We start from the raw sequence: 288358 nt of genomic DNA, 5'->3' as shown, positions 1-288358 counted from the left end.
TACATGCTGAAGTTCACATATGTTCATTGCAATGTTCAAGTCAGCACCGCAATTAATTTTATGCCACTGGGGTTTCACCAAGCAAAAATAATATCCAAGCATTTAATTTCACTCAATTCAATCTGTTTAATATGCACTTTGCTTGATCATAAAAAAAATAAAACTTCAAATAAGAGTGTAAAATTAACTGTTACAGAAAACCTTCATTTCCAACAAATGAAGAATAAACATCAATTAAAACTATGAACTCTTCAAAGCAAGCACTTTTTTTTCCCTAGGCATTGTATATATGGTATATATAGGTATAATGCCTTGTCCATACCATCCAAATAAGGTCTTTAACCATATCAACACATAAAAAACACTTTATGATGTGATAAAAACACAGTACAAAGCAGTTAATTAATCTGTGACACATCTCATATCCATTCATGAAATGCACTGAAAATGACAGTAGCCAAAAGTATTTAACTGAGACCAATTTCTTCAACAATTTTCTAAGCGAGAGAATCACCAAGGAGACTTGCTACAGCTTCCAGAAACATTCTACATAACAATGCAAGAACAGGAGTACTGGGTCAGAGCAGTGTTTCCTGTATCCCATCTCCAACAATCCTCAAAAGTAACTGCAAGGAACAACACAAGTGACAGCATATATAATACACACCCAAAGTCTCTGTCCAATCATTTTCAGTGCAGGGATTTCCTCAAATAAATATGCATTTAGTAACATTCAGTGGATTACTCTGTCATTAATTTGTTCCATCTCCTCTGAATTTCATAAAAGCTTTTCACACCTTAACACATTTAAGAGACATCACTTCCTTTCCTCTTACAGGAACTCAGCATCCCAGATCAACCAAGCACACTGATAAAATACTCACATTAGCAGCAGTAACAGCAGTGCTAACACATTCACTACATAAGTAGTAGTACATAAAGTACCTCAGGACAAAACCCCTGCCCTGAGCCCCAAAATCCTAGAGAGCAACTATCAAATGAGAAACAGGAAAAGATTTAGAAGCAGTAAGACAGCAGCAGCTAGCATCACAAGAAGTGATACCTAGTTAGAAGTAGCTTGCTGCTTTTGAAGGCATTTCAGGTAAGGAACAACTTGGGAAGAGAGATGAATCCAAAAGGTGATGTTACAAAGGAATCCTAGTCCAAGCATAAGGTATCAAACAAATGCATGTTTGCAAAACAGTAAATGGGCAACAGGGCTGGTGTTACAACTTGAAGGAAAACCTTGACAAAGAGAAACAGTATGATAGAGCTGGGTGAAGAAGGACTTGAAACTTAGGGCAAGATATTAATATTTCATGCACCAGAGAAGAGATGTCAGGGGGGACATAAAAAGACATGGACAGTGTGACAGTCTGTCACTCTGAAAATGATCTCTGTAAGATGATTCTGGATAGATAGGACTAGAGAAAAAATATTTCTCAATGGTAGTGAGGATGAGCATTTAACTGAAGAGTAAACAGGAAAGCATACAGCAGGGATGTTAGGCAGAAAAAGCCTGCAAGACTTTCATGCAGTCTGAATGCAAAGAACTTCAGAACAGAACAAAAGTTACACTACATCAGTAAAAAAAAATAAAAAATATTTTAAAATATAATATAAAATATATAAAAACTATAGCAGAGAAAGAACATCCCTTTCCATGATATTCCATGTCAGCATCCAGAAGTCAGCTGTGTAAAAACTTCCTGAAGTTGAGTTGCATCATCACCATCACAGTCAATAGCTCCTCAGAGATGTAACAGAGTAACACCTGATGCATTTTTGAGCCCGTTTGTATTTTGACCTCTAAAACACCCTTTGGCAAGGAAGTCCACTGAGCAATTCAATTGCATGCTACAGGGTAGGACTGAAGGGAGGCAGGAAAGCCATGAAAACAAAAAAAACAAAAAACAAAAAACAAAAAAACAAAAAACAAAAAAACCCACAAAAAAAGGGGAAAAAAAAACAAAAACAAAAACAAAAAAAAGAAAGAACCCCCCAAAAATATTACAACTTCTGTTAAACATTTTAAAACTGCTTCCTGAGAATTACACAGAATGTTTCCTTGTTCTCATAATATTAAAGTTAATGAATACTTGTTCTCCAGCTACCTTCTTGAGGCCTTGTTCAGTCATCCCTTTTCCAAGAGGAAGTATTTTACCTTAACTTTTCCTCTGACAAAACTCTTTCCATGTATCTCATCAGCCTTTATGTCCTTATCTCTACTTTCCTACTCACACCAATCTATTTGCCTTTTTAACTACTATGCTGTGAGGGAGAGGTCTTTATCAGTGAGACTGCCAAATTACAGACCTCTACTCACAGGCAATATAGCAGTGTTAACTTGAAAAGTAGGTGGAGGGCTTGTAATCTCCAGGAGATCTGTTTTGACTAAGGGAATCAAAGCTAGGCTATAAGGAGATGACTGAGAATCAAGACTACATTTTCACTGAGATGGATATACCAAAGTCTATGAATCATCTGCAAAGAGATGATACTTAAATTGTCATTCCACATAAGATTATGCAAAGATGAAGAGCAGAATAAGGGGGGAAAAGGAGGGCGGCTGAGAGACAACATGTTGCAGAACTCCCACACAAAGATGGGTAATGAATGAGAAAGATCCTCCAAAGAATGCACTGAAGAAGTGATCAAAGTATCCAAAAGCAGCAGAAAGATGTAATTTACCAAGAAGTCACAGGGCAAAAAAGAGCAAGGACGTGGTCAACTGTTTTCACAGCTGGCTGGCAGGTTGAGCGAATGAAAGTTTAAGATTCAAAGTGCAACTCCCAATGATTAAAAAGATCTTTAGAAGTCTGCATCTTGCTTGGAGAGACAGTCTCAGAAGTGATCTAGTGCAATCACCCCACTCAGCCACATGTGCCTCTGCTGAGTCTTGTAGCATGCCCTTAGCCCTGCTGCCCATCAGCTGTGCACCCTGCACGGGGCCTGTGTCTGCTTCAGTAGCAGAGGGCCATGGCAGGATGCTAAGAAGCTGCTTTACTCTTGGTATTGAGGGCTTTTCTTTAGCAACAGAATTTGCCTTATACAGCCCTCGGAGAAGATCATATTGACCTGAGCTAGTGTGAATTCCAACTGGAACTGCATGCTACACAGCTTTACCAGGCTCTGCCAGGAGCTGGGACACAAGTGGAAGGGCAGCCCCACTGCTATGGACCTGCAGCACCTTTGGTTACCCATTCCCAGACCACTTAACCACATTTGCCATCTTCTGAAAACCTTTTGCTTGCCAGAGAGGGAAATTACTAAAAAATTTAACAAGTACAGTTTCCCATCCTGAATCCTCTTCAAAGAGTTGGTCCATGAAGTGGGACAGGCTAGAACAAAATTACTATTAAAATTTTTTTAGATCTTCTTATCCCTCTCTATTTTGCATTCATATCTCTCAGGAAAGATGTCTTTTCAGATGGGCTATGTGTGATTGCACAACAGCCAAAATGAGTAAGAAACTCTATAACTAACTTGTTTTCCAACAATTACATGTGCACATGCAAATACAGATACTTCAATACACCAACCACTTCTGAAAATACAAATGGAAATAACAGTAATCTTCCAAGCTCTTTCTTTTTCATTGCACACAGCAGAGAAAGCTTACTGATATACTTTATTTATTAACATTTTCTGTCCCTTAGAAAAAAAGGTAGATTAATTATAATTTGCTTCCATTTGGACAATTTTGTGTATAGTATTCATTTCAGTGATGTGTGGAAAAAGAGCCAAAATCAACACATACATTTTCTTAAGTGAAGACTTGAATAAAACAAAGCCAGGCACTTGGTTCCTCTTTCATTCCATATGATACACAGCTGCGTCAATCCCATCAGGAAACAGGCAACAGGAAATTCTTAACATTCTGAAGAGAAATCTAAAGATGTGTCTCATCACCCTTCCTCTTGAAAGTGCTTTTCGATTGTCTAAAAGATGTTTATACTAGTTCTAAAATTATTAATTACTTTGCTTAGCTTTTAAGCAGCTATAGGCCTCATTAGGTAGCTAACAAGGAGACTTTTGTTTTTTATAAGTTGCCTACATTTTTTCATTTCCTTCATCTCAAAATATAAATTGTTAAGGAAACCTTGACACCTATGCACAAAATCAAAGCCAAGTACCCTAGCTATTGGAAAATGTTCCTTCATAATGTGCTGCTCCTGTTATTTGTGTTTCTAACTATAGCTCTTGCATATATAATTCCATTATACTTTTATAAATCACCATTTTGAAAAATGCTTTTGAACCATTAATATATTTTCCTGGTTAAAATTCTTTGAGATGTTCTTAACAAGAGTCTTAGATAATGAATTTGGGCAAACTCTGGAACAGTCTTTACAGTATTATCATTCTCATTAATTTTCAGAACTACCCACTGTGTTGAGATGATTGTCATGGGCCTAAGACTTCAATTTGGCTAAATATTTTTGCATATATTTCAACATATAAGTAACTAACAGATGTTTAAAATGTTAAGTGCACAATCTAGAAATAGTCAAATATTTACTATAGTATCGTAATTTGGTTTTGCACTAATTTTTATTTTTCCGCTTCTATCTTTAAACACTCTTTTAAAGTCCTGTTTGGCTGTAGGCAAAATGCTTTAAAACAACATCACATGAAAACAAAACATACTTGATTTAGTAAATACAGCTGTGTTTTTAAAGAAAGAAAAGAAATAAACACTCAAAGGTACCACAAATTAAAAACAGAGAAAACATTTAAGAAAAGAAAACATTTAATGTGGAAATGTTACTTTTACCTAAGATCCAGGCTTAATGTAAAACCATTTAAATTGTTTTCAAATTAAAAGCTGTAAAATTCATGTTTTATTTTTGTTTTAGAAACCTTACACTTTCTACTGTCTTACACCATTCCTACAAGGCTCTATTAGATGAAAACATTACTTTCAAAATGTTCATACACAGCAAATACAGTATCTTACTTTAGTCCAAATTATTCTTTGCCTTTTTGCCTTTTTTGTTTGTTTTTTGATATTTTTTTGTTATCTTTGAAGACTGCTTCTATTTCCATTGTTTCATCCTTAACCATTCACATATCAGAGCAATAAGTATTTCATTACTGGTTTATCTGTCCAGAGGCTTGAGAAGCAGTAACAATTAACCCTCCCTTCACAGTGATTGATACAGGCTTTGCTTTCAATTTGTTCCACTACACAGATCATGAAATTCTGAATGCGATCATCCTTATTGACCTACACTTTCAAACACACGGCTACAATGAGATGAAAGTAATTATTAAAAGGAACACAGGACTACTCAATGCTTGAAACAAAGTCTTGAAAAATCTTTTAGATGACCTTCTCAGAAAATTTGCATCTTTTCATGTGAAATAATATTATGGATTTTCTTCATGATCTGGAAATATTCGATGTAAATGTGATCAAGGTACAATATCATTGTATCACATAAGCCCAGTTCTAGTGTCACATCGGTTCATATCTGACCCAATAAAGAGTAACTTCAACCACAGTGATCAGAGTAGGATCACGCCCTATATATTTTAAAAGTTCCTCCGTCAGCTTTATTGCACACCAGCTCTGCTTGAAATGTTGTGTTGAAAATGACAAGACAGGAATTACTATTCTATTGTAGTCTGTTTCAAAAAAGAAACTGTGTTTCTTTTTAGGATTCTGAACTTCTTGAAGCACCCAATGTAAATAAGTAGAGAGGAAATGCAGACTGCTAAGGAAAAATGGGAAACTCAAGTCAGATTTCCGTCATCAGCTGAGATGAACCAAGACCTACACACATCACTGCTGGAGACTTACTGCAGTGGAAAACAAATATTTTTCATAAACCCTTGAAAAATAACCCCACAAAATATTAATTTTTTTTAACTGATACATTTTTAAAAATTAAATAGGATCGGTAGGTGAGCAGTAATGATAGAACTACTTAAAAAATGGGATGCAGTCAAAGAAAATCAGGATAGAAAACTGTGCAGAAGGATGTTCTTACAGGCCCGAGGCTCTAATCACAAAACAAAGTGATGGAGATGAACCAATACTGCATGGATTAGCAATGAATTATTTTGAACTATAATCATGTGCCAGCACAAAGGGGAGGTAAAAACTAGCCATTACTCACAAGCTGATCTGCAGATAAGAAGAAAAAAAAAGTGAAAAAGCGAAAAATTTATATGCTAAACTGAGTCAGGAGAATAATGAAAATCTAAAATGTTGTTACACTTCAAGTAACATTACATTTAATGTCTTTCATGTACTGTATAATGTTGAGTATTTACACAATAGAGTCTGTAAGACACTAGGGCTAAAGCAGGGTTAAACTGGATAACTCTTCTGTAAATTCGTACTGCATAATAATATGTGCTGGAAAATATCCTAATAGATGAGTTAGTTTTAAAATAGCACACATGGGCACTAATTTCTCCCACTGTAAAACTGCAGGAAATACATATATACATATATAGATATATACACATGCACAGGTAGAGACTGGTACAGGTATATGAAAATGTGTAAATACACAAATACTTATGTATACACAGGCATATATAATGAGGGATTTAATTTCCATTAGTCCATTTGAGAGCTAAGCATCATCATCTTAAGATTCAATGTTAGTTTTCCCTTCAGGTGAAGAAAACATTAGAAATAATTTTGTGAGAAAAGAAAAATCAAAACTGCTATCCACAAAGATTCCTGAGATTCTTATGAACAGACTGTTTAAATGAAGAGCACTTTAATCAGTAGAGGAATCCTCACGTTTCTAATGTCTTGCTGTGCATTCTGCAGGTTATAGTAGCAGCTGGTAGAGGTCATATATCTTTTGTGAGCATCCCAAAAAGGCTCACTGCCAGACTGTTAAATTATGAATAAGCAATGAACAAAAGAATGCAGATACGGTGGTGACAAGATAATCCAAGCAAATTTATCTATGACAAATTTCACAGGATTAACAAATTACATTTACACAGAACAATAAAAATGAGGAGGAAAAAAAAAGAAAGAAAAAAAAAGAAAAACGAAAAAAAAAAGATGAGCCTACTTTTTGCCCACAGCATTAGAGGGAAAGCAAATCTCCATTCCAGTACATGTATTTACATTTAACTTCAGCTAAAGTAAGACATAGCTTACTGGAGATGAGCAAATAGCATTATTTCCTTTCAAGCAAATACATATTCTGTCTCTATCTAATATACAATATATGCCTGCACTTTGCAGTAGACATGTATATAAGTCAGTGGAAAATCCTTTAAAGTTTTCCTCATAATTAGTAAAAAGCAGAATAAATATTGAAGGACTCTAATTTTGCATTTCCATTTCCATCCAGGCAAGGTATTTTTCCATTCTCTGTCAGTTAAAACACATTTTTTCCCTTAATCCCTTTGGGTTTTTTTCCTGTTTGAATTGAACAAATATTGCAATATATGATAATAGCCACAAGAAACAAATAAGTCATGAATAGAACTTAAATATCCCTCTTTTTTTTTTTTTTTTTTTAGTAGTACTATAATCAACAACCTTTATAAAAAATCACTCCTAAAGGAATTCTAAATCTATAATCTAAATACTGGCAGCTCCTAAAGATAGACATTCAGTATGTCAAATAATCAGGGGGGAAAGTAAAGGAGATTTGCAATGTTTACTACATCCTGCAGTCTCCTGCTTTTTGGAAGTGATACAAAAAATTTGAAATACTACCCTTAAAATGCATGGAATATCAGTTTCAAAATTGCAGTTCTGTAGAGAAGCATTTTTCTTCCTATTAAAAAAGGAATAAAGGGAAATACAGCATCTCTTACTTTGGAAATTTGAATATAAGTAGAGTGATTGATAAAAGAAACAGTACATATATGTTTGACAAATCTGGAATCAGCTGTATCTTTTCTATCATGCTTCTCATCTGAAGTCTATTTTCTGTCACCTCTATTTATTTCCTGTTGTTTGTTAATCTGAAACAGTTGTTTAGTAAAAATAGATCTTGAACAAATACAGGCCTCCTGAAACCATATGTATCATTTATGTATCAAATATATGTTCTTGTTACACAGCACTGCCTATAAACAGGAAACCTCACTATTAAAGTGAACATCCAATTAATTAAGATACTTTAGTAAACTACTTGGATTCTGCAAACAACTACTTGAGTACCATTTATCTAGCTCATTCAGCCGATGCAAAAAATTACTGTACTTTTGATTTTTCACAAGAAATGCAAGTTTTGTTGTAAAACTGAACAACAGCTCAGAAAGAATAAATAGATAAATTAGCCCAAAGTATTTGTTCCTCTTTTTATGTTTGTCTTCTATTTGTTACTTAGCAAGAGAAAACAGGTTTGTTTTTTAAAATGCAGTTCTTTCTGAGAACCTCCTGTCCATACTGTTAGCAATTTATGCAAAGGTGAAGCAAACATGCCAATCCTACATCTAACTATAGTCAGACAAATAAAATCAGCTACTTTTTTTTCAGCTGTGAAGGTTGAAGGATATGTACCACTGGCAGCTATTCTCTTTTTTTTAATACTTTTTTCCTTTTTTAATCCTGCTGCCAGCACTGTACAGATTCAGTCACTCAGTTCTTTCTATTGACCTCAACCTTGACCTGCAAAAACTGCCCACTTACATTTTTTTCCCACAAAGTAACAAATTCTGCCTCCCATCATCTCTGAAAAAAAAAAAGCGTTTTAACAAACATTCTTCTAAAATTTGGTATACTGTACTTTTGCTAAATGAATTACAGCTTTGGCACTTAACTCATGCAAGGCTAGGTTGTGAGTAAACTGATTGTAAATGTGAATTTGCACGTGACTTTCAAACATGACATTTAAGCAAGAGGGAAAGAACCCCCCCCCCCATTCTAATATGTAAATATAGAGTTCTGATATATAAATATACAGTTCTGTGCCTAAATTTCAGCAGAACTATAACCCTTTAGTATTTCATCCAAAATGACTGTTCAAAGACTATTCATAACACAATAAAATTCAGTTTAAAACAATGTAATATCTAATGAAGCCTGTTCTAGATTTCTGTTGGAGACAAAATTCCCAGGCAAGTATTTTACAGGGAGCTTATAGGATTTAGGTGCCCATATTTCACTAAAATGCAGTATGTGTTGAATGCCTAAATCCAATAGGCTCTTCAGAAAATCCAAGCCCCTGGGACATTATTGTAGATTACGTACATACATATTATTCAGACTATATCCCCTAAGTTCACTATATACATATGTAAACCTAACATGCCTGCAGGTAATGGAACAGTACTTTTCCACTTAAATTATTTAACATAAGTGTTGAACTTGTATTATATATCAAGCTAACAGCTAATTTTAAATTGCAATCAAGCCATTCTCTGAAAGCACTTTATTTCAGTGGAGGTTTTGCCTGTAAAAGAAATGTAAATCCCTCTAATGAAGGCAGTATAATCTTTGAATACACAGTCAAAATGGGGGCTGGAATTTTATTCCTAATGCTAACATTGACATCTTTTGCCACTTCTGCTAGTTCTCAAAAATCTTTTGTGTGTAACTATCTCATCAGTAAAACATGTAGAACAGCGTTTTCAGACTTTTTGAAGCACGCTAAGCCAAACAAAGAAACATATCTACAGAAATATTCAGTATTAATATTAAAGTCATCTTCAGACATTGGATGACATCAGTGAGAAGTTCCCCAGAACAGACAAATGGCGCAACGTGACAGAAAAGTGGAAGTCCAAAATGCAAGATACAAGAAAGGATGGGAAAACAGCCTGCAAGAAAATCTTCAGAACTCTGCTTTCAGTAATCTGTTTCAAATTCTTTCTCACATATCACTTGTTCTTTAATGTGCCTGGCTCTCTCCTGCACGCAGAGTGCCGGGTAAGGGCTGGCATAACTCTCAGTATCGAGCTGCAGCAGGCTGAGATCAGGATCTCCTTGAGAATCACTCCATTTTTACTTGACAATCTCAAGACTTTGGCATTTTACAATAACACACAGAGGCAAAGTTCACTAGTCCTCTCACTAAGTATATTTGTCATTGTGGTCTCTCTGAGAAAAAAAATCACATCTATTAAATTATATGTTAAAAATACTTTTATCCTTGCTTGTGATTCTCTGTAGTACACTTTAATTGTGTACATAATTTCATTTGGGACTTTTCTAAAGATTAAGGTACAACTTGAACTCAATATTCTCTCAAAACAGGGTCCAGTTCTGCCAAGTTAGAGACACAAATACTATCTTACCCTTACTGTACCTTCTTTGTCCTGTGTAATATACTTCTGTGGCATACAAAATTAACGAATATTTGTACTACTCAAAGTCCTGTTCAAATGAATGGCACAAGGGTCCTATTCATTTGACTGGGACTTTGTGTATTGCAGAACCACTGCTCCAGCTAGTCACAGAACAATGCTCTAGTCATATAAGACATGGCAGCAATTATTATATTCTTATTATGGCACATCTTCTTATGCGGCAAAATACAATATTATTACAAATTATCCTTATTATGCAAAGTCCTATTAAACAAAAAGTCGCACACCTCATTCACACTAATGGGATTTTGTATGTTAAAGATAACATACAGTAGCCTTATAAATTTTACATAGAAAGAAATTGCCTCTTCTGAAAAAATGTAATTATTTTGGATGAATTTTCAAAACATTTCCTCTCATGGCCATAAATCTTTGGCAGCCTCTTAAAAAAAAAAAAAAAAAAAAAAAAAAAAAAAAAGCCAAACATTAAGCATAAGCAAACAAACCAAAGAAACAAACAACCAGGGTGAAAAATGCAGTCTTTGCTATGTACCTTAAAAATATTCTATGTTAAGAATATATAAACAAATTTCCAGAGTGACATCCTGCAGAACAAGTCTGTTTGATTCATTTTAAAATATCCTATGACTATGCTGATGTGACTGTGCTGAAAACACAAGATGAGATGCTTTTACACCTGCAAGAGCTAGTGCTGGTAATAATATAAAATTGATCTGATGGAGTAACTGAATGTGAGGTTTATTCACATGAGATGAGAATTCAGGAAATGGTTTCATAACAGTAAACAGCTACTTAATTGCTAACAAATGAACTTCTGCCACGTTGGTTAAATGGCTTCATTCTACTGACCTCGATGAGAGAATAATCATTCCAAAAATGTTAATAAAATGGTAACAATTGGTTTTCATGATCAGTATCAGTTATTCAAAATTCTTATCTTAGAATACATTTTCCAGTAAAGAAGGTATTGTTATAAAGTCCATTTTATGAAACAAACAAAAAAAAAATTTAAACGCTCTTTACTTTTTAGAAAGTATGTTGATTAAACTAACACCTAGAATGTCAATTTTCAACAACTGTTTTACATCACTCTTGCAGTAAAATTCCCATCTGGGATGGCAACTTGTGTGCCAAGTTTCAAACAAATGTGATTTGGAATTGCCAGTATATTAGACTCAGAAATTCAAGTAAGATGCTAATAAAAAGAGATGGGTACTGCCAATAGATCCTTATATTCTCTTAAAAATACCTATGGCTCCAGGTGTTGTATTAATCTGTTAACAAAATTCTCTAATTATTTGTAACTTACAACATTAGAATAGAATGCCATCAAATTGTTAGAAAACAAGTTAACTGGATATGGTTTGTAAGAAAAAAACAGCTGTGCGGTAAAGAATGTAAAAATGGTGCTGCAGACAAAATCTTGTTATTCAGAATCCCATTAGTTACTGAAAATACCCAATATAAGTTTTGTTGATCAATACTCTCATGTAAGCTCTAAATAATGTATTATTCCAGTGGAGAAAAATGCAGCAAATCAAATATGGTGGGAGAATGTTTCAAATTATGAAGAGTAGTATGACTGCTAATCCATAAATCAGAAATCAGAAAGATCATTGTAATGTGGGAGGGCTCTGTTTAATAAAGGTCATTATAACTGCAGGCTCTAGAGCTATAAGATCTAATATCCTCTCTGGTAGCTCTATGATATGCCCATGCATTACTGTTCTTGTTGACAGTCTGTTGCCTTGGAAATATTTCATTATTTCAGTTTTTCCATTTGTAGACCCTTGGCCTTGTGATATGAAGGCCACCCTATTTCATATTTTCGATTATCATTTAAGCAATCTTCTGGAGCTATTTATATAAAAGCAAGTGTTAGACAATGCATATCATCATTTATCACTGCTATGTTTAAGCTCATGCTCTAGAAAAAGTGCCAAAATAAAGGTTTTTTCTCTTTCACTCTAAACCAATAGCACTCTAATATTATGATATGCTATACAAATCAATGCTGGCATATCATAAGCATGACACATCTGTCTATTTCATTTTCTTGGGTGTATATCCACACAATTGAAAAAACTAAAATGTTGCCGTAACTGTAAAATTTGCTAACACTCACAGTTAAAAAGAAAATTAAGCAAATGTAAGTGTGTAACTTGTCATATATCCTTTTAAGAACCTAAACAGGTGAAAAAAGTTTCAAAACTATTCGAGTGCCTGGTTACAGCAGAGACTACTACTTTTTACATCTGTTTTGCAAGCACATTTTTTGCTTGAAAAAATGTAACATCATCTACCTAAATACTTGCGGTAGTGCAGACTAAGAAAACAATGCACACAAAGTCAATTCAGAGGATTCTTGATCTTGAGAACTAGTTTACTGAAGTATTAGCTAAGAGACTGCCAAACCCTTTCAGTAAGTGATATGCTCCTGTATTTCAAATATCTTGGTTCACACAGATGAAAGGACATGTACAAAGACAGCTGAAATATTTACATGCAAGACTTCATGAGCACATTACGCAATTTTTAATAAAATGTACATCAGTATCTGTTTATTGAAGCATTGATCCATTTTCTCCAAAACTTTTAAGGAATAAACAGACTAGTATTATTTTTGCTACAAAAAAATGTCATCAACTTCTATATGCAGTACTTATGCCTAAACTATGCAGAGCACTGTGCAGAGTGATAACAAAGTGAACCCTAAGGGCAAAAAACAACTTCTTGGACACTAGGCCAAGTTTGTGGCTATTAGTGATCTAGAATTTAGACTACCTTTTTCCCCCGAAATGATTACACCTCCCACTCCCTACAGGGAAAAACTACTCCGATCCAACCTTTAAAATGACAGCATCAGAGCTGAACAAGAAGATGCTATTAAAGGGCATTAAATTAAATACAGTATATCCTCCTACAACTTCAATCAGAATTTCAGACCAAGTGTTATTTAGTTCAGCTCTCAAGTGGAGCAGAATAACAAATCGCGCACTTTGATTTACCTTCTCCGAATGCCAAATGGAGACAGGTGATAAAGAAAGCACTCATGCACAGGCTATGAAGTTTCCCCTAGAAATTAATTCTATCTTCAAGATTCCTATCTCAGAGAAATTCCCAAAATGGCACACAAATATGCTTCTGCTGGAGAGATTACTGAAGCTATCCGGGCAAATACACTTAGCACTAATATAGTAACATTCTCAGAAAGAAGACAGCAGAATTGTCTGTTGTGGAGGGGGGGGCAGGATTTATTCGTATGAATTGTTTTTCCAACAAAGAACTCTGCAGGAGAAAAGCATGCTTTAAGTGTTATTAACACATTAAAAACACTTTTGCAGCCACTGGAACCAATATTTTTTTTAAAATGTTTACAGTTGAAAATGAAGATCTGTAGTTAAGTCATTGACATCTAAGCAGGCACTGTTTTCCCATTAGGTGTACCTCCTAATTTTGCCACATACCAATATAGCCTTGTCAAAGTGCAACAGTTAACATTAATGCATCTAAGACAAGCACACTGACACTGCAGTGGTGAATATGAGATGTATGGGATTTTTTTATACCTCCCAGTCTGCTTTCTTAGGAAAAAAGGCACAGCTACTTAGACAAAATCTGTGGGGTTTGGGAGTTGTGCTAGAAACGCCGACCATTCTAAAATACGCAAGTATGAAATTAAGGCTAAAGTACTTTTGTTTAAATATTTTTCAGACTTATTTGTGCTGTGAAATATAAACCAACGATCCAGCTACTTTTAAAGGCTATCTAAATGTTAATTTCCACTTTTCCAACTAGCCAGGAACCTTCCTCAGCCCTCACACTCAAGTTCACTTGTAACGCTAAAGGGGGCGGGAGGGAAGGAGCCCATCCCAAACCCTCTGGCCGCTCTTCTTCTGGGTATATATCTCGTCGCAGTGTAGCAATGGAGCTTTGAATACTTTTGTAAGAATCACAAAGTAACATCACATGAACTTGTACTTTTGTCTCCTACCAGTCACTTCTAGAAAGATTCACTTTACTAGAACAAATCCGCTACGGGCAATTCGTGTCACCAGCAGAGCACATTAATCACAAGCACTCTCTCCCAACAAAAGTACGTGGGGCAGGCGGCGGGCCGGGAAGCGAGCGGGGGGGCAGCGCGATCCCCCCCGCCTCCCTCCCGGACCCGCGCACCGCCTCCCGCCTCCCCGCCCGCCCGCGCACCGGCTCCGCTCTGCCCACGCCGGGGGGCGCGGGCACCCTCGGCCGGCGCGGCGGGGCTGGGGCCGGCCCGGGCAGCCCCGCGGGCGCCGCTGGCGGCCCCCCCCGCTCCGGCCTAGCCGCGCTTGAACCGCACCGGCGGGGCCGGCCCCTCCGCCCGGAACGCCGGGCCTGGCGCGGCGCCCCAGGGCCGCCGAGCGGCGGGGCCGCCGGGGGGCCCCCGGCCCCGCGCACACACACACACACAGACAGACACACAGACAGACACACACAGACACACAGACACACACCGGCTCCGCAACGCGCCCCGCCAGGCACCGGCTCCGGCAGCCGCGGCGGTGCGGCCAGCGGAGCGGGGCCGCTGCTGCGCGGCTTGCTCTGAGTGTGTGTTTGTGTGTGTGTGTGTGTGTGTGTGCGTGCGTGCGGCTGGCGGTGCGCACTAGGAGGAACTCACGGTGCCCGGCTGTGCGAGCAGCGGGTGCCGGCGGCAGGTCCCCCCACCCCGGCATGGCAGCCAGCCCCGGCCCCGGCGCCGCCGGCTCGGCCCGGCCCGGCTGCTGCGGCGGCTGCTGCTGCTGCTGCTGCTGCTGCAGGTTCAATAAAGAGAAAGTGTTACCGTTCTCGCCTGGAAGGATCCTGCTGAAAGCTTGGCTTGGTGGGCGCCATCTTCCTGGGATTTTTTTTTTTTTTCTCCTCTCTCCCTTACTTTTCCCCCTCCTGATGTTGGTGTGTGTTGTGTGTCTAGCAGCAGCAGCGGCGGCAGCAATGGCCCCGGTTAGCCAGACAGGCTAAGGAAAAGTACTGAGGCCAAAGCATCGCGGGCTCCCACTCCTCCGCGCAGTCCTGGTGCAGGTTGCTCGCTCGCTTGCTTGCTAGCGCTGCTGCTGCCGCTGCCGCCGTCCATAAGCCGAGGAGCGGAGGGAGCCGGGGCCCCGCCGGCCCCAGAGACATGCCCAGCGCAGGCAGCGGCGGCGGCCGGCGGCGGCGGGAAGAGCGAGCCGCGGCGCAGCCCCGGCGGGCAGCCCGGCCGCTGGCATCGCCCGGCAGGTGCGGCACACGCACACTCACACACACACACACTCACTCACACGCACGCACACGCACTCTCGCACACTCGCACACACACCCCCACGGCCGGGCTACGCGGGGTGCCAGGCCATCGGGCTAGCGGGGCGGGGGCGGGGGAGGGAAGGAGGGGTGTCAGGGATCTCCGGGCTTGACCGCTGTGAAAGTATTTCTGGGCATTTTCCAGCTGCTTTCCCAGCTCCGCTCCCGCTCTGCGTGCAGGGGACACAGCCTCTGCTGCCGGCGCAACAACGCCACTCAGTTGCAGTTTCGCACACTTTCTTCCTCTGGAGTCTGGGCTCCAGCAGGCAAGAGGAGCAGAGGGAGGCAGGGACTCTCTCCAACTCCGCGGGCGCAGAAGCGCGGCGGGAACACACCGGGCACAGGCAGCGTGTCACCCGTGGGCTTCCACGGCGGAGGACAGGCTCGGGTGGCAGCCGCGGGCCGGGGGAGGCGAGGGCCCCGCGACCCACAGGGCCGCGGCGGCTGTGCCCGGAGCCAGCCCGGACGGGCCGGGCGGGGGAAACCCGCGCATCCCCCGCCACCTCCGAGAACGCGTCCCGAGAGTGGGCTTCGGGTACGAGCGGGATAAAAAGGCGTAATGCTGGAAATGTTCTTAAGAGTGATGACCTTTGCTTTGTTGGCAAAGGGTGTAGCACTTCACGCGGTTTTATTGGAGATTATGAAACTAATCATGAAGTAAAGGAGCGGGCAAAAGAAACCGCTACCTTAATCGTTCCTTCCAGGACACCGGGAGAACCTGAGCGCTGCTAGCCCTTATAGAAGAAATCACTCGTTCGCTAAAAGCTTTTCATCTCCAAGGTAACTTTGTGGCTGTCCTGCTGCTCCCTTGGAAGTACATCTGCCTGGGCCTGATCCTGCTCCCCGGGGAAATCTAACGGGCTTCCTTGGGAAAGGGGCATGCCCCGAAGGCCGGCCGCATTTATTCACGAGAAACGTTTCCGCGACTACTCCAGGAGGTTTTTTTGGGGGGAGGGAAGGGGAGGAGGCTGGGGGCCAAGAGCGTGTGCGAACCGCAGGGCAGAGCCGAGGGGAAAAAGTTAGCAAAACACCTGGAAGTTTGGCTGCGGGGCGCCGTCCGCGCACCGGGGCCCGGAGGATTTCCTCCCTCAGGAGGCAACCGGGCCGGCGTCCCTCGGCGGGGGCGGCGTGGGCCAGGGGGCGCAGCCCGGTCCGGGGGACACGGCCCGGTTCGGGAGACACGGCCCGGTTCGGGAGACACGGCCCGGTCCGGGGGACACGGCCCGGTTCGGGAGACACGGCCCGGTTCGGGGGACACGGCCCGGTTCGGGGGACACGGCCCGGTTCGTGGGCGCCGCCGAGTTCGTGCGCGAGAACCGCGGGGCAGGGCGGGCAGGGCCGGACCGGGCAGGGCGGGCAGGGCCGGACCGGGCAGGGCGGGCAGGGCCGCGCTCCGGGCGGCGCCGGGGCCGCACCGTGGGGGCCAAGGGCGGCGGGGGGGAGAGGGGGGCTGCCTGCAAAGCGGCAGATGCCGCTCCCGGCCGGCAGTCCTGTCTCCTCGCCTCCGATATGGGGGAAAAAGAAAAAAAAAAAAAAAAAGTTAACAGGTGTCTCCTCGGCTGTGGCAACAGAGTAAGGAGGTGTCGTGTCTGCCGTATTTTAAGCGTCTCGAGAAAGCACGGAGAAAAATCCTTCGACGTAAACCACGCTGCTCCATCCATAATGTATAGTAAAAATTTGGAAGATGTGAATAAATGTTTCCCCCCGTAGGTTAATGTGAGAGGCATCCAGACCGGTCTGGACTCCTAGCAGTAAAAGTACTTGAATATCTATTAAGCACTATTTGGATTAGAAGTGTTAGTAGTTTGTCAGAGAAGTATTGCTTTTATAACTTCTTCCTGATTACAGGCTGATAGAACCAAGCTATTAAACGCGAAGTACTAAAAAAATTGTATGCTGCCTTGTCTACATAATTCTGTTTAACTTAAAGTCTCCAGAGGTCTCTTTCATTTGTCTAAAAGCCAATCTGACATTTCTGACCCTTGACTTCCCCACTTCACAGACTAAACTATTGTGATTGCTGCCTGTACTTCCTCGTTAAAGTGTCCGTCAGTTTCCATTGTAATTTAAAATATCTTAAAAGTGACAAAAATCATACAGAAACTATAAAAAGAAAGAAACTTTAATCCATTCTTTATAACTCTCACATTCAAGATTTTTGGGGGCGGGGGTTGTTGTTTTGTTTGTTTGGGGTTTTTTGGTGGTTTTTTTTTTAAGTATATGATGGATTGATGTATTTGCTTGAGCAAAACAAGACTCCTACTCAGTTTCAAATGTTTCTTAGCTAAGAACGTCCTTAGGTATCATCAGAGCTTATTTCAAGATTATCAGCTACCTTAAACTCTCATTTGATAAAGCTTTCAAAAGTTACCATCAAACGTTTTCCATCACAGGCATCCAAACTATGGGAAGCAACACAAAAGTTGCTGAACGACAGAGCAGGCAATGGTCAGTTATCTAAATCTGGCTCCTAAACCAATGAAGTTTGAAATATTATGCTGAAACTTCCTAATTTTTTTTCTCTTTTACATCATAGGGATGTTTAGTTTGGACATTTAAGATTATACAACATTTTCCTCAGTATTTAATTTAATGCAATAGTGGAAAGCAAGATACTCAGGACAGTGCCCTTTTTATTGCATTTAGAGAAATGTAAACGTTTTGTTCGGATTTCAGTAGATCTGTTGTCTACTTTTTTTCAGGATTCGGCTTCGGTTGTAAGCTTATGATAAAGCAAACTAACAGATTCAGGTTTAGAAACATAAAGAAATGTCAGGTAATTAATTAGGCTTCATGTTAGTATCAGCATATATCGATGAATTGTTAGGGCAAATGGGGAACGTCTTTAAACTTCATTATGACTTACTGCCAACTTTCTACGCTTTGCTTCCTAAAGGCACTCTCTGTGAATTTCCTGCATTTGCATTAGAATGCATTTAAGATGAAATAACAGTGCTGACTATACTTAGGGTTTCGGCTACATTAACCTGTAGTAACAGGTGACATGCTAAAAGTGTTAAAACTACAATGTGGAATTGCAAGTGTGCAACCCCAAGTGAAAATTATTCTCTTTCTTGGTTGAAAGAAAATTATCAGTCAGCATACCATGATCAATTATCCCCCTGGCTGCCACACACTGGGATTTGCACAAGGCATTGACATTGAGAAATTCCTCTTTAGAAAGGATGAGCGGACGGGATCCCAAACTTTGCAGCAGCCAGGCTAAGATGACGGGGTCTCACTTTTTTTTTCTTTTTTTTTTTTTTTTTTCTATTGTTGCTTTACAGCTCATCCAAGACAAAACTAGGAGATTGTGTTTACTTCTCAGTGCATTTTAAAAGATGCTGTATTTAAAAAAAAAGAAAAAAACACCCTCCCCTCCAACCAAGCTCTCCCCCCTCAACAAGCACAGAGATCAAAAAAATAAAAAAATAAAAAAAAAGGAAAACAAAGAAACGCAAAAGCACAAAGAAAAAGCAAGTGAGGGAGCCTCAGGAAGAGCCGCACACCCCTCTCCCCTCGGTGCTCACCGTTGTTGGTAGGAGGTGATGCCCTGGACGTTTTGCGGGTTGCCGTTGGCCGCGGCGCCGGCTCGCCCCATGCCCGGCGCCGCCGGCACCCCCCCGGCCGCCCCGCCGGCCGCCGCCGCCGTCACCTGCACGCTGAAATCCGGGAAGATCCTGATCATCCCCGCGGCTCAGCACCCGGCGAGTGTCGGCGAAGAGGTGCAGCAGCAGCGACTCTCCCTCCGGCGGCTGCAGCAGCAGAGCCAGGCACACTGCAATCCCATTAGTGAGTGGCGGCCACTGTGAGTGAGGACGGGCGCTTTGATGTGAGCGGCTGGGCTGAGATTGAGGAGTTTGGGGGGGCTAGGGGTAAAGGGAGGGGGGGGGGAATTTACCGAATTGCAAACATGCAACGTGTGAAGATTTGGGAAGCGAAGTGGAATATCAGTGCTACCGAAAAAAAAAAAAAAAAAAAGCTATGTCTAATACTACTGGAGCTGTAGATATAGGAGAAAAATCCAAGCTGAGGAGGGACGGGGAGGAGAGAGGGGGGCGCAATTACTTTAGCGGTGCAGTGAAAATGATGAGCAGCAAATGTTGCCTTTTTTCCCTCCTCCTTCTCGTCCCTCCACCCCCCACCCTCCACCCAAAATGCAAGTCTTAGAGGATTTCTCTCTCTCAATGAAGTAATAATAAAGGCGGCTGACCAGAGTCTGGGCTAGCGCCAACTGTGCGGGGGGGTCGGGGGGTGGGAAGGCGCGGGGGGGGGGGGGGGAAGGGGAGGAATATCCCTGCTCCCAGAGTCCTGAGGAGAAGAGGAAGAGTGAAGGATTGTTGCAGCACAAGTTCTCGCTCTTGGTAACTTGCTTTTGCTCTCCTAGAGGCACCCCGCACCGCCCCCCCCTCCGCCCGCCCCCGTCTCTTTTCTTTCTCTCTGTGAAGGGACGGTTTTCACAAGCGAGGAAATGCGCCGCTTTTGTGCAAAGGCAGAGTTTGTTCCTTATTCTAGGGAGCTGACTCTCCTCCCCTCCTAGTGTGCAGCAATGTTATTGCGAGTCAAACTTGTAAGGTGTGTGCTGTCTGTGCACGCACTGATCCCTACCGCTGCCTCAACATATCAATTATGGGAGGGAGCGCCGCGCAGAGCCCCTCGCAGCTCCCTCCGGCTGCGGCTCCGGCAGGGCGCCGAGGGGCCCGGCCTCGCCGCTCCGCGCCGCCTTTGTGCTCCCGGGGCTGCGCGCAGCCCCCGCCTCGCTCGGCCGGCTTTGCCCTCAGCCGCCTCCGCCGAGCGCGCATCCCTGGACGGCTCCTCCAGCCCGCCGGGGCCGCATCCCTGCCCCGGTCGGGGCCAGCCGCCACCAGGTCCGCGGGACCGGGAAGGAAGCGCGGAAAGTTGGGCGTGAACGCGGCTCGGCGGCGGACCCTCCTCGGTTCTGTCCAGGTGGCTGCCTCGCCTTTCTTCGGCCTTGGGGTGGGCAGCCGCGGTGGAGGGGACGCGGAGAGCCGAGCCCTGCCCGCCATGGAGCGCGGCGAGCGCTGCCCCCGCCTCCCGCAGCTGCAGGGGGAGACCAGGGCGAGGATCCCGTCCCGGAGGGAGCGCGGCGGCTGTGCCCAGTCAGAGGCAGGCAGGAAAGCTCCCCCTGGCAGAAGGGTCCCACCAGATCGCCTCACTTGGGAGGGCGCCTCTGAAACCACGGACCTGGAGCCCCAAGCTGCTGATTGCTGGAGCTAAAAAGCGTGGTGCCTGTGGAGAGCTGGACTCTGCGCCAGCCCAGTGAGTGGACAGCTAGAACAGAAAGTAACACGCTGCGTTAGTGCACCTTACACAAGCAGCAGCCGTGCTGCTAACTCGTTTCTGAGGAAACCGAGGCTCATACCAAGAGGAGCTGCATGGGACAGAACCCAGGTAGTAGCACTCCAGAATATGTGTAGTGTCGAAAAGGCTATGGCAGCATCTCAGAAGTGGGCAGAGGTCCCAGGCTGTCCCCTCTCTCCAAAGGCGTTGTAACCTTTGCTTCCATGAATCAAAGCGGTCACCTGGGCCAGTCTCCCCTTTTCCCATGCAATTGTATGCCTTTTGGAGTCAAAGCTTGGCTCCTAATCTAAAAATATCCTCTTATCTTGATTTTTCTTCCCCTTGCTGTTTCAAAGCAAATTAAGACACACCAACTTTATGTTAAAACAGAGACTGCATTCAAATCCTTTGTATTAAATAGCATCTGTGTTTGCATTCTGTTTTAATACAAAATGCTTTGGATTGCGGCTAATACCAGGAGATATGAAACTGGTTAGTCCCCACATGTTGCACATAAAAAGAATTCATAATGAGCATCTGTGGGATGTGGAATGGATCCCATGAGTTAGCTGAAGACCTCATAACGTAAGAGCTGAGAAGCCTAAGTGAATTATGACTCTCTTTCCTCGCAAGTAGGATTAATTTTCTATCCCACTTATATTCATTATCTATCCTGTTTATACTATAGGGACATCAATTGTTTGAGTGTTAAATATGAAGACTTTACAGAAACGTGTAGGTTAGATAGCTCGCAGAGAAGAGGGGGGTTGTTATTACTGGGAAAACTGTTATTCAAACTCCATGTTTAAAGACCAATGTTAGATAAAGCTGCTCACTTTTTTAAAGGACTGCAAATTCTGTGCCTTTCTCCTACAACATATTTAAAATGTAAGGTTTACAAAGTACTCTCCATCTGCCTGTGGCCCTCCCAGTGTGTCAATAGGAATTTCGCATGCAGATGAAGGCCCCTATATGGCCTTTAGAGAGCAGGTCAATAAATGGCTGGAGGAATAATTAAAGACTTCTGAGCTGCTCCTTTCCTTTTTCTTACATTCTACTACAAGACTGGCATGAATATAGGCTGGGCTACCACTCTAATTGGCTATGGAATAACACTGAAAGGAATTTAAATGTGGGCAGTAGCCATTTTCCAAATGATCACTCCATTACAGTAGTTTTGTCTGTCAATGTATGGCCAGGCAGTAGAGTGGATGTAATCATGTCGAAGTCCCCATCCATTGATTGTCACTCTTTGCTCTACAGTGGCAACTCAAAGGAGATTTTCACATTTCAAAGAGACAGCCAGGACGGACAGCCTGCCTTTAGCCAAGCTTGCTTTAGCTTAGTCTTGGAAGTCACTGCTTTTCATCCATGTAGGCAGAACCAGAATCTCTTGATATTTAATAAGATCTTTTATGAGTATTGATTAATATCTTAAGTGTTAATGTAGCTAAAAGTTCAGTCTTGATAACTTTACTCGCACAAGTAGACCTACTAAGTCACTGGAAGTACTGACAAATAGTTTTGTATGTTAGAAGACACGCAGTATTCAAAGGTAGGTTTGTGAATGTCTGGAATACAGAAGCGTTTTCTTTGCCATAGCGCTTAAAAGATGCCAAATAAAAAACATTATCTCATATTTGAAGAAAGGTCCATTTTGATTCTTTGTATCATTTCCCCCCAGAATTAATCACAGTGGTAAAATCCAGCAGGAATTTCTGAGACTTATTTTATACACCAACGAAAATATCCATCATCAGGCTTATACTCTGTGCCATATTAAATAGTGTGGACCCAATTCACCACATATTTCACCAGTGCTACAATATACTATGATGGATTTAACTTAATTTGCTGCAGTGTGGTAGCATAAATGAGATGAGAATAAACCCCAATATTTTTAATTTACTTTATTTCTCATTTTGGTCAAATTATTGACAGCTTCTGGTGTCTGGGTGACATAGTTTTTGTCTCAGTACCATATACTATTGCAAGATATGCTGCAAGTTGCTTTAGTATTGATTAAGCAAAGAAATATTTTAATAGAGTATTGCTGTTTCTAACTGTGTGCAGTAGACCTTCCTCTCAGGCAAAAATAAAAATTAAAAACACATGACAATGTGTAATACAATAACATTTAATGTTTATGCTTTTCATAAACCTCTCTATCACAATTATATGTTATATCTATTCGTATTGTCAGTGTACTACTGTTCCTTTCACAGGTGAAAAAATATCTCTTCTCTGGAAATTCATTTCCATTTACTTAAAGTTAAATGGTTTGACTTTGAATTTTCATTATCTGCTGTTGGAAGGAGCCTGTGACAGGTCTGAGAGAGAATGCTACAAAGCTTCATTGTATCATCTAATTTTTGCTTCACTTTAGTCAGATATCATTTAGGTAGAGAGTAAAATAGTATACATAGAACAGGATAAGATAGAACAAAACAGAACAGAAATAAAATGAAAATAGGATGTATAATGAATTACAGTAGAAAAATGCCTTTATCTTGAAGTGATTTTTTTTTAGTTATACTGATTCCTCACTAGTGAGAAAATTGAACTAATTTTATATAAAAGGAATATGTCATAACAGGATATGGCATTTATCTTCCTGAGATAGGGGTGACCTCATCATTCACAAGTGGTGTAGCTATGAATGAGTAATCAGCCTCCCCACCCATTAAGTGTAGATAAAGTCCACATCTCCTGTCTAAGTATTAAATATTCGACTTATTATTTTACAACTCACCATCTCCACAAGTGTTCACTGCCTGATGCTTCAGTTGCTGCTGCCAGGATGTATCGTCAGTGGGAAGCAGAAGAAGCCCCTCAAAAGGTGCCCTGTATAATAGAGAATGAAAGATGAGAAGGAAAATGAAAGTAACAGATGAGGAGAAAACAAGAGAAAATGGACCTGCAGGAAAAAAAAAAAGGGCAGAACAGGGATAAGGAAATTCTTTAACTGACCTATACTTTTGTTGTCTGTAATATTCCAAGAGCTTTATAACACACAAGCAGTGAAAATATTTTTCATATTAATATCTCACATATATCAGCTACCTCCTATCTCAAGTTATATTGCTCAAGTTATTCCCAGAGGAATTTTTATATGTATAATGTGAGAGAAATATATAGTTAGGAAAAAATTCCTTTTTACTATTTATCAGCAGTGCACATTAGGGAAGAGCCACAGTTAAAAAAATACAGTTTATTTCTAGAACTATATAAGATAACATAATTTTCTCTTTCAAATGATGTCACGTGCTGCATTTTGTTTTCATTCCTTTGTAAAAGCAACAACAGCAGTTTAAAGAAAATATTCTGAATTTAATTTTAAATCCAAAAAAACTGGCTGTTCATCTGTTTAGAAGAAAAAGCTCTAAATAGAACATGAAGTCAGGAAAAAGACCACTACAACTTAATGAAAGTACTTTAATATTTTCCATCTTCACCATTTCTTGACATCCACTCATGCTTGGAAGAATGGATAAGGGAAATGTCTTTTCTGAAAGGTTTTGCTAGGACTGAAGGGCAAGGTAGCCCCTTCCACCCCATATTCAAAAAAAAAAAAAAAGCAGGCAGAGAGTAAGGTAGAAGGAAAGTGCCTGGGGAACATAGCATCACTATTGAAATCATAAAAGATGTATAGGAACATCAGTGGAAAAACTATTAGAGGAGTGCCCTCCAGGGCGGTCCCGGTGGCGCAGCGATTAGTACACGCGCTGCCGTCGGGAAATGCCGGGAAGGTCTGGGCTCCTCTCAGCATCTCACTCATTGCTACTGGCAGCTGGGAGCCCTGTGAGCACGGGGAGGCCACGAGGAAGACTGACAAAGTGCTCACATGCCCAAAAGGATGGGCCTAGGCCGTGCTTTGACACTGAAGCTGCCTCAGGAAGGAGTATCGTGTCTCCCTATCATCACCAGAGGTTTTCTGCTGTGTTGATAACCCACAAATTTTCTAGCGTCTCAAGCAGATTGAGAGGCAGCCAGTTGATTTTTTCAGACTCTACCTGCTTCTGTAGATCTGTGATTTTCCTCCAGGCAGTTTTAGCACCTCTGTTCTCATTTCCCATGTCTTCAAGAGCAGTCTTGTGCCTCCAAAGTAATCTGCTACTTCATGGACATCAAATTAGGACTATGGAGACCACAACTAAATTTTGTTGCTTCCACTTCCCCAAAAACCCCATTCATGCCACATAGCCAGATTTGAAAGAAGCCTTATTTGAAAAAGTGGGAAAACAAATCAAGTTAGGTGATCTGTATCTCCAGGGCTTCTAAGAAATGCCCTCATATTATCCTGTGTCCTCACCACACTCAGATTTTTGGCTCATGCATAAGATAAATGAAACTTTAAAAAACACAAGGCTACACACTTTTTTCTTTCATTTATATATTTACTATACTGTATTTATTATATATTTGTAGCCTCTGTCAGCACTCCTAAACAAAATAATGCAGAAGCACCTATTGATGAGTGCTGGAAAGGCAGGATTAAAACACAGCTCAAGGGTTTTGACTGCTCTTAGACGAGGATTCTTACTCTTTCCCTTAGTAAGTGAGGAACTTACCTTATTCAGAAGGAATGGAAACCAAACATGCTCTCTTTCTCCTAATTATTTTCTGATGAACAATTCCAAGTTAATGATATATACAGCAAAAAAAGCATTGAGCTTCCTCTCAGAGCTCTTTCACACAAGCCTAGTACAGTCCAACATAGCCTTTCTTCTTTGGTGGCAATTGCTAGTGCTCTGCTGAGTCGTGCAGCAAGGAACATTGAACAAAAATATTCCCATGCCTGTGTCTTATCTCCTACTGTCCAAATTGCATCCAGTGCAGTTTAAAGCTGTGCTAGGTCCTTAAAGACATGCTTCTCCATGGCTGGTGTGGTGGGTTTTTTTCTGTTTCATTACAGCACTATTTTCCCACTCATTGAAGGCAGTGCATTGTGTTCCTGTGTAGCAGTCCCAGGTGGGCAGCCACGTACATCTGTGGCTCTGCTAACAGTTTCTGAGACTTCAAGCATACATAAGAATCAGAAAAAAATACTTTGATCTTAGGTCTTAGTGTTTTTCCAAAAATAATTAAAACTTAAAAGGATGTATATATGTGTCAAAAACTTGAACACAGGCTAGCCTGTCTGCAAATGCGTCTTTGTTCAGGCATAAGAATCTCTAACAGGGTCCTGTTCTTATTTATAACTATTATTCTACAGTTTCAGTTCACCCTGTGAAGATGATTGTCCAAATTTTTTTTCATTCCTTTTTTCCTTAATTCAAGCATCAAGCATACTCACAGGTGGTCCTCAGAATTTAAACACCTATCAAATCTTACTCTTTCAATTTCAAATTTCTCTTGGGTAAAAACCAACCAAACCTTCCTGATATTTTTATATGGTCTATCACAAACCTTAAAGGGGCAGCTTTATTCCCTTCAAAGATAGACCTCCATCCACATTATTTGCATTTCTGTTGTTGCTATCCATGCTGTAACTATTGAAAATAACTACCAGTGTTACATGCAGCAACCTGAGAAGGGTCCTTACTTTTGAATTCTTACTTTTTGAATTCTTTGCTTGGGGACTTTAATTTTGGCAAAACTGGAAAACACTTGGTCAGAAGACATCTTCTTAGTCCACTGCTAGACCTTTATTTTATTTTTTCTTTTTCAAAGATAGCCCACCGACTGGCCATAAATTGTACCAAATTTGGAATGTGTTGAGTTAGTTTCTTTTTTTCTTCTTTTGCTGTAAATATTCTCCCCACCTCAAAGTGTATTTTCATTATAAGAAAGTGGCCTGGCCTGTAGTTTGTATCTAAATAAAGGTGAATAGTCCATTTGTTTGAAATTACTCAGGAAGGCTACCTAACATTCTTAACTGTTCTCTCCCAGTGCATCACTTTTATATTAATGAGTAGACAACATAGAAAATATTTTTGTGACTTTTGAGACTCAAACAAAATTAGGTATAAACAAATCAGGTATATTGGATGGAGAACTTCTGGACTCTAAAAAAAACAGATAATGTGATTTTCTCATTGTCAATTTATGTTTTAGGTATTACAGAACTGAGCCACTATTCTCCTCATTACACATTTGAGGCAACATATATTTGGCTATAGAATATCTATAATTTGGGTATATATAGATGTCTATTGGAAGACAATTATAATTTCCCTTAGTTCAAAATTCATTGAAGAGGCTTTACGGTATCTTTTTTACTTTTGCCCCAGTGTGGAGCAAAGTGCATTTTACAAGTACCTCAATGGGACAGGCTGATGAAAATTATTACTTGTAGAGGGTATGGCCTATTTCTTCTCCATACATATGACAGAAGGAAAAGTAACAGGAATTCCTCCAGCAAACTATCATTTTTTTGAAATGTATTCTTTATTTTAGCTGACAGATTTTCAAGACTATATAATTTAGTATAGGTTTGGCCTTTTTAGTATGGAACAAGAAGAAATATCAGAGTGTCCATACGAGTAGGTATTGTAACAACAGCAACATCTGCTCAATGTCAGAGTTTGTTTATAGTTGCAACATGTAATAATCACTATTTATTGCTTCCTTTAGCTGAACTAAATCAATATTTTTTTCCCAAAGTAATTAAACCATATGGAGATAAAAGCTATCATACAGGTAGAAGTAAAATTTGAATATTTTGGTCAGATAGCAGTAATTCTTCTGCGATTCAAATGCAATCATTAATTCATTAAAAAGTTACAATTTGTGTTGAATAATGTTACTATCAGTCCATGCTATTTGCTGTGCCATCAATTCAATAACAACTTGTCTACAAGCCAACCAAGCACAGTGACTAGTTTTCTTAGGCTGAACTTCTGATTCTATTCAGTTTTAGTCAACTGCTTTCAGCCTAAAAATAAATCCAGAGGGTGAAAATCTGCATAATAAAGAAGATATTATATGCAAAAAAGTCTTGAATTAATAAAATGACTAAAGCTGATCTATCAAACACCTGAAGAAGAAGAAAAAAAAAAGGTTAAGATTTTTCTTGAACTCATTGTACACCTTACAGTTTTTATGGTATGCATTAATAATACTTCAAAGTTGGCATATCTGAAGATAAGAAGAAGAATTATTCCATTTAAACAGCAACAGTATTCTTAGCTTTCAGAATATTCTTATGAATCCTTGCTACTTCCACTAACACTGCTCTTTTACATTTGCTTTTTAGGTGAAGAGGAGTCTGTGACTGGGAATAATGCAAAATAATTTGACTTTTGAGAGACTCTAAACTCTTCAAACCATTGTTATAACAGATGATGCTTGACATTGCCAATCATTCTGTCTTCCTTTTACTCGTTAAGTCCTGATATCAGTAGGAGACTGTGTACATGCATTCATATGGTGCTGTTTGGTTTGGGGATCACACTTGTCTGGAGTTAATTTATTTAATGTATAGAGTTTAAAATATCTTCTGTTTTCACTGTTAGTTAGAAAGATCTTTAAAACCTCAAAGAATATCCCTTAATATGTCTTTCAAGGAAAACAAGCATCTGGGGAAAAAAAAGAAATAGTCTATACATGCTATGTACATGCTAACTTGAATATACCTTTATAAGTACCAAACAATATTTCTTCAAGTAGGAAACTTATTTTGATATTATTCATTTTATCATACACACATTATTCCATAATTTAAAAAATAATATCATTTTGCAAGCAGATGCCTAGTGATTTGTTATTAGGTCCAGTTATGATGCTGCAAGGTGATAAATTAATACTAACCTTTCAAAAGAATTCCAAGGTTGAATCCTCACTATCATACTTAGGCACTAGAATTTGACTCTCCTGTTTACTTGGAATGCTAAGCCACTGGTTTTCATGCACAAGTATTCAGAAGTCAACCCAAAATGGAGACCATTGTCTGAGATACAGTCCTTGTTTGGAGAGTAAAACCGAGCATTTCCTGAGGCTTCATGCTGTGAGAAGAGGAACAGGGGAGCCAAAGATGAGTCAATGCCTTTTCCCACCACCAAGTTAATATGCATTTGAATCTCTGTTGCTTTGTTCAGAATGCCTGTAAATGTTCTCTTGTGGAGAAATTGCTCAATCTAAAGATGATTGTAGTTACACAGTCATTCAAGTGAATTAATGCAGGGAAACAAAGAGGACTCACTTCATCACTAATGGACACAAGACATATGCAAAGGCTGACTGACCGCTGGCTGCTCTGCTGTCCTAGCCTGGACAGCAGCAACAGTGTCTGCTTTGGGTAGCAGCAGTGCATGCCTCCCTAACAGCTCATTATTTCTGCAGAGTGACAGTATGATGTTGATTAAAATATATATATTAATATATATGGTATATTGTACCTATAAATTTATCTTGCCTGATTTATTTGGTCTGAGCTCATCTATAAATTGTCTGGCTTCTGAAGGAAAATGGCAAAATTTGTCTTGCATGTAGAGGGATAGATTTCAAGTTAAATCAGGGTTTAGAACAAAAAAAATCCGACCAAATAACAAGCTCCCAAGAGCTCAAACAAAGCAAATTTTAATACATAAATATCATAAGGTGTGTGTATGTTTTGAGCAGAGAACAAACCTGAGATCTGGATGGATGGGAAAAAATGTCAGCCAATACTTTCCCTCTGAAAAAACAAGAATAAGAAGAGCATTCTAGTACAGCATAGTGGTTAGATCATCAATAAGCCTGATTCAGTCATGAATCCGAGTAATTCAGATGTAGTCTGTTTCAAGCAAGGAAGCAAAGGAAAACGTACTCCTCATTTGTCAATTATTTCCACTCTCAGTTTGATTTCAAGGAAGAAATTAAAGAAATTCTGCATTTTCCTAAAAAATAAATGAAATAAAAAACCCAACCAACCAACCAGCCATCCAGAAAAACCACAAAAACCACCAAACAAAAGTGCAAAATGAAACAAAAGCAACACCAAAAAACAACACACAAAAATAACCATTACCAAAAAAATTCTCAAAATACATACTTATATGGCATTTAGCCTTTCATAGTACTTTCATTAAGGTTAAGGAGGAATGCTAATCCATTTGGTTTTAAAATGTAATTCTGGGTTTTTTATCTTTTCCCTACAACCCTCAAAATATCTTTGTGGGACAGAACCAGAAAAAAATCTGGAAGATGCTTCTTTCTGTCTTGTGAGGTAATATTCAGTACTGCTTATCAGTGAGTCAAACTACAGTGACAAGAAACAAGTTTTCACTGAAGTATATTGATGTTTGCTTTTTTCTTTATAAGGTGTTTGAACATTCAGTCTTGAAGGTACGGTAGTGGGATGAGTGGCCTGATGCTGTTAAAAATGACTGTTAAAGTGAATTGAGAGTATTTTTTAATAGTGTTTCATTGGAGTTAAGGGCCAATATGAGAAGTGAGTCTCATTGGAGTTGTGGAGATTCATTTCTTTTTGTGAAGTCACTGAAGTCAAAGGTAACAGGCTACAGAAAGTTAACCCCACACAGTGCAATTACATTCAATGTAGCCTCATCTTGTGGTGCAAAAACCACTTTATTAAGTAAGTACAAGATTCGTGTATCACTTTCACACAATGTGTTAAAAAACCCACCAGGGTAGTGTTGCAGAGGATGGTACGGCAACTAGTGCAGCTGGGCTTTTAGGATAATTGCACAATGCTGCTTAACTGCACAGATCACACACTGCTACAGCATGCTTTCAAGAGAGAAATGTTAGCAAGATACCCCACATCCTACACCCTTTGAACCAGGGCCTCACGCTCTTGCTTTTGGTAGATAGTCATGAGAATCAGACTAAAGGACTCTGATGTCTCATCCAGAGGGTGGCAGTTGTAAAAAGACACATTCACTGCCTCTCTTTCTGACAACTAAAGAAATGAGAGCAGAACTACCTTCAGATAGTAGAAGATTTAGAGGGCTTGCAACATTTGATTAATGCAGAATAAATTTAGCTACTTATCAGGAAAAGCAAACTTCAACATTTTTTTTCAACTTAAACTTAATCGCTATTAACTTCCAAAACATTCAGAGAAATTTATGTAAAACCAGCAGAAGCACAACTGGATCCTGTTATGTTTTGTGTGAGTCCGAAGTGAGAGACATCCTTTGCTTAACCATTCCGTGGATTCTGTCATTCCACAAACACCACTGTATAATGACATCACAGTAGAAAACCGTGTCAATGGAAAAATATTATACAAAAGTATGAATTAGATATGTGAAGGTAAGTATGTAGTTCAAAGTGATTACATATTGTATAATTGATGTGCAGTTTTATGTTTCGGGGTTTTTTTCCTCCACAATTCTAAAATATTCTCTATGCTTTAGATCTATTTCCCATCAATTAAATATTATAATATAAACTCTTTTAGTGTAAGTACAGCAATTCCAAGTTTCACTTAAGTCTTTATATTCGTTAATGTCTTTGCAGCTCAGAATAATTCTGTAATTGTGGAACCCCTGGAGTGACAGTATTGCTTATGTCCCATCAACACTGGGACAAAGGACATAAGCCAGCTTCAATGTGTATAGGGTAACAAAAAAAAGTATGTGCAATATAGGACTTAAAAAGTGTAAATCAGATCATAGATTAAGTGTCAAATCATCCTCCCAATTTAGGTGGGCAGTGATGAGAATGAAGCAGCAACATGCCTAATATTCTGTCTCCTTCAATTCTAATAGGTGATTTTGTTCATTGTGCCTTAGCTGCTGGAAGCAAATCAGGTATCTCTGCACTGAAGACATTTCTGTAACTTGAAAGTCACAGCAGCATGTAGCATGCTTTTCAGGTCCATTTGGAAGTGCTGGCTCCTGACCAACTGCACTGGTACAGTGCTCTGCTACACTGCTCTCTTTTAATGCCAGCTCTCCACAAAGGTGGTCAAGAATTTTTATCTACTCTTGTTTGGCCTTGTGATGCAGATCCATAGAAAAAGGTAGCTGCAAGGAAATACCATTCTTTTTGCCTTTTTATCTTCAACATTCCCTTAGATTGATTTAATTATAAAATTGATTATTTAAAACTTGTATCAAAGTCTTAAAAATAATAATAATAAAAAAACCCCAACCTTTGTTGTATATCTGGAGACATTCTTAAAAAAACTCTCTTCAGGGAGTGACATGGAGTTACTGAAATATGCGGTAATCAAAAATTATTTTGAGAAAGCGTCACAGTCAGTCATGGGCAGGTCACTGAAAAATGGCTTAGTGGTTGTGGCTGAGGCGAGTTCTGTGAGTTAGCAGCTATGCTTGCTTCTTCCTTGGAGAACATAAAGGGAGGACAAGTCACAGTCCCAATAGTTTCTGAAGGATTATTGCTACTGGAAAAAAGAATGAAAAATGTGTTTTGACAGTTTAGAACCTTCTGAAAAAATAATTGGAGTTAGAAAGTTAGATGCCAGGATTAGCCAAATCAATGTGACTTGAAATGGCAGAGATGATAAACCCTAAAAAGAAAAATCTTTTATGGTAACTTTATCACAGTGTTCATTGTAGAAGGGCATATATATAATTAGGTATGCATGGTAGAGCCCCTGTAAAGTAATAACTTTTAATGAATAGCCCTGTTAAAATAATACATTTCTGGGCACCAAACCAAATATGTACAGGAATACAGTGCAAACCTTCTGAATGATAAAGCAGGAAACTAAAAAGAAAATAAAAAAAACTAACAAAAAGAACATTTAGTAGGAAATTGGACTGATATGCCTGCTTATGTTAATAGCTGTACATGTTTTCATGAAATCAAAATAAATTTGATAAAAGGGACTTTTGAAATTACTATATGCTGTACAAATATTATTTATTAAAAGACAAGATTTTTCTCTAAGAAGGTTGATTCTAATTTCATCTCTTTTGTTGATTTCAAAAGAATTATACCAGGAAGGCATCTGTTCCTTTAGAGTATGTCTTTCATGCTATTTGTATGTTTTGTTTTATTAGGACAGCACTGCACTCTGATAGTAAACCACTCTCTGATCAGCAAACCTTATTCTACTTAAAAAGTTTTACCTCATGGAGTGCTTAGATCCAGGTTCTTAAATAGCTTTATGTAGCCAAGTCTTTTAGAAAATAAAAAGTGATACTACCTAAGTTTTAGATCTTCAGAGATACTTGATTTTCTGAACTTCAGTGAGTGCCAAGGTCATCAAGTCCCGTAGGCAGCCAGCATATTGATGCTTCAGACTTGTGCTGTCATTCTCACGTGACAGTCAGCCTTTTCCCCTGAATTTGGGAGCCAGTCTGAGAATGACGGGGAGCAGAGCACATAAATGTTTGTTCAGTTTTGTATAACAAATTGACTCATCAGGGAGGATTTGAACTTTGAAGGACCATGTCAAACATTCAGATTTACTTCCCTGAGCAACAGGTTACCAACATACAAGATCCTCAGGAATGTGATTAGCTTATTAAGACTTTCATTAAGATTATATCTTCCAGATCTCCTCTTCTGAGATCAGGTCAATTTGTTGCTGAAATTCATTCTCATTTTAAAAGGGAAGGAGACAATGCCTCTAGGAGAGGGGGAAGTGACCCATCTAGCAAGCAACCTTCTTCTAAATGACAAAAAAAGTCTTAGAAAAGAAAATGTCTCAAAAAGCCACAGGAAAACCACTACATTTGGAGAATGGATAGCAAGGTGTAAGAAAAAAGGTGTCAAACACTATAGACTATGAAAACGTCATGGTGAATTAATTTTCTAAACTATATTTAGTAGGTTAAGTATTTCTTGACTTGATAAGACTGTATTACTCGGTTCAGTGTCATTTTTGTACTTCATAAATTTATTTCACTTTTCACACATTTTTATTTAAAAAAAAAATGTATTACTGAGAGATTGTTGAAAACACTCCTGGAAAGTTCCATGAGATTGTGCAAGAAGAGTTAAAGCTAGTGTTAAGAGATAGTGGTGTTCCATATCAAGTAAATGAGTTTATTTCACATCTCTTTATACTTCAATCCAAACCCAGGACTACCTCTGTGATGGCTGTGAGACAACCTTCTGCCAGAGTGGCTTGTTCTGGAGTTGTTCGAATTAGGAGGCAGTGCTTTGGATCTATATTTCTATGGATGAAATACAGCAGGTTAAGTGATTCTGAGCTGCTAACCTCAGCCTCTATCCTTCTCTCTGTTTTAGAGCTCTTGTGATTCATCGCCATTCTCCTGAAGTCACAGAGAAAGGACAGACGGTTTTAATTACGATCACAAAAAAAAAATTCTATCAGGCATATGGAGATAACAGCCCAGAATTTTTACGAGACCTTGGAGAAGTTAGCTTGCCAGAATTTGAAACCCTGAAAGTTGACTGACTTTAGTTTTGGAGAAAATTTCCTGAGCCTCTGCTTTTTATTTTTTTTTCCCCAGGAGAATCTGATAATAAAATGACTAATATATGACCTTTGCTTAGAAATGGATGAGAGAGAAGATGCACAAATAACAATACCTGAAAAATAGTGCATATTTATAAGAAGTAATTGCAATTTCTTTTCAACTATATTTTAAAGCCCATCTTCATGAGACTTGCTTGAAGTTGTATTGGTTTAGGTTGAAGTCACTGAAATTTTATTGTACCAGAAAGGATTGGGTCCTTGATAAAAATTTTATAATGGCTATAAAGGATTTCCACAGTAACATATTATTTAATTGCTGGAAGATGTTTTAAAGGCTTAATATTAGGCATGAGTTGGTGAGAGGGCAAATGTTTCCTCACGTCCTGTTGAGTGATTAAGATATTTTAAAAAGTATATTTGATGAAAATCTTATTACTTTTTTCCTAATGGAAATGTTAATAATCAAAACATCACTATTCCCAAAAGAGGAAACATAGGATTATTCATGTTCTGCTGCTGAATGTCTTAGTTTTTGATGTCAACTGGAACCAGCACCTGATGGTGAGATTTCATAAATACAGTTAATCTGAAAAACATTAAAATAACTCCGATTCTAGCTACATTTGTCTTTATAAGAATAGACTTTATGAAGAACAACAGATAGGCAAAAATGTCAGCACTTTAATCTCTTGAATTTAGACTTTCCTAATATTGACTTTATTTTCTATTTGATCTATAGGTGCCACTTTAAAAATATTTGAATAATATTTTAATTATTTATGATTCTAAAAACATAGTGGAGGCAGAAGCAGCCCGTACTAAAGAGATACCAGAAGCAGAGAGTTCAGTACGTAAAACCTCTGTCATTCATTAATTTTCATCTAGAGTAAATGTGAGGTATAGCTCACAGAAGGCACAACACTGAATAAGTGTGAAACAGTTTAAAGAAGTCATTACTCTCCCAGCATCCTCTCCCTACCTGTTACCTTTTATGAATGAGTGTTGGTGCTTGGTAGGAGTTCACTGGGGCTCCATTTGGCTTCAGGGAGAGCTGGGTTAGGTTCTGACATAACTGATTTCCCACCAGCATCTTGTATGAATTGTGCTTTTATAAAGACCACAGTAGGGTTTTTTTCTGTGCAGAGAGAAGTAACCTAGCAGCAGTGAGTTATGAGCAGTTATTGACTATTTGGAGTAATAACCAGTTTATTAAGGAAGCGATTTACAAAGGTACTGCAATTACAGCTAACTTCTAAATAAATATACACAGACTGATTTCTTAGTTCTTCCAAATTCTTTTCTCCTCCAACCTGTATTTCTTTTACAGACCTACAGAATAAAACCTGAGCAAACATAACAGCATGTGGCTTTTGCCTAAGTCCATTCTTCCTCAACCTAAAGAACTTCAAGAAGAAAAAAGGAAATAAATTACGAAAGACTGAAAATAGCTACAGTAATACTGCTTCTTGGATAAAAATCTAGGAAACCCAGATTTAAGAGTTCTGCCAAATTCAGAAGTTATTCAGAGCCAAAGTCTTTCATTTAGAATAACTTGTATCTTAGAATACCTGGCAACCATGGAGAGACAGCGAGGCATCACTGGCTCAGCAAGTGCTTTTTGGAAACAGGGAGTCCTGTTCACCTTCTCCCACACAGCTGAAGCAGCACTGTGAAGATGCTGAGGCAAATTCCAGGTGAAGCACATGATTGCATGGCCCTTTTAACACCCCTGGAGGGCTTGGGGAGTCAGTGAAATCAGCTGAGTTTACAACTTGATTTTGCCTCCCACATGGAAAGTTGATGTCCTGTTCATGAAGCTTGAGATGGACTGTATTCAGCTGATAAAACTCTCCCTGTAACTTTGTAGATTCAAAACTTGTCATCGCATTTTTCCCCATAAATGGAATAATATAAGTATTTTCCCACAATTTAATTCAATCCTTACTAAATGGTCAAAATTTCACCAGCAAACACCAGCAGTGTTGACCGAAATCAAACATAGGAAATAGTGCTCAGCTCTGACAAATTCAACTTATCCACCCAAGTCAAAAATGGTATTACTTTGAAACCCAAATTAGTTCACTGTTCCCACCTAAAGGCATAGAAGTGGGAGTTAAGGACCCCTCAGTGCCATTTTTTACATCCATCATGCGTACGATGCCTCTAAACAAGCAGGAGTATAGTGTCTTCTGAGGACAAGAGACCAGCAACCAAATTGCTATTGAGTCAGTTGAACTGTGAGTACAATGAAGCCTGGAGCTGCAGCCATTTGGCAAAGAGCCTTGTGATCTGTTGTGCTGTGCCATGGGTTTCCTGAGGAGATTTGGCTTCATCATGAATGCTGGTGGCCATTGCCATCACTGTGTGATTGAGGTGCGGATAGAGCAACAATATGGGAGTGGCATTGGGAAATTCAGATTTCTTTTCTCTCTTTTTTCAACTTATTTTTCCACTTCCATGTGTTTTTTTTCTGATTTTGAGGACAGAAATAATCACACACTTACCCTGTAATAATGTAGTAATCTGTCATATAAATACCCTGCCATTATATGGTAATTATGGTTTCATTAAATGATCAACAGCTACCATGTTAGCCAAGAATAATTACACATTTGTGTCCTGTATCTTAAAGTGTTCTCAGCTCCCTTTTTTTTTTTTTTTTTTCTGTTGAAAAGGGGAAAAAAATGTTCCCTCGTGAGTAAGATCACAATTTGGCCCAATGTATGCAGTTATTCAGTATGACTTGGAATGCCACAATCTCCTATTTTGATTTTATTCCACAACATACCAAGGCTTCATTTAAGGGAACTTCACCACAGCTATTAAGGCTGCACATTTTCAAAGTTTCCTGAATCAGGAGCCATTCCACATTACTGCGTTTTTTCCTTTACACTTCCAGTGCCAGTTTATTACTTCCCAGAAATTTAATAACACAGCAGTGTCTGCACTGCAGCTCTCTGTCTGAACAACCGAGTTTAACTTTTGACATTGACCCAAACAACCTGGTACCTCGAAGGTTTCAGTGATTGTCCTCAGCTGTAAGTATCTTCTAGTAATTAGTAAAGAGACAGTCTCCACTTGCATTTTTTTTCTCTAAGTTGAAATTTGAGATACAAAACATAAGAACCATGTATAATATTCATGGAAGCAGCCTTAAATGACACTAAGTAGACCAGTGTATGTAGACCTGCTAAATTTTACTATGTGGACATGGTAAACAAAATTACCATTTCAGTTGTAAATTTTCCCACTGTTGACCTTTTAGCCCAGATGCATGATTGTTCATTACTGGACAATTACATACAGCTTTTGACCATTCATTGAAACTGGTTGTCAGTAGCACAAATATGCTGGATAAAAACATGATGAGTGAATTTAGGGTACAGTTTGGGTGCCTTGTCATGGCCTTTTAGGCCCCTGAGTCATCCTGCGGTACCAAAGCCAGTGACACAGGGGTGGCAGATTCTGAAGAGACCAGTGGGTTCCAGGACTGCTAACTGCAATCCCAGTGGGATATCCTTGGGTAGCAAAAGTGGCAGCAGCCCATCTGTGTTTGGGCACTGAATTGCTCTAAATTTCTGGTAATGGTCAACTCATCTTCTTCCTGGACAGGCAAGTGGTGTGTTGAAGTCAAGAAACTTCATTTGAATATGGTACCATATCTCTGTTTCAATTTGCAGGGTCAGTATTTTGTTTTCAAAGACATATTTGTAGGCACTGGATGGAGAAGAGGGGAGGAAGGACAGAAAGTGGAGAGCAGGAGGGAAAGGAAGTGCAGTCTTGCAGCTTCTTCTCTGTTAAGTCTCTACCAGAATATGCACAGCTTTGATCCATTAATTTCTGTATTTCTCTTCTGCCACCAACTATTTTTGTTCTGCCAAGAGCATACTTTTGCAGGCATTTTACAGGTTCTGGATACACTCTTCCTCATCAACTTTCCCTTTTCCTGCTCTCACTGAAGAGCCTCTGTTGGAGTTGTTTTGACCTATTTGTCAGCATTTTTCCTTTCCTTTTCCTGTGTAATTGAAATTGTCAGTTCCAGAATTTCAGGGAACCTTCTATTTACAACATTCGTAGGCTCTGATTCATCGTGCTAACTTGAGCCACATAACTTGACACATTCATTAAAATTACACATAAACTGAAATAATTGAACATGTGCTTCACAGAACATTTTCCAAAGCATTTCACCTCAGTAAAACATAAAAAGGGCAAGGTTGTTGCAACACATACTCAGCACTATTTCCTTGTGTTTGGAGTGGCTCTAGAAGAACCTCTTTTCCTTTTAGATAAACACATGAAGTTTACATTGAGTTAAGTGCAAGCAAAATTTCAAACTCAATACACACCCAGTGGTTGAAGGCTGTCATGCTGAAATGTAGCCTTTCATCCAGAGGAAAACTCTTTCCACCATATCCTGATGTTAAACATAAATTTATGTATTTTTAGAGAGACAAAACGTCTTCCTTTTGGTGATACAAGTAATTTGTCCCAAATTAATAGGGTAGATTGGATTTTTTAAAGTTCAAGACAGAGTCTGGATGGGATTGAGAGCTGAAGTCTAATCATATCATTCCTTATTCAGTGACAGTGCCTGTCCTGTGAGTACATGCCCCACATCAGCACAGTAATCTGTTCTGGGAGCATAACACAGGCTGCTGTGTACCTTTTCTTATTGATTTGTATTTGTACCATGTCACCATTTCAAGTGAGATACAATATACTCAGTAAGAAACAGGTATCCTAACATGATCTTTCAGTCTGTATGAATCCAACAGTCTGTTGTTACTACAAGTGCCTGTGAGGTAGTGAGCTCTGTGAGGAAGTGAGCTTCTTGAAAATAAATGAGTAGAAACACAAAGAAAAAGGTGTACAACACACAAGAATGGCGAGTATGCAGATGTAATCCTTAACTTTTGTAAATCATCACAGGTGCCATAGGTTATGAGACACAAGGAAGTCCTGTGCATATTGCTGAGCAAATAAGGAGGATCAGAAAATCCAGAGAATTTCTAGACACCAGAGGGATGCTTGTCTTCTGCTCTTATATTCCACTCAATCATAAGCCTTATCTTTAGATACTTTCAGGGCATCTAAAAAGTATTTTCCAAGTAGAATATGTTCCAAGTCTCTGTTGTGACTGCACAAGTATAAAGAAAAGAAAAACTTCAGCACCATACACGAAAATGCAATCAAGAAATTCAAAGCAAGATTTGTACTCCCCCTCCCCACTTAGCACTCAAGAGAGAAAACCTGACTGTTGAGAGGGGAAAAGCAGCTCTATCATGTTTTATTTATATATTTATTTATTTTTAAAAACCTTTACTAAGAAAGGGAATAATTTATTACCAGGAAACATACAAAAGAAAGGTGACCACTGATACTATATGCAAGTAGAGCATACTCAGGTAACTTGACCTATATTTTAAAATATATATAGTTTTTCTGCCATTGACTGCCAGTACAAAGGCTCTGGTCTTGCAACTGGAGATTTCTCGTTGAAGCTCCAGGGCTGTGTGGAAACCTTCTGGCACCAGAATCTGCAAACTTGCCAGGAGTGGGAGACAAAGTTATTAACTGAGCAATAATATCTCTGTGGAAGGGTTACTTGAACTTTCTGGATCCAGTGATACATTGACTAATAAATTGACTGTTTAAAAATAGCTGAATATAGCAGCTGTACAGCTTGCATATAGCAGTTTGCATCTTTTATCTTTATGCATCAGCCTTTTTTTCCTTTTTTTTCATTTATGTCTTGCACATTTAAAAAGTGAGCAAGTACTCGGGATTTTATTGACGCAAGGGAAACATCATATAAAAGAAGTGAGGGTAAAAACATAAGAATGAGGTGAACAATGATCCAAGCTTTGAACTTGAAAACATTTTGTGTTGTAGCTGAATGCCTTGGCAACAAGCCTTGTGATATGTGTATGACCTACATGGGCAGTTGAAAATGCAAATGGTAAGGATGCAAGGACACTTTCAAACACATTTTTCTGTCATGTAATTTGTTGTGAAAGTCTATATTACAGGCAAAAACAAGATTTTAAGCAATACTAAAGTGAAAAATCATGTAAGGTAATAAAAATGTTCAATAAAGCTGAAAGTAAAGCTCTTTGTACTTAATATTGCCTTCTAGGGCTGTGCCAAACTGATTTTGTTTTCACCTGTATTTATTTTGTTCATTTTTGCTGTGCTTTTGAGACATCTTGTCATCTTTTGAAAGAGTCCTCCCTTCCAAAGTGGGAAATCCTGTTAGTGAAGAGTATCTCAAAAGAAAAAGGATTTGAAGTGCACATGAAAGGCACTTGAAGTGTGACTGCTTTACAGGCTTACAGATCATGTCAGGTGAAACCAGGCAATGTTTAACAAGGTAAGCAGCCAAACCCTTGTGGGTGGCCCTCCATGGCTCCTGCCAGCTCTGATGGAATATTCTTCTCAAGCCTCTGGATTTCAGATTATCTAATTTGTTGTGCTTTTTCTTTTGAGTTTCCTCGGGTGATTGTTTATTAGAAGCAGTGGCCACTGTCATTCTAATTTCCACCTCAAACAAATATCTTACTTTTAATTTTTTTTCCTCCAGCTAGACATATTTAGAGAATTCATGTTAGAATGTCAATGACATTTTAGGTACCCTCCTTTGTGCATATCACAATTACTTTCCTGGGAGACTCTCAGACTAATGGGAGTTACATTAACTCTGCAGTGTTCCTTACAAGACCATAGGAGAAACATCAGCCCCACTGGGTGTCAGTAATGGCATCTCACATGCAGGACTTTCTTGCTCAAAGTCTGAAAAAATGTCTACAAGATAGCGTAAAAACTGATTTTAGTTTACAGAGCATCAATATGCATTTTTCTCCTAAAGAGTGAGCAGTCTTGGGTGTTACCTCTGGTAGTGCTACTGCTAGTACTACCACCTTTATCATTTAAGAGTAAGGATTGCTGTTCTGAGACAGTTGGGTACCATCAGTTGGGGAGTCAAAAATAGATCCTGAGGAAACAGTATCAAAAGCATCAACAGAGCAGTACTTCTCCTGGTATACAATCCCAGCAGTCAATGTTTTTCTCTATGTTCTCTATGCCTTACCAAAGCTGGTTATCCTGGCACTCAGGATTTGTTTCCTGAAAGGTTCTGAAGATCCCCATTCTTCATAGAAGTCACTTTGGGTTTAATACAGCATAACTATGTAGTCAGCAGCTAGAACTAATAATTTTTATAATGAACTGTCATGAGACCATGAAGAGAATAAGTAAAATATCTGCTAAATCTGAAAACCCAGAGCTAAGATCCAGTTTGAAAACAGCTGTTCCTTGCCCTGCATGATGGTTCCTATGGAGCCTTTTCCCCCAAAAACTACTAACTGTGGGAGGAAATCCACACCCCCACCCCCAATCCCCAAATAATCAAAACCCAGCCAAAATCAACAAACTTAGGAAAGCTTAACTTTCTTTTCTGACATCTCTAACAACCTGGATGTAGCGAAGAAACCAAACCCAGATCTGATGCTTATGACCCTGCAAAGATTTGCTATAAAATACTTTGTATCCTATTGGACTTACTGTTGAGTTCTTCCTGGTGTAACATTTGATTAGGAGCTCCATCACAGTGGAGATATTGCTGAATTAGATCATGAATTTTTGACTTCTTTTTTTGTGTGTGTGAGCATGACATCTGAGAAAAGCCATTATTTTTCCTTTAACAAGTAACCAGAAGGTTTTTTAGTTGCAACTCAGTCTTTCTTCACCATGTATAGAACAGATTATTTCAAGGTCTCTGGGGATTTAGGCTCTTGAGTCTTGTTTTCCAAAGTGGTTTTAGCTTAAAAAATCCACTGAAGAAAAATCAGTGAGATTGAAACATCATTTCTGAGCGTGAGACCAACATCTCTATTATTTACAAATATTATAGTGGATTTAATGTTAAACCCTTGCTTTTACCTATAGGAGTCCAGATAAAACTGCCAGCTGATTTCTTTTTTCTTCCACTTCTTTGAATGGTAGTGTCGAGATTTTAGATACAGTAAGGTGGTGCTTAAGACGAAGAGCTCTCAGATAATCTTAGTTCCACAGAATCCTTGAGTAATCCTGAAGAAGCTGTTTGTTCCATCCTTCTTCACTGTAGAAATTTGTCCTTCTTGTAACAGGACCAGTGATGTTAATTTTTACCTTCTCACAGAATCTATTTGGAGCAGTCATGTAGTGTGGGGAGTCACACTGCAGAAAAGTCAGCAAATACATTTTACTTGAATTACATTCCTTACTGCAAGTGTAGCCTTCTCTATCTTGTGCACTCACAACGTCTTTGCCATGAGCAGAAGGGGATCAAGAATTCATCTCATGATGGATTTAGAACAGGTAGCTGGATCCCTAACTGTCCTGAATAGTAAATAGTAAACGGCCTAATGCAGTGCAACAAATTAAATTAAATCCTTTCATGTGTATTGTCTGCACCTAGCCTTTCTTTTCTCATTTAAAAGAAAACAGGTCTAATACCTCCAATGTAAAACAAAACCATATATCATAGTTAATTAAGTAATTGCTCTAAATTGCCATCACTAACGGATGCCTGCCTAGGTATGTTCACATTGTGAATCCACAGAAAGGTATGTAAGGAATTAAGAAGATTCAAATTGAGGAAAGATCACTAGATTAATTACTTTACCAAAAATATTGTTATCAGCCTCTCTTACAAGAATGGATACTTTAAAATTCCAGAGATGATAAATGAAGAACTTCATTAATTTTGGTCTTTACCCTTGAAGGAAATGTATTTTTATATATACATGCATTGTTTTTTCCCTTCCTCCCCTCCTTTCTGTTCTCCTCTTTTTGGCTGTAGACAAAAAGCAGTATCATTGTGATACAGGATTTATTTGAAGAGATTTCATCTGGAATGGAGTCAAGCAGAGCAGTGGCAGGGGAGCTTTTACAGATTATGACCTGTAATCTCATTAATACTCTGAAACACAAAGATCCAAATGTTGAGTAATTTTGGGAAAGACTACAGCCTGTGTGGCTACATGCCCTTCTGACAAGACATCCTGGAGGCCAAGATGGAACCAGCTTCTCAAAAGTCCAACATGAGATAAAATGCTGCTGATAACAACTGACACTTAAATATTTTTAACAGAAGCAACATAAATATTAAATCCCAAGACCATATCTTTATTCTCTGTCACCTTGAACAATGTTTCTCCTTGCAATAAAGGGATGCCCAAGAGTTAGTGAAATATAATTTCATTCAGTACTGCTAAAGACAGCAGGTCAGTGGCCATCAAAAGCAAAAGGTTTTAATCTCTTTTTTGGAGTTCAACAGACAGTAAACTGGTTCACTGAGGCTGGCTCAGGTTCTTAGCTCTTGAGTAAATTTCACACTATCATGAAAACCTAATTACAGACATAAAAGGTACATTTGGCACCTTGAGCTTGAAAACCCAGAACGATGTCTAAAAAACCCTGCTGTGGCTAGATCAGAAGTTATTCATTATTGTCAAATGAAATACCAGCAAGGTTGTTATGGTTTGTATAGGACCGTGACAAAGAAAGCTTTTCTGGGGTGGGTGCCTATTTTTAAATGGTGCAGAGGCTCACTTTGAAAGGCCTTCTGGCATGACTACTTGAGAACAAGTGGCAGAGCATCAGTAGCTGTAAGGTGGTCTATCCTCACATTAGTTCTTTGGTACTCTCCTTCATCTCAGAATCACAGAATCATTGAATGCCGTGTTGGAAGGCACTCACCAACATCATCAAGTTCATCCTAGCCTTGCACAGGACACTCCAAGAATCACACCATGTGCATGTGAGCATTGTCCAAACTCTTCTTTAACAGAGACAGTCTTAGTACTGTGACAGCTTCCTCGTGTAACCTGTTCCAGTGCTGAGTTACCCCCAGGGTAAAGAACCTTTTCCTAGTATCCAACCTAAACCTGCCCTGGCTCAGCTTCCTGCAGTTTCCTTGAGTCTGGTCACAAGAGTGAAGAGATCAGTGCCTGCCCCTCTGGTTCCCCTCATGGCCAAGGTGAGGTCTTTCTTAATCTCCCTTCAGTCTTTTCCAGGCTGAGCAGACCAAGTGACCTCAACCATTCCTCGTAAGGTTTACCCTCAAGACCCTTCACCATCCTTGTGACCCTCAAAGAAAAGGCAAGAAGCTGAGTCAGGGGAGGTTTAGGTTGAATATTAGGAAAAGTTTCTTCACCCAAAGGGTGGTTGGGCACTGGAAAAGGATCCCCAGGGAAGTGGTCAGAGCACCAGCCCTGCAGTTCAAGGAGTGCTTGGACAGTGCTCTCAGGCACAGGGTGTGACTCTTGTGGTGTCCTGTGCAGGGCCAGGAATGGGACTCTGTGATCCTTCTTTTAACCTGAGCATATTCTGTGATTCTCTCTGAGGAAAGGCTCTTAAAACCTCAAGTTTTTCTAATTGAAAGTTGTTTATAACTTTAAACATACAATAGTTCTCTACCGTGGAAGTTCAAAAGACAGACAGAAAGCCTTTTCAACTTGCTGAAAGCCAGTAGCCATGTACCTAAAGCCAGGGTTTGTTGGAAAGCTAAACCACCTTCTGGTGGCACCCCTCTGTATAGATTCAGAGAAAGTATTTCCTTAATTTCTATTTTTCTAGCAGGTTCAGTTCATTATCTACTTATTTCAAAACTGTAAAAGTGATTGAAATATTTTAAAAGCAGGAAAACTTTTTTTCTTCTTCTGGTCTATGAATAATAGCTAGGGGGAATGAATTGGATTATTTATAAAATCTTGGACATAGTAACTAGAAAGGATCACTTCTTTCTGTCTTTAGTAAAATTGTATATAAATTAAAACCATATTTATAAAAATATACTTTATTGTTGTCAATTAAACAATAAAAAAATTAAATTTGATGGATCTAAAAACATTATTTATCAAGATGTTTTACTGCTCATTTACTGGGATGAATAAACTTCTCCTTAAGGAAAACGAAGTACAAATGCAGAACAAGACAATATTCAGTGGTACAAATCCAAGCTTCCTGTGTGCTCATTTAAATCATTCCACCCTGAATTCAGTCTTTCCAGTCTCTGTGCTTGTGGTAGTAGAGTTTTCTGGCCTTCCTTTAGTTTCTCAGCGTCTTTGTGGTAATGGTTGTGCCTAAAAAGGGAATGAAATGTTCCAAGTGACTTCACACAGACATGCTTAGGGCCTGATCCAAGCCTATTGACGAGGCTGGAGCCCTTCCATTTGCTTCAGTGAGCTTTGAATTGGATATTTTATAAGGATGTTGCCTCCTGGCTTCCTGATCCAATAGACATGCACAAAGAGGCCATATTTGCAGTGCTCCTTCTTTTGTACTCTATCAAACAGCATCTTCGTATCTAGCTTGCTCTCACCATAACTTACTGTCTTACTGAAAGAACCATTTTAGGTCTTTTCCTTCAATTTAGGTCATTTAGGAATATCGTACTAACTGTGCTATCTTTCTTTTATTTTTTTATAATTAAATCTGACTTGATTACTTTCTATTCACGGATTAACTTTTCTAGATTTCCTCCGCTATTATTTCCCTGTTGCTAACAAGCAATGTCTGCTTTCCTCAATTCAACATAGTTTATAGAAAATCTTAGCTTTATTTATTGTGTTTCTGGGGTCCTGAATGAAGTGAAACAAGGCCTTGTGTAATACAGATTCCTGTGGTAATGTAGGTTTCTCTGCCATTGACTGTGATGCTTTTTATTAATACCCTGTGTGTACAGTCATCCAGGTTGTCATATCAAGTGATAGCTATCTTCCAAATCAAAGTAATCTGAGTTTTATAAAACCTAGTAGTAAATAGAGCTTAATGTTTTATCAGAATCCAAATGTAGTACAGCCAGCACGATAAACTTCAATTCATGTACCTCCAGACAATTTCTTATGGGCTTCCTTAGCTTATCAAATAAGGGCATCAGTTACTCTATCAGAAAAAAAAAAAAATCACATTCAACCGTTAAATTTTACTAGTTTTACACTCACAGTGAGTATTTTGTATGACTGTTTAGTCATCTGAATGTTCAGTGGCCCTGTTCCTCCTCTCCATGGCATACAAAGTAGTCACTCTTCAAGCTCAGAACACTTTTGAAAGTTGAAATCCCTTCCCTTCCCTTCCCTTCCCTTCCCTTCCCTTCCCTTCCCTTCCCTTCCCTTCCCTTCCCTTCCCTTCCCTTCCCTTCCCTTCCCTTCCCTTCCCTTCCCTTCCCTTCCCTTCCCTTCCCTTCCCTTCCCTTCCCTTCCCTTCCCTTCCCTTCCCTTCCCTTCCCTTCCCTTCCCTTCCCTTCCCTTCCCTTCCCTTCCCTTCCCTTCCCTTCCCTTCCCTTCCCTTCCCTTCCCTTCCCTTCCCTTCCCTTCCCTTCCCTTCCCTTCCCTTCCCCTCCCACAGTCCAGTATGTCTTACTTTATCAGGAATTAAAAGATAGAAATATGGAAATTGTACAATTTCACAGCTTAACTCTTTTGGTACTGGATGGACATCTGCTAGGATGTCAGTCATCTTAAACAAGCAGCTTGGAAGTTCCAATAGTTCAAGTAGTCTCTTTTTCTATTTTTCCCAGTATAAATTTCAGTGTGCCTGTCTGCCTTAATTTTTATTGTTTGTCCTTTTCCTCAACTTGCTTTGAACAAATGATATTAGATTTGTTTTTTATTGTACCCTACACAGTTTTAAGGCATCATTTTAATTTCTCTTATCATTTATGACAAGCACTTAGATGAACCTTTCTCCTTCTAAAGTAAACAGGAGTGCAAATGGTGTATCCAGAAGGCTCAGGATAGCACTGAACTCACATTTCCCAATGTACATGTAGCTCACCTCTCTGCTAGAGTGTGATCAAACCAGGAACTGCCCCACCATGCAACTTGGTTTCCATGTGAAGACAGATCAGGAAAGGAGCTGTAACATATCTGAAAATACTCTAGATGAGCACACAAGGTAAAACCCTTGTCTGTTAGACTGGTTTTATCCTTGGTATTACAGAGACAACTTTCTTTTGCTAAATTACTTCACTTGGTTGAAATGCTTTCTCTCTTCTCTGAGTTTTGAGTCTGAGCTTTTTCTCCCCTTTATGTTCTTTCCATTTTCAATTTCCACAGCAACATGTTGATTCTTGTTAAAATCTTATTCCATCATTTATCATGAATTCACAAGGCTGCCTCCTGAACCTCATGGTCTGGGTTTGTTTGGTTTTTTTTTTTTTCAGTAGCAGATGAACTAATATGTTTTAATAAAAGTGACATTTTGGCACCATAGTCTTCTTCTCAACTGGTGAACTTTCAGTCTTCATTTTGGTCTTATTCATTATATCCTAAACTCATTCCTCAGCTAAAATTTTCACAGGATTCCAAGAGAACTTACTCTGAATTAAGACAGTCATTTCAGGTTTCTTTGGTGGCTTTCCATTGCAAAAATTTACCTGAGTGATGAAGGTGGTGGGACATTTTTCCACCATGTTTGTTTTATACTAAAAAAAAAAAAAAAAATAAAAAGGAAATCTGCTTTCCAGCTTGATTTCTTTTTCCAGGTAAAATAGTTTAATCTCTTATTTTATACACAGAGCTCCTACTAATATCATTACAAAATACACATCCATTTAAGGAGTAGTAGATTCTTTTTTGCTGAAAAAAAGAAAAAAAAAGAAAATAAGATACCTGGTACATCAGTTGAAGGAACAACTGAATTAAACTCAAGAAACCTTGGTGAATATCTTTCAATCAAAAAAATCCCTGAAGTGGCAAAAATGATTGTGGATCTTCAGAACAAACAAACAAAACAAAAACAAAAGGCAAAACCACAGAAGACTGAAAGCAGTTTGTTTCTAATAGGCTTTTTGAGCATTAAAGCTCTTTTAAAAATATCAGTCACAACTGCACTGGCATCCTCAGGAATGACTGAACTTAAGCTCTGTAATCAAAGAGCAAAAACCTGTGTCTGAACTTTACCTGTGTTGGGAGGGGATATTGCACCTTCTTGTAAATGGGAGACAAGTCCTCCTAGGGTGGTCCATTTCTTTCATTCTTTGAAGGCAGAAAATGTAAAGGTATATAGGATGCATTAAAATAATAAGCCTTTAGGAAAGCAACATTAGTCAACAAATTATTGTAGAACATGGCTCCTCTAGATATGAGGAGAGTTCTCTTTACAAGTATTTTAAGACTGTGAGAAAAAATTACTGATTTTCTGACAGTCAGTTTGGCTGACTCCCCCACCATCAGCAGATGCTCTTGCTGAGGACACAAGTCCCAGGGTTTTGGTTTTTTTTCATGTTCACACCGTGTGGAATAGCAGGACTCTGATCTTGAGTTCTCATCCCTCTGGGCAGAGCTCCAAATCTAAGCTCACCTCATGTGTCTTATGTGTGGCTGCCAGGCAGGTAGAGACAACTGTCCTTTTGAAATTACAAAGCAGATTTAGCAGCTGGTGAATACCTTGTTACTGAGACTGATACAGCCTCCTAATTTTTGGCACTGCTCCTTGGAGGAAAAAAGTAATCATGAAATACAGTAGGGATAATTACCAAATTGAGAAGAGAAAGCTTTCAGATGAGCAACAGGCATATTTTGGAGGAGGGAGAGGAGAGTGTTTGCTATTTTTAATTACAGCTCATTAGACACAGAGAATCAGCTCTCAAATCAGTAGGGAGACTGGCATAACTTCAGTAAAAGTCAAACGAAATACCAAAATATCATATAAATTGGAAGGTTTTTTGCTCTGTTTTGAATTGTTTTCCTCTACAAATCTGCTTCTCTTGGCTGCACCATTTCATCACATAAACACAGCCTGAGTCAGATATCTCAAGGGAAACATCTGATGCTGAAGATCTGAAGATCCAGCGCCCATACCATGAATTTTCTAATGTATATCTACCTAAAGGATGGCAAAGTGATCCTTTCAAACCTGCCATAGTCTGGTGCTGTACATCAGAGCTGTGTGATAGAGCTCCTATACATTAAGGCATTGGGCCATAGGTTTAAAAATGTTTTACGTGAGTGCAGTGCAGGCTGTGTGCTTTCACATCACCTGCAATGTGAAGCAAACTCCGGAAAGTGGAAATCAGTGTGATCTACTGCTCAAAAACATGCTTTGAATCCAAATGAAAATGGTAGTATAAATATAAATCATCTTAAATATGAATGGTCTGCAGCAAATTAAGGCTATAAAAGTTGTAGGTGAACTTCTGCAAAAAAAATATCAGCAACTGGGAGAGATATGGCAGCTAATTTTTGACCAGGAGCGGGTAAGTGGGACCACAGGAATCTGTGGTACAAATCCCACATTCATGCCCATAAACAACTCCTCAAGTGATGTAACTATGATATCACATCCCTGACGTATATCTCATTGTAATATAAGCACTACTAACTGCAGATTTTGTGTCTTTTGATGTCATTAAGTGTCTATCGTAGGGCAACGATTATAGAAAATTATTTATGCTATTGCAACCTAACATTCCCCATGTTAGCATTCTTTTGAGTTCCTTCTTTTTTTTCTTTGTCATATGTTTCTCCTTTAATTTGAAATGTGGAAGTTGATGGATTTGGTGTAAAATTGGTTTAATTGAGGTTCCATTTAGATTCTACTCTATAGTATGATGAAATTCCAACTAGCCTAGCACTGTAATTAATTAGAAACCTGTTTAAGACATGGAATGGTATGTCTCAATTTCTAAATTGCCTATCAAGAGTATTGCATTAAATTTTGATGTTTTTGTGCGGAAGTAGTAGTGATGCCTATAATAAAATGCCTTTGGATCTGAGTTCAGAGGGTAATTCTGAGACTAAAAGGAAATGAGTCCAAGGGATATATAAAATGGAAATCCTAACATGTACATTAATTCTGACCAGTTGTGATCTTTGTGTCTCTCCTTCACACTTTTTCCTCATGTCTCTTTCTTTTGTCACTTTCTCATTCATGTGAAAGGCTTTGCTACATGTGGATGACACGAGATTTCTCTCTGAGATACGAGATAAACAGGTAAAGAAAGAACTCCCCTTACACAATTTGTTCAGAATTGCCCTGCAACCCTTTGTAGACAAGACATGTTGGCTCAGATTTCAGAAAGATGGGAAGTAGCAGGAAGGCTGACATAAAGCTATATGTCTACACTGGTTCAGCAATTTTTGGGGACGTAACTGCCATAATACCCATCTATATGAATTAATTGCAGGAAAGAATATGCTGTGCAGATGATATTAATCCATTGCCATAAAGAGTGCAATCAAAAGGGCATCAGTAAACATATTTGAAACCAGACTCAGTATCTAGCTACAGTTTGCTTTCCTCACAAAACTCTTAAGCGAGTAGCATTTTCTAGGCTATGGAAAAACAAGCATCCCACATGAGTTAGACTGACTTCTCATTCAGAGCATTTGAAACTGAATTTAAGTAATGTTAAAGGAAATACTTTCAATAATTGTTGCTCATGTTTACACTCCTTCTCTTGAAATTCCAACAGAAATATAAAGTGCCTAGCACCCAAAGAACAATATTTGCATGATATAATTATTTTTCCACATGAAAGAAAAAAATGCTCTGTAGAATTAATGGTATTACAGAGTGAGAAGACAATATGATGACACTGAATAAAGCTTATGGGGGAAATAATAGGATTGCATGTGTTGCAGCAAGATGATGCAAAGTTCAGGTATTCTTGTTTGGGCCTCCCCTCAGAGTACAAAGTAATAATTTTACTCCTTTTAAACCAGAGGTCCTCCAACTAAGATTTTCAGGAATCTTTGAAAGGAAACAGACACTTGTTGTAGGCACTTTTGGCAGAGGTAAGAAACCACTTAATGGAGGAGGCAATTACAGGGAAGTTATTCATCATGTACACAGAAAGCAATATTTTAAATTATTTTCATTTAATTTTTCTCTCTTACTGTATCTTTGATGTAGTAAGATAAGCATTGGTGTTGGGTGCACTAACTTAAGTTTTCTGATAGTTTTTCATTTGATAGTCATGCTTTGAGCATGTCTATAGACATATGCCATGGTGTAAGGGAGCCAGTGCACACTTAAAACATTAAAACCTTTTACTAACTTCTACAGCTTTCCCATTACCTACTCTTCTCAAAGCATGCTGTGAATCACATCCTCTGTTTTCATGGTAAAGTAGTACTTTTGAAAGGTAATTTAGAGCTGAAATCTTCTATTGAGCTACATAGCCAAATTAGTAATAATTGTCCAATTTTGCCCACTACTACTTGTCCAATTCACTGAGTGGATTGACTGTTCTCAGAGCAAAACTGTCATTCAGATTGGAGACCTCTGCAATGGTTACTCTGTTCTTCCTACACTTGAATAAAACACATGATACTTGTGTATTTATGAAATAAAGATTATTGCTGGAGTTCAAATATCTTCTTTCCTGTGGGATTAGTTCAGTTAGCCAAGTCTCTACCTACATGAGTCTCTCTAATATAGTAGCTGTTAACCTGCATTATCAGATATTTTATATCATCGCTTTAATTTTCTCTCTAGAAAAGGTCTTTGTTTTTTTACACTGACAGGAAGATACTACTGGTTCTTTTCGTTTGTTTGGTTGACTTTGATATGGCATCAGCCAGGGAGTGGAGCTGCATCTGTCATTTATAGATACACTACATCTACAGATTCTGTGTAGATTCCCACTAAGTGAATTTGAAGTATCATCAGCATGCAGTTCTCAGAAGTAGCTGTGTCATTGCTGTTCTGTTGTGGGTTATTCTGATTAATGATAAATTAATAGCATGATAAAAATATCTGGGAAATACTATCAAGAGAGATAGAAGCCATTTCTGTGCTCTATGACATGATTTAAAGGGAGAAATAAGATCCTTAAGTCAGTGGACTTCAGATGTATAAAATAAAACAAAGAGTTTATATGAATGTGCAAATGCCAAAAAAGAGAAAACTATTTCAAACAAATAATGTTAAATGCAGAAAAAATGCATCATGTATCATTCCACTAATATTTTCTCTGAGAAAATAACTGTGTGAGGGGCTAATCCTGTTCTCTACAGATACAAAACCCCCTTCAAGTCACTGAGTTTTGGTGGTGTTAGAACTGCCTGATTGGTATCCAAATTTATTCAGATTTACAGTTTGAAGTGACTCCTAATCTTTCCAGCAAAAATACAACACTTAATGGTTCCGAATTCAGTGAAGACATCCACATAGACAGATTCTTATTTACAGCCAGGGTGATTTACAGGGGCAGGGACTAAATCTGCCATTAAGATTGTTGACATAGCCTTCCTCAAAAGCAGGCCAAGAAACATGAACGTAAAACTCTCTTCTTATTGCTGAGTGTTGTTTATAGCTGTTCTGGCGGTTGCTCGCCTCATATAGATTCAGTACAACTGCTCATGAATTCATTCCCCAATGCCAATTCTTGTGCTTTATTTCCCTTTCTGTTAAAGAGGCCTAACTGCAGCAAAGTGAATATTCTTCTGGTGCTGGGAATATAGAATTTATATACAAAGTCCATGAGAATCTTTTATATACAGGCAGACCATCAGCCTAATAAGATTATTAGGCAACAAACTCTGCTTGTTTCATTAAACTGCAAGAGTATTCCATTTGCAGTGGTTTTTTTGGACACTGTGACAGTGTAACACTGTACATGAATTTGTGCTCTGGAGAAGAACTTCAGAGGAATTTTAAAATATTTTACAAAATCTTCTTGAATATTCCAGATAGATTCTATTCTCTTGGCACTGTCAGAACAAGAGATTAATTAAAATAAACAAGCAACATACCAAAATAGACAAACCAAAATGAAACTCCCCACCATATTATTAGAAAAAGAAACTGTAACTTGTTTCACCTGTCCACCAAAAATAATTTATCTCATCTGGATAAAAATATGCAACTTTGGTAAAGAAATACAAACAAAAATCATGAAACCTAATGCATTTGTAATTTTGAAGAAAATGTGGCAAGGTTTTCAGCTAATAGTCTGGCTATAAAGCTGAACAAATACTTTTTGAATAAAGTCTTTCCAAAACAAGGCAGAATTTTATACACCATCCTTCTAAACTAAAGAAGCTTTATGATATGTTAGGAAATAATTTTTCCCCGTAAAGACTTCAGAACCATTCTGATGACTGGTCTTCCTTCAAAAGAAAATACTGTCCTATCTACAGTATCTTTGTGATAAGAGCACTCCTCAAATATGGGAGAAAGCTTAAATTACTCTGCCCCAGGAGACTTGAATCTTCGTTTTCAACTGTTTGGCTAGTGATGCAACCACAAGACTGCAAGGATTTTGGAAAGGAAATCCTTGTTAGTCCTGTCTGTTGAATTATTAAATATTCACAAGGACAAACACTGTGAATGTAGCTCTGCACCAGTTAAGACACTTAGTGGACGGGATGTAGTACAAAAGACCTGGGTTTAAATCCTCAGTCTTTTTCATTAAGAGTTCGGTGAAAACAGATATTTCCCCCTGGATTCTAAAGCTGAACTTTCAGCCCCTAGGAGATTTTGAAATAAAAACACCTTGAACATTCAAGTTAAATCCAAGCATATTTTAACTACAGCATCAACATCACCCAGAATCAAGTGATGACTTAGAAATTTGAATGGCACTGGTCCCTGTGAGGACAATGCACATTCTTTCTGTTTTCTGAGTCCTTCCTGTAAATATAAGACCATATGTAAATGCTTATTGTCAATGACTTTGTTTATACGCAGTCAGGGTATTATCTATGGTATCGTATATCATTATTATATCTCAGAACACGCTGGCCATATAGTTGCACTCCTGGTATCATATTATGATTTTAATTTTTTTGGAGTATCCTATAATAAATACCAATAAATAATATAAATACCATATCATTGATTCTTTGCATGAAGTCTATATTTCTTGGGCGACATATCTACTTTTATCCCACTGCAAAAGTGGGATTCATTCCAACAACAGTAACCCTTCTAGGTTCAGAGCAACCAATTGAAACTTGTGACATGAATTGATTTTTAGAGAGTAACGTATAATTAGAATGATAATGTAAAGTGTAGCCTCTGTATTTAAAAAACTACTGTTGCACCTAAAAACCCAAGCCAACTTGAGTACTTCCTTTCTCCAAAGCAAATAATTAAAAGTTAAATCAGAGAAGCGTGGTAAGGTATGCAATTAATTATTGGAAGAGCATCTGGATCTTGAAAGATTTAGCAAGCACAAGGAAATAATTGCAGTAGAATCTTCATTAGATTTGATACATTTTGCATAACTTTTTTTGCTGTTAAATTATCATTGCTATTTGTCACTCAGCTATTTCTGAAGTAATTAAACTACATCATAACCTGGCTTGGTCCATGATATACATCCATAATGCCATTGGAGAGGTCAAACTCTGTGATAGTTTTATTTATTTCTGATTTATGCCAAGGCAGAAGCATGGTTTTTGTATGTGTTCTCCACATCTCTGCTGCGTTTGTAAAATATGCTGAGCACAATGAGCTAGGTCATGCCTGCTCTTTAAAATGTGCTTTGCAGAAGATTTAAGAGAAGAAAAAACAATGGACTAAGTATAGCATTTTGTACTTATTGCTGGAATCACGGTCCATATCAGAGCAGTCAGTTTGTATTACAGTAGTACTGAGCTATTATTGAATTGTGCTTAAAACTCCATTGCTATAATGAAGGATGATCTTTAACTGCAAAAGCATAGAAAGAGAGAGTGAAAGAGAACTGAGGAGGTAGAGCCACTAGCCATATTATCTGTGAAAGTCATATTTAATATAGGCCTTGTAATTAAAAGTTTTCTGAGAGCTCTGCAAAGCATTCAGATAATCAGATTTAATGATTTTGGGGCACCTAAATTAGGTGTTTCAAGTTTGGAAGCCTAAATTCAATCTACATGACCTAATTTGAAATCTGTCATTTAAATAGGGGCAATCAGAATTTCTGAAAAACAGCTCTCATATTCAAGACTCAAATATGGATTGAGATCCCCAGTTTTGAGGCCTACATTCAGTTATTTTGCACTAGATCATGATGTTCTTTCTTTTAGAGCTGGAGAGAACGTGGAGGGAGCCAACAGTGTCTACAGCAGCACTGCAGGGACATTTATTCAGCTCTTGTTTTTGTAAGAATGGATTTGTTTCTGTTTTCTTTCCCCGTTCCCTTGAAGTGAAACAAGAGGGTATTTTTTAAAGGTGTTTTATGACACTAGAGGTGTACTGTGAAATTCTAAAACTTTCTTAGATCTAAGAAAAGGGAAGAAAAGGCTTTTTTGTCAGTCTTGATAACAAATGCTATATCTTCAGAGCTTTTAACAGGAATTGTAAACAGTCAGACGAGAGTTGCTCTTAACAGAAAGAAGTAGGGCACAATTTTTAGACAAGGCAAGGATTAATAGAATCAAAGAAATGTGGCAATTACAAGACTGAGGATGTTTAACACCCATTTAATATCTTTTATTAAACAAGATAGAAAGATATTATGGCTTAGATATAAAATATTTTATACATCATAACTGTCATTAGTACTTGTTGATAGAGATTCTTGTTAATAGAAAATAAGTCAGAGGAAAGTTTCTAACTATCAGGAAAACAATGTTTTGGCTCAGACCTGAAACTGAATAAAGTAGTGAAAGCTTCGTCCCAGTAAAGATGATGTTTTGCTTTCTTCGGAAGAACATTATGTGATGTGGAGAAATTCAAGAGCAAGATGTAAAGATCTTCTCAATTCCTAGCTTTTCCTTGTAACCTGGATGGAAGTTGCCTGCTTGAGTTTTAGTTATGAAAAGGACCTTTGTAAAGCTTGCTCCATGGGCTCAGAAGGACAATCAGCTATCATTCCCACATTTAGGGATCCTTAAGGGTTCCTCCCAGACTTGAGCAGCAACTTGAACCTGTTTTCGTTATAAGGCAGGCAAAGTTTTCCATTGAATAAAATTTTGGCTTAAAGCTCATTCTAACTGCAAAATTCTGTGTTAGCCATGGGAATAAGCACGAAGTATTAGTCTGCCTAGATTTCAATAATTTAGCCTCTGAGGCACCCAATGTTTCGCCAAGTAGTTTGAGGGAATGTTTAAACAGAACTTTTCCATGTGTTAAACAAACATTGATGACTGACAGTAAAACATAAGTTAAAGTCATAAGAAAAATAATCACAGAATCCATTCCTATGATAGAGCGCTTTCCAAAGGTACATGAAATCCCATACAAAGCTAAACAATGTAGCCCATTACTGTCAGAATTTCTTCTATTTTCTTGGCCTTAGATACTACATGACTTGGCACATTTGAAAAAATATTTTTGCATAGCTGTGAAGTGCTTGGCCCTAATTTGAGCTTCCCACTATGGGGAAGTTTATCACGTGACACCTCGATGGTTAACTACTCTGTCAAAATGGAAGTATTTGAAAATGTAAGTAATAGCTGGGTTTTGTGGTAACTTTGGGAGTTTTATCTTGCCAGTAAATCTATTTGAAATCTATTTCTTTGTTACCTCTGCTTAGAACTTCTCTTTCCCCTCTCCTTGCTCTTTAAAAATGAGGTTAAACTTAGATTTTAGGTCACAGAGGAGAAGTACAAAAATCAGTAACTACTTCACACTGTGCCTTATAAGAACCGCTTCATTTATCCAATGTTGATGTTTTATCAAAGAACTGAGAAGCAACGAGTTTAACACGCACTAGTTAATAAAAAATGGCATATCATTTTGATTGACAAATAATTCATCTTATCAGTATATGATAACCTGAAGACTTCAGTGTTAAGTCAAAACTTTATTTATTTCAAGACCTTAACATTCTAGAATAGCTTTAGGATATGTTTTACTTGGTTCTAAGAGGAATAAAAGTAGTTTAAACTCAGCTAAGATACTTCTACAAATTGCTTTAGTGCCACAGTAGTGTCTTCAGAACTCCGAGTAAGGGTCTCTCTTCATGCAACATTTTGTATTTGTACCCTGGTGGAGTGGGCCCTGCCAGCCAAGCCACGAATACACATGGCTTTGCAACCTGCCAGTCCCCTGCAACGTTCCAGCACCCAGAATGAAGTTGTTTATGGGAACCAGAAATTAAATGGGGTTAGTTCATTTCAAGCAATAGTCAAAAAACAGAGAGCAGCTCAAAATGAAAAGCAGAAACAGCTTTCTCCTTTCTAGAATCTCGCAGACCCATGGGTAAGGCTCCTAGGTGCGAAGGCCATACTGGTACTAAAGATAGAAACTGGGGAGGTAGTAAAAGAAGCAAACAAGGACTCCAAACCCTACCCCAAATTCAGATCCAGGTTCTAAGAATTGCTTCAAAATGTAAAATTATAGGCACTTGAAATTGTCCTTTCAATTTCTGTATTCAGTTATTATGCTTTCACTGGCTCATATGAAAGAGAAAGAAAGAGAGGCATAACTGAGGCTGGAAAACTAGCAAAGAGATGAGGAAAGCACAGTCCTGTTCTCTTTGTTGCACCTCCCTGCTATAGAAAACTCACTGCTTCTTTTGCAAACTTGAGAGAGGTCAAAAAAGAAGAACAAATGTGACCCCTAGAAAATAATCTCTTTCATCCCCCTTGCTCTGCTAAGGATACACTTCTTGTCTTGCAAATGGAGCCGTTTGACAATCATTGCGCTCAGCGTCTGGTTAAGCTTCATCTTTGGTTCTAACAACTAGTGCACTTTTGACCTCCCTGTGCTGTCGTAGACATACAGTGGCAAAAAAGGTCATGGAAGAACTTTTCCACAAAGATTATAGTCTGGCAAACCTTTTCCTCTGGGCAGCATTAGAACCTGGATATTGGCCTTATTGGACTGATTTTAAGGAAATTCAAGGTTGCTACCGTGTAAGCAAAGACTGTCTCTCTTCTACTGCTGCTGTGGAGCCCCATACTAGTCCCCTTTCTGAGACACAATTTTCTCTACTCTTTCTTCTGTGTATTTATGGTCAGCTTTCTGTGCCTTTCAAAAGGGAGGGGAATAAGAGTTTATTGTTCTCTACAAAAGTATGGGCTTGTCTAGCTGTGGTGAGAGCAAAGAGGCCAGTAATGACTGGGACAGGAAAAGTAACTTTCTGGAATTACTAAATTATTCAGCTGTCCAGAGTTCATATACAAGCACTAGAAATACACCGAGTATTAAATATATAAAAACATTAAAGCTTCTGGTTTTACACTAATAAAAACTAAGCCTTTCAGAAAAGTCTTGTATAAATACTCTTAACTCTTAAGTTGTAAAACAAGTTAATAGTGCAATAACTATTTCATTTTTGTCTTAAAAAACATTAAATGCTTAGTCTTGCACAAGTGGCCAGGAATTGAAACCCAGGCACTAGTCTATCATCTAACCTAGGAGAATTATCAGAAAGATCCATTTAAAGATCTTTTCCTGTAATTGTTGATTTTTTTCATGTTTATATTCTAATACACATGATATACTACAAATAAACTTGGTCTCTGTCATTAGTCAGTACTAAAGGGCAATTTGTCATGTATTACACTGTGCGTTTAGCAGCTTGAATTGTGAAAAGGATCTAAATTCTGCAAAATCTAGAGTTGGCAGCAATGATCACAAATTGCAATGCAAATTAAAATATATAGCTAGTCAATGTATTATTTAATTGATAAATTTCTTTAGAACACAGGCATTCATATTTCCTTTTTCCAAAATATTAACAACCATAGAAAGTAAAGATTTAATTATGAAACAAATTGTTTTAAACCTTCTATTTCTAACTGAACCTTGAAACAGATTTTTGTGTCTACAATGAGATAATGAAAAATAGTAAGTAATATGCAACAGCATGTCAAGCTTACCATATTTAAAATGCTAGAATGCTACATAGCTAAACGTATTGACAGATAACAAAGTATAGATTGGATGAAACTGCCATAGCACGAGGAAATCACTATGCCCTTTTAAAGCAGACAGTATGCAAAGGTGCTCAAAGATTTGTACTAAGCAAAGGCACTGCAAAACTTCTTTCAATCATTTGTCAAACTTCCAACAGGTGCTGACCATCTGACTCTTTAGGAAGATTCATCCCACTTCATTAGCACTTTTTTGAGTTCATGTTAATTGTTACTGGTTTCCATCTATGTAATGGAAAATTATCTTGCATAAAGACTGGCTATTTATGGGGCCACTGTGGCATTGTTTTACACCATAACAATACTGCCTTTTTAAGCAACTTTATCTTAATCTCATCCAGTTTCCCGTATTGTATCTTGTCTCATCACTTATTTATTTATACACTGCTTTGCCCTAGTGTGTGTAAGACCTCATGATCCAGATTCCACTTTCCAACACTGCAGAGGAAGAAGTACTCGATGATCTTTTCCCCCTTTCATTCTAACCATGTTCTCTGTGTTGAGAACAGAATTTCGTGATATACAAAACAAACCAAGAGAGTCTGTAGCCTGCTTTATGGTATAGGCATTACTAGTAGATGAAACAGCAAGAGCTCCTTTTTGAGAATCACTATTTATGGATCCTTGTGTAGGAAGAGCTTGGCTTCACTAAGATTGTCACAATGAAATTACACTTAGGGACTTCAGACCTATCTTTAAAATGGATGGGCAGAAATGGAAGAACTTTATACTATGTAGGTTTGCTTCTTTTTAAAATTTGGCTGATGAGAAACATATGATGCATTTATTTGAGAAAAGGAGTACAGAGGAAATTTTGGGGGGTAGTTTGTTTCGACCTTTTAGTAACGAACAGATATTCTCCCAAAAACTACTGTATTGTTACATCTAGTGCAAGGCAAAAATAACAACAGAAGGACTGGGGAAAATTACTCAAATCAGTGTTCATTTGAATGTGTTGGTGTGTTGTCTCATTGGTAATGAAGCATAAGATAAGGACATTTTTATCCAAACTGATGTTTCAGCTAATAATATTGTAAAGATGATATATTTACAGGACAGTTTTTAGATCCAAGTATGTAATTTTAGACATTGCAATAGTTCTTTTAGTAGCCCACACCTACCTTGAAAAATGTTTTCCTTTGTTGTGCAGAAGCCACACCAAATCTCTCCGTGTGCTGGCTTATATACATCACTTATCAAATCCTACTTTCCAAGGAACTGATCTGTGATTCCATTCTTCCCTACTAAAGACTGTCAGCTGCCATTCACCAGGCTGTCTGGGAAGTTTCTCTCACATTTTTAAGCTTTTGTTTTCCAGCTCAACACACATATTCCGTGCTGAAAGTCAAGCTTTTCCCCTGAGGCCCATTTTTCCACAGCACCAGATCTCCATGCGTTTGTTGCAGATACTAAATAACTGCAGTTCTAATACCTCTAAAAATGTCATGTCAAACTTCTTTTTAGAAGAGCTGGATGAAATCTCAGCTCCTGCTCACAGAAGCCAAGGTTCAGCTGCAGATCTGTTTTGATGAAATCTCAGCCACTGTTCACAGGTACCAGTTGCAGAAGGTGAGACAGGGCAAACCAAAAACATTGTTCTGGCAGTGGCAAAAGTGACAGGAAGTATGTTCCTGATTTTTTTTGTCTTTGCATAAACTTCATGAGTATAAAATAAAAAATAATTATTAGAATGTAAATTTCTAAAATTTACATGAAATTTCTTCATATCATCATTTTAATTTTACGAAGCTTAAGACATATTTTGAGATAAATTTCATTAGTGTGTTTGCTGTCACAATAAGGATCAGTAAAGGTAAATATTGCTGATCACCATTGAAAAGAACATAAAAAAATAATTTTAGTGTATCTCATGTTCTAAAAGAACCGCCTGAGTCTTTGTGTGAGAATATATAAATTTGCTTACAGTTGAAACTGTACAGGTTTTTTCTAAGAAAATTTTTAATTTAAGAATTCCAGTTGCATGCAAAACATGATTTCTCTCTGGGCTTGTTTTAAAGACTCGTGAAGTCTTTAAAACATAAAAGTCCTAGTACAGAATTGTCTTGATTGAAAAAAAAAAAGTGCATATTATTGCATAAAACTTTCAAACTACCATGAAAGTCTAAGACAAATATAATTATTATCAGTTTATCACCTCAAATGTGTTGTTGTAAATGTCATTATATCAGATGAGTTTGAAAGCAGTTTTCCATTTTGCACTTTATTTGACAAGGTGATTCATTGTGTAGAGCAGTTTAAGATGTCAGTCCCCATGGAAAGAATGGAGCTGTACTGATGTGCTCGTAAGCATTCCTCCATTAAGGTATGTGATTAAAAAAGAGGTATTCTTCCGAAATATTGTTACCCAATTGGCCTGAAATATGAGTGTTTTCTTTATTGAAATACAATCTATCACAGTCAACTCCATCTAACTAAAAACGTATATGTTAAATGCAACATATGAGAAGCTGGTTATATTTATTCACAAAATCATATTTGTGATAAATTTTTATGCTGCAACATAATGGCTTGTCAAGTAATTAAAATAATTTGGTTCTGACACCACATTTTCATTTTCAACAGTGGAATGATGAGTAAGGAAAAGATACCCAGACATTTTCTATGTATTTTGTATGTGCATTGAGTCTGTTGTTGGCTCATTTTTGATTACCTTAGAGAAAGGCAGAAATCTTCCATCTTGCTTTAGCCAATTTTGCATTGAATTTGGAAAATTTCCCCTGTCCTTTAAGCAGACAACAGATTTCATCATGGAGAATTAATTTTGCTCTCCACTGTCATTCATTCGGACTAACCTCCTCTCTTAGCACAGCTGCCTATTCTATATTTACACTCCTTTACATTCTCACTAAGCTATTTAACTCAATAATTTAATGAGAAAATGAAATTCCATAGAATAATTCTATATCATATGAAGGAGTATAGTATCTCCTTCCATTATGTCTGAATTCACAACCATTCCATTTCCATGAGTGACTTATTCCACTTCCGTGAGTGTGGCTAGAAGAAGACAGATTTGTCTTAACCAAATCATTCATTATTTTGAATGCTATCAAGTCTATTATGTTACAAAATGCCATCAAATAGTTATAGATATATACTACAGGTGTAACTCAACTTTCCTTCTCTCCCTCCATTCTTCCTTTCCTTTCCTTTCCTTTCCTTTCCTTTCCTTTCCTTTCCTTTCCTTTCCTTTCCTTTCCTTTCCTTTCCTTTCCTTTCCTTTCCTTTCCTTTCCTTTCCTTTCCTTTCCTTTCCTTTCCTTTCCTTTCCTTTCCTTTCCTTTCCTTTCCTTTCCTTTCCTTTCCTTTCCTTTCCTTTCCTTTCCTTTCCTTTCCTTTCCTTTCCTTTCCTTTCCTTTCCTTTCCTTTCCCATGTATTTTACTTGTACACAGGCAACATTTACATTTCCAGATGCAGTATGTGGTATGACTGAGGACTGAGGTGCTGACACACCTGCTGCCTTTGTCTTCCTGTCTTACTGTGGCCATGAAGAGTGGTGAGTGGCACAGAAATATGTACTAACAAGTTACAATTTGACTTTTCTCACAGCTGACAATAATTACTGAGAACACATCCCTCCACCTCCAAAGAAATCACACAGATACCCCTCCCCCTCCGAGAAGAAACCTCCTCTACAACACCCTGTGTTTAATGCAATCAAATGTTAATTAACTGACAATGGTACACCTGATTGATATGCTTGGCATAACTGAACAGCAGATTCAGAAAAATGAGTATTCATGAATAGTATCACTTTACACTTTCCAATAACAAGTCTAGCAATAGAGATAAATCTCTTTCAAAACAGTGTATGCTCCTATTATTCTGCAAATACTTTAACCAAAGCTAGTTCTATCAACCATCCTTGAAGCTCCACCTCCTCCTCTACTTCTCTCTTTCTTTTATCAGCCAGCATGACATTTGCAGATCTGAATCCTCCCTCCAGCTTAGTTGGCACAGCTTCAGCATCATGTATCTCCAGTAATATTTGTACTCTAAAATTACTGAGTTATACAATTCTAACTTCAATTTTAACTTATTCCCCCACTTTCCAGAAATAAAATAATACTGCTTGCTATTGCAAAGGAAATTCCATTTTAAAGCACTGAAACACTTAGAATTCCTCCTGCCAGCCACTTTCTCTTCATTCCAAACCACTATGGCTCTGGTGCCATTTGCTCACATTTTAAAGCCTTACTTTTGAATTATCTATTACAAACGTAAGTTTCAAACTCTTTTTTTAGTTCCTGAATTGTGAAAGAAGAAAAGATACAAGTGGAGAAATGTTCAGCTTGGAAGACCAGGGGATAAGATATATACAATAAACAGCAGCAGGTATGAGAAACGTTTATGTCGTCATTTAAGGCAAACTCCTTACAGAGGAATCTTTCTTTAGCAGTCATATTAGTAGAGGAAAATTGAGCTCTATGTGCATGAAAAACTTTTTAAAGGCTTTGCCTCCACAAAATATGGCCAAAAGCAGCACTGATCAGCTCAGCTGGCACAGATAGCAACTCAACAGAACTATGACATCAGGGTTTTTTTATTCATGTGACCATTCCAACCATCAAAAAGATGTTTCCATAACTTTTTGGCACTTTGAAAAGCCCTACTTTGAGATAAGCAAAGCAAAAAATGTAGAGAATTGTCTAACATCAGTGTGTCAGGATAAATAATGATCAGTTAATAGAAATATAATAATGCTACTCAACCTGGAATATTCTTGATTAAACTACTGCCAGGGACTACTAGGATTTACAGAATGATTGCTTATTTTCTTTTCCTTTTATAATTTTTTTTTGTCTACCATTGTGAATTATTTAAAATTTGCTTGCTAAAATTTCTTTTTCAAGCCTGTTAGAGGCAGATGTTTCTCAGCCCAAATTTGGTCCACTTCCTTATGAAGAAACAACAAAATCCATGGCCTTCAAAAATGAATTCTACCTTCAGTTTTTTATTGAAGAGCTACAGAGCAGAAGTTCAGGTGTATATGCAGCATAGCCTATATGTGAAATTGTCATACCACCTTGCCTAAGGGCATGTTATTTTCAGTACTACTTATCTCCTCATGAAAAAAAGGAAACTATTTTGAATATATGGTTGATGTTCACTAGCAGTTCTTCCAAAGTCTGATTTTTTTTTCATTCTGTAAATGAAGTGCATCAAGAATAGTTGTCTTTTTCCACTGTTTCTTCAAATCTTGTCAAGTATGTTTTCCTTTCCCTGTCACTCTCATAACGTTTGGGAAATGCTACAACTAGATCCTTGCTGCATACAAAACATCCTTACACTAATTGCAAGAAAGAAAAACGTTTAAAATATTTCATCTATTTAAAAAATTATTTTCCCTTCCCCTTACAGAATGTCAGATGCATGGGGTCAACATAAGACAGAGGTAAAAATATTTACTTATTTAACTTTTCATATCATATTTAATTTTAATAGTATAATTCTGTGATTCCGGTAAATTTTAATAATTAGTTTGACAATAGGTATGATATCACAGTGATATTTGTAATCTAAAATTACTGATTTATACAATTCTAACTTCAGTTTTAACTTAGCTTATTTGTCCAGTCACCACAAATAAAGTAATACTACTTGCTAGTCCAAAGGAAATTCCATTTTTAAAGCACTGAAGCACTTAGAATTCCTCCAGTACACAGACTTAAGTGATGCCAAGTTCACTTATGGCGTAGTCCTTAATGACATTTCTAATATCAGAGATGAACATGTGTTTACTGAGCAAACAGTGGTCATATGAAAAATGTAAGATTTTCAGGTTGGTAGAAAAGGCATAAAAGACAAGCAACTCTGAAAAATCAGACACACAGCACCGAAGGCAATAGATCAGATGTCATTTGTTGGCCAAAAGCCCTCTCAAAGTGATGCTATTATTAGGAATAAGTTTGTTATAACTTGTCAGTGAAGGAGATTGACTTGGCTAAGAACTTGACATCCCTGTTAATCCTCTTGAGCCAAGTACAATCTGGCCTAAACATTAATAACCCCTTTTCTGTGCACAACAGCACCAAAAACTTTTCAACATTGTTCCTGATGTCTTTTGGCCAAATAAAAAAAGACCAAAAAAACAAAACAAAAACAGACCTCTTAGCAGATACATGTTATTCAAAATATGTTGTTTTCATCAACACAGGGGAATTGGAATATGTGTTGTGGAAGGCTATGTCCTCTGTGCATCCTGTTACCAAGGAGGAAGGTCGAGATGCCATCTAAATGACAACAACTCTTCATTTGAGTTTATTGCAGACAGAACAGGAACGATATGAGAATATTTTCATGTGTTTGCATGCTGATTGATGTGTACATATGTATAAAGTGAACAGCACGATCAACCATAAGAACATGGAGACACCACCTGACTTTCTTACCAGTACAGTGGTACAGATGCAGTATTCCACTAAAAAATCTTTTAGTTACCTTCGGAAAAATGCAAACCATTAAGAGAGAAAGACTGGGGACATGGCTTAGAAGGCTATCCATTTTTAAAACTAATGTGATTGAAAGAAAAGTTTTAAATTGTAGTCCCAGGCATGTATTTTAGCACTAGTGTTAGTGTGCACCCTCTTTGCTTAGAGCTGGAGAGCTCTGGCTCTCTGTGGGAGGAATGTGAAGTAGGCAGGAAAAGGAGATCCATGTGTCAGGGCCATTGCTGTCAAATGGCCTCCTCACACTTTGCAGATGTTGCTCAAGCACGAGCCAGTGAGTGTGTGGAATAAAAAGTAGCCTATGGAACTTTAGTAGGGAATAAATTCTGCAGAAAGCTTGCAGCATTCTTCTATGCCACAAAAGAATTTCACCAGCAGGAAAGAGTTCTATACAGGAGTCTCTGTGTGGGCTGATCTTAGAGGTACGCTTGGTACATTAACATTAGTTCTACACCATACCAATATTTTCCTTTAGGAAATTGCAAGAAGTTCCAGCACAATATGGCCACAGGCATGGCTTATGCTAAGAGAATAAACAGTCCTGTGGAATACATATATATATATATAAAACTGTTTCACTTAGAAATCAATTTTTATTGACAACAAAGTCAATTATGAGGATAAAAAATTTTTAAAGGGTAAATTTTTTTAGCCAAAAAAGGAGTAGTTGATAATGATAGGTCTTGTGTCACAGTCATAAAAATGATGACTTTATATCATGAGACCAAATATTATACATCTGGGATTACTAGTCAAATTAATCTCTCAGAGAGGAACCAAAGACATTCGAATTGTGACTATATAATATTCCAGATATTGTATGATTAATATGTGGTTTATTGATTTGACAAGTAATACTGTTTTCCCCCAGGAAAAAAGTGAATTTGTGGCAAATGGCCTAATAGAATGGTCCAAGTAATTGATGGAGCTCTGCACAGTCTGTTGGGTGAGATGACAGATCTGAAAAGCCTCTGAATTATTAGTTTGCCTGTTGTCACAGTGCAAGGTGTGACTATAGTCAAAGTAAGTTTAAAAAAATATAGCACAAACCAGAAAATACTAGGGAGAAAAGAAGAATAATTAAGTCAATTCCTCTGTAAAAACCATTTAAAAATCATGGTTGAGATAACTGATAAATAAACATAATTGTCACTGCAAAATTTTACTAAAATTAGAGTTATATTTTCAATTACTTTATATATTTATCTTAAAATACTTAAAATATAATAAAGTGGTCTTTAGATATATAGTTATACATTTTAGGTAATTATACGTTACCTTGTTAGACTTGTACATGATAAAAGATGTGCAAGTGCAGAAATCTCTGCAGATTCAAAAGGTTCACATAATAAATACTTCTTCTTACTTATAGTTAAAGATAAGCATTGTTACTGCTGCCCTACACACCTCATAGCTTGCCTAAGGCTACACTGTGAAAATTTAAATTGAGAGACAAATAATTTCCCTCTTGCATTAATAGGAAGCTGTTAATAATTTGGAAAACCTGAGACTGTTCTTAAATACCTGTTCCTTCAGCATTGCATGAATATATCTTCTGGTCAGTGTAGTTTCTCCCTGCTTATAGCTAAGCCTGTCAAACTGATGCACATTTTTTTAAGGAGGAATGCTGAAGCTTTTTGTTAAAGCATTTATATAGTTGGAAATATAATGATTAAAGCTGGCATCAGAGGGCATTACTTGTCTTTTAAATTTCCTGACATTCTTTGCCAATAGTGTTTTTAGGAGATGAATGGCATGTTTGCAGAATTAACTTCTAAGGCTGGCTGGTTGGCCTTTTTTGTCCACTCAATATAGTTTTAGCACAGGATAAAAGCACTTGAAATGTACAATCTAAGTCATCAAAACAGCCTACTGATAGAGTGTCTAGATAGAGCTTATTCAATAAGATTATGTAAATGAATGAAATTTTAAGAATTGGACAACAAACTGTTGCTGATAAATAATGAAAAAAAAAAGTTATAAAATACTATATAAGGTACTAATTATTTGTGTCTCCTTGTTTGGCCCAAAAGACCTACGGAATCTTTAATGCCAAAGTCCTTTACTTCTGATTTAGATAATACAAATCTTCACCAGTTAAGGAGTTGAATATCTCTAGGGAATATTTGCAAAGAGAACCATATTCTTTGGAATTTTGATAAAGCATTCTGTATTTGGAACGCAGGTAAAACAGATCACCAATTCTGCTTTTTTTTCCCCAATAAACTATGTTTATTATGCCAATTCTAATTACCATGCAATCTAATGGTTTTAAGGCTTATAATTTCCACATCACTGGACATCACAAACATGAAAGCATTTTATACTGTCATTATACATCAATGTTTGCAGTTGGTTATACATATATACAGAAATTATTCACACATCTTAACCTTGCTATTTCCTCTTTCAAACCAACATAATTTTACTGTGAAAGCAGCTTTTTAATAAATGGTATAAGAAATACAGCAAGGCACACATTTTTTAAAAACTTTTTTTCTCATTACCACCTCAAGAAGCATAAAAACCCAAAATGTTATACTTAATTCAGTAGAATGTCAACAGTTTCTAATATACAACACTATGTCGTTGTTTCTTGAAGTGTTGCATAGATTAAATTTTTAAATTAAATAAATAAAATGCCATTTATTGAAATTGCTTAATTTTTAGATGTATTGAATCAAGAGTACCAATGACTTCATTTTGCTGCAATCCAACAAAATAGTCACTTTAAAAGCAAAATATTTTCAATAAACTTATGCATTATACAGATAAATATTGAATTTGATACATAAAATAGAAGAGTACTGACAGGTACAATTCTGAAAAGATGAACCAGACTGATCGTGAATTCTGTAGAACTTTAAAGAACAGAACCAGTGGTAAGTAGTACAAGAGCATCCAATTTAGGAAGGGGAGATCATTAGAGGTAGCTTGGGAGAGGAATCCATATGAAAGCAAATGGCCTTGCTACAAAACAAAGTGATCACTGAAATAGGACTAGCATATGCAGCCTGACCACAAAGCCAACATGGACAAACCACATTTGGAAAAAAAATTATCTTGGGAGTCAGTTTAATGAAGGGCAGTGATACAATGGAATTGGAGGTCATCCCAGGGTTTACAGGATGAACCTGCACCTGAATTGCAGCCAAGTTTCTAAAAGGAAACAGAAAAGTAATAGTAGGTTACAGAAAATGAAGTTTTATTTGCAAAATATAGGTCTTCCAGAACAATAATAGATAGCCATTAAATGGTAGCATGCCAGAGCCTTTAATGCAGAAGCATACAGTAGGCAAAAAAAAAATACTTTTAACAGCCTGAGGTACAAGTTAGTGTAAAAAAAATGAATTGATGTAGTCACTAGTTTTCATAAAGACTTCGCTTCCAAAGAAACAAGGCTTCATCACATTGGACCTTTTCTCTGGATTTTGTCCTCATCTTTACCTATGAACTTACCTTCAGCACACAGAAGTGCACCAACCAATGAAAACATGAAAATTTTCAAAAGTCAAGCAACAAAAAGATCTATCCAACAACTACTTTAATATTGTGCAAACACTATATAGTGAGACTTCAATGGAGAAGAGGAAAAGATTGTCACAGAAGTGGTCTGTGAATAGAATTGCCAGTATCATCACTGAATTTTTAAATTGTAAATAACTATTTTGACACTTTTAGTACCAGAAATGAGTTCAATTTGCCTACTATAGAATTATCCAGCTCAGAGTCTAGGGTGGAACTATTCAGCAAAGAGCATGGGCTTATGATGAGAATTATGAAGAAATAACTGTCAGAATACAGCTCAAAGATTAGTGCAAAGTACATCTCATAGGCATTTCCTGGGAGGCACTCCAGACATGCATTATGTGCCTTCCAAGTTAAGCAGGAGTATCTGGATCTATCCAGTTACCATCTCCTCTGATCTTCTTTGCTGTAACTGACCACATGCCTCCTCATTTATACAAGAAATACTCTTGAAAACAGTGAAAAGCTCAACCGTCTGTTTAGATATTAATGAAGAACTGATCTGAATAAAGCAGAAGATTGTATCAAAAGGTTTCTACAATTCTGGCATGAGTAAGAAAAGTCTCATTGATGGATTATGTCAAGGTTTTAAAAAATGATGTAATTCATAGACTTAAGACAAGATTCTCTGTTTATTTAGCTTTTTTAAATGCAGGTACTGTAAGGAGCTTAAAAGACTGCTTTAAACTCTATAAAGGAACTTTATATTATTTACTTCCCTATAAAAATCTCTAGGAAAAAAAAGTAAGCAAATATTTAGATTATTATTTTAGTTCCAGTCTCTAAAAGTAAATTATTATATACTAACCATTATGTAAACATGGGGTTTTTTTCTCCTGTAGTAAATAAATAACTAACAGTCCTTTGCATTTATGTGCCATCTTTTATCTGTGGATCTCAAAATACTTTTACATAAATAAGCTATTCTTCATAAGTGCCATCGATCCTTATTCTCATTATTTTGTTGCAAAAAGAAAACTGAGACTAGGAAGGAAAAAGTCATACAAAATATCTATTGCTGAGCAGGAAATAAGAGTCAGGCACTTTGAGCACCAGTGCTGGGTTTTTCCTGGTGATAGTAAGTGGCAGAATATTCTATCTAATATTCCAGCACTTTCAGAAAAAAATCAATTTAGCTTTCTTAAGTGCTAGTGAATTATTTTTCCCTAAATTAAATTAAAACTTAAATTTAAAATACAGACATAGGGAAATAGCTTTTTGGATTTACTTGTAAGAACTAACACACAGAATTCTAAGGCATCCTCTCGAAAAGACTTTGGATAGAACACATAAATGTCCTGAATGTATCGATCTCTGTGCATATTGAATTTGCAACTACAAGTTCCCATCCCATTGGTGAGTCATGGGTCACAGTGACTGCAGAAGATCACATGATCTCATGTACAGATAGATCTTTCAAGGTGACCCCCAACTGAGAAATAAAATCACCACAGCTTTATGATCACCTCTGCTGAAGAACTCCGTGGTGGCTCATGTGAAAGACTTGTCACTGATGTCAGATATATTTTTGAGCCTGCCAATAGAATTGTTACAATTTTCCCACAATGGTCTTTGGTTGTTTATGCTTTGGTTTGGTTTGCTTTGGTGGGAGTTTTGTGTTCGTTTCCCCCTTTTTGTTTGTTTGTCTGAGGGGTTTTTTTTGTAGCACTGTTAAACAATGGGATCACAACATTTGACAAAAGTATTTATTCACTATTAGTTTTATTCTCCTGTACAGCCAAGGTAAATACTAAAGCAATACAAAATCAACCTACATTTGAAACCATGCCTTTTTCAGCTTTCAATTCTCACTATGCTTTTAAGGTACACATATAGATTTTTTTTCTAAGTATTGCAGCTACACATGGAATTACACATTTAAATGAGCTTACAGCACAGGTGCTTCAGGAAAAATAATGGTGTTTGCCATTTATCTTTCAAATTAAATAATGTGTTTTTAAATAGTAACTTTTTTCATAATACACTTATGGGAACAACATTTATCTGTCACATTTTAAAAGATGTATTAGTAATAAATGTAAATTACCTTTGGAAAATCAGTAATTAGCCTCATCAAAAAATAAACAATCTGCCACCAAAAAGATAATCTTTAGCATAGTTAAGTATAATAACTGTTATTTGAATAAGTTAACAAATTAGGATAGATTGCTTCTGTAATTCATTCCCCATAGCATGAGAGATGAAGTTAAAGCATCAAGCTTGTGAATGGGGGAAGGGAGCTCAGACTTTAGTGAAACCAAACCTAGCAGCTCAGATTTTCATTTTTGGTGTGTCAGAGATAAACTATATGTATTCCAGAACTTTACTATTGGGAATAATACAGTAGATAGTTTCCATGGAAGTAATGCTGTATGTACAAGTTAAGAGCCAGTGTATCTTCCTACATTTAAGAAGTGGGAATGTAGTGTGAAAGGCTTTGTTCTCTTAAAATAATTTGTCAGCCTCTAGGCAAAAGTGGAAGCTATAACATAACCCTATTAAGTTGTTGTATCCAGATTCTGCATTATATTTTATTGCATTGTGGGGCATTTATTATTAAATCTATCCTCTGTGTCCAATCTTAGACCTCACACAAACTGTGTATTTTCTTATGGAAAAAAAAAAAAATCTGGCTACCATGCAAGTAACTATAAAGTTGTGAAGAGTGAGGTAAGTTTAGGCAGTATTTTGAGATCCTCAGAGCAAGAGTACTAATAAATTGAAAAGACGTGTCATTATCTTCATCAGTGAAATAATGAGAACAAGGATAAAATCACACTCACTACAGCAAGTGTTCTTCCTCAAAATAATATTATAAAAATGAGTGAAAAAATAAGAAAACTAGTAGAACAATAACTTGGAAAGCTTATGTTTACATCAGTTTCAGTTAACAATCTCGGACTTTTGTCTCAATTTCCAAACAGAGACTTCTATATACACATAATTATTTTAATTTAACTGTAGAATACACAGAATCATCTAAGAGTTTTGTGATTCATAGTTGATTTCCATTGCTTCTCCAGTTGTTTGGATGTGTCCAAGTATTAACCTAATAGGCAATCAGCAGGTCATAAGAGTCTATTACAAAGCCATTCCAGATATATCTCTTTGCTATGATGGTTCCAAGATAATGCATTAGTCAAACAGAGATGTGTTGAGATAGCAGTAAGCTGTAGACTATTGCTGTCATAACCTAAAGGCTTTGCTAGATATATATATGTGAATGTGGGAATGCTGGGTAAACTGTCAATAAAAGGAAAGCGCAAAGCTTAGAAATGTAACAAAACCTAAAATTAGGAAGTTAGATCTTTAAGAGCAGCAAAGAAATCTATTTTGTGTAAAACAGATGAAATCCTCTGCTACAGCTACATAGTTTGCCATAGGAGAACACTAATGTTTTCCCTGGGCAGTGATGAATAACAGCCTTTTCTCCTGGCAACATCATGGAATCATAGCATAACTTGGAAGGAAACTTAAATATCAACTGGTCCAACCTCCTATTAAAAGGAAGGCTATTTTCAAAGGTAGAAAAGATTATTCAGGGCCACATCCACTTGAATTTTGAAAATATCCACAGGTGGAGATTCTAGAACTCCTGAAGGAAACCTGTCCCATGCTTAGCCTTGTGTTTTATTGGAAATTCCCTTGCTACAGCTTCTAGCAAGCATTGGCAATTTGGCAATTTGGAACTGGATTGGCATTTGGATTTGCTGTTCTGGCTGTGGTCTGCTGGAGGAGTGTTTCTAAAGACTAGTGGCATTTGACAGAGCTGTGCTGGGTTTTGGGTCACCAAATTAGTGAGACTCAAAACAGCACTGCTGCATACTAGGAATTGTTTCAAAATTTGTTTTGTAGATACTCCTCTGTTATTAAACGTGCAGTTATTGTTCGACATTTATGTGAGGTCAGAAATTCCAGATCAGAAATTTCCAGGTAAGAATTTCCAGAACTTTTGAATATTGGTAGAGATCAGGACCATCTTTTTTGCCTTAGGTTCCATCATCTCATTCATATTTCAAAATGCTTACCAGAAAATAGAACCAAAGGTTGCAGTACTGCTGGGTGACTATCAATTTCTTTCTCCATTTCCCTCACATTATATTCTCTCTCCATACCCTCACATCACTTTCATTATGTTGTAAAGAGAGCTGTTTTGGAAACCTCAGCTTTTGGCCTAATGCTATGTTGTAATAATTATGTTCTTAATAATGGCTTACTGAATTAAAATCATGGCAAACTGACATCAAGAAATGACTTATTATCTCTTTATTCTCCAGTCTGCTTAGCTATTCTTCATGATTCTCTAGAAATACTGTAGAACTCCAACTCAATGGTCAAACGAACTAGTTCTTGTAGAACTGGAAGTTCAGCTTTATCAAGTGCTTTTGAACCCCTCCTAAGACCAGCTGACTGCAGAGAAAGGCATCAATGAGCAGAGGTCGTTTCTGGTTCCCTCAGTTGAGGAGGGAAAGGAGGTTGATATATTATGTTTGAAGAATTCCCAGGTTCTGAAAGATAGCAGACTTGTTCCAGAAGGGAGCAGCTCCAGTCAGTGCAAAGCCAAAGGGCAAAAAGCAATTAGTATTCACTGCATTTGTTGACTAGTGACATGTAAACTGGGATTGTAGTGTAATCAAAACAAATTATACAGCACTATCATGAAACAGAAGCCCTGGCTGACAATTCATCTCCTTTCATTGTACAAAAAAAAAGTTTTAAAAAAAAGTTAAAAAAACCCAAAATTTAAAAAAAAGTGCAACTTGTAGAGTACATACCTGTTTTTAGAATTATCTATGTGTCTGGAGAGGGTTACATTCTATCTGTGCATATTTATATGTCTTTCCTTATGAAGTTTCAGGAGATTTTCTTCACAAGTAAGAGTTTTTCTGTTCTGATGCAAACCATCCTTTTTCTGTGAATGGCCAGGCTTTATCTGAAACTCTGTAGCTGAAGCCTCTTGAGAAGCAGCAACACATCCTCTTTTCTCTTCTGTTCCAGGTGACTTTCCTGCACTACTCTTTTTAGTGCTAACCTCTGGAGAATTCTTTTCCAAACTTTCATTTTGTCCATCTGAAAACAGCAAATCATCATCAGCATTTTTTGAATTACTTGATGCACATTTTTTGTTAGTATTTGGAATATTTATATCATTGTCATCCCCACATGAGAAAGATAAATCCCTACCTTCAGAAGAAGTTTTAACTTCTAATGACTCTGGAGTCACTTCACCTAGTGACTCTGCAGATGGTTCAGAAATAGGGTTAGAAATAGGTTGCTGCTGCTCAACTTGTGCTTCAGAAGAACCATTAGAAGTTGACTGCTGCTGCTGCCCAACCCGTTCTTCCTCAGGACAGGCTTCAAAGAAGCATTCAATATCTTCTCTCTCATCTGTGAAGTCCAGTGGCACAGGAGTGCTGCTCTTTTCCTCTATGTATTTGATTACCTCTCCACAGTCACTATCATGAGAAGAAAGTGAAAGATAAGAATAGAAGTCCCCTTTTCTTAGCTGGATGGGTCTGTGAGAGTGTTCTAACACTTTTTCCTTGATCTGTGCTAATGAAGCTGGAGAAGGTGACTCACATTCAGGTTGTGACTTACTTTTCAAAGCTGTTGATGCCATGTCTATTATCTCCCTCACAAAATTGTGTACTGAGCCATCTTCTATGCCTTTTTTATCAAAATCAGCAGATTCACAGTTACAGCACAAATCAAGACCATTGGCTGATGAGTTGCATTCTGCTTCACTGGATTTCAAGGCTGCACAGCAATCAGAAATTTTTTCAGTGATGTTTATTCTATGTTGTTGACCACTAGGTAAGGAAGGCTGTAAAGCTGTATCTTGTATGCCTACAGAATTAAGTTCTGAGGAAGATTCAAGGCAAGGCTTTTTTGCAGGAGAGGAAGCAACAGAGTGATGATCAGGCTGAAGATAACTTTGACATTCTTTTGGAGGGTTCCTGGATCCAGTTGAGGACAGAACAGTCTCCTTGCCATCCATATGTGAATCATCTGAACTGTCTGTAAATGCTTCACAGATACCGCATTCATTTTCAGCTTCTCTGACATCAAGTGATGCATGAGTTTTGGGGGTTGCTGCTACTCTAACAAGACCTTCCTTTTGACTGCCAAGAGTACTTTCGACATTGCCATTCTCCATATCATCCACAAGCTGATCCTTCACCATCTGAGAGATGTCTTTCATTGGGTGACTCTTTGTCCCTTTTTCATGATCACATGGTATATTCTTACTATTGCCATTATTTTCTGATATTTTCTGTACTGAACCATTCAACAGTGTTTCAATGCTTAAAGTATCAGTGGCCTTTGATGTCTCATTACTAACTTCTTTACTGCGCTGAATTTCATCACTGAGGTTACTTTTTCTTTTCTCCCTTGTCAAGGAAAATTTTGGTCTAATCCAGGTTTGGAGCTCATTTTTTATATAATCAAGTCCTGAAATTAAATTGCATTCTTCATAAATATCCTCATCAGTTGCTATACTGGAGTCGTCATCTTCATCTTTGATACCTAGCTCTTCCTCAGTTAAGGTAAGGGTGGAACTTGAAAGCAAATCACTGTCATCTTCATCATCAGTACAAGCAGAAGTGCAGGAGACATTAACAATCATGCTGACATTGACATCGCTCTCATCAGCTACAGATCTATTAAGATGTTTTCTAAATGATGCATTTGAATCTGGTATTTTATTTCTGTGTAGTACAATGTCTTCAGAGCAGAGAGAAAGATCCTCACTGCTGCTGAGTTCAGTGAGAGAAGCTGCTGAATCTTCATTGATTGAAGATGCAATATCTAAAGACAGCTGTCCAGTAAAAGACATTTTTTGAGAGCTACTTTGGAGTGTTATATCAGAGATGCTGCGTTTTATTTTTTGTTCTGAAGGACTCTGGATATTCTCCAAGCGATTCAAAAGATCTAATGTCCTTTTACTGAGCTCTCCAACAGAATCACTGCTTGCACTTATGTCTCCAGAGCCATGGTGACTAAAAAGATCTTCATTGCTTTTGTAGGAAGTCAGCCAGCTCTCCAAAGAGGCACTTCGCTGAAGACCATCTCCACTTTTAAAAATACCTGAGCTGAACAAATCACCTACTACAGACAGAGATTCTAAAGAAGAACTATGAGATAAAGTTGAAACCTGTCTTGTATTCTCTGTAACAGGTAATTTTCTTACAGTTTCTGCAGATTTACAGGAATTGGGATCTGATTCTCCACAGATACTTGCCAGAGCATTATCATGAATAAACCCATCTGGTTGTGACTCTCCAGACTTATGTTCAGATTTACCAGGTATTTTGTCAAAACAAAAGTCATGAAAAAAACTACCCTCTGTATGTGTTTTTTCAATCTGCGATTGTTTCATTATCACTGGTAATTTGAATTTGGAGCCTTGAAGATATGAGTAATCATAAAATGTAAACACATCAGGTTTTCCTTGCAATTCTTCTAGACAACCAGGCTTAGACATAGTAATGCTGTCCAAATCCTCATCATTTTCACTTCCACAACATGCAGAAGGAGCCAATTGGAAATCAGCTGAAAGACTAGTGTGATCTTCTTCATCTTGCTTTAGTTTTGGTTTTATTACATTATCCACTTGGCTTTCCACATTCCCAGTTTCAGGATTACTCTGACTGCTTTCAATATCATTTAGCAAAAAAATTTCTGAATTATTTGTAGTTTCTGTATCACATTCACTCACTATCCCACTCTCACTCTCAGAATGCCTGCTTATGTTCCCACTCTGATACATGCTATATGGTTTTGCCAATGTGGTACCTCCTATTAGATCTGGCAGGGATTTGGTAGATGAAAATGATGAGTCTTTACTGAGACTTTTGTTTAAAAGGTTAGACTGCATTACACTGGAGAGTCCGGATGTTTTTTTCAAAAAAGGCATATGTTTTTTTTCTGATAATTCAATATTATGAAGGCTATAGACCTGATAGATGTGAGGATTTGGAGGGGAAGTAATGTTGGGACAATATAGAGAAATTCCATGATTATTGATACTTTCATCTTCATTCACATCATTATCACCACATCCTTCTGAAGCAGATTTCTGGTTTAGATCATCCTTGTTGAGCTCCTGATCAGGATCACTTAAGTCTTCATGAATACTGATGAGCTTATTACTTATGTCAGTTTCATCCCATTCTAGTGCATCTTCACTTGGACCATTTAGATCCATCAAACTGGGATCAATAACATTTAGAGGCTCCTGTAAAAGAAAAAGTCAAAGATTAAAAATATTCACAGTCATATTTTAAATATGCTTCCACTAAAATCATGTAAGTTAATGGAAGTGCATTTTTAATCACTAATAGGCTTTTAATTTTGTTATGTCTTGTGTGGTATTAAAATGATCAATTAAAATAAAACCTGTTACATTTTGAAAGAGTTCCTAGACTTCTTACACTTTTTCTTATTTGCTGTCAAAATATAATACAGAAATTTGACTTTAATATAATTAATTGTGGTTAGTCACTTTATATATAAGATATAATAATATATATAAATATATAACTTGGAATCACAGAACTGTGTTAGTAAAAAATCTGCAATTATGTTGGATATATTAAAATCTTTCTTAGCCTGCTTGATTTTTAAATAGTTAAGATGTAAATGATTTATGAAAGGATTTTTGAAATATTTATAAAAAACTCCTGTGTAGTCAGCCTTAAAACAACAGATCACAAGTCTTGATGAATTTTTGTTAGAATTTGTATTTATTCTTTACTTGATAATAAAGGCAGTAGAAATGACTTCAGTAAATGAGACTAATGAACATTAATATGTTCAGTTGAAAGATCAAGTACTACATAAGTTTTAAATAATGTCTGCCCTGGTACTTTTCTCTGGAAAAGGACTGATAAATAAGTGAGAGAAACTTCATTTTCTTTTTTAAAGATTTGTAATTTTCCAGTAATATTTATTACGACTCAGAACATATGATAACAAGAATTGTTCCTTCTAGAAATGTGTGGAAGAGGAAGAACACCTTGACAACTTTTCTCACTCAGATGTGATTTGTCAAGTGGGCAACCGTACCAAACCACTTTAAGCCCTTGAAAACAAGACTGAAATGGTCCCTGATTTGGGGGCTGACCACAAATTAAGTTCACTTTATTTTTCTATTTCCTGAGAGGAGTCCATATTAGAGAAAGTTTTGCCCTTACAAGGAGTCATGTCATAGAACTGTTGACTAATGTAGAAATGTTTCATTTAAATCATCTGAACGCTGAACAGTGATCACTGTATCCAGAAACACAAACAATTCTTGCAAGAAACCTTTCAACTCTGATTTCTGCCTTTTTTTAATTTTCTTTGAGCAAGTGATGTTTTTCAAATACAGCATTGACATCATGCCAAACAGCAAGAGCAAGCTCCAGCAAATATGAAGCAGATAAAATGAAGCTGTAGTCCAACAAAGTGCAGTTCTGCATAACTTAGTTACTGACTTAGATTTTTCAAGACCCGGCCAAGGTTAATTGTGCAGGGAAAGGCACGTACTTCCGACTTCGATTCTCAGCTGGAAACTCTCTTTGAAGTAGGAACTAAAGCTTCACAGCCCTTTTGTGAGCTCAGTAGTTAGGATACAGATTTTGGGCTGGGACACTTTGTCAGACTGGGCATAAGAGATATGAACCAAGCTATTCTCCAGGAGAAGCCCTACCGACATGCTGTTCTTAAAAGAAGCTTGCTTGTCCCATGCCATTTTACATAAAACAAATATTAATTTGGTCATAGGTAGATGAGGAGCATTTTGTCCTGCAGGCATGTTTGACCAGCGAGAGAGACAGTGCCAAATCTCTGCTCCAGTGCCGATTTAATTATGGATATAGGTGGCATTGTTTCTGTGCAAGACACAAGGCTATTTTGTTTCAGTATGTCCAGGAAACAAAAGGCCAAAACAATCAAAGGAAATCAGGAGGAATTATTTCCTCCAAACTGGGCAGCTATCCACCATTCAATGGGGTGATGCAATTATTAACTTATTTGATAAATCAGGACTCTCTCCATCTAAGATAAATCTGTGTCCTCATGCTTCATTTGGGTTAGCTGTAATGTAGGTCCCTGAGTACTGCAGCTGTGTTAAGATATTGCATGGGCTGAACTAAATTGCAGAAGAACTTTTTCATTCTTGGCAGGTTAGGAGGCCTTTGGTAGTTCATGAATCTGTCATGACTAATGTTGAAGCTTTGGGTCTCTTTGTGGATCTACCTTCCCCAAAGTTTTATAGAGTACCTTTGTTAGAGTTATTTTTTGCCCCATAAGACATTGACTAAAGTTAAATTCCTGTGAAAACAGCCATTTGCTAGACATCTATGGCTATCTAAGCAGTTCTGTACATCGTGGAGTCCAAAAATATTTATTTGTATTTGCCAATAAAAGTTCCTGGTTTGTACTTAGTTGGACTCAGTTTCCCACTTGTAGCCGACCCTTAACTAACATTTAAGTAAAATGCAAGAGGATATAATTATTTTAAAATCTGTTAGATTAAAAAAGAAATCAAATTCGATGGCTCATTTTCTGTGTGTCATGTTTTACGACTCTGTCGCACTCAGCATTAGGAAGACATTGCTGTGGAGAGTGTTCCTAAACTGCTTGATTTTACTGTTTTAAGCTTCTGCCAGCTGCAAGAAGAAATTACTGAAGGCAGGAAATCAGCAGCAGGTTCCAAGGATTTTATGTTCCACAGAATCTGATTCTGTTTCTCTAAACAAAACATTTGGTCCTTATTTGTCAGGAAGATAACCTTCCCTCTGTAAATCAGCACTTGGCAGCCTTGTTTGTTCAGCAAGTCAGATGGACTAAAACAATAAAACATGTAGAGTTGTGACCTCAGCCCATTCATCTTCACTGAGTGCTCCCCACTTCAAAGCCTATTTTTTTATTCTTAAAATGCACATGCTCTTCCGAGGCCTGATATACTCAGAAGTTTTGAAGGCTTAGCTTGATGGCATGGGATATTTTATTTTATTTTATTTTATTTTATTTTATTTTATTTTATTTTATTTTATTTTATTTTATTTTATTTTATTTTATTTTATTTTATTTTATTTTATTTTATTTTATTTTATTTTATTTTATTTTCCTTCTGATTGTTGTTTATACTTGCAAAGATTCTTATGTAGATATGGTCATTTTACTAATACAGCTTTCTCTGTCCAAGGAACTGACTAAATCAATACTAGTGAATTAGTACTATAGTTACAAACATCATATCCCTTGAAGTACAAATGTAATGGTGATCAGCTACACTGGCAGCCCTTCCAAAGTATAGGAAAAGTTTTAACTTTGAAACAAACCACTCAGCTGAAGTCACACACACTTTGTATTTGGCGTTTTTAGTACAGGTATATATTTTCCCTATATTTTTTTACAAAATTTAGTAAACTGTTCCAACAATGCAGAGACTGAGATAGTTTTTGGAAGAGCCACACCATAGCCTCTCTAATAAATCTCTGGAGTGAAGAATGGAAGGTGGTGTCCCTCCAGCCTACATTTGCACTGAGAGCAGTAGCAAGGTAAAAACCCAGGAAATTTTAGGAACTATTTTCATGATATCAGATGTCTCTTTTTCAGGCTGCTCAGTGCAGAGGTAGGATGGTGGACAATTAGAGTTATTATTATAATAGTAATAGATTATTAGGTCTTGTCAACAGAATGTTTAAAATTTTCCAGCCTTATCCTTTACTTGGTGTTACAGAGAAGAGGGTACAAATGATAGATGTCTGATAGTGCCAGAGATAAATTCTGTTTGCTCACTTTACTGGGGAAATGGTGTTGTTTCTTCTTCTATGTTATTCATTTGAAAGTACTGTAGAGTATTGTACAATTCATCTTTTACACAAAGTAGATAAATCTTCTACTGTCATTTCCAATGGGAAAGCATTTCTTTTGTAAGAGCTGGTTTTTATTTTGTTTCAGTTAATTAAGAATATGTCTTTTCTAGAGAGTTTTTCTTACAGACTCCAAAGGAAGTTCTACCTAGCCTGGATCAAGTTATCTGAGTTGGTCGAGTGAAAGGAGTCTGTGTCTACGGCAGGGTGACTGGAACTAGATGATCCTTGAGGTCCCTTCTAACCCAAACCATTCTCTGACTGTTTGATTCTCTGATTCTATAATCCCTTCTTGAAATGCAAATACCCAGATAGGAAGGGGTCTATCACAGACAGACATGCTGATCTCCACATATAAGACAGACTATATTTAAAGAGAATCTTGGAGTGTGCAACAGAACTTCACATTTCAATGGAGTGAGCCCCATATGCTAACTCTTAAGCCCTGGCTTTGCTGAAGCCTGTGGCAAAACGTGGCAGAGGTACCATCCTGTCTGGCATTAACTTTTTGGATACTGGTTTGTGTAATTGATGGCGCTAAATTTCCTTGAATTCAGAAACTTGTTTTTTATATGTGCAGAAATGTGTAAGTAAAAATGTATATTTAATTTTAAGGTAGGTCCAAGTGGCCACTATAAAGTCACTAAATAGTACTACATTTAGAGAAGATCTCTAAGATCAGTAAGAAAAGTAAGAAAAGGCAAATAGTTTTGACCAAGAAAGTAAAAAAATCCAAATGTAATAAAAATCAAAATATGCACAGTATTATGCACATTCTTATTTTTTACATATTACCACTAGATAAACAATACTTAGGAAGTATTTACTGCTGCATGAAAAGTTTTAAGTAAGATTAAGTGAATAATCTATTAAATTATAGACTCAGAAGAATAAAAGGTTAAATTAATTCTAATGTATTTGAATGTGCTGCTTTAAGGATTTCAGCTACTCCTACTTTGAATCCAGAACTATTTTGCTCAGGAAAGCATTCCCATTTCAGTCGGATAACTCTTGTGAGCACAGTTAGGTGTGTGCTTAAATCCTTGTAGAGCTAGTGTTTAATGGCTAACCAGTTAATCTGCAGAAAATGTTAATGGGAAGAAATAAGGTTATTAAGCCAAATAAAGACATTTCCTCAGCCCCAATGCTCTTTAAGGAAAAGTGTCAAAATGCAATTTTTCTTTACTAAAACAAAAATAGTTTAGTTTTTTTTTTTCCAAGGCAAATTATATTAAACAATGATTCTCTGTTTTGGCTTCATTTGCATGTGCTACTCCAGTACAGATACTTTGTGTTGGTAAAACAGGCTTGTAATGTAACCCCTACGTACTATTATATTTTTTTAAAGGAATTAACATGAAAAAAAGAGCTTTTACAATAATAAATACAAACTCTGTTCTTCCTCTCTCCCTGCAACATATCCTTCAGTTGCTGTGGCCAAATTATCCAAACTCAACAGCACTTAGGGGCCAGGGGAAAAAGAAAAGGGACAGAAAACCATCCCCCACCTCCAGGAATGCGTACACTTTCAAGGAAGACAAACATGATTTTGTCTTTTGAAAAATGCAAGCATACCAAGTACTTCTGCTGAGGGAAATAGTCCTGTGTGCAGTGCCACTTCACCTCTGCCTCACTTAAACTCATTTTCTAAATGGTGTTCCCTATATGATAGCCACCAAAAAAACCTATCCCCATTACCCAACACCAATTTTTAATATGCATAAGCCTATGCATATGCATAATATTCCCTGAGCATAACATTGAAGAGGCCTACACATTACAGTATATGCTCAGAATATATGGAAGCAACATGCTTTATCACAGATCATGAAAGAAACATACATGAACATACATATTTCTTAAAATTGCAATTAAAAGCAGGTATACATTTATTTCCTTGGAAAATAAGATCGAAATCTGTGGTAATCTCCTACTGCATTTTACAATTATTATTGCCTCTCTCGATGACATTACACACTCATTCCTGCACATTCAGAGCTCCTCCTTCTCTTTTGGGGGCCTTTTATGCTTACAAGTAGTGCCAGGGTCCTACATGGGTGGTTGTATGCACAGACTCCTGTACCAGAGGAAGGACACTGACTTTGCCTCTGCCCTCTGCAGTCACAGATGTCACCTGCAAGGGTCTCACTATGAGCTGGGAACAACAAAGGCTCCACCATTGCTCAGATCTATATAATGATGTCTGAAGTTAATGTTCAGAAGTAACAGTCTAAAGGACCACTGTTGTCATATCTAGGTTTTAAAACAGGTAAGTTACTTTATCATGGCAGCAGCTTTGTGGGCACATCTTATAAGCAACAGGTAAAAACCTGCAGTGACATTTTAAGAGGATGCCCAGCTGAAAACTATAAACTACTATTAGTAGAAGTGTTTTAGAAGTCAGGGAAATTGTCCATTCTCTAATCATTCTTCTGCTATTTCTATGTCACTTGATGATGCTGGGTAAAATTCTGGGGTCATCTATGCCTGCATATGAGTCCTATGCGGGTCTTCTAACTCTCTTGGTAAGCTACCTGCAGTACCAGATGGAAAAAAAGAGTGAAAGGCTCCAGCCTCTCCATCACACTCCACTCACACATCACACTTGTACACTGGAGTGTACAAGCCAGGCTGAAACAGAAGGAAAGCCATGTCAGCAGAAGGCCTGCAGGAACTAACTTTGATCACAGATCAAGGCAAAAGCAGGGACTCAATAAGTTCAGTCCCTGCTCTGTGTCCAAAGTATCATTGCTAATGACCTACCCATTATCTGTTTTCCATCCTCTACAGAAGCATTTGCCTCTTTATTTTGCCACCATATTCTTTCTAACATCTCCGATTCTTATTTGCTAAAGAATCCCTTTAAATGTTACTAGAAAGAAGAACATCTATAACATTTTTATATTGAATAATATTGTCATCCAAATAGGTTTACAGTCCTAGACCTATATCCCAAGTTGTGTATTTGGGCTTTTTTTTGTGATGAGAAAACCTGACTACATGGCGTATTTTACCAACTGTTGTTTTTACTGCTTTGTAGCTTTCTTTTCATCTGTCAAGAGGTTACATGACAGGATTTTTTTGCCCTTGAATGTCATTTCATAGCTCACCTTTACTTCAGAGAAATATACGATTTTCTTTGTTCAAGAATCCATCACAAGCCCTTTATGAAACTCTTGGAAAAACATTCCTGACTTTATCTAAACCCAAAATGTTTCCATGCACACATAGTTCAGAACAGAGCAAATCCTGGCACTAGATCTCTGATACATACTCATGCAAGTTAGTGGGAGTTCATCCATGCAAAATCTCAGAATTTGACCCAAATGGCTTCTTTATAGTTAAGACTATAAAATATCCAGAAAAACCAGGGAATCTGTGGAACATCATGTCAATGCCAAATCAATTGCATTCTGCATTTAGATGCTCATAAACAAATTTGTACCAGCAAAGCAAAGTGGCACAATAAAATCACTGTTGCTTTCTCTTTGAACTAGCTAAGACGTCTGCATACTGTTAATACTTTCAATGTAGTATCATTTACATTGGAACTGGTACTCCTTTGACATTGTACTCTCAGTTAACCTAGAACAACTCAGAGGATGCTAAGAATGGACTCAGTGGAGACAATAGCCATCTCCAATCTACAGGAGGCACATCAGGACACCAAAATCATGGCTTTTAAAAGAGCTTTGTTTCAGCAGAAATGAGGGTCTGGGAAAAAATCTGAAGAGTGAGAATCACCATAGAAACATAGACAGATATAAGGTACAAAAGAGCAGGAGGACATAAGCCCTTGGGAGCTTGACCTTAGAAGAAACATAGAAAGTTTTCTCATGAAGAGCTGGAATAGAGGGACTTGAATTTCTGAATAAAAAATCTTCCAGTATACTGGAAAGGGAGAGTTTATCTATTATTTATGAATAACAGGACTGCATGAAAAGTACCTGTCCCTATCACCAGTTTCTTCTGAATCAGTTGAGAGACCACCAAATTCACGTTATCAATGAGAAGGGACTCTTTGTCCCCCTTCCTTAAATTTCCAATGCAATTTCTTTGCAATTTTAGTTCTGACATTCCCTGAAGTGATTGATTCACCATCTGTAAATCTGAGATATCAGCTTGAGGGGAGTCAATAAGCAAGCATTGTTAAGTCAAAGCCTAGAAGAATACTGCATATTATAAGTACTTGCACAGTCTGCCCACCTGTGGATTTCCAAGTGTTAAGTTAAACACCACAGTTGTCAGTAAATGGCAGGGAGTTCTGGCAATGAATCAAAATTACAATGGTAAGCACTTCGAGGCTACAACAGCACAATTGCTCCTTGCCATTACACAGCCTATATCTAAGAAAAGCTGCTCTTCAAATGTTGCAATGTAGAAACACTGGCCTAATCTCCAAATATAAGCAGTCCCTAGGTAGGCAGAGCTCTTTCACCAAGATGATCTCATCTTTAGAATTTCCACATTCTCTTCTTTTCTCCTTCTCTGGTAAGTGGTGATGTTTATACCTCTCTCTATACATAATAGATGTCAGTACAGCTCTGGAGCTGGCTGGGAAAAAACGACTGGAATTTCCAATCTAAGCTAGTACGTTGAGTAGGTCCTGTGCAGTGTCTCAAGTACCAGTATTTTGTGTAGTTTGGTTTGGTCACTTGCAAAATGATTTGATATAATCATACTTTGTAGAAATTCACTCAGAAGAAGCCAAAGTAGTGGACAGCTGTATCTTGCTATAGTTTATATGAGAAGTTTGTATGAGCCTGTCTTAGTTAGAGTAAAAAGTCACAATGGACAGTAACTCAGTGTTACAAAACCCCTATATGGCCATTATTCAACTTGCTTCTCTTACAGGTGAGTTTATTTTAAATGTTACGCAGCTTAAATCAAAACATAGGTTGAAGATTTCAGTCTATCCACAATAACTATTTTCAGTGCCGGTGAGGCACAAAAAGTCCAATGAATACTAAGAGTTTACAAAGTAATAACTGAGTGGCACATGGCTATTAGCATTAACGTTCAGTAGAAGTGTTGTTAATATATGGTATAGAGCTCTAAGTCTTTCATGCAGCTGCTCAGGTTTTTATTGAAACTGTATATTTGATGTACTTTTTGTGTAGTGTTTAGAAATTTTGGAACAGTTTATGGTTGTTTGTTTCACACTGAAACAATATCCCTCCCCTTTTAAAAATCAAAATAGATTTTTAGAATAAAGTGTCTTTCTGAATTGTTCAGTAAACCAGTAAACCTGCTGAATGAGCTGTGACTCCATAAAGTTTAGGAACTCATTTATTATGTTTGTAGATCAGACACTGCATTTATTCATAAAGTGAATCTCTAAAACTTAGCTTTCATTGGAGCTGAGGGGAGGCCCCGTCTTTCTCCCTTCACTTGAGAAGGTGAAGCTCAAGAAGATAATTAACCATGAAACAATGAGGAGGCTTGCTGGGTAAGCACCAGTGTGAAAACAGTTACTCCTCACAAAGGAGGGGAAATTAGCTGGCTGGATAAAAAAAGAAGTGTCAGATGGGAAGACTGAAAGGACTGCAAGTGTAAGTAGATAGCTCTCCCATCATTAATGCAATTTTTTAACATTTAAACATCACTGATTTCTAAATTTAAATGCACTTAACCGCTATGTGTTATGGGACATTAATATGCCATTTAAAAATAATTTTTGTTAAACTTTCCATTTTCACATTTCACCACTTCTAGTCATCCTTTCCATGCATGAAAAAAGTCACTGCCTCTTAGTATTGTATTCTTGTTTACAAAGCCAATGTAAACAGACTGTTCTAAAAAGATTCTGTTTGCTCACTGTATTTTACAAACTCATTATTTTACATTAATATAGGTCTTTTTTATGAACAGACTTTCTTTTGATTATACTGTTTCACAGAGTAAAGACATATCTTTCCTTCCAAAACTTCCTTCGACTCGAGCAGTGTTCCCTGAAGCAGCCACATTTTTGGCAGAAATTCAGTTGTATGCTATGCCAAAAGAAATAGAATAAACAAACACTGCTTAACGCAGCTGGCTAGGTAATTTACATATTACTGCACACACCAAACACGAAGACCTGGATATGGATTACAGCTACAACAATGACACAAACATCTTCTATGTAAGGAGAAATGAAACTCAGATCATCATTGCTCATAATATAAATTTTCTTATTTAATGTACTTTATAGTACCTCTGACTAATAAATGTATGTGCACATTTAAATATTAAGTAGATGTATTTCTTATAATTTCTGTCCGTTTTACAGAAAAACTATGCTAGATATGTCTTGGGAAACTGTTAAGTGGGTACATTTTTGCAAGTTTTCTTCTGGTGAAGGCACACTACGTAAATGGCCACACTCCACCTTTTGGAAATAGCAAAAGCCCCTCCAAACGCAATGAAAACTCTCTAGGCATATTGTAAAACTTCACTGTACATATAGCATAGGTAGGGCCTCCAAATCTGCGAGTTCATGTGCTTTCAAACAGCAACAGTCATTTTGGGTGAGATCAACAGTCCATTCAGCTGAGTCCATCTCCTGCAGGGGTTAGTAGTGAATGTTTACGGAAAAGTTAGAAAACTCTCAAACACATAGAAGGGTATAGAAGCTGCCCTCCCAAACTTGAGAAGTCAGCCTATGGAGACTTTCAGAGTTGGAATTTATTAAGCATTAATTGATGTCTCCTCCATTAATTTGTCTGATTACTTACTGAAGTCATTTCTATTTTTGCTGTCCTCCATATCTGGTAGGAATAAATTCCATCTTTATCATGCACTCCATGAAAATAGTATTCAATAGTATTCCCTTTTGATTGTTTTAAATCTTCTGCCTGATAATTTTATTGAGTACATTTTTCCTTTGTGTGTTAAGAAAAAAGAGTAAATAATTGTAACTTAGTTATTTTCATTTATTTTTTAAAATAGTTTTTAATCGTATTCCTGTCTGCTTAGAGCTGATGCAGCTCCTGGAATATCCTATAATCGTGAACAATAGTGAGCTACTGAGTATGCATACACTTCCTAAAGATCCTGCAAATATATTTCCATATGGCTTGAGCATTGTGGCCTTATCATCCAATATGGAAGGCCCTTGTAAGGTGGAAAAACTGCAGTGCAACCTGTCAGAAAATGAAGTTTCTTCCTCTTTTCCTAAAACCTATTTTGTTTAAGAACCCCTTAAAAAAAATCTGAAGATTAGCCTCAATTACACTCATATACTGTTCCTTGTAGAGCTCGACTCATTAGATATGCAGAGCAACAAGTCATTCAATTAAAAGTAATTTAATTAAAAAATCAAAAGTTTGTGACTTTCACATTTCCCCTAACTGTAATTTTTAAAGCAATCCTGGCCTGAGTCATGAACTTTTGATTAGTGGATATTTGGCATCTAAATAAAACACTGACTTCATCCTGTAATTTGAACACAATGCATTGCAATGAGAGTCAGTGTCTAGTGAGCACTATTAAATATCTGACCCCATATGTAAGTGCCTAAATAAGGAGTTCTTTTGAAGACTTCTGTCCTTGAAAATTAAAACCTAACCATGTTAGCTTTTATTTTTTAAATAAAAGAGATATTGAGATATTTTTCTGTTTAAACGGTATTTGACAGGTCTCTCAGCATCAGAATGCTTTGGAAACATATTTCCAATTTCTGAATATTACTTACTTTGCCACTAAAAGTGATTATTTCTGAGAATTTGTCTGGTTTGACTGGGGTTATGAGTTTGGACTTCCCATCATTTTACAAAGCCATGGCAAAACATGACATCTGCCAGAGGGACAGAAACGTGGAATAATATAGCAGATTGGTGAAATGCAGGGAGTATTTCACCCTTGGATTGTTACTTTTAGTTATGACAGAAAGATCTGCAGTCTCTGAGGATGGAGTAGACCCCTCCATTGAAAGACTTAATATATTTCTTTTTTTCTATCACTCTAAAAACCTATCATTGCAGGTGACTCAGGAGACTCTCTCAAAAATATAACACAACATTTATCTGAATTTTGACTAAACTTGACTGGGTCTGCATATTTTTTACTAATATTTGCTCAACAGCAAGGCTTTTACCAGCTTTGTTTTAGCAGATCATCCAGTCTCTGTGCACTGCCATGATGGCTGTCGTCACAACTACAGCTGGTCCTCAAGAAAATGAAGAGAAACACAGAATTTCTTGCAAGAATGTGGGATGTATTACCTATCTTCAATTAAGTCCATGAAAAATCTGGACCTAGGTTCAGCATCAGCGTAACTACATTTTAGATCCTACTGATAATTGTTTCATGTCACAAATCAGATATGCAATGCAATCCAGAAGCTCAAAAACATACACACCTCAAGTGTGAGGATGGTGCATCCTATTAAAAACTCTAAAATCAAATATTCATTCACTTAAAAGCTAAGTATTTTAAGGAAGCACTAAAGTGAGCAAATGCAAGCCATCAAGATGGCACTATCATAGACTGTATGGAAGAGGTCCAATATCAAAACAAAAGTTGTGATATATAGTAAAAAAATATAAATCCATAAAGGTTCAAACATAAGTCATTAAATAAGTTGTGACGGCTAGATCCTGTAATGTGTGTTCAGCACATTACAATATGTAGTGTGCCCTTCTGATCCAATTAAGTTAATCATCTCTCAGTACTTTGCTGTGCAAGACACTCCTGATGAACTGTTAAATTTTATGCAAGATTTTTAGCTAGGACTCACCTTGCAAAATGATGGCTTGTGATGAAATAAGAAACTTTTAGAAACCAAGTTTTGTTTCATGAAGCTCTCTAGGAAATAACTGAACAATGACAGACTCATTTGTTACCCCTGAAAGAAGGGGGTTTATGTGTGTTTTTTAAGCTTAAAACAAGTGTCATTCGATGGGTTGAAAAATATTGCATCAGTGAAGTAAATACAGAGAAGTGGAGACACAATGCCTAACACTATGAAAAACTGGTTTTTTTCCCAGAAAGCATCACAGAAACAGATAAATAGAGTAAAAGAATAAAGATATCAAATCAGAAGCAATATAATCTACTTTAACAATTTGTTTTTCCAAATGCATTATAAAGAAGGAAACCAGGAGGTTGTAGGGTAAAAATCCCAAACAGCCATTTAAGTAGGCTCTTAGCCTCCTAAGAAACAAGCTCATGGAAAGAAGTGCCTTTCTTTTTTTTTTCCTTTTTCTTTTTTTTTTTTTGAGTAAGCTGTCTCACCATTGCAGATTTTCCCAAGTCCTTACAACTCTAATTAAAATGTGGTAATTGGTTATGTTACCTCAATTACCATGATGCATGGACATTGATACAATGCGACACCAATTGAATCCCTTGGGTGTTATACCCCAAGGCCATCCCATTTATTGTGCCTTATTATTTTCAATTATGTGGCTGGATGTACAGCATACTTTCAAGCCAATACAGATTAGGGTTCTGCTGGACTTTCAGTGTAATGTACACATAAGATGACTCAGAAGAAGAAGAGAATTTTTCTTTTTTTTTTCATGAGGTATAGTAGTGAACTTGGTGATCAGACAAATGAATATTTCAGACATTTTCAGGATGCTGTGAGAATTAGGGCACCTTAACCTGAATTGCCTTAGCTCAAAATCTCCATTTTAAATGCATGAGTAATACTGTCCCTTCAATAATTAGCCCTCTCCGTTGAATAAGAAAAGAAATTGTCTGCTCCATAAAACAGGTATGTTTCTCATTCAATGAACAAGCATTCTGGAAAAAAAGCAGCTTCTCCATTCACCAAAAAGGCAGGAATATTGAATTGCAGCTAAAGTAAAATCCACTAGAAACCACAGTTTTTTCTCTCTCTCCCTGTCCTAAAAAAAGTGAATTTCCATGGTCACCTCATTGTAACTTTCTGTACAGAGATATACCTGATCTGGGCAAGACATACACAAATTGGAATCCTCTGTAGCAGCCAGAACAATCTGTTGAGGTTAAACAGATAATTTGCACTGGGCATACCACTGGCTGAGCAAAAATTTAAAAAAAAAAAATCAGAAAGCAACTTATTTACTTGCACTTTGACTTAATTTATGGGCACAACTATGACTGAGTCTGTCCCAAAACCATTTTTCAACTTTTCAGTCTTTCACATAGACTGTACCTTCTGAAAGAAACTGAGTTAAAGTGAGTTAAAGCTTCTCCAGCTGTTGAGCAGGAATTTTAGATGTCAATTTTGAGTTTACTTAAATGAAGATTGTTGCTATTGCTATTGCCATTGCCAGGCAGTCTCCTTTTTCCTTTAAGATGATTGCTAGCAGGATCTTGTTAGACAAGCTATAAGGCATCTGTGTAATCCTGAAGTTAAAATTAAGGTGACATATAACATTAAATCAGCAAAATATGGAATGATAAAACTGGATGAAAAGAATTTACTTAAAAAAACAAACACAAAAAAACAAACAAACCCCCAACCCCAACCAAACAAAAAATCCCAACACAAACAGATGGGGGACATAAAAACCCCTTTTGCTAAAACAAATTAGGACTGCTTCCAGTTTTCTGAGGTTTTTTCATTTTATGAATACCTCATTCTATACAGCTAGATTAACTGTCTGAATCTAATCACATTTTGTCTTTCTGGAGCAATTCTTTTTGATAATTTCATGTTATAGATAGAACTTTTTTGTTTATGAGAAGGACAGCTTTTACCTGACTCTAGGTGCATGAAGTACATGTTAATAAATTGTCATTTGTAAACTTATGCAAAATTTATGCACTATTGCAAAAGGTGAGCAAAGTTAACTGCTGAAGACCATAAATTAAGACAATTCAAAAGAAACATGAAAGTTTTCTGTGGTTAATTCCAGCACACCTTTGTAAAGTTGTAAGCGGCCCAGATAGGTGACTGAATGTAAAAAGGGGCAGAAAGAGACAAAGGAAGATCCCAGAACACAATTAGAAAACAGTAGAAGATGAAAGTGACTCTTGCACTGAGGCTATACAATCATCTGGGGTATCTTATTTACTGTCAGCAAGTCAGATGCCATGAATGAGTCAGATGCCATCAGGCTATAAAAACATCTCATTTGTTTTCATAAATTACAGTATTTTGTGGGCAACCACAAAGACAGACTTGTTACCAAGGGATACAGTTTGTGTGCCAAGCCTGGCACACCATCAAATACAGAGAGATACAGGAGCAGAAGAAATGGTTCTGGTACCTACCCAAGAAATGACTGCACAGGAACTGAGTGCAAAGGAAGCTTAGAACATGCCAACTCAGGCAAGGAAGTCAAAGAAACATGAATCCTGCAGTGGCTGGAGCATATTTAAATATTGAGAATACGGATAGTTTCATCAACAAGAGAAACTTGTAGATCCTGACATACTTAAAAGAAGCATTATAAAGCAGCCTAAAATGAGAGGTTCCAAAACAAAACAGCTCACAGTGAAAATTACATGAGCATCATGAGATCTCTAAATGGCTGATATTTCTCAGCAGAAAGAATGATACACCCCTCAGCCAGTGAAACTCCAGGCTACCTCAGGCAAAGTGGGAACAAAGCAGTGGGTACCCTGTGATGTTCCAAGCCTCCAGATATCAAGGGAGATTCTGTACTCATATCCTCACCATGCCTCAACTCCTGATAGATTGCAGTCCCAAACAGAAATACAAGACTTTGGTCCAGCTGCAAGAGCAGCACCAATCTTTAATTAGCTCATAAGAGCTTGTTTAGAGCAACTGCTTTCATACAGCAAGTGCCCATGTGCAAAAGAGGGTAATATGCGATCATTGCAGTAACTTGGACCTCTGTCAGCACTCGCTAACATATCTCACAAATGCAACTTCTTTCTGTTCCAAATCAAATAGGAGATACTTCTTTACTAAAAAAACCCCAAGCAAACTGCTGATTTGTGGTGCTTTACCTTTAAGATAACACAATTGGAATGCAGTTCACTCCCTCTTGGGCTGTTACAGACCCAACAATACTCAGCCCCAAACAAAAATAAAATCAGGATTCTGAGAACTGCTTTTTTAGTTTTGTTTTTGCCTATATATTGTGCACACTTATTTCTGAAGTGCCAAAGTTCAACTGTTTTTCCTACTGCTGGTCAGAACATTAAACATTCTGTGTAGCACTAACCAAATTTATTAGCGCTATTGCTGCAACACCTTAGTAATATGACTAGAAATATTCCTAAAATGGAACTATCATAATAACATAACTAGCATTTCTCAAGAGAATTAAAAATCTCTGCTACTGTATTTTGTTTCTTTATCAATCTTTTCTATTCCTCAGTCTCATATTTATCTTCTAACCCATTCACTTGCCCAGCTTATTTCATTGATGAATTCTTTAACTTCTGTTCACATTTCTTGCTCTCCCAGACGCATTACTATCAAAACTCTCTGCAGCTGCTGAGATTGCATTTGTCTTTTATTTCTTGACTTTCCTCTCAATTAAAGGTAATGTATTGTTTAAAACTCTTACCTATAATTTCCATAAAGCTTCTTTCTGGGTCCTCACTAGTTCTGTTTTTTCCTTTAACCCCGCTGAAATTTCTGTAACATTTTCTCACAATCTCAATTATCTTCACTTTTTATGTTGACTAATCCCATGCTTATAAAACCAATGCTGACAGTATATCTGCTTTTCAGGGATGAGTTCTTTCCATGCTGCCTCATACAGAGCCCCTTTTGACTTGTCCTAACAGTCTGTTCAAACATCTTCCTTCATCGAGTCCCTTTCTACATCAATACCTAACGCAAAAGAGCCAATAAATCAAACTGGCAGAGGAGCACTCCTATGTAATAAATTTTGAAAAAGGCAGGAAAGCAACATTATTATTATTATCTTCACCAGTTCTCTTATCCACAGCACCCTTCTCACTAACTCACCATTTCTTGGGGTGTTTAGACTAATACCATTTTCACTCAGTAACTGCTAGTGTTTTTAAACAATGCCTTACATGTCTTCATACTGTAGGACCCTAACTGAACCAGAGAATTATAGCTTCTGGTTTTATTTTTTTGTAAAGGAACTTTAAAAAAAATAAGTCAAAAGGAGTATTTCACTGTTAGTCAGATAATTGCTCAGAAGGATGTGTCAAGATTCTTTGCTTTGCTTTGCTTGATAGAAACCTAAAAAATTGTATCACTTCCCAAATCTCATCAAGACTCTTCAGTATATGAACTACATAGGATTATCATTGCTGTCAATGTAGCTGCAGTGTACAGACTTCAGCACTGTGATAGTTGTACAAAACATGCTGAGCCAATTCATCCGTTACAGTCAATGGTGTTACAGTAGGGATTATTTTATTTCCCCTGCTTTGTAATATAGTTTTATGCTGCAGAAAACCAATCTAATTCATGCCACTTAATGGATGGTTTAAGCAGAGTGCTATTTTGCCTCTTAGGAATCATTTCCCTGAGATAAAAGCAAATTACTACATTTTACTTATATTCAAATAACAGACGATTGTATATTAATCACATACCCATGGCATTCTATGGGAAATACACATCTATTGCTGGGATGCTAATTAAAATCAGTCTTAGTTAAGCAGGAAATTCTTTTTCTAAAATATATTTACAACCCATGAAATACGTCTCTGGGCCCAGTTAGGTACTGAGCAACTTGAGACGATTGGTTTTTTACTGGGTGGGATCAGATATGATGAGATTAAATATCCAGCAAATACAATATGTATATGTGAGTTTATATTATTAAACAATCTTGTCCATGTAATGCTATGTGAAAAACGGAAGATTCACTTGTAGACAGTAAAGACTAGGACTGGCATCTCAGTCAGAAGAAAATACTCAGAGATGGATATGCTTTTCATGTGCTGAAAAAGTGTTTCTTGAGAAGAATGAAATCCCATGAGATCTTTTTAAAGCAACCATCACTCACCGAGTCTTTTTCTGATCGCTTCTGTAGCCTGGTTTGCCAGTGGACAGCTTGCATGACAATGGCTTCCCACCTCCTCTCAAGGTTTACGATTATCAGCTGCATGGACTGGTGATCTGCATTTAGGTTGCAGGTCTCCTGATCATCCAGGAGGTGCTGGCACAGTCGCAGCACAGAGGCTACCCCACGGCGCCTCTGCTTGATCTCAGAGCACAGAGACTGAAGGACAGACAAACATCAGATGTCAGCATGGAATACTTTGCAAACTGAAACATTCTTTATTATCTGATATTTAGTGGTGCCCAATCTTTGTCTTGCAATATTTTTTTCGGGTCTTCCATAAATTACCCTACTTGTGTCAAAGTGTTTTATTTTCAGATAAATACAGTCTTAACCCTAACAGCACAGACTAACACTATGTTCAGTCTTCTTCAAACAAATGCCATACATAGCTAACTGTCTCAATAATGCTGAAAGCTTTATGGTGTAGACTCGTTTATTCTTCTTTTCTTTTTCATTCAACTGGGACACATCTGAAATGAGTTACCCTGACAGTAATCAGCTTCAGAAATCCTACAGAAAAATAAGTGGGAAAAATTGTAGTCATGCAATGAGAATACGTATATTTTTAGAAAAAACAATAGAAATTATGGGTCATATGCACCCTGTCACAGGAAAAACATTAGAGAAGGAGAAAATTCAGTATAAAATTGTTTACAGATGTTTTTGTTATCATAAAATATTTTCAGGGTAGTTCCATATTCAAGTAAATGTAGGAAAACAGCGACAATTGTATCATCCCTGAAAAGGAGTAATTTATTTCATATACTGATTCCAGTGCTACTGAGAATGCAGTAAACTGACGTAAACTGGACGATGGCAGACAACTGCTAAGCCCTAATATTGAAACCTGATGGGAGCCAGGATATGTTCTCCAGGTTCTCCACCAAAATCCTACAAAACTGTATTGAGAATCTTGTTGAGCAGCAGAATAAATAATGCATCCAACATGCTGGAACTAAAGACAAGGTCTACCACCCAGAAGTAGTTAATGGCATAATGGCATGGGGTGCTTCCAAGAATGGTTTTATCCATGATTATAGTCTACTGTCACGGAACATCAAACCGGGATTTTTTTAACTCATAAAAACTTTTAATAATAATATCTATGAAGCTGGGATACAGAAGGCAGAAATGCTTGTGATAACTGCTTCAGCCCAGGTTCTGAGATCCTTTACTTTTGTAACATTACATGGCTCAAGTATCCAATAATTATTATAGAGTTGTGCTACTTCTGAATTTAACAGGACTGTGCTCTACACATGGGAGCTTTTAAGATAATTTAAATTGTAATTTGCTGAAGTCTGTTTCTCTCTGTAGGACACCACAGATGAAAGTCCATAACCCCATGAGAAAATCTGAAGTATTATCTTTTTTGAAGACAGTGTGTTTGCTTCTAAACTTCCAGTTAAGGATAAGAAGCAAATAAAAAAACCCCACTACATCTCTCAAAGCTGTTCAGAAGCGTTAACTGATAAAAAAACCCAGGATCATCTTTCTTAATTTTATTAGCAAAACAAAAGCATTCTATAGAAAGTGAATTCCAGTTCCAGATTTTTGTGTCACTGTTTCTTTAAAAATTGAATTTTATAATAACTTAAAGGAGTATTTTGCTGCTGTTCTTTACCAATAATATTAAGCTGCAAGTGTGAACCAAAAGATTGGTATATGCATCTAAAAACATGTACAATTTCTTTTCATAGGGATAGTGAGAAAAGACAAGGATTTCTTTTAAAGCCTTCAAGAGAAATGATGATTAAACTCACAAACATAGCTGAATTACTAATCTACTTTCACTAGCACAATTGGGCCATCCTAACAGATTGCTTATTAATCAACAAGGGTAAACAAGGCCATGCAATCTCATTTGAAGCAGAAGTTTTAATGCCTAAAAGTATTTGTGTTCAAAATGTTATTCCCGATAAGCCTTCATTAGAAGACGTCTTAAAATGATTAAGTACATTTGATTGTAAAGTACACTGAGTAGTATAGTAGCAGGTGGACATTTCATACAGATGTTCCACTTATTGATATAATGCATTCTATAGCTATTTAAATTACCCTAACTCTATAATAGCTAGAATTCTATTACTTCTATAATGAGAGAACCCTGTACCTTTAATATTTCTGAATTTTAAATAAGGTGAATGACAAATTCCCAAACCACTATTTATGGCAAAATATGACCAGGAATTTTATTATTCAATTTATACCAGAGCTGCATTTTCACTTACATTTCCAGAACTTGCCCTTATTTATTTTCCTAGAGTTCATTACTAGTTTCCTTCACAGTTCTTGATGTAACCACCACGTCTGGCATATTTCCTTTCTGATGCTGTTCATTAGCTTAATGTCAGATCAGGAAAAAAAACAGCCAACCAAACTGGACCAAAAAGTCTATCTACAGTCAGGGTTCTTATTTTACATTTTATAACAGCTAGGCAATTCAGGTTTTATGGAAGTGATGGTGAGTTATATACCGATCAGAGCCAAATTTATGTAGGTATACGTTAACTTCATAGAAGTCAATATAGCTCAGAATCTGGCCCCATAACATTAATTTATCTTGATTTATTTGATTAAGTCATCTCTTATAAATATTGGTCTTTTCTGATACAATGCCTTTTAATATGATGAGGTAAGGAGAATTGCATTCATAAGCCATTATAGGGGACTTTAGGTGAGGCCTTTACATTGTGTTATCTGAAAGCAGAGCTACAGCATCCAAGTCATTTCTAATTTATATCAATTTTACACCACCATAATAACAGTAGCTTTACTGAAGCTATTTCTGATTTACATGGCTGTGACAGTACAATTAGGCCTATGGCACTTCTGTTTCAATTTTATTACATGATATTATGGTTAATATTAAACAGGAGAAGAATGAAGTGCTTGTATCTAACAGGGTATTGAAATAGTTGGCTACAGAAACAATACTTTAAAACACAGAGAACTTAATCATGTAAAGACATCTTTAAGCCCTATATAATAGCGCTAGAAGTAATGAATTTAAGCAATATTAGGATCTTGTATTCAGTGTCCTAAAGGGACACAATAATTGCCTATATCCCATGACATGATATATACACTGTGGTTTTGTATATCCGTCCAGGTCTGGCTATTGTTAAAATGGCATTCTTGTATAAAAACCTGTCAATACAGTAATTGCACATGCAAAGTATGCTTCCAGAATGGCAGTTACTTTAATTATTTGGAAGGTACATTCTACATTGTAAATGTAGAAGCTATAATTCATGTTTGATAAGAGTAAATGATTTTAAAAAGGAAATATGATGAGTATCTCTATTGAGCCTTGGGCCTTATGGTTTACAGCTGCTATAGTAAGCTACTGGGCATTTGAAGGTTCAGAAAATTAGAATGTGATCTAACTGTACACTGAAGTGCATCACTTAGACACATTTAGTCTTCTGTGTGTGCAAAAGATTTGCTGAAGTGTAGATTAAGAGATGAGACACTTTCAGTTTTGTGCCCTCATACTATCATGTGTCCATTGAGCTGTGGTAAATGTAAACACAATCCAAATCTTTGCAAGTGGGAGAAACATATTCACTTAAGCCATTTGCAGTGAGACTAAAATTTATTTGACTTTTTGCTGCAAGCTAAGAGCATACACAGTAACTGCAGATGCTGTATGTACTTGACTTTGTGTCTGAGTCATTTGCTTCACAACAGATACTGTGATAATATTGAGGTGTTAGTCATTAGAATGTTTTTATGGTTATGGCTTCCCACACTGAGGATTCCTGTCCATGCTGCAAGAATCTTGGAAAGTTCTACTTCCCCCTGCCTGCTCCTATTTTCAGTGCTTTGAAGTTATCACCTTCATGGCTAAAAAGGGCTAGCTGAAACTACTTTCACAGCTTGTTAATACCATGACTTAAATCATCTGGAAAAGTCCCTGCTGAGTCAAATGACATTAAACACTCCTTCCAAGCCAAGGGCTAATGGCACTATCTACGGGGATGGAAGTGGCCATGATCTGAACAGAGGGCGCTTGGCTTAGCTGCGTGACTCCTAAGTGAATGGCATATAACCAGAAACCTGGCTGCAGCTTTAGGCAGTGCCAGAGCATATGAGAGCCACAGAAAGGTGGAAAGTTGAGGAATGTTATAGTTCCTCAAGCCCAGTCAGTCTCCATCCCTGCCTTCCTGCAGCATACCAGCACCTGAGCTGTGCTGCACCGCCTGCTCTGCATGACTGTAAGACCTGTATGGGAAGTCAGCTTTCTCTCATAACATGTGACATGAAACATGTTACATCACCGAAACATGTTACATCAAGAATCTTGACCAGGTGTTTAATATTAACTATTTAAGGTTTTTGATGGATTCGGTGGGACTAATTGTGCTTAAAGGTAGTTTAAGTGTCACGGTAAAATTAGTTGAGTTGCCTAAATCCACATAATCCCCACTTTCACCACATAAATTATTGAGACATTTTCATAGCCTCATGTATTACATATTGTTTGGAGAATTCATTTTTATGGGATCTGAAGTTTCTTGTTTTCACTCTACAAGTGGATTAAGTGTTCATGAAGAGATGGCCAGAGTTTTAAAAACAGCTGGACAATAACAATCAGTAACTTAAACACATGGATTTTCTTTGTGCTTTCAGGTCCAGAAGAAATGCCAAGGTATACTGAGATAAGTGTTATTTCTGGGCTTCTGTGTATGCATGGACAATACAGGATGTTTTTAGGAACCCAAAAGAAGCTTAGCTGCAGAAAAATGACCAGCTCTAAGAGGAAGTGTCTGTCTAACCTTGGGTTGTTAAAGGCTTATTCTTCCTCCTTGTTGCAAGACACGGGTATGTGAGGGAGGGAATGATACAATTCTGATTGCACCAGTTGTTCTTTGATGGAAGGTGGATCTGCTGCTCTTTGCTACAACAATCACATGCAGAAACTAAGGCAGGATCTGAGAACAGAAGTCACCCTTCTGTGTACACCAATCAGACTACACCTCTTAGAATTTATTTGCCTTTTTATGCCTGATTTTTGGCTAGGGTAGCATTTCAGTTTTTAAAAGCGGGAATATAAAACTTTTAAGTATCACAACTAATAGAAATAATGTATCAATAAAAAGAAACAATAAAGAGGGAAACAGGAAAACTGGAAAACAGGAAAAAAAAAGAGGAAATACTTGAAAAGATTGGGTAAAATGTAGTTTTCAGTGTTGTCTGTAAAACAGCAATGCCTATTGGAACTTCTCAGGGTAATGCATTCTTACAGAGAAGATGGTGAAGAGAAAAAATTTTGGTTCTGAATGAAAAAGAAAATCAAAAATTCCTCAAAATACATTAGTAAGAGAGTAATTCCTTAAAATAAAACAGCTAAATGACAAAGATAGAAAATGAATGATTACTTGTCATTGTTTAGAAAAATACTGCCAAACATGTGTGCTTTTGCTGATTTCAAGGTTAAAAGAATTTGTCACCTAATATGGGAAATCTACTCAGTTGCATACTGTGTGACTTAATCTATATTGAAGCTAAATATTCTATAAGTATGCAGTGAAGTGCAAAAAACAGCAATTGAAAAATGACATGATTAAATGGCACAACATGCAATCATTTGCTTTCAATTATATCAATGTATCTTCTTCATTTCAAGGAGGCAGGCAGAAATATTGTTTTTTAAATGCCTCTATTAAATTGGGCACCAATAATAAAATAGATGAGAGTCCTAATAAGCTCATTTGCGTAACATATATCACACACCACAAAACTATTCTCTCCAAAAAGGTTTGTTCATAGATCTGTCTCCCGGTTGTCACCAGTCTTGGCTGTATTAAAAGATTTTAAAGGCACAAAGCTTGCAGACCATTCAGTGAAAAACCTTTGTACTTAACCCTTGAGAGAAATTTAATGCTAATTATGGAAAAAGTATTGATATAATATCTTTCCTGTCACATTTTATTATGATGACAGTCACAACAGAATCTGGGAATGACATTTTAGAAATATCATCTAATTGCAAGTCAGAAATACAGAATGACAGTTTAAAGTAGAATATCACTTCTTTCAAAATAGGGAACTGGTTCTCTTCATTTAAAAGCCCTATTTTTAATGGTATTACAACCACTAAATTGCTACACTGATCATATCTCTGTAACTCACTGCTTAGCAAAGTGTTACGATATTTCTCTTGCAAAAGAACTGTGTCTCTTTCTAGACATATTAAAAATGACAATGAACTATTAGGAAAAAAGACTTCATTTTTGCACTAGCTTTAAGAATGTACATAGGGGTTTGCATTCTACATATAAGAAAGTATTTAATGAATTGTTTTCATTATCTATAAGAAGTTACATGGGTATCTGTACTAATTTACAATAAATTATTGAATTATTTATTATTGTATACATTATTAACATAATTATTCATATGTTATTATTATTTTAATAATTACATTAATTACCTAGGTAAATATATTTATAATAAATAAAATATTTACTTTTAAATATCATTCTCATTTTTTTCTAGAAGTAAAATATATATGCATTAAATACAGTCACAATTCAGATTAGGTAGTCCTGGACCCATTCCACAAAAGCTACTATTTTATCTGTATGGCATTCTTTAACTTCTTTGTTCTATTCCTTATGCCTGTTTAAATACTTCAAAATATTTGTTTGTGAGAATACCATTCTATGGTCTGTTTTTGATCTCATACTCCCATGTAACTAGTAATATGCAATATACTCCTCTTCATAAATTAAAAACACTATTAAAATTCCAGACGTATAAAACAATATGAAGATTAAGTTACTATAAAAGAAACTATAATAGCTTACAGATTGCTTGTATCATTACGAAAGCGCTGGTATCTATTACAGTGTCTCCCTGGAATAAAGAATGCACTTTTGGCAATAATCTGTTAAAAAAAGTGCCCATTATTGTTAAGATGCTCCTATCTTAACTCTAAACTAGTGTGCAATTACAGGAAGATAACTTTTAAAAATAAAGTAAAACGGTGTTGGATGAAAATTAATCTTCCCTACTGAAATACAACATATCTTTTCCAAGCCTTGTTTTTCTTGTATTTCATATAGGGAATTAGATTCATAAACTGAGGTATTTTAGAGCTATATACTACACACTTTGAAGTTGGGGTTAACTTAGTTCCAGGGAATAAGCCAAGTCACTCAGATAGAGGAGCCAGAGGGGATGGCAGGAGGACCAATTTTTCTAGTCTAGCATAGTGTTCATAAATGCCTTTGGTTCATGTCCTCTTCTCATTTAATTTGAGAAATTATCTTTCCACTGAAAAAGATTCAACGGAGAAATATTGCAGAAAGTGCCATCGTTTTCCAGGGTTTCTTTTTTTGCCCCTGGAAAATGCTAAGATAAAAGTAGGCTAAGCATCAGACAGGTAGGATGAACATCAGTGTTGTGTTTTGCTTTTGTAATGAATCCTGGACCACACTGATCAAAAATATGTTTGCCTATACTGGACATTATAAATCCGATTTTTTTTTTAGATCATTACACTGAGTAGAGTTTCAAATGAAATGTGTAGAAATTCAAGAGAGTAAACAAGTTCAGGTACAGGCGGAAACTATTTTAAAAAATCATGTAAGGCATCATTTAGGTTCAACTTTTCAGTCTTTGAAATTCACTTAGAATTACATCTTAAAAGAAATCAAGATGTTTCTCCACATAGATCACACACTAGATGCCAAGAAACCCCCTTCAATTGCCTAAAAATCTTAGGTATGAATTTCAGGCACTTTTAGTGAAGAGTTAAAACTGATAAAACTTTGTATTCTATCTTGAAGCTATATTGGGGTTTAAAGGAAAAAGGTCCTTGCATGGGTGTACATCAATACCTGTAACTCTCAAGCTGAGGTTCAGATGTTAATATTGTACTTACTCCCTTTCTTAATCTAGTTCCCTCATAGGTGGTAGACATGTATTTTTGCTGTCCTTGTGCAGCGAGCCTGGTTTATTCCAAAATATAGTGAGAGCTTACCCTATTCTGAATTACAGAAAAACATGTCCTGCAGTGTATGTGTATCACCTTTTTTATGGGAAAGCAGTGAACATAAAATTGATTAGACTATTCTTCTGAAGACTTCAGAACAGGAAAGGGAAAACAAAAAAATGTGATAAGGAAGGAAAAAGATATATCCTTTGGTGTTTTTCTTATGTCAATGAGGTAAACTTTGCCTGGATACAAAAACATACAGGTTGAAAACATTACCCTGTGCCAGGGTAAACTGAGGAAAATAAAGTGTGATGTTTTCATGTCTATCTATCACAGGGACAACAAACAGGCTTTTCAAGAAATTGTGTTCACCTTATTTCCAAAAAGCAGTGCATCCTCAGAATGGATATACATTTTTTTTTGCCTTACCTTAAGCATAAATATACAGACGGACCACAGTTTTTGGTTTCAGTTCAAGACAAAACTGAGTCCCCAACAAGAGCATCTACTTACAGCAGAATCAACCAGAGCCAGGCAGCACTGTGATGAGGTAGGTTCACCCCTCTCAGATGTAGGGTAGCTCTACCTCGGTACCTAACTTGTTAAATAAGATTAGGACAAGTGATCACATTGACCAGGGAAGCAGTTGTCCCTCTCTACATGACAGTGGTGAGGCTGCATCCCAAGTCCTGTGTCCAGTTCTGGTCCCCGTACACCGAGAAAGACAGTGGGGTGCTGGAGCATGTCCAAAGAAGGGCAGCAGAGCTGGGGAAGGGTCTGGAGGGCAAATCATACGAGGAGCAGTTGAAGGAGCTAGAATTGTTCAGAGTGAAGGAAAGGAGGCTCAGAGCATCACTCTCTAAAACTACCTGAAAGGAACTTAGTGCCATGGTTTAGTTGACATGATGGTATTCAGCCAAAGCCTGGACTTAATGGTCTTGGAGGTCTTTTCCAAAATTTATGATTCTATGATTCTATAAATATATGAAGTTTTAAATGAGTACTAATTTGCCTCTTGTACAAGTTAGATGGACATGACATACAGTTTAGTCCCAGGACTACAAAAAGGCTTGAATTAAAAGGAAGGACAGAAGCAAGTGATTTGATCAAGATGAACTGAGAATGGCAGTCCAAAAGCTAAGGGTTATCAAAGACCAAAGGTCTGGCCACGATGACTGTTGTCTGTGATGGTCTTAGAGACTCAGAGGTACTCATACTATTGTGCCTTCAAATGCCATTCTTCCACTGCCTGGACAATAGGATTGGGATGAGAAGACTAGACAGGATGAAAACAAAGGGACCATGAAAGAGGCCTTCACTTCCTCCTTCACTAATGCTTAGGACATAATGAGGTGCCTCTTATTGTGACCAAAACATGAAAATAAGCATCAATGTGATAAAGGGACAGATTAATAAGAATGACATTACACCAACAGCCATTGACAAAATGCTCAGAATATCCATCAGATTAGGGACCAGGCCTTCAGTTTTATTCTGAGGCGAGGAAATGAAGCTCTTGTCTAAGAGAACAGTAAAGAAGTCATCCTTCAAAGGGCAGGAATCCACATATTATTTTATTCCCCACTGACTTTATGCAGCGAGTATAATCTAAGCCACTCTCTTGTCCTAGAAATATGGTACCAGTCTACCAATCCCATTCCTGACTGACATCTTACACTTGTGACACATAATTTATCTGATAAGGACTGCAATAAACACTAAGGAATGTATATTGAAAACCTGTTTTTTACACTCATATTCTTACTCATACTAAATTACACTTAACCCTGCAAACAATTCTACTAAAACCAATAGATTTCCTGGCAGTATGAAATTATTTTCAGTGTACGTAAAGGTACTAATACAGTCCATAATAATACTCTCTATTGGGACTATGATCTTTTAACTTACGTACAAACACAAAACTTGGGAAAACTGTCCAGTATGAAACCAAAGTTAGGTAACAGTCTGCTGGGTCAGTGATCCACCAATTAAAGAAAAACCTCATTAGTAGGATTAAATGCCTCCAGAGACACTATTCAATCAATAATCCACTAATATTGGATAGATTTGAACCTGAAAATACAATGCCATGACTCCAAAGGGGTAGTTACAGACAATCAAATAAACTGTCTAATCACATGCAGTAGTACAAAGTGAACCTTGATTGAGACAGTGCAGTGAATTTTTTATATTCCCAGTCCACGCTGTACTTGTTTTTCCACTTGTTATCAGTAACAAAGGGGAAGCTTTGAGGCCAACCAAGTTACCAACCCTCTGCAAATTAGTGCAAGTCAGTCTTTGCTTATTTTTAGGGGAAATATTTCTTTCTCCTTTTCTTTTGTCATCTTCTGCTTTCTTCTCATTTTTCCTTTCCAGGTTGATAGTAACAGAAGAGAATGATCCTGGTTTTGCAGTAAATAGGTCTTCAAGGAAATAGCAGAACAATAAGCAGTCTCATTTTCAAGGAGTCATTTAGATGTATCAAAAGAAAAAACAATCTATTATATCTTCAATTGTAATGAAAATAATAAGTGATAGAACTGAGAATGTTCTCTCAAAATAAGCCATTTTTTTTTTACCTCTACACGTTTGACTCTTCAGAGGCCATGACTGAGAGGGGGAAATACAGCTCAAAGTCTGTAGGTGTCACTGATATGAAAGCCTTGGGAAAGGACCTGTAGGCCCTTTGTCACTATGAAGTCGCAAACTTTGCTTTGCAACAGCCAGCTTGGAACAGCTTTCTCCGTAAGCCAGTGTCTTCTGTGTTGCTCAAATTGAGTGAGACCTCAAGTCTCTGAAGCTACCCTTGACAAGAGAATTAAAAATAGATCCTCCCAGTACAGCAAGAAAGACAAGGAGAAGGGCTCAATTGCTTCCTCACCAATTCCAATTAACAAGATGGTTCACATGAGCACCCTATTGCATATCCAGGAGGACTGAAAGAGAAATTTGAGCTTATCCTTTCTGGAAAAGAAATAAACCTGTAATTAGTGTAGAAGAACCTCACAGATATAAGTAAATCATTCTAAGTTGGAATTGCAATTGTCTCATGGCCAAGTCCTTCTGTCCTAATAATACTCCTGATGATTTTCTGAGTGGGGTTCCTCTGAACTAATGAAGAATGCGAGCCTGAGTTAGTCATTAAGAAGGTATTCTGAGGTACAGTACCTCTTACTCCATAGTCTAAATTTTAGATTTTTTGGTTTTGGATGCTTAAACCAGAGTGGATTGATTGCATCCCAAAAGTACTCTTGTCCCTTCCAATTACCAGAAAAGTAACTCAGAGGAGATCTCTGCCCTATAGCTAGCCTGTTTTAACATGTCTCTGCCTATGCTCTTTGTGGGGCAATCATCTTGGTGTACCAGAAATAAGGGGACAGTACATAAAATAGACCTAAGAAGTAAGCAAAATATGAATTTGTAGCCTACAAATAGCCACTAGGTTATTCTCCCTCCATCAAAGCATTCAGTATATTGCTGTTTGTGAGCTCTGTGAGCTCAGGTCTTTCTATTACTAGAGATACCTCCATCCCACACCCCAATCTTAGTCCAGAGCCCTTCTGTCTCTTTATTTCTCCCAGCAAAGGGAGCAATTGTGAGGAAAAAAGGGTTTAGACAACTAGATATTATTCAAGATGAATTGTGATGTTTTGATTAACCAAAAAGTAAGCAACAATGTAAAAAACAGAGAATTTATGGTTCAGGATTCACGGCTAAAATAAGATGATGGAATGACTGCTACTATCTCAGCAGAGTATTTATTCTGAAATGGGAATTCTATGTCATATCAGTGTTGCCTTAAATAGGGAGAGCTTATTGAAACACAAAGTGAACTTTTTTCAGAGTAATAAGTATACAAAATCAGAATCTGAGGCACATTAAATATCCAAGTGTTCTGTGGTTTTGTGTATATACAAAGTATTTGCATGTATACAGAGTATTGTGCATCAATATTTTAGTATATCAAATCAAATAAGAGGCATAACCATGTGTTATATTAGAGCCAAAAGACATGTATGTAAAGCTGCTTTACTATAAAGATGTGGCTTCCTATTTCAGTGGTCCACAGAAGTGCTCCTTTAAGATGGTGGGTCATGGAAATTCAGTCTCAGTTTGCTTCAAACCTTTGTAAGAGGCTTCAGGCTACATTCAACTTTGGAATCCTACCTGGCTTTGTATGATTTAGTACTGTACACCTTTCTGTTTGCTAAAATTTAATCCAAACAAAATTTGGGTAAATAATCCTTCATCTGTGGAAAGTTTTAGGTCTCTGAAGTCACACTCCTGAGAAATTTATTAAAGCTATTACAACCTTTTTTTTTTTTTTCATCATAGAGGTGTGAAAGGATTAAATCCAGTTTCAATTCTTTTGGACTTTCTGTGAGAGACTATTTTGCATACTTTTGTTACATGCATACTGAAAATCTGTAATTTTGATTAATCTATAATTTTTCTTTGATTGCAGCTCTGCCAGAAACATCATTCTAAAAACTGTAAAGGATCCAAAATGCAGTGGTGAAAGCAATTCCCGCCACCTGTAGGAACAGCCAGCATTTTCTTTAATTTCTGAGTCTCCAAACCTTTATTCAACATTAATATTAATTTACTTCATTTTGGCCATAATCTTACATGCTCCCAAACTCACTTGTGTTTTATTTAACTGAAGTACATTTAACTGATTTTTTTGGTATGACGTACAATGCTGACTCTTCTACAAACTTTTCAGTAAATATAAAAATCATCATATGACATACTGACTATTAAACACCAAAGCAACCTGTATTATTTAATCAGAAAGTTCAGTTGCCTTAGACATTGGAGAAATCAGAGATGCTGCTGAGAAATACTTTTTTTAAAAAAATTACACTACATCACCTGGTATGCTCAAGTCATAAATGTAGTGGAAGATGAAAACTTACAGTTCCAGTTACAAAAAATAGTTACAAGCACCACATAATTTACACTGTTCACAAGGCAAGCAGAAATGGCAACAAATAATACTAGCTATGGAATTCAATAAACCGTTGACTTTTAGAAATTTCAAATGAGATGAAATTTTCCACATTTTGTATGATTAAGTAGTCTGATTTCTTTAATGGATATCTTTACTAAAGTCAATGAAAACCACAAGCTTTCAGTACTGCTGAAAACTGGGTTTTGTTAAAGGCACAAATAAAGATTTAAGAGACAGGTATGACTCTATACAGAATGTTGCTTATTGCTTCAAATAAAACCAGATCAGAAAATGATGTGAAATGCAACATTATTTTTGAAAAACACAATTTAGCAGAAAATCTCTGCTAAAATCCTGTTCTGAAGAGGAAAATCTTGTTCCCCATCCAAGTTTGGAGGAGAAAGAGAATAGGTTCCTTTATAAATCTTGCTACTGAAAGCACTAGAGGCTTTCCCAATTGTACATGATTGAGAAAGGATTCTTGAGACAGACAGCTACTCACAAGTCTAAGCTTATTCTCGAGTAGCTGGTCTGTGAGCCAAAGCCAAAACAACTTTTTGAGGCTGATCATTTCTCTGCATAAAACACTTAAAATCTTAAGTTTTATTGCAAGTGACAGAAATATATGACTAATTATTTAGGCTCCCTTGCTGCTTTTGGAGGGCACTTTGCAGAAAAAAAAGCATGCTTTTTGAAGTCCCAGACACATAAAAGATATGTGGCAGACCACTTCTAGTGACAAGCTAACAGGCACATAAATTTCTGGCTAGACCTTACTCAAATGAAACTTAGTAAAACTTCCATGAAAGAATGCAAACACTTTTTATTATTGCTACTCATTCTTTGCAGCTCCAAATCTCTCCTGACCCACAAAATAGCTGTACATTGTTATTTTAGGAAATCAGTTGTGCCAATTATTAGTCTCATTACATCTGATATTTCAGGGGCTAGAACTATGTGTTTACATGAGAATCTTGTATTTCATTAAAAAGTAAGATTATGGTTCTTGCCCTCATCGTTTTCTGTGGAAAGCTGGAAAGCATGAACTCAAGGAACTTAAAAAGGAATAAAACACATGAATAAATAAAATAAACATATGGTTGTAGCTATGATGAGCTCAAGAATTTGAAGTATTTTTTTTTCTTAGTCTACATTTTGTGTTGCAATGGAAGAAATAACAGGAGTCAGACACTAGGCTTCCCCCTTTACAGTTCAGCAGCTTGTGTTCATTCTTTCTCCCTTCTTGAAAAGAAGCTGTGGTTAGGCTACACTTAACTTTCTATAAAAATCTTGAAAAGTGATTTAATCTCCACGTATTTCATTTCCCTCATTTCTAAAAAGGAGATGATAATAATACCTATCTTAAATATTTAGTGGGGCTTAGTTCATTAATGTTTGTGCAGCATGTAGAGCTGCTTGACTGGACAGTTCTATAGAAACTCTAATTATTATTATTACACAGGAATATTCCAAAAGAAAATAATGCAGTAGTGAATTCTTTAATAAGAAGAACTCTCAAATTTATATGGCATGATTTTCTACAAAAAAGACTTTTCTACAAAAAAAGTCAAAATAGTTTCCTATTAATTAATTCAACAACTACACCTCCTGCCACATCGCACTCATCTTGGGTCCCAACTGCATGTGAGCTACACATTTGATTCATCCTCCAACTGCAAAATGGAAGGAAAACACCTCAGAAATGGAACAACTAAGGCATAAGTGTAGTTTAAAGCATAACATTATGGAATGAAAATCAACGCCATTGTTGAGTTTATTTTATTGAAAATGTTTCCCTGTGTACAGTGGCTGTGTGCATTGGGATGGTACATCACAGTAAATTTCCATTAAGAAACAATGATTCACTTACCACAGTGAAAGCAGTAATAAGGTTAAACTCTTAAGTTAAGTGGAAAGTAAGTCAAACTAAACCCCAGCAGGTTTTCTACTAGTGGCATAGCTAATGTTTTTGAAAATGTTCTAAATGTTCTTTCTCAAATATATGTATTATACATTGCAGTATTGTTAATTATATCCATTTTCTCTTTTATACACTTCCCCAGGAGATCAGTGAAGAATGGAAAACTTACTTATAGTGGATTTCAGATTTAATGAGACAAAGATGGTTCAATATATATGTCAAAAATATGTGCTCTCACCATATATGATAGGTAATTATTTTTTATACTGTAATGGCTACCATTTTGAAAATAATTAATGTATTATTTGTGTAGTTACTAGACAATCAACCAAGTAAGGAAATACTATGGCTACATCATGGTGGGTGATACTATACTGTTTAACATCTCTAGAGCTTTGGGCATGATATCATGTTGCATATGTATAAAAAAGATTTAATTTTAGAGATTTATACACAAAATATGTAAGATTGGTATGGTATTTCTGTGTATATATATACATATATATAAATATTAAAATTATATATTTTTTAAAAAAATTAAAAGCTTGCCTGAAATTAGATTTTTAAATACATATTTCTGCACTTAAATAAATGCCATCATTATATACAGAAATAAAAATGTCCAGCATTGCCTATGGAAAATATGCATCTATTGCTGTGGAGTTCTGCAGGTCCATGAACTGTCCTTCTTAATCGCTTGCTTTGATGTTTGCTGATAGATCAAAGAGAATCATCATGATTTTTTTCCCCCATTAGCAGAAGATTGCAAATCATTAAAAATATAGTATTGATGTCATAAGAAAACTTAAAATTGCTTTCAAGTACAGGAACCTGAAAACCACTGACTTTATCTACATTGACTACATTTATCTACAGTCTTCTCACTAATCATCATGATTGGAAAATGAAGAGTTAAAGAATTACTAAATAGGAAGAAAATAATATTTCTGCTGTTGTTTTCTTGAATGTTTGTACAAAAAAAGTACATTTAGAAATGCTGGCAGCGTACTCTTTGAGGTGCACGTTTAAGATTGCCCAGCATCTTGAGAGTGCTGTTGCCCTAGACACCCTGGTGTACTAGTGGAAGAGAAAAAACCTCTTTACCTCTAGAGCTCAACAATGACTTGTGATTCCTTTTTTATTCTTTGGTCAAAGCTCACTTGCAGAGTAAAGTGACCTGTAATGATCACTCGGGTGAGGGTTTATTTAGAAACTATGAACAGAAGAAAATTGCACAGTTCTGCCAGGTGTGTTTGCTAAATTAGCCCTCTTTCCTGAATGTTACCACTACTCATGGGGAATGGAACAAAACACACAACCTCCACCAAGTCAGTTGCAAAGCTCAACACTGGCCTTCAGCTGAGTTTACCATCTGAATAAAGCACTGTGACTACAGTCTTCTTCCTCCTTTCTATAAATCTTCAGTCTTAGGTTTAGGATGTGGCCTAGATTAATGCAAATCTCATAGTGTATATGTCTTTTCCACATATCTAGTCACCACAACCTGGAATTTTTTCTCAGGTGTGCAGGATTTAGCTCACTGTAATTGTTACCTCAGATAGGCTGTTCTTGACTCATATGTGCAGAGATATAGGTTATTAAACTGATGATCACACAAGATCTTAATTACCTTATGCAAAGAGTGTAATTCAGAGTGAAGCTTTTTGTGACAAAATTCAGCTGCTTTTTTTTGCCCCTCCCCATTTCAGGGGGGTTGGAAATAGATCATCTTTAGGGTCTCCTCCAACCCAAACCATTCTATGACTGTGTTTTACAGAAGGCAAGAATACTATTGCTTTTACAGTGTGGTCTAATTAGCCCTCTAAAGCCCTCTTGTGCAAAAAAAAATTATAAAATAAATGTTATTTTAAGGATTCAATAAAATAAACATGAGTGAACACATAGTGGAAGATGAAAATATATGATTAAATGTATACATGCATTGCATATTGTTATCTATAAGATAAATATTTTATCCCACCATAAAGAAGAGTTTCTCTACAAAAGCTATGATCAGTTTTTTATTACCTTAAAATATTGCAGTTGTTTCTCAGCATTCATTGTTCCTTCATTTTCTTGTCTCAGACAGGAATTGAAGATGAAAAGCTCTGTATCTCTCAGCCACCCTTTCAGCTCTTTGATCCTGACCTCCAGCTGCCTTACCAGGCTGCCGCTTTCAGGCGAGAGCAGGTCACGTGGACCTAACCCACTGTGCCCTACCATTGTGTCTTGGATCTTCTCTCCTAGGGTTTTCTAATGCATCAGATAAAAAAAAACATAGATTATTATGTACCAAAACATATATAGGTTAATATGCAATAAGAAGAATCTGTTAAATTACTAGAGATGTGGGGTTTTTTAATAATTATGACTAATATCAATTTCATTCTTTGTTTCCTTGTTTCAACACATTTCAATTTTCATATCCTTGTTTCTCACTTATGCTGTTCTCTCTGGGTCACTGACTTTGCTAGAAGGATTATAAATCAGTGTTTACTAAGAGTAATTAAGGACAGAGGAGACAAAATGCTTCATAACTTTGTAAACCAGTTACTCTGCAGAATTTGTCGCTGGCTTTAGACACTTATGACCATAAGAGTTACTGGTTTCTAGGCAGCAACAGAAAATATGACAACCACTGATTTCACCAGACTCCTATCCAAGGTACCATTTAATTTTTTTGAGAAACACTGAGATATTTTTTGAGGTATGAACTGTTAGGTTCTAATTTTCTTACACGTAGCCCTGAGGCTGTATAGAGGAGCAGTTAGGTCACAAAACAGCTGTTTTGTTTTTAAAAGTGGGTGAACTCACTCAGACACCAAAAATCCTTACTGTTCCTGAACATAAGGACACTTTTTTAGGTGACCAAATTCAAATTTCAGTTCTCTGTGTTAAGCATCCACTTTAAGATAATGGACCAGAATAAACGTTTGCCTCTTATTGCTAATGAAACTAATTTACTCCAGCTTTTCAAAGTAGTATTTCTAATAACTGAATAACTGAATAACATTTTGATAGTGGACGCTGGGTGCTTAATGAGTATTCTGAAGAGGCCAGGGATAGAAAGTTACCTTCCTTTTCAGTATTTTGAAAGGCAATCCTTTAACATCACAAGAGAGATGTGCTGTTGCCTGCTGCTTCTATGCCAAGCAGTATTTTATCTGACCTGTAAGAGGCTGTCAGGCTGACACTTATTATAAGCACTAGATCTGTGTTACTGATTGTAGAATATTGAATATACACTGACACTCACATCCAATAACCTTTTAAAATGATAATTAGTGGTGGTTAATTGTTGTAACATGAAGATACAGTTTTAGGTGACCCAGTATGTCTGTCTGTTGAAAGTGCATGCTATAGAAAGTTGCTGGAATATAATTTATAACAATGAAATCGGCTTCCCAAAATAAGCTTTAAAACACAAATAAAATTAGAGCAACAGATATTAATCTGCTATGTGGCATTCTGCAAATCACGTATTTAGGAGATCATAACTGAAAAACACGCTTTCTTGGCAACACCCTTCTATTTTCATGGTGCAAATATTGATAATTTGAAGACCCTCAGTGGAATCTAGCACTAGCTATTGTTTTTATGCTGCAACAAAAGTAGCAGCAGGAGGTGAAATCAATGCCCTTGGAGGGTAGGGTCACAAAAAAGAATTTATTGCCACTTTTTTGTTCTGGAACAGTTTGCAATCATAAATTCTTCATAAACAGAATACTTCAGAGAATGGTCCGTCTTCATAAATATACGACAGAGGACATCAATTTCATTTAATTCACAATTTGTGTCAGCACAGCAGATGCCAATGCCTGCCTTGATAGGGTTGTTTAATATGCAATTGAGACAGAGTAATATTCAGCACAGGGGACAAAATTTCACAGATTAAACTGTACGCACCACTGACATTTCATTCTAATGTATTTCCATTCCACAGTGTTCACCTTAGATGAAAGTAATATTAAAAACCATATCCCTCTATTTTGCCATTGTTAGAAGTTAAAATCCTTGTCTTTAATTTTTTTCATGCCAATTAAAATGTAATCATGCCAATTAAAACAGTATGTCTAGTGCTGTTAGTTTCTGCAGAGGTTTTTATTAAATTAAACAAAACTCTATCAAACTCTGCTTATTATTCATGAAACTGCATTTAGCAGAAAAACTGTAATAGTTACATTTTATTTTTCTGTAAATGCTGAAATTAATGGGAAAACTTAATCTGAAGGTATATTTTGATTTTAACACACTGAGAAGCAAAGGGCTTCAATTTTTTTACAACAGTTTTCCTAGATTTAAAGAATTATGATCTTATTTGATAGTTTTATAGACTACCAGCTTTAATCAGTGCCACTGAATTAAGCTGATTAAATACACTGAAATTCATAAATGTAAGGCTTACATCTGAAATTATTTTAAAAACAAAAGTTGGTATGATCAGATGTAAATTATTGGGTTAGTAAGTCCTTTTTTAATCAGTAAATGTATTAATGATCAAACAAGTTCAAAATGCTTATGGCGATGCTGCAGATTAAAATTGAAAGTAATAAGCTCACTGGTCAAAAGGCAAATTTTAACATTTTCTGAAAATTTGCACATTTAGAGAATCAAGTGATTAGAAGCAGATTTGCTTAGCTAAAAAAGCCCCACCCTCTGAAATGGCTATTGCATTACCACATAACCTAAAGTGACACAACTCAGTATTTAAAATGCTGTTGGCAGGTTGCATGTATAGCTCACTCATAATATATTAAAAATATTTTTTAGACTAGGATAATAGCATGCAAAATTATGCAATGTAACTGTATCGCTAATATCACACATCTATAATTAATCATTTAAAGTAATTTATAAATTTATCTTACCCTTGATTTGAAGTGAAGGCAATTAAGGAGAGAAGTGGATGAAAAAATATATAGTCTGACCTCTTTCTCTCAGCTGTTTTACAACAATAGGACAACAGTGTCTCCTGCACAGTGCCATCACTAGTCTCTGGGTAACAGAATCCCTATATTGCTTTTTTTGCCAGATTCTTGTATCTCACTCTTTGGCTGAGACCCAGCCCATCATAGCGTGAAATGAATTACATGAAACTTTTTTGGCTTTTGTCAAAAGTGAGATGAATACAACAGCATGAAACATATCCTGGCTGTATTCTTAGCTTCAGGTATGCAGATTTGTATTGAATCTGTATATTTGTTTTTGAGCCATCAGTGTGACCTGAAATATGCAGTGACAACCCCACTTTTCATCTTAAAGGTATAGTAAATAGTTAAACAGTAGATGTCTCTAACATGTACCTTCAGAATAAATTCTATTAACATTCACTCAAGCATGACAGTCAGTGTATATCAGATATACTGCATTATAGTTGACTTGGTGCATACCCGTAATACATGGCATATTTTACTTACATTTTTTATGTATTAAAGAACTAAAATTATTAAAGTCAGACAGGAGACAAGCATGGAATAAAAAAAAAAATCAACAGAAGAGGAAAAGGCTATGGATTTTTTATAATAGAATGAGTAGCTTGTTTGAAATGTACGTGGTGGATTGAAAGAGAGAGATATTTGTGCTCCAAATTAGAAATCAGACAGACAGTGTACTTCAACACACAAAAACGTACACATAACCCACAAACAGTAATAAAAATGCAAATACCCCAAGCAGTTCCCATTTTTCATTAATTGAATCCACTTTTTCAAGGAGATCGTTTGGTAGTAAAACACCACTTTTCTTCAGAGCTTCAACCTTACTAAGCAGTTCCATCTTTTTTGGGTGTCTGATTGACATTTCTACATTGTATCTCTAAAAGGAAAAGAAATACATAGTATTAGCTGCTGTAGAGAGTTTTCGCCATAAAAAAATAAAAATTAATTGTATGTGCCCGGTTATGATCATGCTCCATCTGACATTTTCTAATTTTATTTTTTTAAGTACACAACTTTGGCATAACATATCATGAGAGATTTGGGTACCAAGCACATAGACTTCTGGGTGACACATCTATGCAGGCATTTAGCAATTGATTACACATGGTCATATTCACTCTCTCACAATATCCACTTGTACAATAATATCCACTAATGCTCTCCCATCTGAATGTCGATCTGCCTTTGTCTCATTCAGCTTAGTGGTATCTTATTTTTAAAACATGCTACTTCAGTGAGTAACACTGAGGTTCTTCATGGAAAACAAACAAAAATGAAACAAAAAAACCCAAGGAAATCATTTCATACTTATGTTTCCTCTAGAGTTTATTTATTCTCCCTCCCATCATGGTTTCTGTGTCACACATGGGCCTGAAAATGTGAGAATTTCACCTTCGAAAAAGAATAAGAAATAGCTCCCCTAAAACACAATACCAGTTACTCGATTTTTATTGCATCAACCAACAGCAACAGTGAACTGGACCACAAATGAGAACAGCCACCATTTTAATACAGTCCAATAGTTTCTTCCCATTGAAAATACCTTCTATTTGTGCACTGTTATTTGTTGTTAAAAAAAAAACAAACAACGGACAAAACAGGTATAAAACTGGAAGCTTCCTTCAAAAATTCTTTCACACAACTTTCTAAATATATAGGTCTCTATTATTTACATAGTTTATAAAAATGTGATAATATACATACAAACTGGAAAAGAAATATCTTTCTTAAAACTCTATTCTCTGAAAATCTGACTTAACTATTACACCTAATAGTTACTATAGTGGTTAATTATGTTTTCATAGTTGGTACAGTAAATTTAAAAAAAAATTTAACACACAGGCATCCACATATACATACCCTCCATATAGTTAAGCTAATTAAGTGTGGAAAGACTCATTGAAATTGAACTTCTGATATGGCCAAAAATGTGCCTTTTACTGAAAGAAGAGAGTTCAGCACATATACTTACAAAGGTGTTTACAAGACATACATAAATTATGCAAAGCTATTAGAAAATTGCTTCCTAAACATTAAGCTTTCTTTGCTTCAAATACAGTCAAGAAAACTGCTATTTCAGCTCATACTGAAAATGTTAATAACTGGGTTAAATACAAAAAATTAAACTGGAATTAGGAATGTTAAAACATGGATGTCTTTGCCAGATCCAAGAGCATGCTCTGTAGGAAAACAAAGAAAAAATACAATTGCAGACAGCTTAAAGAAAATAATAAAGGTGTGAAATCACTGTTTCAGCTAACAGGTTCTCAGCATTTCCATGCATATGTTTGCATATTGTTAGTTTCATATTTTAATCTCTCATTTACACAACACATGCACATCATTTGTATTATGTAAACTTCAGCAAATATTAGTCATTTGTGGATCATAGAGCAAATGTTTTAAATGAGGTGATTTAAACCATTTCTCATTATTAATGAACACTGATCAGGTGTCTGCGTATCCAAAATTGCATGAATATGCATGGTAAAACCCAAGGAATTGTTTATAAAGAATTGACACTCAGTGTGCTGTGGCTGAGGTTTGAGATGTGTACCACTGTAGGCAATACCTACCACGCTGGGCACTAGGGCTGGACCCACCAAGAGGCAACACCATTTTATTTGACTGATGTGTTCAACAAGTATGATTCCTGGTCCTGTTTTATTGCCTTCTCGGCTCGAATGGCTGCTGGAGGAGATTACAATCTTCTTTATGTAATCTGATGTCTATTTAAAGATGATATAGCCGAAAAGGATTTGCATAATTATTTCCATAAGTACATGTAATATCAAAGGGAATCCAGAGCCCAATTTGCTAGGCACTGAAATCCAGTAGGCGCGACTCCCTTTCTTTTGTCAAGTGAATTAATAGACTGAGGGAGTCCTCTAGCTGTGTGTCACTGGTGCAGGCACATCCAGTCACTGCTCATCACCTGCTCTAGGCTGGCACTTGCTGCTGCCTGGGCTGGGGATGCTCCCGGGCAGTGCAGGACTGATGGTGAAATAAAACACACTGCATGTTTCATAACTAAAATGCTCTTGTTAACTTAGAAACGGAAGACATTTCATTTAATTTTGGACTAGATAAAATAATTCAGTGCTGCATAATCCAAATAGTGTGACAGATGTTATAAAAGGTTATTACATTAAAAACTAAATAAGCTAGGTTTTATGTACGTGCTGTCTTTTTCACCATGTAACCTACTGTATAAACAAGCATGATGAAAGTGCTGAAGGATAGAAAATGCATTATACAGTAACAGTAAAAGATGAGAGATTTCAGTTGATTATCAGATGTATTGGTATATCACTGAGAGTCAGTATTGTTTCATTCCTGGATATTTAACATGCCGTGTGTATTTTAAGTTAAGGGAAGAGCTTAACATACAGAAGGTGCAGTTTGAGAACTGATAGTGTGAGATGCTGTTGCTAATGCCATTTTTTAATCCATTAAACACCTACACTCCGAGCAGTTGCATGGAAAAATTAGCTACCAGCTCTATCAGTGCTGCACAACCCTAGTCTGGTAGGACTACTTAATCCTATGGTGAGAAGATAATTTAATCTTCAGATTCATTCTTTCCTCAGCTTTAAGTGAGCAAAGACCGCTCTATTGTGACAGTATGTGGATGTTATGATATAGATTACTGTTTAATAGCCAAAAATGAGATTAAGGAAGTTAAGATCACAGACTTCTCACAATAACCACGATAATAAATATATGGTTAGTATTTAATTTCCCACACCTATCATATAAACTGTGAAAAAAAACCCAAACAACAAAACTGCAAAATATTTACAGCATGATTAGCTGTGAGCATGCGTGCCTGGTTTTGTGTTCCTGAGGACACTCAAAAGGAATCCAAAACATCATTACATAAGTTAAAGGATTTGGCCTTTTATTCCTTCTCTCAATACGATCAATATGTCTTGAAGGAAAAATAAAGGAATTAGAATAAATGCAGTAGCATTTATCCATGAAGAAGTTTGGCAAAAAATATTTAAGGCAAAAGAAGTTGAATTCCAAAACAAAGCAAGTTAAAACCTTACTTCCCTGATAAAAACATTCTAAGAAATCCAGGCAGACTGATTGAGACACATTTTTCGACACTTTATACTAAACTGTGTCTTTTTTTCTCTTTTCTTTTTTTCCCTAAAAAAAATTATATACAACATTTTTTGTGTGAAAAATCACACCCGAAAATTCTGTCCAAATGGAGACTGGAACAATGCCTTGTAACAGTGTTAATTGTCACCATGGAAACCAGAAGAATAAGCCATTTTGAAACTGGTATAGAAGGCACACATTGAGCAACTCAAGCATTTTTCAGCCTCCCTCAGTGTTAAGGAACAAGATGCCTAGTCACTGAGAGGTCAGAGAAAGAAATCATCATGAAAGGTTTGTAGATGTGCACTGTCTGGTAAACAATAAAAAAATCTGTACACAGTTAACAACTCTGTAAGACTGCGCACTGCATCTTTCAGAAAGAGAAACACCACAAAAAGATGCTCCGGAGATCAGCAGATTCCACCTCTTGAGCAAAACTTTAGGGCAATATTATGCGAACCTTGTCCCTAAAGCTCCCTGGGAATTCTGCTGTTGTAATAAAACTTCAGAAGAGAAAAAAAAGAAAAAAAAAAAAGAAAAAAAAAAAAAAAAAAAAAAAAAAGCCTGCATGATGGAATTCAAAATAATGCTCTAAAAGAACACAGAGAGATTAAGACATCCATTGTAAGACTTTTGTATGGTGCTTCTGTTGGTTATAGTGAAAAGAGACCAGACATACTGAACACACAGTGGAGCTATGGCTACGAAGTACAGAAGAATTAAGCCAATGAACTTTCTCCATTACTGGAATAAGGGTGTGCTATTTGTAGATGTTCTGCATTCCATCATTCACATGCTAACAAAGTATCTTCAGTCAGATGGCACTGTAGGATATACAACTGAGATCGGAACTGAGTAACCTGTAACCTTAGTTTTACCTGCAGTGAAATTCTGAATTTTAAAAATTTGCCTTTTGGGGTGTTTTGACTGTGGCAGACACCAATAAATACAGACATATACCCTCAGTGTCTGCATGTGCATGCACAGTCAGCAATGGCTAACATTTGCAAAATATACTGCATGCATAAAATCGAGTAAATAATATTCTGCAAGTAAATTCACCAAATATGTAACATAAATATAGACATATATATAGACATACACACACACACACACATATCGTACATGTATATATATATATGCATATGTAGCAATATTTGTCCATCATCTCTTCACACACATTCTCATTTTGCTTTCTGGATAATGTTTGCACTCTTCATGCTAGGCTTCATGGTGGCCCCTTAGGAAGCCCATGCCTAATGCCATTCAGTGGTGAACAAAGAGTCTTTTTATTCCAAAGTCCAGGGTCCAAAGCTCAGCTGTATACAAGCAAAGTGAAGGAATCTGCTAGAGGCCAGCCTACCCTTCACAATAGCTCTTAATGCTTCTACCTTTTTGGTACTGTCAGTGTGAAACATTTTAGAAACTGTCCAGAAGCTTGGTTATATTTCTTATGTTGCCAATAGTACTAGAACCTCTGGACAACATTCAAGATCTGGGCAGTGTGATCTGTCTAGATGAAAAGCAGTTTCTGTTTCTTGCAAACTTCATATTTCTGTATTAGCAATTTATGGCAAATAATTGCACAGAGAAATTATAAAGACTCCTACAATTGTCCTTGTAAATTAATAATAGGCTTTCTTGATTGGGATAAATTTGCTGCTGAGCCTTTGGAAAAATTAAAAAGTGCAATGTCATTTAAAATTGCCAGAACTCACAGAGCAAATTACATCTGAGGTTAAGAATCAGTTTTTCCTCTTCTAGTTTATTCCATTTGCATGATCTGGAAATCATATTACATTGGCTATGTATTGTTAATTGGACATAGATTGCATTATCTTTGATATAAATCAAACTACAAATATTAAAATGAATTGCAAATTCTGTAATAGAAGATCATAAAACAATCTTTTTTAAGTATCTCCCATTAATAATTTAATTCCAATTATATCACTCGGAAAACTCAAGAAGGAGAGTGCTAACTTATTTCCATTTGCCTTTTTCCCCTACAAATAAACACAACAGCACAAAACGTATTTGTATGAGAGTGCATGTGTATATGGGTGCATGCCTATAAAACAAACCAAATCTTAGCACTTTTGTCTTAAACCCCTATAGACACCTTAGGTTTTTTTGTTTCAGAAACTAGCAAATGCAGATTGCATGTCTGCTATGCATTTCCTTCTGTGGCAGCTTGAGAAATAAACACATTGAAAGAAATATTAAGCAACTTCATGAACTGAATTTTGCCTACATTAAAAAATTATGCAGTTGGTATTCATTGTTCTGCTTTTTTTTTTTTAAGAAAAGTGATCCCAACACTTTAAATTTAACTATATATGTAATATCTTTTTGAAGACTTTGTGTGCCCTTTAATGAATTTATATTAAATATTTAATACTGTTTAGGGCATATCCACTACTACCAAAAACAGTTATATTCCCAGCAGTCCCACTGTTTCAGGCAGAGGGCTTGATTGATCCTCCTAGCCTGAATTGAGTAGAATGAAAAGAAGCAGTTGGAAAATAGCTGCAATCATTTAATGCAGATGACCTCTGACAGGCTCACAGCTCTTCTATCTGAACAGAAATTTGCATGGGGTCTCTGTGCAGAGGAACAATGTAACCTAAATGGTAGACAATCTTTATTCTAATGAAGTGGGTGTCAAGGTCAATGTAAAACTGCAATGATAAATGGTGCACCACTAGGCAAGAGAAGTTGCATAGGCATTGTAGTGCTTTCACATTAATTGAAGGCTGAAATGCACCAAGTGAAAGCACAAGACTCTCTTTTCACGATAATGTGTTAATGCACAAATGTTTAAATGTTTTATTCAAGCCCCTAGCCTGTTGGCACAAATCTTATTGCAAACAAAAATACAATAGTTGGCCAATAACCAGAAAAATAGAACTTTTTATTAGCTTGCCTTATTTCTTGAATCCCTAACAACTTCCACAATCTACTCAGAGTACCAAAAGAATAACAAGTCTCCAGACACCTAATGTAATTCCCATGATCCTTTTTCTATTTAGGATATCTGTCTTTAATTAGTTCCAAACAAGCAAGCCTTTAGACAACTCTTCATTAGATACCATTCCCAATGAACTAACTGTGAGAAGAAAAGTCATGCTTCAATATTATTATTTCCTAGATTCCAAGTTTTCTTTTAGTATATAGTTAACATCTCCAGGTGCCTTTTGTTCTCCCAAAGAATTAGACCAGTAAAACTGCGTTTTGTAATGCAAAGAGTTGTGTGCCCAGAGTGGGGACTAAACTACAATCTGTTATTGTGGCTTTGTCAAAACTGCAATACAACTATAATTATAGTACTTCATCAGTCGATCAAGCAATTTGTGGAAGGCAGTACATTTTGTCTTATAAAAATGAGGAGGACAGTAAGCTGCTTTTTAAAATCCTGAGCTGCTTAAGCTTGTTAAGGGTATATTGTTTGCTAATACACTCATTAGCAGCCAGGCATTTTAACTTCATCAATTAAACAGGAAATGGTGTTGCACCATTAGTTTCACAAAATGCTAAAAAATAGATAGCAGTCTACAGTTAAGACTTTTAAAAATTGTATTTTAACCTGCAAACTGCATTATACATTTCAAAGCATTTTTTTATGCAGCGACATATTCGTGGGGACTGTGTGGGTCTGTCTGTCTGTGCACGAACGTAGGTGGTGAAAGCCCTGCAGATAGTTGTGAAGCTAATTATATATATCTACACACACATACACCCACTTAAAATTTCCCAAGTCCCCTAAGGATTGCTGCTCAAGCACAACGTCATTTCTTGACACCGATGAACATTTACTCATCTGAGTAATCCCAAGGATGACAGAAGTGTATCCCTGTGAACAACTAACAGCTCTCCTGGATAGCTAACAGGTTCACAGTATGGATGACAATTTTTGAGTATTTATCAGCCTTTGTAGTTTTAGGCTCTTCTGCGCAAATAGGTATTAACAATATGATTAGAGATATTAGACAAGGAGATATAGTTTGTTATTAAAGAGGATCTGCTGTGCTTTCAGTTCCTGGGCTGAGTGTGAGTGGCACGTACTATACAACGCCATTTCTATTTTACAACTCGCCTGAGCAAGGGAATTTTCCATATGGAAATCAGTCTTCAGGATATCGCAATTCAGAGAATAAACTCCAATGGGGGCGTGGGGGTGGGGGATGGGAGCATTCTAGTGTAAAGGAAAAAAACCCCAACCCCAAAAAACTCCACGTTAGTGATGAAACTGTTTAAAAAACTGTACAGCTTCATCTGTGTGTGATTTGTCAGGTCTGAAGCTTTGACGTGCCCAAGGGGCAGACCCCAGCGGGGCGCAGGCTGCAGAGCTAAATAGCTGTGAAAGAAGTCTTAATGTAGGATGGAATTCAAACTAACCTTGACATGACCTCAGGAAAAATATGCAAAAAGTAAAATGAATGCACTGCAAGATACATCCTAATTTTGTGGCCGAGCTGGTTAGTTTCACAAACATAACTGGGACTTTAAAAGCAAAATAAAATGCTAGGAAAAAGGGGAAACTTCGGAATTCAGAGTAAAAACTCAAGCAGGCACGGGGTGCTGCTGTGGAGGCATATGAATCATTTGGAAGCAATCCAAATAAAAACCAACACCGAACAATATTGTTGTCAGCCTGTCTATTCAGGAAAATTGTTTTTTTAGGTTGAATATAAATGACACAAAGCCAAGATTACATCATTGCATTACAAAGTCTGTTGTGGCTTTTAGCCGAACAAGCCCCATGGATCTACTGGCTGATGGCAGTAATTCAGTAAGAAGTTTTAAAGGCTTGGTTGTTTTAGGGGTTTTTTTCTTTTTTTTTAAGCTTCGTTACTCTAAATCTAGTGGATTTTTTTTCAAATATTGATTATTTAAATTTTTTAAAACCACATCCCTGAGTTTGTTCTGCAAGCTAACTACTTTATACAAACAATAAAAATTTGAGTGGGTATATTAAGCCTTGATTTGGCTTTATTATGCATTTGGCCTGTCTTGCACAGTGTTCAGTTAAGTAGGAAGACATCCACCTTAATATAGCAGCCAAGAACTGGCTTATTCACTAGATATATGGAAATTGTAATTGAGTGTCAACTTGCGTTGAAATTCAATCCCATTACATTCAGAATGCAATTTTGTAGCAATAGCAGTTATTTACTATGCTATTAACCAGTTTTTAAATATAATTAAATTCTGAGAACACATAGCCAAAATACAGTCATTTCAATTCACATGGCGAGGGGAATCCAGTACCAGGTGCATAAGAGCCCACTAGAGCCGAGATCTCCACCCAGCTTCAAATAAAGGCAAACCCTGGCAGATGATGTCAGAACGTGGTGCCACTGCACAGGTTATAGTGCAGTTGAGGTAAGGACACACAATTGATACACTTCATGTTTAACAACCTATCAATCTTGTAAACCATGTGTTTTACTGGGATCTTTGGCTGATTTATGAAGGAATTCCTGAGATTGGTCTTGCACTGCTTGCAACAATGCTGTTGGTTTTGTTTTCATACCTTGCACCTGAGGTGTGACTTCTGGTACAGAGAGATACAGATGCAACCAACAGACATGCTTAACATATTAGACATTGATTTAGCTAAATTTACATGTATGTAGTTGCATGTAGAATTGATATTAAATTTAAAAACTGGTGCTCTTTAGAAATTAATATCTACTTTACTGTTGGATTAATGCTCAGGTATATTTTTCTGAGGGAAAAAAAATCTCCACATAGTAAGGGAGATTCCAATAGACTGTAGCAATACAGTTAGTCCATTATTGAGCAGAAAATGCATTTGAAGGTCGAGAAGTTGTTTCGCCTGGAAACAAAAAGGTGTAGTTGCAAGTTGCAGCTCCTTCCATTGCTAAATATTCTTGAAATCTCATACTGATACACCTTTACATTTACATTTTTACAAAATAAAATACAACATTGTAAGATTATGGAGATTTTTTGAGATATTCAAAGAAAATCATTTATAACCTGTTATCCTCTCTTCTGCTAAGCTGTGCCTACTGTTGCAGTATGCATGAAACATAAAATTGGAACTCCTCTACACAAAGATTTAATTCCAAATGCACCTACTATTGTCAGGCTGTACGATACAGGCATCATTCTGTTTTGAAATGGATGTTCTTGTGCATTTATCTTTCAGAGACTGACTCTTGTGAAGTCCTTATTCTATTGTTACCCAGCTAGAATGCTAATGGTGATCAGTAATATCCTTCCATGAGAGAAGCTTGACTGAAAATCTACAAATAAATTATTCACTCTTCCAGCAACATTACTGGGATGTGTTTCAGGTAGAATATCTCTGGGTCCTCATCTTCTTACCGATTTGCTATACTTTTTTATGGGAGAAGAGGTTCCCTGCTGGAAAAACATCCAAATGGAAATAGAAGCTCCTCAGATCAAGAGGCAGAACCCAGTCTCCACCAAGGTACAAGTAATTCCACAAATATCAGTACACACACCACTTAAGGCAGAGCGGCTTTAGTAATGCAAATAACTAGACCTTGTCAACTGTGAGAAAAGAAAGTCATCCTCGTCCTGTGACAACAGCCCTACAGCCTTCGCGGGCTGGTGAGCGACCTCAAGTCAAGGTCAGAAAAACTGCATCTAGCTTGCTCAGTCTTCAGCCTCAGAACCTGTGGATCTCAGTTCCCACTACCTGTAGTACCTAGAGTAAAAGCATGATTTTTAAAGTAATTGAACTTTTCCCCACACAACAGAACTTACACCTGTTTGACTGCCCATCCACGTGCTGATTGTAAAGGTTAACAGCAGATTTCTCAATTAGCCCTACAATTATAATGAAAATGTTATTTTCATTTTAAATGTACATCCTGTACCATATTAAATAAAGTGAAAGCTATAGCTTTTACCATGTGCTGTTCGATTTTTTCCTTATAATCTCCCTTGTGTTATGTCAAAGTTGGCACATGCAGCAGGTCCACGAGGAGTGCTGAAAGATCTCCACTATCTAAAACACTGGCACACACTGCAATTCCTCTTACAGCAATACCATTACAATGGTATCAAAACTATTGCAAAACACATTAAAAACTAAGCCTTATAGTTAGCTGCTTATGACCATCTGCAGAGAGCCATACTCTGAACCTTTCAAGAGGCACAGCAAATAGTGATTCTCTTTCCCAGTACACATTAATGTTATTAAAACAAAAGGATAAAATTGGCAACCCCCCCAACATTATCAGTATTTACAATGGAATACTCTCATTTTAGAGAAATTTTAAAAGTTGTTAAGAACTCAGTATTTCATTTTTAATATTATTCCAGGAAAAAAACATAGTACTTTTATGCAAAAGAAAAAAATTCTCAGTTTGGAATATTATTTTTATGATCAAATATAAACTGCTCTCAAGAGCAAATATATAACAGAACTGCTGACGCAGTCTGAAGCATGGCTGTGTGAGTGCTGCAGAAAAAGCTATTTCAGAAAACATTTTTAGCAATAGGGGAAGTCCAACTTTGTTTAAACCTGAACTTTTTTTTTACAGTATCAAGAAATGTTAACAGCATGCTGAAAATGTTAAAGCTAAATGTACAGTGTCAAAATAGATTGAATCTCCCTGAAAACTGGAAATTCAAGCTTTTTAAACATAATCCAGATGTTTGGCTTTTAATCATATTTCAAGAAAGAGGAAACTTATGAAATACAAAATTCATACATGCATATTTCATTAGTGTCTTTCCTATCACTGAATTAAAAATTTCTAACATATGTTTTTCTCAAACAGATACTGTTTTAAATTAGAAGAGTTGGCAAGAAGTTGTACACCTCACAAATGTCACTGGAGTATTTTAAGTTAGAAGAAAATATTTCCTTTTTTGTGTTATTAACAGCTTTGATAACCAGTGATATAGCAATGATCATTTTGTGCCTTATCAATAGGAAGTTTAATAGTCCCTGAAACAAACTAAGCATATAAAGATTACTGAACAGCAAGAACTAAGGACTAGACTTCTTCAGAATACTTGATACTGATAACACTCTGACAGACCTGTGAGTATTTAACACAGATGCTTTCCATCTTCCTAACTGATGATCAAAACAGGACAATGCTGTGTTTCTTCAGCAAAAACAAGACAATCCTGAAGGTGAAAGAACTTTTTCCAAGATATATTTCAATTCCAGAACATTAGCCACACCACTACATTTACTGACTAATATTTAAAAGACTGTATCACAGTGACCAATGTTTCTAAAAGCTAATATAAATGATAAATTGTACAATTTTTTTAACCACCAGAGTCTTAGAAAATTAGGCTCTGAGTTCACTTGTAAAAATGGAGTTTCTGAATGTAATAATATTTTAATATTTTAAATAATTTAAGACAGACAAAACTGAAGCAATAAATGTAAGAGAAACTATCACACATATAATGGGAAAAGGGAAAAAGACAAAGAAAACTCCTCCTGGCTACCTGAATGAGGCACTGGGCTTGCTCTTTAAGACCCCTGTATCCTCCAAGGAGAGTGTGAAGTGTGCTTGTACACCACCACAAATATGCCCTGTTGTACTGTGATGTGATGGAATGAGATGACTATAAACTTCAAGTCTGTGTAGGAATGTTGGAAAGTAAACAATGCTGCAAACGAGTCTCTTTGTATCTCCAACAGCTCCTGTGCCTAGGAGAGACACTTTGCTTCTTTCAAATGGCCACCAGCAAGGGTATGCCTAATGCAGCCTTTTACAGGCTCAAGCGTTCTCCAGGGAATTGCAGACTTGCACCAGTCACGTGAGATAGAGAAACACTATTTTTGATTTCAAGTGGGAAACTGAGGTACAGATGGACTCCAACTATAGCTCCAGGGAGGGAAGATCTCTGATGTGGGAACACAAGTCTTCCAGTAGTCACTCCACTATTCTGTCCAAGAGAATACGTTTTCTGAGCTCAGAACTACTTAATACTCTGTTTCACACTAGAATGAGAAAAAAATAGTTGTAGCACTTACAGTATACTTTAGTCACTGCAGAAAATACCTCAGCTCTACACATTCTTACATTCTCAACAATGTTTAGGAACTAACACTAATAGTTACCTTTCAAAGAGTATGAGAATGCAGTGACACTGAACTCATTTTGTGACTGAACAACTATCAAGACAGAAACAAAAGAAACTTTCCCTCTACTTCTTTCTTTTTTCCATCATTTCAGGTGTCCTTTCTCAAAGATTTATGGTGCTGCTATATGTGAACTCTGCTGTTTGCTGGCATGATGAAAGCTGAAAGCTTCTTCTCATCTCTAAAGGCATTCTGCCAAAATATTCTCTGACAAAATTTGGGTTAGATTCACAGATCTGAAGTTCAAGAAATTGTCATAATCTAACCTCCCCACCTGCACAAAACGTGCCCTAATCTTATAATCTCTGCCTATATTAAGCTCTCAGATTTCTGGCTGGAAGAAAATCTTTTGTTAATTCATCTGTCCCTGACTTAAAGACACGAATAACAGTAAATTCACAGAATTCCTTGGTAAAATGATAAAAAACTAGCTTATTTCACTGTTAGAAAATGTATGCCCCATTCCTAGGTTGAATTAGTTTACTTTTAGCTTCCAGATGTTTTATCTTCTTATACATTTGCCAATGGCTTCAATGTCTGTGAAAGCACAAAGTTACTATAAGAATCAAACATGAAAACAGATGACTTGCATTGATCTTGAGTTCTCTCTTTTGGTGTTTCTGGCATTAAAATTTATAGAACAAAAACATAGAGAATATAAACTATTTTTGCAGAGGCTAGTAAACTCACATCAATTTTGGAGATTCTTAAGGTGCTTGATTTTTCCTAGGGTCATCAGCAAGCAAATTTTTGATAACTTGGTCCTGATCTAAATGAAAAACGATGAGTTTGGATTTAATTTGTGCTTATGGACAGCATTGCCTGTACTCTCATTTTGGCTTATACTTGCTGGATTCTCCTGGTTCACTGAAAGATTTTTTGCTGATGCTATCCATGGTGGAAAGGAGAATAGGGAGCAGGAGAAAAAACAACAGAGCAGCAGGTGAAGTTGATGACAAAAAAGACCACGTTCAGAGTACAAATGCCATACTTGCTGTCATGGAATACCACTGAACATCAGTAATCCTAATAATCAATGACAGTTTCACCCACAACATGAGTACTTTCTACTGTGCACTGTCAACTGTTCTAGATTCACTCTGGAAATTGTAATGTTGAATGTGAAGTGACCTTGGCAGACCAGGGAATCTGCCCCTTCGTGTTTGGAATTTTGTAATGAGTTTCTCTGAGATCAGCATACATCATAATGCCTACATATTAATAGAATCTGTCTTAAGACAATTTAAAAAATATTTTTATAAATATAGGGAAACAAAACTGTAGAAATTGATTTCAGCGGAAAACCACCAGAAGTTCACGATGACTTATGTTGTCTCACTGAAATACTAATCTCTGTGTTCTAAACAGACTGATAAGCTGGTGACTATTGCATCGATATTCAAATCCATGTAACACTTGCAATGTCAGCGGATATAGAGATTCATAAGTTATTGCTATTTTAATGTCTGAATTCTACTTAAGATGAAACAGGACATGTCTTGAAAATGGGAAAAGATATGCATATATCTGAGAGGGGAAAAAAACGCTTCAAAGGACTGCAGCAGCAGGAAATACCAGGACACAAAACCAGTACTGAAGTAATATAATACAAAGCAAATTTAGGATATTTTGAACATACTTCAGCTATAGTGAACACTAGGGAAGACATGAACTTTTGTCTTTCTGGCATTCTCTCAAGATATTCTGGTCCTGCTTTGTGGAAAGCCAGTTCTGGTAACCATGCCTGCCACAATAGCTGCCTGGTTGTTCAAATACAAATTGAAAAGATCTGTGGCCATTAAAAAAAGATATATGCTTACAGTAATGTGTATTGGTATCTTCAGCTTTAACTGCTGTCTGCTTAATAGATGTTTGTTACGGGAATATGTTTAGAGAATTTAGTAGTCCCAAACAAAGATTAAAAAAAGTAAGAAAACAAATCAGAAAGGATGATGAATAAAGAACAATATTTCATTGCCTATTCTGTTTTTCAAAAATTTTAAGGAATATGTTCTATTGAGAATATCAGCAAAATATGTGACTGATTTTTATGGTGACAGAACCTTTGTCAATGATATCTGCATTTCAGTGACATAAATAAAGTGGTCTCACTTCTAGGTTTAAGTGGCTGTATTTCCTATCTTAACAATCATTTTATAATTAGTAACAACTCTAAAAATAAAAAGTATACCTTGTTGAATACTCCACATTCTTAACACAACTAGCTTATCTTTTTTCAAATCTATGTCTGAGTCAACTATTTCAGATCATTTTGTTTGCTATTTTGCTAGAGGTATAATATGTTGCTCTAGAAGTGAAGTCAAAAGAAATGAAAGTAATGAATACATATTTTAGAACAGGCCATAGAGCTTTTGTACATGAAATTACAACACTAGCACTACATTAACCCTATTAAAGTTAATTTTTACAGCTCATTGGTGATTGGCATTTGGTACTGATGTTTGAAGAATTGCCATTGTATTGATCTTATTCTTTGCTTCTTTAATAAAGTGTGAAAGAAATGGAAGAAGTAGGATTTAACTGTCCCTTGGTAAAGCTCTTAAGCTCTTAAGAAAAAAGTTCAAATATTTAAACCATGCAAAAGTCTTCAGGGACGTTATATTTGTTTTTAATTTTCCAACATTTCATAGGCCTGAAAAAGTCCCCCTAGTATGAATACATTTACGCTTGATTGGTACCACAAACAAGACCACGTTCAGAGTACAAATGTCACCATTGCTTTCATGGAATAACACCACTGAACATGAGAAATCCTAATAAACGTTACTGCAGACCCTTCTCAGAACGTTAGTGCACATGCTGACAACACAGTGTAGTAGGCCACCTGCTGGCCAAATCAGCCAATTAGCAATTTAGTAATTAGAGGATCATACAAAGAGATAAAACATGAAAGATGTGCATAAACCCCATCAGCTAAAGACGGTTGGAACTAATGTAAATGTATATATAAAAGGGAGCGATCCTTCATCTTATTTTAGGTTTTCCAAAAGTGGTCATCCCTTGAGTCTGGATACCAATTGATGAGGTAATGTTCTCTTGTGTTAAACTCACAGTAGCTACATTCTTAGGCTTTTACACACCACTTTATAAAGTAAGGTTCCATGGCAGGTCATCTGTCATGCTTCACCAGTCAGCTCCTCAGGAATGATTAGAAGAGACTCTGGATATGAAAATCCAAAACTTCCCTGGAGTAGCTTCTCTGGGAAAACAGACTAAACAAAAATATGTTGGCTGGCATCACTCCTTAGAAAGATGTAGGAACTAAGACTACTGTGCCCACAGGTCTGAATCCAAATATAGCCATACAAAGCCAGGACAACAGTCAATGTACTGACCACACCATACATTCAGACTCATAAAAGAAGGGCATGTGAAATATAAGGACTGAAAGTTGCAGAAATGCCTGAACAGAAGAGTTATTTTCAGAATTCCAGAAAGATCCTCAACTGCTGGATGACCTGACAACTAGAGATCAAAACATGGAAAAGTGTCTGGTTTTGAGGTTTCCTCAATCAGAATCTGGTGGTGTTAAAAGCTGCAGCACTAGGATAGCACATTCCAGCCGTAGCAGATTAAGTCAGCAAGCCAAAAGAAACAGCTACAAAAAGAACTCACAGATGCAGCAGCCTCTGAAGAGGCCATGGAAGATGGACTATATGCTCCTGAAGGGAATAATTTAGAGAGCACCAGAGTGCAATGCAGAATGCATGTGACTGAAAAAGGTGTGTGTTTGGGCTATTTTTAGCCTTATAAAACCATAAATATCAATAGAAAAGCCTCACCTCACAAGACCTCTACATCAAATTCAGAAAAATATCATATATATGATCCAAATGGTCTATGCTAATTTTAATAAAACCAAAATCCTGATACATCAGATCTCCCATCACTCTGAGTCTCCCTGTTTGGACAGTGAAGAGTTTTTCAGGACACATGTAGCCACGAATAAACATAACAGTTTTTGAATGGTGTGCAAGCTATTATAGTACTATATTTCTAGTGACTGATTTGTGGGGAAGGAAACAGGGGAAATGGTAGAACATTAATTTTCTAGCATGAATTCACTTGGGTAAAATATAGGAAATATTTTTCCTCACTATTTAAAAATATGGGGGCAAATCAGAATATTTTAGCTACCATTACACCATATACCTCAGCACCAAAGCCGAGATTTCCTATCATGGCAGTAAAAAGCATTGTCTATGAAAATGGTTAGTTCACAGAGAGAATACCCTGTTCTTCAGTCAAGATACAGCTTATGGGATGCGTGGCTTTTAGAAGACATGTGAAAACTCCTCCCATATACTCCCTAGAACAGACAATACTTGCTGTTGCTTGTTGCATTGGACAGCAGTATTCAACATCTCTTTTAATCTGGCTTCAAAAAGGAAGAGTTGAATTTAATTTATATGAACCAAACAGAAATATTTCCATGAAATGCACATTTTATTGCTCAATATTTAATACTCTGAGTAACTTTGAAATGTGCCAGAAATAGCAAAGCTCACTTATTTAGCATTTGTGCTGTTAGACAAAATACATATATATAGATGTGTGTTTGTGTATATATATATATATATATATATATATATATATATATATATATGCACAACTGAACTAAATCAAAACATACTTCTTTAAATAGCTATATTCTCCTCTCTTTGTATCTTTGCTAAATTCCTGACTATGTTAATCTGGTTTTATGGAGGACTCACTATTGATCAATGATTTGTAGCGATAAATTCAGAACTTAAATTGAGAAGAATAACCATGTGGGAGGTGGGTCTGCCTGCAGCTAAAGGCAGCTGGTGGTGTCTTAAGGGTAGCTATTGCCCACCACGGGGAAATACTTCTCCTGGAAGACAAGTGCAGTGTGCATGAGAAGGGAACAAGTCGCGCTGTTGCTTCCAGGCAAGACAGAAATTTCTAGTTTCACTGATCTTACAAACCAGAGATCTCTGAGGGTCTCAGTTGGAAGGAACCCACTTTAATTCCAGCTTACCCCTAAACTCATTCACTACTTCTGCTATGGTTCCAGAAAAAAATTATAGAGGAAATGCTACAGGAGCTTTGTATCATCAGGAGATTCTCCTAATGCCCAGTTCCTTCAAATTGTACTATTAAACAACCAGTATCTTGCTGCATTGCCTGCCCCTTGTCTCCTCTCCCCTCCTCCTCTCTTTTATTTTCTCTTGGTCATTAACCATTTGTACTCATCACTTTGTATTGACTATAGCAAAAATCCATAAGCTTTTGCCAAGTATGCAAAAAGTTTGCACAGTGTATGTTTCTGTCTGTGAAAGTTTTCTGTCAACTGTTCTGCCTGAGGTAGAAACTGTTTTCCTGAGGTATTCCCAGCTCCTCATGGCCACTAGCAAAACACTTCAAAAATCAACATATGTCCCTCACAAACGACTCACATTCTTTCATGTTTTCTGCTTTTAGATTAATATTTCTGTCCAGGTTTCCATTTAAGGGTTGCTTCTATATTGCCTCCTCTTTGACATTTCTGTTTCCTATGCTTAGACTGGCATCAGCTACTACAGGAAGGGTGTCAGGTCCATGTTACACTGGAATACCCCTAGAAACTCAGAATGATGAGCACAAAAGCCTACAGATACCTGACAAAATACTCAACAGAATAATGGTTGTGCTGTTCTTTCAGATCACTGTGTTGCAAAACACTTGCCCTGAAAAAAAATTGTTAAATATCCCAGGGTTTTGGCATTTTGTGCAAGTATTTTGGAAACAGTTTACACCAGAATTTTCTGACCATCAGCAATTTTTTTATCCATTATTTTCTGTGGGGTCAGGGTCTACGCTTTGCCACATTGCATTTTTCCAGCAGTTTTACTAGACGAACAGAATTCCACTTTGCTTCTCTCTAGGGTGATTTGGGGGATTTTCAATTTTACATGTAAGTGCTCATCTTCTTCAGATATGTTCTATTCAGCTAGAATGCCACGGAGCAATCACAATGACTTTCCTGTTTCTTTCAGGTACTGCTTTGATTATTGTCTTTCAATTGAAACCAGAGGTTGGGTGAGTAGAATTCTTCTAAAACAACTATAGTAAAATTTAAGAGATGGCATCTCTTTTTTCAGGGGTTGTTTGTTGATTGACTGCACTTATTCACTGGTTTCATCATGATTTCATTGCCCATCTGCAGTGCTTGGTTGCATCTTTCCAGTCTAATTTTGCTCCTTATCAGTGTTGCACTGCAGCTGACTCTATAATCCAGCTGGTATCAAATTAGTCATTGATCTAATAGCATAGTTGCAAATATAGCAATTGAATGCCTGGCAGCCTTCTGCATTGCTAGAACACTGAGAATCTTTAGATTTGCTTAAGCCACATTACAGATATCTACTTCTTCATTAAAACCTTAAATTCTTAGTGGTTTCAGACACTACATTTTAATTTCAAAGGTAATTGTGATATTCAGTCTGGCTGCCTGCCTCTTTTTGTCAAGAACATTTTTATTTCTAATTTTTTTGTTGCCTGTTATGCTACGTATGTTGCACTGAAATGCTAACATTTTTAGCCCGTCTGCATCCGCCCGGCTTCATGGGTTCTTTCAACTTACATCTACGTGTGTGTTCTGCTCTTTCTGTTCTGGCACTTCTCTGGATTGTTCTCCCACTGTTCGGAGGCATATATTAGATTAGTTTTACCCTAATGTCTTCCCTCTGAATGGGAACTGTGTATTTCACTAGTGATCCTGGCAGAGATACGATTAAGAAATGTTTCGTGCCTACAGTTACACATGGTTGCTCTGGTTCCTGGCACCTTACCATATCCTCTTTTTTTGTTTCTGGTTTTGGTTAAGAAAACTTTTTATAGCTTTTAATTTACTTTTCATTATTTGTATCCTTCTGACCAGTTCTTCTTAGAGGCTAAATATTGTATACTCTTGCTGAAAAACCAAAATAATAGCAATGAATTTTTTCAGGCAACAAAATGGGATCACATGACTGTCCACTTCTCACCTCTGATGGTGTTTATTTGATCTTTCAACACATAATAATAAGCTAAGAAATCTTAGGAATTATTGCTCTTCCACCTAAATCATAGACACAGAATGTGTCTGGATGAAGGTCATCAAAAAATAAGCATGTAAGTCTCAATACCTGTTCAGCTTTAGAAAGTTATCACCTAAAAAATTCTATATCTGTAGTAGCCTTTTTTTCAGAAAGATCAATGGGTAAAGCAGAGATAATCAAACTCCAGTGCAATGTCAGTCAAAATCTGGATGTCTCACAAATGAGTTTCAAAGTGGAGTATTGCACAAACATTACATAGTGGTACAAAAAATACCCTCTTTTTGTGATATCAGAATGAGTGAGTGGTAAGCTGAGAGAGTCTGATCTTCATAGCCTCTTTATCCAACCAATGGAGAAAGGTAAGAGAGAAAAGGGCTCTGCTGAAAATATTTCAGAGTACTTAACAAGCTCCTGCTCTGAACTACCCCTTAGAGAAACCTCCTCATGAAAGGAGCTGGTCTACTTTGCTCCCATGGTAGTTAAACCAGTCTTCACAGACGACTCCATGTCCTGGTGTATTACTGGGGAAATGACAACCTCTCTGTAGTTCTCCCTGCAGCTTGTGATACACCTGGCACGTGTCCTCCACATCTGTAATAGCACCTGTTGTTCCAGAACAGGATGTGAAGGGTACCACAACTCTTTCCTCCCAAAAGCATCTCTTCAGAGAGCCAGTGATAACATTTACAGTTTCATGACCACTGGGATTCTATGTCAACCATGTTTTCTTCAAAACAGCAGCACCCACAAGAAGTTAAGAACCACAAGTATTTCATGCTGGCTGCAGGAGTTGGCTGCAGCCTGCCCTAAGACTCCACTGCACCTGATGCAGCCACAACTGCAAAAATTATGAATTAAATTACAGTGATTGCTTATTTTACCTTGTTAGAAGGAGAAAATGGCACAAAATGCTGTAGCTATTTTTAGTACAATATACTGAAAGTGTTTATGCGCAAAGTAAAAATATCCTCCAACCTTAAGTATGTAAAAAGGTTACAAATATATACACATAAATAATTTATCTTGATATTTTACATATTTTCAATCTATAAATACAGTCTATAATATATATTTATAAAAATAAAAATACAATACATATACAAATAAAAATTCAGGAGATTATAAACAGTACACTTCACTGCAACTTATTTTTTATCATTTAGACATAAATTCATTGAATATATTGCCACTGAAAGTTTATGGAGATTTAGTGAATTTGGGTTTCATATAGAAAACCTGCCAAAAAGCTATTCTGTGGTCATTTGTTTTTTGTTTATTTTTATGAAAGAAATATTACAGTATTGATTATTTTTGAGGTATACTGATGAGGAGTAATTTGGAAAGAAAATAGTAGGTCCTGTATTATGTTTATGAAGCAAATCATCATGGATAAACCATGTAGTTCCTATGAGTTAAAAAAAAATAATATTTCCTCCTGGACTATGAGGTGGGAAAATAGGAAAGTGCACTAAAAAATGGCAACTAACTTGAGAAACAGAATAATAATACTATTGCCACCTATAATTTTTGCTAGCAATTTTATCTTCATTGCTTTAAAACAGATGGCTACACCAAGCTGCTAAAAAAACCCCAGTACCATGTCCATACAAAAAAATCAAAAATCATATTGTCATTTTATTATTAACACTCCTCATTTTATTTTATTTTATTTCAGTATATTAACTGGAGAGACCAGTGGAAGGCAGCTTTAAGGTCTCACTCTTAGGACCTTATCTGGCTATTTTATAGCAGCAAGGGCACAAACACAGAGCATGTGGAGTTGACTAAGACGCTTGATGTGATGACTGTAAATTGTCCACGTTTTGCAGCTGTAGTAAGGAATGGTGATGACAGCTATGTGGTACACATATACTTTTTGTTTGAAGTTGAACGCCTCTTTCATTCTAGACACACTGCTTTAATCTCCAAAAAGCTGTGCTGGCTTTTGCTACAAGCTCAGTAAATACTGCATTGCTACAATGTGAAGTTCATCGTCAACATCATGCTGGGAAGAAGTGAGAGAAACCCACTGACTCCTGGGAAATGCGTCAAGCCACTTCTTGCAGAAATACAGGGAGTCTGCTCCATATAAATTACAACACTGTCTTTAAAAATCTATGTTTACATTTGAAATACATTGTGGAAGCAAGAAAGTATAAAAATATTTTTCACATTCTTTTTGTATTCAATTTCTAGATGTTTCAATTCTATAGATATGACAATCAGTATTTTCCTATTGTAATTATAGACAACATTAAAATTTAACATTTCTCTGCTTTAAGTAAGAATTTTTCCAACAACATTTTTATTTTCTGCTTTGTAAAATGCAAAATTTGCCAGAATTAACAAGGAATTTAATCCTATTACATGAACATATGAACCACTGAAGAATGAACTAGTTGTTATAGGATGGGTCACAAAGGAGTTTTTACTCTGTTTTCCAATGCAACTGAAGTGAAAACACTTGTGCAGAAAAATGTTACCAATTTCATCACCCCTTGTAATGAGACAGTGGGAAACTTTGCTGTGTCAGGTCCTGAACTCATCTAGTTCACGTTGGAATAGCAGTCAGACTTTCACTGATATTTGGTATATTATGGATTTTTGAGACCTCTCATACAAAACATGATTTTTCTACCTAGTGGAGAAAGTCATGGAGGTTCTTAATCTGTTGGGGGAAAAAAATTCCAGCCTAGCACATGAAAATTACTGAACTTTGTGAAGAACAGTAACTGAAAACAGTTTTGTGCAAAGTCATTTTACAATACATGATAGTTAAACACTACAGTGTAAAAAGCAAAGATTAACTTCCACTGAGGCATGTTTCAATCCATGTATGTAGAAATAAGTACAGATGTATTATTATCTAAGTAATAGACATGCAATTGTTAATGAGTATCTCTACGGACATTTAGCAGAACAGTATTTCTCTCCTTTTTTATTTTTAATATATACTTCGTCAGACAAAATAAAAGCTTTCATTTTAGGACATAATTTGCTGTAGGATTAATGTGATATTTCATAAAGGTGGTGATTTTTGCAAGGTAGCCTAAAAGTTGATTAGCAAACTATAATGACTATTCTGATTGCAATTAAAAAGCCCTTCCAAATGGGTCAACACACCTAAGTGCTATCTGCAGTCATTTAGATTTTAACATCATGGTTATTACTTATTATCAGGCTGCACAATGAGATATTGATTACTTTTAACCTTTAGAGCTCAGAATTCAGGAAAAGTCAAGGTACTAGCACAGCCTACCTTTCCTGTCTAGTAAACTTATGGCCTTTAGTGGAATTCTAATGATTCCTATTGGCAAGGCAAAACTGAAATTAGTTTATTCTTTCGGCTCATGCAGAAATGATGACATGCCTAAAAATACTGCATGCATAGCAGATTTGTAGTTACTCCCTACAAGAAGCTCAATCCTGAAGTGTGTTGAGAGCTTCCTCTAAACTGACAACCATCATTTTCTTCTGACCAAAACTGACTGTTTTAGCAACTCCATGCAGGCACGGATGGGTTACCAGACAGACAGAAAGCACCCTGGACTGTGCAGAATATGCAGCTTAGGAGCAAAAATCTTCACATTCTGTAGTTTATAACCAATCCCCTAAGCATATTGTCCAAATATATCACTCTGCAGGCTGTTAATCTTTTAATAAGTTTTCTTTATATGGAAAATCTACTTGAAATAAAGACTGAACTACAGTGCAGCTTCAGTAGGTATGCAGAATTTGCTTTAAATGGAACAAAGTAATCCAATTAAACTAATCTGGTTTACAAGTTAAAATGATACGAAGAACATTAATTGATCCTTATAGGCTGCTGCAATTTGAGCTGTCTCTGTTTGCGCAGCATTTGGAACCGCTTTGCACGTTTGTATCCTCTAATAGCAGAGAACTCAGGCCCTCACTTCAGGAGAATTATGGGCAAGAGAAACATATAACTGTTATGTGTTAGATTAATTTGCAGAACACTTGGCATTTTATTGCCAAGTAGTCAAATTGTTCCAAGTTGTTCCGGAAGGTTGTTATTAATAGTATGTTTTCTGAGGAAAGTTCTGTCTACTTTTGGAACTGCATTTCTGTTGCCAAGGAAACTCCTTGAAGCACAGCATTCTAGGAGCACACTGCTGCTTTTGTTTGCCAGTATCCTATTCATATCATCTAAGTAAGCACTTTACATACTTTAGCCTCCAGTTTCAAATGTTGAAATCTTTATGTATTTATATTACCACGTTAAATATAGTTTGTGCTTCTTTTTAAACTCAGGGACTCTTGCAAGATTATTTTAACAGTTGCATTAAAAAACAGGGTTTTGTGGTGGGTTTTTTTTTTTTCTTTTTTTTTTTCACAAGTTTGCAATAAATTAGTTTTAATTTGAATAATAGCTCCATAGGTTATAGCACTAGTCCTTAAGTGTTAATTATCTTTTCACTCTGAAATTAATGTAGTCATTTCCTACTGACTCCTCTACACCATTATTGAAGTGCTGAGGAAAACATGTCATTGAGTTCTGAGCCAGAACTGTTGTTGTGATTAATCCTGGTCACATGGCCAATCTCTGCCAAAAGGAGATCACTGAAAAAAGGTGACAAAGACAGTGATTTCCTGTCAGCAAAGAGTACGACAGGGCTGTCTAGAAGTGATGCAAATGAGGGAAACTTTCACCACGGTTTGTTTGATCCACTCCGGGCCACAGCACACTGAGCCAGTGAGAAAAGCACAATGGAGCAGCAGCACACCCAGAGGAGGAAATTAACTGCACCTTCCAAGCAGGGATACAGCTTCCAGCAGGGAAACTAAAACTCCTAGGAGATTTTTTTTCTTCCCTTCAACTTTTTTAGAAATATATCCTTAGTTTTTGATGTGCATTTTTGTGTTATTTAATACAGCGGACCACTTCCCCTTGATGAAAGAGTTCAGCAGTTAATATGTTCAAAAGCTGTACCAACTAAATGCTTTCAAAATCTTTCCACTACTACATATGGATCTTTTTCCATCTATCATAATCATTGCTGAAGAATTCCTAGTAAAAGACTTATGGCTTATGCAGTTTGTATTAAAACCACCATATATTGCTTTTAATCAGAAAAAAAGTATTTCTTTTATTCGATATTTTCAAATGCTTGGCTAATTTTGTACTGAACATACTAACAATTTTAACAATCATACTGTACTTATTTAAATGGGGTTTTAATCTAACACAATTAAGTTTTGCAATTAATCTTCAGAGGAAAATTGAAAGAATTATCATTAACTTTTCTGCTAGTGTACTCACTTCTAATCTCGACAGTTCCTGTAAATACTGATTTGCTTCATTTTTGAGCATTCAGGGTACAGAATTACTCAAGTTCCTACTAAAGGGCTAATTAGCAGAGTTTAAATTCTTTGGGTTTGATCCTCCAGTAACAGCATATGAATACAGTTGAAGTCAATGCAAGTTCTGTGTACTTAGAGCTTATGAGATCAGGCTCACATGCAGTAGATTAAAATGTAATAAACATGATACTTTTGACATCAAACTGAGCTGTTACAGAAGTACAAAGAAGTAAGAATCCAAAACATGGAAATTTTCCTTTTAGTTTTTTTTCTAATTAATAGATAAAGCATTAGACGACAAATAAACTGTCATCAATTCATTCTGATATTGCCATTTTTTCAAGCACTAGCTGATTTTCAAAATCATTAGCTAGTTAAGGGCTATAAAGCAGAAATCATTTAGGTCTATGTTCTCTGCGGTTTTTTTATATCTATGAACTGAAATCTAGGAAATCTAGAGAAAGTGTATACATATTCAGTGTTACAAAAAATATGGCTATGCTTTTCCTACTATAAGGAGAAAATGAAACCTAGTTAAAGAGAGATAATAGGGATCCTAGTATAAAACTGAGAAGTTTCTGGAATATTAGAAAAAAAAAAAACCTAAGCTGAGAGTTGACTTAAGTGCATATTGCCTCTGAAAATATAGTGCTGTGAAAATACTCTAACCATGAAAACATATTTCATTTTCCTACATATAATTTTAGCATTTATATATTGTGTTATGCTGCTTTAATGTATGCTTGCCCTTTCTGAATTACCTGTTTCATCATTGCTCCTTCCCATTCATAGATTCCTTAGGGGCAATGATTACTGTTGGTAATAGTGATACCACAGCAGGTTCCCTGGCAGGGGCGGCTTGCTGAGCTGGCTCTGAGCTGCAATTACTTGTCAGCTCAGCAACTAAGAGAGATCTGTGGTTTTAGGAGAATCCACGAAAATGCAGAGAGTGCAATTAGCAGGTTCACATTTGAAGCTGTAATTGATAAAGAGAAACTAGAGCAAGACCTGTGTTTTCATAACACCCGAGGTCACTGCGGAGCTCTGGTGGCAGCAGCTGCCTGGGTTTGTGTCCCTGCAGCCCGGCATGGCCGTGCTCTGGGAAGAGCAGGCAGTGCTCACACACACTCGACCATTCACGACTCTAAAAAAGCCTCCGAATAAAACGGGTATCACCACCGATTAGAAGGGAGGTTTACTAGGCTAGTTTTATAAAACTATTAATACTCTTTTTGAGGACATGATTCATTGTCACACAGATCTCTAAAATTAGGGATGGTAAAGACCTAGTGATTTATCTGATCTTTGCTAGAGCAAAATTGTTCCCTCAATTACATTAGCTAATGTTATCCTTTGTCTACTGTTAAATGTCTGAAATTGTCAGGCTTTCAACACTTTAGGATGTTGTTCATTGAGCTGTTGGGGGTGAGGGAGTGGTTTTGTTTTATGTTTTGTTTTTTGGAAAGAATGATAGTTCTAAATGTAATACACTTAAGATTTTTACATTACTTGCAAATATTCCTCCTGCTTTGTGGACACTCCTTAGTCATCTCTTATGCAAACTCCACATCTCTACTTAAAACTTTTGTTCGGTCCTTAAAAATTTGCTTGCTGCTCTTACTAGAAAGGTAAATGCAGTGAATATTCACTGCAGGAGCACAAAGAGTCTATTTCCACCCTTCTTTAAGTGGTTTTGTAGTGGCTAAGTACCAGACAGGCAGTTTTGAGCTAGGAGGACTCAAATCTGCTACCGTAGCCTGTGACCTCCTGGCAGAAATTGCAGGACAAATAAGCTGCGTGCTCTTTGGAATCCGTCCTGGTTTGCCCCTGCTGCAGATTCAGCTACTCTCTGCCATACAAACTTTCTGCTTTCAGAAGTGTCATGCCTATCAAGGTTCAGAATTAAGAAACTATTCCCATTTTCCCACCATATTATACTGCACATATTATGAAATTGTTGTCCTTTTTTACTCTCTTCATCATACGCTATTAACCCAGCCTTACCATCTATAATTATTCCTAGGGATTACATTTGGAAATCAGAAAGGCAAGTGTATTAAATAGGATCTAAAATACTTGAACTGGTTGCTTGACCTTTACTCTTTTTCATATTGATGGATGGATTGTTACCTTAAAAATTATGTTTATCGATTTATTTTTGTAGTATAGGACTAAAACTAGCAGTTAAATTAGTCATGGTACAAGCTGGCCTTATATGGACAGGCACTAGCTACCAAAACACCTTATTTTAGACTCACAACAAACTCTTTACTCATTTCTGGAATTGTTTCTTTCTGAGCCTGCCCATGGCCAGGTCTGCTAATGTGTGATTAAGTCTGATCAAGTATTTATGAAGTTAGAAAAAAGACAATAGCAAAAATAAAATTTATTGTCAAAGCAAGAAGTGGAGGCCAGTGAATGAAACTCACTCACAGCCTAAAATAGTTTGGAACTGAACTATATTTGCATTTATAAACATATTTTAACTCATATGAAAACCCCTTCTTGCTGGGTATTTTAAATAAAATAACTAAAATAAGAAAGAATAAATTCAAGACCATCAAGAAATGGTCTTGAATTTATTAGGATGCCAAAGCAAGAAAAAATTATTATATTTATTATATTTAAGAAATTATCAAATCATGCAATCATAGAAGAAAGAGAACAACTTCTATTTGACCTTGAATGTACCATTTATTTGATAAGAAATAAAAAAAAGCTAGAGGGTAGTTGTTTCTTGTCATTATAGTGTTGCTGATTCTGTGGTTAGTTATTAATTTTATTTTTTATGATTCACAATCTGCTCTTTGAAATATGCCATATGCTCAAAGCAATTCAAGGATGACAACTGTCAGAATTACTCCAATAAAAATTGCCTAAATGAGGAAGATTTACTGCAGCCTGATATTTCTGTCAAAAGCCCCTCCTTTCTTTCCCCCACCACCCCTCAGACCCGTAGCTCCTCTGACACACAGTGAAGCCTGAATCAATTTTAGGATCAAGTCACACATTTTCAGGAAGTTCTTACAATTACTATCTATCTAAAAGAAATTATAAATCTTCTGGGTTAAGGCTGCTATGGCAAATAAAAGAAACCATGTGTCTGTCTGTATGTATGTACATATACATACATATATGTACATATATATATGATAGAATTAGACCCTATAGCTTCACCCTGCAAGTTCAAAATCATGTTGCTCAAATCACAACCAAGTGTGAAGACTTAACATGACAATGTCTACTTTACGTATAACTAATAAAAATTAAATTGGAAGAGTCCTGCATTCTGGCAGCAGCAAACCAAAATCAAGGCAAATGTCTTTCTTTCCAGATGAGGTCTGAAAGGTGGATAAAAATCCAGCTGAAAGCTCCAATCAAAACACATTTTGTTAAAAGTTCCCATTTCATTTTTTCCTTCATTTTGTTTCAGTCTATTTATTAATGCAGTTTCATTTATTTCTATTCATCTTGAAGACAAATCTTTGTCCTTCTATAGAATTACACCAAATAGAATGTGATAAAGGGAACTTTCTTGCAATTATGATGTCGGTGCAGGCTGTCAGTGCACAGGGGATGGAAATGAGGTTGGGGACAGGGAAGGGAATTCTAATAGACACCATGATACATACAATGAACGCAGCGATATCCTGTGAGAGAAAGACTTGTCAAGCTAATCAGATCTTCTATAGCTAGGTAAAGGCAGCAACCGTAGTGCTAACCTTGTAAAGATGCTGCTGCTGCTCCTCTGACATCATCAGGTCATGGCTGTCCATCACAATGGATTCCATGTCAATCAGCCAATCCCAGAGCTCCTGGTATTCTGAATCAAAGTCCAAAAGGCTGTAGATAAGGAACAAAATGTATTATGCATAAATACTGTGTAGTTGTTAAAGTCTTGTATTAGAATAATATATTCTTGAAAACTCATGATGTTCCAAGTTATATTTCTAAAGAGACATTTAGTATTTATACAGGGTGGATGAAAATGAAAACTGAAATCCAATTTAAGCCAGTGCCATGACCTAAATTCAGCAGCTGATGCCAAATCCTGACAACTGTTGGCATACTGCATTTGCTTCAAAAATTTTGCGATACAAATCCCTTATAGGTGTTTAATGTTTTTTACAGTGCTGGCTTTATATTCAGCAAATTTTGCAACAATCACCTTGATATAATTCACATGAAAATATTATTTACATCAAAAAATTACTCAATCCATTCAGCCACCCCTCTGCTGTCTATCTGCCTATCTTTGTAAATATCCTACATTTATTTTCATGGATGAGTAGCTAGCATTTCAACTTAACGCCTTAAGATAGGCTTGAGTGAATATGGTAAGCCAGTGAGAACTAAGGCCAGATACAGTATTAGACAGGTGTTCCCTACAGACATGTAAGAAACAAAGGTAAGGACAGGAAGTCAAAACAATGAATCCTTGAATAGCCAGCAATCATTAAAATTCAAAGGAGGATCACTACGGTTTTCAACAAAATAAATCATTAGAATAAGGAGCTTAAAAGGATTAATGTGATTCTCTATTGAAAGCCTAGTGAATAAGTAAAGCATAGATTCTTCTAAAACATTGTGAAACAAGACAGAAAGTACATGCTGAAAAACTGCACATTTGTCAAATAGATACCTCTTGAAAAGGGATCCTCAAATTTGCAAAATTGGAACTAACAAAAGCCTTGCCAGTAGTATCAAAAAACTCCCATACTGATCAAAGAATAGTGCATAGTGCAAAGAATAGTTCCACTAAAGCTAATTTCTCCAATTATTAAGAACTTTTTTAGCAATCCCATTTAAAAAAATAGCAGTGTTTTAACAGAGAAATAATAAACTAAACACGCTTTTAATGTCATTATTATTATTGTAGTTTTGTTAGTAACTACAGTACCATGTGGATGGTAATTTTGAAAGCTAATAGATAAAGTTGTGACAAGTAGAACTGTCTTTCCTCAAGAAAGCAGGCGAGGGAGAAGAAAGCATTTGCCTTCCATGGTATTATTTTCAATGAATTGACAACAAAGAAAGTATTGTACAATGCAAAAGCACTGATTCCTGCTTCTGAAGTAACCCTCTAGTTTAATCCACTATACTTAGTATACTTTTACTCAATAATTTATGAGGTACACTTACTTAAGACTGCTTGCTGCCCTGAGAAGGTAAGTAGTGTTACCATAAAGAAAGAAGAGCAAGCACAAAACGTTAAGTTACCATTATTGAAATATAAGTTTCACTTGGAGTTCAGGGCTTTTTTCATGTTTCAGGAGGTATTTGACTCCGATATCATTTGGAAACTAAAAGAAAACTAAACTCCATTTTGAATTGTGTATTTGGCAGTGTGACTGGATCTTCATCCCTTCCTCAGAAAGCAGTATAACCATTCTGCATCTCTAGTAGCAACTGCTCCTTTGCTTCCCTTCCATCTTATCCAAATATTATTCAAAGACATAAAAGTGACAGGCAGTTATTAAAACATATGTTTTATGACACAAGACATTAGATTTCATAACCTGTAAATTGGTACAGATTCAGTTGGACTTGGACGATTTGTACCACTGAAAATCCTAAATTAAGATATGAAGATGTGAAGCAATGCATACAGAATGGCATGGGATGCCTTTGGACAACGCACTAGGAAGTGGACTTGGATTTTTCTGTAATAGGCAGAGGATGGGCTATATCCAAACATCTGTTTTGTGTCTAAAGATCCCATCTTACAGTCCAAATTGGTCCATTTATTTGTGTATTGAAATGAACCAATCCTTTAAAAAAACCACAAAAGCACTTTTCTTTGACCTTTATAAAACACAGATAAGCACTAGAAAACAGCTGAGTATTTTGAATTCAAACTAGTGTTCTAAACACTCAAAGCAAAGAGTGAGAGAAAACGGATTCACTGGAAAAAGCCCAGCAAGGGATACAAGATAAAAAAGATCTGGGTTTTTTCCATATATATATATATATATACACACACACACATATATATCTCTCCAGTTTACATACTGTACTGATTCTTTTTGTTTGTTTGTTTTTTTGTGGGTTTTGTTTGTTTCTTTGTTTTCTGAAGTAAAGTCAAGTGGGAGTGTTTTTAAGCAACTGTCTACGGCAGTTATTTGCCTGAGCCTGAAGATAGCAAAGTCAGCAGAGCATCATCAATAGTTTTTTAATATGACTGCAATATTTTTAATGGTTTTAGAATATACCTGATATGTATCTTTTAAAAGCAGCTTTTTTTTTTTTAATTAATGTCTTGCATTTAAATGGATGAACTTAGTGATCGCTATTAAATTACTGTTTGGAAAAGGATGCAAGTTACTAAGCCACTAAAACGATTTTCAGAAAAAGCAAGAAATTGTAGGACTAGAGAGAGGTTAAGATTAAAATGTATCTGTCAGTATTTCTATGGCATATTTAATATTTCTTTTTTATTCAGAATCTACTTTTCCTGAGCTTAGCAGATCTTTCTTTCATATCGCCACAGGCAGAACTAGGGAAAACATGACTTCTGAAATACTGATATGTGTTAAAGATTTAATAATAATAGAAAAGATCTAATTTTTGTAGACTATATGAATCCACTAAACACTAAAAAAGGAATAAATTAGTTCATCTGTTTATTGGAAAAGAAAAAGATCTTCCACTAAAAGTATGCAAATATTGCCAACAAAAATTCCATAATATTAGTTAAAGGGCAGGTGAAAACAGCTTCCTTGATGAAGTTTGTTGGTTAATAAGCTAAAACCATTAGCTATGTAATAACTAGAATTACATTAAGAAGTATATTTTGTATTGGTAAACCAGGAATCAGATATGCAGAGTTGCATGTCTAATCCCTTGAACCCTAAACATATTTCTTAAAATGTGGACACCAATTTATTATTTTGAATAAAAATTCATGAGCACCTTTCTCATGAGAACACCAGTTCATCTGTGGCATTAATAAATAAAAAGGAATGTAAAGCTATTTCCATCAGCCTTTTTCCCCATGTTTAACACACACTTCCAGTTTGCAGTATTACTTTGATGGCATAACTCACATGGCATTTAGAAGTACTGTAAACACACTGCTACACCCGCCAAAAAAATCAGCCAGACAAAATGTTCCTTCAAGTTTCTGGGTCTTAATTTTATGGAACTCTTTTCCCATGTTTTTATTAGGGAGATTAGGAGAATTCAGAGTTATCACCTTAACAATTTTAAAACTGCTTTATGCCCTGTACATACTTGAAGCCCCCTCTAATTTCTCTCAAAGTCTCATCCATGAAGGCCCAATATCCAGTGATGACAGGATCTTAGGATCTGCCTTTCTTGTGCTATGGTGCTGTCCATATCTCCCAATAAGACCTGTATGCACTCATCTACCATTTTGAGGGATATATATATATATACTTCCAGCCAGATTTACCGTGATATTTTGCACCTGCTCTCAAATACTCTTGGGTACCTCTTACCTCCTGGCTAGCTGGTGTTCTCCTGCAGTGGATACTCACTCTTTTCTCCTCCTTTGTCACTTTGGCCGTTTTCATGCTAATTCCCAAAAACCTTCCCTATTACTGTTTTAACAAGATTATTATTTTGCAGGAAACCTCTGGTTCTTTACACATCCACTAGAATCACATTATTCTGCAAATACTACTCTACCTTTCTCCTTTTAGTTATTTCCTGCATAAACTCATGTCCCAAATCTCCTACACACACACACACACACACATCTTACAAAAAAATTTCTTCATTTACAATAGCTCTTATTCTCCCAGACATTCTTTTTCCTAGGTGAAATTTCCACAACAGCTAATGGACAGACACCTTAATTTATGCAAATGGCCTCTTCTCTGTAGAGATCTCAGTCTCTAGCTAGGCCAAGCAACTGTGGAGTTTCTGTCAATGGTTTTTATGCAGTAAGGACATGTTGAATCAACTGTATTTTTAAATAGGTGAAAGGAATTTCCATTCTTTTCAACACAGTACCTCAGATGGGTTCAACTGAAAGTTCTCCAGCTGAATTTTTCCCTGCTAGCCTCTGCAGTGGCTGAATAAGTGGTATTGTACTGGTCTAATTCCAGCCCTTTGACCCCTGAAGTCTGTTGAGCCTCTAAGGCCTGAGATAGCCTCAAGGGCCCAGAAAGGTGGCCACAGCACTAAAAAAGTTTGAAATACTAGCAGATGACCACTTCCAGTTCAAAGCATATAATTACAAGTGAAAACAAGTGCATTTAAGAAACTATTCCCTTATCGCATATGGTATGTAGAGCTACAAACTGGATTTTTCTGTGAAGCATAAAGCTTTACATCCCTTCCCCTCAGGAAAATCAAACGTCCATTGATGTGTCTTACATCCTCCTCAATATTCCATTCTTAAGCCTTGCTCACATTCAGTGATGGCTGCAAAATTAGAAGCTGTAGCTTCTTTTTGAAAATTTTGAATATGTAGCCCTCAGTGCACATTTATATACATATACACACCAATTCTGAACAAATTATTTTTATGGTTGACACTAGCTGTGCTGGCGTGTTTGAGAATCTGACAGATTTCTGCATATGTAATCAAGATCTCAGTAATCCTACATAATTAGCCCACATCAACTTTTCTAAAACAGTCATCTTTCCGTATAATAAGAGGGGATGTTTACAAGGCTCATTTATCTTTACAGTTGGTAATTTAATAAAACTGTGTTTCCAAGACCTGAGCATCGAGTTAACAACTGGAAAGGGGAATTCTGGAGATAAAGAACTCATGAACACCTTTGTCAATGACTTTTCTTGCATAGGAAATGGCAGGCAATATTTCTATTCTATATGTCTGTTACAAGGAAACTTCTATCAGGACAAGGGCACCCTCAAACAATGAGCATTAGTTGGGTCCTTTGACCTGCTTTTGGCCCACACTAGTATGATCTCACAGGTAGGTTTTTTATGTTCATCTTGGAGTGCTAGTAGTTGGAAGATATGGTTTTCAGAAGACCTTAAAGAAAAAGTCTTCTTCCAGAACTAAAAGTTTCCTTGATTGTGAAAAAGAGAGGGGGGCAAGAACTCATTTTAGCAGAATCCAGTGATTAATTTGTTCAAAATATGATGACTGCTTTTGCATGCACACTTCTATATATGATATATGTGTGTATAGGTATGATAACATAAATTAAAAAAAAAAACAAGTGAAGGAAAAACTGTCTGAAAAAAAGGGAAAACCATTAAAATCAATGCTTTCTTGAAGTGCAAAAACCTGGATGTTTGAAGTATAATTGAATGGCTTCATATTCATATTTCTTAGTTAGTAGAAGAACAATGATTATAGAGGTCTTGCAGAGATACTATTACGCTATCAAGATCTTTTCCTTGGAAGACGTTAAGAAAACACTATATGAAGCTGCTGGAGGAGAAAAGCCTGAAGAAAAGGGACACGTTACATTTTTTTTAATCCAGATAACAGTTTACTATTAGATAATATTTGGTGTTCCTATGAACAAATCATCTTTTAGATAAATTATCCAGAACCCATTCTTTTTGCATCCATATATTAAAGAGAGAGAGAGAGAGACAGAGATAAACAGTTTTGTCCTGCCTCTTGGCCTAGGAAGAAAAATCTTGGTTAACTAGTAGTAAGAAAAAGTATATCACGCTAAAAAAACCCCCCAACAGATCAGTGAGAATAAAACAACAAAAAGAATAGTTCCCTACCCATTACTTCCCACTGTGTGAACTTTTGACATATCAGCAAACTCTTCCTTTCGCTTGCTACTACTGTTGTACTGCTCACTGTACAGTTTTAAGGACATCTGTTCAACAGCATCTCTTTGTGCTTCCAGATAGCATAGCTGAACCTCAGCCTAGAAAAAGAAAACAAAGAGGGGAAAAAAACAAAACAGAACATTAAAAAAATAATTCAGAAAGAATACATTTAAAATCTTTTTGGAATGCAACAACAGTTTTAACCAAATTTTCTTCCTGTATGTGATTGTGAAAAAGGCTGAACCATTAAGTCAGAGAAGAATTACAGCACAATCCCAAATGCTAGAAATAAACTATTGAGGTTTCTATCAGAGAACGTGTTATATATTCCATGAGAGGCATATCCAATCAAATGCTGCATAAAAATGTCTGGACATGAATGGAAAAGGTATTAGAAACCAAGCACTGTTATAGAACAGGTAGATTTTTTTTTTTCTTACAGGCTTCAAGATTGATATTGTTAACACACTGTCTGTGCTTCATAATCAATGAAAGCTATATTGCTACAGGTATTTTTCCTTTAAATAGTAATTGTAACCAAACTCAAGTAAATTGGCATTATTCACATTCTCCTTTCCTGTATCTGGCACAGACTGATTACTCAGCAACTTTAATTGCAAGGAAAAAGGCAATAAGTGAGATGTGCTGTTTTCCATCAGATTGTGCCTGTCCAGAAGAATGTGGAATAATATTTGGCATCATAACTTATTGAATAGACACTTTATTTATTGCAGCTGTGCTGATCAGTATGCTTCTGAGGCTCAGAGAACCAGATGACACAAGGATAAAATCTGCCGTTTGCTACACTTGCCCCTAGGAACAGTATAAAGAACAGAGTGTAGACTAAGTTCAAAAGCACTTTGGGGCCAATATGCCATTGTTTTCTTTTAATATACTTATTGAAAGAAAAACGCATTACAAATTCTGAAAATGCTTCAAAAATTGCTACTTCTGAGTAACTACATACTTTTATTTCCATTAGGAGTGGAATACCTGCTTAACTATTTGATACTATGGCAAGTAAAAGCAAGTGGCATGGAGGAAATTTTGTATAAAGAGTATCCTGAATTTTCTGCTGTGGGAGGCAGGGAAGTGAAGAGTTTATTTGTTTGCTGACAGCAGAGTTACCTATCTGTGGAGCAACAGAAGTCATAGAGAGAAAGTAGTGAAAGGGCTAGAGAGAAGGGTAGTCTAATGTAAAATGTAAGAAAAATGCAAGCAAGTAAAGGGAAACAAGTACTGAAGAATGTCAGCAGGGAAAGTCTGAAAGAAGGCTGGAATGTCTATATAAGCTGGTGGTAATAACAATTTCTATATTTTCTTAGGCCTTGCCTTGGTGTAGTTTTTGCTGAAAAACAATGTAAGAGATTTGGAAATTCCATTTCCTTTTAAAATTTCTCATTCAAACTTTTATAGCTTTCTCTCTCAGCTGCTTCTTACAGTGAAATTAGTTATGTTTTTCAATAAATCCCATTATGTTTTTGAGAAATTGAAAAGCAAACCAATAAGCAAACCAAAACCACAGAAAATACAGTAAATACTAGCAATTTTCCAAGGAGACAGAAGATAAAAATTCTGACTAGTCCATACAGGTCTTCCCTGTGTATTTAAATATAATTCAACATTTCATACCTATTTTAAAATAGTGGAAAATTAAACCACAAAAGTTACCAGTGAAGAAACATTATCTAAACTAGCTGGGACTGTCTAGGTAGAGTAAAATGTTAAGGTTTGAGAGAGCTATAAAGCTATCCTTCTTTCTCAGAAACTATAATTAAAATTGCCTTTTATATAAGTCAGAAACAGCTAAGGCAGCATATAAACTACATCACCTTCCTGTTCCCCTTCCACCTCCAAGTACATTTTCCTCTGAACTGATAAACAGTCCACTTCCACAGTATACAGAGGTCCCTGAACAAATTTCTTTTTTTGGAAGGATTCTTCACTAGAAAGGATAATCTTTCAGCAAAGTATTTTGTAGTGTCCACATAAGGCCATGATTGTGTTCTTTTAATTTATTCTTACCACAAAGCAGTAATCCATTGTATCATTTTAATTTCTGTTATAGTTGACATGACATATTCAGTCTAAAGCCCTGTTGTCAGTGACCAGTACATTTCCAAAGCAATTAGATCTATCAATTAAAATCTGTGAGTGTTTTAAGCCTAGAGGGGAAATCTTGTAGAAAACTTGAAGCAAAAAATTCCCTTATTTTCAGGACAGGTTTGTATATCACAATAAGTAATTCCTACTTTTTTTAGCTACGGGTTTTGGCTGCAGTATAGTTAGAGGTTTTGGGGTCTTCTTGGCTGTGGTTGAAATTGTGTATAAAACCCTCTTTCTCCCCTCCCACCACAAGACTCCAAAAAGAGGGAGCTCACTTGTAGCCTAAGCTCTGGAAAATCACACGTAATTAAAACTGTGTCCTGAATCATATGAACACAGGCTATTTCTCAAATAGCACAACTATCACAATAATTTAGATAGGTTTTTTTTCCCCTTGTAGTTTCTAATTCCCCATCCTACAATTTCCTCTATATTTTAAAATAAAATATGTTAAAAATAAAGGCAGCAGCTTTTCACAGGTTGGTCATGCCCTGTTCACTTGCAAAAATACTTGTAGGCAAACCAATAATGAAGACAGAAAATAGGAGAAGAAGAAGAAGGATTAAACAGAATAGTGGGGGAAACGAAAAGCAGGATGTAAAGGGCAGGTAAATATATGAAGAGGGATAAATAAGAATCCACTATTTCTTCCTTGCAGCTATAAGGCCCTCTTGTACTAGGGATTATGAATTCCATCAACATCATACTCTACGAAGCCTGAATACAACCCAGTTCTTTCACTTTAGAAATATGATCTCTCTATAAATCAACTATTTTTATTTTAAAACCAAATTTCAATCTTCAACTTTTGTGAACAATTACAGCAACTCAAACTCAGACAGTGTAGAGTTTCAGATGGATCTCTCCGATTTCTTTTCTCTATGTATTCATCTATCTCACTGTTGTACTTAAGCATTTTTTTGTCTCTGTTATACTGATATTAACTGCAAATCCAAAGAGGCTTTGAAGACCTTGAGTAGGTATTGATCAGTTTAAGTCTCAAAAAACTACATTCTACAGAATCTGAGCTAACAGGTACAAGACACAATATAGGAAAAAATACAAAGAACAGATATGCAATAAACCTACTGCAGTTTATTTTCAACTTAAAATCTTTAGTGGTAATGAAGGGCTAGTTATGCAGTATTCTGAGAGAATAAAGTAACAACTTCATAAATTCCTAATCAAATACAGAAAAGCTACTCGATTTACACTTAAACCTACATTGTGTGCATTTTCAGATTGCCCTACGTATAATTTTTACTACATAACACAAACTTCAAGAACAATCTCTATAACAAACACACCTGTATGGACACAGATATCTAGCAAACCCTCAAAAAGTCTACTGGGATATGCATAGATTCAAATATAGCTAATAGAAATTGGGTGGGAGGTAATCATTCATTTACTCCTAGTGGCCCATCTTAGAACTGAAATTCAGTTCCTTCTATTTTTTGAGAATGCAGTACATGTGAATATGTGAAAAATTGAGCACAGAGGAAAAAAATGCCAAGGAATTATACTCAGCAGTAGTTTTCCACTTCATGGTCCTCTTCTAAGTGATCATTTTTGCAATAAAAAGACAATGAAGATGCTGATGATGGTCCTGTTACACACTTGTAGAGATTCTCTACCTATTAGGATGGAATGAGTTTAAAATATTCTGTTGTAAATTAAACTGAAATATTTCCAATAATCAAATGACAAAGTTCCCTCATTTTCCTGAGCCTGCAGGAACCAGTCTCTGAACAAGACTATGAAAAAACTGTAGTCCGGGGCAAAACAGAAAAAAAAATCTAGACTAGTGCCAAATGCTCAGTTCTAGTGATTGATTAATAATGGTAAATAATTTCAAGGCTGTTATATAAAGCTCATTTTCTAAAAACCAAGAACTTACAAATAAATTGGGAAAGCCTGGGGTACAAATCTGTTCTTTAAGACTGGCTGCATGACAACGTAAAATGTCCTTTATTATACAGATCACTGTGTAACACGAAGGAGTAATCAGTGACAATACAAATCAATGAAAATACATTGTATTTCTTGTTAGACCTACATGTTGGAATGACCTCATTCTGAAGGGGAGAAAGACAAGGGATAATGACTTTTACTGTAGGAGGAAGGAGACTGAAAGGTTATATTGTATACAGTGTCAAACAAGAACGCAAAATTTACACCAATGTAAACTGGAGATATGAACTCAGAGCTAGTGTTTTTCTGCTGCAGATTTTTTTTGTTTGTTTGTTTTTTGGTTTTTTGGGGGTTTGTTTGTTTGTTTGTTTGTTCGGGTTTTGTTGTTGTTGTTGTTGTTGTTTTTGGGTTTTTTTGGGTTTTTTGGAAAGTACTAGAATAAATATCAATGATTTGATGTTGAAAGGAAAGTATTTTCAGAAAGTGTCTCCCAGGGAGCACAAGTAACCTGTTATGAATTGTGTAACTGTATGCACACAATTCTGTTGTTTAGAGATACAAATTACACATAATACATTCAGTTGATTTAAAGTAGCCTATCTTGCATTACCCTTTCTTTACAGTTCTGTAAAGAAACTTTACTTCTGCCACACTAGACTTAGTGAGAATGATATAAGAAATACAGACAGTTCCATTCCTCTGCCATTATTTGAACTTAAGCTGGATAAAATCAGCCTCTGAAATTAAAGCACAAAATCCAGTTTCTGCCAACAAGGAGGTGGTCAGATGGCCCCAGGCAGCATGTAGACTGAGAATACTCACCCATATGTATATTTTAAAGAAGTGAAAACTCAGATGCCACATTTTAAAAGCATGTACATTCCAGCTTGTCACTCTGTATATCTGCAATTGGTGAAATTTCTTGAGATTTAAAATTGAGAATAATTTCTTTCCGGAATTAAGTTGATAAGAGTAGCATTTATGTGCTTAAATGCTCAAGCATTTTTTGTTGTTTTCTGTCACAATATTCTGAATACTTGTCCACATTATAAAGTTGTGGACAAGTTTTATTATGGAACACAAAAAAGACCCTGGTTCTGTCACAGTACAGCTACAGAATAAAATTATATTGAAAAGTATATGGCTCAAAATATCTTCCATGAAGATGCAGGTTACAGATATTCTTTGGCAGGCAAGAGTTTGTCCAAAAACTCTATACAGACAGATTTGATCATCCATCACGCCATCCCTACATCCAGCCAACAGGTAAAAGCACCTCAGGTACAAGGAATACTTTCAAGAAGTCTCATCAGCATTTTAAAAGGCATTGTATAACAGATAATTAGGACCACTGAGGTTGGAAATGCCTTTAAGATCACTGGACCATCATTTGGCAGCATTAGGCTTCTTGGACTTCAAGTGACTGTTTCTATCCTAAGTGTAGGCATTTGTTTTTCCCCCCTTACTCTGTATAACTAAAACAGAGACCTTGCTGCTATTGAATATTTCCTTAGTCTGTTCCCTTCCTGCTTCTGGCTTCCTTGACTCTTCATCTTGCATATTCTCTTCAGGACTGAATTGAATTTTTTTTTAAAAAATCCTATATCATGAAATATGTTTACTTCTAGCTGAATATTTGAGAGTCCTGTTACAAAGGACACGCTCTGTTTTGAATGTGCAGGAAATTAATTCTGTTAATCAGGGCATGCTTGTTACCAGTTAAAATCTTTGCTAAGTGTTTCTATTGTTATAAATTTCAGAAATGTTTTATATCAAGAATAATGTTATTGCTTTGTTTTTCAGTCTGCTAAAACCATCATGACAATGTGAAACCTCCACACAGAATGAGCAAAATGCAGAATGAGTGCAAATGCAATCAGTAGTTTGGCCTCAGCAGCATTGACTGAGCAAATCCATGAAGATGCCATGATCATGCTGTTAATTTAAAATCTGTGCCTCTTGTGTCTTTATTCCTGTCTATTCACCTGCCTTTCATTCTATTCAGTGTAATACTAGACACAACACAAGAGCATGGCATGTCCATTTATAAAACCATATCTCAGTTATAAAACCAGAGAAGTTCCCTACATCATAAATATCAAAATGCATTGAAGAAAAGTATGAAAGAATTAACCTCTCCAGAGGTTAATTAAAACTGAATAGTTTCTGACAACAGCATCTCAAAATTGCCGGGTGAAAAAAGTTCTTGTAAGAATGGAAACGAAACAAAGTCTGGGATCCTTTTCTACTTTTCCTGTCTTGCAGGTCTGCATCTCCAGCCTGAAGAATGAGAGGAACAGAGAGTCTAATAATTGGGGGCCAGGTAGAGAACAGGCTTGCTCTGACAGTGGAAAGGGCTGGGATGACAGAACAGTGCTTGCTAAAACCATGTAGAAGACACAAATTAAGAAGGATGTAGATCCAGCCAAACCCATCAACATAATAGAGTGCATTTCTTTGTAGCTGCCACATGCCTTCCATCTCCTTCAGCAACACCTCTTCATATGTTGCAATAACTGTAAACCCAAACAGTCCAATTCTTACAAACCCAGAATTTGTCCTATTAAATTAGCAATTCACAAAATCAACACAACCTTGGTTTCTTCCCTGCCAGGAAGAGGAAAAAAATGTTATAGGAGCCTCAACACTAATATGCTGTTCATAAAGAAGGTTGAAAACCTTTCTGGGTCAGGCCCAAGACCCTCAAACAGTCAAGAGGAAAGACTAGACAAGCAGAGAAAGTGCTAAATTCATAAATTTAATCTTACTTAATTAAAACCTCCATTATTTGCACTGTTCTTATTGTTCCTACCATTTCCTATGTTTGCATTTCCAGAGCAATGAAGTTCCCTAAAAAGAGATGGTTAAAGAGTCTATCTATCATCCAATGCACAGATAGTCTAAAAGACACGCTTCTCTATAAGGCTTCTGTACCAAATCACACAGACCAGCAATGGACCTAGCTCAGCTCATAGGGCTGGGCATGAAAAATGGCCACACTCTTAAGGCTAAAGCTAGCCTGATTCAGAATTTAGGACAGCCCACTTGTGCAAGAGAAATTCCAGAGTGCTGGTGCACATTCCGTCTCCCCCGTTCCCACAGCAGATTGACAAGTACAGGTCTACTTAAAAATAGTGAGGAAAAGTAAGTCTGTCCAAACCAATACTTCCTATGGAAAACTATGCAAAACACCCCAGGAAGGTGTGGCAGAGCTAACATAAAAATGTTACAGCCTTTTTCTTGCCAATCTTACCATACTGTACCAGTAGTACATAAACAGCTCTTTTTTTCCCTAGTAGGTCCATCTTAAAGTTCTATGTGCTTGAGAAATGTTACGTATTTATTAACCTAATAATTAGAAGTGTGTGTGCTTAATAACTAATTCCAAAATTTCCTAGACATATCAATTCACAAAACCGAAGCTTAGACCAAAAATCTTCTTTTGATTCAATGTTTTGAGTCAAATATTTTGAGAGGTTCAATAGCATCAAACATTTTGAAGTCAAAACTCCTACACAGTGTTCCTCAAAGACAGTCATTGAATCCTTATTTAAGTTGTTCTGAAATTGAAGGAGATTATTTCCATGCCTTGATAGTCTATTTGATATTATGTTACCCCTAGAGATGTGAATGTTTTCTTACTACACACTTTTTTTCCTCCTACAGGGAGAAATTACTGGGTATTTTTATCAGCTTTTTAGACATTGAACTATTAATAAGATAAAATTGTGCAATATGAACACTACTCTGTCTCCACTGCACAATTAAGTAAGAATAGTCAGACTCTGAAGGAAGATATGTCAATTAATGTCAATTAATTTATTCAAAAATAGCAGGGAAATGTGGGCTAAGTATTTTTCCCTTTATATTACTTTCCCTATCCATATATATAGATGAGTTTTAGCAAAAATATTAGTATTTACTCTAGCAAAGGCAAAACATATAGCTTAATATGTTGATTTGTACAACTGTCTTGCCATGTATAAAAAGCAGACACAGGCTGCTGCTCCTCTGAGTTTATTTATGCTCCTCTGATGAGGAGCCTCTTCATGCACCTGACACTTAGTGAGGTAGAGGGAACTGTAAAAAGATAACTGTTTTAAACATAAAATATTTGTATTGCTAAGAGGTCAGCTTTGCCGCTGCTGACTTCATTGCAATTTGCATACTATTAAAGCATTACCCATAATGTTTGTAAAATTTAATTTTAAAGCTAGGCTGTTAAAGATGTTTACTGAATTGTAAGCACCTAGGACATTTGGGAAATTTGTTAACACTGTGATAGTTATAGTATTTCTGCCTTACTTTGCTTCTTATTTAATCCCCTCACAAAAACAATTTTCTTTCATTTTATGACAATGAATCTCGTTTTAGTGCAAGCTGAGAAACTTAAAGTACACTGCAACAGTACAGTAATCGAAATAACTTCTCCTCTTATTCTCAATATATTTAAGTTTGTTAAAAATGTCACTAACTTACTTATTTACTTTTGCTGGGGGCTCAGAGCCAATTATACTCCTATAGACTAGAGGTGATGGTTATGATTTTCTACTTCACTCTAATACAGTCTTTCTCATTAAATCTCACAGCTTGGTAATCACAGTCATCACATTTGTGTTTCAGTGCTGCATTCACACTCACATTCTCCTTCCCTGTATTTCCATCCTCTTTCCCTCACCCCCTCCCCCAGATCTTTATTTACTGCCTGGCAGAAACTGCAAAATTAAAGATGTATAATGTGCAGATACAATCTTTGCTTCCTTTTCTCTGCCAGACTAGCACTCTAAAATGCACTTCTTTTGGGAAGTACTGACATTAACTCAGTTACTATAGTACATGAAGTACTGTTTCCCTTTGAAGTACTATAAAAAAGTTGTCCTTAGATGATAATGGAAAGGATGAAGTAAAGCAGGAACAACAAGAATCACTTTACATACTAATAACAACAATTTAGTTATCAAAACAGTACAGAACAAGCGTGCTTTTATACTATTCTTTAAAAAATTTAGCTTCCTAGGGTTGTAATAGTCTTTTCCTATGGTTCAGGAATGCACAGTAGCACTCAGCCCAGTGCCTGTATCCTTATTTCAAAGAGAATCATTCAAACCGACATCCACCCTGTCAAGAATCTTGACTTTGAGCTGCTAATGCAGAATAAAAATCAATATAAATTTTGATCATTTGATGAATATTTACTTCTTTCTTTTGAGCCTGGGGATTTAGAATTGAAAACTGCTGAATCAAGTCATTTTATTTTTTTGTGTTTGTGCCAACACCAATTTACTACCCTCCTGAAAGTTCCTGAACAAGATGTCTCATGTGGCATACATGTTGGTTTTTCCTGTCAATCATAACTGTGTGCCAGTAGGGAACCATAAACATTTTCCTTTCATACTCTTAGTTCTCCAAAAAGGAGTATTTTGATTACTTCCCTGGAAAAAGGTAAACTTGTCTTATTTAGACATACTTTAAATTGCCTATTTTTCTAGGACAGCTGCTGTGCCTATATTGATACCATCTATTAAATATTTTCTTTTCAGTGTGGGTTGGTTCATACAAAGGAACAATTTACAATCACTGCAAATAAAGCTTAGTAGCACAAAACAGATAAAGATCTATATTGACATTATCACTCCCTCTATATATTTTCTAAAAAACTGCATGAAAATTCTGACCAGTATAATGCACACCAAATGTTTGTGAAAATGAAGATAGCAGGAGATAAATAGATCCCACAAGCAGGCAATTAAGATATGACTTTAGTTTGCATTTCATCTTTAAAAAAAATGGGCCTTCAATCTCAAAGAAAAAGAGCTTATAAAAAAAAGTATATGTAAAGCTCCTATGTTTCCATAGTGACTGGGGTGGGGGGTAAGAGAACAGGGAAAAAGAAAAACGATGCTTCTAAATTTGTAAAAGACCTAGATTAGTTTAACAAGAACTGTAAATGCAAGCAATTTTCATCTTGCAAAATTTTTTTATATATGACTCAGTGGCAGACAGGCTTTATCTTGAGCAATTTTGTTGGTCTCTTATAAATGAAATAAAAGTAGCAGCAGCTGTCTTTCAGGAGGCTGATACATGTTTGTATAGTCATGATATTATGTAGACAGATGTTTTAAATAAAATAAAATATTTAGATTGTTAGATACCTTGCTAGATACAAAGGCAATTATAGGATGTCTTTGTAAAATTAAATTTCTCATTCTTTTGAGAAGAAAAAAAGGGAATTGTCCTGGAAACTGTACCAACAGGAAATGATTCTATATCTAAAACAGCTGGAGACTGTAACTAATATAAATTTACTTGAAAATAAAAATTCTGTATGCCTCTAGAGACATGCAGCAACATGCAGTAAAACCAGATGTGATAAAATTATTTTTAAAAGTGTGTTTATATAGACATATAAAATATTAAGATAAGATCCACTCATGTAGAGAGATTGTTCAAGTCTAAAACAAAGTAACAGAACAATTAAAGCCCAAAATTGTAAGATAAGAGCCATCTTTTTCTAAGAATAAATGATGCCCTTTTTTGATGAATGTTGCCTTTTCAGAAACATGTCAGACATCTTAATTTGACAACAATTCTAATGTGATACCACTTTATAGTGTGATCTAAAGTGTGATAGCACTTTATAGCTTTACCAATCAAAATGCAGTGGAAACCTTTTCTCTCAGCACTTTAAGGCAAATTTTGATTCACATCTATGCTACATGTATCAAAGTTCCAAAAATAATTTTAAAAGTGAAGCAAATATCCAGTACTCAAATTCCTTAGGTGCTGTATTTAGGTAAGCTTTCCACCGTGTATAAGGGAATGTTTCAGAGCAAAGATTGTACAACAGGGTCTTATGTGAACACTTCAAAAAATATACCACACGTTCCAGCCCATGACTGTCTAATGTGACTCAGCCTATGTGCTCTTTCCATTTTTGTTGAAAAGGTCACAGTACAACAGACTGCATTCTGTGTACTTGTAGCTTTACTCCTTGTCAAGGCCTCTGTTACAAGCTTGTCATTACTCCAGATGTAAACCTGCACAGCTGATTTGGCTAAAGTATCCAAGTTCTTAACTTATAAAGAAAACATTCCAGGATGAGTCTGAATGTCAAAATGTGAGAATAAGAGTTTTACAGGTCTGTCTTTCAAATCACCATCACCAAAATCCATCCAAATTTGCACAGCCACCTTCTTCCTTGTTCCCTAATAAAAGGATCCTGTAGAACAGCTTGTTCAGTATTACTGCTTGCTTTTTAAGTAATGTTACTATGTAATTTAAACAATGAATTAAACTTTTTTTCTCTCATACTTAGAAAAACACTCCAGCTACCTGAAGCCAAATGAAGAATGCTCAAGATATCGGAAATGCTGTATTATAGTCCCTATACAGGAGAAGTAAATGGTGTTAAAGATTCCTTTTAGAAGGCTTCAGGTTGGATTGCTTTCATTTTTTTCCAATAGCCTTAATTGGCTAAGTGCCTTTGGGCCAGCTAATACCCAAAGAGACCTAATCTCAGTAATCTTGTAAATACAATGATTTCAACAGATTTTCATCAAAGACATGATCATTACATGAGATTCTGCCTGTTTAGTGCTGTAGTATTTCTCATTTAGAATGTAGTTAAAATCACCATGTTAATACAAGATCTATTATTACAGAGTTCTGTGTTAATAACAGTCCAAAAAAAGGAAATATTTTGCTATTTTTTAAATTTTAGACAGCTGTTTAAATGGATGTGAACAAACACGTTCGTTTCAAAATTAAAAGTAAACAGATTGAAAAACAGCAAAATCACCCTTCTCAAATTATAGATGTCCAAAGATGACATGTGCATTACAAATGTCCATGAGACTATACATTTACAGATTTTTTCATTCAAACATTAAGAACTATAACTGAGATGACAATAACATAGCACAGTATAATAACCATATCTGCTGCATCTTTTAACACCTGACCCATGAAAATGTGACTTTTCTGCAGCTAAAATAAGATGCATAGTAGCTTGAGGAATCTGAAGTTCAATTACTACAAAAAATACGTCAAGGGAAAGCTTTAATGAAAAGATGCACATTTCCAATAACCATAAACAAGGCTATAATTACCTTTTTACATTATACTGTTAAAGAAATTGAATATTACTACATGGGAATTCTGGGAACTCAGATTACAATAGACTGTAATCTCTTTTCAGAGGCAAAAACAAGCACAAGTTCTAAACCATTTTATGACCTTACAAAATACTGTGGGACACAGGCTCCTCAGAAATTAAAATCTCAACTGGAATCATTACATAGTGATTAATCTAGACTTAAGAGAGGTCAGAAACTGATAAATCAAGAGTTATTAACATATTTTAAAATAAATATTTTAAATGCAGTTTGTTAAAAAGGTTTTATTATAATCTCATAAATTTCTTAAACAGATTGACTAATACTGTGATTTTTTTTTTTTTTTTTTTTTTTTTTTTTTGCTTTTGTCATAGCGTTAATTAAAATGGAGGTATTAAGCCAGAGTGTTACAATGGAAGGTTATATTAGAGATTTTATTAATAAGCACAGGCAATCCATTATACAGAGAAGTCAGGACCCATGTAGTGGAATGGTCTAAAGCTTAAGGGTATTTTTAGCAGGGAAATACATAGGCACAGGTGAGAGATTATAGCCACACAAGTAACACTGTGCTCCAAGTCCTCTTTGCTGAGCATGGCTAAAAACTGACTCTGTAGTCATCTGTTTCCACAGATGCCACATAGAAATTATCCTTAGAGGTACTTCTGCATTACATGTGCATACAAAATTTGGATCCGACCACAAAAGCCTACACTTATTCTTCAACTGTGTGTCCAAACCAGAAAAAATTAACATGCTTTTTTGGGGATCTTGATGTCTTTGTAACTGAACCATCAATATTTCAGTGGAGTAGGCTCAGATTAGAAGTTCAAGTCTTGGAGCTATCAGAAATAATTATCGTAGAAAGTTGTATGGTAGCAGGACATTATGGTCTTATTTATGGAGCTTAGGTAGAATTTCCAATCAGCATGATTGCATCTATTTCTAGTGCTTTGTTAATCGCTTCCTGAAGCTGCTCATTAAAAGCTCCTATGTCAACACGTAATGCTGTGGTGGCTGAAACAGAGATTGGGAATACAATCACATCTCATGGTTTGGCTGAGAAGTACCCTGCAACATTGTGCACTTTATCACAAATGCTGTTTTCCCATTTGATGAAATGCCTTACCATGTCATGGAACAATGGTCATTTATTTCAAAGGAACAAGCTGAATCTTCACCATTAAATGCTGGATGTGAGAAAACATCATTTTATTTCTGTCTCCCTCAACAATGGAATTGCAGTGAGACCCAAGTACAGCAATTTAACATCTCTCTTACAACAGCCACAGAAGTGATGACAGCCCTAGACAATAATCACTTGCCAATACCACAGTACTTACCTACCGACTGTGAAAGCTCTCACAGCCGTAGTCAATAATTGAACCGACCAATTCCACTGTGCTGCATGTGATTGGTGATATTATCCCTTTAAGTGTGTTATTTAAGTTTGCAATGCAGTTAATTGAAACCCTACTAGATGCAAATCAAAAGTTTCAGTCTTAATTGAGATATTTTGAAAATTGAACCCATTGCTTCAGGCAGGTGCTACATGAGATTCCATTAATATAGGTAATTAACATTAGCCTCTGCTTTAATTAACATGCACACTTTAATTAGTAAAGCATTAACCAACATTAAAAAATCTGATCTTCATGCATCACAAAAACGGCAGAGTTATGACTATGTTATTTTTTCCAAGACTGTAAATCATACAACATATAAATTCTTTTTTCTTTAAATATATCAAGATGTTTTAAAAAGAAAAATAGACATATAAAATGGACATCTGTGTTTTAAGTGAACATTTTAAATGGTGGAAAATATTTCTTAACAATATCTAAAATTTGAAGGAAGCTTACATAATACTTCAAAAATTTTGCCTGAAATTTATAAATATGTATATTATATACATGTGTGTATCTAGTTACTTTATAAATTAAAATAAGTCAGTTTTAATCAGAGTCACTGGTTACTACTAATTCTATGGCAGAATCCAAGAGAGTATTTTCAAGAGCTGGCATTTTGAAAACAAATGTCCTTTCACCAGTACCAGCTTTGTTTCCAATTATGCTCATTTTATCATGCTATGACTGCAAATGTGTGTGAATATGAACTGAACTTGAATTTCTCAAAGCCTAAATAACTTCTTCAAAAACTAGCCTGTTGCTTCTGTGTCATAAAGCCCACTGCTCAGTGCCATCACCTCTAGGATATCAGGTAACTGGAGAGCTGGAGTGATACCACTGAGCTGGTTCAAGATCAGCCTTTCTGCACAACAGCTCCCATTTGCAGCTGTACAAGCTCTGTAATCAAGGGAGCTTCACAAGGAAGGGAACACGTGCAGTTATACTCATGCTATCAGACCAAATACAGAAATTTTTCTTTGATACAGACAAGCTCTTTTTGAGTCTGGATTAAAATTAAAAATTATTTAGAACCATAGTATGTTTCCAGACATATATAACATAAGGAATTTCATCCAAGTCCATAAAATTATGTGGTACAGAGCTCCAGCTCAAAAACCTTTCTTTAAATAAAATTTAACATCAGTATCTTTCAAAACACATTTCCAAACAAAGCAAAGATACCTTCAACTTCCTTATTCTTTCCTTCTGTTGTGTATTTATCCATTTGATCCTGACAGCTTTGCTTTAAGTAAGTAAAGTAAGTTCCATTTCTGCAAACTCATTATTATCACAAAGAGGATTTCTGATCCAGTCCACTCATTTTATTTCCTGTTTTCTTTTCCAATATGTACAGGTGGGACATGTATTAATTATTACTGTATAATTCTCAGAATGCTGGATGTGTTGATTCAAATAATAGTCAGTTTAAACCTAGATCTGTTTCTGCATTTTCTGCAATTTCTGCACATCCACTGCATTTGGCAGTGAAAGGAATGGCTAATGTTAAAGAACTATTTACTCTATTCATATTGCATCCAAATATCTGAAGATCCGAAAGACAGCATGTACATGTACAGAGAAAAGACTTGGTCCTTTCTGAAGCTCCTTACAAGTTCAACATCAACTTCACATCAGGGTTCTGTTTCTTTTTGTTAAACAGGAAAGAACTTTAATGAAACAAACATAAAGATTAAAAAAAAAAAATTAAAACTGGAAAGATTCACTTAATCAATTTTAAGTACTTTTTCTCCATGGGAGTAAATCCTACATTGTGTTTCATATTCGTAGCACACATCCACACACATCTCAAATGTGAGGCTTTCCAGATACTGAATGTAAAATGCTTTCAGCTAAAAAAAGCTAGGTCTGTTTGGTGCAATTTGCTAGATCTTGTGGGAGTCTGCAGGACATACTGTGGAATTTTGGCAATTCCCCCTAAAAGTAAATGAGTGTTACAACTTAAAGAATACTTTCTGAGTCCTTTTCATGGCATCCTGGTGAATTCACCATATTTTGTAACCTGCAAAACCACAGCTAAACTGCAACCAACACAAGTAGCCAAAAAATCTGTCCTGACTTATATCTGAGTAACTCATAGTGATCAGAAAATTATTATTTCTGGTCAAGCAATGTGATGACATGTTTAAAACAGTGATTGTCACAATACAGAGTTCTTCTAGGACTATGCACACTCAGATTTACATGTAATGCTGAATGAATCCACATATAATTTTTTATTTACTTGATTGAATTTGAATACATATTTTTTTCCCATGGTAAGTAACAGAGAAACAAGAATAACATATGTAAAACCTGTCCTTAAATCAAGGTAGACTTATCTTGAGGTACAGAACCCACAGTGTGTTAACCACACAATGATCAAGGAGCTACAGAAGCTCCTGTCCCTCTGCAGAATAAATCAGCTCTGCAAAAGGCCAGGTCCTCTACAGCCCCATCAGAAAATCATACTCAGGTCATCAGTACAACCTAATTACATAGCTCTTCCTGTTTCAAAGGAATACTCCCTATTGTTGGGCAGTGGGGACAACAGAAGGATACAATGAAAACCTTCAAATCTTGACGGCAGTAATCTGCAGGTGTTGTTGGGTCTGGGGGAAAGAGAGTCTCTGCTTTTACACCATGCTGCTACTTACATGAGCTACTTTGGGTGTTGGATTTTACAAACACTCTTCATTCAATTACCACAAAGTTAAAATAGGCATACTTCCCCTTCATATACCAAAATAAAAGTTTGGAATAACTGACCCAGAAATTCTGTCATATAAATATCAAATTGTTCATCTGTTCCATCATTTCTGAGTTTCCTTATGCAAACTTGTTCAGACCCTTTTTAAGAAATGAACTGCTTAAAACAGTCCTAACATAGTAAAACACGCACTGGTCACACAGTATTAAAAATAGGCTACCTCAAAATTTGCTAACACTATCATATTTAAAATACAGAAATTAAACTCTCAGAGTGGTCAGCATCATAGGTATGATGCTCTTCTTCCCCCCAGTGATCTCTTTAGTAAACAAGTGTGTCAAAGAAGATTTCAATAAGAAGTATAAATATAAAGGGAATGAAGTGCATTGTATTCATGATATCTTGAAATATTCCTCCTTATTTTCTGTCTCCACAGTGAGGTCTTTAAAGTGCTAAGCATCAAAATCTTCTAACACCCCCTAACAAAACAGGGCAAACGTAGAAAATGAAGGATGGGCTGCATTCTGTCAAAGTCAGCGGAATTTTTCTTATTATTGTTTCAGGCAAGCAGAACTTGCTCTTACAAATCATTTGACAAAAAATTAATATACATCTAAATTAATAATTTCAAAGACAAGGATTATGGACACTAATATTCTACACATTTTTAAGATAGGGAATTCATATCATGGCATAACTGATAGAGTTAGTTATGATATGAAGTAGCAAGCAAAGAAAAGTTTGAAAGCAAATTCAGAGAAGTCAGTGAATTCCACTTCTCTAAGAATAATGCAGGCCACATTTATCATGAGGTAAACAGGACAATATCATGTTCAGTTACTAACTTGGCTGGAACTTGAAATATTAGCCTTGTTTCTCCAATACAGCTGCAGGAAGGAAGGGCTGGGGATACCAAATCTCTTTTGTTCCCTGGTGGAAGTGGATTTTTTCCCTCCTGTACTAGCTGTCACTTTTGCTAACACAAATTAGTAATTTGTGGCTCTAGGTTAGCCATGACATAGACAGGTGCCAACAGCAGTGTCATGTCTACCACAGCCAATCTACCTTGGGTTGGGCTGTGAGCCATCCCTTAGGCTTTCTTGTCTTTTTCTGACACTAGCAGGTGTTCTGATAAAAGATACTAAACGTTTCCTCCATTATCTATGGTTCATACTTCTCCTTACGCATTAAAGTCAAGAGCAGTCTTTAGCCTATAGGGTTTGACATTCTGAAGCACAACTTTAAACACACGTGGAACACTTCTGTAATTACTAAAAATTAAAAGTGTGTGATATACAGCATCCAATGGCTTTTTGTTAAGAAGCACTACTTTTCTTAGGCTATGAAAAAATATAGCTAACAACTTTTGTAAATTGGAACGGTAACTATTATTTCTGTGTTTTGGAGGTTTATAGCTAATTTGGCAAATGTGACTTACACTTAACAAATGTGACGGTGAATAAGAGAATTCACCTTGCAAGTTAGCTTTCTAAACCAATTTTTAAATCCTACATTTTATTTTTCTGTGTTTAAAATGTCATAGTATAGACACTGGAACATCAAAACCAGTCACATTGATAGACTTTTCTTTTTTAAAGATCACAGAGAAGTGTGCTCTTCTAATTCTAATTCATATCCATCTGAGTTGGACATAATCCTTTTTAATTACAAAAACTTAACTCTGAACTTAAAAATCATGCCACAAAGTAGAAGCAGTCCACTTACATGTTGGTTTTTTTCTCCCCTTGTGTTTGCATGGTTATCCCAGGATCCTAGAAAGAGTATTTCTGTGCTGGTCTTGCTGCTAGCCAATGTTGGCATTCACTGTTTGTGCCTCTGGCAGAACTTTCATTACCCCTTTGATTTGCTGTCCTATTGAAACATTATCAGGAGCCTGGGAAGTTTGCTGCTGTACTAAAAGAGAACAGTTTCTGTTTCCATTTTCCTTCTTACCTGTCTAATGAGAACATCAACCTTAAAAACCCTCTTTAACAAACTTACCTATTTTTCCTCATTACATAAGGTAAAAAAATAGAGAATCACAATATTTCTTGTTAATAAATATAAACACCACATTTGTGTTTATTTTGTTTAATTGGTAATAATGTCCTGATGATCTTTAGGCACAGTATGCTAATTTAATTCAAGGGTAAGACCTGCAATAAGTCAAAATACCCCAGGATGCATTGGCATTTTGCGTCTGTCTAGACTAAAAAAAAAAAATAGAAAAGGACATCTAGAAACTTAGCAGAAACTGGAGAAAATTTTAAGATAGGCAAGTTTTGATCATGTATTTCTTCTTGCCAATTGACATACATAATAGAAAATGGTAGAGAATAGGTTAAATAGTCTAAAAGGATTTTAACCTTAAATTTGACAGAAGCTAAATGGCTGTGACATTGGGTTCTTTTACTTTATTCCAGCTAGTAATCCACCTTCAAAGTTCCTGTCAGGTAAATGACCTTGTATTTCATTAACTGATAATTAAATGGATTTATTCCACTAACGGTTTTAATTAAAATGCTAGAAATATTGATTACCCCTCTCATCCTTATTCCCCCAGATGAAAAAAAGGTTTTAGGAATGTTTATTTAGAGAAGACAGAGAATTAAATTAGATTGAATCTCTATGAGACCTGAAGACTGGTTCTTTCATTTCTGCTGCTCAAGCAGAAAAAGGTTTCAATTTTTTGATGTTTGATTAATTATTTTGAAATCCATTTATGCTTACCTTGGTGTTTAATTAAAAATGTCATTTTTAGCATAATTTAATTGGCTATCTGTGGAAGACTAACTTCAAACTTACATTTAAAAAATGTTGTGTTTTTTTTTAATTTGGGGTAAAAGAAACTTTTTACTTATTTACTTTTGCTGTAAAGGTATCATCTCATGAATGAAGAACTAAGAAGGGCTGAAGCTTAACTGGATTTACTGCATTTGAATATGAGGATACATATGCTTATAAGTAATGCAGCTTCATTTGGCTGTACACTTGAATCCATTACTAAACATTTAGAAACCCTAATCTAACAAAGATGGAGTGAGTCCCTCCAAATATTTTGGATTTATTGTTACTAATATTAACCAAACTCTCTGCAGTGTGTCCATAAATACTTTTAGTATGGGCTGGAATACTTTTGCAAATGATTTGTTTTCTATATGCATTAATGGAAAAAAGGATTCAGTTCAATTTATAATCAGCAAACAAATATTAGAAATTCTAATTTAAAATATTTTTTAAAAATTTATCTACCATGTGGGCGTATTTCACTGTTTTCTTATCCAGTAGTCTTACTGATGTAAGTTTTGGGTTCTACATGGACCACTTTCCAATGAAGAAGTAACTTTTTTTCTTAAGTGAGAAAGTGATTAAAATCAAACTGGTTTGTATCATTTCAAAACCACATAAGGATATGATAATAATGTGGTTCTATAACATGGTCTTATAAAGAGCATATTTTTTACCACTTGCTAGCTCTAAAATAGATGATCTAGAATATTCTCTATGAAAAGTGACAGCACTTTCCTAATAAAACCACAAAAGAAATCGCTAAGGCCCTAATTATGTAAAACATATGCTTACATTAAAGCATACATCTGTCCCAGTGAACAGCAATAGTATTATTTCCGCAGTTTCCACTTAAAGTCATGGACTTGCTTAAAGGTTTTGGCGACTCAAGGCCTTCACATCTGCTTATCTTTCTTTTTGTGTTATTTACTTGTGAATTGAATGCTCCTTAAATATGGGTCCAAAATCTAAGAAAAAATTCACTGTTATGGAAAGACTAATTGCAGTAGGTTATTTTATTTCAAGTCTGAAAACGAGGAAAGCTCTCCTCTACAGATATGACACCGGACTCTCAGTCTTTTCAAAAACACATTGATGATCTATTTAACATAGTCAATACAGTTTATATTTCTCCCCTCTTTCCTCAAGTGTTTAACGAAGAAAAATTTCACGACCTGATTCAAAGTCCAATGAATCAATTAAAATATACTTATTAAAATATTTTTCTCCAGAACTCCATTTCTTTACAGTTATTTCAATAGACCATGCAAGTCTGAAATATAGCTATGCAAAAGTGGCTTTTGTATGGTCACGAGTTATTTAAAAATGGGATGGCTAGAGATCTTTTCAGCTATCTACTGGCCAAAAGTCATCCTTGGCTTTTAGCCAGTAATGGTGAAAAGCAAATGACAAAACCCCTACACCAGCTTGTGCATTTGTTTGCTGCAGAAGACTTAAACTCAGGAGCTGAAGACAAATTGTGCAGCATGATAACGCCTGTCTGAAGTCACTGGATGTCCTACTCGCCTAATGTGCTCATTGTTACATTTTTGAAGCACTGCACATGGTTTTACTGGTGCAGTTTTCTATCAGTGCAAGTTCAGTAGATAGCACACCAGGTCAGACTGCACAAATGGAGTGATGAGAAACTTCCTACAGCCCCATTTCCAAACCCACAGCAGCTACTCCAGTGATCACTTGTTTCCACATGTACAGGTTTGCCAGATGAGGCTGTTACTGTGTTTTGCTCTAGCTGTGAAACAGAATGGTAAAGTTGGGCTTACAGACTTTCACAGAATGTGAAAGTGTTCAGTGAAGGCAGCAAGGCCTGTCAAATCTTTTGGTCAAGATTCCACTTCTTTAACATAACAAGTGCCAAGACACATTCCTGTCCTCTTTCAGGGAAGGATGAAAGAACGATATCTATTTCTGAATTACTCTTTTATTGTTTGCTTCATTTTCATTACTGTGAATACTAGGAAAGAGAGTATCGTTTTATTTTCATTTAACTATCTGCTATTGATTTGCTCAATTTTTAACAAGACCATTTTGTCTTATTTGGTTAAATTTTCTAATTTATTGTGCAAATTTATTAAGTTACAGAAGAATTTTTGACCATGTGGTGTCTACAAATAAAAATTCTGACAACAATGACATATTGATTGCTTTTCATAGCTACCTTCAATGATGATTTTTCCAAGAAAAATGCAAATAAAAAAAATGTCACTTAATACTAGTAACTCATGTGCATGGACAAAAAAGGATTGAAAACATGAATGTGTTGAAGATTTTCAGTAAAGATCAATCACTATTCAAAACTACAGAAATTACACAAGCAAATCCATGTAAAAGTGCTGCCTTTACTATTGTTACCATTGGGAGCAACTGAATTTGTTTGTTTTCAGAGATATGTGAAATAATTTTTAAAGATGCACATGGCATAGGTTTTATTGCTTTTTTCCCCAAAACTTTGAAAAAATAGCTAAGATGAATAACTTTATTTTTAACACTGATATATGACACATTTTAACCTGTCTACACACAAAAGTAGTGCTGTTAACAACTGCAACTTTCTTCAAGTATGCTATGAATCACTGTATTCCTTTTCCCTTTTTTCATGCACCATTGCCACTATCTTACCTTCAGCGGTTTTGCTAGATTTCAATGAAGATGGAACCAGAGGGCACACATTAGAATTTTATATCAGTTCAAGAAGGGGAGAGAAGAAAGACATATGAAGCTAGAATGACATTCATTGAAGGTTCCCTAGGGAAGATAACACATGTTTTTGTCTTTCACCTGCTAGGCATGCTAAATCAGTGCAATGATAAGCTAATTTATGAAATATATTTCATTGAAACCTGGACATCTTTACTGTTGCTAGTCTGGATATTAGCTTTTCAGAAATAAAAGGCAACTAATTTAAAAGATGTTAAAAGACTCGTTTACCATATATGTTCACTGGGACTCTGGATTGCAATGCATAAACATTTTGAAAGTAGTTAGGATTAAGTGAAAGCTAAAATGTACACTCACAGCTCCCTCCAAAAAGGAATAACTTGCTTTCAAAACCAAAAGACGATTCTACCCTATTTTTTTTTAATGAACTGGAATAGCACAGTAGCTGCAAGAAAGGTGACAGTATCTTACCCAAATAGTGTCTCAGCCACCTCCCATAGCAGATGTGTAACAATTCAACACTGAGTAGTTTGTTTTTTATCAAGGCAGTATAGGCTGTCTTTTGTTCCTCTCAGGGTCCAGTGCATAAAAGCTGGCTCTTCAGGAGAGACCTTTAGGCTGCCTGTGCTCAGGGATTGCATACTAGAAGCTTTTAAAACCTTTTTAATTTTAACTGTGGGAAATGTATTTTATGGCTGTTAATGTAACAGGATGCTAATATAAAACTGTACAGTTTACGTCACCATCGAAAGGAGCACTGGAAAATGTGACACCATTGTTTTTGGTGAGGGTTTTTTGTGAACAAGAGCACCGTAACACTACTCTTTTGCTGAACACACACTCACAAGGAATTTAGACATTCCATAATGCAGATGTAGAGACATACAATTCAAAATGTGTGTACTAGTAGGGTTAAATTTTATAAAGCATCCAACCTGTCATACAGATAATTGTGTTTAATTTTAACAGTTTCATGATCAGACACAGATGTGAGCTTAATATTAAAGAGGATTTAATGCTTACAACAGTTATCTATCATAATTTATTCTATTTATAATTTTGGTGCTGCATTAACAATTTGTTTTATTCTTACATAATCCAAGCCAAGATTTTAAATTAAAAAATGGAATTTTAAATACTGGACACATCTTCTGGCTGCAGTAACGGGACTTGAAAATTTCTTATTCTGAAAAAAAGAAGCTTGGAGAAATTGGAACACCCACGAGCTTAACTACCACTGGTAAATATAACTACGTTCACTATACCCAGAACTGAAGGCTGCACTAAAACCTTTGTCGTTAATCAGTTCTTCAACGGCCCCAGTGGAGTGAGGAACTTTGGACTCGTGAGCAGCTTTAGCAAGGTCAATGCAGCAACATACACACTTTTAGGTTTACTGCATGTTTAAGCACTTCACCGAATTCATACCACAGCCTTTTTCTGAGCATTTATGCAAGAGGTAAGGGAAAATATGTCAGTTAAAATTACCTGTTCATTTGGAGGATGAATAAAATCTCTTTTGCTCAGTCGACTTTCCCTGGCTATTTCCATGCCTTTATTGACATGCTCTTTACACTGCAACATTTTCTGTCTACTGATAATTCATTTTCAATCATTTCAGAGCTAGTTATACCCACACTAACTTTGATACACCAAGAAAGAGCATAATTATCATCAGTTCTTATTTATTATTCTTATATATTGACTTAATATCTTTAAAATGGTTGATCTAAATCAGCCCAAATTTTTACCACATGAATTCAATTTCCTTTGTGAGAACTTCCCAGAGACTGAATGTTTCTAAATGTTATCTTCAATTCCCACAGTCTGCTGTGAATTGACAGATCAACCCTTTTGGACCCCAGTGTAGAAAGCTCCACTGCAATCAGTAGGTATCTGCTCAAGCAAAATTAGTTGCAAGATGGAGATTTTAACACTGAGAAACTCACAACTATGTATGCATGTGTCCAAATTCCCATTATTTTCTGCGTGACATCAATACCCAGTTTGTACAAGTACTTCTTTAAGAAGCACCTACAGGTTTGTATATCCTTGGAATGTTTGGGCGCACCAAAGTACCTCAGTAACCATCCCTTTAAGTGATTGCAGTACCGCAGTATCTTTTGAAACCAGAAAAGTATATGTTCTTTGACTATCTGAATTCCTCTTTTATGCTTTCTATCAACCACAATATATACCTGTAAAATCTTCTTTTAAGGAAATTGCTGGATATTTTTGTTACATTATTTCATTACAATTAATTTTCTGAAAAAGTAGAATTAAATGCACAGGACTATGCCACATTGCATTGTGGTATAGTTTGGGGATGATGAGATGGCCACTAGAAATAAATATAGTTTTATAAATATATATAAATTTGAGAGAAAAAAAAGTGGTAGTTGGATACTGAGATCTCTTGTAGCCTTTTGTAGAAATGTGGCAAGACAACTGCAAAAAAGAACTCATTCCAGAACATAGGACTGCCTGGATTCAGACTGGCAGTTTGGCATTTGCACTGCTGCAAAGGGAGAAATAAACAATATTCTTGATTGTTCTGGCCCTTTTAATGAAAGGTATTTTTTCAGCATTAGCATGACGTGGCACCTGCCAAAAATAAGCTTTAGCCACTACTGCTTTTTAAAATGTGCACAGATTTATGCATAGGAATTAATAACAGGTTTTTCTGCTCTATTTTTTTTGGTACAGAGCGTCAGAATGGTAGTGACTTCTTTTGACCTTTAGAAAGGACAGTCTTTTGAGAAAGCAGATATTCTTCTTTTATAGGGGAACTCTGTAAACATAAGTAATGTGCTTGTGAACATTTTATGATCAAGATAGTATTAAAGGATTTAGCTTCAGTATTCACCACACAAAATAAATCTTTAACAGAGCTGACTGTTTTGTGATTCTTCAGCTGAATACAGTGATGCTTATGCTAACTCTATCTTCGGTGCTGGCAGCCCTATGAGAACTCCCAGAAAACCTTTCCTGTCATTAGACATTCTCAGCTGGTCTCCAAGTGAAGGAGTATCCAGCCCCTTGTCAAAGAAAATGTCATCATAAGATTACGAGAAAGAGAGGAGTGAAAGTAAAATTAAGTAAATCAGGGAAAATGGAATTCTGAGGAGGATGTGTAAAGTATATTAAAAAAGTAGTGAAGATCAGCATCTTGCTTAGTATACATTTGAATATTCCTACAGGAAAAGAGAATAAAAAATTGCACTACAGATCTCCTGAGGATCAGACCACTGTAGGGAGGATATTCTCTTTTTCTAAATGGACAGATCTGTGGAGCTAAAAACAGAAAATAATTCCTACTTACTATCCAGGAAAGGTATGGATACGCAATGAACATTATCTTAGAAGCAGACACTATGATTTATACATATCAAATACTTCAACTTGGAGAGGCAACAAGAATAAAATTTAAAATTATAAGCTATAAATTAGAATATGGAAGGCTAGGTCGAAGAGTCTTTCCCTATAGTAAGCCCCTGGACTATCTACAGGAAAATGGATAAATTTTGATGATGTGTAACTTTGAATAACTATGGGTTATTCATAGAGTAGCTGACAGGAAAAGCCACTGCTAATAATAGTTAAGAGGATTATAAACAATATGCACATACATAGCTGATATATAGCTATCCTTGTATATTGTTTGAATACTTATGATTCATATTTTTTAACTTCTTTTCCTCTTTTCCTTGCAGTGAAAGGAAACTTCAGATCAACAAATAGTAAAGAGATCTAGAGGAGCTCAGAAGGAAAACCTTTTTTCCAGGAGACAGTCTGATATCAGATAATAAGATAAAACATTCAGACATACATGTATATGGCTAAATTATTACCTGGATGTTACAATAAGTAGTCTGCTTGTCAGAACTGGTCCCTCTCAGCCCTAGCTCTTTCCAAAAATGCCTAGATACTCAGGCATTGAAGTGTTAAGTATGCAGTCTTAAACACTTAGGTTTGAACATTTTCACTTAAGTGACCTTTCCAAGGTCAAGAAAAATTTTATGCATAACTCTCTGTTGACTTACACCTACTCAATTCAGCACTTTATTATTAGGCTCCCCGCTGTTTAATCTAGACGTATTTTTTTAGTCCAAAGTTGTAACTAAAATCCTGAATTTGCCATGACTTTATACACATGTTGAATAGCATGTACCTAAAAGCTGTGTGCAATTAGAGATATATCAGACCCAGATGAAGAAACACACATGGGAGGGAATTTAGAAATAGAGTTCAAAGTGCAGGCAAGGTGGCCAACTTCTCCTTGGAAAGCACGGAGATAGCAGGGTAGAAAAATGGGATTTCTGACATTCAGTGTACTGAGCATAACATTAAAAATGGAATCACTAGGAAATGATGAAGAAAGGCCCAATTTCCTGTTGCCACCTATAAGCCTCAGATACAGGTCAGAGAGGTCTGGAATTCAGACTGTAAAATGCCTTCTGAACCTACAAAATTTATATAAGATATCCCTCTAGGTTGCTCTACAGGAAATGTAGACCACTGTTTTCTTTAAAAAAAGATAAAAATCTGGGATTGGAGCTCCTACAATTAATCTGTTTCTTGATAGCTTGTTAATTACAGCATTCTCTTGGGAAGCTGAAAATAGAGATTTGATTTCTTATAGTAACTGCTCTGCTAGATAGTTAGACTGCATGAGAGGCATTGTCTGCTCTTTCTGCTGGAGCTGGGTACTGAGAATCAGAAATGTGAGATTCATGATGTGAGAGAAGAAGAGACCTGCCGTCCTATCATCCAGTGAGAAGGCAAATCTTCTGAATAAAGAAAAAAAAGGAAAGGAGACCCTGTTCTCCCAGCCCTAGCCCCAGCCCGAACTTAGAGACTGTTAGTAAATTTTCAATAAAGAATTTCTGGATAAAAATATGTTTTAAACAGAAAGAAAAGCTTAAAATATCTCCTTTTCAAGAGTGAAAGGGTATTTTCTCAATTTCTCCTGCCTTTCTTTATATATTGCTATGCATATTTTAGATATATTATATATATATATACATATTATATATAATATATTATATATATTATATATATTCTATTATATATATATATTATACATGTACTCTTCAACCATATTTGCAGGTTTTTATGTACTAATTCTATTTCAAGCTGTGGTTGTTTTAACAGAAAACAATGAAATAATGAAGACTAAAAACATAATCTGAGTTTCCTGTTGAGCTGACCATTTTGCAATGTATGCTACTACCATCATGCATTTACCCTGAGAAGTGTAATAACAGTACTATTAGTAATTTCATGGCTTAATTTACAAAAACAACAGCATTTCTCTTAAAATATAGCAGCCTCTTCTAGGACAGTAAAGAAACAAAATATTTCTAAATGAATGTAAGAATAGATTCTTAGGTTAATAAATTTATTGGGGCTTATTCAACATTTCTTTAAAGAATTGACTTTTACATGTAGTTAGGGCACAGCTTTTCAAGTAGTATAACATAAAAGTAACATAATTTTTTCCATGGGCATTGTTCCAATTTTGTGCTGTTGGTACCATCCATTTAAAAGACAGTTATCTAATGTCAAGGATTTTCTTTTTGCATTTTATTTGAATTAGATCTACAATTAAAATCTATGAGAAAAATAGACAGCTATAGACAGGAAGTATCAGTGAAAAAAAATAACACCTTCTTTTGACTAAAAGAGAGAGGCAAGAAGTTACCCAAAAATTTTAAACAGAAACAGAATTTTTCTACCAATGACAGTTTTGGCAAAACTGTGCAAACACAATGTTTCTGACTGTAAGCCTATTATTGAATGCAAGTGTAGAATAAGGGTAAGGCTCCAAAAGGACAATACTAAAGTTACAAAATACAAACCCAATCTCTACAGAATAATCTTTCATGCTAATTTTGTTCTCTTATCATCAATATATAGCCAATTATAACAAGAACAAAACAGTAGTAAAGTTAGCTTGAAAACATGACTAAAACCCCAAGTAAAATCATAGTGATACCTAGTTATTTAGCTGAACAGCTTTTTATGCTGTGGAATAGCTTCCCTCAAACAAAAAGACTATGAATGGTCTCCTGTTCTTCTCTACAAATAATAGTACATTTACAGAAATCTTTTCTTACAGAAAAGAATCTTACAATTCTTTTCTTAATGATAGAGCTAAATTCTTCAATGGTCAAAGAGCTGGAAACACATTTTTCAGTATAAATATCTTGACTTCTGTGCCTTTTCGCAGAAACAGATGCAATTTCTAAGCTCAAGACAAAATTCCTTAGAATGACACAGTAAGGTCTCTCCGTTTCACCTTAAGATATGTACAACTGGTCTCCAACTTTAGTACATAAAAATATACAATTACTATGCTTTATTCTTTTGGGTTCACAATACAACAGTCACATATACAGAATCATGTTTGCCAGCAAGATAAATAAGCAGTGATAAAACCTGCAATATCACTTTTTCCCAGAATTCCTTAAATCCTTGGGAATTCCTGAAGTGTATTTTTAGCCCTAAAAACATGACACAGCAAACAGCTACTCAAACATGTTGAGATGAAATACAGACATAACATTTTCTTGAGCCTGTCTGGTAATGTTCAAGCATCTTCCACTATTCTCCATCTTCTGCTTTACTGCTCTCCTAAGTATCTGGGATATATCCTGGGATCAACCAGTATGCAACATTTCTGTGGATTCTCCACTTAGGACTCCTTGTCACTGTACAGACTTCTAATATGTTTGGGACTAATTATTTCTAAAATATTTTGAAATTTTTCTTTTAGCTTATTCTTTGATATTATATCTTGCTCTGGCAAATATCCTTTAAGTGACATGTGTCTCTATTCCTAATATTTACAGCACGAGTGAACGGTAGTGACTATTTTGGACAATTTCATACATAGCCTTTTTGAATACAGGTCAAGGCATGCTTTAATCCTTTTATGAATAGCAAAATGTGCAAGACACTAAACAGAAAAAAAGTATTTTATAGAAGTATTAAAATTGTACAAATCTCTCATTTTCAGAGAATGCAGAATTCTATGAATAATTAACCTTCTCTAAGGATTGATTAGAAGAGATGTTTATGTTTGTACTCACATAGCTGTTTATAGATGGTTACAAATGAAAATGGATATATTAAGTTTCTTTCCAGATGTACAACAGGCTAGAGAAAAATGATGACAAGTATCTGGGGCAAGCCTTTTAGGTCTTAGGAGAAGGAGGGACTACTCTTTCCCAAGGCCTCATAATCATTTAAAATGATGAGAGTTTTTTTTAATGATTTAATATAGTGAGTTGAGCTACATTCCATTAGATATAATTAGACGTAGACAGGAAAGGTAGATCTGAAAAGCTAATGAAATATTATTCAGATTGAATCTAAGATTGTTGATTAGGATAAAGCTAACCCTGATTAGTATAAACAAGATAGGTGTTAGAGATCGTGCTTTTTAAATTTTAATTTCATTTTTATGTTAGTCAGAGGAGACTCATAACTTGCCATTTACTTAAAGAAGGTACATCTGGAAATATTATTTTCTTTATACTTCCTAATATATTTTCCTTTCATCCTGTTATACTTTCAAAGTCTTCATCATTTGACCTCTCCTGTACCTGTGCAGTCATTTTTATACATATATATATATTCCATATGACTCCTAAGACACACCACAATCCCCTCCATATGGTAAGAGCTCATTTTGCAATGAGTTGGCACAAGATCAGTGCTCTGCATGAGTCCCACTTAAGCTGCATCATAATTTCTTCAAAGAGTTCATAGCTATATAAACCCCTACGTTGAGGGATTAACTAAGATCTAAGTGATGTATAGATTTTGTGCTGGCCTTTCCCATAGCAGTGAATTTCATCTTCTATCAAGTCCCACTCCCAGCTTTTTTAAACTTTCTTCGTACTACTTCTTAACGCTTTCATCAGCTTCCCAAATCCTAGGTGTCAAGCAGCAGCTGAATCCTCATACAAATCTCCCTTTAAACCCATCTCTTTCAAAAAACTGCCCTTACTTCCAGTGTCTAAATACATAATGCTTTTGGGACTTGAGAAATGCTCAGTCTAAAACAGCCCTCAATGGAAACAATGAAAAAGTGTTGCTAAACTTTGTACATGTCCCAAAGTAAACTTTGGTTTTGATGTTCAAACAGTGAATTAATGATACCAGATGCTTTTAGCTTACTAGTTTCACTATGGTCTTTTAAAACACACCTTGAAAGCTTGCTAATGGAATTTGAGAAATCCAAACAACTTTAATTTCTGAAAGGTCTTTTGGAAACTTGATGTGTGCAATCTGACTACTAAATGTTGTTTCTTCATTTAGAAGTATTTCTAGAATTAACAGTTTGAGGTTTATATTATATTGTCTGGATTTATTATATTCCAAAAAAGTGTTTATAAAATTATTAAAGCATGCATTATTCTCACATAAAAACAAATCTGGAAAATACCCTGCAGGTAATAGCCTACAGTAGTAACCTTTTAGAGGAACACCTCATCTGTCTCTAGACAGATCTAAAACCTGACAAAATAGAGCTCTTTTTGAAAAATTACCTAGAATTTTCTGACCAGATAAGTAGTAATAAATAGTCATAGTAATGAATTAAATTATAAAAACCCCTTAGACACTGATAAACACTGTATTATAAATAGAAAATACATACATACATACATATAATATTAGCTTAATTTGTGCCTTGGTAGAAATACACAAACAGAGGGCATTAGGTGCGTAGAATCCAAAGACAGACTCAGCTAATCAATAAGTGGGCATTGTTTGTGCTTATGATTATTCTTACTAATGAATTTTTTGTAAATGAACAGCCTAGACCACAGTTACTTTTTGTAGTCTATATTACTGTAGGAGCACAAAATGGCAAAATTTCCAGCCAAGGATAGAAGTTACCTTGGACTTATCAGACATAATTTCTATCAATGCTATTTCAGATTACATTCTAATTCATTCCTCTAATCCATCTACAAAAGACTATTAGTCACAACTAATTTATTAATACAGCTCTATTATAGGAAGTGCTTTCTGAAGTAACTCTGATTTTAATTAATCTCTATTGTGTGCTCAGTCCAGATTTTGGAGTGACAGATACATAAATAGAAAAAGACAATGAAATACACAAATACAAATCCTCTCTCTTTCATGCTCGTATTTTAATATGACAAAACAAAGAATTTTGTTTCTTACATACTAACACCTCTGTAATTCTTTTTCCTTCATGGTTTCATATCTTTGCAAGAAATATTTAATTTCTCCCTACCTTAAATTAGTCTTTCACAGCAGAGGTTTGTGGTAAGGGCTATGGAATTTAAGATACAGTTGTAATATAAGGACAAATTTCTGCTTTTTGCTAAAGCTGTATTTGTGGTGCAGCTGGAAATCAAGGACATCATGAGCCTGACACTAAGTCATTAATTCCTGAATAGACCAAGAACCCCTTGCCCAGTCTCTGAACAGAGGTAATGGGCTGATTGGAGACAACAGACCAACTTAAGAGGCAACTGCCTGACTGCTTTGCCACCTTCACAAAAAAGTGTTACACTAATTGTTTCATGAGCTCTCCAGGTGGGACTCTCAGTCCTGCAAATTCCTGCAGGCAGCTCCTGCTGTGCCTAGACCAACTGACAGACACTACTTGTACACTTCAAAGCGCTGATTTGCATCCTGGGTGGATAACCTGGCAGGACCAGAGACCGCCCAGCAGTTCCTGATGCAGAACTGACCAAACTGGACATAAATGATACACTTGTGAATAGTCAGTAGAAACTGTCTCTGCAGACGAAGAAATGCTTATGCAGAAAGACATTCCTTTGCGCATAATTAAGACAATACATAGATGTTTTATACTTAATTGCTAATAATTGGTGGCAATGGCTCCTTCACATGTAGAGGTCACATAAGTCCATGGGCAAGGTATTTATAAAAATTCAGCAGCACACTGGGGACTCTCATATGAACCAGCTGAAGCCACCATTCTAGAACCCTTGTCCATAGCTACTTTGAAAGGACTGCTCATATTGAGGGATTGATTCTTCATGGAAATGTGATTCTGTGTGTGTGTGTGTCTCCACGGGCCTGTGTGTCCAGGGTGTGTGTGCATCCACACATGTGTGGATGACCTGCACTCAGTAAAGCTTTATTATACTTAGAAGAAGACAAACAAATTAGTCCAAAACTGAACAATTTCTTCATTCACCCCTATTTTTGCTTTAAACTATTTGAGATCACTTAGACTCTGCAACATGTAAGAGATTTTTTAAAAATTTTTTTTAGAAACCGTAACTAACACACAGAAAAAGGTAAAACTTACTTGGTAAACAATTCAACGTGAAGAAGATTTTAAACATGGCTTTCTTTCCTGATGTATCACAAGCTGAATAATGATACAAAGTATATAAATGACAGCTTGCAAAACTAAGACTTCCTTTCAATACTGTCATTCCCATAGGATCTGTAGAAATAAGCTTGACTTTCTTCTTGGCAAGTTTCTCAGAGTTTGTGAGTTCATTAGAAAGATTCTTTTGATGAAACTTTAGGTGCAGAAGCCTACTGCAAAAGGCAGCAAAATCTGCTACTAGTGTTAAGTACAAATCTGTCAATAGCAGTTATTGCCAAACCCATTCAGACCTACTTCTTAAAATTAATTGAATGCAAAATTTTTTATGCTGTGTAAAACATATAGATAATTTCCCAGCACTTCCACTTTTTCAATGTGCTGTTAAACAATATATTTTGGAAAACATGCAGAGTCTCAAATATATTACATTCATCATTGAGATTAAATCCTAGAGGTGAAAAGATTAATTTTTTTCATATGTCAGACTATGGTCACCAGCAGTAACTGATTTATTTCTTTGCACAAAGCAATGTTAGAACTGGAAAAAATCAGTTAGGACACAAAAGTATATTGAGGACCAACCTGCAAAGCAAGAAGTCACGCAGTGTATTCATTTTCCTGACAGTTGTTTGTATTGTTTAACAATATATTTTGTTGTTTTGTAAAGAGGAATTTACAACAATGTTTTATAACCATTTTTTGGTATAAATTGTGACCTCTAACATTTCAGTTTTCATCTTGAAAAACCATGCTCTATTTTTTTCATTGACAGTATTTCATGGAGAGAAAAAAGGTAGGATGTTTTCCAAATTGCAATAGTTGTGAGACATTAAGATCCCTCCAGACTTTTCTTCTCTTTTATGATAACGAGAATATAAAAAACCAAAAACTTAATTAACTTAAGTTTTTAATTATAGGTATACTTTAATGAACAGACAACTCTGCATGCATGATGAATAATGCGTTATCTTTTCCCCTTTCAGACTTTATCTTGGTTTTGTTTTGGGGCTTTGTTCTGTTCATTTTGGGAGTTTTTTTCTGCATGGTCCTCAATCTGAGCAACAAAGTATACAAGGGGATAAATTAATATCTGCTTAACAACATAAATAGCTTTGTAAAGTAATGTTCTAGATGTATCTTGGTCTGGGTCAGGAGAAAACAAGCATATCTTTTCAGGCAGTGTTATCTGAGGGTTACTTTTATCAATTCCACAATATTATGCTAGGCAGCAGGAAAAAAACCCCAGATTTTTCAAAGTTCCCTTTCTATAGCTAGACAGCTTCCTATTAAAATAGCTGCATTCAAGATGAACACTTAAGAAAATAATCACAGATACATGAACTCAGACCGATTTGTAGTTTTCTCATTCTTAGAGTGCCTCCATTTAAATTAACATCCATTTGGCTACTTTTCAACATCCAACCTCCAAACCCCTTTTTATTATGGGTAATAACAGTACTACCTACCAGTATTCATTCTTTATTTGCAATATCAGCTTTCTGTTCTAAATACAGGTATGCTTGGTATAGGAGCTACTGAAAAGTCTCTTTATACTTATTTGAAATCATAGTGTTTTGTGGAAAATGTATATCTAACCCTGCTTATTTTTATGTGACACTTCCACCTTTAAAAATGATTGCATTTACTGGATTGTACTGTTTCTACTCTGACAGCATTATGATGTCAGCATACATAATCTGAGATGGAGCTTTTGAAGTTTAAATAAGCAAAATAATAAAACTGCACATTTAGAAATTATGCATTTAAATATCAAACCTGAAATATCTAAGAATATGCCCCTTCAGAAAATGTCATATTAAGTGAGATGCAAAAGCAAAATTAACTCATTATTGCTTTGGGAATCAACATCTCTGGAAGCTCCCTGTGCCCTTACTAGAATAGGTGAAAAGACTCAGAAGATTAATTAACTAATGCTTCAAAAGTAATGTGCACGAGTTAAAGTGCATTAACACTCATGGACATCCATTCAGGACTAAAGTGGCCTTAATTTTCTGAAGCTTAATCTTTCTCAAAGGTGTTAGAGCAAGCCACGGGGACTTCCTAACACCCATATGGGAATTTTATGCTCTTCAACTTTTGCACAATAACTTCATAAATTTAGTAAGCTTTCCTATGTGCTCACTGTGTAAACAAGCTTTTAGATGCAAAAATACTATCACTGCTGACCACTCCATGTAGGAGCTCTCCCAGCACTCTTTGCCAATTGAAGATAAATTGCATTGTGATCTACCAGGTTTAGGTAGCAACCGCTGGGCTAGAAATTGAAGCAGACTGGACTTGCAGAATCATAGAGTGCAACAGAGTCAGGACATACGTATATGATTTTGCTTTGTTTCTGATCTACTATGTGAACTTATCATGCTGCCATCTCTTTGCTCTGATTTCCTAACTATAAAACAGAACCACATTTTACTTCCTATTCACTTGTTTCCAGTACACATACTACTAATAACGGTTTCCCACACCATAAATTTTCTCATAGCTTATACATGTGCCCTGAATAGGGACTAGAAAAGATGAAATCCAGGCACAGGTGCAAGTCTGCAGTGCAGCTGTGATTTTCTACATATGTCTGATCAGCACAATTTAAAATTTTGGTTTACAAATGTAACATGTGATGGTAAGATTAGTTCACAATCCCTACAAATCAAAGTCACAAATTGGAAACAGATATCATGTGACACTAAGCTATTTCAGTTACTGTTAAAAATCAATACGTGTGGTTATTTGGCTTTTCTGACAATATTGCTCACATAGCACACATGAGCCTAACAGTGCAATTCATATGAGAGTTCTCAAAAGATGACTCATTTATTCACATAGTCAATGATTTTTAAAGGTGTTTTTTCTCCAGTCTTTTGGGGATAATATTATTAGTGCTCTTATAAGGAAGGAACTCTTCTCAAGCTGATCTTTCAGAAAATTCTCAAAATAAACTAGACGGCATGAAATATTACCTTATTTTATTTGCATTGCACACTTTAAAGCCAGAGAAACATGAAATGCACCATATGCCCTTGTACTACCACAGGATGGGCATTATTACTCATTCCAGACTGCTCATACAGCCCTTATCTCTACCACTCCTCTGGGAAAAGTTTCTGAGAACAGCTTAGCTTTTCCAGGAGAACTCTGATCACAGCATCAGCTTGCACCAGGGAAATAAGTTTTAGGTCTGCCTAGCCTGTTCACCCCATAACTGTAACTTCTCCAGGTACATCTTCAGTATCCTTCATAAATGCATCATTTGGTGGTGTCATGCATGTTCCCCATTATTTTACCACCTCTGAAAAACAAGAACACCCATTTATGACAGGTAATGCAGAGCAGCTCTGATTCCAGCAAGCTTAGAGCCCTCTTCCTTGCTAAGATATGCTGGTCATTAAACTAGAAAAGATAGCAATCTTATTTTTTGACCCATTATTTTGCTTTCTATTGCTTCAATTCCTTATATTTTTATCATTGTTTTTTCAATTTTTCATCAAATTCAGCCTGCTTCAGACATCTTCCTTCTCCAAAAATTCTTTACTCTCCTACACAGCTCCAACAGGCAAATGAGGAAGGACTATAAATATTCAAACAAACATGAATTTGACCCCTAATTTTTAGCTGCCATGATGCACACATGGAGTATCTACACCTTCTATTGTTGTTTTCCCTCATTTCTCCAAACTCCTACCACCCACAACTTTTGTTATCGTTAATCATGGTGTCTTTCTACAGACATCACAATTCTGGCAGCCTTTGAGAACATGCTTAACCCTACTTATGTTAATCTTTATCTTTAATAAGATTATAACATAGATAAATGCATGTGTTAATACTTCAGTGATGATTATTAAAAAGTATTATTTTCTTTTATCTGGCCAGTGCTCAACCTCTCCAACTACTCAACTGTTTGTCTTCTATTAAGGTCGCCTTCAAAGGAGAACCCTGTGGATGAAACATCCAAAGACATTACCTGTTACTGATATTTGGGTTAGTCAAAACATAGTAAAAACTAAAAACAACTGACTTAGCCTGAAGTTTTTAAACACACATATTACTATGGGATGTAAGGACCAGAAGAAGGTACATTACACACTGAGGAGAATTTAAAGCATCCACAAAAGGAGTAGGAAAGAAAGTGTACAGCTCCTTGAGTAAACAGTTCTTTACTAGCAAGTTAAATGCAGGAGTTCATTCTTTGTACAATCAAGGAATATTTCCACATAGTCACAAAAGGAAAAGAAACTTTGTCCTTATAAAGAGGTTGGCCAGAAAGTCTTGTTTACAAAAGAAAATAGGAGTTTTGAACAGCAAAGTATTAAAACACCCTAGACTGTAGAGGATAACATTTCTTTTTGTGTGTGTGTTTACTATTTAAGTTATTTATCTTGACTTTAATTTATTATTAGTTTTATACTCTGATTACAGTTTGAAAGAACAAGCCCATACAATGTGAAATAGAATAGCAAATTGATGGTGATCTTCAAATACATCAGAGCTTGCCACACAAGATAAAGTAATGATTCTCTATGTCTTCTGGGGAAAGAACCTGGACTACTGCGTATAAACTGCTGTAAGGTAAATTCAGTCAAGAGAGCAGGAAAAAACTTTCAAGTTTGCTAAGCACTGGAAGAAATTGTTTTGGATGTCACAGAACACCCACCACTGGCTAATTGTAAGAAAACAGACAAACAGCAGAAACCATTCTAGATGCTTTATAACTTTCTGTGCATTGGGCAGGGCAGAGGACTAAATAACCTTACAGAATTTCTATTAATACTTTCTTCTATGATTTTTTTTAAATGTCATGTGCCTATGAATTAGAACCACAAAGACTTGCACATCACATTTTAGAACCTATCTTCTCCCAACTACAAGGGTAATACATTAGACCACTCCACCAGGCAGCCCCAGGAAAATCCTCTCTACTACTGAAGTAGCTCTTTGCACAGAAATATGCACACCATTTTACAATTTTGCAAGAGGAGTCAGCAGCTCAATAGATCACATTGCTATATTGTGTTATGATGAATGATGTTTTCATAATGATGTGACATGTCTAAATGACACAAGCCTGGCTTCCTACCAAAAATCCTATTTTTTTTTTTTGAAAGACGAAATCAGCCATTATCAGTTCTTATGGTAAATTTCTCTGCAAGAAAATGGCAGTAGACCAATTTAATACAAAGTATTAGCGAAGTCTGTAATTATTATAAAAAAAGTTCAAAGGATTTTATAAGCAGAAAATGCTTTCATAGAATAGTACATAACTCTACATGTTGAAACTACAGAAATATAATAAGGAATGGAACTGAAAGTTCAATATTGTCATGAAAGTTTTGGAAACAGGCAAAACATTTCCAAAACCCAGAACTTTTTTCATCTAGTAAGGTCAATAGGCACTTTTCCTCACTGCAAAAAAACCTTTCAGGTAACAATGCAATAAGTAACTACTGTTTGATATCATTTGCTTTATCTGATGCATTAACATGTGAGTGGCAAAAAATCTTTTGGATAGCACATTCTGCTTTGTTACAAATGTCTTACCCTGAGATTCTTTCCTCCTTGCAACTTTATAAGACTGCTAGATGCCTCAGTGTCATGGGTTTTCATAAATACAATATAGCTTTTGGCTCTGAAACTGTACCTTGAAAAGTTGCCATGACAGCGTGGAGGATTCTGTTCAGCTTGCAATCCTCAGCAGGCTGTGCTGTTCCTTTCTTACTCAGGTCTCTTAGCACCTGCACAGACATGCACTTGGCAATGGGATTAACTCCTATCATACATCAGCCGTGGTTTTGCTCATCGTCCCTCTAAGTGAATGAAACACCGTTTAGTATTTTGTGCTGGTAGCATGGTGGGTTTGATTTTTTATTTTACAGCATGTTACTGTATCCTCAGGTTTGAAAGGCAAGGAAAAAAAATCCGCTGCAAGGGTAGACGGTGGTATGGCAAGTGATACTCCTCTGGATCCCTAAGTTAATTTTCCACTCTCACATCTCTGCTCTGCTGCTTCAACTCTTTAGACTTACTCAGTAGCCTATTCCTGAAATGTCCTAGAGAAAAAGACTAAAAAAGAAGTTGGACCAGGAGGGCTACTCAGTCCTAGCTCAGTCCTTCCAGGTAGTAGCTCGTGTTTCAGGTTCCTGGGAGCCCCTGCCAAACCCTGATTCTGGTTCTTGTAGTGTCCAGAAGGACAACGGTAGTACTGTCCCTATGTACTTCCAGCATGAGAGTCTCTGAACAACAAGCACTGAACTTCGTATAGAACTAGAAATTCAGCTCAGAATGAAATCAGTTCTGCTGCCACCATGCATCAGGTTTGTAAGCCAGATCATTTTAGGCACTAGAGGACTGCTTTAACTCAGCAAGTGTTTTGAGATTGCATGCAACTATATTTATGAAAAGAAGTTCTTTTTCCTTCAGAAAATATACATTTGCTACGGGTCAAGATGGGATTTTTTTCCTGAATCAGTCACCCAGCCCTAATTCTAATAGAATACCTCTCAATAGTTTTCTACTAATAACTGCTCTGTAGAGACTCCTGAAATTATAATATATTAAAGACCCATCAGCCTATAAGAAGAACATGTAATTTTATGTTCATTACTTCTTGGTTCCTGACTATAGAATTTGGATGGTTGCACCTCAATTAAAAGTTGAATCAAAGTTAATATAATTTAAATAAAAACTTCAATAAAAAGTTAAAGTTCTGTTCTTAATAACATTAATACCCTTTAATGACCGCTACGGTCATTACCACTAGATAACTGACCTTCTTGAACCTCTCTTCACATAGAAACCTTTCTCCCAACACAGGCAATTATTTAGCAGTAATGAGTGCTCTGTAAGAGATTATTGTTTAACCAAGTACCTTGACACACTGCATTCCCCCGTTATCTCTATTCTTCAACAAATGGTACATTTTTTTCTATTGTACACTTTTCAGTTCTGGGTATAGAAGGCTGTGGTCTTATTCTTTCCAATGCAGAAGTTCACTAAATAATTGGCAAAACTTCAGATATAATTAGAATCTTGAAAATTAGGGTGCTATGAAATAATGTTTGTGAGCTGCAACTATGGCTCTGTAAAACAGAGCAGTTCTGAAGGCAGGTTTCTGATACCAAGGGATAATGAGGAACAAAACCAAGAAATATTATTGGGGATGAAAAGACACAGTTCTTTAATGGCATGTGGAAAAAGAAGGAAAAAGAAGAATTAAATATAAAAAGACAGAAATATTTTGGAGCATATTGGAAGCCAAAGGAAAAAATGAATGGAAGAACAAATAAAGAAAAGCAAGGAAAACAGGCAAGACAAATTAAATTTGGGGGGACAGAATTAAATTTCATAAAGAAAGGAATCTTTTTGGCAGAGTTCTAGAAGCATTAAATGTTAAAGGACGTTACTGTAGAAGTGTGAATTACTGGTTCAATGAGCTCAACACAAGCCTGGAAGATGAAACTGAATTCTAATTCCGGCTGGCCTAACAGCTCACACTGTAGCTGTGGGGAAGGCTCTTCCCCCTCTCTGCCTCAGTTCCTTTCTCTGGAAAAAAGGTGAAAATTACCTTTTTTCAAAAGGCATTATGATATTTACATATGCTTTACTTCAAAAATACTAAGGATTAATAGTTACTAATGTCATTAAGCATGTCCTTCTCATCAGTTTTTAATGTAAGATTCATGAAACTCCTTCCAATTCAAATTCTCAGGCTGATGTATCTCAAGCATTTTGCACAAATTCATTTAAAAATATCTTAGTTCTTTTTCCTAAAACAAATCTTGGCTAATCAATTTAAGAGAGTGAGCTTCTTCTTATCCGTTTATTTTGAATGTTCTGACCACTCTTGTACCTCTTCAAATGAATAGGGTTATGGTCAGATTGTAGAATAAAGCCTGAAGAATCTAGTAGAAATACCAGTGTGCTGTACTCAGAGATAAGATTTAAAAAGTCAGCTGTTTAAAGACTGCATGACACAATTGTACATTACTTCCTCTATTTTGGCCCAAAACACAAGAAAATAAGTAAGTGCACATAATGCCTTAATCCAGCATGCAGAAAAGAATCGCTTAAGTGAGGCCTTTGCTCATTTAAAAGCAGTAAATATCTTTTAATGTCCTGGATTAATTCCCATCTGCTCTCTTCCCTTAGAAAAAAGGCATCTAATACTGAAACGTGGGGGCAACCACTTTCCTATTGCCAACACTGCTGCTATTGAGAAGAAAACAGAGGAGAAATTTCTGCAAAATATATTTTTTTTACATTAATAGTCCATCTCCTAAAGCCTCAGCTTTTTTTATAAGTGTTACATGATTGAGGTTCCTCTGTATATTCTGAGTAAGGGGACAGCCAAGAACAACAGCAAGAGGGCTTTCAAAGCAAACTGCTTAGGACTTGCCTTCTATTTTAAATGACTTAGCCAGGTTCTTTTATTAATGTGAATACCACAGGAAAGTATAATTCTATTCAGTTCTGGAAAATACTGCAGGTAGGACTGCAGTGCATAGAGCCTTGTCAGCTAGACAGTTTACTACAACAGAAGAAAATGAAGCAAGAAGGATTTTTTTATTTGTATAAAATATATTGTTCTTCCAGGCTGTAGTGAAATAGTTTCTATTTAATTGCAGAGAAATCCTAAGAAGGTTACAGCAGTGAAACATTAAAATTCTAAGGGCAACTAATAACATTAAAACTTTATAGCCCCAGATAGAATAATTTAGACAAAAACAACATGAACATATGTTTTGTGTAATAATAACAAACATTTATAGCTGTCAAGAGAGAAAAACACAGGTTTATGCACACCTTAATGGCGTGCATGGGTGAGCATGAGTATATTTAAAACATAATATATTACAAAATTGACAGCAGGCATGACTCTTCTGGGTACTATGTTAAATCAATGAATAAATTACCAAAAGTGTGTTGTGGCTGTTTGGATGTGTAATTGAGCTTAACGTATGTAGTGTTATTTCAAAAGAAACTGTTCAAGGAGTTTCTAGACCAATCCACTATGCATCTTTACTAAGCTGTTTACAAATAACAATAAATGAAACTGTCTCACAGTAGGAAGGAAGTTTAGTTATATGCATTACGTAAATGGGAGAAAAGTTAATTTTAATATGTTTTTCGGGAATTAAAACCAAACTTATTATAATATTGCTAGGATTCACTGAATTGGAAATCAACATTTTTCGTGTTTAATTTTAGATTTATTTTAATTAGCTGATACTTTACAAACAAAGCCTTTGTGGCAATATATGTCAGGAGTAAGTCTACTGAGGTAAATATGGATGCTTCGTAAAGTACCTATACTGAAGAGTAAGAATCAATGCCCAAATAAATGAACTAGCAAAAAAATGAATTTAAATTTATTCTGTTTATTTCCTTAATACATTTCCTGTCCAATGTCTAAAAACATTTTATTACATTAGAAAAGTATGAACTTTTAAACCTTATTGTTCTTGACTAATTATATCAAAAGTCCACAGATTTACAAATTAACTAATTAATTATCATATTTAGAAAAAACTGAGCACATGCATCTGTTCCTGTTTCAGGGCTGTTCATCTTACTACACACAGAACTTTTAAAAGATAATATTACCTTATTTTTCACATCTATCTTTATATTTTGCAGTTTGAGTAGTACTTGGTTGTTATGCAATGCTCTAACTGCTTGCACTTCAAATCTAGGATAGGAAGGGCAGCCTGTACAAAGTAATACAAATACTCAATAACCTTGAAGTCTCCAGGAAAATTTGCCAAATCAACAGCAAGGACAGAAAAGACAAGCTGACCTGACCCCTGTCACCTTCATCTTGCCCCCTTCCTCCAAACTGAAATGATGATCCTTGAATGTAAGCAATCATAAATGCACCATTCTGGACTTCTGTTGTGCATCACAGCTTTAAATCAAAGTATTTCAGAACACTTGGTGCTGAGCTTTTAATCAGATCTAAACATTTTCCTTTGCAATTTTCTCTCTCTTTTCTCAACATTTTTCTTCATTTTGTAAAGGATGATGTAGACTGTCAGCATCAACCATACTTGTGATTTTCGTAGGGCTCATAAACTCAAGGATTAAGGCATTCTGTGCTAAATGCCTGTCTCCCTTCTATAACATGACTGCAAAGAGGAAAAATAGGATGAAGAAATGAAGTGTACATGCCCAGATGAGCTATTCTTTCTCTTTGGCGTGATGATGGTTCATAAAGCATGCTATGGAGCGATTATAAAAGAATATGGCATACCACCTGTCTTCTGGTCAGAAAACCCATTTTGTATTTAAAGCCATCTTAGGTTAACTGTAATTAACATTTACAGCTGCCCATGGGATATGGCAAAGTACACTACTACCACACATATTTTTGTTGCAGTTACTTCCAGGTGTTTAAAGAACAAGTTTAAATTGCTAAATGTGATGCAGTCCCCATTGTATCTCCCACATTAGTTACACTATTTTGGGTAAGTATAATTATCAATAAATGAGCATCTTAAAGCATCTGAGATACTTTAAGAGAGGCTTAATTAAAATGCGGGCAAAATACTACAAAAAAAATATTACCCAAAAGTTACTAGACCTGACATACAAATGTACATATGCTTTTAATATAAGCATCTTGCAGGCTTTTAGTGTTAACCTATATTTCATCAAATGCTCTACTGAAAAATTTATTTTTTTTACAATGTAGAGACACATAAAGAAGTCAGATCAGAAGCATATTCTATTACCTTCTAATAGATTGGCTTAAAAAACTAGCAAAATCTGTAACATCACTTTGCATTTAAAGTTTAAGTGTAGACAAGTATACTATGCCACAAGACATTTAAGAATAAGTCAGTTTGGTAATGCAGGATGTTCAAGCAGATTTTTCCTTCAAACATTGTTTTAGTTGATTTCTCTTATGTGACCACTCTAGTGAAGAATAGATGCTTAAAGTACACAGCTGAGACTAGAACTGAAAGATACTACAAGTTAAATCATTGCCGGAAGACATTCTGAAACACTAAAATAAGAAGTGAATAGGAAAAAACCAAAGGCAAATGCCACAAAATCATGCTGAGTATAGAAATAATTAAAATTATTTTAAAAGAATAAAAGCATGAAGAAGATAAAATTTACCTTTATCTCATGGTATCTTTGTTCACATCAATGTTTCTTTTGTTCTCTATTACACATTTAATCACTCTTGGACATCAACCATAACAGCAAAAATTCAAATACCTAACTGATAATTAAGCACAGTAATATTTATAAGAAGTTAGTTTATTCTCTAGATAGGAGCATTAATTTAATGCATAAATACAATGAAAGTAAAATTTCTTTTTAAAGATTAGAGGAGTGCCATGCCAGTCACTCCTTAATAGAGAAAAGCAGTAATTTTTGGTTTCAGACCAGTAATATAAGTTTAATAAAATGATAAAGTTAGAATGCTGTTAACAGAAGCAACAATCTTTAGAGATGACAATTGACAACAGCATCCCTATTGAGCTGTCCTATTTAAAGTACAAGGTTTCTACAACACTGTATCAAAAGGAAAAAATCAGATTTTTCAAACACGATGTATTTTCAAAAGCAAATCATGGTGGAACAGTCTGGCACAAAAAGAAAAGAAAAAAGCATCTCAGTACAGAAGGCAATCTTAGTTTCCTCCACTAAATTCTGCATTACCAGATGTAATTAGGATGAGAGGCATGAGTTGATATTGCATTGCTATTACCAGAGCTAGAAAAAAAACAGACTAGTGGAGATAGAAGATGATAACCTTGGAAGTCCAACACCTAGATCTTATAGCACATCATCTGATCAAGCCCAAATCTTTATTATTGTGATGACTGGTAAACAACACATGGGTAGAAGACATATTCAAGCTGTACCATTTGATCTGACCGGCACCACGATTGCCAGCAGTCAGATACGAAGCCTGTGGAGCGCCTGACTTTCCGTCCCCCTGCACTGCCATCGAGGGCTGACGTGGCAGTGAACTCTGCGAGAGTCTCCCCACACACTCCTGTACTATATTTCACTTGTGACCCTGCTGAAATCCTGAACTGTTTGGAAGAGCAACAGATGGCATGGAGGGAGAGGGAGCTGGAATAAGATATGAGAAAGAAAACTGAACAGAAAAGATTTGAATTTCAACTTATTTGCTTTGTTAGTGATCACTGTCCTTAAATTTAACCACAAGTTTGTTTTACCAAGGCATTTATAGTCAGCTAGGATTCCTTCTTTTCACTTGCTTATTTATTTATTTATTTTAGTGTGTTCCATCAACTTCTGAACTCAAACTCAAAAATTAATTTTAAAAATTCTATCTGCTATGGTCTTAAACCTTGCATGAGCTCATGGGATTCTGAACCCTTATAGAGAAATAGAGAAGGAATAGCTCTGACAAGCTACTCTAGAAATTTCTGCTTTAGACTGGGAGATGTTTTCAGTAACATAAATCTGTGTATTTGTGTGCACGTTACTAGAAGTTGTTATTGAATGTGGATTTTTCTAGAAATCTGAGAAGCACACAAAACAATAGGCAGATATATATGAAACCTTTCACCGGGATTCGCTTCTGAAAATACATTCTATTAAAAAGAACAAAAATGCAATAATATGATTGTGTACAGAGAGCAGAACGGACAGATACTGGCAAAACAGGAAATCAAGGCCCTTGAGCAGTTAATACTTCATTTATGTCATTTAAGGTAAATGTGTTCATATGAATACATACTCAATGTCCTTGCGTTTTTATATTTTCAAATACAGGCCAAACTCAAATGGAATTTTTGCTTAAATAAAACTTGTCAGAGTCGGTCCACTTACACAAGAGAAGTAACAACAGCCTAACATACTTTCAGAATTTCAGGTAATGTTCAAATTCAAACAGCATTATGATAAAACTAGCCTCTTGGGCATATGCCAGTTTAAATATCTGTTCTCATCAAGTTCTCAGTCTGCACTTGTTCTCAGAGGAGAGATTTAGATTTAAAATATCCTTCAAACTGAACTTGATCTATATTTTAATAGAAAGTAGCCCTTCTCATTCCTGAAGTAAAAAGTCAAATTTCTTTGCTAGCTATGTAAGCATAACTGCTTCTACTAACAGAGATGGATGTTAAAAAGACAATAGTTGCCAAAACTAATCAACATAAAATATTTAGAATCACCAAGGCATAATAATTGTAAAAGCATATTATAAGTACCACAGATACTTCAAAGTCCTTTTTCACATCTTCAACTCAAATATGACTTTGGATATTTTTGCTATAAATTTTATAATATGCTGGTGTTAAAAAGTACCTCTGTTTCATAACAGGATTGTGCTTAATAGTCAATAAAATTTAGCTGCAAAAAAATATAATTTTTAAAGCTCTCTCAATTTTAAGCTTGGTAGTGGGCTAAATAAACCATGGATAAGGTTACTGGTTTTTTTTCAATGAAAAAAAAATTAGCATCTTCACCACTTTTCCTGGAAGATCTCAGCTGTGTAAGTCCTTATAAACAGTCATATGAAATGCAACATTCTCCCTTTGGAAAATGAACACTTGTTCTGATCCCTGCTTCTCTCAGTTTGTGTTGAGGAGTAAGCCCTTTAAAAGAGCTGCCCAAGGTTCAGTTTGCTTATGCCTGTGTTCAGTAAAAAGGACGTGGTCTAATGACAAAAAAAAATCATATTTTATCTTAGAAACATAAAACCTCCCAAAAATTACTAGCTCAGTTATAGTATTTTAACAAAGCAAGAACTCGTTCAGCTACATAATTGCTTTACTCAACGATGGATATAAAATACAAGACAAAAGAATCTTGGCAGTTTTATGAATATTATTCTGTATGAAACATCAACTTAAGATTATATACATTAAGAAGCTTAAAGGCAGAATTCTGTACATGAGAGATTACTACTTTAGCTTTGCTTGGGTTTTTCAAAGCTTCTGCTTAATTGAAGGAAATTTTGCTTCAAAATATGATGAGCCACACACTCTTATCAAGGCACTGGCTTTGCCAGTAAAAACCCCAGAAAGGTACTAACTAAACAGGACTAAAACTCTGTGTCCTAGGGTGACTTTATGATGCTTGTATCCCCAATCGTCTGTTCTGTGTGTTCTGTACATGCTGTTCTGCACCTTTAAGACTGATTCTGAGAGTGAAACAGAGAAAGAAGAAGGGCCAAGTTTGTTTTGCAGAAAACTGCCTGACTCCTACACATTCCTTCTCCGGCATGTGTTCAGAGAAGGCTCAGATAGACTGCGAGCCAGAAATCTTCTTTTGCTTTTTAGTTAGTTTTAGCTAGCTAAGGTAGAGAAGGTCCCTGGACTGGTTTTTTATCTTTTTCTTGAGATTATTTAACCCTGCTCCTGAAAACCCCAGAGGAGCACTGAGGGCTCACACCTGCGGCCCACCAGGGCCTGGACCTCCGGAGGGACTGGAACTGATAAGAGTGAGCTGAGCTGCCCATGGCAAGGACTTTCTGAATTTACCATCTCACTTCAGAACAACAAAAAGTTTTATTGTTTCGTATTATTTATTCTTTGTGCTTGTGAGCAGTTTGTTTGTTAAATAAATAGTTTTTTCCACTTTTCTCCGAAGAAGTTCTTTTTCCCAGACCAGTGGAGGGGGAGCTGTTTGAGTTCTCTTCCCCAGAGATGCCCTATTCAGAGGTTTCCTCCCAAATTTGCCCTAAACCAGGACACTCTGTTTTCTTTCGATCTATACTAAAATTATCAGACAAAATATTTCAGCTAATTACCAGAGTCTGATATAGTTCTACAGTCAACAAAGCTTTTCTGCTCAGTTGCCAGTCACATCTTTTATATCCTTCAACAGATCCCTTTCTTATTGTTTCTTCTACAAAGACTCACTGTAAGTCAGTGCCATTCAGTAATCCATATTCAGACTCTCCTTTTAGCTATGTTAGTTTCTGCTTCTAAACTTATTTTAAGCCATCTTTCTCTTTCCTTTTATTCCTCCACTCTAAAATGTTGTGGAGAGTTACGGTGTCATCTCTCAAATCCTTCCTGAAGATACTTTTGGTTACAACGATAGCTAGGTCTGTGCACAGCCTAGATAATAATCTGTAACATTAAAATTACATAACTTATAAAGTAAGGCATTAAAAACTAAAAACAGAGAAACCTGAAGTGTTTAAGTGTGCAAAAAGACACAAACTTTCCTTCCTCTTGCTTCTTTTTAATGTTCTTTTCGTTGCTACATCAACATAGCTTGTTTTGATTAGCTTGGAAATTCTTAATGAATGTTTTCAATCCTATATTTGAATAACAATTAATATCAAAATAATTCAGTCATGTTTCACATGCCCCAGTAAAAGCGCTAAAAGACAGGCTTATTCCTCTCAAAACCAAAATTATGTCTATTGATTTACAGAAAGACTTTTTAAATACCACTACCCTTTTTATCTCATTGGCCAACTCACCCATGGTTCAAATCCCCACCATAGAAGCTGACATATCAAGACTACTATAATGTCATATACTGAAATACCTAGAACTAAGCAAAATAATAATTGCAATTAATTTTTTTCTGGTATGGCAGAATTAAAAGCATCATTTTTACTTAAGACCGTGATAACAGTATCTTTAGTCTAAATTCCCAAAGTTTCCAAAAATTCAGAATTGGAATGTCACATGAGTGCTTTTAAACTGTTCAGCTGTTAGACACAATAATAGCATGTATGTACAGATAGCACTTTAAATATTCAACAATATAAGACTATGCCTCAATGGCAACATAGCTATTCTAATTAAAGGAAAGCACTTCCTTATTACGATCTTTGAAGTAGTGAATGGTGAACTCTGTACTTGCTGTAATACTTTTCAGCACAGAAATACATTGCAGGATATTATAAAGTATTGTTTTCACCAGTGAAAGGTAACAACTATTTAAGTGTACCCAAGACTATCCAGTTGTTCTGAACAGAAGAGACTAACACATTCAGCTGAAACTGCAAAGAATTAAGGTGGCAGATGGTAATTATTGCAACTGGAAGTAAGCCTGGGTAAAGGTGGTTAGAACTTCAGTTTAATGTCTCATCTATGAGGTTTTGCACTCATGAGATAAAACTCCCTCATATTTAGATGGGAATGTGGCTCATTATGGACACATTATAGGAGAAAATTACTTCTAAAGCACAAATACCAACTTCTCTTGTACATTTCTTTTCCAAAAAAAAGGACTTGATTAAGCCATGAGACAAGGATAGATCAGAATGGCAAGTGTATCACCAGATGAAAAGCCTTTTCCATATGTCTGTACACCAGAGATGAAAGTCTTATTTCCATTTAATTATTTTTTGAAATTGTTACTGAATAAGTAATGGCTATTTATTTGACATTTTATTCCACAGTATTATAAATATGAGACAGGATTTTATCCACAAGTCCTATCCTGAGTTTTTGCATGTGGAAAAATAGAGGAAGAGAGACTAAGTTAAACAAACTCAGTTTGAGATGTAAAGTTTTAAATTCTGCTGTAATTTAAGTAACTCCAGCAAGCTAAGTAAAATGATCCTTCTAGCACATGTTATTCCTACCACTAAAAGCAAGTGAAGGAGAACAGAATGAAGGCCAGTCACATAGGCCATTTGCCAACTTCAAAGCACTACCCACTACAATAGTACATGCTACACTCTAGTTGAATATATTGGACACCAGAAACATGGTATTCAAAGTGGTTATGTAAGTAAAAATACTAGATTCTGAAATCATGGTCTCTGATATCTGTTGATAATATTTAAATTTGTCTCAGTAATAAAATTTCCCTGTTTTAAAGCAATGGAAGACATCAGAAAAAAATACAGGTATGTTGCTTTTTATATTACAGCCCATGCACCACACTCATAAAATAAAGAGTTGATAAAAGACACAGAGGAAAAGAAAATTATCTACTCACAAGTATGATATTTCTCTGCACTAATCACAAAGATGCCAAATAACTTCATTTGTACATTCCTTTTACATCAAAATGTTAATCTAAATGTGGTAGCCTGACCGGATGGCTGGGACAAGTTACAAGTCCGAAGTAAAAAAGAAAAGACTGTTACCATTCTCTAAACTTTGCTCTGCCTTGTTGCCCATTTCACAAATTCATTCTGAGCTGTGGTGTTTAGTCCATCCACTGAGACCAGTGTCAACATAAAACTGCCTGTAAAGCAGCATTCCCAGAATCCCAAATAGTGATCAATACTAAAAAGCTTCACCAAGTTTTGAGTCTTTGAATGAAAATCACTTTTCTGTGTACTGAAGACTATTTGTTTAGAATGACTGTAAAAGCTCTAAAATTATATGCAACTGAGTGGGAAATGATCCTGGAAGTGTGTGATGTTTAATTACATATCAAGAAGAAATTACACTGGTTTTATTTCTCCCTTTATACAAAGGTTTCTTTAACCACTTCTAATTCTCTTCCTGAGCCACCTACTACTTTTGCAACTTTCAGTTTACTTTGTTAAATGTGGTTTTTTACCTCTTCCTCCAGTACTCTTCAAATCCTGACTGCTTCTATCATTAACCCACTGACAAGCCCATTTTACAACTAACACATCCTTCCCAGACTGTTTTTTACCTAGAATAACTAAGTCAGATTTCAATGTTCTATGTATTAAGACCAGTGTCTTAACCAGTTACAGGCTTAGCTTTCTGAAGCTGGAATGGGAAACAAAAAATATTTTTCAGTAAGAAAGCAATTATTCTGGAAATAAACATCCAGAAGTACAAACTGTGTATATATATTTACAGAGTATACCATTATTCTTTTGACCTACCAGCCTTTAAGTTCCGATGTTACATTCTGAACTGTTAACAAAACATGAAACCTAATTCAAACATTTACTTTGAGAACAAAAATATCCAGATCTCACAAACTATAGTAATGAATAAACTGTACAAATGCATGCTGGGAGCAGAACTTGCAGCTGATACTAAGAATGTTATTCTATACAATGTTCAGTGAAGGAGAATGTGTACAATGGGCAAATGCTATTAAGATTTGTATGCTTTTAAAGGACATCAGTTACAAGACTCATTTGCAGGTTCTTCAGAAAGCAATGAACTTTTCCATCAAACTATGAATTAAAACGATCAGGGTAATATTTGATTATTTACACTCACAGCTACTAGATAAGAAAGTAAATCATGTTCGTTTTCAATACGTCTTTACTGTTTATTTAAGGCAATACTGTTCCAGTAGTCCTTTTGTGATGGAGGTGACCTGATTTAAGAGATCACTTACAAAACAAGTGGTCTCAGACACCTTCAGAAGGTGAAAAATGAAAAATACACACATGTATGAAACCATTCCTCTTATTTTCCATATATTTTAGAATATTACCTAAAATTTTCATCAAAAGAAAACACATACTTTAGCTAAGTGTCTCGAGATTCAGGACAGTCAAGTGTATGTCTCATGTACTACTCATAAAGTTAGATCAGTACTTGCTGGAATGTGTCATTTTTAAAGGCACTTCTCAATGGAGTAAAAAGGCAAAACTTTATACCCTTCAATTTAAATTGAATACAGTCATCAATTCTTCATTTATAAAAATGATGGAATAATAGTTTTAGCAAATACTTAGAGAACTCGCTGTCCTCCTAAGATTTAAAGGAAGATGCAATATATTAGAAGAGTTTAGGTATCAGAAATGTTTAAAATCAATCCTGAATCTTCTGTGGCAATCACTATAAGCCACTATGAAACTTACATACAACAAAATGAAAATTTTCCTAAGAAAAATCAGAATTCTTGACTACAAATGCTGATAATATATTTCTAGAGTTCAGAACATCCCTTTCCCCCTCCCACTCTTCACTGTTCTCATTAAAGATGCTACAGTGCTATGAAAACATGTTTTTAAAAGTCCTAAGGGAAAAGTTTCCTAGGGTCTTTGAAATTTGTCCTTTTCTTATTTCTTTACAGATTTCTAACACCAACATTGTTCCTGTAGTTTCTCAAAAAAGGCAAAAATAAAAACACCCTCTAGGTATAATCTATCAATTTTCTATTACACTTCTCAGGTTCTTTTTTGGGTTTTGAAACAAATACAAACTGAAATATGCAGCTATATTATTAGCTGTATTTTATTTTTAGTTAATCTTTTACTGTGAAGACGTAGATGGTATCTAACCACTCTACTGCACATACATACAAGAATCACTGAAATAACCTGCAAATATTTTTAGTTTGATTTTTTTTGTCTATCTTTTTTTTTAAATTTACCTGTAGGCACAAATGAAAACAAACAAATGCTTCAGTTTCCTATCTCTATGATAAAAAACACAGGGCGAGGAGCTATCACCTATCTATATGAGAAAGTTACTGCAATATAAACTATGCCTCCATTTCTCCATTATCAATATTTCAATATAATCATTCCAAGCTAGAGATTCCAAAATTTTCATCACAAAATCCAGCTGGATTTTAGAACACTTGTTACATTATAATTTTGAGTAAGCAGTTAAATGTTTGGCCATGGATGAGTCAAAATATTCAGAGAGATGGAATCATACTACTGGCAGGCTATAACTTTAACTTTGAGTTAGTCTGCTTATTTTAACAGATTCCATTATGAAATTAAGTATTGCTCCACCACCTGCTCCCTAAAGGAGGAGCTATATGGCCCAGGAACGCTTTCCATCATGCAAGTGAGGAGGTATATCAGTTCATACTCTGTCTCCTACATATATGTGTTTTCCTGTAGTTTTGTTCCATTTTTCTCCTTGACTCTTCCTCCATCTCCAAGACCCTTCTTGCTATGTAGAATTATAGTAAGCAGTCATTACAACTTTTCGTGTAATCATAGCCAAGAGTCACTCTACAAACTACCCCCTTGGAAGCACTGAATATCAATACTAAGAATTGTCTAGCATCAGAACCAGGAAATCCACACAGCACAACCATCTCTGTTGTTTCCAGAAACAGGAATCATGAATATTTCTAAATGTTTCAGCCATATGTGTGCCAAGATATTGAGTTATTTGAATTGTTCTCCTGCATATTCTTCACTTAAGAAAGAACTCTGCTTATGATTGATGAGGATGAAAAGTCATGGACCCTAAACCCGAAGTTTCTATTGTATGTAGTATCCCTACACTGCTTGCACCAATTTGAATAAGCATGGACTATTTAAAATGCTCTTACAAATACTAAGTTTGGCAACTGGTAACTACTATAGCCCTCTTCAATAATTAATACCCACAAATTATGACAGGTGTCATTAACTTACTCTTAAAGTGCTTGTTGTATTCAACACAAGCACTGTTCTGGACGACTTAAACTTGGAGCGAAAAGATTTGTGGAAAGGCATATGACCTTCTTCCTACTAGAATGGCCATCCCCTAATTAAGCAATGCATCTGATAGTCATTAACAGGAATGAGATAATGAATCACTTTCTCTCTTCTTTGTTAATTTGCTGTAACCAAGCGGCTAATGGATGTCAGAGCTGAGTGATTGCACTGATTATAGTGATTTATAGTTGCAACAAAACAATTTAAAAGCATTCTGATTATTCATGTTAAAGATGCTTTATGTTTTGTTTACTAAATGTTTTATGTTCCCCCTCATGCCCCTCTACACATAATAAGACAGGTCTTGCTGGAAAACTTGAAAGTTCCAAGATTTTTTTATTGTTTCAGAGTAAGGCATTTCATTTTGTTTATAAAAAAAAAAAGTTTACCCAGTAGAAATGAAAAGCCTTAGGGTGGAAAGAAAACTTCAGTGGTGCCTAGTTCAAAAGAAGACGGAAATAAGAGGAAATAAGGCAAACTTCAAGCCACTTACCTTAGGGCTCCCAGTCCCTTCCTCATTCTCTGCAGACACATCAGTAGCCAGTATCTCCGCTTTGATGATATCCAGAGCCCTAAGAATCCAGCTGTGTTGCCGTTTGATTTGCCTCTGTAGTTCCTTCCATTGACTTCCAATCATCTGCAGCATGTCCTTCAGTCCTTCTCCAAAATGAAGGGGGAAAAATAAAAGCTGTAAACTCAACAGCATCTTTAAATATTATCCTTTATTCAACCAATTAGCAGCAAGAGCAATTATTTATTTAAAATAATAAAGGCAGAAAGAGTTTTAATGTGTTTTCTCATCAATAAATCCAAGCTTTACTATTGTTCATCCTGCAAAACAATGTTATAGAGACAAACATTTCTTTTAGCCATCATGTTAAAATTTGATTTCATTTCAGCTGACAATTTCAAGAGAAAAATTCCATGTAAACTCTCATTTCTCTGCAGTAAGGAACACTGGTAATCTCTCCCTCTAACATCCAGTCTTTGTCTTGAAACATTTCATAATCCTCCAAAAACATTTTCCTTACCTCCAACTCCTTTAAATATTTCCTGTAATTTACACATTACTGTTTCCTATATCTATGATGAAGTGCTACCCTCCTTAGTTATGGCTTTCCTGTTTGGAACTATACATAGAAGTCAGTATTTTCCTACAGCTTTCACATTACACAGATATGTCTGATGCTGCAAAACAATAGAGGCACACATATAGAACATGTGGAGGAAACAGTAAAGCAAAGAATAACTTCTGCCTGGATGAAAAGCATGTTAAATAGGCCAAAATTAAGATGGCGTTCCATAGCAGTATATGCTGATTAAAACCCTATTAGCAAACAAGTCACGCAAACATCTAAAAATATAGGAGGTGGTAGGGAGAAAGGGAAATCAGTATATCTCTCTCCCTCCTCTCAATTTAAGGCCTCTGAAGAAAAAGACAAACCTAACCAAAGGAAAACGGTATTTTTAATTTTAATCTAGTCCTCATAAATATATTTAAATCAATGTAAGAATTAGTTTGAGTGGTAAAATAAAGCTTTACCAATGCAATTACTCATGCAGAGTATGTAAATACATATATATATATTTGAAATCCTAGTTCATTATCTTAATGTTATTTCCATAGTACCTACATCAAAGAATATGTCAGTGTGAAGTTTTCAGTGATGTGATTTCAATTGAAACTCGGTTGAACAGCAAGACCAAAATAAAATGAACAGACTATTTGCAGGCAGTATTTCATTTTATAAGTATCACTGCATTGTATGCAGTATATGAAACATTTATAAATCTTGAAGGTCAATCTGATAATGTAAATATTAATAATACATAAGGAAGTGAATATATGCAGTAATTTACAGCAATGCTTCTTCATTCTTTAATAGTCTGGAGACATAAAGACTTGCAATATTTCAGAAGGATTTACCTGATTTGTGAGATACAATAAGCTCAAGAAGTTGGCGTCCTTCCTCTACCACTGCTTCTTTTAAAGCACAGTGGCTATCTACATTCAACTTAAAACTCTGCAAAATAAAAGAAAAAAAAAGAGAGAGATGGAAAAAAACCCTCAGCATCAGACATGGGAGAGGCAGTTATCATAAAACACACATACAAAATTACTTGCTGGTTTTTATCAAGAACCACATCCCAATTCACCCAATAGCCAAACTAATTTGTGATACTAAAAGCTATTGATATTTTGGATCTGGGCTCAAAATGTTTCCATTAGATCAGCAAAGTGCATCTGTGTTGAAACAGCTGACAAATCTAGACATTCATTAGGTTTTATGAAAAGTCACAACCCGTAGGCTATATCTGGAGTAACAGTGTTCTATAAAATACACTAAATTTATGCCACCACATATGAGCTCTGTTTTTTTCAGAGTTCTTTGAAATGTTGGTGATAGCACTATTTATGAAACCATAAAAAAATTACAGCATTGAATATATTGGCCTTATGTGCACTTACACAAATCTATTAATATTGTGCTCCTGAGTTAAGTCTCATACCCATTTTCAAAGAACAAATCAGTCTGCTTTAGATCTCTGCATTCTTAATTTGTAAAGCAACTATTTTTCAACCTTTTTTTCACTAATATTTTTAGTAGTCTGCAAAGGATCTCTGTTTAAACAGTCAATAAAATATTTCGGGTTTTTTGTTATTATTTTATTTTTACAAATTGCATTAAGATCTAGTAATAAAGGAACTGGAAACATGATCTACTATATGTTATGCCATTTAATACACCAATGATAACTCAGATAAATTTTTAATAATTTTCCAGACATTCTCACTATACTTGCCTGTAAGAAAGAGAAACAAAATACAATAGAGAAAAGGATACTTGCTATATTTAATCATAAATTGTGTGCAGACCTAAACGCATACAGGCAACACATTTTCTCTTTGAAATGTCTATGGAATAAATGGAAACAATATTTGACCACTTGGAAAAAAAGAGCTCTTCCTTCTCTTGGGAATAAGTTAACTGGCAGAGATGAAAGGAGACTTTTCAAGTGCACATTCATAGCTTCTGGTTTTTATAAAACTTTATACTTCTTCAAATGGTAGTGACCATGCTAGAAATGGAGTGATAGGTACCACAGAATACTGAAAAGCTCTCAATTCTTAAGGAAGCAACCATTTACTTTCTTTCCTAACTGTTGCAATCAGGTTGATTGGCACAGCAAAAAATAATACTGAAAGAATAGTAATAAAATGAGGTACTTTTATTGTAACTCTTCATGGTTGAAAAAGGTATGTTGCTCAGACAGTGTCTCAACAGTCTTTCAGGCAGCATTGTACCTGACAGTGACAGCATGTTTTTGAGCATATTCCATTCGAATAAAGAGCAATAAACAGAAATTTTACTACCTTTAGCATTTTGACTAGCCCAATTTTCCTTGTAGGGACATCTGAATACACTGTTTTGTACCAGCTTTTGAACGACTGGGCCAGTCAGGAGAAGGTAAAAAGGATAAAAGATGCCTCATTTATGTCTGTCCCTTTCTTAAATCTAGAGTTTTATGAACCCAAATCTAGAAGTCCTTTTTCTTTCATAAGAGCGTGTCTGAAAAAGCGCTGACAATATTTAATTTACTGTTTACTTAAAACAGGCTTGTACTGAATAGTTTTTAATCATGCACTCACAGGAAATGCACTATGCGTGTGCCTCACACAGCAAAAGAGAACCTAAAGGACCTGAGAGTAGGTTGTGTAATTTCATGTAATTGAAGTTGAGTATAGATGCAGCTGGATGTGGCAGTGTCTCAAGATGATGTGGATGTGTTTGATAGGAAAATTGGAAAAGATGAGGTATTCTCTTTCATTAGGAAAAAAAAAGAGACTTGCTGTCCTAGAAAAGATTCATTTAACATAACGCACCAGATACTACAATACAGCTTGATTTTTCAGGTGCACCTATTAACCAGTAATAATGTTAAACTGAAGAAGTGAAATAAGATGAATAAAGATGGGGCCAAACTTTTGGTTTCTGACTAGCAATATTCTCCTAATGCAAAATTCTTATTTTATGGATAAATTATGAGTGGCACAATTGCCATGAACATACACACGAAATTTAACAGAAATAAACTTTTCCCAGCAGAGAAGCAGCATGTCATGGTTTAACTCTAGCCAGAAACTAAGCACCACACACAGTCTCTCACTTACTCCCCACTTGGTAGGATGGCGAAAAGAATCAGAAGAGTAAAAGCAAGAAAATTTGTGGATTAAGATGAAGACAGTTTTATAGGAAAAGCAAAAGCTGTGCACATATGCAAAGCAAAATGAGAAATTCATTCACCACTTCCCATGGGCAGGCAGGTGTTCAGCCGTTCCCAGGAAAGCAGGGCTTCACCACACATAATGGTGACATGGGAAGACAAATGCTGTAACTCCAAACATCCCCCCTTCCTCCTTCTTCCCCCAAATGTAAGTACTGAGCATGATGTCATATCATATGGAATATTCCTTTGGTCGCTCAGGATCAGCTGTCACAGCTGTGTCTGTATCCAGCTCCTTGTGTATCCTCAGCCTGTTTGCTGGTGGTATGGTACAAGGAGCAGAAAAAGCCTTGGCTCTGTGCAAGCACTGCTCAGCAGTAACTGAAACATCCCATATTATCAACACAAATCTGTAACATGGCCCCATATTACCCACTATGAAGAAAATTATCCCAGTCAAAATCAGCACATATTAAAAGGACAGACTCATTCATATAAGTACAAATAAACAGAAGCAATGTTGTTGATGTAGTGTAGTATGAGTTTTGAATTTAGAATTATATATGTATATATAATTTCTAGTAATTTTCTAGGGAAAAAGAATTGGACAAGGAACAGTAGAAGGAATAGCCCTCAACCAATGCTCAAGGGTTCTCATATCTGAGGGGATAAAAATGTGACATATGAAAAAGACAAGAGTTGAAGTTGTAACAAGTATTACATGTATATACAATGGAGAAATGCAAATTTGCACAGCTAAAGATAAAATCAGACCAAATATTTGGAAGGAAGGAAGACCTTCAAACACAGAGGTCCTCTCCCATCCTGGATATTTCCTGTTCCCTACAGTTTACTTATGGCATTTGGAAAATTGTAACTCTAACAGTGTGTGACCCAGGTACTCTGCTCCCCTCCTCCTCTGATCTTTCCTGATAATGAATAGAGCCTTTGCATGTGAAGAGAGGAAAGAAGAGGAGGGAAGTCAATTAATCAAAGCCATTTTTCCAGGCACATTTGCAGCTATAGAGCAGTCTAAATATCACACATGAGCACGTATACATTATGGAAAATGCATGTGCATTGGCCTGACAGCAGCTTTTTAAACAACACATTAATGTCATCCCTGGAACTACAGTGTATAAAATGTAGTTTACAAGCTGCAACAAGCAAAATTTCCTTACAAAGTTCTCTTCACTTTTTGTGATCACCATGTACCTATATATAATAGGTACAAATATATACATAAATACATACATTAGGTACAAATAGATACATATATATTTGTATATATACAAATATATACAAATACATACAAATATATACAAATACATACAAATATATACAAATATATACAAAATGAAGGTGTCCCCTGACTTTCAGGAAACTTATTGATCCAGAAGATTGTAATAGTGCAGGACAGCCACGCGTTAAAAGAGCAGCACCTCCTGATCTATGCTGGACTCTGAACACACTAAAAATGAAAGAGTACTCTCCCAGAATATAATAATCTCTCCCTCATATCTTACTTTTCTGTACAAATGGAGATAAGAAAAAATTGTGTGGAAAACAAATATTTTAAGTTCCCAATAGGATTTATTTTATAGAAATCCCAATAGGATTTATTTATTAAACTTAAATTTAGGAAGCTTCTATTGTATAGGTATCCTACACTGTGTACACACATTGAGCTCTGATATGCAACATTTTACCCTCTGTTCTTAGAAAATCTTTATAATTTGGTCAAACACCTTGGTTTTGACCTATTCATATCTGCAGTGAGGATAGACAACTAGAAATTTATTTTGTTTCCAGAGGCACAGAAACTTGATTTTTTTTTTTCAAGTCATAATGTATCAGTTGATTTTTTTGTTTCTGGTGTACTGTCTCTGAAACACAAATCAGCATCTAGGTATCATGTGAATCTACAATGTATACAAAAATATAGTTTGGATGACACAGCAGTTTACCTATTGTCAGATTAAGACAATGTATTTAAAGAAATACCTTAATTTTCTCAGTTCAGCATGCTGTCAGAATGTGTGGTGCACAGAAAGAGAATTTTCTTGAGGTTCATTTTTTATACTTTTAAATACCTTTAAGAATAATATTACTTTTTCTAGAATGTTTATTTTTAGAGCAATTTTACAGACAATTAAAAATTATCTAACTATATTGGATTCTGTGGTTTCAGAATTTGAAAAGTGTAGATCAATTTAAAATTTCCTAATAGTTTTTTTGAGAAATCTACATTACTGAAATATAGACTTCTATATTTAGGTATAGTTGCATGTGTATTTTGGCTAAGAATGTAGAAATTTAAAGTAATGGGAACAGTTGCTGGTAGAAAAGATATGGGATACCCACTTCATTCGTCTTAAGGGGAATATGACTTGAGACAACTTCTGAAAAAATATTTTTGTATGTTTAATATACAGCTACTTTTGCAAGTCTATTGGTCCTGGCACAATTACCTTCCAACAATTTGCTATGACAAAATACCAATATCAAGTTCTGAACATAATTTTTGGTCATGGAATGGCAGCTGTCTATTTTCTTCTTCTTTTTGTTTTTTTTTCTTGAGCATTTTTGATATTCCTTGAGCATTTTGACACAGAAAGTCTCTGTTTGGACCGTGCCTATTATTTAAATTAACAATTTGAGTTAATAATTTAATAACCTAATAAGCCATGTAAAAACCTAGTGTTATTTTCAGACTCCTGAATACGATCTACCACTGATATTCAATAAATTAAAAAAGAACTACTATGTAAGTTGTCCTTACAGTAACATGGAAATGGTTATACATCTAGCTTCTAGTAAAGCCTCACTTTTTTTAGTTAAGCTTACGTAGTATTAAATGAGCACCACTAAGATATGTTTTCCTTGGAACTAAATATTATATGTGAAATGATTTCAGTCAACATCTCCTTTTTTCACGTTTTCCATAAAATCCAGTTGTCTACAAATTTCTTTTTATTTTCATCTATTCTTTTAAGCTGTATTTTCATCTGACTGACACTCCACCTGCTAAACAGAACACCAGCACTATGGAAATGCTTTATGCAGCTCCATAGCCCAGGCTGGGTCTTACAATAGCAGGGATTCTACCCGTGCTTTTTAAGAAGAGCATGATGAATCCTCCTCTGAAGCAGCAGCACCCACCATGTGCTTTTTCTTCTCCTTCTAAAACGAGGACCCTGCCCTCCCTACAGCAATTATGACCAAGGGGGAAATTATTATCAAATGCTAAGCAAACCTTTAATTCCTAACTCAACACTACCATAATTTGCCTTAAATGAACCACACATTTTCTTCTGTAACCAGTGGAAACTGCTAGATATTTTTTAAGAGTGAATAGTTAGCAGAAAGCATATTTGGTCTTCTAGCCTCTGCAATAATGAGAAGACTTTAAAAGACAAAAAAAATTCATTTCTCTAAGGGCAATTCCTTCCATTAGCCTCTGTAGGCAGATAAAAATGGGCAAAATAACTATATCACTTTTTATGTTGGTTCGCAATACCAGATTATAATCTAAAATACCTTTAAAACTGACATAAACCTGAGAACCTCACTATTGAAATCCCATAATTGTCATGACATACAGGCATTGTGCTACTGTAGATGTAGATCAGATACAAGGTGGTTTGACTATTCAGATAATCTCTCTCTGTAAGTTTATCATTCATCTAAACATAATATTAACTGAACATTCTGGGATCAAAATGCTTAGTAATAAGCTAACTATAGCAACCCTGGGAATGATTTTACTTTCGGATGACTCATATGAATTCTCTATCTTTCGCCTGATCTGAATGTACTTTTTGTCTGGGAGGAATCAACCTCGTTTATGAGGAGACAAATTACTGGGAGTTTGAGTGAAGAGCAAGCAAAATTTGTTTAAAAGTGGAAATGGTGGAACATAAAAGAAATATAGAAGTCTGAGTATGACTTGATTGAGAGAAAGGTCCTGTCTAGTTTTGTCCGGTTTATATTTCATGAATCTGAACACCAAGCAGAAAGAAGACTTAGTACAGTATCAGAGGGACCAATGAAGTTAAATTAAGAAGGAGAAAATTTAAGATAAATATGAAATTTCCCATGAAAGTCAGATCTATTCGTTTATATAATAACCACCTAAGGGCAACAGTGAAAGCCCAGATCCCTTGAGACTATTAAATCTAGACCAAATAAAGATGTGGGAGTAAGGGCTGTGAATGCCCTGACAGAGCAGTAACCTAGCTCTGTCACATGGCCACAGAATTCGTGTTGGACGGGCAAAACTAAATACAAAGAGGCAGGCTCTACTCCAGCAGTCCCATGGTAATTCATACTTCTGTAAAATCACCTCACCCCTTTCTGCTCTGCCACAGCTTCTGCCATCCCAGTATTAAACAAGGAATGGGTTTTTCCCTTTGTTACATCTTAAACAAGAATAACCCAATCTCCCTCACATTAAATGCTTTATGTCCCTCAGTTTGTTTCTCACTCCTCGTTGTGTTTGTCATCTTTTAGGTAATTTAGCCAAGTTTTGAATGCATAATTTTAGATGTGGAGAAAAAGGATAGTTAGCCCTACTCTCCAGGATGCCCATTTTGCAGATTTAGAAGACATAGAGGCTATTTTTGCAGATATTTTTTATTTCAAACTCACATAAATTTTTCTGCTGCCAGCTCTAATTTATTTTCTGTGTTTTACTATGTAAATTTCTCTTTGGTTATGTCTGTCCAAACATTTTTCATTGTCAAAAAGAAAGTTCACATGAGACTTCCTAAATTGAATCTCCATTTGTCCATTATCGAGAGACACCACAGGCAGGAAATGGCGTGGGTAAAATTGCTGTACAGTGAAACAATTGCTAAGTTGCCATAATCATGGTGAATTGCACACGCAGCCCACTGTATACAACTGCCCTTAATCATTTCTTGCCTTCTTGAGATACACAGAAAATAATCTGCAGAAACCACAGTTTTCTAACTTGTTGTTCTGTCTTATCTTACACATTTCTACATACATCTCTTCCACCCAGAAACACACCATGCCCAAAAATTATTTAATCAAAATATTTCTGAGTTGGATTGTCCTATCACATGCAGAAAAAAAGCCAACCAAGAGATAGCAGCTTTCCAAACCAAAGATGTATTCATGGGGCATAGCAGCCTTGGCAAATAGGGAGTTACCAAGGGGAAAATAACTTATACATGTATATTCTTTAAATCTTATTTAAATTTACTTACTATCAGACCAAAATTAAATCTCTGGCATTAAATAACACTATGTAGTTTTAGAACAATTCTTGAAAGATTTTAGTTTCAGGGGAACATGAAGGAGATGTAATTTGTTTCATGTATGTACAGACAAAAGGTTTCATGCAATTTAAAGGTGAACTAAAATTCATTCTTAGCAAAATATAGCTAATAAATTAAGATCCCAGATTATTAACCGAATTCATGTGTAGAATTAAGAAAGTGAAAAAATTAAGTATCATAGGAGATGAAAATAAAAATATTTACCGATCAAAAACCTCCATTCATTTCCTGGATTTTCTATATTTCTCCTGAATGTTTTGGCATTGCAAACATCAAAACACAGTCAGCAATTGTGTAACTCTGAATACTTAAAATGTGAAGGATATTATGCCTGTGAGTAACATAGCACAGAAACATGGGAGTGGTCAATAGCTCTTGGCAGGTAAGTAAAAGCAAACTTAAACGCTGCTGAAAGTGTGCTTGTTTGTCATTTGAGATATTGGCATTATATTTTTTAATGATTTATAATCTCCAAATTTTATAAAAATAAATTCCATTTCATTTCCAAAAACAAATTACTGACTACATCTATATTGATAATACCAGCACAACAATGTTAAAATTTCAGGCAATAGCAGGCATTTTAATGGACAAAAAAATTACAATTAACAGAGTTGCTACATGAGCAGGATGCTGTTTATTTTTAAAATAAACATGAATTTCAAATAATTTTAAGGATGTTTCAAAAGGTGTTACAATGATAAATTTGTGTAAAGATTGTCCAGGTTGGCAACCATGGCCACCAGGTTGTCATATATAAAGCTACAAAGCTTCCAAGTCACAACTTACGTGAAATACTTTTCACAGAAATTTTCTTATTAGGTTAGTGCCTAGCATTTTATAATGGTGATTTAATTTGATTTCATTATATTATTATAGTCACTGAATCCCCTGTATGCAAATGACATCTGCAGGCCAAACACACAACAGACCCAGTGGAATACCTTTCACCACTCAGAGTATCTCCATTTTGGGATGCCTCAGGACCTAAAAGTTTTACAGTTTAGGGTAGTGAGAATTGAGAGGGAGTGAACATTTGCAACACTGCCAAATCAAGTTACCCTGCCTCGTTCAGCTTTTCCAACTAGTGGAAATGATTTTAAAAAATTCCTGAAATCTGAATTCTAACTTTTTAAACCTCAAACATCATGTATTTAAAAAAAACCAAAACAACAGAGCAATACATTTGTTCTTCAGGCACACTATACTTTCATACATGTTCTTAGAATACAAGACTTCAAAATCCTCAGAAGTGAGAGAGATCAGATTTTGAACATTACGATTTTCCTTTTCCTTCAGCGGAAGAAGCAAAGCTATTTTAGGATGACATCCTATGTATGCTCTGCCTCTGGTTTAATGCCTCCTCTGTCCAGAGATGACTGTGGCTCTCAGAAAAGCTGAGGCAGTTCTCCATGAAGCTAGCTAACAACCAATATGTTACAGGCAGGCCCAACAGAGCTACATTTTATTATGGGGCCCTATCCTCTTCCCATGCAAAACTATGTAAATCTGGGGGAGGGAGGGGGCATAGAAAAGACTGTCCTGAGAAGGTTTGAACCAACCAAAACCCAAAGTAAATTTTTTTTTTGTTTTTTTGTTTTGTTTTGGTTTGGGGTTTTGGTTTTTTTAGCTGTACAAAATACCTACACAAGGGTAGGTATCTACAAATTTGAAAGACAGGACAGAAAAGAAGTACTACTCTTAAGAGTATTTAGTATCTAAGAAAATTACAAAGAAACTATTTCTTATACTACTAGCTTGCACAAAATAAACCTCTGCAGTGGGACTATGCACACAGGAAGAGAGTAAGTGGATATTCCCTTCTGTCATTAGAAACACACACAGTAATAACAGATCCAAATCATAATAGATCTACTTCTGTGCTACTAGGACCAAAACCATGGCCCACTCTTTTTCCTTACAAAGAAAAGATTTGTTTTAGCTTTTCTTCATTGCATGATCTTATGGGAAACATCCTTAGATCAAGGGCAGTATTTTTGTATTGATCAGAACAGCAGTGCTGTCATTAGGAGGGTAATATAGCGGGATTTTCTTTCTTATATACCCGCTTTTACTCTTCTTTAGTCACCAAAAATGTCCTTTAAATTTGAAGAACAGTCCAAGTAGTTTAGAAACCTCTATTTTTCCCCACAGTCAGCAACTTACATTCTCTGGATTCAGACTATTATGCAGGTAGAGTCAAATGTATTAAAATGACAGCAACATTTCCTACACTTTAACTCAAGAAACAGAAAAGTTTACACAGAGGTTATTTGGTTTACAGATTTTAAAAGCTGAATACTAGTCAAAACTGACAATATACATGCATTCTGTTGTTTAAGTTTGCTGTCTTACTTCCTATTAAATCATTTTATTTGCCTGTGAAATCTGCTGAGTTTAGTCTACATCTCTGATTAGTATGTCCTGCAGACTGCTTCCTATGGAAAAGGACATACACTCAGGAATCCATGCATACCCAAAATGCCTTTCAAGATTAAAAAAACACCATAAAATTTAAAAATTCAAACTATCAATAGGCTAAACAAATTCAAATCAAAATCGTTACAGAAACAAAATATTAGACTACTCATGGTGCTCACTCTTTTGCGCCATCATCCTGCAGAAACTATTCTATATTTTGAGGAAATTATCTCATATAGCTGCCATGCACATTGGAAATTCCCATATGACAAAAGTACCACACATAACTTAGCCATTTCAGAGGCTTTAATACCCTTAATAAAATTACCATTACCACTTCTACTACAAAGACAGTTGGTAGATTAGCCCAAGGCATGTGTATTTAACCTTATTTTCAGTAAGAATAGATATTTAATACTACTCTAAACTGGCATTTTTCAGAAAATGAGATTTTCCAGAGAGATGAAAATGATCTTTTTTCAGACATAGCAGTCTTGTTGCAAACAGACAATCTGGTATCATGAAATATCACTGAGGCATCATTACTTCACCAACACAATTTCTTAAATGTGAAAATACAATCTATTTTCTGTATGAAGGCATTTGTTGTTTACAGCTCAGAAAGTGCTGAGCCATGATGTGGCCAGAAACATTTATAACAGAGACAGAAAAATTCTTATTTCACTTCTCTTTGGATAATAAAACTCAAGCCTCCTGTATCTTAAGAAGAATTTGGTTATGAATGGAGATGACATCTAAACTTTATGTACAGAAGGAAAGGAAATGCTAGTGTGAATGGACATTTATAATTTGTTTTGAAATACTAATGATTCTTACTCTGTGATATTTTTAAGACTCTAACAAGTAAAGTAAATACCGTGACTGAGAAGATTAATATAGTGAACTGATTCTGGGCTAAAAAGGATTTCAATGTGGCACAAACCTGGTAAATAAATTGGAGTAAATATTACTGACAGGGATCTGAAAAGAAAACTAAGAAATTACTATTCATGGAAATGATCAGTTGGCATATCCAAACCACATTTTGTACTGCAATATCTACATGCAATCCTCACCATTTGTTGTTTTTACAGAACAATATTTGCTATTCTAGTTTCAGCTAAACAGAACATGTATTTTTGCCTAAAAAACCCCAAGAAGCAAGGACAGTCTTACTGGACAAAAATGCGTTACTGCTAATTCCAAATTTCTAAGACTTTACCTTAATGAATTTTACTTGTACTGAAAAAATATTGCTTGCCAACATCTACTAATAACGTACAAAGTATTTTAAAAGTTGCACCTAATTAAGTGTAAAATATGATATTTTTCATTTGCAGGATCCATTTAAAATTCTTGTGTTCCCTAACCCTAAGACTCCATACACAGAAATGGCTTGGTACAATGACCTAAGAGCACACCACACTACAGTGCACAAGTAGTTGTGCAGCAACAAGAAAACAAAGCACTGTGTTAACAACAAAGGAAAAAGTTAAGACTACAGAATTAAAAGTTCCAGGCCTCAGCAAATGTATATAGTATCTTTTGTCTAAACCTTGTCCTCAGTGGTTCTTCACAGCAGCTAGCTTACTTCTTCACTGTGCTAAAACAATGTCTCTTATCAGGCCATGGATAAAGTTAAATGGTTTTTTTAGCAAACTAAAATGGTCAAGAGATACATGGTGAATTCTTACTTGTCAAGCTGGTTAGAAAGTCTGCTTGGTTTCACAAGCACAGCAATACCACCGAGACAGATGCTTTTAGCTCATAAGCTGCCTTCAGGATACTGTTTTTTATGAAAACTGATTTGCATGCCACCAAGTCTATGCTTAGAGTCTGCTAGTAGCTGATTTTGATCAGGGTGCCAATGGGCAAGAATCAGCATAACAGAAAAGGAGAGATACAAAAGATAAAGTGAATCAGAAATTGTTTTTAGTAAGGTAAATGAAGCTATCTTTTCATTAGGGACTGATTTTAACCTAATTGTTAAAAAAATTCAAAACCTGCTTCTTTTTTTCGCTAGTAGGGCTGACTGAGACCTTTGTGGAAAAGTAGATTTCTGCTGAAAAACGCGCCTGTTTTATGAAAACATATTAGTGTTTTCGACATCTGCTGGCTTGGGTGGCTGCCTGCAGAGTGCCAGATGTTCAAGGGGTGGCTGCTCCATGTCAGCTCTTCCATATGAATGGGAAACACATAGCTCCCAAATCAGTTTAACCAACATTACTGAGTTGGGAATACCTGTAAAACTGAAAGAATAATTTTAGTCACTATTCCAGGGATCTCTGAGAGCATTTTCATTTATAGATTTGTGCTTTGGTCTTATCTAAAATGAAGCATATAGCAACTTTTGTTCTGCAGAACATCAGGGAGATGGTTTTTAAAATTTGCAAGAAAACAGTTCTCTAAGCTGAAGATGTCTATTATAGCACACATTCAAGACGTAGACTACCTTTCAATTTGCAGAAAAAAGTTCATACTCTTTAGCAAAATGTATGGTTTCTCATCATGGCAAAATCGATGGAGTTTAAGTTGTAACTGTGATTTAAAAACAGAATTTCAATAGGCCTTACAGTTAATAATTGTAATTGTGGTGTATTTGGGTATCAGGCCCGTGTGCCCACACAGTGCATTTAGTTATCAATTCCCTTAGTGACCCAGGAACTCCTCAGCTAGTCTTTGTGCAGATGAGATAATTGGGAAAAACAGACCACATTGAGGAGAGGTTGCCTTCCACCTTCACCACAGTGTGCTTCACTATTTCAGAAGCTGTCCAGGTGGACCTTCAGACACTTACAGAGATGCCTCTGCAGGCAGCTCTTGGTGAGCCAAGAGCAATAGCCAGACACTATTCGTGTACTTCAAAGTGTTGATTAACATCCTTGTGGACAGTATTGCCAGGCCAGGTATAAGAATTAACAAGAACAATTCTTTGGGGAACTGTACCAATTTAAGCTGATGTCATGCTACGACACTCGTAATAGAGACTTGCATTGGCATCATGTTCAAGGGATCTGACTCCTCACGCGAGCATTACTTTATGCAAAGATTTTCATAAGTTGATGCTGTAGGTTTCTTGTGATGCCTTTTTATTAAAACACACTCTACTTATGTGTCTGTGCTACACCGTTTCTTGAAATGTCAAAGATGAAGAAAAGCAAGGCTGAGCGAGGAGAGATTTTAAAATTCAAACCTTTATCAACAGTTTACATTGGAATCCTAAAGTGACAGCCTACAATTTCACATACTGAAAATTTTGGAAAATGTTCACAACCTTCTCCTTGTCACCTCTGCAGAATTTTTCCCTACCAATGACAAAGGGAACAAGTGCATTTTTGTGTTTTCTTGCTCCTATTATTTTCTTTTCTTAAATTGTGATGGAAGAGATTTCCTTCATAAATGCAAAATATTCTCTCTTTATGGCACTAATTTTGTCATCACAACAAATGTATTTCAAAGAAAAGAGCGTCACAGTTCATGGAGTTGATAACTTGTGCCAAAGGCTAAGGATATGTCTCTACTAATAAAAATACTTATCTACACCAGGTTTTCATTCATTCTACGATGAGAAAACCTGCGCCAGTGAGGAAACGGTTATGAGATATGCTGGTGTAGAGGCACTACATAGGAAACAACAAGACATTTGCTTTGTTTTCCCACCCAGTTTACTACCAGTATGTGTGTTATAAACCCATAAGTCTGGAACCTAATGTTATCAAGTTCTAAGTCCTTTACTTCAGCATATCTTAGGTGAATCTGACATGTATAACCTGACTAGCAAAAGAAGAAAATGAGAAGTGTAAGTCCCTCCCACAAACCATCCTCACCATGGCCTTACAATGCTCAGCTAACGGAAATTTCAACAGTGAGCTTAGCATGAATTGACGTTCATGTACTTCTGTTTAAACACAGATTAAGATGTCTGACAGATGAAAGCCACTGAAAAGCTGACAATCTAGTTAATACAAATAACTATCTTCCACACCAAAAAATGGTCTGTATTTTCTGCTGTATAGAAACTAGTATGATAACATACCTTATCTGAAATCCAGTAAACAAAACTCAGTTACATTTTTTCAGGTTATTCAGTGGGTTTTTCACTGGATATAGATGCATAAAATAATTATAATATTAACCAATAGAAACTGAACCATTTTTTAGGTATTTTACTTCTGCAGTGAAGTAAAAAAATCCCCAACTTGCTTCATAACATAATGGTCCTGAAGCATATGAGGATTTTCTTACCCCATATACACAGAGACCAGCTGGGAGCCTAACTAGTGACAGGAGAAAGTGAGGTTGTACAGGTGCCCACATGCTCATTTACTCAGACTACCTCTAGCAATGATGGAGTTGCCTCTGAGCTACTATTCCACATTCCAGTCTGATATAGATGGGTTTGGCTTCACCTCCCCAAGAACCACATGGCAAAGTTGGAAGTAAGTTGTCTGCATATGAGCTACTGTGCTCCTCCCCATGGAAGAAAGGGGGAAAGAAATTGACTGTGAGAGTTACTTAGCCTGGTGATTGCCCTGTTACCTGGAATATGTTTCTTTTTATCCAGACAAGAGTGAAAATTGTGATTCTACTTATAAAAGCTTCTCAGCAAAAGTTTCATGTTGCAGAGTACAACGAAATCAAATTGAAGTGACCAATGCCTTTTCTGAAGTCTGATTTTGTGACGTGCTCTGTACCTTCAGAGCACCTGTAAACACAATGGGAATCATGGGACTGAGAGTGCACAGAAGGCAAGGCAAAAATCTGAACTCTGCACAAAACACACAGTCTGCAACATAAGGAGAAAGGAAGGGTCTTCATACTGCATTTGATAGACTACCACAATGGGCACTTAACCCAGTGACTGTCCAACAGCACTACTACAACAGAAATGTTCAAGAGCAAAAGGCTCAAGAGCTTTCTGTATAGCTGAAATCTCGAAGCAGTTTTCAGTTTGGATTTAACTGTGTATGTAGTTGATGTATACATAATTAATTTAATAACGGTCACTTCAGTATTGTGATAGGGATTAAAATGACATTTTTTCCTGTAATGCATCACATGACTTCCTGGACTGTCAAATAACATTCTACCATAAGATTATCAGAGATTAGAAATGGGGCTGAGCTTTGGGAGTTGATAATCTGGTGTGGGCTTGGCTAATGTTTCGTACAGCTGGGGTCGTTGGCTTGGAGTGGTGCTATCACCATATTTTCTTCCATTTCATAGGGGTAAGAACCTAAGACTGGCAGAAAGAGAGGAAGTTTCTTAGTTCAATTTTCTGTACTTTTTTTATTTTCCTTTTACCAGCTAGAGTAGTTTACCTATTAAGATACCTACCCAATGAACAGCATACACTGAGTTCTAATTTCTACCTATAGTATAAACTCTGTATTAATTAAATGACAAAAGTGCATATCAAGAAAAATAATTGAAGTAACTATTTTAAATATGTTGTTTAAATGACACTGTGCTATGCTAAAACTGTGGGAGAGAGAGTAAGAGCTCCTCACTAATAACATTTTCATTAATGTTACAATGCAGTAAAAATCCTAGATGATCAGCAGAAAAAAATTTACTTTCTTCTCTTGTTTTGGTCTTTCTATCATTTAGATATAAATTCTGAATTGTAATGCAATTCTGCCTTTTAATTTAATTTTTACAAAGTTATCAGTACATATTTCAAGTACAGAAAATAACTTGTTGGTATTTTCATTAAAATAAATCGCAATGCTGCAAATCTTACATTGAAATATAGATGCACGCTAGTAATTAAAACATAATAATCAAATAAAAAGCACAGCAGAACACTTCAATTACTGATAGCAATCATAGTACAATCTTGTCTTACCAAGTGTGTCTCCAGGTACAGTTTAAGGCTGTCTGTCTCTGCTTTAGGAGGAGTCCAGTTGTCTGTTGTTTCCATGGCTTCATTTAACCAGTGAATGAATTCATCCAGCTTGCTTACAAACCCCTTATCATGTAAGAAAAAAAGAAAGAACAGGTAAAGCACATTTGTTAGCAAAATAGCAATGTGAAAAATATATGGTCAATTTTATTATAGGGGTGGTTTTTTAGCCAAAAGAGTACTTTACCTCTTACAACCTAAAACAAACAAACAAAACAATTAGAGAGGGGTCTTCTGGCAACTGAGTAGCAGAACAGTGTTTCTGGGAATAATCCAATGTGATATTTTGGGACAAGACAATGTGGGATCCATGTGACTGCGATGAAATAGAGAAAACAGCAAAGTTTTAGAGAATATGAGGGAGACATATAAAAAAGCTTCACAGAAATTGTAATGAAAATTGAGCTTAAGGCCTTGCACTGGCAGACTGGGTGTACTATGAGCACTGAATGTTGACAAAAGGACTGAACAAAGCTGCATTAACCAGGTATACACAGCAGACTGAGGGAAGAAATTGCTTGTCAGAACTTAGGTGTTGTGATTCCTGTTTTGGTTCATAGCATGAGACTCAGAGAGAGGAAATCAAACAGCAGATGAGGCAGAATATATAGCATTTAATATAAATATTGCTGATTGCATATGAACTACACAGATGGTGCTCTGGAGAAGACAGGAGCTTCTGCTTCTCAGGAGCACCATTTATTTCAAGATTAGTACCAATTATATTGTCTGATTAAAAATAGTGCCCCTGAATTTACATGATTGGATGATTCTATAGGCACATACTGAGTACAGATAATTTTACCGTAGTCTTATCCACCACAAAGCAAGAGAGTAAATGGAATAAACTGACCGTGATGTTTATAAGCACTCTGAAAATTAACTCTGAAGAGGAATGTGAATCTATTACAAGCGTTGTAAGACTAGATTAAGTTAGGTCTAACACTGGTTATACTATTAGTCATTAGCTATGAATTTCCAGCATAGGGAGAATTTTAATTTCCAGCTGGGTAACAACTCAGTACCTCAGTCTCACCACTCTATTTATTAAATGATTTCTGCTATTATTAGTCCATTCAGATAGCTAAAAGCAAACTAAGCATAGAACTTTTAAACACCCCTGAGTGTCTAAGGAGCCCAAATCCTCTTCTCCAAAGTTGCCCATGAAACTGGAATTCTAAACAAGACAGAAAAAGGAGTCTGAGCAGTCTGAGCAGGTACACAGCTGTTTAAAGAGCAATGGTAATAACCTAGACCAAGCAGAACATTTCCTTGAAAATTCAAGGTAGAATAGTAATTTTGGTCGAGAACTGCCAAGAATCAGGATCCAGCAACTAACTCTTGGCTCCCATTTGAAACAGCAGTGCTTCTAAAGCAAAGCTAGAGTCTGGCAGGAAGCTAGAGTGCATACTGCAGGCATGGCAGCACCTACTTCAGCACTCTGAGGACTTTAATTTTTATGTGAGTCCCCATAAGACTTCAGGATAAGGAGACTATTGCTACCTCTATTCATGGAATCCACTGTATATCAAACCATTTATAAGGAAGAAAACTGGTATTGTGCAGGTTTCATCGTATGCTATTTTTCCAGATATTCCAGAAAGGGGGAAGAAAGACAGGGAAAGCAACCCAGTGGCTATGGTGACTGAGACAAGGTGCCTTTATTCTGAGGCAAGTCATGAAGGCAACCATATCTGCTGTCTCCCAATAGCAGGCTACTATGCCAAAGGGGCTATGCTCCGCTGTGTCAATCTACAGACAGGGGCAAGGTGTTCTCCTTGCTCCATTGCTTACTTTCTTCCAGCTCACCGAGGAGCATGAGATGCCAGACTGGCAGAGGAGTTGGAGATGTGAGCTGAGGAGGAGAAGAGCAAGAGGAGTGAAGTCCTTCTTGTCCCTCCAATAAATCTCTGCCTGCATTTTAGTGATGTGCTGTCCTTGAGAGACAAGGTGATATGGTAAGCAAAAAGAAAAAGAAAAAAAAAAGAAAGAAAAAAGGCTCTCTTGTACATGCATCATGTATTTTAGGGAGATAGATGTGTATAACATCCGTCTGCAGTGCTCAATGTCTCTATGCCTTCAAAAGGGTGCTTAGAAACACTGAAGGCTTACAGTAGTATAAAAAGCAACTATTAGCCATAGAGTTCCTTCTGCCCTCTCACAAAACCTGCCTGTGTTGTAATGTCTGCTACTTTGCGCTAGTGCCCAGACACTCGCAAGCGTCCAGCTCCGGCAGCCTCGCGTGTCCCCTCACCGCCCAGGCCAGGCGGGCTGCGGGCCCCAGCGCGGAGCGGGGAGCGCCGGGCTCGTCTGGAGGCCTGGACAAAAAAACAGACAGTCTCCTACAGAATCACGATGAGAGACGCTATCTGAGAGAAAAGAAAAAGAAAAAGAAAAAGAAAAAGAAAAAGAAAAAGAAAAAGAAAAAGAAAAAGAAAAAGAAAAAGAAAAAGAAAAAGAAAAAGAAAAAGAAAAAGAAAAAGAAAAAGAAAAAGAAAAAGAAAAAGAAAAAGAAAAAGAAAAAGAGCTGGAAGAGCCAGTGCCACTGGCACGTTGGGACAGCGGCGAGGGACACGGTGCCCGGGGGGGAGCCCACAGCAGGGCGAGCAGCGGCCGCGGCCAGCCCCCGGCGGGTTCTCTTCTGCCAGGCTGCACAAATCACAATAATCCTACCATTTTTCAAATGACGGCTATAAAATTTTATTGAAACCATTCACAAGCGCACATCTGTAGCAGCCGAGCGCGGCGGAGCGCGGGCCGCGGGAAGGGCGGGACGGGACGGGCCGCGCGGGCCGCCGGCTGAGGGAGCGCCGCGCGCCCGCCCGCGCGCCCTGCCTGGGCCCACAGCGCCACCTCCCGGCGCCGGGGCAGCACCGCGGGGACAGCACCGCTCCGCGGGGACAGCACCGCTCCGCAAGGACAGCCCAGCTCCGCGGGGACAGCACCGAACCGCGGGGACAGCACCGAACCGCGGGGACAGCCCAGCTCCGCGGGGACAGCACGGCTCCGCAAGGACAGCCCAGCTCCGCGGGGACAGCTCCGCACCGCGGGGAGAGCACCGAACCGCAGGGACAGCCCAGCTCCGCGGGGACAGCCCGGCTCCGCGGGGACAGCCCGGCTCCGCGGGGACAGCTCCGCACCGCGGGGACAGCCCAGCTCCGCGGGGACAGCCCGGCTCCGCGGGGACAGCCCGGCCCCGCGGGGACAGCCCGGCTCCGCGGGGACAGCCCAGCTCCGCGGGGACAGCCCGGCTCCGCGGGGACAGCTCCGCTCCGCGGGGACAGCCCGGCTCCGCGGGGACAGCCCGGCTCCGCGGGGACAGCACCGCTCCGCGGGGACAGCCCGGCTCCGCGGGGACAGCTCCGCTCCGCGGGGACAGCACCGCTCCGCGGGGACAGCACCGTACCGCGGGGACAGCTCCGCTCCGCAGGGACAGCCCGGCCCCGCGGGGACAGCCCGGCCCCGCGGGAACAGCTCCGCACCGCGGGGACAGCACCGCACCGCGGGGACAGCACCTCCGCGACACTAGCGCCAGGACACCAGCGAAGGGACACCCCTGTGCGTACACCGGGCACAAATTACAGACGGTCGGGTTTCAGCTGCTAGAGAGCGTGCGAAATAGAAAATTATTCGTATGGCAAATTGTACGTGAGATTAAATCTCAGCAATGCAGGTCCCACTTCATTCGCCCTGAATTAGTGATCAAAACAATGCCCCCGGGTTTTCTTTTTTACAGCGGTGCCCAGGATTCCATCCTATTTATTTGACTAGCCTGATGCCACTGGGAAAGGCAGGAGCCGCCTTTATCAGCCAGCCGCCAGCCCCGCGGCTCCCCCCTGCCCGGCCGGGAGCAGCTCCGGCTCGGAAACTGAACCCCGTGCAGGGATCCCCGGGCCCGGCCGGGCGCGGAGCCGCCCCTGCTGGCCTCTGCCTCGTTCCAGGGCGCGGTTCCCTACAGGCTCTGAGGCTGTTCAGTGCTCGCCGCCGGCTGCGGCCGAGCTCTGGCACGAACGACCCGGCGCGCCCGGCTGGGCTGGGCAGCCAAAGGCACGAACAAATGCCGCCTGCTCTCCCAGACTCAGAGAAGGAGCGGTATCTGTGGTCCATGTAGCCCTGTCTCAGCTATAGATCCGGATCTTTAATCCCCTTAAAGCTCATAACAGAGTGGAAGCTCAAAACTAACTTATCCCGGACTGAAGGGCCACTGGCCCTCCGCAGACTGACCACCACGGAGCCGTTCCTGTGTAATCAAGGTGCCTTGGTTAACTAGAGTACAATTAATGACATACATGTCGTCAGGGACACAAACAGCATTAGAACAGTTCCTCTTCTTACCATCTCAAATGTTTCTCAGGATATATGTTTTAAATAAAAGGTGAAGACAAAACCAGTTCTAAAAAATGGCGTGGAAAACACTTACCTACAATACAGAAAACCTATTATGACACTCTTACTAAGATGCTTTTAGAAACAGATTACAAGATAAATTATATTAAAAGATATGCAGTCCTAAATTGGCAATGCTAAATCCCAATCCAGGAATGTTCAGTGGAAGAAATAAATTCATAGGATGACAAACTTTAATTAATACAGATTTTCCTTCTCTTCATTTAGTAAGATATTTATGAAAACACTACATGCCTTTCCAGACACTTCTTACCTTTCTGCCTTTTTTAATTACATTTTTTTCTAGATATTTCTCTAGATATTATTTTGTTATCATTTTTAAGATGGGAAAAAGTTTCAGCAGGTAAAAACTTCACTGAAGGTATGCTAATTTTTCCTGTTTAAGGGTCCCATCTATACAGCATCAGACTACAATGAAAATACTGTCAAATCTACCCAGTTTGTACTTTGGTAGAAATTAACAGAAAATTAAAATATTGTATTTTCAATCAAAACTTATTGGAAGTTGAACACTCATAGCTGGCTACATTGAATCCAAAAATTACTGTACAATTCCTCAGAGAGAATAGAAGGGAACAGAATAGAAAAAAGACACATCAATAATCCAGTCTCTGCCTTTAGACCAGCTGGTTCAGTTTTGCAAATATTATAGTTTTGGACTGTGCTAGCAAGCTAGACATAAAAACTTGAACTCCACAGCATAAAGTTATTCTTAATCTACACTGCTTAGTAGAGAAACAAATGTTTCTGGTTATTATTGGAAGATTTGTAACTGCTTCTGTAGTCAAGTTTGCAGATAATGATAAAGCCATACCCTACCTGGGAAATTTTTAAACGTTGACCTTTAAAACCTTCAGCTTTCCATTTTGTTTCATGACAATTTTACAGATTCTCCAAGGGGAAAGAGGATCACACAGCACTGAAAGAAATCTAGAGCAAAAATGGCTTCATTTGAAATTTGGCACATACAAAGTTGGGGTTTTTGTGGTCTAATTCTTTGGGTAAGAAAGAAAAAGACAATTCTATGTATTGGGGGGAAGCTTAAATCAGTGTGTCTTCCTAATTATCTTATAGAATGAAAAATATACTTAATTCAATTGTTCTGCACAATTAAGGAATTAATTAATTAACTGAAGTATTAAATATAAATTTGATGAGATTTGACAAAATACCTTGAGACTTCCTTATTAATGACCAGAACACTCAAATTTTTTGAATCACAAGAATGAGAATTTTCTTGCTGAGTCATGCAAAGGCATGCTGAGAGGCCAGAGGCATGCATGGATACTGGGCTGAGGAAGGATGTGTCTGGAAATGTGCCTCCTACCCTTGTTCTGTTAAGCACAAGGACATACAGAAGATATAGATGCCCCACCTGCTGCACAGGGCTGCAGGGCTCTCTACACCCCGTACAGCTGCACAAAGGGTCTTGGTTTAGACAGCCTGGCTTTGTCTGGCATGTGGGATAACAGTGCAGGAGAACAGCTGCGGTGCTGTGCTGCCAGTGCAAGAAACCCTGGAGCATGGGGGCAAGGCCTACAGAGGTGGACACATGAACAAGTCTCACATGCAATTCTTTTCGTTTAATAGCTATCCCAAATGCACAACATAAAAGTTGAATACTTTTAATGAACAGAGAAATAGGTAGCCTTTGGCAACCAAGCAGTTTCTGCCTGACTCCATCCCTTCCTCCTGTTTGATGGATTCTGTTTAGATATTTCTCCCTTATCAGGATGACTGTTCAGCACACCTCACTGCTCACTATCTGCACCCCTCTACTGCCTCTTAGCAGTAGTGACCAGGATTTCCTCACTCCATGTATTTCTCCAAATTCCACAGTCCTCTCCTATGCCTTCCTATTGAATTTCAGAAGCTCGCCCCATCTCTGGCCAAAACCCATCCATCCTCTTTTAGAAATATTATCTCCATTAACTTTCTATTTCCTAGTTTGCAGTAACACACCCAGCAATGATGTTAATGCCATCAAATGAGTTAAGTAAGTTTGGTCTTTGCTGGTCGTAACTATGCTCCTGGAGTTGGTGGTACACCAGTGCTCATGGTTTAAAAGGACAAAGTAGAGCCCAGGAGAAATATTATGGGCTGCCAGCAAAATAACAAGGGGTTGACCTAACTACAAAACTTCTGCTAACTATGTGTTTATAAGATTACAGAAAGGCTCCAGCCCCTGATGATATCTTTGCATATTCTCATGCTTGTCAAGGGTGTTGCTCAGACATCATCTCACTGGGTTGCAATTTTCTGAGCAGCACACAACTAAGACCTCCCAGAAAAGCTTTACTATTGCAGTCATGAAAAAAATGAGTTGGCTATTAAGTGAGTCACTTAAAACTATGCACAGATGTCTCTCAGCTTGGTTAATACCACCTCTTGCACTAGCACTTTTAAACTTTCCCAACGTCATTTCAGTGGTTTAATTTTACTTTTACATTACAAGCTCTCTCTTTTTTTTCTTTTTCTCTTTTTTTTTTTTTCTTTTTTTCTTTTTTTTTTTTTGTCAGGAAAGTAAACAGTTCTGGTGTTCAATAATTTTAGCACTTCAAATGATCTCATTTAGACTTTGAAGTTCAGCTTTCATTAACTGAATGGAATGGGAAAAAAGGAAGTTTCTATCTCAGCTGCAGCTATGACTTGACAAGTCCAGTTTTTATTAGACCACATTTAGAATGGAAGTAAACCAAAGCCCAGTTCTGTAGTTTTGAGCTTTAGTCCAAAGGCATATTTATGGTTACCAAAAAATAGAATGTAGACACATGCAACTTTGTTGCTGTTGTTGTACACTAAAATCAGCAGTGTTTTAGATAGCTTTAGTAGATTTTTGATATGGGATTCCTTTAGATGGGGAATTTGGCTATATGCACTTAAGGAAGTGCATATACCAAAATAAATATTGCCAAAATTATGCCATAAAACAGGAAGAAACTGCATCAAACTAGCATCATTATGAAAAGTTTTACAGTACTCATCCTAGATCAAATTTCAGGTTTCAATTTTAAGGAAAAAAAATCCAACATTTATTGTGCCTACATGGCATGGGTAGCAAATTTATTTCAACACTTTTTTGCTTGTAATTTCAAGCTATGCAAATTTAACACCAGTCTATTTATCAGACCTACATTTTTATTTTACATATGTGCTGTCTTACACTTAAGACACTTTTGGTCATTGCATTTCTAAAAGTACAAAGCCCTTCTAATGACCTAAAATATTATTAAAATCAGAATAAAAGCAACACTCCAAACTATTAAATGCAAACACACTAAAATTATCTGCCATGATAGCTAAGTGTGATGGTGGAAGGTCTACTCTGTTCCACAAGCCTCAGTGTGGAAGCACCAGACAAGAGTGTTTGTTCAATCACTACCCCAGACCTTTTTTCTTTCTACCTTCACTTTTATTACACAAAGGGAGTTCTGTTCTTAAAAGAATTGGTTATGAGGCTGCGTGCTTAAAAATGAATGTCCAATTTTGTTGCAAGCAGACAGTGTTGTAAAGTTTGTTCCCAATTTACAAAAAGACTGAGCTCACAGAGGTGTCTGTATACCAGGATGGGCTGGCTCTTAGGGCACTTCTATCACAGAATACATTAAGAAAACCCTTTGTCTAACCACAAAAGGACTTGCATATTAGTCTCAGGAGGAACACATTCCTGCCCATGGACTTTATTTTCAAAAGGATAAAAGTGTGCTTTCTTCATAGGCAAAGGTAAGTCAAAGAAACCCAAGTACTCAGGAGGATGAGGCTGCAACAAACTGCCACGGTCAATTTAATTGGAGGTAGAGCCAGAGGCAACAATAAAACCATTAGCAATACAGATGTTAGGGATCCCCAAGGAACCAAGATGCCACAATGGAAAATATTTTTTGTGTGATATTGTCAAGATTTTGTGACAGGCAGTGACCTCACAGAAACATAAAACTGACCAAACACATCAGTAGGATGGAAATGCTTAACATGCAGTTCAGGATATATTCACAAGCAATTCAGAAATAGGACTTGGAGGCTTTCTCCTAAAGAAGTACCACATTTACTCAATAACCCCAGTTTATGAGAATGTGTGCCTTAAATGGTCCCTACAAACTGGGTAAACATAAAGATCAAATGTTTTTCTTAGTGGACATCCATGCAAAGACATAACTTCTACTATGTACTGTCTAGTTAAGCATTCCAAAGATTGTTAAATTATACAGATCTTTCATGAGTGCCCCCTCTAGGCTTTGTGCCCAACTACCACACACAGAAATTAATCTTAAATGCATTTTCCCTAATAGACATCTATTGAACAGGCCATGAATTATATGGTTATGGAACTTTCTGTTCCATAACCACATGATAGTCTTTGGCTCATTACTTTTCCTGGGTTTAGAGCCCAAGCTGTTTTTCCATACTGTGTTCTTTGCAGGAATAGCAAAGATCTTTAAATCCTCGGTTTCCTTAAGCTTTCTAGGTAAAAGAGTCAGAACTATAAAGGTAGGATTTGCTTTAAAAGCATGAAAAGTGAAGAGAAACATGTGAAGTGTTACTCTGTAATCTGTTGTAAACAGCTATATATGACAACAGTGCATCCAATTGTGCAATAGAAAGTTCACTGCTCCGATGTGACTGAAGACTTTTTGCTTTTAGATAAAAAGCAGGTTATGGTAACCCAAATATTAAAAATCACTCTTTGATGTATCTCTGTAGATACTTAAACTTTTCCATGATGCAACAAATATAATTCTTTCTTTACCCTATGCCTTGTCTTACCTTTGGCTCAAGGTGAAGATCTTTCTCTTTAAAAGCGCTATCACAAGGCCTTCAGTGCTGATTGAAACTTGCAAGATCTAAAAAAGGGATACTTTCAGTACCAGCAGATTCACTGTGGAGCAAAGATAGATATGGGGAAACTAAGCCGATGCTTCCTGAAAACCCTGTTCTAATTCTTAGATTAGCAGAGAAGCTTCCAACACCACTAGTAACACTTGCCCCAGCCTTTTGAAGGATCAGTGAACACTCAGAACCACAAACTCCCTGAGCTTGAAGGACAGTGCTGGGGAGAAGCATGCAGCCATGAGGCCAAGAGAGCTGTGCATAGGAATGCACAGCATATAGCAGCATAAGAAAAGCCAGTCATTGTGGCTTTGCATGGGTTGAAGAGCAAGGGGGAACTCGCAGAGTGAAGGAAGCAGAAAGACAAGAACAACTGATTCTTCCATCATTTAAAGGATCCTCTGGTATGAGCTGAACAGCAGTATGGGCTGGTTGTAAACCTTCAGAGATGCCTTCTGCTCTGATGGCAATGGCTGCTGGCCTCTCCTCGTGCTGACGTGGCCATGTGTCCCACCTGAGATGTAATGCTAACAGGAACAGAGCTAGACAAAGTTTTAGGCCTTGTGCATTCATTCAGGTGAGGATTAACATCATGCTGAGAAAATATGGGTGCTGTACCTCAAAAGCAGTGTGAGGTTCAAAGCACTCTGGGGGATTGAGGACATAAATGAGCACATCCTCCTTGGTATGGAAAAATCTTTCCTATGTATTCACATTCTGGATGACAGACAGTTATTTTGCTTATCTGCCTCCTAAGTTATCATGCCCACTACTCTGAATTCCAGTTATTTCCAAAGTGGGGCAGGGGGCATGAGCCCTGTGGTGGAGGAAGAACATGCCAGCTGCCAGCGCTGCTGAGCCACCAGGAAGAGCGGGAGGGACACCAACCAAAGCACATCCCCGTACACAGAAAAGCTTCACCCCCGCTGGCTTACACAGGCACACAGGTATTGGCTAAAGAGGCAAATACTTTTCACTGTTCTAATCAGCACCGGCTTTTATCAGAAAACCTCTACAGTGTAAAATGTTTCTAGCGTTCAACTCATTCAACATTCTGAGTCTGGGTGAAATGTTGGGGTTGACTGGAAAAAGGTTCCTGAGGAAACAATATTGAAACTGTGGAGTGAATAGGATAAGCAGCAGAAAGGAGAAACCCATGAATTGAAGGATACCAAGAGCCCTGAAAATGAGACAGAAACAGAAGGAACAGACCATAAGGAAATGTGACATATGCAGGGAGAAAATGGGGGAGGAGGAAATATAAGGAAAAGAAAAGATAGTTATTTATAGTTAGTTAAAAAAAAAAAAAAAAAGAAAGAAAGTGTAACTTTTGGGGGCCTTTGGCAATAAAACAGGCAGGCAGAAGCTCTGAGAGTTAAAAGTGGAACAGTCAGAAGTCATGATATTGAGTGATCTGAGTAATGTACAAACTTCTGAAGGATCATACAAATCTGGTCTTCGAAGTTCATCATACTACTAGGATTGACATACAGTTTCTGAAAATATATTTATTTACAAAGAGCAATGTCTTTTATTGGTCATGTCTCACAGAAACCCTCCCTGCTCTTAAAATAACTTCTTTCTGAGTCTTTTCTTTTCTACATAAAATTCAGGAGGTCTAAGCAGCAGCTAGGAAATAAAGAAAAATGCCCAAAGCATCTAATACAGGATAAGTTTTGTCTTATGTATCACAGCATCAAATATACTAAACTAAAGCCTTTCTAGCTAATACTTTTTATGTGACCCTAAGTCAAAAATTTACCATATCTAGAGATCAGCTAAGACATGTTGTTGTGGTGCGGATTTTGGCTTTGTGTTTTCAGGCTAGCTTTCTATTTCATTTGTGTGTTATGATTTAAATTATACATGCCGTTGTGTGTCAGTTCTCTGTGTCCCTGCCTCTGTTTCTAGAACCTTCCTTGCCAATCTTCCCTCACTCGATATATCATTTGCTGATTTATATCATTACACTGCTTCTGCTATTCCCATTGGATCTAGTTCTGTATTCCCTGCCCTAGACTCCTCCCTGGGTGCATTCTCATTGGTTGTTTGCTTTGTATCGCCCTGTCTATAAAACCCACAGCGGGACATGTGCTCCCCGTCTTTGGGGTCCAGCTTTTAGTTGTTATGCTTCAGTTATACCTGTAATAAATCTCCTTAGTTTACCCCAAGACCCGTCTCGCCTCTGATACATCTCTGCGCCCCAAAAGCAACTGCCGAGACCACTGAAGTCCAGAGCGGGGAGGAAAAGTCTCCCCAGGGGGATGTGTCACTCCCTGATGCTGCCGTGTGCACCCTGGGAAAAGCACAATACTACAACAACATGTGAATGTTTTTAGGTCACACATTCTTGTTTCACTCAGTAAACCAGAGAGCAAGAATGTCTCCAGAAATTTGTAGCCAAGGATGTATCAAGAGAAGGACAAGAACAGCAAATAAATCTGCCTGAGCCATGAAAAATTATGCCAGTTCCCAGAAGGGGGGACTTCAGCTCTGCAGCAGCAGCAACCGGAAGGAGTGTCTGGATTCTGAAGGGACCATGAGCACACCATAGGAGAGGGACCTGTCTTTGGTAAAAATGCCAGACACCAAAATAAGCTGTTACATAATTTATAAAGGATAGTGGCACAAAGCTGCAGTAAATTCACATCTACTTCCCAGAACCTTTTTTTTTCTTTTTTTGTCACTCTAAACTAGAATAGAAAATGCAGAAGTTAGTTCAGGACCTCTTGTTCAAAAGTACAAATTTAATTTTTATTCGACAGGTAAACCTAAAGTCAAGTCTCCTGATTTTAGTCTCCCTTCCTTTTCTTTCAGTTTGAAATGTTTGTTATTCAGCCACCTTGATCCAAACTGTAAGGATAATGGAAATATCTAATTAGGATCTTAATTTTCAGCGATTTTAGGACTTTTAGAATCTGATGTGCTTTGTCTAAAAGTGCTGCCAATATAATTTCAACTAAGTTGAAGCAACTTACAGCCATGTAAGGGTACTTGGAAGTACTGCATTTCGTCTTCATGTAATTATTTTAAATGTTGTGTTGACAACATATTTTATTTTCAGGTTTTTTTACAGCTAATATATGTATTGATTATGAGATTAACTTAATCCAAAGGACAAACTAATCTCTATTTACAACTTTTTCTGTATTATGTCCTTTATGTAATAGATTAATATAAAACTTTATTCTGCTCTGAAAAATAGGCAGTTATGGATGACCCTCATTCCTTGGTTGGCATGCCCTGAGTGTTAGGGCTTTGGAGAGTGGATTGGGGGTGGAACATCCTTGTGCAGCTGCTGTTTCCTGCTGCTGATCAGCTGCTACCTTGCACTTGCATTGGGCACTGGAGGACACTCAATTTGCACCCTGCTGGCACCTCCCCTAACTGGTCCAAACATTTCTTTCCTCTTTGATCTCATAGTTGCTAGGAATGAACCTCATTCCCCAAGCATTTTATTCCTTGAAAGGTACACATGGTATACACACACTATGTTGTGCCTGTAGCGTGAAGTCTGAATGGAATTATGTCAATTAAACAAAGCTTTGTGAAATTCCAGAAATTCTGTGTTTTCCCACAGAGAGAATAAATCACATTAAAGTAATGAAATTAGCCAGATTTTTATACCCTCACACCATAGCACAAAATTAATTCCATGAGATTTTCAGTGCTTTTTTGAATAAAATTTATGTTCATTATTTTTACATAAAACTTTTAGTAAGTTTGCCAGTATATTCTTGACCTGATGGTTGCAAAGCCAGGGCAAACGCTGTTTACTTAGATAATATTACTCTAGTTCTCTATTTCAACATTAAATTTGTTGGAATAAAATACATAGCAAAAAAATTCTTGGGGACTACACTAGAGAAAAATTTATATTAACAAGGAGGAAATGTTCTGCCTTATGATTTATTTATTCTCCGAATTTCTAACAATCGCGTTTGTAAAGTTGTGGGGGTCATGCATTTGAGACGGAAATAAAATAGCTGTAAAACATGTGCAGTAACCAGTTATGGCCTCAAGAGGGCAATATATCCCCACGTCTGAAAAGTTTTCGAAAAAGAATGAAAAAATCACTTTTTACTAAAATAGAACAGATGCTGTTTGCTTGTGGGCAAGTGCTAAATATATTGAACTCTGCTGTATCACTGACATGACCTCAGATATCATGACCACCGTTTCTCCTCAAAATCAGAACGTTTAATTCAGCATTTACTATTTTTCAAGGCTAATTGGTTAGAAGAGGTTAAGTCTGTCACCTCACAAGAGATATTTTAATTCTTTGACCCATGAACTTGTTTTGAAGTTAAGATTTCTGAATTTTAAAAAAGGGAAATGGTGATTGCCTCTCTTTGCTAATACGGTAACAGTAAGGACAGATTAAGATTCACCACCTCTTCTCTTTACTCCATTATTATTCCTCTAGTTTCCTCATTTAGCCTCCTGTTATGCACTCAGTTCCTGTTCACCTGCAGTCTCCAAAGAAATCCTGTCACTATTAGTTCCTCCATTAACTTCTTTTCATTTGCTTCCTAATTCATCAACTTTCCATTTTAGATAGCTTCTTTTTTTAGTGGTCTCTAGGGGCCTTCTTCTACACCTTCTTTAAACCCTAATTCTGACCAATTTTTATCCCCAGCTTTGGACATATTTACAGAACAAAATTAAAAAACAATCTCGAGACTTTTTTCTTTTTGTCTTTTCTATTTTAATTGCAGAATCTTTTCTGTTTTTAACACATTAACTTTATTTCCCCTGGTTTTCTCTGCCTCAACAAAGCTGCAAGAGATTTGTGCTACAATACATGAACCATAACCTTGGACTTACCTGAGACATTTTTAGTCTAGCTGCTATAGTTCTCTTGCAGCTAATGGTGCAACAGATGATTACCCTGGGTGTCTTTAGTCATATATAGCTCAGTGAGGAAACATTTATGTAGTCACATGCTGGCATCAGCAGACAAAAAGCACTTAGTAATATTAAGTTACTGTGACCTGAACATCTACACTGTCTACTACCAAGAGTCTGTCTGCTGGGTGGTTCTCCGAGTTTAGCCTGGAGAGACTCCAAACACTGGCCAAAGGAAACAAGAAGCAAATCTAGCTCTTGCCTTGGAAAACCTTACTTGACCTGAATGTAAGTCAATGATAAAATTAAGTCTTTATTAACAATTTAGGAAAATTCACATGCAGCTCCAGTTGGATACCAGAAGAATACCTCAGCTGTTTGTGAAGTTTAACATCTCTGCTCCAAAACCTGAAGCAAAGACAAGGAAATGATTTTTTGCCCTTTTGGTTACTCTCAAAATAAATAAAGAAAAACTACATAAGCAGACAGACAGTCTGAAACAAGCCCTTGAGAGACAGTTTCCCGACCATATTTACCACAAATTATATTCACTCTGATGCCTAATGATGACAACTATGGTTTGAGAGTCAGCATGATTTAATGGTTCTTTCCTAGTCATAAGATGCTGGAAAGGATGAAGGAAAGAAAACTAGTTGCTGTCAAAATATATAAGGACACACAAGAAGAAAAAGATATGAAGAGACTTTGAGAAGTTACGCAATATTCTTATATAAGTGGATTTGATCTTTCCTCTCAGGTTAATCCTCTCAAGACCCTTGCTCATTTGTCTTACCCTGACTCATCTCTAGCATGTACAAATTTTAAGGCAATGATGTGTTAACAGTAGGTAGACTGGAATTTGATTTAGGTGAAAGTTAGTAGCAATGTATTATTTTAAAAATTAATTATTTAGAATAGAGCATGGTGATTTTGGGATACTGTATCTTTCTGGAATATCCTGTACTTCCTCAGAGAAGATACATAAAACATGAGTAGCCCAGAGACTAAGTATATTATGTAACAGAGCAGCTAGACCTTAAAACGTTGTGAAAAGCATATCCCTATGAATGTAAAAGGCAGCGAGCATTTTCTCTCACCCCTGTGTATTTAACATTTTTAAGGGAATATTAGTAACCATAATTTCAAATGTTAGAGTTTTCTGTTTTATAATGGAGTCACTTCAAGGAACCCTAAAATCAATACAGTAAGTAATTAACAGGACAGATCTGAAGTTATCTCAAACTCTTCACAATGAACCAACCTTCTCCCCAGCACCAGCAGCTATAAGACGGCAGTTACAGATGATTCAATTCTAAATAAGACAAGATCCTTCTTAAACCACCACACTCACACTGAAGTAAATTCCCAATAGCAATTTGACTCTATCTGTATTTTGAAAGCTTCTAAACCTACTTCAGTGGTTTCTATGCCTTCAGGAGAAAACTAATGCACCAAACAATCACAGACAACAGAGTGTCTCTACACTGATAGAAACAAATATATCATAAGATCACCTTGAAGTCACCAGTGATTCATTGTCCAAATTACAGCTGTGTCCCTGTTGAATCCGAGCCTCTGTGGGCCATCCAGGTAAGTCACCTGGCATCCACTGCTCACCTTTCCTGCCTATCCTTGGCTACAACGAGAGCAAGAAGTCAACCTCTGGCAGTCTTACTCTTGTCTCTCCACCTTCAACTCTTTTACACCCTTTAGCCTAATAGCAGAGATCCAGAGATCCTCAACCAATATCAAGAAAGTTTCCGGTTCACAAATAAGTAACGTGGACAGCTCTGATTCTAGCTTGTGGCTATGCTGTGGTACAGATGATTAAGACATGACTGTAGGTCATAAAGCCAATGGTCACATAAAGCTGATCTTAGTGACTGCATAAGAATGAAAATGAAAGGCTCACAAACATTTATGCAAAACCAACTGCTCCTTGGTTCATCTAAGCTGTTCATAGCCACCCCTGTGGTATCTATCTATGTACACAAAAGGACAGAATTATGAGCCTTTTGCAGCCAAAGGTCTCACATCAGATGTGAGCCAAACATTGGATGTAGGCATGTCCACTACTACCAGTTCTAAATGCTAGTGAAGACAAACCCTCAAAGCAATGCCACTAAAATGATTTGAGAACATACTTCTTTATATTTCTTTCTCTCCCTCTCCTTTCCCCTCCCCTCCCTTACCCCCACCACAAATTATTTGGAATGACTTGCCAAATCCTGGATGTAAAAAAATCCCTGATCTAAAACTACTCACTGCAAAATCATTCTGAGGTCTTTACATTGGAAATTCAAAACATTCTGAGCAAGCATATGCTTCACAGTAGATGTGTTTCACTAAGAAACCATAATTCTTGCAGTCAGTTGTAGATTTAAAAATGCAGAATTTGCACAGCTTAGATAGAAACTGCCCTTTTTTTGAAAAAATGCTGGTTTCAAACTCACTCAAACTATTTCTGGTAAAGCAAATGCCAAAGAAAAGTGAATGTACTTGGAGGAGCTGTTTAAAATTCAAGCAAACTGTTAAGAACTAAGTGTTTTGGAGGAACAGAGGGCTCACTGTATTTCAATATCTTCTAGTAAAGCTCTGTTTGTCTGCATAAAAGTGGGAGTTCCATATGTATACTACATTATTGGTTAATAATGGTTTGACCAGCTTGAAAGCTGAAGGATGGGTTTTTGAAGCAGGGGAGCATCATCAGACACAAAACAGCAAAGCACAAACTTGTCTCTCAGTACGAAATGTGAAGTGACATTCTCAATTATGCTGCACCAAGCAGAAAGACTGCTGAGAAAACTGCAGAGCTGCCAAGGAATTTCTGGATCTGATACTTCTTTCACTTACTGTTTTTTTATAAACTGGTCATCAACCAAAAGAAGTATTTCAATCTAAGTTGTATGAAGCAGTGTAAGAAAGATTCAGAAATGAACAGATTTTGGCAAGCACACTATCTGTTAGGAAAACTATGAAATCCATTTTATTTAAAAGAGCAAATAGTAGAAGCACTAAGTTATTGAAAGCAAGAGATATAAGGGGAGCACTACAACACTTTAAAAATCCTTTATCTGGTAATTCAAAAAAGCCAAGTCTGTGCCACATTGATTATGTTTGTTTTTTTCCTCCTGTTCTGACATTACTGATTTGGGTTCCATGTTTTTCTTTGTTACCAAGCTTCATCAGTTACTATTAGGTTTTATTACGTCAGCCCCACAGCCCAAACTGCATTTGACCTCTGTGCAAGGTTTTCCATCCAATGACAAAAATCACCTCCAAACACAAGTAAACTTCCTCTAAAGCAATCCAGCTTCTACCTTAGCTATACTGGTGTGTTTTCAGTCCACTCTATGTCCAGAAGCAACTCTGTGCCCTTTCAATCTGCACAAGTTATTTCCCCTTTGTGTCAGTTCTCCCACCATTTTCAAACAAAATGGCTCTCCACTGCTCAAATGGACTTCCAGCCACATCTCCAACACAAACTTGCTCTACCAAGTCCATTAAGCACTTACAGAAGTCTGCCATTTAGTTACTTTTTGTGACTATTCTCTAAAAATTCAAATATTTTCCACCCCAACAGAGTGGCTGTTTAGATACTTGTTTAGTAAAAAGTTTAAATATGATATTGCAGTCTCCTCTGCAGGCTGCACTGATCCTTAGTTCCTCCTTAACAGGAAAGTTATTCCGATTATTCCAGTTTAAAACAGAGGTCTTAGATCTCTGTTGTCCTGGGTCTCCCTGGGTTCAGCTGGGATAAATGGCTACAGAAGTGTGAGGGGTTCCCTGCCTGGGTCCTGGAAGGCAGTATAATTTTTATCCATCTCTTTGCTGTAGATCCCCGGGGCATGCTATAACTGACAACTGAAAAACTTGTAGAGCAGCATTATTTTATCTCCTTATCACATCACGAAGGTGGATAGTCAAGACTGACTGGGCTACACAGACAAAATACAGAGCCAATGCAGTTCAGGACAAGTTTATGAAATGTGATGAACTGAAAATATGGGATCAATAGGTATCAAATTGTTTCTTGCAGAGGAAATTCTGCTGCTTCTTGCAGAAATGGAGGCTGTGATAAAACAAGCTATAAATCTATACAACAACAAATCAGCAATTTGCTCCATACAATTAACCCTGAGGCTTACAAAGCGAACACATCTTCACTTAAATGAAGTGGCTTGCAAATGGTTGCATTTCTAACCTTTTTAATAGTGCCCTCAAAAAACAAGCAGATGGAATTATCAATGACTACATATTACAGCACAAGGATATCAGTATAGTCAATCTAGTATCAGTTTCTGGAGGAAGAGATAAAAATGCCTGAACAAGGTTACTTTATTGTTGTTATATTTTATTCACATAAAATTATTGAAAATATATTGCCATTACATCAGTCCAAAATCATTTTTTGCTCCCAGTTTTTCAACTTGCACACAAAAAGGTGGGGGAAACCAAATTACTAATATGATTTTAAGGAAAACTTAAAACTTAACTCTTTTCTCACAGAAAGCAAACCTGGAAGCATTCTGAAACTGATACTCTGAAGTCCTAGTGTTCCATATGGGAAGTGGCAATCAGCCAAATTCAAATAGCAAAGAACTCCATTGGCGTTATCTGTGAGAATGCTGCTGTTATATCTGTTCCCCTTTTAGCTAGTGTAACAGAAACTATAGAACTTAATCTGCATTCTAAAAACTCATTTGAAGCAGTTCCTAAAAGCTGAACTAAAACAATGAGAGAAACTTGCAGAATGTGCCATCAGTCATTTTCACATTTAACTCCAAAAAGTAATTTCTGAAACATAGAAGAAACAGCCACATAAAGTGTTTTGCACAGGATGAAGGTGCCCATTACTAAGGGTACAAGAAACTGGTGCCAAAGAGTTACCTGCAGTGCAAGACAAAATATGACAAGATTATGCACTATTTACTGCAAAGCAGGAAAAGTGGCCCTATGTAATAGCAAACAGGGCAGTCCAGCAGAGTTCTGTCTGCAGACAGACAGGAATATTAACATCATGATAATGCCCATGCAAGGACATCAACATAATTAGCAAGTATGAAAGATAACAATTTATCAGTTTCTGCCCACGACTATAATTTCTATCACAAAAAAAAGTTGAAATTTCCAATAAATGCTTTACCATATTTTCAGCAAATTGCTTTCTATGAAGATATTACCAGAGTTATACTATTTCAAAATTGTTCCCTTAATAATCATAATAAAATACCGAAATTTCTTTGTTTTTCCTATTACCTCACTAAAATATTACTTTCAATGATTTTGAGGCTGCCAGTTGTTTCTAAGTTGTCATTATCCCAAAATGAAAGGCTAAGTCACTTTATTTTTTTCTACAATCTTAATAAATAAAATACTTCATGACAGACATTTGCAGCAGTGCAACTGGATTGCTAATGGGAGTAAGCATGATTCTTCTGTCCTTAAAATGAAGTTCACCTTTCAGATCTGACTTCTTCAGCATAAAACTGCTGCTTACAAAATCAGTATTGAATTATTGCTAAGGCATATATTTGTGGAATTAGCAAACTCCTTTTGGAGCAGGATACATCATCTTAGATAACAGAATTAACAAAAGAGCCAATTTATAATTGAAAAAAGCAATGACACATTTTTCATTCTTGTCTTAGGGAAGCAGGAGATCTAGTAAAAGAGAGAACTTAACTGTGATAAAGGTATGATATCTTTACTTGTATTCCTTTTTGTTCACAATATTTCATATTTAATATTTCAACAGAAGGGAGGAATTTTCTATTTTCTTATTATTTATGTCAAATTAAAGTATCTCAGCAAGGCATCATATTGTCACTGAGGCAGGATTTACTCTGATTAGAGCTTTTGAAAAACTGAAAAATTGGGTTTTAACTAGTCTTACAAGCAGAAGATTTAATAACTAGCAACAACAGATAAACTTAAGTAAATAAGCAGGTTGGGGAAAACTTATCATTTTTTAAAATAGTATAATTTTTTAAAGTATTTCAAAAATTTTCACCTGACTATTTTTATTCACTATTCAGGAAGCAAATTTAATGAAATATGAAACTTACTTATGTATCGCTTTTAAGTTGATGGAATACTGAGCTGTCTCTTCCTAGCAGTCATCCTTGCATCTGCTCTTCTTTCTGTTTAAAGCCCTTCTTTTGCTATCACCCAAACATACTTCAAAGGATTATTTTCAAACTCCACATGAACATTTTCAAAACACTTAACACAACCAGAAACACAGAGAAATTGTAGAAAGTGTAGTGTCAGCAGCAGTCAAGTTTCTCAAGGACAAGAGCAGCAGCTGGAGTCACTAGCTCGAAGGGTTTACTCTGGCTTCAGAGCAGCTAACTACTTTTAATTGCTGTCACAAGCTCAATCCACTCTCCAGAGGAGGTGAGGAAAGGATGGAGAGGAAGAGGGTGTTTACAGCTGCAGCCAGTTGTTACAGCTGATTCTTATTCCCTCATTCTGGTAGGACTGAACTGCAGCTGCAAGGAATCACACAAAGACAGATGGACCCTCAGAAGAGAATTACCTTTTCAAAAAGTTTAATAAAAATAAATAAGATGATTTGAGAGTAATGATACAAGACATTTCTGTGCCACCTGTTTCTTGCCAAAAGGAAGTCAGCATCTAGTGGAAGGCACTGGTGCCTAGACACTCAACAATTCCATTCTTAAACAGAAAAGACAGCATCTTATGTATTCACAAGCAGCTTTGATGAGCTTTGTTGCTTTCACAGAATGAAGGGCTCTGTATCTGTCAGCTTCAGCTGTCCTAATTTTCAAAACTACACAGACTCAAGGACAGAAACAATTTGCACTTACTAAGTTCTTTCATCAGAATTTGGAAGATGAGCCCCACCCATGAAGATACAGGGAGCAGTTTGCAACATCAAGCACTGCCCTTTAGAGATGACAGCTGCTGCACCCTCATTTGTCTAAGAAATTTCTGTATTTTCTACCCTGACTACATATTCAAATGTCTCTAGCTCAGCTGTTTCCCTACCAGTCATAATATTTCCCATGCCTTCAAAATTACAGAAATTGTGCTTGGTAAGAAGGACTTTCTGGCCATATAAAACTAGTCCCTTTTTCTCAGCTCATACACAACCTGCTCACACACAAGATACTGCAGATAGCAGATTTAGCATTTAGATGCCAACATTACCCTTTAATGCACGTGTTATGAATTTTAAAGCATTTTGAAATCTAATAGAGATGGGGCTTTCTTTTCTGAAAACTTAAATGCCATTGAGGATGGACAGGAAATATTCTGAGGTGAAGATTTCTCTGCAATGGCCAGGAAGACAAATGCATCAGAAATCTGAAATAAACATTTACTGTGAATGTAATTTAAGAATTATATTAGTGAGAGAGCTAGGTCATTATTTGATTATTCATTCAAATTCACCTCACTTTCCAAAGCTTATCTTTTTCTCAGAAAGACTTCTCAATGAAATCCCACCTCATCTGAAGTTTAATGGAATAGTAGATAATTATTGCTCTAGCATATTGCATTAATACATTGCTATTATTTAAGAAGGATTAGTTAAGTTATGAAAAAAAAGTGATGCTTCCACCAACACAGGAGGGAAAATAATCACTGCAAGGGAAGAGAACTAATTAAGAAGAAATGTTGTTATTATACTTAATTTGACAGGATTCAAGATTCCTATTCTGGGACTAAAGCAAATCTTTTTAACGAACAAAATAGGCAGATGACATCAAGTATAACTTCATTCAAATACAGTAAAGATCCCTGATTCTGTAAAGTTTATTTTACACTTTTTACAACAAATAACCTGTCATGTACCCAATCCTGGCAAAGAGAAGTGCTGTTGGTAAAATAATGTTTTCCCAAGTTTAAAGGCAGTGATGTTAGTAAAATAATATAGGCAAATCCTGTAAAGTTAGTTAAAGTTAACTTCAGTTCATTATAATTACAATAATTGTTGCTCTTCCCTACTTCCAGCAGTCTCTAGATGAGATGATTTTCAGCGTTAGAAGAAAACAAAAAAGCAACCCTATCCCTGCCAGCAGCTCCATCTCCATGTACAGGCTTCTCAAAAACAGAGCTAAAGAGTATAAGATTATTGTCTTACCTCAATTTTTTCCCATATGGTTTCATAATTCTCTTGGTGTTGTATATCTTGCATCAGTTGATGAATTAAAGCTGATTTATTTGTAGGAGAAGTCTCATTCCCAGGGGGCTTAGTGGTAGCAGTCCTTTCTGACTTTTCTTCAGTGTATTTTTTAATGCAAGATACAGGCATACAAAGATCTTCATCAGAGAGGATATCACTGAGAGGCCCGGATTCAATACTGTCACCTAAGGAGGATACTATATCACTTGAAGAACTTGGTGAAATTCTACCCCTTTTTTTGTGCTTTTTTGTCTGGTATGTCGGATACATTTCTGAATCTGAGTTCATTTCTGACAGCTCCCAGTCATCGATGTTTTGGATGGTTTCTCTTCTGGGCTTTTGGGGCAGCAGCTTTGTCAAATTTTCTAGTTTTAAAGCCAATGCTTCAGTCTGTTTGAGATGTGAAGGAAGTGCTAAATATTCATCAGATCCATACCACACCTCGCTGTTCTTACTGGTTTTTTGAGTATAGTGTGGGGTTGAGGATAAGCTTTTATTTTTCTTTCTTCTTGGTGGAAGAGGGGAGGAGTTGGAAAGCTCAGAACCAGCTGAAGAAGCACTCTTTTGGCTACGTGTTGGTGAACTAAAGGGCTCAGTTTTACCTTGTGATTGCCTGTTTGGATCTCTCTGGTTACAAGAATCTGACGATACAGAAGAATCTGTTTCTGCCTCCTCCAGAGACTTAGAGCTATGAGAAGTAATTCCATTCTGTAAAGAAGAACACTCTCTTTTATTGACTTGGGTTGATGGAGCTGTTTCACACATACTCCCAGGTGTTCTCTCAGTTTTCACTTTCTCTGGAGAATCATGAGACTTCTTGTGCTTTGATTTTTCTTTACAGGTGTAGAAAGTAGACTTTTCTAGAATTATGGGACTGTCTTTAAAGTGATTATTTATTGTGTACTCAAGATTTTTATCACTTATTGTATTTAAGCAATCGTATGACTGACTAACTGCCGATGGACTGTTAGTATAGGGCGGCTGTAAAGCCAGACAAAGCTTGGACCTGTCTGGTGGATCTAACAATGAGGGCGTACTTCTACTCATTTCATTTTTAACAATTTGAGAGATTTGCCTTTTTAAATCATTGGCATCCATATAATCTTTAAACACATCATCTTTCAGAAATAGACCTCTTTTTGGCAATGTAGGCTGCGTAGGAGAGTCTTCATTATAGTTAAAGCAGTCTCTTATGGACCTCTTAGGTGTTGAATTTTCACAGTGAGAGTGTTTGATATTTTCACCAGTGTGCTGTGGAAGATGGCACTCTGGATTCTTTGATATGGAAACTGCTTTGCTGTCAGTAGGTAAAACACCATTTTCAGAGAAAGGTCCTTTAGAAAGAGAGGAATTTCCAGAAGGAGATGCTAGTGACAGGTCATGTGATGCTGTCTTGTCTTTGCTTTCTTCTCCATCTTCTGCTGAAAGAGGTACATAATTTTCTTTCTCCTTCAATGCTTCATTACACTGGGAAGCAATGGAATCTGTTGCTACTGCGAGTAAACCCACACTTCTGATAAGTCCTGGAAATTCCTTATCCATCTCACTGTAGTTCCAGGATTCAAATGATTTTGCTTTCCCTTGACTGGAGGTCATATCATCCAGAGCACCGAGCAAATCCTCACTGGGACTGTAATCAGATAGTTCAAATGCAGTAATACCACAATCCAGGGACAAGTAATTTTGAGAACATTTGATGGTTAACTGTCCAGAATCATCAACTTCAGTTAAAGAGTCAAGACGATCCTGAAATACACAAAGAAATGGTACCTTTTTGGAATACTAATTTTCACATACAGAACAATGAAGTAACGAAACAAAAAACAATTTCTGTTTTTCACTGCCTAACATCTAGAGAAGGGTTCAACACTGACCTGCCTCTTTTTGCAGTACCCTGTAGATAAGCTAACCATTCTGAAGTATTTGGGAATTAAAAATGGCAGTAAGCTGAAAAATGCTTCATTTCAGTCTAGTACAGCAAGTTACCTAAAAACAGCAACTCACTTTTGCATTGGTGTTTTCCTCATTTAGATCTGCTTTCAGTTTTACTTACTGTGTGGGTGGGGACTCAGAAATTCTGTACAAAAGACTTGAAGCATTTCCTGTGTTAACTACTTCAAACAGGAAGGAGGGTACCTTGGGGGCTGCTGAGTGTACCAGTCTCCTTGTTAATCTTGTTTTCTCAAAAATCCATGCTGTTCTACAGTCTTTCCGTTGATTGGCAGAATGTTTTTTTCCAAGCATCATGTAGCAATGATGGACATTTGGACATGATGGATATTTGGACATAAGTATAAGATAGAGATTGCTAATTACATTTCACTTTTTTGTAGCGTTATCATCTGAAAATTTATTTGCCAAATATTTAGAGCACAAATGAAGAATGGCAGAAGAAAAATAAACTAGAATGTTAAGCCTCCAGCCTGACATGCTCCCTTGTCAATATTTTCTCAATGGAAGTCCTTCAGTCTCAGAAACATGGACATAGCCAGAGGAGACCATCTCAGGTGGCAAATGAGATTTTAATATCAAAGTCAAATTAATGTGTATAAACATGTTGGTCTTGTTTGAAAGACAGTAAAAAAAATCTGATGAGATTAACATCCAAAACTTAATGGTAAATAACATTCATGGCAAAATTATATTTAGTATACAGAGTAAGCATATTTTCAGTAGATATTCTAATATATATAAAGGATTTTTGCTTATAGAGACTACTTTAAAAAAATATCATAAAGGGGAGAAATTCATGTTCTAGGATTCTATTTTTACATGCCTAAATCAGTATACTGGTCTTTCTTTCCAGGTTTGTTCTCATAATGGTTTTTTGAAGGAACTTCCTGAGTATCTGCAATACGTTTATGTGTAAATTATTCTCTGGAACAACTTGTCTCACTACACTGCCCAAATCCATTGTTTAAAGACCCATAGCATTATGCTTGAAGAAGGTGCAGTAGCTATGTAATCTCTCCATCTCACAATAAACTACATGGATTTTGACTGAACAGGAATTATCTTGATAAAGAAGGCTGTTGTTTGCCAACACCCATAAAGTTAAAAACATACAATTTCTGAGCCTTGTACTCTATCCGCCCTTCCCCCCCGCCATTACTTAAAGTAAAAATAGAATAAAATCCTCCAACTACAAATATTTATAGAAAAAAGGTCACTAGAAGGGTATTTATCAGCCATAGTCTTGGATACTGAATGTATCTCATCTTTAGCAAATTCTATCCAGATGTAGATCCCATGCCACAAATTTGGCATTGTCAACAGCTCAGAATAAAAAGGGGAATTTTCTATAAATCTGTCAAATTTATATATTGGATCTGCATTTGTTAAGGAAAATAATGACTAAACAAGCTGCATTGTCCCTCTAATCTCAGGAAATTATTAGAAACTGTAAAACCATATATAAATCAAAACCTTTCCAAGACCCTAAAGGCCTTTATTTTTTCTGAATAATGAGCCCCATTCCTTTGTCCCTTAAAAATGTGTTTCTTTACATTAATAAAATTTACAATCATGTGCATTAAACCATTTGGCTCGGTCATTTTCCAAGCAGCCTCTGAAATGTGTGCTTCAGATGAGTTTTATTTAATGCCAATATTACCATGTTTTTATCTCAGAAAAATATTAAATTTAATTATTTGTATGGCTACCAATAGGAATGCTCTAGTTAATTTTTTCCTTTTTTTATGTAGTAATGTTTCCTTTAAAGATCCAAATACTAAAAAAAGATGGGTAAGAGTAGATACAATTGTCTCTACATTATATTTTATTTATTTTTATGTTCATCAACTAAAGCCAGTATCATACTTCATAAAAAGCTTGAAGAACTGAAGGTTAGAAACTGCAGAGCAATTTCTGTGGACCTATTCAAACAATAGGGCAGAAACTTGATATCAACTTTGTGTTCCTGCTATTGCTAGCCACTAAATTTATCAAATATTATTTATGTTTTAATTGGGGTGGATAAAAAGAATGATGTCAGTATATTTTGTCTGTTGTATTATCGCGTAAGCCTATCTGGCAAAATATGTTTTCCCTACAGAAAAATAATCTTTCCTTCTCTCTATAGCAAGGATGTTTTTTACAGCAGTTGTCATCAGATCCAGATGGAAAATTTCCTGTTTCTTAGTATCTGAATATATACCTTCTTCATGACTTGAAATTACCATGTCCTTGTCATAAAATAATGACTGCCCACTAATTCCAAAATCTGGACATGAAGACAAGGGTAGATTTCCTTCAGACCTGCCAGCAGTTTACCAGATCAGCAAAGCAGAAGCTGACTCTGAAAGAGCCAGGTACGTACACACCAGGAAGAGGGGGTGTGGAAGGTGGGCCTGGGCATCTCTGAGCATTGATTTCTGGACCACCCACTTTGTTGTGCCAAAGACAAATATAAAACCCAACTGCAGCAGAGAAACATTCACATTCTCTTTGAACTTGACTGACGTGAAATTCAATTCAAGACATATCTAGGGGACGTCTGCCTTCCTCTGTATCACAGGTCACAGAATTCACTGTACTGATCTAGAGGTCTCTTTCTGTAAATGCATTTAACCATAACAAAAACATTAATCTTAATCTTAGGACCATCAAATGAAAAATCTTCTACATGCTAATTATCAACCATTAATCACCCTAACTATGAAAAATGTCCATCTTCTTTAAGTTTAAAAAGTCATGCCAGTAGAGTTCTTCTAAGTTAATTCAGTAACAATAAATGCAAAGGAAGAGGCATTTTAGTTAAATGAAGCCAGGTTTACAAACCATTTACAAGTGTGTGAATTTGACATTCAGTTAGAGCAAACAGTGTATGATTCTTGCATCGTTGTTTCTCAAATAAAACGCGTGACTGTTTAAAGGCATGATGCAGAATTGCCACTCAAAGACCATCCTCTTGCTATAAAGAAATGTTGGCCTAGGCTGGAAAGTTTTGGAAACTTTTTGTAAACATTTGTGTATGGAGAATGGAAATGTCTAAACTTCACTGAAGAAATCATTGCACACTGAAATGACCTTTTGAATTGGCTGTAAACCTTAAATACCCAAATGACCTGAAGAACAAGCTTTGGAAGAGATGCAACTCTGTAGTTTTTCAAATCTTTTCTGAAAATTATTTCAATCAGAAGAAAACATTGCTAGACACTAGCATGACACTTCTAAAAGTTGATCTTAATTTGCACTAGGTTGGTTCAACAAGAACAGGTATCAGCTGAAAATTTAAAAAATTAAAACAAATTTAGCAAAATATCTAGAAGTCATCCTGAAAACTGTCATCTTAGCAATTTTAAATGTGCAAGAGGGATGAGCTGCTTTGAACACAGATGAAATTCTTCAGATTGGATTTAGTTACTGTACCTCCTTAGTCTCCTCAGAAAATGCTTGCAGGATATCAGTCTGCCTGGTGTAGTTTCCATTGGCGTCTTGTAGTCCCTGCAGAATACGTTCTCTCAGAACCAGGACAGAAACACGCAGCTGGTGCCAGAGGAGTTGCACTGTATGGATATCGACTATCACATTGACTGAGTAAGACAGAAGCTTCAGGGAAAACTCAGTCTCTAGTAGAGCATGGATTTGTTCAACATGATCAGATATATCTTCACAAATATCCTGTGATGGGAAAAAAAAAGTATTTAGCTATGGGCATGGTCCTTTCATGGATCAGATCTACTTTTCATGTACTTTTAATTAAATTCAGAATAGGTTTTTTCATAGAGGAAATATACTGTAATTAATACATCCAGACTTTTTTCTTTTTTTTTTTCATGGCAATGCTACAGCAACTGAACCAGCAGCTGTCCTGTTTGGCAGTACTGCACAGTGAGTGCAGAGACAGCACACAATAAAGGAGGATGGCACAACAAGATCACATGAATCACAAGCAGAAAACTAACACCATAAAGTGACATCCTAGAAGACAGCAACAGGAATGAAAGTGATAGGATTGCCAGGAGCTCTCTCTCTCTCTGCTACACACACACACACACCCCACCAGTTAAAATGCAAAGAATCTGGTCTGTGCCATCATCAAAAAAATTCATCTGGACAGAAGTTAAATCTAACCTCTATAACCAAGCAGGACTTGTCTGGGATACTGGGATAGACTCAGTGGGAATAAGATATTTCTAATACCCATTGCTGTCTGTGGTGGTGACAGGGCACTGATTTTTGCATAGTCTTGCTCTGGGCACAAAACTGAATAGAAGGTTGGTGGCAAAGGAGAGAGAGGGAAAACAGAGAAGCTGAAAACAGCTATGTTGAAAAAGGAGAAAGAAAATATGAGTTATCAGGTTGTAAAGCTAAACTTTTGATGGGCTGGTATCCTCCAAATTTAAAATTAATGTTACATATTACTAAGGTTGCGCTGCATACAGACTGAAATAATTTCATTCTACTCTTCGTTTTATTTGTGAAAGGACAAATCACAATAGTAAGGAACAAGTAGGCATATGCTATTGAGCAAACAACAGTCTATAACAATTCTGTTTGAAAACTATGTGTAAAAAGCATGTTTTATAAAAGTAAGGAAATGCGATTAAAACATTGAAAGAAATTGGCACTGGACCCTAGAAGTTTTTCTCCTCTATCTCTGGCAGTGACCTAAGGTGACTAAGATGAAGGTAACTTAATAGCATATTTAAATCCAAGTCCTATTTATTTAAAAAGTATTAATTTCATTCAATCCTTCAGAAATCTTCCTTATATAAATTATAAATATATGAATATAGTATATATTATATATTTTTATAAATATATAATATTTATATATATTATATATTTATAATATATAATATTATATATATATAAGTGATAATATATATATATAAATATATAAAAGTGAGAATAATCATAATTTTTCATTTCAAATTTGCTATTGAAACAATTCTGTCAGACAATTACAATGAAACTTTATGTCTCTGATGATACTCTTGGGGTTTTGTATGGCAATAGAGTAACAGAATAATCAGTAAATCTGATTATTTCTAAATTAATAATACAGTACAATAATTTCTTTAGCTTCAGATTTGGCATGTTCAGTATGAAAGTAAAGGCAAAGTATTTGATGTGGAATTGCACATGTGTAACAAATCAAATAAAAATCAAATCTCTAGAAAATATTAAATAACTTTGTACACCAGACAGTACGTTAGCTGTTATCAGGTGCCATTGGCAGGTACTCATTTTAATAAAACACTGACTGTTACTTCACGTCCTCTGCAGGAGAAGTTCTCATAAATGCTAGAAGAGGACAAAACTTTGGAGTTTCCACTGTAGGTGCACTGAGAGAAAGGCAGTATCTCTGCATCCCCAGTGCCCTTGCTGGAACAAGCAGCATCTGGATTTGCAAGTAGAGCACACACAGCCTCACCTGACAACATGCAGTGCTGCAGGAGCTCAGGGCTTCCAATGTCCACACACTTCCAGGTGAGCAAGTGGACACTCTAGTTACCAGATTAGTGTGCTCATCTAATGCTACAGACACACAGACAGAGCCAAAGCTCTCTGAGTTTAGAAAAAGGTTACATTATGCATTTAGCCAACTACAACTGATACAGGACTGAAAGGCACAGCTGTAGTTCTATGTTGTTTCAAATGTTTTAAAGAATATTTCTAATTAATTAGTTTAGCTGAATTTGCATTTACTTCTCCAAGATTGTTAATGTTTTTTTCCTCTTGGCCATATAGCAGTTTAATTTTCATTTCAGGGATTGAAAAGTAGATTGTGTCCAGTAACTGTAATTTTGTAAATTAAACACAGTCTACAGAGAAGTACTTAATATACTTCCATTTAGACTATTTATATGAATGAGCTTAAGCATGTGCCAGACTCCAAAACAAATTTTTAATATTTTGAAACTTCACACATAGTTACATGCTGAACTCAATTACCATATGAATTCTCAACGTGGTTGAAAACAGAAAGCCACAAGAAGAAAAACTAACAATGAACAAGTGTCTTCTGATGATAGTTTGATAATGTTCTGAAAATATTGGCTAATGAATCTAGATAATACTCCAAATTAAGAATTCAGACTCACACTTCAAACAAGTTTTCTCTTGATATCACATTATGCTAGCTGCAAAAGCATCTCAAATTTCTGAAGTAGACAAACTTTCCACAAAAAACCACCTTTGTACTAAAATACAAATCCCAGCACCACTAGGGGTTTGGAAAAGCAGATATTCAAGAACATATGCTGTTAATTTTTGCATGGCTTGCTAGAAATTGCTCATTTTTCCTTAAAAAGTAAGGTCTATTTACTTACAGACTACCGTGACACACAGCAACAGCCAAGTGCTTTTATGTACCAACAAGGTAATTAACAGCTTCTTACAGCTTCAGTAACATGGAGAGAACCTAAGCCCGAACTTGGTCATGTCCAAAATCACATTCCCTGATCTTATCATGTAAGATACCATGTCAGTGAAAGAGAAGGTACCAGCTCTTAAAGGGTTTAGGTTATGGACAGTATGGGTGCCTTACATAAAGCATGTTAAAGAATTTATGGGCCCTGCTAATACCCCTTTCCTTGATTTTCACTGATGATGGTGTGAAGGTGAGGGCTGTGCCAATGACAGAATAATAGTGTCATGGTTAATGCTAGGCTTCAGAAGAAAATAATTACAAAGAAATACTAACTTTTGCCATGTAAGTTAATGCTGCTTGGTGTCCAGCAGAACAGCATTAATAAAGCTGCATCCTATTTACTTGCATCTTTTCTCTACACTTGCCTGGCACAAACCCAGCACATTGAGAGGAAACAACATAATGTCCAATCCAACTGACATTTTCTAAAACGTTTTCTTTTTGCTGTATCTGATGTCTAGATTTATATATAATTCAATAAAACTAAACAATTACACCTAGCACAGCTTTGAATTTAGTAATTTTCTGTAATAATTCACACAGTTCAAATACTGCACAAAAAAGTTATGTTATGTAAGTTCACGATTTTACTGAGACTCAGTATCAAGACCTGGTACAACCCAGTTTCATTCTCCTCATTCTTCCTAACTCCTTGTAGGTGACAGCATTAGATGGAGCAAAACCAGCAGAACACAGTTTTGTGCTTTTTTACTTTGTATTTATAAATAAAGAACAGCAGTGTCACAAGATAGTACCAAAATGCTGTCATGAGTGCCAGTTGCTCTTATCAGAAGTGGCAGGTAGATAAAATAAATTATGCACTTTTAAGTAATAATCTATTGGCATCTGTTTGTAAATACACATAGTTCCAGGTTAATGGTAATAATATAAAGCCTATACATATACATGGACAAAATCTTCCCCATTTTAAGAGTATATAGTTTCATATAATATATATTCATAGAAGATGTTATAGTCTGATTTTTAGAAAGCACCATTGCCAAAACAATTTTGTAATCATTAATCTCATATGTCAGCTAGGCATTTTTATTATTACACAGTTTCATAGCAATATTAAGGTTAAGATTTTGTCATCTTCTCATGAGCTTTCCTGAAGCACTGGCTGTGGAATTTCTCGGGCTGCAGGGTTGCACCTCTTTTGGCTGCCAACTGCCCACTTCACTCAGTCTTCCAGACAGCTGATCCTGTAATTTGCAGCTGCTGAATCCATCAGCCTGCTCATAGCCCTCCACATCAACTAAAATAGCCTGAATTCCAAACACCGCAGTAGATGAAGAAAAAGCACAAAAACAAGAGTCAATGAAAACAGCTTTGATGTTGACTTTTAAAAGTATTTTCTCTCTGGTCCCTAAGAAATTGTGCAAAGATGTATATGAAGCTACTGAAAGATGAAAGGTTGGAATATGTTGCTTCAGAGTTAGTATCAGTGACAGAGAAGCTGTACTGGAGATTTGGTTCTTTGATCTTGCAGTTAAACCACAGCAGGAAAAACAGATTGCTACTGCATCTTACAACTGTTGTACATGCAAATATAATCTATGATTTAAGAAGATACCTATCTATTTGGTCTTTCCTTTTAAGTGCTTTTTAATTCCTCAGAAGACAAATATCCAATCAGTATGTACAAATTCTTCTCATCAGAAAAAAATTAGAATATGCCACAGAATTTTTAGATTTCTTACTTTAATTGAAATTGAAAATTATAAACTAACTTTCTTTACTACCCTTTTATGCCTATGCATATACAGAAAAGAAAAGAGAGATATTTTTAATTCTGAACATCTTCTAGAATGGTGTTTTTCCTTTAAAATGCACACTGAGTTCTCAAAGAAATAGTCTCTCATATTTCCCTACCTGCTGTACATTCACTGTTACAATAAAGATAAACCTGTTCTATTATTGGTGAAACCTGAAGAGCAAATGTTACACATGATTTTTTTGCACCCATTTTTAAGTAAACAATTAAGTCAAACAAAATAACCATACATAAAAAAACCCCAGACTTTGACTAAGCAAAATCAACTACCAGGGAAAGGCCTGGACTGACTTTGAGTTACCAGCCTGGCAAAAGGTGTTTGAAGCACTATAGTGTAACTTGTATGGCTGTGGCACTCAGTGACTAAAAGAAATGAAGAATGCAAAGGAAAGCAGCGACCAGGAGGGTTCTGAGATCACTGGCCCTTGCCTTCTGCTGACACTGCCAACTTCGGAAATACCTCGGGCCTCAAATCTTCTCTGCTCTTCCCTCATGATATTACACAAACTACTGATAGTTTCTTTTTCTGGGCCACATCATTTTCTGCACATTATTCTCTTTTCCAGCTTCGCTTTTTTTTTGATTAATTTACTCTCATTATTTTAAGTTAGGAACATTTTAATTATTGCAAAATCCCAGTAAGTAAATCTAAGATGATCTGCTTTCTATTGTACAAATATTGCTATTGAAAAATTCTCAAAAAAGTTTTGAAAATAAATATTTGGTTTGGTGAACTCTAAGTAGGCATGTTTTTACTGTGTTATGTTATCTCAGGAATTGGTGACTTAAATTCTTATAATCCTGTACTTAGAAATAATGTGAAAGAGATGTAAAATTATCAGTTCTTTGACAGAGCTGCTAAAATAGTATGATTTCTATGTAATTGTAACAAACACAGAGTTGCTCTATGGTGACTTATTAGTTGTTTGTTTTTTTTAGTTTGTTTATTGTGTAATTATATTGGTTGACTATTTATCTGCAAGGAAAAGGAGTAAGAAGAAAGGAAGAAGTAAGATATGATAACACACACTTCAGGCTGAGAAAAAATGCCTGAAATGTTAATGATGAAACTCCTGTCTTGGGATTCCAGCAATTTGCATTTGTTTTGCCATATGGACCATTGCTGGGGCCAAAGGATCAAACATACTGGGAACATGCAAAAGGATCCTTTTGTCGAGAAACAGGGCAGTTGCTGCTGGAAGTTATTCCAGCTCACTTGCCAGGACCAGCTGCAGTGTCTTACAAACCTAGGCCAGCCTGTACCTTTTCTTCAAGGGGAAAGGCTGCAGGGAAGAGAGGCTGCCTTCAAATGTTGATTTCCTCTACTAAATTTAATCAGTAATTTAATGGAAAAAGACTTTCTGAACACAGCCTTCACCATAGGTCAGCTTCTTAATTACAAGGAAGCATTTAGTTCACATAGGAATCTTCAAATAGCTGATGCACAAAATCACTCTGAAGCCTGTGGTGGAACTGGAGAGTCACAGAAGTTATGGCAGTAAAACGAGGCACATCAGTATTGAAAGATTATTGTGTAAAAAACTGTGAGCTAGCCACTTCTCAGATATTCCTGACAACAATAACGTTGACACCTGAATTATACTTGTGCAAGAAACTGCAAATCCAAGGTGAATATAGCAAATAAGTTGCTGTGGGAAGTGATGCAACCTTTGCAACTAAATATTGTTTTCACATTCCTAAAATTCCACTGGTTCTTCTGGTTGTGCAAAGCTGCAACCTAAAAACCCTTTGAAAGCTTCAAAATAAAAGATATGTTCTTGTACACCCAAGCCCACAGTATTTAGAGAATTTTCCTATTAAAGTTATCACTGTACAACATTCCTTCTATGTGTAACTGTGCAAATTTTCATTTATCTTGCTTTAGTCATGTTAAAGCAAACTGTTTTTTATCAAGGCCTAACTTTAAAAATTTTAAAACTATTAAAACTTGATATAAAATCTCATATTTGTGCTGACTGAAGTCCAGTTTTGTACTACACTCTGGAAGACATCATTGCAGAGGTACTCTAGAACAGCTCTTCACACAAGAAGTAAATAGTACTGAAATGTGCAATATAGCAGCAGGTTTTGTTTCTAGCTACTTCCGAGAAAAAAGGAAAAATAGCAAATTCTTATGAAAATCTAGTCAACCAAATGGTAGTGGAGGCAGGTTTGGAAAAAAATGCATTCTTCAAATGTTTGTTCATTGGATAATGGTAATTATGTACATATTTCTAAACTAACCGATCATTTAGAATCGCAAAGAAATACGAAAACATTGTAAGTTAGCTTAATACTAAGCACGCTCATCTTGTGTTATATATTCATATCTCTAAATGGAATATCTATTCAGTTTTATGAAACGGAAGAGAGAACACTTATTAAAACATCCTTCAAATACCTTGTAGTCCTCTTCACATAACTCTGCTTTTTCTACCATAATAGAAGAACATAGGATATATTTTCCAACTCTCTCAACTACCTTTGATTCTTACCTTTTTTACTCTATTTACTCAGGACTTTCTTGATTTCTGTATACCATATATACTAAGTGTGATTTAAAAGCATTTCTAAGTACTTTAAATTACCACACACAATTAAAAATTGAGGATGCAAATAGAAGTATATTTTACTCACAGTGAACATTTACACTCTGCAGTAGCTAAGCCAACCAGTTCTTGGTAGCCTGGCCAGGACTGGGTAGATTTCTACCTCAGTGGAGAGAGTAGTTCACTGGCTGTGAGGAAACCCCTACTACCATTTCATGCAAGACATACAAACCTTTAATGCTATCAAACATCATGTCAGCTATATGAAGAATCAGAAAGAAGACCACTCCTATTATTTGATCATAACTTCTATAACTTTATCTACAATATAAAGTAGCTAGCAGAATTCAATGCTGTTGTATGAATCATTCAATAACTTTCCAGCAAAACTGGTTATCCTTTTGAAAACAGTGAGTTTCAAACATCTGTGCTGGCAGATTATTAACCCTGACAGTTCAGCTTTGAATGTGTCCCACTCTTGTTCTCTCCTAATTTTTGGTTTGAAGAAGATTTGAAATTACTTTTGCCATAGAATAAGAAAATTTCAATTACTGTTTAAGCTTTCTGCAGAGCCATAGATCTTCATTGTCTGAGCTCTATTTTCTGATGACACAAACCCTTTTTGCTGTTTCTACAAAAAAATAGGTGCACATACATTATTTTTCCAGTTTGTAGATTTCTGTAGAAAGGTTTTTATTAAATTCAATAGATTTAATAAGAGTCTTTGAGAACAGCTGTTCTCAAGAGAAGAGCTTAGGTAAAAGAGAAAAAAATTCTTGGAAAAAAGTCTCGTTCTTAAAATAATGAAGTGTTAAATTATAAACAAAATATATCCCTTCATAAATAGCATGAAGTATTTTGAGCAGCAATGAACTGAATAAAAAGAACTTCAAGTTCCCACAGGAGAAAAATTGAGGCCTACTGCACAGGCATGCAGAACACAGCAGAACAATTTTAATCAAAATATTTTGACTTGCTTAAGCCAAACAATACTAACCCCATTCACTGTCTTGGACTGCAGCTTAGTGCCTATTACAGAACTTAATAAAGGATGGTGAGACTACTCTCATCTCAAATGAGATATGAAGAGTCAGAAGTGAAGAACTACCATCTGTGCCAGGTCTCCTATAATGAAAATTGATAGCATGATAGGAAGTTTTCAAGATGAGTGGCTGTTTATATCACTGCAGCTAAGCCTCCAAGAGCTTCTGTGACATGTTTTTGAAGTTATTTTCCATCAGTCATTATTTAGGACAGAAAAAGGGACAGAATCTCTCTTGGTCTTTATTACCAGACTTCACTTTATTGGCACTGTATTTCCCTTTTATGTTGTTCAACGAATCATAGAATCATTTTGGTTGGAAAAGACCAAAAGCTAACATTTAACCAATGAAACCTTATGGGAATTACTGAGTTTTTTTGCTTGGTTTAGAAACATGGAAAAGAGGCCTTGGAGTCAGTCTATCTTGCACGCTGCTTGAGGTTTGTGACCTTCCTGCCCTCTCCCCTGAATGACAAATATTCGAGTCAGCTGGAAAGGCCTTGTAGATCTCCCAATGAGCTGGTAGCAGTTACAAAGCACTCAGAGCATCTGGAGGCACTTCCTGCAGTGTGAAACAGCTCCCACCTACCCAGCCTACCGGGGGGCTGCTTCCATTCTGCATATCGCTTCCTGGATTGTAAGAGTCAGGGTTAACATGTATAAAGCTGTGCTAGAAAAAAAATTACATAAATAAATAGCTCTCCACATACCACATAAAAACAAACACAAAGGAAACGCAAACAGAAAAACACCTAAATGTGCTATATTGAGGAAGAACAATTTGAAAGACTGGAAGAAAGCTAGTTTATATATTTAACATCTTAAGCGAATGAAGAAATAAAGGAACAAATTTTAGCAATAAAATATTTATATGTCTTAAAGAAATGTAAAGTGTACAAGATTTTTATCCTAATTTCAATTCTGTAATTGTATATGAAATTTATTTATTTAATTATGGAAAGAACTCTTTGAGCAGTGTAATCAAGTCCCTTATCACAGAATCAGAGAATGGATTGGATTGAAAGGAGCCTTAAAGCTCATCTTGTTCCAACCCCTCTGCCATGGACAGGGACACTTCCCACTAGACTAGACTAGTTGCTCAGAGCCCCATCCAGCCTGGTCTTGAACACTTCCAGGGATGGAGCAGCCACAGCTTCTCTGGACAACCTGTTCCAGAGCCTCACCACCTCCCCAAGAATTCCTTCCTAATATCTAACCTAATCCTATTCTCTTTCAATTTGAAGCCATTTCCCCATGTCCTGTCACTAGAGTTCCTCATGATTATGATTTTTATGATTACTGATTAGATGACATATTAAAAATTGTTTCTCATTAGTTTCTGTTATGCACAACGTGTGTCCCAGAGAATGTTCCTGTGGTTTTTGACCCGAAATGCCAGGTTTACATCCACAAAAGGAAAAACAGGGTAGGGGGTTTTGCAGGCTTTTTTAGAAGGAATATAATGGAGATCAAACTGGAAACCTGTATTTACAGGACTGGCATGACATTCAACGCTATCTGAACCATTCAAACCACATGCTTACATGGGACTTTACATACAAAAGCAACTAACATACATTAACTAGTATTTATCTGATTATTTCCAAATCTCACTGTCATACTGCATGTTTATAATGTTAATACAGATGTATATTTAAAAGTTTGTGTATAGTATCATCTTTTTAAAAAAAATCATGTCCATAGTATCCTTGAGTTTTTGATTTAGAGGTAAGAAGTGTGCTGTATAAGTAGCCAGTGATCAAAACCTCAGATTTTGCACCATACTTGCTGAAAATTGGTCAGAAATACTTCTAAGATTAGCTAGTAAAAATTTCCATATCTACAACATAAAACACTTCTTTAGAATCAATTTTTCTTTAAGGAAACTAAAATTCTCTGTCAACAATAGTTGCTTGTTCTGGCTGCTTATAAACATGACAGACATAAGCATTTTAATACTAGAATTGGGTGTCAATATTTAAATTAGACATACTGTTTTAGTTAGAACTATTCAAATACACTGTACTTGTAATTTAGAAACATGTTACAACACTGTACAGCACATTCCAACAACATATTCCTACAAGGCATATTCCAGTGTGACAGTTCTAAGGAGAGAGCTTGTGCTCTATTTGGATAATTCTATGGTGCTGATTTTTTGCTTTACAAGAGAATTTTCTGGTGTAAAGCACTGACACACTTAATGGCTGTTAAGATGTTGCTTCTTGAGAAAGTACTTGTGCACTAGTACTTGTGCACAGTAGGACTGAAGTGCCTTGAAAGAAGGACAAAATGAGCAGTGTTTATCTAAATATTTTGTCATTTTCATGTACACATATGTGTATATATAGGAATATATATTTATTGCAGGATGCTAACTGCAAAAAGATCTTTGATTTATAAAGCACTTCATAGTCAGTGTCATTTCCATCTTTAGGAAAGCAAGACAGCATGGCCTGTAAGATGAACTGTTTCTTATGCTGACAATAAACAGTTTTATCTCTGAACAGGCTTCTTTATATGCCATTTTTTTCAAGCTAAAGAGATCAGTTATAAATTATCTTTGTCTAGACTGTAGCTTTCAGTGATGAGTGTAACTCTTGCCACTGTGCAGGCTCAATGAGAAAGAGAAATGTTGTTTCCTTGCCTGGGCTTGTAAAGGAACCCTTTGAAATTCAATAGCCAAACTTGTCTGTGCAGAGGTTAATGAACCTAAGTGGCTTCAAGGTTCTAATGTGTGTTTGTGCATTTAAGTCTGGTGTAAAAACTTATACTTCCTGCAAAAATAGTCACCATCAATTTAGCTTTGAACTGAATTCTAAATTAGACAAAGTCAAATCTTTTATCTTCCTCTGATGATAAGATTAACAATAAATGGCATTGAATCTCTGAATTGTGGTATTCTGAAGTACAGACAGGGAATAGGAAAGGCAAGTAGCACATAAATTGCAAGTGTTCATATTTCCATATTCCTCTTGGGACAGCTGTGCTGGCTGTGCAGAGCCCAGGCTGGGTCACAAGCTTTGCTCTGGGTGAAGGGGCCGTGCTAGGCTGGCTGGGCGCCTGGAAATACAGTAACCCTGCTCCCAGCCCTGCCAGCGCCCGGCTCACCCTGCCCAGCAGGGCAGCTGCACTGCCTCCCCTCCTGCACAGGCACAGAAAATGCTGCGGGCACCGAGGGACTGTCTCTTTCTGGCAGGTCTTACTGTACAGCAATATTTACAGTTTTACTGTACAACAGTCTTGAAAAGAACATTTTGTATTTTCAACACATTTCAAAAACACAATATATTTCTGTGCAGGTCATCTTCTACCAAAACATGAAAATCCATAAGGCTGTAGAAAAACAAAACATATTTTCCTTTTCTCGCCAAGCCACAGTCAGATCAGCCAATCTTGGCAAGTTTGAGTAAAATGGAAGGAGCATTGGTATTTTAAAACAATCTTTTTTATTTCTCTTACAGCTCCTAAATATCAAGGCCTTTTCACAGATACCTTTTCACCACTTCATCAAGAATTTTGTAAGACACTGAGTCACTCTAAGCCAATGGGAAGCCTGGTCAGCTGAGAAATTCTTGAAATAGTATTGATAACAGCAAGTCTGTCAAACCTCATATATTTATATATCCCTTCTACATCCACTCTCTTAAAATTCTGCCACTCACTATAATTCAATATCCTGTCCAACATTAATCAAAAATGTCCTACATTAATCAAATATTAATATGCTATGTAGAACATTGTGATTGCTCTCAGCCATTACTATAAATTAACTTCCAGCAAGAAGACACACTAAAACCCATGCCAACTGTTTAGCTCTTTCAATAATGGGTCAGGGGAGGCCATAGTTCTTAGCAGAGGTGTCTCACTCTCCAAGACTGAAGCATGAAGGATGGCAGAACACTACAACTGCTTGTTGTAATGACCCTTTCCCAAAACATTAATCCTACCATCCTCTGAATTTCAAAGTATGAAGAATTTCTAAAATTTACCATTATGGTTTATATTTCACCATGTATTTACAATGTCAGGTGGGATCAGGATCATCAAAATAAATCATAAATTTCATCTGAAGATGTTTATAATTTATGAAAATAGTTTTGCAGACTTAAAATTGAATTCAGATAATAATCAGAATTGAACTTCACTGTACACTTCCTGATTTTGTGTCTGAGGTAAGCATACTGCAAAAACAAAGTCAACCAGGAGAAGTATTAATTCCTTGAGAAAGTTTCTTCACTTATCAGTACAGACAATAGATATGGAAGAGACAATTACCATACCAAGTATGTATCTCATTCAAGGCAACCACATCAACATTAAACACAAAATCTGTTTGCACAAAAAACTATCAAGTCAGAATAAAGGCAAAAGAAAATATCACTACAGATGTGACAATAAATGAACTAACTAGAGACAAAGGGAATTGAGTAAGCAAATTTTAAAAAGAAACCTCTACATGGCAAAGACTGAGCACTAGCAAGCAGTTTGGGCTTGGAGGGACTGCTCTCCAGCATGAACCCAGGAGTGCTGAATAGGGATAAACAGCAGACCCACTTCAAAATCACACTCCCAATCCAAAATAAAATGGTAGTATAGACATACCCAAAGGAGAGCAAAAACACCTCTAGTTTTTCTTACATGGAATAGAATTAATTCAGACTCCTACTTTATTGATACACCTCAGCATATGAAGCAGCAATCAGAAAAGGATATGAAATGGAACAATAATAGGCACCTACTACACTTAGTCTAGCATTAAGCACATAATTCTGTAGCAGAATTTTCCACTCCTTTCTGACCTTTAAATGAAACTTTCACAAATAGCACTTTAGAGAAGAATATGGCAACTGCCATTACAGAGATGAAAGTACCAACTTGTTTAGCCAGCAAAGTCTAAATAAGAGCAATTGGCCACTGATGCATGGGCAGCTGAAGAGCAAAAATAAAAACCTTTTAAAAGTCAATGAAAAATTCCTATCCAAATAACAGATGCAACTGCTGCCATAATCTATGGGCTGATTTCCCATTCGTCTGGCACCTTGTAGAAGCTACACGTCAACAATTCTCTATCCAGTGCCAGCTTTTGCTTCAGAGGAGTCAAAAAGCTTTATCATCTTAATCCAATGCAAATCTTTGAAGAAAACAGCCTTGGCTAACCAAAAAATTCCTGACCCTTTCCTGTAGATACAATTTCAAAAGAATGAATAGTTTTGCAGAGAGAACAGATGCTTTTGAGCAGTCTGAGCATATTCCTCAGGATATGGCACACACAGAATTTTGTGAGCTGAGAACAAAACTAAAACAAAGGGCCTTTGGAAAGCATACAACTCTCAGAATACTTTTTAAATGGTCTGCCAAACTCATGCAACTGTGATAAGCAACAGATTGTTCACGATATTTGGTCTCCTTATGAAATGCTACAGAATTTATTAAGGTTCTAATAGAATTAGTAAAATCTGCATATAATGAAGTTCCTTGTTTATTTTTACTAACATTCTTTTCAGTCTGATGGTTTCCTAAGCCTTTACTAAACACTTCTTTTCACAATATAGGTCAAAATTGAAGCCAGAGTAATGCAATTAGAATCTTAAAATGTCTATTTCTAATTATACTGTGACCTATAAAAAGTTAGCTGAGTAATGTCTAAGAGAATAGAGAAGATTGAGCATTAGGTTTCACTTCAACACCCAGTAAAAAGCTAATGCTCCACATGGAAACAGGAGACCAAGAAATTTACACACGTCAAACATATTTTTACCTTCAGAAGTGAAAGGTTTTAATTGTTTTGGCACATAAGATTGTGATTGCAGAAACTTTACAGCATGTAGAACAGGGAGTGAAAGAGACTAAAGAATTCAGAAATCTACATCTATAGAGAAAAAAATCTGTCAATTTTGCAAGTTAGATTCACAGTGCACAGGAAATGCAATGTATTGTTTAAAACCAAACATATTTAGGTCATGCAATACTTCGAAAGATCTTGAAAAATTACTGATTTGTTAAAAATGCTTTTCTTTATTAAAAATGAAACTGAAAATTTATTGCTTTACACTTTTTTAGCATTTTGTAAAATATTACAACTTAACAGTGTCTTACCTCATTTATACTGGAAGGAGTTTTCAGTTATCAGCCTTGCAAAAAAAAGGACTGTCCCATTTCCTTTCCTCAGCTGAAGGAGTTACATGCAACCAGCAATTCAAAAAATAAATGTCTGTTTAACAGACAGACAAGTAAGGCATAGATGACCTGTAACCCAATCCATCTTCAGTGCAGAGTCAACAGCTTTTGTTTTACATTAAATATAGAGAATTGTCTGCTGCCTCTACCTGTGTTATTGTGCAGATCAAGTTGAGGCCTGTCTGCTCTTCCCCTGTAAGTTCTGAGCTACAGTAGTGATTTCTCAACCTCCAGCTCTGCTGTGTGGCAGCTCACTGAAATTTCAGCCGACACTTGGAGACTTGCAATTAGCAAGGTTATTTTAAGCACTGACCTAAGTTCCAGCAGAATGTTTATGGCATTATGACAGGAAGGAATCCAGTATCATATCAGTCACTTGGTAACCCTGTAAAGCTGATCTTGGAGACAAGATCCTCTAATTCACAGCACAAAACTGAATATCCGACCCCAAATTTACTTCAGCTTTTGTTTTTAAGCTTTGAAAAAAGTGGAAATATCTACTTGGTTAATATTAGGAAGCTCAGAACTTATTTTAGGACCTGGTAGATCATATGCTTGGAACAAATGTATTAATAGGAAGTTATTACTTCCCCAATGGAGAGATTCATTACTTACAAAACAGAGACTGTTTCTTTTGCAATATTCACACTTGTAATAATTAACTATTACATTCTAAATGGAAGAAGAAAATAACTTAGAGTTGTTGAACTTATTACAGCTGGACTCTACAACAATACCTTTTAGTTTCCCCTTGGTTATTTTGAAAAGGGCTCCCTCTTCTGTACAGGCCTTTGGTGACCCTGGATTTTGGTTTGCCCTGGATTCCTTTGGAATTCTCTGGCTGTCTAACTATTTCTAAGTCATGTTTAAAGGCTCAGTCATGCCTCCACACCCTCATCTGCTGTTCATTCTCATTCCTCCTCTCTTCTTTATTTTTTTTTTAATTCATGGATGAGCTTTCTTGTTCCCACCCATCCTCATACTCCCAGTAGTGGCAGACCTAACCTCTCAGAGGGAACCACGACAAGCAGCTCCTCTGGCTGTGGAGGTCACAGCTGTACTGCTCAGCCACTTCATCTCTGTGCACACACACACGAGAGAAGCTTTTCTGAAAGCACTACAATCAGAAACACTATTAAATGAGAGAGTTTTGTTTTGTTTAAAGAAGAGTAAATAAAGGGAAGAAAAAACAAACCACAAAACCAGCCAGCCAAACAAATCCAAAACAAAATTTCTGCTTTTGCAAATTATTTCATAACTTCTACACATCACTTATCACAATGAAACTGCTCCTTTGATAATGTAGCAAAATTCACCAGAGGCAAAATTTATTTTTGAAAATAAAGAATATTTAAAAATAATAGTGAAAACAAACTCCTGTTGTTCTTTAAAATATCAAATTTTAAATTTTTATAAACTTTTAAAATATCAAAAATATCGAAAGTATCCTGAATTACATACAAACTTAGATGGCATTAAAAACAATTAGCAACAAGCTAACCATTAGAGATATCCCAAATAGCAAAATTTAAAATACAATATAAGCAGCATGCAAAGTCATCAAATATATCACAAGACCGAGAGCTGGAGTTTTTAATGAATTGACCATTCATATCCTTTTGAGAGGTCAGCTCTCAAAAATACTGTAGTCACCCCAGATAGCACAGTACATGTGAATGCATACACACAGCCGAACTCTGAACATAAAGACAGAAACATTATTGTCATTATTATATAACTACCTTCCTTCAGAAGAACAATTTTATGAGAAAACATTTCTTATGAAATATCATAACCTAACAATTTGAAGACATCAGGAAAGCACTGGCTTGCTACTACATCAGAGCCTCAGAGTAAAAACTCCGAGAGAAAGAAAAAGATTTTTCTTTTCTTGCTCAGACACATCCTCTTTTTTAAAACCTGGGAATGACAAAATCTGCATTTAAATACATCTCTTTTCCATTTTGAATCCATTCCTGAACATATGTGTAGGCTGGCCTCTGTAGAAGCAAGCAAAAGTCTTAAAAAGGAGGATAAGAGACTTTGCCTTGAAAAATGGCAGTCAAATAACCAGTGAGGCAAGTTTTTTTCCTCACAGTACTTAGCAGAAAAGCAGATTAGCACTATCGACTTCAGAGTAGAGGGGAGAAAAAATGGACTGTAACAGTGTTTCCAGATTTGGTCACAGTTGCATGCTCTGTGCTCAGAGATTATCTCCTACACTGCATTACCTGTTTTACTCCAGTCATTTGAGTGGTATTAGATGAAGATTTCTGGTTAAATTTTTAAAAAAATCATTGCTCAAAATAATTTCAAATAATTTCAGCTAAATTTTTCTTCAGTTTCAGCTTCAAATAATTCTGACTTTGGAAATATTGTATATTTCCTAGGAAAAAATCATCAGCTGCTAGTATTTAAACAGGTAATTACATAGGTTACAGTAGATTGTATGCATTTTGCAATAGGAAATAAATTTTTTAATTAAAATTGTAATTTTATTTATAGGCAACAATAGCATGACAAATTGAGAGGCTATGATTCTACAAGGATTTCCTTTGGTTTGGGATTTAAATTTGTAAAATTCAAAAGAACTTTCTTGAGAAAGAGTAAACTGAGGGTGAGTGGCTCAGTTCTCTCTTTGAAACTTGATTCATACCTGCCTAATAGCAGGAATTTTTTTTCTTTTTAATATCAGATAACCCCAAGAAACACAGAATATTGTTTGCATTACTAGATAGTTTTTACTTGTTGATTGCGCTCCCTGTTCCAGGAGGGAGCAGTAGATGAGTCAAGTTGGGTGAGAAAGGCATGTAGTCTACTGATGAGTTGGAAATAGACTATCCTCTTAATTAGGAAAACTGTAAAAATCATAAAATCAAACCACAGTGAAAGAAATATAAACAGGATAATATACATGAGCTGACTTTAAAAAAGCAGCACTGCATTCCTAAACAGTAGGAAGACAATTCACCAGAGGTAGGTGGTTTCATCATAAGAGTTTTGAAAGACCTTTATTGCTAATTCCGCAAAATGAGACACATTTTCAGCAAGCTATTCTGGAGATGTAAAAGAGAGAAGGCCAGAAGGAAACATCTGAGGTCAGAATTAATGAATGAGTCATGTGTTTCCCTGAAATACAAATACTTTAGGAAGGGTTAGGTAAAATGCTCAATAAAGTGACACCATCAGTTTCATCACTTGCACTGACTAATACAGTGTAAATAGAATTGCTGAGGGGTGTGTGTGCAGTATTATAATTATTATTTATTTGTTTGTTTGTTAATAATGAGGGGTTTGGCAGTTATTTTAGGGGAAAAAAATCATAACTTATATGAAAGGCTTCTAATTTCAAACTTGTAACATCAATGTAACTTTTTTCCATTATATACCTTAACTTGAGGTTTAATTCCTATTTTCCCAGCTTTTCCCCTTGAGCTAACCTTTACCAATCAGAAAAACTACATAATTTGTATTACAAACTCAACATTTTTTATATAAAAGACTAAAAATGCAGTCCTTATTTGCAACCGACTTGATCTTTCATAAGTATAGCAAACTAACCTGGATAAGAAGAGTTAAGCTAGTTTCAAATTTTCCAGTTAAAGAAGTCTGTACTAGAAAATATCTATTAATTTAAATCAAAATTTTACAAAGAAATTTTGACTGGAAAAGCTTCTCAAAAGCAGAATAGGCTTTCTCTCCATGATATCCACTTTTTGTAGGTGACTCAAATGTGTATGATTTTAAAAAATTGTTTTACAACAATGTGATTCTCAATGGCAATAAAAAAGACCAAAATTCAGATCTCTTGTACTTGGTATTTATTGATTCACACAAGTGTAGCTACACTTGGAGTACATCAAAGACCTATGCATGAGAATTCAAGGTGGGTATCAAGAAAAGTGTTGGATGCATGATCTTTTCTTCTTCTAAAATTTTTAAGATAAAATTCAATTTGTGGATTTGAAAAGACCAGAGTAGGATGGTTTTATACTCTTGCAGCTAAATAACCAAGTCTAAATATAGAATTAGGGCTGTTCAAACTTAATGAAGATTCAATTATTAGATAGTTTTTTATTTTCCTGAAATTTTCCCTAAGCACCCCACCAAGTCATTATAAGCAGAAATGGAAAACATTTCAGCCAGTAACAACAAATAAATTGAAGGCAAAGCAGATGAATTTTATAAATACAGTTTTTTAAATCTACTTCCATAACTAAAAATTAAAATTTAACAACAAATCTCTTCCAAATCCTTGTCCAGTTTCCTGTATTTGCATTTATTTCATATTTTCAGAATAACTACAGGAAGAATGCACCTATGTGAGGCAAAGAGAGGTAGCAGATACTAACCTCTCAGTAAAGGAAACATCAGTGAATACCACCTTTGGCATTTTCATTACTGTAAACTGAGTATCACTGAGATTCACTTTTTTCACTGCATACCTGTTACATACCCCTTTGCTGTAGCCTGTCTTCCACTCATACCCAGCAGAGACTGAAGGTTTAATCTGTTCCTCCCTGCACTTTCAAATTCTTTCTTCCAGGAAACAAGGAATTAAATGGAGCTACTTGGAGTGCACACATTGTTATTCTTACAAACAGCTGAACTGAAAACAGTTGGAGCTGCAGATTTCACTCACACCATTCAAGCTTGGTATCCTATTAAAAAACCCTCAACGCAATATCGTCACAAAGTATGAGCTGACATATTTAAAGACATGTACTGCAATTCAAAGACTCTAAGTGGAGTCAGGTTTCTCTGTTGTAACATTTCATCATTCTCCTGACAAACCAAAGATAAGTAAGCTTGCTGCAGAGGAACACTGTCTCTAAATTGCATTTCTAAAATGTTACAGAGAATAAACAGAATAAATAGGTTGAACAAGGACTGCATTTTTAGTCTTTTATATAAAAAATGTTGACTTCGTAATACAAAAACAGTTTTAGATTTTCCTCTGAAGGATTTAATAATGAAAAACTCTAAACATGATCTTTCCTAGGAAATGAAAGGCTGGCTAAAACCGGTTTTCCTTCTTATATTCCAAGTAATTGATTGTCACATTCTAGACATTTCTAAGCAATGGGATTACATCATACAAATTTTTAAAGAAAACAGCTGTTACATCCAATATTCATGACCTGTAAGTTTTCCATTTCAAGTTGTTCAGCTGTTCTTTCAGTCCATGTGAGTTGCAGTGAAATGAAACTGTGCAAAAGACCAAATAGTTTTATTTCACAGTTAAATGAATGCACATATTGTTCCAAAGCAACAGAAAGAAAACAAAACCAACAAAAATCTTGGTCTTATCACTGCTTCAGTGGACTGGAAGCCCCTTATTCTTCCCACACACAAAATCAGTACAGTATTTTGTTGTATATTTCACATTGCTTCTTATTAGTGTTTGATGTGCACAGCTGTATGTGCTATGTGTGAATAATTCTTGCAGAACTTCATAGATGGAAAGAAAGGAAGGGAAAACACACACAGAGGTTTTTAAGACGGAGCACAGACACTTTTAAGATCCATGCCATCTCATCATCAGCTACCTCAAATTCAGCCTATCCTAAGGCTTTTTCTCTGGTTTTGTTTGGGGGGGTTTTTTGGTTTTATCAATGAAGGACAACTGCATTATGGTAAAAGGAGTTTATCATGTTGCTATTTAGAAACATATTCACATATTAGATATTTAGATGGTCCTAAACATATCAAAGGAAGTTAAACAAAATCCATTAGTCTACTTACTGCATAAGGACATTTCTCATGCTAAAATTTTATCATGCTGGGTACATTATGTTCCCAGAATGTTGTTAAATTGATGTCTGCACCTCTTCCAGAAAACTGATTTTGTAATAACACTTACCACAAAATATAAGCGCTCATTTTGATTTAAATAAATTGTGAACTGTAAGCACAACAGTAAGAGAACCATGCAGTTACAGAGAGCTTGCCTTGGGGGCTGCCTGGGAGGGTGAGAGGGTGATAACAGCAGTGGTCCCATGGATGGGCTGAACTGTCAGAACTTGCTCTTACTGCTGATTTTGCTGCCGGTTTATTCTGGGCCTCGTTCAAGCCACGTTGTGTCTGTAGGTCTGCACTATGTCAAGGGTACAGTGGGTGTGCCGTATAAGCAACTTCAAAACATTACAAAAAAACGATCAAAATATTACCCAGCGACCTATGCAAACCTATAGAAGTTTTAATTTTGTATTAGCAGCAAGGTCTGGGGTTATAGGTGTCTCCATCTTCAGGGACACCCTTAATTTAAGCACTGTCTCCTGCTAGTGGTATTACCAAGCTGGTATTTTCCTGAGATAAAGAAATAGCAGAAATTCACTTTAGATATTGAATGTTTCAAGGTAGCAAGAATATATATATATATAAATATATGTACAAAAATGCACACATATTTCTCTGAAGGGTCTGTGTCAGCGTTACCACTACAAGATCAAGCATTTTATTTTGCAAGTATGCTAAACTTGACACATCCGTCAAGATAATTTTTTTCAGAAAAATATTTTTTAAAACTTGCAAATTACTATTGGTAACGCTCCAAAGTTCTGTGCATGTGATAGCAAACTTTTCCCGTTTCCCATCCCTCCCTATTTCTTTTTTCCCTCCTGAGCAGCACGGGCAGCCGCTGGGCAGCTCCTGCAGCGCTAGATGGTGCTGCAGCACAGCCGCAGCAGAGCCCGCTGCCTCTGGTGTCTGCTGGACCTGAAATGTCTCACTGCTCTTTCTAACACTGAGTTACTAAACATGGTACTAAAAACTATTGCCCAGGGCCTCGGGGTTTTCCTGTTGTTTCACTGGGGTTTTTCTCTTTAACATAGGTCCTATACTTCTAGGACACTATTCTTTGTGTGGTTTCCTCGCCCATGCTGTAAGAATAGAAATACGGAACAAGAAGAAAATTGACATACATAATAAATGCAATTAATTACACACAAAGTAATTTTTTAAGGTTATCACTTACCTACTTTATCTTATACAGTGAACCAAGAAGAAAATAGCAAAGATCTTCCTACAATACTACGACACAAAACTTGTACCCTGTGAAAGTAATTTTTCTAATAGAATTTCAATGAAATAAATTAGTACATAAGTAACTAAAAAACAACAACATTATAGATATGGTATTTACACCTTAAAAAGTAATTCAAATGTGTTATTCAAGTCCCTATTTCTGTACTCCCATACAGTTCAACAGCTTCCCAGATTCTCAGAAATTCTTGTAGCTGTCTGATTTATTGTTCCTTCTCCTTTGCAGTATTTCACTACCAAAATTAAATCACCACCTTTCCATAAAAGCTGTATTTCTTATTCAAGGACAAATTATTCAATCATCAAGGCAACAAAATCATTAATCATTCAATTGTAACAACTGAATCTCAATCTTTCTTAGGGGAACAAACAAAACTAAACATAAAACCTCCAGTAAACTCAGCAAGGTCAGATTCTAGAAATGCAGGACTGTGTCAACACAAAGCCAGGTGCTGACTACCTGGATTGCTGCAGGAACATACCACTCAAACCACACTCAAAACTGTGTGAAGTAAAAGCAAGTCCTGCACCCTAATAACCTACACATTCATTGATTTGAGCATACTAGAAAACATATTAAACACTTTAAGCTGATTTTTTTCTTACTCTTTTATGGTCATTGATATCACAAAAGACCAGATTTCAAAAACAAATGCTCTACACAGAAGTAAGGCCCATGTGTAGTACTGTCGTCTACTTCCCTTCTTAACTTTTAATACATTAAATATTCTTAAACATTTGCTCTGTGAGACTCCTGCTCTCTCCACAGAACATGGTGCTGGTCCAGGTTAAGAAGGGCTTTTTGAAGCAGCAATTCAGCATGGCAGCAGATGATTCAGCATCGTGCTTCAGCAAAGGACAAACAGGAAGAAGAAAACTAAAAAGGACAAGAATCAGATGGGAGTTTTGGAAGACAAAATCTTTGAGAGAGAGAACCTGAGAATAGCTGAAAGGAAAATAAAAAAGGGGAGAGAGGCTGGAAAATAAAGCTAGCAACAAACAGCTAGACAAAATAAACAAATAAAAGTCCCAAGCCAATCTGCACTGCTGCGTATTCCTCTGAATACAGGAAAATATCTTTTTCAGAAGTTTGTAAGATACTTATGTAATATGGGTTTCTCCCTGGTAGTTTTCGAGCAGCTTCATTACTAACTTACAGGTGTGGCTCTTTCATTCTGATTTGCTGTCTCCTATATCAGATAACACAGTAACAAAGGAGACCCATCTTAATAATTGAGAATTGATCAAAATACACAAATCACTCTCAAATACTGTAACTAAAAACCTAAGCACAGTTATTTAAATTGTAGTGGAGATCACCACAACGTCTTTACTGCTCAAATGCTTAGTTTGGTGATTTAGATAGTCATTAGCTTAAAAAAAAGGCATTGAGAAATACTATAAATATTTCATTCATGATTAGGATCAAAATTTAGTCATGAACAGATTTGAGACAGGGAAGTTATTCTTGCAGATCTCAGATGAAAATCAGAAGTATATAACTTAAACTGTAATGTGGTAGAAAAAATCTGTCTACATCACTCCTTATTCTACCTGAATTTTGAAAGTAATACAGCATTCAGTACTTTGTGAGGTTTTGGAAAGCAAATAATCCTATTTGTAACCAGAAATGCAATGTTCCTTTGGAGAAGAGAGTGGCTCCCTTCCCATGTATTCTGCTATTAATTTTAATTCCTCCTACTGAACTGCTGGTCTAGATTCATAAACAAGGTGGATACTTAAAGTACTCTTTAAAGAGAAGGTTATATTTGTCATAATACATACGAGGTTACCTATTTTACTGCATAAAATTTGGTCTTATAATCCAATGTATCAAAATTATCTACTTCAAGTTAAGATCCTAGTCCTGTGTGAAAAAGGGATCCTGTACCTGATAACAGATAAACAAATATGTACAGAAGTAAACTCTTTTAACTTCAGTTAAACAGTTAAAGCAGGCATCTGAACTTTTCAGAAATCCCCATAAATACTGTATGAAAGAAGTGCAGATGGCCTTAGCAGAGAAAACACAGACTACTACAGTGGTACTACATGTGTACAAATCCTACTGTATTGCCCTTGGAAATATCCCTCTTCCCTTTGTTGTATCATGAGTCCTACAGTATCTGATAATATTCTTAAATGTCCAGATTGTGAAATTCATTTCTTGCCTAAAAATCCTGGATTTAATTAAAAGGATTTTAGCCTTGCTTTCTTCCTCAAAATACCATTGGAAGAGCAAATAAGAATGTTCATTTTAATATCTCAGCTCTATGATGTTAGAACATAGTTGGCTAATGATTTTTTAGACTTTCATTTGGTGATGTTGTCTGCTTGGCTGCTGGACAGTGCTGAGATGTACAAAGAGATGTCAGCCATACCTTTCATACAAGCTGATTATGTGTTGTATCAATCACTTTGCTAATCCCTCACAGTTTAATGGTCTCGAAATACAATTCTATTTCTTTATTTTGTGGGGTCTTTTGGGTACTTGACTGTACCCAAAAGTACAGATACTTGGGACCATTTAAAAGATTACATTTCTCCTTGACTATAATTTCTTTTTCCCAAAGGGTACTAACTGTACTCTGTCACATCAGGAGATAGATTTATTCTGTCAGTGTATAAATAGACATATAGACACAGAGTAACCCCTCAATATCCATGAAGCACAAGGTGAACTGCAAACACAGAGGTCTTACACAGTTAATGGTGCACTACAGTGAACTGTAGTATGGTTTCTCTAATACTATTGGGCAGGTAATTCAGAAGAATTTTTGAGAAAAACCAGAAATGCATGAGGAATAAGTGCATATGCAAATGCTGAGGTAGTAGTGGCACCGTGTTTCTGTTGTGGTGCTACAAACATGCACCCACGAACATAATTACTCATATATGTGCCCCTATATGTATGTCAGTTATAAAAATAACATATTTCATTCTTTCAGATAACAATCACACTGGAAATGCACATAGAAAATCATCTTCCCCCGTACATCAGCAGATAAACCATGATTACGTGTACAAAACCTATTCTGAAGAAACTTGCTTTCTTGCCTGTGAAATGTCTGCATTATTTTTTATCAGAAGCAAATGTATTCATCTCAACACAAAGAGATGAAAGGCCACAGGAAAAGAAAAGAGTGTATCTTGAAGCTTGCTTCAAGTCCCTTTTGAAGTATGGAACCACAGTGAAGGGCAGGTATGGCTCCAGAGCCAGCTAAGGAGAATAAAAGAATACAGCTCAGAGATGAAAGGCCACAGGAAAAGAAAAGAGTGTATCTTGAAGCTTGCTTCAAGTCCCTTTTGAAGTATGGAACCACAGTGAAGGGCAGGTATGGCTCCAGAGCCAGCTAAGGAGAATAAAAGAATACAGCTCAGACATTTATGTGATACCTTTTTTCAGCTAACACAGATTATGAAAAGGAAGTACACTGCTCAGTAGGAAAGGGAAATTGCAATGTACTTCTAATAGATTTTATATTTTGTGAAAACTTATAGATGTTCTGTCACAACTTTGGAGTGCTATGACTGCTGTGGTACTAGTGCTGTAATGCAGTGCTGCTTTATGCCTCTTGAATTACATGTGTTTTCCAAAAAGAAATGGGAACACGTCCAAAAAAAGAAGTGCTCCATCTTTTGAAATGAAAGGGTTAGAAACATCACTGACTACGTGAAAATTGCTGTCTTTCTCCAGGGAATCGTTTACAGGGAGAAACTGGCAGCTATTAGTTCTCTTTTTGCCTTCTCCACAAGAAAATACATGGAACATGGTTTTTTTGCTGATATTCAAAGGAATCACATCAACTCACAGCAGGGTTTTTAAGAGTTAACTATAGAGAAAGGGATTTCATTTTGAAGAGTAATTCACATAATGAAAGAGGCAATTATCCAAGGATGTTTAAAAATCACCAACTTTCAGAACCTGTTCTTACTAAAATGCAAGTTTGTTATGTTATTGAGATAGTCATGTTGTATTTTTGGCATTCAGACAGCAATCATCCTATAACCTGAAATTCCTTCTGTGAACTCTCCCATAATAAAAGCTCATAAGGTAATTTTCAACATAATGCAACAAACTCAAAAATTTCTGACATTTTCTGCAGTTTTCTGTGCCTGACTGTGACTGTTCCCTTATGCCCTATTAGAGGGTTTGGATATCCTTTATAAGTGACATGTAATGAAAAACTGAAAAACTAACAAACTCAGCCCCTATAATGGCTAATAAGAAATACATCCACAAAGACTACTGGAATATGCAAAGCAAGAAAACACCTATTAACATCATAGCTCACAATGCAGATCAGAAATATGTGACCGTTATAACACATAATATTATTCTGTCTTGTAACATACAGACTTACACTAATTGTCAAGAAAAAAATCACCACTAGGATTTACGTGGCACTGCTTTTGCGTGTCTGCTTTTGCTTACACACACATCTATATTTCTATAGATATTCATAAAAAATTCTTGCAGCAGTCACAGCTATCATAACAAATTCCCAATGCTTACTTCTGAATACAGATAATTATATATCGTCAATGACCTCTCCTTTTAAAATTTGACAGTACTAAATCTTAGTCACACACTGAAGTAGTATTAATTTATGGTTTTCCAGGAAATGTGAACATCAGTATGTTCATTATCACATGCAAAAATACTAAACTACATAATAAATTCTCAGCAGTTTTTTTAATGAATTTGCCCAATGACTTGACATACAAAATTTTTCATCATTATGAAATTTATATCATTCCAGCATTGCATCCAGTAAACATTTATATTTTAATCAGACTAAGATTTAGGCTAGAGGAGACTGTAATAGGTAACATCTGTCCTGGAATCTGATAGTTACTTTTATATTTCTCCAGAGACCATTAGTAGAGCATATTAGCTCATTTTCTACAGGCTGTATCAACATAATTTAATGTAGGAGCAATAGAGAGAGAGGAGAGGAAGAAAGAATAATTGTATTGGTTCAAAGTGCACTTACATGCATTCAGGTCTTGGTGACATTTAAACCAGAAATTTTGGAGTAAGTATATGTTTCAAAAGTGTAAATATCCAAATGAAAATGAGATTATACAGTTTTTATTTTAGAACGATTTAAAAGAAATTGTGAGTGGTAGAAGACACACTTTTTTCTTCATCAAAGGCAAATGTTGACCTTTTTCTTCCCAGTCTCCTGCCTGCTGAACAACCCAAATGTCTATTTTAGGACAACCTTAAGACCTCCACAGCATTGCAGATGCTACTGTGCTCATATCTACAAACTCTCTGAATTACACATCACCCTTTTATGTCCAAATACATCACTGAGAACTAATGAATGTATCTCTAGCCTCGGAAAAAATATCAATATTGCAGAATTTTTGCTCAGTGTGCCATTAGATGTTTGCTTTGTAGAAACTCAAGCTGATTGAAGGAGCGGTTCATATTGTCCCTTGCTTTAAGGGGAGGGCTTAGATACTCCACACATGGTTCAAAATTCCTTTCTAAAGACCACGTATATGGACCTCAAGTGAGTCTATCATGTAAGAGATGCCTTTTCTTTTTTCTTTTGAATCTGTTTTGCCCAAGCCCAGATGGACTATCTGGTCCTGATGTTCTACCTCTCCATGGAATATTCAAATCCCTTTGTCACAAGAACTCTAATTCCAACAATTTTTATTGGTCACCTTTCCTGCCTCTTCAGAAAGAAAGTCCAAGCTTAAAAGGGTCCAGAATGCTGTCTGCAACACTTATTAATTATTCATTTATCTTGATAAATTATGCAAGCCAGATCTTCCTTCCATTATCACTGGGGCTACCAGTTAAGGCTTCTCCAGCTTTTAGCTATTTTTATTCCCTTGATACAGATAACAGCAGACTAACCAAGTAGTGCTCACTTCTCTACTCAGAAGCAGAAAGGAATCTCATTGTTTCTCTTTTTTTTCTACTTTTCATTAGCTCCCAATTCTTTGAGCCTCTTATTTTATTCTAACCAGCAGCCTTCTTAATTTGATCCAGCTGTCTTTAGAAGGCAGCTAAATGTAGTAAAATGTATATGCTCTTTCTGTGCTCATACAAAGCACAGTCTGCATCATATTGCTCAGTTGCAATTTAGCTTGTAGATGTCTAAATACCCAAAGAACACCTCTGTTGCTCATTTCAGTGAAAGTATTCCACTGCCTAAAATTTTGCATTTCTGAACTCAGACTGCCAAAAATCCTGACAAGTAGCTTTGCATCTAATTTCTAAACTTAATTAGTACCTAGAAAATTGGCTTGTTCATCACTTTCATCCTTGGAGGCACTGACCTGGTAGGCAAGTGAACAGCACATGCAAACCCTCCAGGATTGCCCTCTGCACAGAATGGAGCATTAGGCTCTGTTTATATTTGATAAAACACAGCAAGGGGTTAGGACTATTTCTGAGAGATGTGGGAAAAATTATTTTTCTTCTCTTAGGCAGAAGAAAAGTCAGCCTAAGAGCTACAAAACCACAATGACTTTTACAGGTGTGCTATTGTTATACTAAAGCACATTAAGAAGTAAACAAGTCACATCATTTTCCATAAAAATTTCAGTCTGTGAAAGACTGCAGAATTGCCAGACAAGTTGGAAAGTTTCCAAGCAATCTGATTGTTTGACCAGATAACATTTTAGAAACACAGATCTATTTCTGCTATTCCTTGACTTTTTTTGAAAACAAGGAGTATGCTCAGACCACAGGGGAAAACTGAAAATTAAAAAAAATGTAGGCCTACGAAAGAACTTGGAAAATTTTAAAAAGCTAATAAAAGAAGGGGGGATAAGAAAGATATCTACCATACCCTGGGTTTTACACTTTTTCAAAATGCTCATAATGTAATGGAGAAAGGAATAAATTGTATCTAACTGCAGATATATAACACTCTAATATGCTTCAATATCTTTAATATCTTGTTTTGATAATTTCTCACACTATCCTCTTAGCCAGGATTTGAGTTCAAGGAAAAAGAGCAACTCAAAAGTCTTTGTCCCTCAAAAAAGTAGAAACAGAGATAGTGAAAGGATCACGGCCACATGATATTTGATCTCTACCCAAAGTTCATGAAAATTTTGTGGTGGGAGTCAAGGGGAAAGATGAGAGATCCTGTCAAAAGATATTTGCAAGTGACCCAGGTATCCTGGAAAAAGATGACTGAAGTCTCTCTACTTGGAAAGAGAAGCAACATCAGTGTCTGCAAAAAAGACACTATCATAGCATAAATTGTGTTTTTTCCTGTATTAATATATAATATATGGTTCAGATATTGAAGTCACAAAGCAGGGGTGGAGTGCTTTACTCCGAAATAAGTTAGAAATTGACAGACAGCTCAGATACAGAAGATTACACCAGATCATCCCAAATTACTTCCTCTTTTTTTTCTTTTTAATCAAAAAAATAAAAAATGGTTGTCAATAGTTTCAAATAGTAGACCCTTCCTGGTGAGAGTTAAGGGATACAAAATAAAGCAGAAGAGGAGTTGAATCCAAGTTATACCTCAGAAGAATTCCAGGAAAGATTTTGCTGGAAAAGCAAATATATTTTATTAAAAATATAAAAAACTCAATGGATCATAAAAGCCTCTCAGCACTTTAAGACAATACAAGGACACAGAGAATACTTCTATATTTGCTTGTAACAAAACCATAATTTTTTAAATCTCTTTTACAATATTTGCAATTGGTAACAGCTACACCAAAAGTGTTGTGATGTGAGTGATGCCAGATGAGTGATTAAAATAGGGCATTCTGGAATCTGAAGAGTTCATCCAACTGTCTTCCTGAGGCACTCATGTGAATCTGAGCTTTCCAGGAAATTTCCCAAGGGACAATATAAGAAAAACCTCCCACTCATGCTATGTGGCTAGTTTTGAGAAAGGGCATTGACAAAGTGAGACAAACAAGCATTTTCAAAGGATCAGTGGTGGTCAGTAGAGCCCTAAGTCGTGTAGCATGAAAAGAGACTAGCAGCAAACACTAAAATCCCTAGGGAACAATCCACAATAAAGAAGCAATGCTCTCCCCCTTGGTAAGAGAGAGGTGAAAAAACCATATTGTGGGAAAGGAGATTGGGAGTTACAGTGAATTACAAGCTGAACTTGAATCAACCATCTCCTGCTGTTTTGGAAAGCAAGAAAATACTGAACTGGTATGTATTGTTTGAGAGATATGTGAAACAGTTTTTCCAGTCTACTCAGCAATGGTCATGCTTCACACTGAGCCCACTGTCAAAGCTGAGCACAACAGTTCCAGAAGGACACACATCATTGGGAAGTAGCCCCTCAGGAATATTATAAGAAGACAGAAGAAAATAAAACTATCTGTAGGAAGTCGTAGTTGGGCGCCTTTTTTTTTTTTTTTTGTTTGGATTGTTTTGTTTTGTCTTTTGCTTAGTTTTAGTTCGTTATATAGTAGATAAACTATTCAAAATTTATCTAAAGTCTATATTATATTATGCTCTATAAAATAATTTCACAACACTTGTTTCTAGAGTCGTAATTCTTTTTGTCTGTATACATATTTAAAGGTCAGAAGCTCTGTATTTTTAATGTGTTTGTTAAAACCTTGCTTCATTTGTTTACATAGATAAAACCCACAGGAAAGTATTTTATGACCTCCCATTGACTTTTGTGACTTCACAAATAAACTAAAAAGAAGCAAAACCTTGAGGAATGCTATTCATTCACCAACTTCCATTTATAAATGAACTGTATTAGAGGACATATGAGTGTGAGCTGTATGTACAGAATATTCTCATTTCATAAGCAGGCACAAATCAGTTCTGCCTGTGCTCTGAACCAGCCCAAAGCTGTGCAACCACCCACAAGCTCCACAGAGCTCCAGTTTCAGCTCAGCTCTGTGCTAATACAGCCACAAGCAATTCCAGATCAGACCTAGCACCAAGCCCAGCAAGACTTCTTATGTCTGCCTGCAGAAATACCTTTGCACAGGATCTGCTAAAAACTTACAGCACACTGCAGATTTAGTCCTCTCTTCTTGTCAAAAGCTGGCAATGTCTACCCTCGTTTTTTAGAAAAATGGTGGGACCATTAAAAAAATCAAGATCAGCCCTCTTTGGTTAGGAGTGATTACAGTACAATAACCCTGGTTAGTGTTAGTATACAGTGTTGTATTTTAAGACAGCTTACAGCTACAGTCCTAAAATAAACACAAATAAAATGCCATTGCACTGAGTGTGAAGGAAGACTGTTCACATAAACAGGCCTCAGAATGCAGCTCTGAAGACAGCTCAGTCTGAAGAGATAACATTTGTGCTATTTTTGGAGATTGCCACCTTCAAAAGCATGTTTCATCTGCTGCAGCAAACCAGGCCATGCAAATGAACATACACTTACAGTCCCAGGCACTAATTATTTGAATTTTGCCCTGAATTTCAAATGAATGGTCCTGTTTACTGGAATGCTAGGAACTTTAATGGAATTTTATTTGGGAGTTTTAGGTACAGAAGCCCATTAAAATCCAGTGGGAATATTTCTGGGCACATGTGAGATGACCAGTCAGGTTACTGAAAACATTTTATTGCTTACCTTTAGAGTACGAACATGTTCATGAATATGGTTATGACTGTTGAATTAAGTGATGGGCAAATAATGTTGCAAAAATTCTGATAATTAAGTGGTTTCTGTTATCTCCCTTAAAAGGATTTATTCATGTTTTAACACAGGCTGTCAGACATGCTTCAGCAGTTAGGAAAAGCCCTTTTGTTTATTTTACTGACAGCAGAGTTGAATGAGACACCTTCACTGAGAAGTCGATGGTATAAACTCACCTTCAGCTGTACCAGGTGCACATCCACGTGCTTGCTGTCCGAGTCCTGCTGGACAGAGTAGGTCAGATCCCGGACCCTTTCAGACGTCATCCGGAGCCAGGTCTCAATTTCTGGCAAGTGGAGAACAATCTTCCAGTCAGCCCCGGTGTGCAGAGGAGGAGGCTTTTCATACTGCTGGCCAGAGTCGAGGTCCTTCATGACGTCCCCTTCCCCTTCTTGTTCCACCGTAGGGGTCATGTTTATGAGCATGGGAGAGGCATCAGATGGCATCGGATCCAGTTCTTGTGTTCTCATGGGAGAAAGTGCTACATCCATGGCTAACATGAAAGCCTAAACCATACTTCTCTCAGAAATAGCTGCAAAGATAAAAAGAAAACACGCTGCTGTTGTAAGACAAAATTTAGCAACAAAATGCTCAAAGGCAAGGAGTGAATGATAATGTCTGAGGTGTACTGCACATCCAAATAAATTCTTTATCCTAAAAATCTATACTGGAAGTTCAATACTAAATTCAAGACTAAATAGACTTTTTCAAAATAACTTTGTTGATTTGAACACGATTTTTGTATGACAAAAGTAGGGAATACTGCATCTCTCTCATTGTAATTTCCAATTGTAATTTCTCATCTAATTTTGAATCATCTTGGAAATTACAGTTATCATTAATGAAAAATATGTTCTGATTTTTTACAACTGCAACACAAATTAATGAACATTGACAAAGTCAGCAGAATTTTACTGAACTCCACAAGTTAATACAAGACTGGTATTCATAAATTAGGACATATTGGAACATACTCCTTGACCTGAAATTTAAGGCTAAACACAGAATATTTCAAGCTTTATTTAAATTTTCCAACTGTCCACTTGACTATTGATCATGTACAACAAAAAACTTGCAGGCAAACTTGAAGTAATTATTGAGAACATTGGTTGATTTATTGTTTTTTGTTTCAAACTTTAAATTCTAGTAGCTTTGTTAGATTAAGAACTACTGCAATAAGCAGCAACTCTAGTAAAACATAGATATAATAACTCCCAAGGACAAAATATGTACCTAAAATTAAAACATCCTTTTACAAAATGGCTTTATGAAAGTCCAAATGTTGTCCAATATATACCTATGAGGCCCACAGGAAAAAGTAAATAAGTAAAACATTTTACTTTGTACCTCTTCCTCTGTGTGTTCTGGTTACTTGTGTACTATGCATGAAGAAGGCTGCCATAAACCCTATACATTAAAAAAAACCAAACCAAAAACAAACAAACCAAAAAATAACCCCAAACAACTTTATTTGCTTAACATAAAATCTATAAGACTGTAGAAAATTAGACTTTTCACTGTTAAATCAACACTGTGACTACTGAGTTATATTCCTAAATATTTCATGTGGAGTCTCAGCATCCAGAGACTACTCCTGCAGGCAGTAAGAGTATCAAAGAAGTATCCAGTCACAATTTCACTTGTCATAGCCAAGAAGGACAAAAAATTTATATTTTATGTTAATTTGATTTTATTTCCCACCCTGCAACTACTTAGTAAATCAGTGTTTGCACATCTATATTTTATGCTTATAAAACAAAATATTAATGTTATACTAAATATTAACACTAAATATAGATTTGCCACTTCAGAACGAAAATTTCTATCAGTGCAACCAAGCAAAGGAAATGAAAGAAGAATCCAAATATTCTCAGTGCAACTCTGCTGCACAATTTCCAACTCTTTCAGTTCAAATTTTGAAAAATTACAAATTAAATGATGTTAAATTAAAAGTTCTGCAGCAAAGCTGGATGAATTAACATATCAGGATGCTGAGTATTTTTAAGTTCATCTCTCTGCATTGTCTATTTTTCAGCTTAAACTCTGTTGCCATAAGTACACAACATAAATTGTTAGAAAAGTCAATACAATGACATTTTTGTCTGAGACATTGCTGATTGTAGCCCCAGTTCTAAAGCATAGAATTCACCTGTTCTAACAGCCAAAACTATCCCAATATTAAACATATTCCTTACATTCCTGAAAGTGAAATTTTGGTGAAACACACGTGGTCCTTATTTCTGCATAATTGTTATGTTCATGTTAATTGTTACACATGCCTATCAGAGAAGCAGCTGGTTGAGAAGCACTAAATGATATCAAAGCACAGCAAAAGCAGTGCTTGCTTCGTAGTTTTTTCACAAAAAATAACCCCTGGCCCTCTTAGAGTTTTTCAGTATGACTCAGCACCAGCAAGGCCATTAGAGCAATTAGCAAACAGAAATGCAAACACGCTGCTGCAGAAGCAAGCACAAGCTGCTCCGTGCTGCATGCAGAGCGCGCTCCTGCCTTTCACGCACCGAGTGCAATTAGCAGCCATTAGGAACCTGCTGACCTGGCTCTTGTTGCGATGTGCTTGACTCGCTACGAGTGCCTCTCCAGCATCACAGCTAATGCCTCCTTAATCCTAGCGGCTCTTACAGTCAAGTCCTTCACATTCTTTCCTTTCTGCCACATCACAAGAAGTTGCCACACTTCAATTAAGAGTATGTGGAGAAATTTTAAAATAAATCATTATTTTCATATTCTTAAAAAAAATTAAAATCTACAAAAGTAACAAAATACACTGTGGATATTAATTGGCAAGGCCTGTGAAAGCTTTAAAAAGCTCACAAATGCTAGAAAGGAGAAACTTGCAGCTAGAAATTACTGAATCCAAAGGCTAGGACACAGATTTCTTTAAATTGATTCTTGGCAGAGGGAAAAGGCACCGTCATCCAATTGCGCTGCGAGGAAGGACAAGCGAAAGGTTCTCCTGGAGCACTGGCACGAAGGAGTGCGGTCACACTCGAGCTCCTGAAATCGCGGGAGAAACCGAAAGCTCGAAAGCTCCGCGTCACCTCCCGCCCGCAGCGCCTCCGCCCCGGAGCCGCCCGCGCCGCCCGCAGCGCCCTGCGGGAACCGCACGGACGGGAGACGGGAAAACGCCGTGCACAGGTGTCTGTACAGAACCCTGCTGCTGAGCTGCCAAACAGCAAACAAGGCCCAGCAGCACAGCCAGCCTCACTGACATATCCACTTCGTGCAATTTAGGAGTTATAAAACTTGCCGAAACACTCTTGGTCAGAGGTAGGTTCTGCTAAAAATAGGGGATAGGAAGGGATGATCAAGTTAAACAATATTTTAGGGTCGTATTATATATAAACAATATATATTTTAAGCGACTGATTTAAATGCTGGCCTTAAATTTTGTTATATTTCTGGAGTATTTGTTTTTTCGATCTTTTGAGAGATTCACTACAAATAGTGAATTGTAAACCACTATAATAAGTGTTAAAACACATGCCAAAATTGAGTAAATTTTTTAAAGGTGATCTTTATACCTTGCAAAAATAATTTTTGAAATGAGGAAAAGAAGGGATTTTTTTTTTTTCCTTTAAGGAGGCCCTTGCCACTGCCAAAAATTTTTTATAAAACTTAAAAGCTATGCTCAGTCTCATTTTCTGCATCACAAAATCCTGGTAGCATCAATGACAGTTTGAGGTGGGCAAGCCATACTAAATCACAATCCAGCTTTTTTTTAAGCCAAACCTTTTCTGTATGCAGAAGAGTTAGACAAACCAGCTGGTTTTAAATTTGCAGGTGAAGAGATGAAAACGCAGTGTCAAATGTCCCAATCAATAAAAAGTTTATCTTTCAACATTTGCAGATCATAACTTTATTTTCATAGTTGCAATCAGACTGAGAGTTATGATACCACTATTTCTAAAATATACTCATCTAATTATTTATTTCTACCTCTTCAAAAGCTACTGTTTCAGTCTGCTGAAGGGCACATTTAAGAACTATACAACCCAGCTACCAGCTTGCATTCCTTCTGGTTGGAGGAAAAAAAATAGATGAATCAAGCATATTTTTTTGCCTTGTGTTAATTCTTTATATACAGCCTTACATTGTCATGAATACTTGTATAAAAGGTGAGAGAGCCTGTGTAAGCACATGCACACATATGCTTCCCATCTTCATCTTCAGTAAGTGCATTATGCCTAACAGATGGCTGATTACCTTCCACTAATCTCAGACAATCTCACTTTCCCCTGCTTTCCTGCTCAGTCAGATGTTAACACTCTCATGGAAAACATAGAATGTCTGTGTCAACCATAATACAGTTTATCAATCAGCACGAGCCTTGAAAGGCTTCTCGCTCTCATCCTGCTCCCCCAGTTGTTCCCATTTCCCTCGTTTATAAAGTACAGGCCAGATTCACTCTGCCAGCTATCAGATCATCCACATTTCCCTCCGATGGCAGTCGGCTCCTGTCACACAAAGAATCATTAAGCATTTTAAGCCACAGAGTAGCCCAGTCATTGATCAGTGGTGCAGACACTGGGTCGAATGAATGTTAATGAGCTCTAATTTCCCTTACTGTCACATATTGTTAAAATCAGCTGTAATCACTATACAGCCACCTGTCTGTCAAGTAAATAATTTATTTCAATCTCAAAAATACCATTAAAAACCCAGAGAAACTCCATCACTAAATAATTTTCTCTGCTTGCTGACTTTGAAATCTAGTGATGTAAATTTTAGCATCATATTTAACGAGCCCATTGATGCTGAATTTTCTTGAAGAGATACAGTGAAAATGAATATCTCACACAGACAAGTTACATTATAATGTCTCCATTTCAGTAGTCTCAGGAATTCTCTGCCAAGTTATAAGGCTCATTATACTTTTCTTTGGAAATGTAATTAACTGTATCAACTACAAAGATAAACTATGCCAATGCAAAAAACCTGAAATATGTCAGTTATATAGAGAGCAAATTGATTTTAATATCACAGTAAGCCTATCCATGCTACACTGATCCTGTTGCTGATTTCCTATATGATTTAAGAAATAAACCTATTTCAAAAAGCTTTGAAAGAACTGAATTCTAATGGACCCAATTTAGGTTTTTCTCTTCATATCATTCCTCATGAATGTGTTTCAAAAATGCCTCCTTTGCAATTATCTTATTATTATATTTAAAATTCTGAAAAAATTGGAGAATTTTTCATTTAGGGCTGCTTGGCCTGCTATTTCATATGTGAGACTCTTAGAAAGTATATCGAATAGGGAACAGGATGATGGCTCAATTCCTTCAGGATACAGACCAAAGAGGCCTGCACAGCAATTCCAATATTAAACATGAACAGTGATGTGAATCATGACTACAATTTTTAATGTGACTGATTTAAAGCCCATTTAAAAGTCTGTCCTCAAGGCTTTAATGGCAGCAAAGCCAGACCATCAATTTTTAACTGTGGAAATCCAACCATGGACATTCGAGTTCCTGATTATGTGAATAAATCAGAATTTAAGACACCACAATGACCCAATATAGTCTTTGTTATCTATGGTTTCTTTTTCTAATACAAGGTGAAGGAAAATGTGGAACTTAAAAGTCAAGTGTTCAGCTAGAAACTGGAAATTACTGTGACAAATCAGGGAAAGTGGAAATTCTACTGGAGAATTTAGCAAAGGATCTGTCTGAAACTGATGGCCTAACAGGAGACATCATGAAACAAACCAGCAGCCCACGAGGTCTAGGCATTGTATACCCAGGCAATCTCCAAGAACAGGCAAACAGGCAAATTGCTGCTTATGGTGTGCATGACCTTCTGTTTGGAGCTTCTTTGGTTCTTGGGAGATCAGATTGCAAAGAAAGGTTCTGCAGACCCTTTCACATGGATGTTTATGTCATGAAAACTTGTAGAATCTGTAGCAAAATGAGGAAACACCATTTTTAGAGGAAGACACCCCCTCATTGCTTCTGAAAAGCATACTGCTGGTGTTTTCCAATAAAATGTTCTTGACAAGATCCAATGCCAAAGGCTAAATGAGTCTAAATAGCCATGGTATAAGAGGGAAGGTCCTTGAATGGACAAGTAAGGGAAACAGTAAACAGTGGAATGAAGAACAAATGCAGATCACAAGCAGGGTTTCACAGAAACCTCTGCTAAGCACTAGGCTTCTCGATAAACTGATCAATGATCTGTAAAATAGGTGAAAAATCAACCAGAAAAGGTTTGTAGAAGGTATTGAAATACTTGAGACAAATATAAACTCTGAGTAAATGAAAGATGTCACAAGTCAAAATAAAGAGCAATAACACACAAGATTAAAATTAATATAGACAAATATTAAGTTATGTATATTAAAAAAACCAGAATCCAAACACAAAAAAGTAAGGTCTTGCCCAAAACAGTGCATTAAATTTATATGTTCCTAGCTCATATAAAATTATGTTCTCACTTATGAAAAAAGCAGGGAGACAAGCTGGAAATTATTCCATTAGACACCTGCTATGAGGTATGACAGAAAAAAATTCTACACTACAACATATACAGACATTGGAAGCAATTGTGTAGTGCCAGATTCATACATACAGAGGAATGTATTTAGAGAATCAAACATACTGTGATGAGCAGTTGTTTTCTGATCCTTTCTGTCTCAGTACAAGTTTGCCCTGCAGTGAGTAACAATGTCTGGGAGATGATGTGGTACAAAGAGAGCAAGATTAAAATGGACAAAGACAAATTAGATGCTTCATTTAACTTGCCATTGCTTCAGCATCCTTTATTAGCTCTACACCATCTTAGGCTTTTGTTGTCCTAATTATCACTCCAGAAAGGCAGTTGTACATAGTGGCAACTTTTATACAGCACATGAGTGCTTTTTTGGTTTTTTGGTGGTTTTTTTGTTTTTTTATTTGTGCATTTGGGCAGGCTTTTTAGCTTTCCTGGATAAAGCCATTTTTGTCATTGTAGTGGCTAAGAGTGAGCAAAACATTTGCAAACATAAAATATTTTTTCCCTTCATCTACAAAAGTCAGATGGTGAAGGATGCATAATAACTATCCTAGCAAGAAGATGGTGTCTTGCTCCAAAGTGTTTCTCTAAAGGGATGGTGCGAAACATCTTTTAAATTGAAAGATAGTAAAATCAAGATTAGGCTTGGCTGAATACTAATCTGGATTTTAAATGGTCTTTCAGTATAGACAGAAGCAGTGAGATGTAAGTGAGAACATTTTGAACTGTTTCTCCTGCCAGAGCAGAATAAAAGAAACTGGTGCAACTCTTAGCTCAAAGTTAGGGCAAATAAAAATAATGTTTCACTTCAATTTCACACTCTAGTTTCATTGCAAATGAATGCTAATCACTTTGGAGAAATCTTAATATTTTTTCTGGGAAAATTTTCCAGGGGCTAAATGAGCTTATTCCTTTTTATCATGGAAGCTGATTATAAGAAATTAATTACATATATCAAGGAACAATATGACCTCATAACAGATCAGATAAGAAGAGCTTTCTCACATGTATTGTACAAAATATGTCAGTCACAACCAGTGTCTCACTGCCTTGCAAGTCTTACATCTTCCTCTAGCAAAAAGACCATAATTTCAGCTTCTTCCTTAAATATGTTACAGGTACTGCAACAACAATCTACCTGCAGAATTCTTCAAGGCACAGTATTAGTATGTCAGACCCAACAGTGCAACTTGAGGCATTTTAATTGCTCCAGCCCCAATCCGAATGATAAAATAGTTTTAAATAGCCACAAGACATGCCATCATTTCTGAAACTAGTTTTGTTATACTAAATTTTAACAATTTTATGATAATAAAGATATGCTTTTGAAGAAACTACTTTTTGGAATGATGCACAATGCAGCTGCTGAGACCAGAGCCCTAATGAAAATCAGTATTCTGTGTTGTATGAGACACAACACTCTATGACTAGCTGGCCCCTGTAAATTCTCACTATCACGTAAAGTTTAACTATAAATAATTTAGCTGTTGAGTATAACACTTTCTCAGGTCTTCTTTAGAAGAACACCAAAGCAATTGCTTTTTTTCCTCAATTTAGAATTAGACTAAGTTCTTCGGACCACAAGCTGGTTTTTTGTACTGAGTCATGCTCATGAAAGGTTCTTCTATACTGTTTTGGTTTATGGTAGTGTCTCACTATCAAATGTGTGCATGCCATTGTTTCAGACATTCAGCTATCACATTAATAGTGCACTGTAAAATGGTTTATTTATTTGGGGGATTATGTGTTAATATAGATTAAAATAAGATACTTGGTGTACTACAAGGATAAACAATGGCTTCAGTAACTATTCTGCAAATTTTTCCTCCTTAATCATGATGTGGATAAAATCCTGCCACTTCATGTTGATTTACTGGTTACCTAAAAATGGATATCCAGTCCTGCAGTGTAATCAGTCAATTGACACCAACACATAAAATTAAACCACAAATTTTTTTGCCCTTGTAAGTAATTCTTATATATTACACTGCTTTCTTTTGCCATAAACTTGGCCAGATGCATCAAAATTAATTTAGAAGAAGAATAAAAATTTTGATGGTTCTGAAAATTCATGGTACAAAATTATTTCTCCAAAACCTTAACTAGTTAAAAGACATTAATATAATATCTATAACATTAGTAGTTTAGAAGTAACACTGATGCTTGCAGTAGCTTTGTACAAATCTTAGATAGGTGCTCCAGAGATAAACTGTATTTCTGAGATACATTATCCAAAGTACAATCTCTGAGAGAAAAAAGAAGAAGGAAACATCTTTGTTCACCTAGGTCAATATTTTGTAGTGGAAGAATGACAGAATGAGAAAGATAGGAAGGAAAAGGAAGAAAAGAAAGAGAGAGAACAAGAAAGGAAAGGAATAAGAGGGAGGAGAGAGAGGGGGGAGGGAGGATGGAGGAAGGAAGGTTGGCCCTTTATCCCATTTATACAAGTAGATGTCAATATTTAAACTAATTATAGTGTTAAGGGCAAGCCCAAACCCTTGCAGTCTGACTGTACCCATGGAAAAAAAATACGTCTGGTAAGGTTTTTTTTCCAATCTGGATAGATATTTTCTTGAAGATGCTATAGAAGTGACTGCAATATTTCATAGGAAAACTGTAGATTCTTGCACAAGATTTTTCCTAGGAAGCTCCGTGACTGAAGAACATTTGTATCTTTTAAGAACTGGGGATAAAGGAACACAACCTGGTTTTGATATGACTTTTTTATTCCACAAGTTAAGCATTTCACCAGTGCTGTGAAAAGAAGCAGATGAAGCAAAAGTCCAAGGACTACAGACTGGAGGAAAAAAGAAATGAAAGATCAGCAGGAGCTACAGGAAAACAAGAAGCTTAAATATGGGTGCAAGATAAACAGATGCTAGGGAACAGAC

At 36.4% G+C, this 288358-nt stretch overlaps 2 protein-coding genes across 3 annotated transcripts in view; both read right to left on the bottom strand.

Annotated features, from left to right (window-relative positions):
- NPAS3 (neuronal PAS domain protein 3) overlaps positions 1–15615 on the bottom strand; it is a 595307-nt gene extending 579692 nt beyond the window's left edge. For both annotated transcript variants that reach the window (XM_063398891.1, XM_063398892.1), the window contains exon 1: positions 15083–15615. In XM_063398891.1, coding sequence (XP_063254961.1) covers positions 15083–15132 — 50 coding nt within the window. In that variant the 5' untranslated portion in view covers positions 15133–15615. The remainder of the gene's footprint in view (positions 1–15082) is intronic.
- Positions 15616–67604: 51989 nt separating this feature from the next.
- On the bottom strand, positions 67605–279477 carry AKAP6 (A-kinase anchoring protein 6). Its single transcript, XM_063398890.1, has 12 exons — positions 279131–279477; positions 247727–247978; positions 242315–244102; positions 220066–220188; positions 204191–204287; positions 202757–202920; positions 149838–149986; positions 143876–143996; positions 115276–115422; positions 111637–111861; positions 94723–94938; positions 67605–77217 (listed from the first exon to the last, which is right to left on the bottom strand). Exons 1-12 carry the CDS (start codon positions 279452–279454, stop codon positions 73795–73797), a joined length of 7029 nt encoding a protein of 2342 aa, XP_063254960.1. The 5' UTR covers positions 279455–279477; the 3' UTR covers positions 67605–73794.
- Positions 279478–288358: the final 8881 nt, after the last annotated feature.

Source organism: Prinia subflava, chromosome 5 (assembly GCF_021018805.1).
Source record: "Prinia subflava isolate CZ2003 ecotype Zambia chromosome 5, Cam_Psub_1.2, whole genome shotgun sequence".
Lineage (NCBI taxonomy): Eukaryota > Metazoa > Chordata > Aves > Passeriformes > Cisticolidae > Prinia > Prinia subflava.
The sequence above is the reverse complement of the archived record's forward strand: the minus strand, read 5'-3'. Positions and strand labels throughout refer to the sequence as shown.

Coding starts and splice junctions, on each gene's coding strand:
- AKAP6 (XM_063398890.1), bottom strand. CDS start 279,454: ATGTTAGCCATGGATGTAGCACTTTCTCCCATGAGAACACAAGAACTG. Junction 143,997..149,837: donor CACACAGTGGGAAGTAATGG/GTAGGGAACTAT, acceptor CCTTATCTACAG/CCTTTTGGACTTTGATTCAG. Junction 111,862..115,275: donor AAAAATGGGAACTGCTTGGG/GTATTTGCATTT, acceptor CTGATGCATTAG/AAAACCCTAGGAGAGAAGAT.